The 206,565-nt window shown below is 40.5% G+C and overlaps 10 protein-coding genes across 34 annotated transcripts; 2 read left to right on the top strand and 8 right to left on the bottom strand.

Annotated features, from left to right (window-relative positions):
- Positions 1 to 8,793: 8,793 nt before the first annotated feature.
- Positions 8,794 to 122,602, bottom strand: LOC105686343 (potassium/sodium hyperpolarization-activated cyclic nucleotide-gated channel 2). Of its 8 annotated transcripts, XM_048654421.1 has the most exons (16): positions 122,175 to 122,602; positions 120,693 to 121,113; positions 55,810 to 56,126; positions 55,402 to 55,672; positions 38,774 to 38,937; positions 38,220 to 38,356; positions 36,511 to 36,654; positions 33,198 to 33,272; positions 26,353 to 26,460; positions 22,470 to 22,619; positions 21,425 to 21,643; positions 20,329 to 20,475; positions 20,083 to 20,200; positions 19,706 to 19,994; positions 18,155 to 18,290; positions 8,794 to 18,046 (listed from the first exon to the last, which is right to left on the bottom strand). In XM_048654421.1, exons 2-16 carry the CDS (start codon positions 120,728 to 120,730, stop codon positions 17,900 to 17,902), a joined length of 2,460 nt encoding a protein of 819 aa, XP_048510378.1. In that variant the 5' UTR covers positions 120,731 to 121,113; positions 122,175 to 122,602; the 3' UTR covers positions 8,794 to 17,899. The 8 variants fall into 8 exon arrangements, with proteins under 8 accessions (XP_048510378.1, XP_012256469.2, XP_012256476.2 ...); XM_012401046.3 differs by lacking the exons at positions 120,693 to 121,113; positions 122,175 to 122,602 and adding an exon at positions 78,646 to 81,467; XM_012401053.3 differs by lacking the exons at positions 120,693 to 121,113; positions 122,175 to 122,602 and adding an exon at positions 78,646 to 81,466 and having other exon boundaries at positions 19,718 to 19,994.
- Positions 82,255 to 131,850, top strand: LOC105686446 (dynein intermediate chain 2, ciliary). Of its 2 annotated transcripts, XM_048654423.1 has the most exons (15): positions 82,255 to 82,376; positions 100,183 to 100,352; positions 128,612 to 128,740; positions 128,809 to 129,027; positions 129,163 to 129,217; positions 129,337 to 129,494; positions 129,568 to 129,651; positions 129,722 to 129,908; positions 129,978 to 130,139; positions 130,254 to 130,397; positions 130,542 to 130,648; positions 130,730 to 130,907; positions 131,030 to 131,261; positions 131,336 to 131,569; positions 131,650 to 131,850. In XM_048654423.1, exons 2-15 carry the CDS (start codon positions 100,257 to 100,259, stop codon positions 131,825 to 131,827), a joined length of 2,163 nt encoding a protein of 720 aa, XP_048510380.1. In that variant the 5' UTR covers positions 82,255 to 82,376; positions 100,183 to 100,256; the 3' UTR covers positions 131,828 to 131,850. The 2 variants fall into 2 exon arrangements, with proteins under 2 accessions (XP_048510380.1, XP_025601928.2); XM_025746143.2 differs by lacking the exons at positions 82,255 to 82,376; positions 100,183 to 100,352; positions 128,612 to 128,740; positions 128,809 to 129,027 and having other exon boundaries at positions 129,032 to 129,271.
- LOC105686433 lies at positions 125,706 to 128,951 on the bottom strand. 5 transcript variants are annotated; one of them, XM_048654427.1, is made up of 5 exons: positions 127,466 to 128,951; positions 127,216 to 127,340; positions 127,057 to 127,135; positions 126,773 to 126,972; positions 125,706 to 126,685 (listed from the first exon to the last, which is right to left on the bottom strand). In XM_048654427.1, exons 2-5 carry the CDS (start codon positions 127,230 to 127,232, stop codon positions 126,481 to 126,483), a joined length of 501 nt encoding a protein of 166 aa, XP_048510384.1. In that variant the 5' UTR covers positions 127,233 to 127,340; positions 127,466 to 128,951; the 3' UTR covers positions 125,706 to 126,480. The 5 variants fall into 5 exon arrangements, with proteins under 5 accessions (XP_048510384.1, XP_048510383.1, XP_012256695.1 ...); XM_048654426.1 differs by having other exon boundaries at positions 127,216 to 128,951; XM_012401272.4 differs by having other exon boundaries at positions 126,773 to 126,959; positions 127,216 to 128,951.
- A 134-nt stretch (positions 131,851 to 131,984) lies between the features above and the next one.
- LOC105686427 (ribitol 5-phosphate transferase FKRP) lies at positions 131,985 to 135,413 on the bottom strand. Its single transcript, XM_012401248.3, has 3 exons — positions 134,735 to 135,413; positions 134,367 to 134,624; positions 131,985 to 133,769 (listed from the first exon to the last, which is right to left on the bottom strand). The coding sequence occupies exons 1-3, from the start codon at positions 135,197 to 135,199 to the stop codon at positions 132,999 to 133,001; spliced, it is 1,494 nt and encodes a 497-aa protein (XP_012256671.2). The 5' UTR covers positions 135,200 to 135,413; the 3' UTR covers positions 131,985 to 132,998.
- A 145-nt stretch (positions 135,414 to 135,558) lies between these two features.
- LOC105686246 (ATPase ASNA1 homolog) lies at positions 135,559 to 137,611 on the bottom strand. The gene is made up of 6 exons (XM_012400898.3): positions 137,309 to 137,611; positions 136,991 to 137,199; positions 136,812 to 136,917; positions 136,546 to 136,696; positions 136,135 to 136,443; positions 135,559 to 136,018 (listed from the first exon to the last, which is right to left on the bottom strand). Exons 1-6 carry the CDS (start codon positions 137,425 to 137,427, stop codon positions 135,899 to 135,901), a joined length of 1,014 nt encoding a protein of 337 aa, XP_012256321.2. The 5' UTR covers positions 137,428 to 137,611; the 3' UTR covers positions 135,559 to 135,898.
- A 42-nt stretch (positions 137,612 to 137,653) lies between these two features.
- LOC105686254 (regulator of microtubule dynamics protein 1-like) lies at positions 137,654 to 139,292 on the top strand. Its single transcript, XM_012400909.3, has 4 exons — positions 137,654 to 138,015; positions 138,152 to 138,370; positions 138,442 to 138,690; positions 138,771 to 139,292. Exons 1-4 carry the CDS (start codon positions 137,914 to 137,916, stop codon positions 139,122 to 139,124), a joined length of 924 nt encoding a protein of 307 aa, XP_012256332.2. The 5' UTR covers positions 137,654 to 137,913; the 3' UTR covers positions 139,125 to 139,292.
- Positions 139,285 to 141,923, bottom strand: LOC105686230 (potassium/sodium hyperpolarization-activated cyclic nucleotide-gated channel 1-like). The gene is made up of 11 exons (XM_025746145.2): positions 141,625 to 141,923; positions 141,315 to 141,542; positions 141,127 to 141,161; positions 140,915 to 141,015; positions 140,712 to 140,846; positions 140,506 to 140,648; positions 140,334 to 140,413; positions 140,064 to 140,291; positions 139,892 to 139,993; positions 139,664 to 139,785; positions 139,285 to 139,599 (listed from the first exon to the last, which is right to left on the bottom strand). The coding sequence occupies exons 1-11, from the start codon at positions 141,921 to 141,923 to the stop codon at positions 139,285 to 139,287; spliced, it is 1,788 nt and encodes a 595-aa protein (XP_025601930.2).
- A 145-nt stretch (positions 141,924 to 142,068) lies between these two features.
- LOC105686530 (alpha-catulin) lies at positions 142,069 to 176,299 on the bottom strand. 6 transcript variants are annotated; one of them, XM_048654739.1, is made up of 12 exons: positions 175,925 to 176,299; positions 157,679 to 157,868; positions 155,351 to 155,628; positions 155,026 to 155,271; positions 154,682 to 154,945; positions 154,346 to 154,600; positions 154,112 to 154,271; positions 153,891 to 154,009; positions 153,500 to 153,829; positions 149,618 to 149,824; positions 148,586 to 149,363; positions 147,700 to 147,834 (listed from the first exon to the last, which is right to left on the bottom strand). In XM_048654739.1, exons 1-11 carry the CDS (start codon positions 176,009 to 176,011, stop codon positions 148,824 to 148,826), a joined length of 2,676 nt encoding a protein of 891 aa, XP_048510696.1. In that variant the 5' UTR covers positions 176,012 to 176,299; the 3' UTR covers positions 147,700 to 147,834; positions 148,586 to 148,823. The 6 variants fall into 6 exon arrangements, with proteins under 6 accessions (XP_048510699.1, XP_048510696.1, XP_048510694.1 ...); XM_048654737.1 differs by having other exon boundaries at positions 148,586 to 149,323; XM_048654738.1 differs by having other exon boundaries at positions 148,586 to 149,323; positions 154,346 to 154,597.
- A 144-nt stretch (positions 176,300 to 176,443) lies between these two features.
- Positions 176,444 to 197,357, bottom strand: LOC105686393 (myosin-IIIb-like). 8 transcript variants are annotated; one of them, XM_012401189.3, is made up of 17 exons: positions 187,225 to 187,388; positions 185,941 to 186,272; positions 185,561 to 185,842; positions 184,715 to 185,299; positions 184,242 to 184,633; positions 183,792 to 184,120; positions 183,205 to 183,708; positions 182,855 to 183,141; positions 182,289 to 182,602; positions 181,830 to 182,197; positions 181,619 to 181,768; positions 181,265 to 181,527; positions 180,971 to 181,179; positions 180,769 to 180,849; positions 178,428 to 178,586; positions 178,255 to 178,276; positions 177,877 to 178,112 (listed from the first exon to the last, which is right to left on the bottom strand). In XM_012401189.3, exons 1-17 carry the CDS (start codon positions 187,238 to 187,240, stop codon positions 178,101 to 178,103), a joined length of 4,305 nt encoding a protein of 1,434 aa, XP_012256612.1. In that variant the 5' UTR covers positions 187,241 to 187,388; the 3' UTR covers positions 177,877 to 178,100. The 8 variants fall into 8 exon arrangements, with proteins under 8 accessions (XP_012256582.2, XP_048510691.1, XP_012256574.2 ...); XM_048654736.1 differs by lacking the exons at positions 177,877 to 178,112; positions 178,255 to 178,276 and having other exon boundaries at positions 178,449 to 178,586; positions 180,769 to 180,865; positions 187,225 to 187,390; XM_012401159.3 differs by lacking the exons at positions 178,255 to 178,276; positions 178,428 to 178,586; positions 180,769 to 180,849; positions 187,225 to 187,388 and adding an exon at positions 197,060 to 197,357 and having other exon boundaries at positions 176,444 to 178,112.
- Positions 197,358 to 198,046: 689 nt separating this feature from the next.
- On the bottom strand, positions 198,047 to 199,504 carry LOC125500758. The gene is made up of 3 exons (XM_048654743.1): positions 199,313 to 199,504; positions 198,617 to 199,015; positions 198,047 to 198,529 (listed from the first exon to the last, which is right to left on the bottom strand). The coding sequence occupies exons 1-3, from the start codon at positions 199,433 to 199,435 to the stop codon at positions 198,149 to 198,151; spliced, it is 903 nt and encodes a 300-aa protein (XP_048510700.1). The 5' UTR covers positions 199,436 to 199,504; the 3' UTR covers positions 198,047 to 198,148.
- Between the last annotated feature and the right edge of the window lie 7,061 nt (positions 199,505 to 206,565).

The following is a 206,565-nucleotide window of genomic DNA, read 5'->3' as shown; positions in this document are numbered from 1 at the left end:
TTCATTCAGTCATAGAGTAATTCATCTTTATATTCATTCGTCCATTTCGTGAATGATCGATCGATTATTGATTCGAACAAATAATCAATTGGCATGACTACGATGCTGTTGAATTGATGTGCTCATTCATTTATTCATTCAGTCATAGAGTAATTCATCTATACATTCATTCATCTATTCATTCAGTCATAGAGTAATTCATCTTTATATTCATTCATCCATTTCGTGAATGATCGATCAATTATTGATTCGAACAAATAATCAATTGGCATGACTACGATGCTGTTGAATTGATGTGTTCGTTCATCTATACATTCATTCATCCATTCATTCAGTCATAGAGTAATTCATCTTTATATTCATTCGTCCATTTCGTGAATGATCGATCGATTATTGATTCGAACAAATAATCAATTGGCATGACTACGATGCTGTTGAATTGATGTGCTCATTCATTTATTCATTCAGTCATAGAGTAATTCATCTATACATTCATTCATCTATTCATTCAGTCATAGAGTAATTCATCTATACATTCATTCATCTATTCATTCAGTCATAGAGTAATTCATCTTTATATTCATTTATCCATTTCATGAATGATCGATCAATTATTGATTCGAACAAATAATCAATTGGCATGACTACGATGCTGTTGAATTGATGTGTTCGTTCATCTATACATTCATTCATCCATTCATTCAGTCATAGAGTAATTCATCTTTATATTCATTCGTCCATTTCGTGAATGATCGATCGATTATTGATTCGAACAAATAATCAATTGGCATGACTACGATGCTGTTGAATTGATGTGCTCATTCATTTATTCATTCAGTCATAGAGTAATTCATCTATACATTCATTCATCTATTCATTCAGTCATAGAGTAATTCATCTTTATATTCATTCATCCATTTCGTGAATGATCGATCAATTATTGATTCGAACAAATAATCAATTGGCATGACTACGATGCTGTTGAATTGATGTGTTCGTTCATCTATACATTCATTCATCTATTCATTCAGTCATAGAGTAATTCATCTTTATATTCATTTATCCATTTCATGAATGATCGATCAATTATTGATTCGAACAAATAATCAATTGGCATGACTACGATGCTGTTGAATTTATGTGCTCATTCATCCATTCATTCAGTCATAGAGTAATTCATCTTTATATTCATTCATACATTTCGTGAATGATCGATCAATTATTGATTCGAACAAATAATCAATTGGCATGACTACGATGCTGTTGAATTGATGTGCTTATTCATTTATTCATTCAGTCATAGAGTAATTCATCTATACATTCATTCATCTATTCATTCAGTCATAGAGTAATTCATCTATACATTCATTCATCTATTCATTCAGTCATAGAGTAATTCATCTTTATATTCATTTATCCATTTCATGAATGATCGATCAATTATTGATTCGAACAAATAATCAATTGGCATGACTACGATGCTGTTGAATTGATGTGCTTATTCATTTATTCATTCAGTCATAGAGTAATTCATCTATACATTCATTCATCTATTCATTCAGTCATAGAGTAATTCATCTTTATATTCATTTATCCATCCATTCAGTCATAGAGTAATTCATCTTGATATTCATTTATCCATTTCATGAATGATCGATCAATTATTGATTCGAACAATTAATCAATTGGCATGACTACGATGCTGTTGGATTGATGTGTTCATTCATCTATGCATCCAGTAATTTAGTTATTCATCTATTCATTCATTTATTGAATTGATAACTTATACATGATTTTCACGAAATCACATGTGAAGCTATCGTTGCGTCTGTGATTGCAGACTGTTCCAGTCATGGAATCATCAATTAATAATAATAGTATTTTTAACTGTTGATTAATTCACCAGTATTTCGAAAGCATCTTTATTATTTGATTATTCGAATAAAGGAATAAATAAATAAATACATTTCATATTTAATTCATCAATTGGTATGATTACGATGCTTCCAAATCATGTTCATAGATCTGTAGATTCCAATCTCAAGAATCTGGATCTGGTTTGTGAATTCACTTGTATGCAAAGTAGAGTCAGTTGGCGACGTAACTTTGTGCTAAGAATATCCTTTTTCCTTGAAATTCCGAACGATAAGGTATAATCATAGATATATTGGTATAATCAATTACACATTCTTGAACTCTTTTATCAGTACTTCATCAGTGGTAACATTATCAACTGCGGGATAGTGACACTCGTGTTCAAAGACTATAATTCGTCTATTTATCGAATTCGGGAATTCATCATAGGTTTAGAAATAATCTCCGCTGTTATATTTTGAACAAATTTATTCATATATTTTAGATTCAGCTTTACAATTTTACTTTATTTCTTATATGACATTTTTTTCAGGCTTTCAATCAGTCATCACTGTGCCTAATTCATCGCAGTACTTATTCAACTTCCAACTACGAAGGGCAGAAGTTACATGGCATCGCACAATTCGTTTACAGGTATGATATAAATATCAGTATGATATAAGTTAGAGTACATTATAAAAATATATTCAATGTATTATATTAATTCGTCACATTGGCAGTAATATATTAACAGATGATATGATATAACATTTAACTAATATATCGACACACAATATCATATTGGTAATAACATATTCTTATATTACGTCATTATTAATGCACTTTTCGTATATTTCAGGTACTCTGAGATGCTGTCGCAGCAGTTATGACCCCCTGGACTTCCCCTGTTCATCAGGGGGAGTCCAGGGACCCGTCCCCTGGGACTGCGCGGCCTCCCACCGCCCCCGGGGTCCCAGGGGACCCAGTCCCCGAGGACTTGTCTCCGGGGATTCGGTATCCCCGCTGGAGGGGATGCCATATCCCGAGGGACATGTCCTCGGGACTGGTCTTCGGGGACGCAAGTTCCCCCAGGGACACGTCCCCGGAGATGCGGTATCCCCGCTGGAGGGGATGCCGTGTCTTTGGGGGCGTGGCCTTGGGGGAATACGCGTCCTCGAAAATCCCGGGAAAAGGAGGTCCCAAGCGGACACTTTGTTTTTCGTTTCTCTAGAGAAATCAAGAAAACGAGTGACCGCTTGGGACCTCCTTTTCCCGGGATTTTCGAGGACGCGTATTCCCCCAAGGCCACGCCCCCAAAGACACGGCATCCCCTCCAGCGGGGATACCGCATCCCCGGGGACGTGTCCCTGGGGGGACAAGTGTCCCCGAAGACCAGTTCCCGAGGACATGTCCCTCGGGATATGGCATCCCCTCCAGCGGGGATACCGCATCCCCGAAGACATGTCCTCGGGGACTGGGTCCCCTGGGACCCCGGGGGCGGTGGGAGGCCGCGCAGTCCCAGGGGACGGTGGACTCCCCCTGATGAACAGGGGGAGTCCGGTCAATGATGTTGGATGAACTGCGACCTGTAACACAAATAACAAATAAATAATTAGTTAACGCAATGCATGACTTAATGTATGACCTATCATGTATCCTAATGTATAACTTGTTCTATGATTCAGTGATATAAGTATATAAGACGTTTGAATTATAATAAATTATACCAAGTAATGTGATAATAAATTATTGTCTTGCCTTAGTGGCGTGTCTGATTAATTATATTATGATGTAACAATCACTTATGTTTATATTATTTTTGTATCCACGAATAAGATCAATAAATTTTTCCGTATCTCATTAATAGAAGACATTGAACGAATCATTGAAAAACCATCCCGCAAATCCCGTAGAATTTATCAGGTGTTGCATTGAGTGCATTTGCATTACGTCCTTTCGCTGAGCTCATGATAGAAAACGTGATCAAATTACAATGGGAAACAGTCGCTCGAGTGATTTGAGAAGTGCTGCGTTAACGGCCGGAAAAATCAGAAAACTTTTGTATAGAAAGTTGATTAAGAATAAAAGCTATATCTAATTTGTATTAATTGAATATATCAATCAATTAGCTCAGAATACTGAAGAGTAGATTGAAACGCGTATAATTCAATTAGAGAGTCATCTTCCAGAATTCTAAAGGATTGTTCAGGACCCGGGCGAGCATATTTATAAGGACTGTTTTCAGTATGAATAGTCGAAGCGCGTGATCAAAATACATATAGAAACTTTCGCGCAACTGATTTAGGCAATATTCAACTAAATTTTGTAAGAAAGATTGCTCACCGTTCGCTCTCTCCATCGTCGCTCTGAAGGATCTGCGTTGCTACTGACGTCGCTCCTGGTGTCGCCGTTCCTATGGCCGAAGTTGAACTGCCGTGGAATCCAAGACGAAAAACCTGCGACACGAATGTACTCTGTTAACCATATACCAAATTTCACACCCCCGTTCGGATGTTTCGTGATTGGCTGCAATTCATTCGATTACTATACATATGCCGCTTTGTTTCTGAATTAATGTACTCTTTGATTAATCATCATCAATCGAATGATTGAGATCCGAATCGCTTGTATCGGATTTGAGTGATGATCAATTGGAATGGTGAGAAAAACAGAAAAACGGAAAAGAAAGAACTCCGATCAGTTTACTGATCTCTGTGCCATGTTATAAGCAGATGAACCAATTTATGAAAACTCTCATCGGTCGAAGATTTTCCCCCCGAAACGTGTAATATATCTGAGGCCATAGGCTCGGAATTTTCCCGGGGCAGAAGATAAAGTCAATCTCATTGTTTCGGAATATTTTTTTTACGTTGTACAGTATAACGAACACGAATACGTCGTTCAAATTGGGCTACAGCAATAAAGCCAGTCGAGATATCTTTGATTTTTCACGATTATTTTTATTCTGAGCTAAACTGACTCAACGAATTCGTATTCTCGGGGTCGAAATGGATTGAAAAAGTACCCCACAATTGATTTTCAAAATACTTCATTTTAGGCCCAAAAATAGAAAAAATCCAAAGGGGTACCCCTTGGAATTTCGTCGATTTTGGGCCAAAAAAAAATATTTCATTTTATATGCTATTCCTATGTATTTTGATCTGAGGAATTCGAACCCGGAAGTTAAAATGATCTATCTACAAAATTAGAAAAATTATGGGCAATTTTTTGCTCTTTGTAGCAGAAAAATTGAGATATCTCGAAGGGAAAAAATCGTAGCTCAATTTGGACAACGGATTCGTGTTCCTGAGGTCAAAATACATAAGAAAAGTGCCATACGATCAATTTTGAAAAATAAAAATTTTTGGCCGAAATTTGAGATTTTTCCAAGGGGTACCCCTTACGAATTTTTCAAATTTTGGCCAAAAATTTTTATTTTTAAAAATTGACCGTATGGCACTTTTCTTAGGTATTTTGACCTCAGGAACACGAATCCGTTGTCCAAATTGAGCTACGATTTTTTCCCTTCGAGATATCCTCAAATTTGTACCAAAAAATGCGAAAAAATAAGGATAACTCGGTCATTTTTGAAGATAAATTAATTTTTCTCTCAGATTCAGATTCCTGAGCTCAAATTACATCGATATAGACTGAGAAATCAATTTTTTATTTCTGGCCCGGAATAGCTGAAAATTGGCGATAACTCGGTCAATTTTAGAGATAGGTCAATTTTTCTTTCAGATTTGGATTCTCGGGGTCTAAATACGTTGGAAAAGTCTCTTACAATCAATTTTCAAAATATTTCATCTTTTCCCCAAATTCAAGAATAGGAAGATTATTTTTTGATGTATTCCTGTGTGTTTTGATCTCAGAAATTCGAATGTGGGAGACAAATTAATTCATCTATAAAATTGATTAAGATCAGAACTAATCGGGATACCTCAATTCACGTATTCGTTCTGAAAAATAAGAGTGAGCCATAATCTGACCGTTTTAATCCAAAGATATAGTTAAAATCATTATGTTTTCAGGTGGACAAAAAAATGGTGTTAATTATCTTGAGCTCGAAAATCAATTATTAAATTGTCGGTCTTTCTTTGATGAAGTATATCAATGCACTGCATGAACGAAAAAAATTTGTTTGAAATTTTTTTATTATTTTCCGTGCGCTTGGGGCCTCTGAGCCCGAATTAAACGCCTATGCTTTGATATGGCTAACCACGACAGAAATGAACTCCCTCAGTGTACTCTGAACCATATGAGCATGTACTGGATTTTCTACATATTTACTTCCTTAAACGGTTATATAGAAATTCGCGGAAAAATCACTGCAATAGGATGCCGCCACTTAGGTGGATCAAAGGGGTGATTTACGAGGTGTGAACAAGATCTTTGTCAGGTGTTGACAGCTCGTCCGACACCTGCTCACAATGGGAGCAAGATCTAAACAAGGACTGTGATTTCACACCTCATCATCTATTAAAAAGCTATAAATTATGTTTGATTTCTGGCACGTGCCGACGGTCGAGATGTCCGACGCACGTGTTAAAAAAGGGCGTTGCAATTGGCGAACCAACTTCCCTTTTGATTGGGTGACCGAAGCTTGCCACCGAAGTCCGCGCGGAGTGCATTCGCCTAATGTTTTTTAGATGTGGATTTTGGTGCGAGAAACCTGAGCGTGGGGCGAGCACGAAGCGTGAGGCGTTACGCCGCGCGGCGGTAGTAGTACGAACGAGATAGAGAGCGCTCGAGCGCAGCCCGCTGGAAGATGAAATCTCGAATTTTCAAGTCGTTTTTGGGGTCATGGATTTTGTTTATGAGTCGTAGAAATTCAGCAGAAGATTGCGAATTTTTAATTTCTACTCTACTCGCCCGCTATACGTCGCTCAGGCATATCTTAGCGTACCCGATTGTCGTGAGCTATGTGTAGATAAAAGAATAAATAAATGACTGAATACATGAATGAATAAATGATAAATGCTCCCGAAATGCTAATGAATTATTGAACTGTTCGAAATACTGATGTTAACAATTAATTGTTTGATTACTAATTTAGTCTGCAATAAGAGACGCGACGATTGTGATTGCAAATCGATTGAATTATATGGTTTGAAACCATGACTGCGAAGGTCTGATCCGTGTCGTCACGTCTTTCGCACAAGCAGAGCGATCTCCGCGAGTCGTCGAGTAAAGGTAGCAATAAATCCTGTAAAGATTTCCTTGATTCCGAACTTTTTAGATCGATAAATTTGCAATAACTTGTTCAATTTCAGGTAGAACAATTATTCGTCTCGCAGATTCGGATTGCTGACAATGAGATCAAAATACATAAGGATAGCGTGGCAAACTCTTTAGACACAACTCATAATTCTGATTTCAGATTTTGAGAAATATCTAAGGCTTGTCATTTTTTTCTGGCAAAATATCATGACCCTCATACCCTCCCAATCAAAAATACGAGGAATACAATTGAGAACGAACAAAGTTTTCAGTTTTTGCGAGGAGATCTCAATCTCTCCCACCATCGACTCACTCTATGACTGAATGAATAGATGAATGGACACATAAATTTAACAGCATCGTAGTCATGCCAATTGATTAATTGTTCGAAACAATAATTGATCGATTATTCATGAAATGGATAGAGGAATGTAAAGATGAATAACCCTATGACTGAATAAATGGATGAATGAATGTATAGATGAATAACTCAATGACTGAATAAATAGATGAACGAACACATCAATTCAACAGCATCGTAGTTATGCCAATTGATTAATTGTTCGAATCAATAATTGATCGATCATTCACGAAATGGATGAATGAATATAAAGATGAATAACTCTATGACTGAATGAATGGATGAATGAATGTATAGATGAATAAGTCAATGACTGAATGAATAGATGAACGAACACATCAATTCAACAGCATCGTAGTCATGCCAATTGATTATTTGTTCGAATCAATAATTGATCGATCATTCATCAAATGAATGAATGAATAGATAAATGAACAACATCAAAATCTATCAAAATTCTGCGTTCCTACCTCAAATTCATCGAGACGAATTGCGGACCGTTCGGGAGCATCGACACGTGATGGTCACGATACAAAGACACTGCGCACTACCGCTTATGGAAAAATTTCCGAGTTACGGAATTCACAAAACTCCGAATGATATAGGTCTTTCTGTAGCTACTGATTGTTAAGCACTTTTTGCAAATATGTAGATCAAACTGAACACTTCTTCCAGAGTTATCACTAAATCAGAACTAGAAACCGGACTCATATGTAAAAGATTCCTACGATTTATTTTTCAGGTAAGTTTGAAACGCGACCGGAGAAACTTCAACACAACAGAACAGCAGTAACTGCGTACTGATCCTCAGCCTGATATACGCGCTACCACCGAAATCGCTCCCGATGACCAGTCGCTCCGGCTGCCGCGGCTATACTGCCGTAGCTTCGGAAAAGAAGGATCTACTTACGAGATTCTCCGATAGGACCAAATATCGAATTGCTCGTTCGCAATCGACCGTTTCAAGATTACTCGGATGGATTCGGCTTTGTTCGATACTTTTTCAAAGAATTTACGTTATTTTTGGAGTTCGGTACGACTTTTTGAATGTGGGATGTGACCATTTACCGAAATTTTTCGCTCTCCGAAAATGTGCCGCATATTTCGTGGAAAAAACTTCCGCGAACTTTTTCTATGATAAATTGAACGGGGGTGTCGCGAGCTTCATTTCCATCTTTTAGAGAGTCTTCTGTAATCTTTTTTACCGCCGTTATTTTATTTTTGCGAAGAAAATAGACGAGTTTTCGAAATTGTGGCGTAACCCAAGAAACCATGGGGTTTTTTCATACAAGCATTATGTAGAGTGAAAACGTGACTGAGGTACACGACAAATATCTCTAGAAATGATAGTCATCTGATTTTTGTAATGGTTTATTTTGTTAAACTATATAAAGCACATATTCATATTAGTAGATGATGTGAGTGAGTGAGTCAAGTATGGACCTCGCTGAGCACTTTTGATAAAAAATATCAACGACTTTCTCATCATCAATAATTATATATCATATTATTATCCTCTTAACGTTGTAGTGATTCGAGGAGTGATTCTATTGCTGAAATGGTTTTCACGTTATGTTTCAACATTTCATTACTCTTATTCTTTCATCTCAATGTTCGTTTACACAATCACAATTATCGTCTCGGATCCATCTTTGGTTTGCATTATTATATAGCGGCGGTGATTCAAACGCTTTTCAGAAACACAACTATACACCATATAATTTTCACGGATTCCCGCACCCTCGGATCAAGAACTATCCACCTTTCAACATTTTCTCTATTCTCCGTACAGTATCACCAAACATTCTGTTACGGGACGCTAATTACTTAACTCTGCTACATTTAAAAAAACCGAAGAAATTATTATATTTCTAAAAAGCGATTAAACCTGCACATGTTCATTACTAGCTTACACGTCTATTAAAACATATTATTAATATGTATACCAATAATCATACATTTTTATAACGAGACCTAGAATCAGATAATTATACTTTTTGTTTTCTCATTCGAATGTGAATGATGAAATCGATTTTCTTTGACTATCGTTGAAATTTAGGCTACTGCAATAAAATATTTTATAGCAGCAAGTTTGTAATTGCTGAATAATTTCTGTACAGATATTGGAGATGTGAAAACTTTCAATCGTAGTGTATGTCGATTATAAGTATAGTACATGGGGTAAAACATGTTTTGAAATAGAAATAATGGCGACAAACAAATGCTAGTTATATGAACGTGCTGTACAATCGTTTTCTTTTTCATTCCTTATTTATTTCTTCGTTTTGTCATTCTTATTTTAGTATTATTTTTTCAATCAATTTCTTTTGTGTCTTTAGTTTCTTCTTATGTTAACAAACTACGTCTCGTGAAATGTGATTTTTGTTTTAAGATTTAAAAAAATAATGGCTTTCTTGTTGTAGGAACAAATGTCATGGTTAGTATTATAGTTGTATACCTGCACTGTACTACGTGGTAACATAAATATTCAGATGTATTTCTTTAAACGGAATATAATATTATTTATTCATTTTTATCTCAATTTTTCACTTTATTTTTTCAAAATCATGTCACACGAGACCTGCATGGTGGGTATGTATAAGTATAATTATTTATATGCATCTTCAGTTTTGTAACATTTTTTTTTTTCATAATTTATAATAATAATTAAAATAAGCGCGATCAAAAGTTCATATTTTAATAATGGATATTAGGTATGTAGTATAGTAAAAAATTTGGCTCCCTCGAGTGATTCAACAATTAAAAAAATATTCTACACGATTTTATTAATCTTATTTTTTCTTTGTTTCTGTTGGTTTTTGGTTTGTTTGTTTGTTTTTTTTTTTTTCGTTTTTCACTTCATTTTATTTTAAAAATTTAGTTTTCATCCCAGGAAATACGTACCCCATCGATTGGAATTCAAGAGAAAATTTCGATAATTCATTTATAACAGAAATATTACAGAATGGAAACTGGAAAGAAAAATGAAATCAAATGGAATCGAATGAAATCAAATAAATTAAACCAATTACAACAGTGATCGATAATATAATGTTTTGTTACATTGGTGTCTACGGGCATCGCCATGTTACTTTTTCTTTATTTTTTATGTAACAAATTGCAACTCGTTCGATTTGATGATTTTCATGATCCGATTAGTTCCCAATTACTTGACGTCAATCAATATTATCTGCATAAATTCAAGTGACAGCCTCGACGCATAAAATATGAACTAGTAATAGCGTAGTATAATATAGGCAATAACAATACTTTCAACAGAAAAATAGACTACAATCTCATACAATATAACAAAGCATTGTCATTACAATAGTTGATAATAATAGGTAATATTAATTAATAATGATATTAATATAATCATAGTGTCAGATTCACTCAAATATGTATGTTATCTTGTCTGTCGTTATTTTTTCAGTTTTATACTTTTACGATTATTTTTGTTTCTCGTGTTTTCACTCTCTCTCTCTCTCTTTTTATTTGCTTATTTCCTTTTTAAAAGATATAATATTTTCATCTTGTTTAACGCATTTTATTTATTTATATAATACATTATATTGTTATTGGCTCAGTCTAACTAGGATCGTGTATATCGCTATATCGTAATGGTATTATGGCAAGATGTGCTGACGTATGTATAACATATCAATAAAATGTTCACAATCTTATTTTATTTTTTTCCTTCACCAACAAATCCGTTTTCAAACATCGGTTTGATTTTGCACGTATGGTTTAACCCTTTCTCGTTATTTGATTCCAGTCAAATTACCAGTAAACAATTTTTCTATGCACAATATATCGTATTTAACTTGAAGACAATAAAAAAAAAAAATTAACCATCAAATAAAGTAGATAATAAAAAAATTGTGAGCGTAATTATTAATATCCTCAGCCTATCAGAATATCAGCTTATTTTTTACGACTATAATTACATACCTAAAAATCATAAGATAAAAAATAAAATTATGATAAAATCTATTAATCCGTCCTATATTAAACTGCGCTCGCTGCTATATGTTATATTTCACAATTTTTTTCCTAATGAAACAAGATTTTTTCTTATTTTCTTTCAAGTTGAAAAATGAAAAGGGTGAAAATTTTGAGAAAATTCATTTGGAGTCTTCAACAATCGCGATGCAATGTTAAGTGTCAATTTCACAACGAATATCGTTGCAGAATCATAGTTTCGAAATATAATTAAATGTTCGAATATGTTATATGGATAACATTTATAGCTATGGTTGAAATCGCACGTCTTCTAGGGTATCCTATATACAATTGAATTATACAACGTAAAACTGAATGAACAATGATCAATAATATATTGATTAAAAAATGAACGAAAAGATCATCTATAATATCGGATCTCCTTGAAGAAAAAAAAAGGGAAGAAAACATTTTTTCGACGTATAGATTTAGGCCTATGTTTTTTAGTTTTTTCTTTTCTTTTTCTTCTTCTTCATCTCTTAAATAATATAGTTATATTTAAATATAATAATACTAGGTGAGTTTTAGGGTGTTATGATCAAGTACAGATATAATATAAGTTGTGACTTCTGATTTTGTAAATTTTTTGCTTCTCGCGGTAATGCAAAACGATCTTTATAATAATGATACTTTGGAATGTACCAGGTGTTACGCAAAGCGTTAAATTGCTCTTACATCATCCATGCCTTATAATTACAGGTCAATAGTTTTTGACTTTGTATAATCCGTGGTGTTAGAGTCTGAAAAATAACCATCAACCACGATTCGTCAATTGTATTTTTCTTCGTCAATAAATTTCCTGATCTATTTACACATCGACCATATATTATATAATATGATTTATAGTCGAAATTCCTAACTCCGATTCATTCATCGTTAATCTCGTTCCTAACGTAAAGGTTTGATTTACACGACGCACATTAATCATCCTTTAACTTCCTATCACCTGATATATGTCAAAGATATGCAAATCTAAATTTGAGCTACTGTTCTGCCTGTTTGATTAATTAATTGTTATTTTTTTTTGTTTTAGGTTTTGTTTTTGGTTTTTTTTTTTGTTTTCTTTTTTGTATTCAACATCTAATTTATTGATTTACTTTCTTCTATATAAACTGTACCGCTAAAATCATTAGCCAACTCACTAATAATATTATATTTACTTTTTTTGAATAAAGCGCGAATCACAAGATACTTATATACGTGTATATATATGTATTTTTTTTGTTTTGTAATTCTACCACTTTTATTATCTCTCCTGTTTCTAATATTCGTTAGAAAATATGTGTCGCGAGTATCCGTTGTGTTTTTGCTTTTGCTTTTTTAAATTTATTCATTTATTACCTAATCGAATGAACTCTCGCAAAAATGAAGGATTTCTTGTTTGATTATAAATACAGCGATTAGAAAATGATCGTTTCTTCATCGTAAGGCTAGAGTCAACTATACTTAATCTGGTTTTTTCATATTTCTTTTTTTTTATATTTCTCGTCCGTCACTATTCAGTTATAACCATTCATCTTCAACAGCTACGATTACTATAGTGTTAGTTAAATTATTTGATTTATCTATTCATTTTTTTTCCTTTATGCAATGTATAAGTTTGTAAAATACACTATAGATCGACACGTGACACGAGTGGGAGAAAAAGTAAATCAAATCTTAAGCAAGAAATTAAAATTAAAATCTCAAATTCCACATGATAGAACAATTTTACAGTTTTTCCGAAAAATTTGAGAGACTAATTATATACATGAAAGTATGTCACTTGTGAGCCTATATTGTACTAACATTTGTGTTCGTGGAAATAACTTATGGCATAATGCTATTCTTTATTTTGTTCAAACTGCACCGCTGAATGCATATTATATATTTAATATTCAACTTATTATTTTTTTGTTTTTGTTTCATTACTCAGCTGTAATAATAGGTATATGTTTCAGAATTGACTATGTTATGCTCTTGTTTTTGTTATTAATTTCAATCTAAATATTACACTATTACTTCGTATGCTTAGCCCATTGCTTCGAATAACGTTACATACCTATGGGGTTTCAACGTAAAGTGAAACATTCGAATGATATGCTTTTTGAAACTTTTTTTTCTCGTCGCTTTATAAATCACCGTGACAATTATTGGGGGTTGAAATATATTTTCAGTAGTTTGAATATCAAGAATTGAAGATCATTGGAGCGTCACTTTTTAAACTAGTTGATTGTGTGATTGTGAAAAGAGAAACCAAAAAATGAATAAAAGAAAAAAAAAAAATTCAATATGGCATTAGAAATACGCGGAGAGAAATAAGGGTAAGACTAACCAATATTATGCCTTAGATTCTTTCACAATGGTAGTGTGTATTCAAATTTCTCAAAGAAAGTTTGTGATCCCCATAAATTGGTAGATTAAAGTCATCAGCAGTTTTAATTTTCAGTTGCAGCTTGTAGATTTTTCTTTGTAATTCTGATTTCAATTAGGATAATAAATTGATAGTCGTTTTCAGTTGATGAAAATTTAAGAGCAGGCGTGAGTGTGAGTGACTCGATGAGTTAGTGAGTGATTCAGTGAACGGTCTAGACTAAGTGGACGGGCGAAGTCGAGTATTGCCACCGAGGATACATTTTCACGACATTATTTTTTTCTTTTAATATTCATCCTTAGTTTAATATTCTCACTGTGTATCATTTGTGTAATTATGTATCATATCATGTGTGTTTATACTTTGAGTGTAAATTTTTTTTCTTTACATATAGTTTACATTTACAATTATGTTCGCTAAGGCATTCATAATGGCAAGTATGTTTAAAGGTGCTTGTCTCTGGGTTCTGTTGAACATTTGATTCCATCTCATAGGATGGCAAAACTTTTTTCATCTTCCAAATCATTAAGATCATATAAGAATGCCGAGTTTCGATTATTTTCACAGGCACTTATCAACAAGAGATTTTAAGATATGAATCAGTCGGATTATAAAATTGGCAATTATTAATTTAAATCACAAAGAAAATTTCATTGATAAGAATAATTTTTAAACGTTAAAACAAGTTTATCAAAAACTTGAACAGAACCTAGAGTTGCACGAGTAACAGAGTATGAAGCAGTAATAACAGTATGATTCAATGTTTTATATGTATACTATATATACTTGTAGCACAAACGTGTGCTTATATTATAGTACAAGTTATTTTTAATATTTATAATCGATATTGTTTCACGTTTTACCTTCAATTATATATAGATATATATATAATTGACGCTAGGGTTTTTCTGTACAAGGCTGGCTACATTATTTTTTTTACTTTTTTCATTTTTGCTTGATTACATTTTATATTTGTTTTTTTCTCTCCTTGTTTATGTGCACTTCGAATTTTTTTGTACACAATGGGATGTAGACGTACGAAAGTTGAACGAAATTTATAAGAAAAAAGGAATTAATTCCGTTGCAAGTGAAAAGAAAAAACTCGCGATTGTGTAGTTTTTGAAAAATATTTTCTAGCCAATTATTTGGTATCACAAATGAAATCAATCGTACATTGCATATATGTTACTTGGAAAGTGGTGAGGCGCAGCAGGACTAGAGAGTTGAAACGCTCTATCCATTCAAGGATTTCGTGTAATTCTAATTAACTAAGAACCTCAATAGTTCGGAAGCTTCTACGTGTTTGACGGATTGATTAATGTAAAGTGTACTCTGCTGTGCAAACTGAATAAGTGCAGTTGATAAAGGAATGTCATTGTAAACTTGCTGTTCAAAACTGAAGATGAATCGAGAATATAAATTGCGATTTGTAAGTCTGATATTTTGAAAATACTTTAAACAAATGTTACTGTAGATATCTCGATAAAATTGTACCGTTGAATCTAACGTGGTATACAAACCATAAGTATAATTCCATGCGTGCATATGGGTATTATTTATTTTTCAAATAAAATATCTTCAGAATGTATCAACGTTTACCTTTGTGCATAACATTCTATAAATAAGAATGCTATTATACGGTTATGACAATGCAGAGACAAAATAAAAATAAATAATCAAAACGAAATGCAGTTGTCTACTTACAATGCGAAGCCTGACTGGTTCAGGGTTGTACAACATAATTCAACAAGGTTTACTCGATATACGTATATCAATAGAACTGGTAAGCATTTTTGATAACTACAAACTTAGAAATTCCCTTGGTTTAAACTGTGAATTCTATTTTCGCTGGTCACTCTCGTCGCCTGACATATTCTCATATCCAACTTTATCACATCTGCATAACATTATCTCAACTTACACATGTATCTATTGGACATAGATATATTTATAATATATATATTTTGTTTCGGTAAATATATGCGTATGTATGTATATATTTATACACTCTCACCAGACACTCTGCAGTATTTAAAAAGTAGTCACGTTACAAGTTTCTGGGTTTATTGTTTTTGGTTGTTTTTTTTTTATTTCCATTACTTGATTTTTGCTAAACACACCGCCGCAAAATTTTATATTTGCAATAATTATTTCACTAGCGCGTCATATTTCACTGCAAAGCTGGGAATCCCATCATATATGCTGTAAACTAACCGTTCATCAGTTGGCTAATTTCTACAAAAAGTGCTCATTATCTACAGCAATATTTTACAAGTTATAGCAAATACCTAAATCGCTATAATAATTAGTCAGCTTATCGCAATGAAATCTTTTTATCTATTAATGGTACGTTTCTAATTCGCGTTATGAGTATCTTCGCGGTAGTAAGCATATAAATTTATATGTATACGTATTACATACATATACCGGTATGTATATAACATATATTCATATGTATTTAATGTTGTTTTGACAGTTTTAAAAAATCTGATTCTAGACTGTGAACACGTTTAAGTCTACAAAAGTATGCCTCGCATCTAAAATTATTGCAGCATCTCGCGTTTATACAATTATTAAGTTGGCCGCGCTCAGATCAACGTTATTATTATTAATATCATTACGTTTTTTTCTTAAATTCATTTCTTTTAAATATATTATCGTGATTCGTGACTATTTGCTCTTTCGCATCTCAGACCACCGAGCTGGAATAACTGGCCTTATTGACAATATTCGTGCTACTATTATATGAATAACCTTTTTCAATTTTGACGAATAGCATAGTTACTTTGATCAATAATTTACCACGGTTTAATATAGATTTTCTCTTTCATTTTCTTCATCTATTTTTAGAATACATTTTTATATTCGCTGTAAAAAGATATACTTCTTGAGAGAGCGAGATGGCAAAAATAAAATTATTTAAAAAAAGATCATACATATATATACCATTGATCACTCATACATAATTATATACGGGGGTCCCAAAAACTTTCAACAAGGTAACAGAGTTTTTGAGCCCAGAGCATCTTTGTCAAATTAATTGTTTTTTTTTTTTTTTTTCAATTTTTAATTATCATTATTACTTTATTAGTTATCTAGTCTCCCTATAGTTTAACTTTTTTCAAGCCTAGGATACTCGCTGCGCTTGTTGTTATTTTGTTTTCACGTTTATCACACCTATTCTACAGCAAGACAGAATCTTTTGTGAAGATAGGCGTAGCTGCTATCCCAAAATGACTGTATAAAAATAAAATTGAAGAAAAAAGACGTAGAAGAGAGAAAAAAATATATACACATACTCTTTTTATTAGAGCGAAGAACGGGTACCTAATTACATGATTATTACAGCCTCCTAAAATGAAGTTTGCATACTAATTAGTGATAAATAATTAAAATTACCCTGCCTTCCATGTGGTATCTTTAGTGAGTGTGGAATTAATATCTAATATCTTTGCAAATTATAACAAATATCTTAAATTAACGAGTGTAAAAAAAAGATCCGTCTTGCTGTACGTTCAGGGATTCAAACGCTGAGAAAAAAAAATATATATGTGTGTATACTCATAATATTAATATTGCTAAACATAGAACTATAAGAGCACCCTTGTACTGGCAACAATACGCTTATTAAAACCTGTGTTTCAAAGAGCCCATGATATAGTTGCCAGGTGAACTTGAAATATCACAAGAACAATTGCCGTAACGTATGTAAGTGAATATCACCTCGTCCATTCAAGAAATAAATCGAAGAGTAGACAACACTTGAGAATATTTCAGTTCCCCGTTCCCTTCCTTGATTGCTCTCATGGCACAGGTTCGGGTCTGTATCTATCACCGCATTGCTATGACTTTCGAAAATTCTGTGCAGTTTGTTCGATTGATTAAAAAGTCTCGGATTTCGTAAACCTATGAACGGGCCAATGGGTTTGGCCCATTTTCACATATCGATCGTTGCGTATATTTAGACTTTTTTTTTTTTTAAAACCTAAATAAATAGTGTCCTTTATCATTATCGTTATTATTATTAATATTATTATCGAAAGTCTGGCAGTGCAGTGCGTAAATACGGACCACTAATACCTCTGTGTTTGCTAGTACATAGAGTGACGTCATTGATACGAATCCTTGTGGAAGGTATCACTCTTGTGGAAGATCCGTCGTCCTTCGCGCGTCAGCTCTTGGCTGGCAAAATTATTTTCAGATTTTGGTCTTGGTAAAAGACAGGAGGGTAGAGCCCTGAGCTCCATGCTGTGTACCTGTAACAAATTACGAAAGAACAATTGAATCACCCGAAGCTAGAAGAATCGTTCAGATTTTGAGATTTTTTGATCTCCTTTTTTGAAGCTTTTTTCTATAAAACTGACCGATTCTTCGCTCGCACTGGCGTGCGCCGCTTGTTCAGCGAGTGCGTTGACGACTGCATTAATCGTCTTGGATTCGCTGCCCAAGTCTTCTTCTCGGTGGGCTACCAGGTTTGGATTTTTACCGATTTTGTTCAACCTGCAAAAATGAGCTCGTTTAAGCGTAGGGAATGTCGCGTAAATCATAACTATAAGGTAATTTGAATTTTGTGTGGTATTGTCGCGTTAAAAAAACCATCTGCAGACGATGGTTTCTGATCATTTAATTTGTAGCGAATAAAACGAGAAAAACCCGAGTGTGCAATAGCAAGAATAGATTTAATTTAAACCGATTTTAATAGGGACTCCTGATGCTACGCTATTCAAATTGTGGAGTTAACGGCCTGTCGCCTGTACGAACATACAATTTGACTGATTTTAATTATGCTTTTATTGCTTGTAATCTTCCAGAACACATTTCCAATTGAATCGTGACATAGCCGTACGTGACAGACTAATTGCTTTCGTGATTTTGCAACGTTATTAGATCATAAACTGATGTTACACTGCAGTTACTGACAACGAGGAGGTGAAAAATTCATTAAGACCGACGTGGTTGAACGTGAAGAGAAGAATTATTTCACAGAATGGGTTCAAACATCTGCAGAACCTTATATTTTTCTTTTTTTTTTTTTTTTCAAATTACTTCTTACGTTTTACTTTTCCGACCGAACGTTCCGTGTAATCTTAATCTACTATAATTTATGTACACAAATTATGTATTGCAAAATAAAATTACAGAAGTGCAAACTGAATACCATTATAGCGATGTTATTGATTAATAAAACTTGTAAATAAATGGCTTTAAAATAATTGGTAAATGATCATTTGAATTTATATTAACTTTCCATGTCATGAATATGTTAATAACAAAATGCCGTGACTCCATGTTTCCCGGTTATTAGACACATGTCAAATTATGAATTGGACCTGTGAAACCTCCACGGATGACCGATGATATTGAAAATGATTCAACGGTACGAATTTCCCCGGCAATTATGAAATCGTTATGTGTACCACCTGATCTTTTCCCAAATGATAGTAACTTTGATGTACCAAGTTCTTGTTTTCTTCTTTTTTTTTTTTTACAAAAGTTGGGTGCTTCTATATAGACCGAGAGTCGGCAAAGACTATACTAATAGATCTGCATTGAATAGATTTGGAAAAAGGTAGAAAAATTAAGAAGTACTGAAAAACAGACGTTCTAAGATTCGTTTGTGTGACTGGAAGGTGAAAACAAAAAGTGACAACTATGATATATAAATTAGAAAATTCTACTCGTCTCACAATCAGTTCCGACTGGTCAATTTCTAAGGGGTTTCTCTAGTTTTAAGGGATAACGAGTCCTCTATGGGTATACGACTATTTAATGAACGAGATACATCTACGGAGAAAAATATGTGGGTTGGTGATTGGAGGGAAAGAATAATATATTATACATGTTAGATATAAATGACACGAAAAAAGTGATAAAAAACATCTATTAGCACACCAACTCGATAAAACAAACCTAACCAAAGCTTATACCTCTCGGCGGCAACGCTCTCCATGGTTCTTCTCATCAGGGGATATTGGTCCAAAACCGCATTGAAATGATCCACCGAGAGGCTGAAGAGATTACAGTACGTTTCAGCTCTAACCGATGCAACACGTCTAGCGTTTGTCAATAGACAAATTTCACCAAAGTAAGAACCGTCGGATAACGAAGTTGCCACTTCTCCGTTGGCCATAACTATGTCGACGATTCCTTCTTGGATGAAGTACATTTTAGAACCGATCGTACCCTCCTTGATTATTATGTCACCTGAAATATATGAAAATCACATGTTCAGATCACGGCGAATCGATCAAGTTTTTTAATGAATTCAAATATTTTCATGGCCCAGTCTCACCTGGCTGGAAGACTTCGTATCGTAGTTTTGTGACGACGTCGGAAACAAAATTTGAATCGGCATTCGCAAAGAAAGGTACCGATGCGACGAGTGATCTGCAGTTGTAATTTATAACGTCCTACAAGGAGAACAATTATGAAGGATGTTTGAATGATTATTTACAAAAACTATCATTCAAATGGAATGATTGTACGTATGCGTATTCATTGCAAGATTAAATTATGATTGATAAAATACATTACGTACTTCTCTTAATTTTTCTGACAATTCTCCTAGGATTAATTCTTCGTCGAAGAATTTCCCCTGGTAACGGTGCTCGAAATATTCGGTTATCCGTTGTCTCATCTCTCGGGGCAGCTTCCTATACGCCATGTACTCCTCCACTTGCTTCACCTACCCCGAGAACAAGTTTTTCCCGTTCAAATAAATAGTTCACTCCACAAAATAATTGCTCCAAACATAATAGAAGGGCATATTTGTCGTATTCTTTTTTACATCGATTCGTGTATAATCATTTGCCCATAAGAAAATTAATGAAATAAGCATTATTACAAGTTACGTAGATAGCACAAACTGCAAATCCTGTAGATGATATTTTTGATTTTTAATTTCGAAAATTATCCGCAAAAAGTTAGCACGTTTCCTAGATCTTTTTCTCGTTCTTTTCGTGAAGTGAACCATACCGTGTCTCCCCCATATTTGAATTACTCATAATTGAAAGAGACACATGTGCGGATTCATTAATCCCGAGAAAGGTGTAGCAAGAAGTTTTTTTTTCCCTTCTTTTCTTTTCATTTCATTTTTAAAAAATTCCGTTCTTTCTGAATTTCACGTAAAAGTAACTAGTGAAATCTACCAAGACAAGATAAAAAGACTATGTTAATATTAGATAACAGCGAGCCAACATTTGCGGATTATTAACTCCTCATTATATACACGTGACGTCTCCGATTTGGCATTTCATTTCTATGAACGTACACCATTTCTCCTCATATACGATTGTGCAATGATTATTTTAATTTTGCAAATCGGTGCTATCTACAGATATTTACAAGTAATTATAATTATTAATTATTCACATATTTACATTCACGGATGTACAGTAGGTATACCTTACCGTCAAAAAGTTCGTATGAAAAAAGAAAGTCATTCGCTATTCAAAATGCAATTTCTATCACGTTCACGTTGATTAAATTTAAGAAAAAATATACACAGGTATACGTGAAATCAATTGAAAAAGAGAATATAGAAAACAGATCCGCCTTTCATTTGACACTGTGTCTAAAAAATTGAACACCATCGATTTATTAAAGACTCGTATACATTTGGTCATAAAACTTACCTTTTCGCGATATTGTCTCCGCGATGAATCGAGGGATTGGATTAAATTTGTTGCGTGTCCAAGAAATAGGGCGTAACACGTCGCCCCGCTTATCATACTGAGCATTGTTAGCCACATATCTGTAAGTGACTGAGGTGGAAACCTTCCGTAACCTATGCAGAGCATGTGTGACATCGCTTTAAATAAAGCCCAGGAATATTGCTCTAACCAAAACGAGTCCTGAAAGAAAAAAACAAAAAAGAAGAAAATTAACAAGTACGAATGACCGCGCAATATTCCAATCATCGAAAAGACCGAGGAAGGAATTATACGGAAACTTTCTGATCTGATCGTTTTATTTTCGCCAATTTGCAATTTCGCGTAGGTTTATGATGCACGGGTATTTCCAGGCTATCTCAGAGTCGAAAGGCTTCCGTTGTAGAATCAATTATCTCGAGTCGTTGACGAACGTGCGGCGGGAAGTGGATAGGTAGAAAAAAGTGAGAGTGAGCGAGAGAAGCAAAGAAAAGTTAGAAACCACATACAAAGGCAAATTCATGTGGCTGCCGTTTCCAGCTGTACACGTATATACCAAGTTTAGCGGAGTTGTTCTCTCAAGTTTCAATGGAATGAGACAAAATCTGTAAACGCGTCTTGTCTAGTCGTTCCTGCAGAATTTCACGCCAATATATGCACCTCCAGGAGTTGATTAATGAATGGTAATGGATATTCCACAGCAGAATCCTTCAGTAACCTGCAACGACCTCTTTGTATCTCTTACTCTAGCACGTTTCCAACTCTCAAGGCTTTTCGGAACTTGAATATTTCAAACAAATTAGATTGCCTCGCGGCTCCGCGTCTAGAGCCGAAGCATACGCGACCGCTCGCGAAGCGCCGGCATGAGAGAAAAAATTCCAATTCACGGCCAAAAAATTTTTCACTTGAAATATTACACACGCAACGAGTCGATGAATAAAAATTGCAGATATTTCCATTGACTATCGCGTTATACACATCGACCGATCAACAGATTGATCAAAATCTCCAAACAATTATCAATCGTTACCTGTAATTCGTTAATAGCGACCCAAGAATTGCTCGGAAAGCCTTGCAGCATTGGAACTAGAAATTGTAGACATCCACTCCAGTGTCCGATCAGTAGCATCATGCAGATGAGATTGAATATTCTCATAAATACCGAGGCCATGTTCAGGAACTGTCAACAACAATAAAATAATATTAATACCGTTCCCACCGTTCAACTATGCACCTAACAAACGTGTACAGGTTGCATTTATTTCCAGTGTCTGTTAGTAATCACCAAATTGATTTTTCTTGATTTTTGAATTTTTCTTTTGTTTTTTTCAATTTCTAATCAAATTTACAATTTTGAAGCAACTTTTGTGTTGTATACAGCAAAGAAGCAAGTGTTTGTTTAGTTTTTATTTAGTTGAAAGAAAACAAATTTATTTCATTTGAAAATTTTTTTAGTTTTAATCGAAACACAAATAATATACATATTTGCCACTGTCAAAATTTGAATACGATTTTTAGTTTCCTTTTTCTCTTCTACTCTAGAATATTGATGATTTTTGTAAGTTTGAAACGTAATGTCTCTGAAAAAACATAATTGTTACTACAAAAATTCATCAGATTTTGACAGTTTTTTCAAATACAGTTTCATCGGTTCATGTAGAGACAAAAAAAAAAAAAAAAAAAAAAAATGGAAACCCAATTAAGCATGCTACATAAAATTACAACAAAATACAATCGTCAACTGAAAATATCTCCTTCCATCATTGCTCTCAATGCCTGTGTCGAATACTGAAATTCTACTCTTCTTCTTGTTCGTGTAACGTTTTTTTTTTTTTTTGTTTTTTGTTCTCGATTATGTATGAGATAAATGACAAACCATCGAAAATAACATATACCTGATAGACACAATATGTGTAGATAGAAATGAACATGATGCATATAATATTGATGATAAATGAATTACACAAGTCTCGAAATGAGAAAAAAAAAACGAAAGAAGACAAAGGGAGGAAGGAAGATGAATAACCAAAGAAAAGAAAAAAAAAATCGTACCAAAGAACATCTTCGTTAAAGATACAAAAGCCGTCCCCGACCTTGACCTTGACAGTAATAGCTTTGCAGGTGCTGTAAAACTTAGGGTGGTTCGGTGGTAGTAGTAGCGATAGCGAAAAGCTCGTGGGTGTTTTGAGGGCGGTGAAATGTACACTTACGTACACATGTATATCTACAGGTATATAAACCTTGTATCACGTATATAACTATATGTACTCACGACATACCTATATGTATATATGTACCTCTATGCGCGTTCATAGGTCAGGTTTGAATACGCCCCTTGTATCTTTTTTATTTTTCTTTTTTGGATAACTTTATCGATAACAGGTAAATATAGCGATGAAGATGATTAAGATTGACGAGATGGTCAAGAAGATTGTTCATAGCTGCGACGAAAAAAAAAGATAATGAAAATTGTGTTTACGTACACCTGATAATTGAACTTAAAAAATTCGTACGTGGAATCATTGACGCGACGAGGCGTCGTATGATAATTAATCAAAATAGTGGAATGATATATGAATAAATAAAATTACAATTGTGCTTGTATGCGACGCGCATACGCACAGGTAATACGAATATATGCCAGCACGTCGACTCTCCGGACTTGGTCTTGAATATGAGGAAACGTGCCTGAGAGTAACTTTTCTCGATGAAAAGGGTGGCGGAGAACACATCCATGTTTGAACTTTGTAACGACAAATTAAATGTAACAGTGGTTGGTTTTAGATGACGTATGAAAAAAGAAACAATAAAAATGGAGAACGGCGACAACAAGAATAAAAGAAAAACAAAAAAAAATGTTGTTCTTTTTATAATGTTGCTTTTTTCCATCTTTTTTCTTTCACCCCCAGTTACCTAATATTTACTATGTAAACTTCTTCAGACCAGAAGAACTGCACGTAGGTACTCTCCTCAACCGTGACACCTAAGTTATACCGACTCTCTTCTTCTGTAAAGCTAATGAGTGTCGGAGTTAATTACTTCTTGATGTCACGACGCGATACACGAGGACCATTTTCACTTTGAAATAAAGTCATGACTTTGATACAAGGCCAATACCGGATTCGACTAGAGACCGTGAGATGAACAAACAAAAAACGGAATGGAAATAAAGATTTGAAGAATATTTTTCAATGATTATCCCGTGTTTTAAAATAAATTTTAAGTAACTGTACGACTACATTATATGAATACTAATGATTCGAAATAAAATGAATGGTGTATTTATAAAACTGATCAGATTGAACAATTGACACCGTTCGATGAATAGGTATAAATATATAATGGACGGTGTGTCGGTGTACGTTTTTCTGATCGCATAAATTATAATAGAAAAATATATCGGTATTATTAAAAAATACGCATGGGTATATCGATATACGAAATTAAAAATCTATTATTACACTAATTGGGTACATAAATCCAACTTGTTAATACATTTATATAGGTATTTCTATGTTCTGTATTAAAATACCTACATGATTGAAAGTATCCTAACTACACTAATATTTTGAAGTACATAAAAGGAGACTGGTCTTTTCTAACAAATGACAGTTATCGATAATATATCATATTATACATTACCTCGTCTAAAATACAAAACGCACGGACACACAGCTGTTCACGCACACGCACGTAAATACATAACAGATAACGATAATAGTTAAACAATAATAATGATCATCATGACAATAATAATAATAACAACAAATAAAGGGTAAATTTTATTTTAGGTATTACATAGATATAGCATGGGTATATAGGTATAGGTATATATACGTATAATTTTACTACGAAGGTTCTTCATAAATCGTCATCATTCAAAAGCTTGAATGACAAATCAATTACGTATATAACTTTTGTGGAAACTCAACGACAACAACGACGGACACAAGCAGCAAGCCAAGCTATAAGCGTTATAAAGCACATGACAAACAGCCAATGAGGGCATTAGCCTGATAGCGGAAGGACGAATTACAGAACGGCGATAATGGGGAGAGCAGCGTCTTCTTTTCTCTTCTTATATTTGGTTATTTTTTTTCTCGTTTGCTAATTTTTTCTTTCAATCATTTTATGTCAATGTATGCGAGCGATTTGTGGAGGCGAGCTTTTACGGTGGAGAAGGGACGCCCACGCGCATGCGCGATTAGAGAGGCACGTCCACCACCTAGCGATAAAAATTCATCTGTAAAATTGGGTAGTTGTATCAGTTGCTGTTTTTTCTAATTGACGAATAATCTAGTCTATCAAATGTGTAGAACGTCCGTGTCAAGTGTGAACTGATTTATTCGAACGGTTCAAACGTTACGGTACGTCAAAGTCTCGAAGTGAAAAGGAAACCAGAGAATATAAAAATGGCTGTCGTGTCAAATGTTGCCCAGAATTAGAAAAAACAAAAATGTGGTCTTTTTATCGTTGTTTGGACTAATTCGCTAGGCGGTGTCGATGGTGATGAGCATGACCTATAGCTGCAGGAATGCGACGGAGAAAAGCGAACGTATTTAAATATAAACCAACGAGCCAATCAGTGGGCGGCTCTCTCCTGCACTACCCTGGGAGGCATAATTCAACCTCGACGTAAGCCCTGTGGTTTCAAAACGGATGAAGATCTCATAGACGGAGAAAAAATTTGGAAATAGGTACATATAAGAAAAAACAGCTGCGGGAAATCGGGAGAAAAAGATTTTGAAAGTTATCAATATGTCAATAATTAACTACTCGTAATAAAGAAATCAATGAGATCTGGTATGATTGGTTTTTCATCGATTTTGAAAGCTCGAGGTATGCAGACGCGAGAGATGTCGAACCAGGGCTTGAGCGGGCCGAGAGCTTGCCCAATCGTTAAGGCAGGTTACCTTAAAAATAAGGTTGCTTTTGCTGAAACCGGACTTCTTTTTATTCATATTGTCAGAGCTTAGGCGCCCCCTCCGCTCAGTGCGTTTTTTTTGTAGGTTCTGCAATATCTAGAAACAAAAGAAAGCCGGAACGTAGCACGACATAGTAGGAAGACAGGACACAGAAGGTCACAGAAGTACAGAAGAAGAACAAACGAATGGTCAGGTTCAATTGTTAGTTTGAAAATATCGTCAGAATTTAATAAATCGTATGCATAGTATGGATCAATTTCATGATCAAAGTAATCATACATATTGTTAGTCGTGTGATCGAGTTAGTATGGCGTTACACAAGGTAAAATACAGTCGGGTGCATTTGAACAGTTACGAGAAGTAACAAATTGAAAGCTCATCCTGCTTTTGCCATCGCCCATCGCCACACGTTAGTCGGAAACTTGCGTCAAAGCGTTATTATTTAATTATCCGATCTGAACAATATGTTATCACACGTTATATACCCTGCAGATTTTACACCCTGAATATCATTCAAAAATCATTTCATGAAAACGTGAAAAATCAGGCGAATTAGACCAATGAGAATCTAGTTTTCAGAAATCTCGAAATTTGCTCTTTTACAAAATAGAAAAGAAAATAAAGGAAGAATAGAGAATATACTGTACCGTGGCTTTTTAGATCGATAATTGTGTGTTCGATTGAGAAATGAAAAATAAGAAACTTACAAGTATAATTAATCAAATGAAACACGTGCCATCGATACAAGTCGTACAAGTTGACCATGTAATAATACGAGCTAAGCCATTCTTTAAAGAAAGCTCCCGTAAGTTTCAGCAGGCTTTGCTAATTTATTTTACTAATATAATATAATTAGCTGTTACTATCATAGCCTCGTTAGCGCAAGCGCTAAAGCTGCCAACGCAAGCGATTTTATTTGTTAATTTATGCAACATAGTTAATTGTAATTGAATAATTCAGAGAAGTCGATAGTATTTTTTTACTCTTCAACAAAAGAAGGATTCGTTGATTTCAAGAACCTCTTCACGAGCACGCAATCAGATTATTTTTGTGTCATTAATAAAAAAATTTGTGTGTAGAAATGATAATGTGTTGTAAAGATATAGAAAATAGAAAGAGTTAAATGTGGACGTTGATGTGCAGAAAAGAATCTTTTCTCAAATCGCAAAGATTAATTAGTATCCTGTTCATCGTTACTTACAATGATTGATACTGGTTGAATCTTAAGTAAGATGATGAATCAAATGTATTGATCCATTGGTAAAATTTTCTGAATAATCGTCGTTCGCATCGTTCGTTGTATCGATTTTTTTAAAAGAGATCGAAACACGCCCGATTAAACACATATAGAAATGGGTTGTCTTTGGGGAAAGAATACCGGGCTTAGCTGGGGTGAGGGAGGTAAGCATCAAAAATCAAGCAATGTACATTTGTATCGCAGCTGTCGGTCATTCAAAGTAGAGTGAATTCCAAAAATTCTGCAAAGTTAAAACGATTATATACACAGGAAAATGAAACGAAGGATAAAAAGAATAAAATAAAATATAAGCACATCGGTAATAATTTGCCACTTACTTTCGCAACAGTTCCAATTGAAAGCGTGAAAATAGGCTTTCGACCACTTTTAAATAAATCGATAAGTTACGAACTCAGTTTTAAAACTATTCGGCATTCATTGATAATTGTCGATCGTTGATTAATGTTATCAATATACGCATATCGTGTTACTTTGAATAATCGAAATTGTAGGTTGTAAAAATTAATTTCATTCTTTGGTCAACTTGCACATCACTAAACAATTGTATTGCATAATCGATTAAATCATAAAATTAATTTACATGAAATCGATGGTATGGGAATTATATTACACAGTGTTCGAGCCATTTGCCATTGTTGCGTATAAGGGTTAGTTGTTTCTTTTTTCATTCTTCTTCCAAAACTGTTTTATGCTTTCCGTCGATAATTCTTTGAGCAAAGAAGAGAAAAAAAAAAACAGAAGGAAAAACGAGAAGGAAAGAGCATGAAAAGATAGTCGATGCATCTTCGGCTTGTCGTATAATTAAAAAAAGAATCGTTTTAATATTTGATCCAGATGTGATCAACGTAAATCTTCGATCCCGTGGGAATCTCGCTGTCGGAAATGAATAGGCGGAAAGACATGAAGCAGCTTTTTGGAGGTTGAAGTTGCGATAGAATTAGAGAACATGTACAACGGCAGTTGAGTGAGGCAGTCATTTCATATAAATTCTGCATATTCCCATAACGATGCCCGACCACATTTATATTTCTAAATATATTATCGACGATATCAATATAATGTACGTAATATGTATATATAAATATATTAATTAATTCAATTATTAGTTATTAAAAAATTCAAAAAAAAAATATTAGCCTATTAAAAATAATCAAAATTTCAAGTCATCACTGTAAACACTCAAATTGCACATGCGATATTATTTCATAATAATAATAACGTATATAACAATAGATATTATTTATATTCATATAAAACGAATTTGTACCGATCAACTCATTAAAGCTCCTTCCTATAACGCAAACAACTGTCAAATACACAATAACTAGTTAAACGATATATAACGGTATTTATGTACATGTAAAACATGTTTCATTTCGAACGCTAATTATATAAATATATATTATGTATATTTCTAGAACCACTAATTTATCATAATTAATATATCCTTCGAAAAATTTTTTATCTTTCAAAAACTTCTAAAAACCTTCAAATATCATAAATTCCAATACTCAATGTAATAACGAACTTTCAACAACTAATCTAAATTTAACAATGAACAAAAAACTTTGTATATTCATAATTAACGTAATAATATAACGTTCATATGCTCATATAACCCAGCGCAAAAATATATAATTATTACGAATGCTAAAATAAAATATAATTTAATCGTCGTAAAATTCAACCGGTTCAATTCATATTTAAACGTGCAAATATGAATCAGCTCCTTCTCCGTTCGTTGCTAATTGATTAAGGGCAATTAAAAATGATCGATCGATTCGGTATAGAAAATCGCATGTGCGTCGACGGATAAAACGATATCATACAGCTATAAACGCTTCGAATATCGGACGAAAATTTTTCGAAATAATTTATTTCGATTTCGTGACTTTGTTTCATCTGTACCTAGTAACATCTGACGAAATTATTATTATCCTACAACGAGTACCGTACGGTCAAATATTTTGTTTCCTAAATTATATCGGACTGCAGTGGTTGTTGAATATTTCCCGTGTGGTTTACTGGTTATGTTCCATATATACCGTCGCTTTGTTGTAACTGAACGAGCCAATTTGTAAGTTATAACAAATTGCTTCCAGGCATTAGTTTCGAAAATTGTATTCCAATATTTGTCGGGTATTTACCACCGTAATCCACGTACACGCACATCCGCCGTAACAAGTCGCATATTTGACGCTAAATTTGGATTATGCATGTTTGATTTTACATTTTGTTTTTTTTTTATCTATCTTCCGGTTGTTCGTTTTCATGCCTCGTAACGTTGCGGCACACGGTAAATGAATATGCGGCAGAGTTGGGCGTTTGACCTATTCGCAGGGAAGCGTATAAATATTTATTGGAATCTAATCTAGGAATGACTTAGGACGATACATAAACCCGCGATGAGCACTCACTCGACTCGAGACCGGAAATCCCTGATTTAATCAGCGCCCAGCGGGAAATACTGAAATGCCTCTCAAACTTCAAATCGACGCTCGAACGGATCTTCTTCCAACGCGCGGTAAAAACTTCAAAGCAAAAATTTCCACAAAAAAAAAAAAAAAAAGAAGAAAAACCAGGAAAATTCGTTCGAACGTTCGGAAATTCTGTTAGCCAATTTTGCCCCGATATTTTTCTTAGTTTTTCTTTTGCTTTTTTTCAGCTGCTTTTTAATCAACATCGGCTGGTGCGAAGAACGCTATCGCTCCGTGTCCTGTACGCGGGGAATATAAATATGTGACGATTAATCAATTACACGTCGCGCTACCAATTTTTTCCCGTCTAGGAATATTGAAGGAATTTTTTACTAGCTGGCCCCTGTATCGTTTTCGGAATATAAATTCGCTTGCGCGGAATGATTTAGGTATTCGTAACCTGCGATGTGCGGTATCTGCACAGTCCTCTGTGTCGCGCTTAAATATTCTCGCATTCACGTATACGTACTGCAATTGCATCTCGAATAGATCAATTGACACCGAAGTTAATTTTTATTATTGCTATTATTACGATCATCATTAACACGTCTTACTGATTTCAATGACACGGTCAATCTAATTAACCGAAGTTACATTTCCTGGCAGTCTTTGGTAACTCAATTAACAAAAAGTAGAAGAAGAAGAAAAAAAAAAATAATTGTCATCGCAATTTCTCGAATCTGAAGAACAACGATATGTCTGACGATAAAAATAATTTCTCGACTGTGATCGTACGGTGAGTACCTATCCTGCGCAATGAGATTTCAACTAAAGCATGGAAGCTACGTTGAATTCAGCAATTGCAGTCGCTGATTGAGTCTTAACTAATGCAATTACCAACGTTATACAATATTACGTGGAGGGTCATGTGTACGTTGTGTGTATAGGTACGTAAGTGCACGTGTGTGTTTGAAATGCAGTGATGCGACAACGTCGATTCGAATTCTGTGGAACTAACTTCTCACGATTCACTGTAGTATACGGTTATTGTTTCGCAATTAATTTTCATCAGCGTTTCTTTTTCTCTTCTTCGTTTTTTTTCTTCTACTCTTTTTTCAACTCCGGACGAAATTTCGTTGCTCGTACTTATGTAATTTTCATTCCGTTGTACACGGGGGAGGGTCAAAACATGAAGTAACAACATGGTAACAATTATGTTATAATAGAAATAAGCGAATTTCCGCATCTGTCGCATTTTTCTTCTTCCCCAACGTGTTAATCAAACTCAACACGTCGTGTCTTCCATAACTGTGTTATTATCAATTTCATATTATAAATATATTTTATTTAATTGTTTTTTTTTTTTCATTTTTTTATATTCGTTTAAACTACAATAGATAACTGACTAACGGCGGTATATATGTTTTTTCTTTTTTTTAGTAACAATAACAATATTGTATGAAATAAATAATCACGAAAATTTTGTCAACGACAAATGATAAATATTCTCAAGACGAAAGTTTGAGAAAAGTCTACGATATCATAAATGTATGCGAAACATTTGCTGAAATTTAACAAAAAAAAAAAAGAATTTTCATAGCGCAGCAAATTTTTCGAATCAAATCATGAAACTATATTGAAAAATGAAAGTAAGTTGAAAAAAAAAAGGCAAAAAAAAAAATTCAAACAATATAAATAACATGGTAGCAAATCAGGCAGCTAAACAACAACGAGTATAACAGCAAGCAAAGACATAACTAAAATAACAGGGGCACACTGACACGGGCACATTGCCAAAACTCCGGGCAGGGATTACACCTATGACACTTACAGGCAACCCTACTCTTGCCAGACCAACCAACACTCGCAAAATCCCTTTCACGTCCAAATATCTTACAAATAACGAATAGTTCGGTGTATATCACCCCGGCTGATTTATTTTTTCTTTCACCATGCGATATTTGCATAATCGGTATCTCGTCGACTGGTCCAAAGATATATCTGTGATTTACGTCGAGTGAAAAAATGTCGGCGTCGGGTCAACCGGAATTAAAAAAATGACGGATGATTTTTGGACGTGAAAAATTTTGCATAAACTATATCAATGGAACACTCGTTAGATCCTAAATTTAGATGAATATTCCAACAAAACCTGACGAACATGACAACGGTCAAACACATCAGTCCCAGGTAGAAGATGAGGAGTGACATGAGATGGATGCAGGGAAATATTGAGGTGAAGGAGAATTGAGGAAAATATTTGCCTTTGAAACGAACGCGACGCCGTGGATATCGTCGTTCGGATAACGAGAAGAAATTAATGACGAAATGAAGCTTATGAAAATTTTTGAAAGTCAACATTTAATCGGTCGTCAATATATACCGGTTTGGAAAATGACCGTTGCAACGGGGTGCGAGTCTTTCATCCGGCTTTAAATAAACTTTTGAAACCCCCAGGGGAGGGGGATTAAGGTCGACCAGTTCTGTGGGTTTTCGCAAGTGGAGATTACAGAGGTTCGTTTCGAGTAGAGCAAGAAGAGTGAAATGGAAAGTTGAACTTCTATAAAAGACAAAGAAAAAAAAAAGACGCAGGGAGAGGGAAAAATCTGAATACCCAACCAACGACCTCAGCTTTTAAGTATTATAAAGCTCTGAGTGAATAACATTATTATATTCGACAAAACCTTCAGATTAATTTTAATGGTACAGAGCTTTCAGCTTTCGGAACGTTCTCTTACTTTTTTAACGTTTGACAAACATTGAAAACGGCCGTACAAAAAATGAAAGGAAAACATGAAAAACCGAACGAGGACGTAATCCACGGGTATATCGCGAAGCCATGTCGAGCTGCGGTATGAAATAATAAATTCGATACGCCATAGCACCGATGAAGAGTAGCAACGAATAGGGGAAAAAAAAGATCTCGATACATCGATTGAAAATTCCCAGACAAGATGAACAAATAAAATCGGGTTTAACACCGGAAATCTAGGTAAGTGAGCCAGGGAAATGGATCGGGGAAATAGAAACAGGAAGTCGAGGGATTTTCCTCTCCTCTGGATTCGTTCTTTCATTTTCGGGATCAGGGAAAAAGGGTCAGGCGGATCGGGAAGGGGATATAGAATCGGGGTGTGTTTTTGGGTATTTGACAGGCACACCTTGCTGGTTCGGTCTGGTTGCGGCGGGGTGGCCCGACGCTCGTAGTGCCTCTCCGGCTGTTGGTAAAGTGGGATCTGTTGCGTGTATTCAAACCCCCAGGATCAATCGGGTTCGTTCGTGTGATTTCCAAAAGCCACGTATGTCATCCGGGTCAGGTGGGGATGGATATCCGCAATGTTTGGAAGACGTGTAAATAGTTTTTTCAAATCATTAGACGGATTATTCATCTTTTCTCATCAATTTTGTTAATTTTTCTTTTCATTTTTTTTTCTCAACTATTAATCGGCTACGTATCAAAATTTCTTTTTTTTTTTTCTCGCTATCGCTCACACTGCGAATGATATAATTTCAGCGAAAGATTGCAATTGATTATTTCAATCCTCTTCAAAACTGCATCGAAATTTTCTTAGTCGAGAGAATTAATCGAATGCAAAACTATTTACATCTCGATGCAGGTGCATCGGATCGTGAGCGTAATTTGATGCAGAAAATTATATCATTCGTTTTTAGATAGCTGCACTTGATATGCTTATCGTGTGTCGTTCAAATATAGTATAATTAAATATTACATATGGAATCCAAAAAAACAAAAATCGTCTGATATTGTGATAATATTATTGGCAAGCGAACAGTGATTGGTTCGTTGGTCTGAACTTTTAATAGAATATAGATATATATATATTCACATATATATCTACATATATATATATCGCGATACGATAAGCAATAATAATTAGATAATATATATATATAATATATATAAATATATATAATATAGCTAAGGGAAATGATAAAATTAAAGAAATTTTATTTAATTGTATATTAGCGTATTATAACTTATATCAATATAATTATACTGCAGATTATTTAGTTCTTCCCTTGGTAATGAAAAAAATTTTAACGCCAAAAAATACATATACGTTATCTGGTCAATCGAACGTTGGATGAGAGGTAGAAAAAAAAATTGAAAATAATTTTCTCGCTCTTCCTCAACGTCTTTGGAATAATAAATTTGAATCAGACTCTCAAGATCGCAAAATGGAGTAAAATTTTCTCATTCGTATAACGAGGGATAAAGATTTGTCAAATCTATGGTAAATTCGATGTTTTACCGCGGGCTAGTGATTTATCGATATTTCTCAGCATAGTGCAATTATTTTTGTTTCGAGATACCGCGATGTGACGGGTACAACTAGGTATATATCGCGCGCAGTTCATAACAGCGATTGGAAAACCTGCAGTCGATCGCGGGTGCACGATAATTTGACGATAACAAATGATATTTGCCTAATATCGAAAGGTCAGAGCTGTTGCGTTGTTTATTATCATTGCATATAGGATGATATTTCCGCGTTGCAGAGGATGGTACGGACCTACATCTACCTGGTATACTAGATACATACATGTAACATGGATCCCTCGTACTCCGGTGCACCCGAATCACCCGCGCAACGTTCAAATATTTACATGTCATGGCGGTTATACATCCTTATGTATAGGTAACGAAGAAATATAAAACGAGTGGAAATCAATACTTTACAGTTATTTCTGTTACGTAAGATCTGCATATATATAGGTATATATTAGAGATAGATCCCCCCTTCCCCTGCCCCTCTCTCAGTTATCGAATATCGTTTCACAATACCCCGATATCTTCTATATATACGCACGCACGAAATCCTGAAAACATGTTATTTTTCGCGAAAGGAAAACTAATTAATTATCATGTAGTACCTGATAAAAGAAAAAAAGAGAAAATCAAAAAACTGCAATCATACAATTTAATTAAAATTGATTTTATACACCTACGGTACGCCAATACGTTTTGGTTGAATTTAATTAATAATATATACCTATGTATTCTTTTTTCAATTTTAATTTTCATTCTTTTCCTTTGCTGCATAAACCATTTATCATACCTACATAATATGCGCTTTGCGAAGCTTGCGAAAAAATTTTCAACACATTATATTGACGATATATTGTGCAACCAAAGTATAAGAATGGAAATAATTGAGTATAATGTATAAGAGAAAAGAATTCAAATGAGAATGAATGAAAAAAATCTACAATATTTTAGCACACATACCACCGCGCCTATGATTATAATAATATACATGTACATGGCTATCAATTTTCTGACCAATTGGAAGAAAAGTTTTTCTTTTGGCACCTGTCTAAATTTAAATGTAAAGACAATAATCGATATATCAAAACACATATAGATATTTGCATAAAATATATACTTGGGTAAATATTTCTACTTTAAATATTGAATAATAATACTTATATATCGGGTACGGGTATAGGTAAGTGAGGGGAGGATGAGGGGCGGGGTAATTATTGCAAACTGAAACAGCAATCATATGACAGTTATGAATAATAATAAACTTTTGGATAATTATTGATCTGGATATACTGCGGCGATGGGTATTGGATATATATAATATCTATATAGTATGTAGATTGCAAATGATTATGTAAAGACCATTGAAAATCAGAAGAAAGAAAAAAAAAAAAATGAAAAAAAAAGTATATTATAAGGATATTACAACGGTAAAAAAATAATTTACTTCAGTTGTAAATGTAAGTACCTATGTAACGTTGAGGAGATATACAAGGTGATCAATTCGCTGCACCTACGGGATTATACGGGTTTATAAAATCGTCGAGAAAACGAAAACCCAGTTCCTAAATGTTACATTATAGAGGAGGACGATGTATCGTGTTCTATATCATTCGCGAAATACTTTCGTGTCGCATTAGGGAAATTTATATAGACAGATATTTATAACTATCTCGAACCTTGACAAGGTTATTATTACATTTCATTCTGATTCCTGCACCGGAAATATGCGATCGATTGCGATATGCGAATCGAAACTTGAGCGGTAAACGAAACCTCCAGGCATCGCAACTTAAATTAATATTTTTTCGGCGCTCTTCGATATTAGAAAGAAAAAAAAATTCTTCTCTCGCTGTTTAACGCATCCTGCGCACGATCGGTTCGATAATAATCATCCTGACCTTATACATTTATCAATTTCGGATATGATCATAAAATAGTTTCATAATTGCACATTATACGCAGAGTAAACTGGTCAAAGAAAAGAAAATTTTTTCCCTCACACACATTCCTAATGATCGATATAATTCTGCAGGTAAAATGAATGATTTTCTTTTTCTTTTGGTTTTTTTTTTTTTCTTCACAGAGGATTTTCACTAATCATCAACGATACAATATAGCAAGTGGGTAGCCTTCACAATCGATATTAAGAAGATACAAGAAAATAAGGATGGCATGGTACTCACGTAAACTTCCTCCCATTGCGAGACGTAACGAACGAGCCTGGAGAGACGAAGTAACCTGACCAAGGACAAAAGTTTGGCCAGCCTTAAAATCCTCAGAGCACGTCCAGCGTGCAAGATTTGGAATGACTCACTGAAGTCCTGAAACTGGTATGAATGTATCACGTGTTAGTAGGAAGATAAAATTTTTTTTTTGAAAAACTGAACGATTTTTTCATCTTGTAATATCCAAAAAAATTCGTAATTTTCGTTTGCTTTTTTACGCGATTTTTATTTTGAATTTCTCAAAGAGTTTCGGACATTTTATTTATATCCTTTAAAATCGTTGATATGATTATTTATGTGTTTTCGGAGGTCCGAAATATAATAAAACATACTTTAGTAATCCACCTAAGAATGTATGGCGATTAAACGCAGAAAAAAAAAAAATTTTAAACCATTCTTCCAGGGGTACACTCGGTGAAGTTGATTCTGGATTAAAGCCTACCGTTGGCATGGGAAGAAAGGGGACAGAATCGAGCTCGTCGAGTATACATCGCGCCATATACCCGCTGGAATTCGTACATAGGTACTGTTTGCGGTTACATATGTAAAATCCTGAGAAAAAGTCGGTGCACATTGGGGTAGGTCGGTAGGAAATTCCAAAGACTTCGCACGTCGTTAGACTAATTGAATTAAAAGATAAGCAGGTGTGAAAAAAAATGTTCAAAGGCACGCGCCAGACAAATCGTTTCACACCTCTTCACAATAGGCTACAAAAAACAGGACAGAGCATACACGGAAGTCTGCACCTGCCAGACCCATTAAAAACCCATGAATTGTGTTTGTATTCATTGACGTGCCGACCAGTCAACGACTTGGCACGTGTCACAAATTAGTAGCTAGCCCCTTACTACGAAAGATGAGCAGGAGCCCGCGACTGATGTTTTAACAATTCACATGGTGTTGTATTTTAATGGAATAATTTCGGTAGCGAGAGAGCTCAGCGAATTATGCGCTGCGCTATGGCACAAGTAAAAACTAATTCGTTTACGCCCGAGCGTGGCGCAACTTACCGACACCCGAGCATGGCGGGCTCACAGCGTAAGATTCGACGTTTTATGTTGTTTCTCGGGAGCGGATGATCGAAATTTGATGATCTTGGACGCGTTGGATTTTTATTAAAACAGAGAATATTTATTTATATCTGGATAAATAATAACTGTACAACAAGTGCGTCGACAATCAAGAGATATAGATCAATACAATTCAGAGATTGCAATGGGGCAGTTTCTTGAGACATTTATGAATGAGAATAATTTCGATACAACCGACTATAAATGAATCCAAATCAACAATATAATGAAGTACAATACAAATGTAAGGTAGCATCGCGGCGGTTTGTCCAAAGCATCGATATTCGCTTAGGGATACGAAGGAGGCCGCAGCCTATGCATAGGGAATGCGAGACCAGGGGACCAAAGGCGAAATAAAAATAACTTTTCTTTGGTAACCAGAATTTTTTTTCCTGGATGACGCGAATGGATCTGGAGAGTCGATTCGCGGTCTAAAATATCCTGAATTACATTCCGCAAACAACTCTCGAGTTTCTGGAATCTTATTGGACGCGATACTCGTTTTCGTTCCATGCTTTTCTCTTAAAATGTATCGACGATTTCGGAACAGATTTGGAGCAAACATAAATGAGGATAATCAAAATTTGGCTTACTTACTTGATTGAAAATTAGGAAAATATAATCGAGAGGTATGGAGGAGATTAGGTCCAGGAAGAACCACGTTCTGAGGTAGTGCTTAGCGATGAGTTTCGGGTCCAAGATGACCTGTTCGGCATTATCCTGTTGCATAATACCTGTAATGAAATAAAGGTATCCAAATTCCATTAGATAAGAAACTTTTTTACTCCCTTCCAGTTTATCTTGTAATCGGACCAGTCAGCACCTTCCACATTTTACACCATCGTAAAAAATTTTCTCCTCATTTCAAAGAAGAGATTGTTTTTTTTTTTTTTTTTTTTCTTTCTCTCATATCCGCAAACCGGTCGTCCGTTTAATAGCCACTGTATTAATTATTGGAGCGAAAAGATAAAACGATGAAATTTCCAAAAGAGGTTTCAAAGAAGTTTTTGGCTACATTTCAACAAAGTCAACTAAAAGCGGAACATTTCCGCAATCGTGCAGCATTAGTCGGTTTTCCCCTGAATTTTTAGATTACGTGCACGGAAAATACGGTTACGGCTGGACCTGCATTAAAACAGTGAAAAACTCACCCGTCCGGAAATTGACGACAATATCTATGAGGAATATCGTATCTGAAAGGCAGTTGAAGGCTATCCACCTGGTGCTCAAGTCATCGTTGAAAAAACTAATTGCGACCGGTAGAATGATCAAGTTCGCGACAAGCAGCAGGAGCATACACAGGTCCCAGTAAAATCTGGAAACAAAATTCAAGAAGAAAAAACATAAAAAGTAAAATCAGATACGATGTTTGTTGTAAGCGCTAATTAATCCCTCCGCTGATATACGTATGTATTTTCGTATCACACGAAATTTCCTGCGTTCACTCTTCAAAGTTTTCGGTATGAAATCCGCCCGAAAGTTTGTCGGGAAAAACACGAATGACTTATGCGAATGTGAATTCTACGTGATTTCGAAATTTTTGGTAAAATTCCAGTTTCCATCCTTGCAAATCTGCACAAATTGACGTAAAATAGAATGGATATGCACGTCACAGAAACGCGAGGAAACTTTCGCGATGGTCGAAAAGTGGCGATCATCAAATAATTTGCAACACACATACGAAATGGATCACCCGTACAAGGCATGAACAGAAAAAAAAAAAAAAGAAATGAATGAATAAAATAATCGATTCGATCATAGCGGCTAATTTGAAGGTTACATAAATTTTTTTGCATCATTATTTAACGTAAGATATAATGGAACAAGGCCTCCTCCGCAGCGTATATAAAGTTGACTTCTAGATGTAAAAGTAAGTCAAGGTATAATTCGTACGCGTCGTTCTCCCGGAAGGAATTAACCGCGCCTTTCGGTGTAGATTATAAAGGTGAGAACGAAACGTGCCTTCGAATGCAGCCGTTCGCTAGCGTTGCGAAGGGTCAGTATTGAAATACGGTCGTGATGAGAAATCGGAGGAAAAAAAAGGTGTAAAAATTTCGAAAAATCTAAGCTGTAGAATATTTATAGGGGGCTTAAATCTCTTTATTGCAGGTGGACACCTACGAGAATCTACGGGGTTTTTTATATTTTCATTTATTACCGTTCGAAAAAAAAAAGCAACGCGTTGCTCGAGAGGATTTAAAGATGAAATGTAATCGCCGTTGCCGCACACATGCAGTATCGATTTTTATCATTTTTAGCCTCATGGCAAATGCGCCGTACAGGAATTACCTGCAAGTTTCTCTGCGGCGCGAGCTGCTTTTCGAATATATATGGTAATCCGGTCTACCGCAGCGAGTAAAAACAACAACAACAACATTAAGAACAAGAACAATCTGGAGAACTGCAGAAAACCGACACAACTTCCATGCATAGGTACGCGGCTGCAATTTCATCGGAGAAATCTAAAGGAATGAAGAAAAAAAAACAAACAAAAAACCAACTGAAATACGCAGACGAACACGTGAGCGAATATGCATATCTCGTACGATTATTCACAGTCATGTTAACGAACGAAACAAGCATTGAAAACACTCTGCACTTTGCAATTATAAAACTGCACGACGATACGTCACCCGGCTCAATAACTCGCCGATTAGGTATTTCAAGAACAAACAATCACCCGATTTGGATATGTCTGATGCGAATGAGAGAGAAAAAAAAAATCATGCATCATATTTGTGATGCATGATCATTATACTCGTGGGTTTCTCTATCACCTCGGTGGCGTCAATTTTTCAAATTTTTAGTATTATAAAAAAAAAGAAACGCACGTGAGTCTAGCAGGAAAAAAATGTCCTTTCCATCGTCGTCATAAAATATCTCTATTATTTTATTTGAGTTTATTTTTTCATTAATGATATACACCGTGTTAGGTCAAGAGATTGTGACGTCATCTTGACCGTCGGTCGCGGGCGGCGAGTATTTAATAGAGCGAATTGGAGCATAAAGCTATAAAATTCTTTAATCTCATCAGTGCATCACCAGTATGGCAAGTAGAACAAGAGAAGATAGACTCTATGAATCCAACTATCAAAGAGAACTCGCAAAATAAAGAGAAAGAGGGGAAAAAAGTAAAATCCACGTGAACAAATGCAGATGAATTTTCTGAAAGAGAAAAAAAAAAAAAAAAGAAAAAAGAAAACGAGAAAGTTCACCGGGGCGCAGGGTTGTCCGCTTTTAAATCGAAATGCCCCGACAGCATTGGCCCACTTTTGAACCTAATAAACGCCGACTGAATTCTACAACCCCTCGTGTTGTCTTCAACCTGCGAATATATAGATACACCGTATAGCCGACTTCCATTTATACTACATACGCTACTTACGTAACCTACAGGGTGTCGCGTTTCACTTTTTCCTCCACGTTGAATAATTAACGTCATGCCCAGGATAGGCTGCTGCGTGTGCGCGATTTGAGAAGAAAAACTAAATTCTCTCGTTTCTTTTTCCAGTTTTTTATTCGCTTCACTGAGAACAGCGAACAGCTCATACGCTATGCAGTTCAGAGTTTGGTAACTTCAACGCAAAGAGGTGCTCGAAAAAGAGCGAGAACGAAATTCAAAAATGAACTCTCCGCGGAGTTGCGGTACGCAAAAGAATTTTTCTCGGTATACAATCGAATATGAGTCGGAAGGTCGGAAGGCGGCGAATCGGCGAGTCCGCGTAAGCGGGATTATATTTAATTCGCGCGCGATCCGGTGCGCTCGGTAATTTCGTACACCGAATACAAGGAGTTTGTTGAATTTAGGATGAGCTGCAGCTGCGATAGCAATTCATTTCGAGACTGCCAACCCTTGTACACGTATAGTCTCGCCCTAAGGTGCTGCGAAATCAGAGGCAACTGAATTTCACTCCGTAGACACGCGACACGGGCGACATAAGTTTAAGCTAAGTCATCGCGTGCACGGATCTCGTATCTTCATTGACGCGTTATCCCACACAAACGTAACGTACGATAGATACGTGTGTATAAAACACGACCACACACACGAGAAACGCGATCGGAATAATGCATTTCAATTATCAATTTTTCTATAAAGAATGTACAAAACTGAAAATTTTTATTCCGATCAAACGCGACTTAAATTTTTTGATCTTTGAAAAGAAAAAAAGCAGAACAATCGTCGCATATATTTTTTACAGCTGTACGTAGCACACGGGCGCGGGGTTTCATATAATTCAACGGCGCAAGGTTCATGACCTTAATATTATTGGTCCCATGCAGAGTGCGTAGACCCCGCGGTGCGGTTTTTCTCTCCTTTTTTTTTTTTTTTTTTTTTTTTTTTTACTTTTTAAACGAACGATCATCATTGGCTCAACATTCGATTAGGAACATGCGTCGTGATTGTCAACGTCTAACGAGAACATACGGGCGCACTTATTAACACCGCCGTGCAGATGCCGACTCCACATGCACACGGACTCTTTCACTAAACAACTTGATTACTACCAGGGCGACTCGACGACTGCACCGCGAGTTATGAAACAATATTACAATCCGCCGCGCAACGAATCTAACTTAACGAAATAAATAAATAAATAAATGAATCAGAAAAATTATTTAAAAAAAAAAAAAAAAAACAGCGAACGAGAAATACATGCGGGTAGTTCCTCGTGTATTTGCATCGGAATACCATACTGTCTCCCCTTTTTCAATTTGGGTAATCTTCTCCTATATGTTTCTCCTAAAGTAAAACCCGCAGGGGGTTGAGAAATCCGTCTTTCTTGAGTACCTACGTTATATACGGCGGAGGAGGTTTTTTTCCTTTTTTTTTTTTTCTCCTCTCTTTCCTCTCTTTCATCCCGGTAATTTTTCTTTCGCTATATATACAGCGAGGACGAGTTATTTCAGAGAATAATTGATGCAGCTTCTATTTATTTAGGTGACACGAATTGTCTCCGTTTATGTCCACGTATCCACGCTGGTTATCAGCTCGAGGCTGATGGAAAAATTATTCCAACTGTATGGAAAAATACCCAAGTACATTTTTTCTTCAATAAATAGTCGGTGTTTCCGTTTTTGACGCTTATCGCATATGCACGATCAATTTCCGCACCCCTTGTATCGGAGAGAAGTTAGACCTGACAACGGAGAGTGTGCCCTGTACGTATATTTGTTTTCAAATTTTTCTTCCGTAAGGTTTTTTCCGTTCTCTTTTCACCCTCAACTTTGTAATCCACTTGGGAAAACCTCCACAGTCGTTTCCATTTAGAAACTCTCTTGAGGTGGTCCATGCGGATTAAGAAAGTGGAAATATAAGAAGGAGATTCTTTGTTCTCCTATACATACAATATACGTATGTATATATATATACGTACAGCTAACCGTTTCCGCACCCTTAATTTTAGTTACATTACATCAACAGATTCCGAAACGGTTGTTGAAATTTTCCCATTTTTTCTCTTTCTCTTCTACTTGTGCCAAAAACTGGGAGAAAATATTTTTATTCAACGTGGCTACAGCGAGACGTTGCCTCATTGAATCGTTATTTAATTCTTCTGAAAATAAGATTCAAAAACGGTCCTACGGGAATGAATTATTTGGGAACACATTCCGCTGTTATATATTATATATACATCGCACGTACAAGCGAAATAAAAAGATATTTCATGCATTCTTTTTTTCCTCCTTTATATTGTTGACTCAAGTCCCCTTTCAACGAATGATCCGTTCTGGTTCTCAAAGTCCAACGATTCGTACGTACGTACCTATGTACAACAAACATGTACACGTATTTTTGGTAAATCCCAAGAGCGAGTGGTCGCGGTTCCGCGTGTACTAAATTATGTACTTATGTACGTACGCAGATACAGTATTACAAGTACATAAGTTAAAGCGTTCGCAAACCAAACCGCGGAGAGGTCAAGATTAATTTTTTCAAACTGACCCGATCCCGGTAGATTCTGCGGAATGGACCTGATAATAATAATTATGAGAATATTACGCACGAAGAATTCTACGGAGGGTTCGGACCAAAGGCTAAGTCGGAGAGGTGTGGAGGGACATAAATCACTGCGGGAGAATTGAGATTAATGTGGGCAGGTGTACATACCCGAGAAGAACAAATTAGGTATCCCTAGCTGCAGAAAGATAGTATGAAAAATTCTTTATGAATTAATATACGCGGGTAAAGAGCGGAGCTGATTATACGTGAGATTACTCTTGAAAAACCAAAAAAAAAAGCGATTATTGGGCAAAAAATGAAACATTTGTTTTATTGGGTTTAATATGCTTTTCTTATGTATTTTGCTCTCAGGAATCCGAATCTGAAATAAAAATTGACCTATCTCTAAAATTGACCGAGTTATCGTCAATTTTCAGCTTTTTGGGGTCAAAAATAAAAAATTGATTTTTTAATCTATCTCGATGTAATTTGAGCTCAGGAATCTGAATCCGCAAGAAAAATTGATCTAACTGCAAAAATGACCGAGTTATTCCCATTTTTTCGCATTTTTTGGCATAAATTTGAGGATATCTCGAAGGGAAAAAATCGTAGCTCAATTTGGCTTTCGGATTCGTGTTCCTGAGGTCAAAATACATAAGAAAAGTGCCATACGATCAATTTTTAAAAATGAAAATTTTTGGTCAAAATTTGAAAAAATCGTAAGGGGTACCCCTTGGAAAAATCTCAAATTTTGGCCAAAAATTTTTATTTTTTAAAATTGATCGTATGACCCTTTTCTGATGTATTTTGACCTCAGGAACACGAATCTAAAAGCCAAATTGAGCTACGATTTTTTCCCTTCGAGATATCCTTAAATTTATGCCAAAAAATGCGATAATTCGGTGATAACTTGGTCATTTCTGAAGATAGATCAATTTTTCTTCCGGATTCGGATTCCTGAGCTCAAATTACATTAATAAAGATTAAAAAATCAATTTTCTATTTTTGACCCCAAAAAGCTGAAAATTGGCGATAACTCGGTCAATTTTGAAGATAGATGAATTTTTCTTCCAGATTTGGATTCCTGAGATCAAAATACGTCAGAAAAGCATATTAGACCCAATCGAAAAAATGATTTATCTGTCGCTCAAAAATCGAATTTTTTTTGGCTTCTTCAAGAGTAATCTCACGTATAATCAGCTCAGGAATCCAAATCTGAAAGCCAAAACTATCTACTGATGCAATCGATCGAGTGATCATTAGGTGGAAATAATTTTTTACTCGATATTTTGAGGTAGCCCACTCGTTTTCTGAATAAATAATTAATCAAGTGGGGTACTTCCAGCAATAAAATTGTTCTCTTGGTCAAAAAAATCTCCTCCCTTGCATTAGTTTTTGGTACAAGATTCTTTCATTTATATAGAGGGAGTACGCGGGTAAAGAGGTGAAAAGTTATGTCAATATCGTAGACGTTATGCAGACTGCAAAGATTTAAAAAACAGGGGAAAAAAAATGTCGAATAAACGAGAAACCCTGGAAGGGGTGAATCAGAAACCGTGCGGCTATGGTTACGAAGTAATCGGATACGATGAACTCGCGCTGTGCAAATTTGTGTAGTATTTTAGTCGGTCACGCAGGTGTCGCGTGTCTCGTCTGCTGTCGTAAAGTATTTAAAAATCTCAATTCTCATGGCACGAGCAAATTTTCTCAATAACTTAATAACTAGAAAACGTCGAAATTTATACGTCTATCATGACTAGCTTCTCCGACAAAAACTCGTGAAAACCTAGCCTGCGCAATGCCGATAGCAAAGAAGCATGCGTTACGGGGACGTTGTATTCCCAGGGACAAAATGAAGTTGAGGGAGAAAGAAAAAGAAGTGGATGAAAATAAGGGTGAGGAGGGATTTCCGCGAGGATAAAGCCGTAATGGGATCGCTACGATCTCCCGTGGGATACTTTGTTACACAAAACAATGTTTTGTCCGGCCGTTTGCGGGGCGAAAATGGACGATGAAATCACTCTTTCGGATCTTCGAGTCTTCGCACTTTCCGTACGAACATTTTGCCCGGAGCATCGCAATTACGGTTGTTCACGTTCGCGCGATAAAAAAAAAAAAATAATAATTTAAAAATTGCATCGCTCGCAGGCAACCGTTGCAACGTGTCCATTCATTCATTCGTTCGTTCGTTCATTCATTGCGCATGTAATGATAACGAGCACACGCACGTTACGTAGAAAACTATGTATAACGTACGTACGTGAACGATCAGAAATGAGGAACGAGGCAACGGACAGCAGTCCACAGACAATACCGCGGGGTTGTCCATTGTCCGCACAGAGGATGCTGACATAATCATATAGTCGTTAATTCCACGGAGTGTTGGATTAAAGTTGGATCCTCTCCTCACTCCATCGTTCATAGGTACGAAAATATCCCTCTTCGAGTTTTGTACTTTTTTTTTTTTCTCCTCATATTTTTCACGTACTTCAGACGCGATTGGGGGAGGGAAAATTTTCTTTCATCCCAGACGAGAAGAATTATCATTCCTTTTTTTTCTCCGAAGCAATCTTTGAATTTTTTTTCAATTTCATTTCATTTTTCTTATCAAATCCAGGTGTACACGGAATATACGGGCTCTATATTACATCGGAATAAATTCAGTGAAAAATGCATCAGCGCCGTGAGATAGATAGTAAATAGCAGATGTACGTAACAAGTGCCATCTCGAATATCAGAGGACAAAACTACCTGATTACAATATAGGTATGAGCTTGCATAAAAGTCTCGTCGCACAGCCGATGCATTCGTTGTTGTTCGTTCTTTTTTTTTCTAATTTTAATTTTCCAACATCTATTATGCAACGTAAAAGCAATGATCTTGAACGGTATGAAATATGGGCAGGATTGCAGCGACAGCTTCATGAAATATTGACTAACAATCAACCTGCGCGAATGGAATGCATAATAGTTAAGTTATTAATCAATTGCACTATTAATTTTCAAAAAGATTTCCATCTCGCAACCCGTCAAACCACTCGATATATACACATACACAGATATAACTCAGGTTACGAACGCCCGGTGACTGAGGAAGCTAATCAATTGCGGTTGTAAATAATAAAAATTATAATCAAACAATTACACGTGCGGTGTTTCGCGGTAATTGTAGCACATCGCAACGACGATTGCGAGCGAAGAAAAAAAAAAGGAAAAAAAAAACCAACCACGTTAAAACTGGGAATGAAAATTCTTCCAACAAATCCGCAACTTCACCCGGTAGACTGGTGCACCGTGATAAGTGCTTTTTTTGTGGAAATTTCTCCTCAACTGCGGGCAATTTTTAACGCTGATACCGCGAATCTCGTACGTCCCCGGCTAACTTCAAAAACCCACCTTTGTATCTGCGAATTGGATGGGTACACGTACGTGAATGAAAATGGTTTGAATTAATAATCACATTTTAGTCTGGTCGCACAATGCGGTACACAACCAGCCTGCAGCAGCGTGGATGCGGTGTCACTTTTTATGTCATCTCATGTACACGGTGTTGCGCTACGATTGTTTCAATTCATTTTTTTTGTAACCGTTTTATTTTTTCTCTCTCCAATTCATTGTTCTTTTTATTTCTTATTTATTTTTTTAATTCGTGTTTCATCTTTCCCACTCGAGCGGCGCAGGGAGTCGGTAATTAAGTACCGAGGCGTCGGGGCGCTAACAAAGATGAATCTCGCGGAGGCGCGATTAAGATCATTTAATTAATTATTTCATCTCTGCCGCACCGTTTCTAATGCCTCATGCTACTATGTTACGACCTCGACACACGCCTACGCGTTATATCGTCGGGGGACGTAGTGTCTGCATTTTTCTAGTTAAACAAGCCAATTTTCCCCTCGTACAGAAATGTTTTTTTTTTTTTTTTTCTCACCTCCACGGCCACAGCTCGTCCTAAACGACCGGAGCGTTTCCTGGTTCCCGTTACTATTCTCTCGTCATCTCCTCGCGATCCAATTCTCGTATCGAGTAAATTTGGCGATGCGTTAATTATTATCGATGGTATGAAAAAAAAAAAAATTTGACTTTTTTTTTTTCCAGCTTTCGCACCTTTCATTTTGTTCCGGTCAAAAGTTGCACCGGGTCCGCAGCTAGATTTCGACCAATCTATAGGTGTATAATAAATACCTATAGTGTATTTTATTCAAAAATTTAAACGTACGTCTCGTTCGGAATAAAACGTTCGAGTATTCCGCGTGGTGTGCACGTATCGTACACGTACATACGTACGGTGTTCACCTATGGTAGGTATGTGGAATAAATTGAAGCTTTGAAATTCATTTGGCCGTGGAATTTAAACCGTTGAATACAACGAAACGATTTCAGAGCGCGTATATACACGTACCTGCCCGATGCAATTTTTCACCGAGATATATACGTACGATAAAACCTAGGCGCTCGACAGTCGCAGGTTTCAGACTTACTAAACTGAGTCACCAAATTTCCCGATATACGGATGTATAGAAACTTCGGGGTTCACCGGGGCAGTGAAGATCGTATTCCTACGTACGTGTGTACGTCGGAAAGTGTATTTGGCATTGAAAGTTATCTACGCGTGTACGTGAAATGTATCGCCGATTCAATAAATCGGACGCGTGAGAAGACTTTCGGTGTTCGAGATCGATAGTTTTTTTTCTTTTTCTCTCGTCGAGCGATCGGCTCGACCCCCGAGGCGTAAAATTTGTGTAATTACGAGGTACGACAGCTGCGAGAATACGAGTTACGATCCTGTTTCCGATTATTTATTATTCGATACCTTCGACTCGTCACTTCCTACTTTTTACCACACGTGCGTACACACGACGGCTGCACTTCTCTCGCGATTAAAAACTGGAATGACCGTGGCCCAATATTGCCCGAGGTTATCGTACTATATGTATGTGCGAGGTATGGGTATTCCTCCGTGCTCGGGTGCCGCGCGATATGAATCGAAACGCTTGAAAACCATTTTTTTTTTGCTCTTTTTGCTTTTCATCGACCACGACGTGTGTCTCGTAATTCTTCACATACGATTTGAACGGCGAACAAAAAGAAGAGCAAAATTGCTGATGAATCGATTCGATGACGAGCGTCGTAGAGTGTCGTTGTTGGAAATTTTTCAGCGAGAATAAATAACAAATAAAGCACAAATATCCCGTTGCAAAAATTAACGTTGAAAACTCATTGGGGAATGATAACATTACGGGTTGGGGAATGTCCGACGCGTTGTGCATATAATAGTTATGTCACAATCGATTGTATCAGCAAGAGTTGCAGGCGGCAAGGTCGGGACAATAAAATTATGCCGGTAAAGCACTTCCTTCGTATCATCAAATGCGATATAATGTACTACAGATTTTACATGGTGCACTACAATACGTATGTACGTACGTTCAGATCGTACGCAGCCGAGAGACGTACCGACGCGCGTGTATAGGTACGTGTGTGATAAATTATTCGTCGCTTACGTGTAGGTAAGTGGTGGTACGCGGTATACACGTGTGCGTGTAAAGTTCATTGTTAGACGTCAGGTACTGTGGGAATAACGTGATATAGGTATACGACCCGTAATCTATAAGCGGAATTACTTCGGCTGAACGCGCGTTGCACCGCAATCTAAATTGCTCGAGGAACGTACGCGTACAGGTGTAGGGAACGGGAAGGGTAGAACCGTTCCGAAGACGACGCGGCGATACCGTAAGTGCTCTCTCTGTACACGCGTTTGCGGAGACCCGAGTTGCGAAAAGTCAACGTCACTCTCGACTAATATCATCCGCGCGCGATTCCTCTCTCGATCTTTTTTTCTTCACCCTTGAAAAATTATTCCGTTTCTGTTTTCGTCCCCGAGCTTCGGACGGAGCTTTTATACGTGCGTATACGCGTACATACGAACAGCGGTGCTCCACGGGATCGCGGCAGATCTGTTCGCTACTGGGAATCAAAGGTCAGCGGGTCAGGTGGACTAATTTAGTTCATTGTAAGGGAAATGCCGATCCCCCGGGAGAAGACGATGATATTCGACCAATTTCATTGTTTTCAGCTTCTCCCTGTACCCACCTGTGTTCGTGTATGTATGAGGATTCGTATTCACGGTTTGGATATCACAAGGAACCTACGCAAAAGTACGGAGATGAAAAAAATTCACCGACCATGACCGAAAAAGTCGTGATCACCTCAGCATGTGTAACACGCGTGAATCCAATCGTCTGATTCGACCGCGATGAAATGATAATGAGAGGATATTCTGGATAATTTTTAACGAGGACGAGATGAGAAAAAGAAAAAGAAAAAATTCTTTGAAAAATGACGAGCGCGAAGTAACGTGAAATTATATACGTCTGTTAACTCGATTCAGTCCTGCAATCATCTCCGCGGAATGACAAATAGCGAATTAATTGAATTATTATACGTATTACGGATGCGAACTGCGGGAACTGTGTATCTTTGAAAATGATAAACCGGACACGTCCGAAGAGACGTTTTTATTCGGAGGTCGAGCGCAAGGAAGCATCAATTTTGTCACTGCGATTAGTCAGGATGTCGCGCTTCTATTCGCGATAAATGCGGTTGCTTTTATCGAAAGGAATTCCGGCCGATACGAAAAACGGAAAAATTCGACGAACGTGTCGCATGTGACGTTTCTCTCCACGCTTTCGTCTAAGGTATAATTGGCGTATCTAGGTGTTGTGAACGTAATACGTCTTTTGTTCATTTTTTGGTCACGGTCGTATTTTGCGACGGGTATACATAAATTAAGACGCGAGGTAAAAGCGACGGAGCGAATATCTTTAATCACCTCACGTTTTGAATCGGTCGATGAAAAAAAAAGGAATCGAAAAAAAATTTCTCCACGCTCTTTCTATCGAGATCCAAGAAGTTTTTTTCCTTTTCCTTCTTCTTTTTTCTTCTTCTAAGTCCATTCTCTTTAGAATCGTAATGCACGCGCTCGCGGTAACGATGTATACCGACTAAAAAAATGTTCAATTTGATGTTATTTCTTCATTTTGTTCGAGTAAAAAGATCGATGTAGATTCCAGAATGACGACAAGGAGTGTAAGTGATCGTTGATATTTGGTTATTTGATTTTACACTGATTTTCGAAAAGATGAAATTCCATTATTTGCGGCGATGATGTATCAGCGGTTTTAGAATCACCGAGTTATGCAATAAAACGAGAAGACCAAGAAGACGAAGAAGGTGATTCGCAACGCGGTAGGAAACTATTGCTTAAATTCGTAAACTACGCGTAATGACCGAGGACGGGACACATCCCAATGACAGGATCTCTCTAATTTCAAATTGTGGGATTCAGCCGTCCAATACATGGATATCACATGAGCGCTCGAATAATTCCATCCTCCTCGTCTTCCATTCTCCGTTTCGTTCATTCATTCGCTTTTTTCTTCCTCGGTCCTCGTCGCGCGTGAGGCATATCGACCAAATAAATATGCCGTATACGTATGCGACGAAAACTTGGTGCGGGAGTCCAAGAGTAGACGACGACGACGATGATGATGACGATGACGATGATACACACGTACTACACACACGTAAGCCGAGAATTTTCTTACGTCACAATTAATTGTAATACCAATACACGTGTACGTGTAAAAACTACACACGTCCATTATTCGTGTATTGTTTGCGTTATACGTGAATTAACTAGATGCGTTGTTCCCATATTGATCAATTAAGACAATACCGCGTAACGTCACCGTCACCATCGTCTCCGTTGACCGATCGTGTTTTGTACGACGGTTAAATAGGTACAAACGGCTTCTGATTATCCTTATTTGTTTCATCAATTAGATACACGGATTCCATAATCTTATTTATCAAGTTCAGCGGCTATACAACGTGCGACAAATCGCAATGTCACGTCATACTACGTTGAACACCTCGCCTCTCCGAATTGCACCACCGTATTTGCCCTCTAAATTACGCACGCTTACGCCGTTTACACCTATATTTACTTTCAGCTTTCCCTTCTATTTCTCCAGCTGCTGCTCGCAGGCCAACGATTCGCGTGGATGTATCCGCATACCGCGGCTACTACTACCGACCAGCAAATGCGGGTTCGTTACGAAGCCGCGGCGCAAAAATTTTTCACTCGTCGCAAAAATTACACGAATTTTAACTGCAAGTAATTTTAATATAAGTAAGAATCATCCGCGATATCGAAAAAGTCGAGACGTATTCTATTTAAAGAAATGATTCGATAACGTGGCGCATAATGTCTTGAAAATCGCTCATCAAATCTCTCTCTCATCTGTTTTCGCGATATAAATTTATACCGCGAAACAAACCGCGGCTTTTTTAAATCATTTCTTTCCTCTCGAGGAGAGCGATTACTCCTCGAAGTATCTCGCGGGGAATATTTTCATGTACGTACAATTACGCATTCGTACACCACACGCGATGCATGGAAACCTCATCAATAATTGATTCGCGTTGCTCTCACGGGATGTAAAGAAAATCTAAAAACAAAGACAGAGAGAGAGAGAGAAAAAAAAAACAGAAAAAAAAGGAAGAAAAAAAGGAATCGGTATAAAAACACGAGTCATTGTAATTCTGCACTCGAATGCAGCGTACATATCGCGGTTGCGGATATATGGGTATGTAACGTACAATAAACGAATAACAATCAACGCTTCTAACTCAACAAGCTCGACACTTTTCCATTCCGCATTGTCCTACACTGTCTGTCATATCGTTAGTGCCTCTGGTGTATCGTAAAGAGACACGTAACGCGTTTTAGTATTTGTATCGCGGCACGCATATACCCGGTTGGAATGTATGTACGTACGTACGTTCCGCGAGATATACCTACTTACACGCGAAAGCTTGCCACACACGTAAGTAGATAAAGTAAGGCGACCGAGTATTAACGTCGGTATGGGATGTGTGCGATATCAAAACTACGTAGCGCACCGCGTCCCAACGTTTGCTTCGTACATGCGAAGTCCAGTGGACACACTAGCCTACGGTTTAATCGGATGATTATTCTGAGATCATTCTTATACCGCGACTGGTAGGAATAGGTCCGTACGAACCTATGTATACACACACGTGTCGGCGACGACGCGATTACCATGATGCTCTCGATGTGGCAGCTACACGGTTTTATTATAAGTTCACAACTCGATTCGAACGCGCGAAACGATCTCTGGAGGTAATATATATATTCACTGTTCGATAAAAGCGTTTCGTTTCAGCCGCTTGTGAATCATCTGTGTACGGAAAGTGGAATATAACGTAAAATTTCGCAGAAAATTTTCGCGAACGACTGTACGGCGATTCGATTGGTCGTAATTACTGGATCACGAGCTGGACGTTTTACATCTAGGAGAATTTTATTCGTTACCGAAAATATCCGCGAATGAGAGAACACCTGTTACGCGGTTCGCTTGATTACGATTGACGATTTTAATTAGCGGCCGCATCGATTGAGATATTCGAATACGTTGCACAGATTTTCCGAATATCGTTACGTTTATCCGAGTCACGCGATCGCGTCGATTGACGAAAAATGCGAAGGAAAAAAAATCCTAATGGAAATTTCAGGGGGTGGAAGATGTATTTTCAGGTGCGCGGTGACGACCGCCCATTTCGAATAAAAGCTCGAAATTTCCCACCCGGCAAAGAATAACACAGGACTGTCGTAAATCTGTGAATTTTATTGGATGATTACACGCCGCTCCATAAAAATCTGTCGCATGGTTAGACACGCTGTCAGGCGCTATGCAGTTACAAACTAGGTAACGTATACGAAGAAATTATAATTTCTGTGACACGCGATCATCATTTTTACATACGTGTGCCGCACACGACGGGTGTGTGTACACACGTGAATATACACGCCCGTAACGATTCGTTGACATGCTCGGCAGTAACTGCCAATTAGAAAAACGATAAGATCAAATTATTCACGCAATGTGTTCCCTCCGATAAACGTGTTACGCTATCTCTTACCCGCGGAATTCTTCCTCTTTCTCTTGTCAGTTTATCTTGTTTTTTTTTCTATTCTTATCAAAAAAGGACGCGCGGGATGGACCCGATAATATTTTTCCGCGGTAGATGATATTCGAAACGAGGCAAAATTAAGCAACGCACAATTACATCCGTCTGCGTACGGATACAGAGATTTTATATCGCGTACGTTCACCTGATTAAAATACAGGTTTCCGATCATCGGGTCAAGTTTATGTTATCCATATCATTAACGTCGCGTCTCGATCATAGTTGTGAATAATAATTTTTTCCTTTCATCTTTATTTTTATTTTTTTTTTTAAACCCGACATCGCATTCAGGGTTGCATGTGTAAACCTCAGTGTGACCATTAAGCGTAGTATAAACGTCAATCATACACGTGGATATACGTGTGTACGCGATATGTATATCACATCGGTACGTATTCTACGTACGACACAAATATACAGACGTACGATACGAAGTATCACACTTTCAAAACTATCTACGCTGTCATCAAACCTTCCCCCGTCGGTAATCTTCATCTCTCTGTACTATAAACGCGCTAATTACACCCGGGTAATACCCGCCACAGGAAATATAATTGCGAAGGACATTTTCCACCGTCTGTACGTATTAACCTGTATATTGAAATTTCGGTGTATAATCAGGTCGCAAATGTGATTCTAATTGAATCGTGATGTACGTCAGACCTATTTGAAGTTTTAGAAAATAGGAAAAGGAAAAAAAATCAATAAATAAATGACAGATCATCGAGACGAGTCGGTAGGATTTTCCTGCCTTGTTTTTTTTTTTTCACTTTTGCAGCGGCTTTTTTAATCGATGATAAATCGTTACAATCGTCGACGTCCGTAGCGTAATTGAACGTAAAAGAGAATCGCGAAATCTGCGTTCCGCCATTGAGCCTACACCTATTAGCGATGGGTAAAACGGCGAGCAAACCTTGCGGAATGCCTCCTAGAAATGCACAGCAGTTACGTTTAACGGGTTCATTTCTTCCCGTGGATTATAACCAATTGTAACTGGTGGAGCGGGCCGGGTTGCACGTCGTGCGGGAAAATGGGGAGTAGGAAATTGAAGGATCAAAAGAAAAGAGGGGGAAAAACGTTAAAGTGAGAACGAAAGGATGCAGGGAATGAAACGCCAGCTGCAACAATCTCGCGCAACGAGATTTCCCTTCACGAGATGTCGAAGGAGATTGGAGAGAGAGAATTAAAAAATCAATACACGAAATTTTCATCAGCATTTTCGATCGAGTCGTACCACCGTTTTTCTGTTTCTGCTGCGAGTTCATTCGTTCTCCGAGCACAGCAGACGTTGGACGGGAATTAGCGAAGCTGCGATTAAAGTTTCATCGTTGATGTTTCTTCAATTGCATTTGCATGTAGTATACTCAAGAAAATGTTGAAGTGTACGCGGCGCCGAGAATGTCGCGCGATAGTTTGGACCAGTCTTGCGATAATTAGCGGGAATCTGAATGCGAAAACTTGACGATTAGCGTCAATTGCACGACGTTACTGGTTTCGGAGTAGCGTTTCGCGGCGTGTGACTGGGTAATGTGGGTAATTTGATACTCTTGGCTGAGCAGCAGCAGCAGCAGCAGCAGCAGCAGCAGCTCTCGTGACACTCGAGCTATCCCGGCAAGGAAATTTCAGTCTTCGCGGCGCGGTTAGGACTCGTCGACGGAAAAGTGCGGGGGAAGAAAACGGAGGAAAAAAACGCACATACTCACCCCCTCGGAATTCAAAAGAAAAAACGAAAACGGAAAAAAGAAGAAGAAGAAGAAAGAAATCAGAATTAACAAACACTCACCGAAAGCTCGAACAGGGATGTATGACCCAATGACCCGCCGCCTTTTGTCGTATGCGTTCTTTCATAAGAGCTTTTTTGCTACCAAACAATTTCATGGCCAGCTTGTTGTCGGTCGGTTGAAAGAGGGCCTGCAGTTGGTTCTTGAGAAAACTCTGCTTGACCTCCTGCCCGGGTAATCCCGGTCCAGGTTCCTCTTTCGGGGTACCGTACAGCGAGACATCGTCCACGCCGAAATGGACCTTGCCACTACCCTTGTAATTCATCTCGTTGCCTGGAAATCAGAAAAAAACAAAAAACAAAAAAAATATAAGCAATGACGACAAACGGAACCCGCGACTATACGATCCAGTTATGACAAGCGTGGACAATATCTTCGAAATCATAAGGACGGAAAATTTTCGTACTGACCGGTGTCGCCGAGGAAATCGGTGATCAGAAGGGTCTCGTCGTCTAAAGCGGTGACGAGGCTATCGGTGCAAGTATTGGTGTTCTCGATACTGATTTTGATACTGTCATCCTTATTGAGTCTCGGATGGTTGTTGTTGTGATTATTCTGTTGGCTCAGATGATGATGATGCGATCTAACTGACTCCGTGCTACTCGTGTGGAGTCCTCCAACGCCGGTTGCTCTTCCGTTGACCAAACGAAGGCTCGGTGCTCTTCTCCCACCTCCTCCTCCTCCGGAAGCGACTCGTCCTCCGCCGCCCCCGCCTCCTTCTCCCTCCCTGAAACCACGCAACGGCACAAGATACCGCGTCAAGGATCGTTCCGATGACGATAAAAAAAAAAAAAGGGCTGAAAAGAGGTGTACACGAAAACTCAGCTCGACGGAATAATACACACACGTGCGGAAATCCTTTTTTAGCTAGACCTTCCCTCCTCTTTCCGTGGAGAAAAAAAAAAAATTTAACAAATCTGCTGACTAAGGAGCCTGTTTCCCGAGGGTCTGTAGAAATAATGATTTTCACAGATTATTTATGGTTTTTACCCTCAGGGACAAGGCGTTCTTAAGCCGCGGGACTTCGAGGAGCAACGACTTTGAGACACGAGATGTCCTTGTCAACGGTACGTATATGTATAACGAGTGCGAAGACAAGGACAATAAGCTGAAAGCGTTGCGTGCGTCGCAAACGGGTATAATCGGGCAATTACACCGATTCTTTTCACCCGTAATCAATTGAGAAGAGCGCAACTGGTGCATACGTGCGCATGAGATAACGTAGAAGCGATTAAAAAATCATTTCGACATTCATTCCTCTTCTCCTTTCACGTTTTTCGGTTCAATCATTGTAACGTGGCATCGGATATGACCTGGACAGCGGCTCGGTCTGCCTGACCTATCTCTCTTTTTTGCTATACCACCGTACGGTATCTCGTTTCGTCCGATCCTAACCCACCCTAACGAAATCCAACGAGCTCCGGCAAACGACCTGCACTTCCCTCTTCGCTCTTTTGTTTTGAAACCCAACACCCCCTGCAGCTCTGACTGATCGACGGACAGAGAGGTATGCCGGATTCTTTTTCCCCTCTAATAAAAAAGAGAAGAGATTCTCTTTATTTTCCTGCACATACATATACAACGGAATTGAAGTGAAAAAAGAAAAGGGAATAAAAGACGAGTGAAAAAATGAACGAACCGAGCTACTCCGCGTAGAATTATGTAGTGGCATCTCGACGAGCTAGGGGAGTAGAATGAAGAATTCGGAGTAAAGATGTTAGATCTTCAAAAGACAGCTCGGTGGATTAGTTTATTCACTTTATATTTAACAGGTGAATTAATCAGGGCCCAGAAGGGGTGTTTTAAGCCCCCTTTCAGTATTGTGTACGGGGTGGTAGGAACAGGTGTGTAAATACACGTAGATACGCTGTGGAATAGCTGATTGTAATAAATCAATGAAAATCTACTTTGCGTTAGAAAATTAAACCGGCAATTATTAAGCCTGTGTAAATACGATAAGCTTGTGCATTGTGTACGTCGTTGTCGCATCTAATGAGAAGTTACTTTTATCGATCGAAATTTTATCCTCGATGTTGTGTGTATGAGTTACGGCAGATCGACGAGATGAGAAATGTGCATCAAAAGACGTCGTATAAATTTCTATCCGGGCTATAACACTCGATGCTTCGTCGGAGACCGAACTCGACTATTCAGCGATTTCGGAGTATATATATATATATATATATAAAAATGTAATGTATTTTAATATCAATCCCTTTGCCAGAAATCTGAGCTGCGGTACTCGTAGCGCCGCCTCGAGACCGATTTAATGTGACACACATCGGTAGAAAATTGTAAAATTCCCCGGGCGCGACGCGGTGTGTCTGAACGTTCACGGGGATAAATTCCGCGGCTACATTTCCTCCCGTTTATAACTATAATCGTCAAATCCGCGACAAGCGTGTAGAAATATAAAAAAGAAATGAGGAAAATAGAAAGAGGAAAAAACACAACAATGCACGCGAAACGGTTCCTCAAAACAATGGGCCTTTGAAAAGTTGAAACTTTCGTACGCGGTGCTGTTTCAGCTATAAACCGCTCAAACGCTTTTATACAGGGAACAAAAAAGCAGCAGCCAGACCAGGACCACGTGTTAGAATTGAACGGCTCATCTCAAAAGCTCCGTGCGATTCTGGAGATCCGCTTGCTAAAATAGAGCGCGCGATGGAACCGATGGGAAAAATAGTTTCAATTATTTTCGCAAGAATACGAAAGAAACGATTATTCAATCGTGAAGGATCGTATCAAGTATGTGAAAAGCTACGGTAGAGCGTGCGATTATTCTGGTACTTTCTCCGACCTTGAAGTTCGAAATAATCTCGTTCTTCGGATCGATTTTTCAAGTTAGTTGGACGATTTGAGTAGGTGAACAGGGGCTTGAAATCAGCCAAGTAAGATTTGCCCGTTGACAAAAGCGGACGGACGAGTGGCTGCGTTCAGATTTTTTTTTTCGGGGAAAAGAATCCGTGGCCTATCAATTGGGTCGGTGTTGCGATCTTCGCGTTGCTTTAACGATCCTTCACAATAATTTCAAGGATCCTGCATAACACCGAAAGAGAAGAAGGCCTCTCTCCCCCCTTTTACCCCAACCATTTGAAAGCCCTCGGCGGGCTCCTGTAACACCTACGCAAGCGTGCGACGAAAAAATCCTCCCCGTTCGCGTTTCCCATGAATATTTTCAAAAATCACTTCGCAGATAAATCACTCATCTTTTATCGGTATTAGATAAATTATTTATTCTTTTTTCCCCCACGTCATCATTAAATATTAATCGCATGTCGCAGGTCAAGTGTGTATACCTATGACTACACTTAGGTAGGTACATGTATATTTCGTAGGATGTATATGCCTGTAATTTGATAAGGTATACGATGATCATTAATTCGAGATACTAAAATATACCTTAATTACTTGTATCTGTGCGGCTGAACATGGGTATGTACCACGTGCATATATACCTGTACCATTCAAATTAAATTTATGTACACGTGAATATGTGGAGAGTATATAACGCGTAGTATATAATTAATCACGTTGATGATTCCTCGGCGAGTGAAAATTTTCGAGCTCATTTATTATATTAATAATACATACTGCAAAACAAAAACTGATAATTCATTAGGGAATGACGAGCCGAAATTCGTGCGATTCGCTCAATTAATTTTAAGAATCAAATCGGAGGAAATTCTAATCAAACTCGTACAACCACGAAGAGGATACCGGACAACGGGAGATATGACCAAAAATCCTCCGCTCCCCAGCAAAAAAAAAAGTAGTGAGAAATACGACAAAAGCAAAAATAAAGTTGGCGATAAGATAATCATATCCAAGGTTCGTTAATTACTTGGAAACGGAAGCTAATTAGTAAGAACCGTTGTGCTCACTAAAAGCTTTTTTCAAAACCCAAACAGCTTTTGTGTGCGCGAAAATTTGTTTATTTTATTAATTGCTCACTTTCCTTTCTAAATTCGCGCTCTGCCGTGCTGGCTTTTAAAGCCCCCCTCAACTAGCGATCCAAAATTTCGGATAAGATAAGTTGGAACGAATTTTAGGCGAAGTTAAAACTGCATTCATGTCGTAAACTGGGTGCTCTCGGTTTGATAATTTTTTTTCAACGTCAGAATAATCGATAAAGTAAAATTTCTCAGCACATATCTCTCCGGGCATATTTCATTTGGCGGAATAATAAATACAGCAACAAGGTGAAAATTGAAATACCAAATAATGTCTGTCTGGCGTATCTCCGCGTGAAATTTTCAACGTACACACGAGTTGCAGCTGTGAACAACGACCGTGGAATTGAGAAACTGGAAAAACTGCTTGCACCCGTGAACGTGTTCACGGCGAAGGTTTATACATCATATATAAGCTCAGCACGTAATCACAACATAAACAATCCAGAGACTACCGTAAAATTGCTCCCATCCGTCGTTCGCTACATAGATCGAGTTAATGATGATCATTTCCTCAAAAAATGCAGACCACATTAGAAAAAAAAAAAAAATCACAATTCTGTATCAGAGAAAGAAAAATCTGTTGAAAAAGTTTTCTCGATGGGAGAGAAAGAAAAATTTCACATACCACTTATGGGAGACGTGAGAATTTTTTTTTTTTTTTATTTTCAAACGAATTTTTCTTTCTCCCTTTCTTCTCCTTGTTTTTTATTAGTTCATGTACCACGACGACTATTGAGGACGACTCGTATACGTACACGATTTTTTTTAATTACGACTCACTTCGTACAGCTGGTTAGAGTCACGAACGAGTTCGCGAGTTTCGCGAATTGCGGTACATAGCACCGGCATAATACCGGCGAGAGAAAAGCGCACGAGCACACGTACAGATAATCAGAGAGCACCATTTCTCGCGACCTTGACCTCCGCGAACACCAAGGTGAACGTATGTAGGGGTAATACGTCGCGGATAACGTATTCCAGAAAATTTGACAATTTTTTTCTTTTCTCTTTCCCCCGCACCGTATGCCGCAAGAGCTTCTATATCAGCTGCGATGGCAACGATCAAGTTTAGCATCCGCATCGGTATCGGTAGTTCGCGTTTCACGCCACGTGTACTTTGCTCGTACTCGGTGTCTCCTGCCGTTTCTTTTCTACTTCATTTTTTTCGCTCGTTTTTCACTTCGTTCGCGACGTATCTTTTTTTTTCTCTCCTCATTTCCCCGACGTCGTCTCGATCGTCGGAACCGCGGAAAAAGGAGGGTTTCTTCCCGCGTACTCGCTGCCGCTCATGCTCACTTCGCAACGCGTAAGAATATATGCCAGACGATCGTATAGCGCCTGAAATAGAACGCTTAGGTACGTGCCTAGGTTGGGGGTCCATAGCTGCTGCTTCTTTAGCTTACAACAGCGTTCTACCACCAACTATGATCTAACCAACCCGCGAACCGACCTGGCTGCGTCAGCGTCTGCGAGTATAAAATTACGGGAGAAACGTCGAACATCCAGTACGGAGGATCTCAATTTTTAAAATAATGAGAAAAAATTATTACCGGCGTTGCAGCGAATTAATATCAGCGCGCGAGTATCGTTCGAGCTGCGATACGCGACGGATGAGGGAGACGAGAGAAATTAGAAACAAAAAAATCGCCAGACCGCGACGCACCGTCGTCGCCCCGCACATCGGCCAGACAGACGTAAAAACACGGATATTGATATCTTCTTGGAAGTCAGAAGTCGTGCATTTCGCAGGCCACCCGACACCCGGTAGCCAGTTAACAAACGGACACTGTATACCCCGAAGGATCTGAGATACATTATTTTGTAAAATAAGCCCACACGAGGACGTTAAATTTCGAGCTCCGTTGCACGTGAATAACACGATATTCACGTACGGGGGTAAAAATTCAGTTCGAACGTAGCAAGTGTACGAGAGTAACATCACCTGTGCGGAGAACGAAGAATGGTAAATTTATCTCGACGAGAAAGAAACTTTGATGGATCGAACCGAGGATGCTGCGTTCGAAGTTTTCTTTATTTTGTTTTATTTTTTTATTTTTTTTCAAACGGTCGCCATCGTTCAGGATATCCAGTCTCGGCTGTCGCGCGTATTAAGGTGGGAATATCCCGTTGCATTCACTACTGGGAATAGAAAGAAGGATGAAGACGGGGGTCGCCGTCAAAAGTAAAATAAAATAAGAATCTATCCAACAGCTGTTGCGCCATGCTGAGAAAACGAAGGAGAAGGAAGAGAGTAAACGAACGCTCCGGCGGACAGGGTTTAGAAAAATATTCAACAAGGGAGACCAGGGAATCATTAGATCTTCGCCGTTACAGTCGGACTACGCCGATCGCAGCTAACGATAATACATGACGAATGAATCGCGAGTAAAGTTCCCGATATCCTACCTAAACAGCTGCGAGAGAGAAAAAAAGAGAGAGGGACGGATATTATGACGGAGAAAGATAACTCACAACAGACCGGGGATCAACAGAATCGAATCAACACATTCAATCGTCCTTAGTGTCTCGCAGGAAATTTCCGTACGACGAAGTCAATGACTGTGCTAATTACCGGCGTATGTCGGGTCGTGCGCGTTTCGTTTTTTCACCTTGATGATTTATAGGAACCGGATTCAAACGTAGGTGAAAAAAAAAAAAAAATGCAGAGCAGGTGAATACAGAGAGAGAGAAAGAGAGAGAGAGAAACAAACAGAGAAAAAGGAGAAGAAAAGGAGAGAATTTGTACCTGCAGAATCGATACTTGAATGCGACGTTGCGATTCTCTTACTCTGAGGATCCTCGAAGTCCTTGTGTGATTTTTATTTTATTTTTCCCCGACTTTTTCGGTCTTCCTATTTTATCACTGTATATTTTTCGCTGTCCTCTCTGAGAAAAGCTCGTTATCCTTCACACGAGGGTCCGGCAGGTCATTCTCAAAGTTTTGGAGCCTTCAAGTTTAAAGGAACAAAACTTTCGGGAAGGTGAACACTTGACGCGGCACAGTTTACAAGTACTTGTATTTAAGTTTTACGGCACAAGAAAACTGATAACATTATACCCAACGCGAGTTATGCAGATCCCAAACTGTACCGAATACCACAACTCACGTTACAACGCGGGGACGTGCAGTATCGGGATGGGTGTACGTAACCGACCGGCGAATTTCATCCCCCGAAGAAGTTTGAAATTATTTTCAGAATCAAATTTTCAAAAATGTTTTTTTTTTTCTCTCCTTATCGCGAATGAAATTCTTCACCGAAATCAGCTGCTCTCTGAAACCTTGTACGGAACGACACTTGGAAATTCTTTGCGATGGGAAAAAAAAAAATTAAAATAAAATAGTATGAAGTAATCTACACACCTGCGTACGATATGATTTACAGTATAACTCGCCGAAGCACAAAATGAAGCAACACTGAAATTATTAGATTTAAGGATGCGGTGCGTTCGGATAAATTTAAATGGCTCTACGTTTGAAAAAACTCCGAACTTATAATTTCAAATGCATGATCCTAAAACGATTTCGATTCTCTTTGGACTCGAATTGACGTTTTTAAATTTCTTTTATTTCGTCAGCATTTTTTTTTTTCAAATCAAGAATCGACGGAGGGATTGTTTTCATTTGATTCGTCTTTCGAAAAATCGTACAGTATTTTATCGACTCGATTAGAATTGACGAGTTATAAACTGTTAAAGTCGGTTGAATGTCGCGTGCGAAACGTGCACCGTTTCGAAATAATGTTAATTATACTGTATCGAAATTAAAGCTCCGACGTCCGGCACCACCTCGTCGTCTTCTGGACCACCGCACTTGTCCAGTTCACACGTGCGACTGACTGACTCCTCGTAGTCCGACAGCTACTGCCTGCGCCCGACGGAAACTCGAAAGCCTCCTGGTGCAGCTCGCTCCATCGTGGCAGAGAGTGGTATAGGTTCTGTGTGTGGCGAACGAGAAACACGATTTCAACGAACGCGATTCGAGAGTCCCCTTTCGTGCATGTGTTCCAGTTCACGCTAACAGTTCTTCTTCTAGTTTTATAGAATGGAATATCAATCGTCGCATTCAATCGCATCGCGGCGCAGCCATTTTCAAAAATACCGAGTCAAGAGCCCCCCGCCCCTTTAACGGCGATTAAGCAAGCCTTCCTTTTTTCCTCCTCTCCTTATCCCTTTTTTCCCTTGTATAATAAAAGTTGATATCCTGCAACCTGCTATCTTCCCTACAGGATGGACCATTTTCTACACGTATACGCGCGGTTCACCGGGTGACCCGGTTATCGATTATTTTTAGGATCATATAAAATCCCCGGTGAACCTGCGACTACCTGCAGGTCACCAGCAGCACCTACCGCGCACACGTACAACCTGCATTTCGACTATTGCATGCAACGTATCTGATAAGGAGAGTAAATATTATCGAATACGATTCCACCGAAAGCTCGCTCGCTTTCATCAACGTCAACCGCGAATAATTCACCCACTCGATTTAATTCGTCGTTGTTTGGACGTGAAAACGAATATGAGATGAAAAAAAACGATGAAAGAATGAACCGGAAGAGCGACGAGACTGTAGGTGAGGTAAAATTGAAAGTGTCCGCTAGTCGGTTGGAGTGAAATAGAAGAAAAGAAATGATAAAAAAGTCAAAAATTAAGGAGCCAATTATTCTTTGGACATTGTTCTTTTTTTTTCATAGATTTTTGCGAACGGTACCACTCCGCGGTACTCGCGAGGAAATATGTTTATAGGTATATCCGTACGCGCGTATATAGAACTATATCGAAATAAAATGGGAGAGAAACTCTCTGCGGTGATGGTGCTTTTAAATCAACTCTCGAGCACCTCTCGCAATCGTTTGGTGCCTATAAATAATATAATAAGACTTGAAGTATTCATATATGCGCAGGTATATGATGTACGTATGTAAACTCGTCAGGTGCACACGTACGTCCACATATATATATATATGCATATATGTATATAGTCAAAGTCGCGAATATACATATATGTCTGATACGTTATATACGTTCGTAATACGATGATACTTGACCTGCGCTCTGTACGTCTGCAGTTCTCATATCCGAGTCCCTAAACTACAAGGTGATATAATATATGCAATGCAGGAAACAGCGTTCGCTGATTCAGATTCGTTATGTAAAAGATAATTTCTTTTTTTTTTTATTACCTATTTCTGCTTCTTTTCATTTTTCGGAGAATATATTTATCAATCTCCTCGTCAAAGATTCAAATCTCAATCGTCCGACGAAAGGTCATTCAAAGGATACGATCCCCGAAAACGCGAACGGTATTTGTTTTTTTCTCCTTCATCTTGTTACGGAGAATTGAATTTCTCTTTTGGACCTTGACATGAAACGCAATGGGATAATTTGATGTTGAATTTTTATCGTCTATGGGGAAACAATTACCAGGTTATCCCGCTTTGTGGTTTTACAGATTAATTGCAACAAATGGTATTCGGGAATTACCGTCGATTTATATAATTTTAGCTGTGAAATCATTCTTCCGAGAAAAGCGTACTCGTGATCCTCTAGTATTCTACGTAGAATTTCATGTACTTGGCAACAACAGCTGTAGCGAGAGAAGGAAAATCGAACGATTCGTAGAATATAAGAACTACATACATCAAGATAATCAATCAATCATTCGTCGATACATTCTCAGATCATGTAACGCAATTTACACCTCATGCTGAACTTTCTGATCTTCGATTCATTAAAAAATACCAGGCATACCTCTGCACGTATTAAATCCCTGAAACTGGACGTACTATAATATGCAAATAAAAGTCCGTTCCCGAGCGTCAATGAAATTATTAACCTTGATTTAATTCATCGGTCATTGATTTTATAACTCGACTTTATGGACCTTACGTTGTACACGTACGATCACGTTACCCGACCGATTTTGCCGGATCTTTTATTAACAATAAGAGTAAAAAGAATTCAAATTACCGAAAAATTAAAAATACACGTATGAGTCAGGGAAGAATTTTGGTTACTTGATTCACGTTCAAGAGATTCAGATGGAATGGTTGGCCATTCAAGAGGACTTATTGTTAGTTATAGAATTTCGGCGAATTACCAAAAAATTATGTACCTGTGGTATAAATGAAAGAGTCGATCGAAGAGAAATATGTGTATTTTTATGTAGATTCGGAATTGTGTGAAAAATGCGTTTTTGTATTCCAAATTGACATTTTGCTCACGTAGCACCATCGCACATGAACCGCGTGCTTTATATACAGGTATACGTATGTTCTATGTATAGACGTGGTCTATTCAATTTCTGGGCGATAAAAGACCGTCGTAGCTACCGCGGAGTTGCCATAGGTGTATCCACGTGCATACATGTTTCTGGGATAGGAAGTCTGGTAAATTTAGATCAATTTTAAAGAGCGTGTATTTAATCACCCCGTACCCTGTGTTCTCAAGGTACACCTCGTGACATCTATTCGATCATCGGGTCATGTTCAACTTTTTTTTTCGTACGGTGCAACAGGGTTTCATAGGCGATTCTGAAGTATTTTAATCCAGCAACACGAATCGGTTGAGTAAATTGATTGTAAGCAAAGAATTTTTTCACCGAGATATCTCCATTTTTCTGCTCCAAAAAATGAAAAATTGGCGATAACTCGATCAATTTTTTAAAAAGATCAGTTTGGCTTCCAGATTTAGGTTCCTGGAGTCAAAATACATATAAACCCCGGTGAAAAAAAATGTCCATTTTCGATCTCAAAATCGAAAAACATACAAATTTTTTCGATTTTCGGGCCAAAAATTGAGTATTTTGAAAATTGATCGAGTTATCGCCAATTCTTCACTTTTTGGAGCAGAAAAATAAAGACATATCGATTGGTTTTAGTCGTAGACCCACTTTGATTCGTCGCGATCCATGCATGGGTCGAAATATTCGAATTTCTCAATTCACCAGCAAACCCGAGCTTTGCTGGAGTCAGGTAGCCACGGGCGCGCGGTTTGTTGTGGGGCGTCACCTCTGCTCAGCCCCGAAGGTGACGACTCACAACAAAGCGCTACGCTGCTGGCTACGCTGACTCCAGCTAAGCTCGGGTTTGCTGGAGAATTGAGAAATTCGAATATTTCGCTCCATGCATAGATGCGACGAAGCAAAGTGGGTCTACGACTAAAACCACTTGATGTGTCTTATAATTTTTCTGCTCTCAACAGGGAATAATTGATGATTACTCGATCGATTGCATGAGTAGATGATTTTGGCTTTCAAATTTGGTTTCCTGAGCTGATTATATGTGAGAGTGCTCTTGAAGGACCAAAAAAAAATTCGATTTTCGAGCCAAAAGTAAAGTAGTTTAAAAATTTATTGTATAACACTTTTTTGACGTATTTTGATCTCAGGAATCCGAATCTGAGAGAAAAATTGATCTATCTCTAGGATTGACCGAGTTATCGCCAATTTTCAGCTTTTTGGGGTCAAAAATAAAAAATGGATTTTTTAGTCTTTCCTACAGTAATTTGAGCTCAGGAATCCGAATCTGGAAGAAAAATTAATCTATCTGCGAAAATGACCGAGTTATCCTCATTTTCTCGCATTTTTTGGTACAAATTTCAGGATATCTCGAAGGGAAAAAATCGTAGCTCAATTTGGACAACGGATTCGTGTTCCTGAGGTCAAAATACATAAGAAAAGTGCCATACGATCAATTTTTAAAAATAAAAATTTTTGGCTAAAATTTGAAAAAATCGTAAGGGGTACCCCTTGGAAAAATCTCAAATTTTGACCAAAAATTTTTAATTTTCAAAATTGATCGTATGGCACTTTTCTTATGTATTTTGACCCCAGGAACACGAATCCGTTGTCAAAATTGAGCTACGATTTTTTCCCTTCGAGATATCTCCATTTTTATGCCAAAAAATGCGATAATTCGGCAATAACTCGGTCATTTTTGAAGATAGATCAATTTTTCTTCCGGATTCGGATTCCTGAGCTCAAATTACATCAAAATAGACTAAAAAATCAATTTTTTATTTTTGACCTCAGAAAGCTGAAAATTGGCGATAACTCGGTCAATTTTAAAGATAGATAAATTTTTCTTTCAGATTCGGATTCCTGAGATCAAAATACGTAAGAAAAGCATAATAAACCCAATCAAAACAATGCTTCATTTTTCGCTCCAAAATCGATCGAATAATTCGAAAAAAAGGAAAAGAAATTGAACGAATGAAATAACCAAGGGCCAATTTTTCGACGCGTTCTGTTACGCTGTATGTGATGTCTTCTGCTCTGTAGTAACGCTGCTGCTATGTCGTACAACCTAATGTAACATACCTATATACCTCTGCCCGGTATTAAGATGATTTGTACGATAACAATATGATTAGCCAATGGGCCATAATGCGGGCGTAGGGCCACCGAGGTCAATTCATTTGATGTTTTAACACAAGGCCAAAACTCGAATTCTGTAATTTACAGAACAAATTCAAACGGGTTTAAAACCAGTTACAACGAGACCCTATATTATGATAAAACACCTGGATATGCGTATACTCCTATAAATATATCCACCAAACTTATCAATCAATCCCGAAGGATCCCCGTTGTCCGCAGCTACGTAAAAAAAACTTCTTGAAACAATTCATCCCGACAATTTCATAGATTTTTAAATTACTCATCAGGTTAATACGCCCTTGACCTACCAGACAATTTTTTCTAACATTTTATTTCACCCGATTCGTTTATTGCAAAAAACTAACGAAATATGAAATTCCCATCGAGTGCAGATTCGAATCTGACGTATGGCATATATTCGTATACCTCGTGGTTAATTTATAGTCATACCGTACAAGTTTCATTTATATACTATATCGAAAAGTTAAACGGACGTAGAATCGAATGAAGCGTATGATGTATTGGAAATTAATCACCAGTCGACCAATGGTCGACAGAAATATATGCATCGCACACACGCACACACAGGTTCGCGTAAACTGTACCCTAGAACGAGAGGCTTGTTCTACAGCAATTTCTTTTTTTTTTTTTTTTTTGGCCAATAATAAAAAAAACCTGTTCCAATCACCCATAAAATTAATGACCATTCGCGTAGCTGGCTGGTATTACGCGAACATGGATTACCTACACGCGATGACAAATTTGAGAGAAACAAAAATTGTAGAAAATTTTATCGTTAGAAGAAAGAGGAGAAGAAAAATAAGTAAAAAAAAAATATTTTAATTTTGAAAAAGGAACGGAGCGAACTTCTCTAGCATTTATTCCGCGTATACGCGCGGTAACCCAGAAAACCGACGATCATATTGAAAACGGTTTGATAAATATTTTTCGCATTTGCACGAAGGATTTTCAACAATAGAATAATTACCCGCATTCAGCAGTATTACGTTCGCGTATTTCAGATAGATACCTCTCAGAAAGTTGCGGATTTACATTTATAACATGCAAAACTTTTGCGACGCAGCTATATTCGCACGGGGAGAAATTTATCGTGGTAAAGGTATAGAGCTGGTATCCCATTTTTCTATTCAATATTATAACCGTACGATTATATTCCAACGACAGTCGAGTAGTCGAATTTTATTCGGCAGCAGAATTCGTAGATTCAAATCTATCCCCGTATACGTGTGTACCAGTATGGGTACCTCGAGAGTTTCTATGACTCGGTATTTCCAGTAGTATACGCACGTATACGTTCGCGGTCCGCATTCTCAGAGCGGGCAAAAGTTCCAATTTCGTAGGTACTTGCCGACACCGTTTTCGTTTTTTAAAAAATCAAAATCACACTTCGAATATTCGATCCTCGAATGAATTCGGATTGAAATCGGCTTCGTCGGGCTCTGATTCCGAACAACGCGGATTACTCGCGAAAATGAACGGCTGAAAATAAATGGATGGCAAAAAAAAAAAAAAAAGGAACAATAATGATAGAATATTAATTGCCGTTAAAGTGCTCCGATTCGGTGCGCATAAATAGTGAAAATCGCAATTTCCCGGTCCCACTTGCATTTCCGAAGTTATGGTATCCGTCTGTACGTGCAGTGTACCGAAGTTTGATGCGAGCGCTAATAAAACGAGAGTAGTAGCTGTTGATTGCAACGACGGGGAGAAGGTTTCCCAGTTTATAGTTGATTTCGATCTATAATTGCACGTACGGATTGGAGGAGCATCGGTAAGTAAGTTACGTACGTACGTGCGAAACTTAGCGAGAGTTGACGTTCTCGCGAATCAAATCTTGCGATATTCGCGTATAGTATTAACTTGTAGAAAGTAGAATCGATCGCACGTTACACGGAACGGTATGGTCATAGCGATAGTAAAATAATAAAGGTATTGCAAAAGTTTTATCCGATTCAGCGGTCGTACTGAAAAAAAGAATCACGTATCGCTGTGGACGTTCGTACAGGAAATTGACGGATAAAATTTGACTCCGTTAAATCGATTTTGTCGTGGCCGATCGAAATCCCAAGACATATAATTAGAATTATTTGTGAATCGAAGGAAAAAATTTACCGCATGATCATGTGCAATCTTTACGGACTTTTATTACTTCCGCGATAAAAATAACTCGCTAATATCTCTCGCATTAACGTATGTAACGATCATTCACAACATTTGCTATGCCAATTTTCTGGACATATTTCAAACCACATAGTATGGGCGTTCCGCTTTTTTTTTTCTTTTTCTCAGTTATTCTCTGGTGGGCTTGAAAAGTTTGTCAATATTTCAGAACTTCTGGAAGGATTCGCATCTCACGCGGTATAAGTGCGATGTATCGGATGTCGCTTTCCGTGTCCATAAAATAATAAAAATTTTAGGGAAAAAAATACTTTTTCAAGAACAGAAGAAACCAATTGACTTATATAACGAACTTGTGTCTCGCCTACGCGGCTAACCGTATGATCGAATACAGTTCGAGTCGATCGTAAAATGTTATCAATATCAAAAATAGACGGAAACTTCTATACCACGTGATCCAGATTCATAATGTACAACGTATTTTGCAACATCTGCATTCCTACACCGCGAGATCTATATTAATCCCGTCGTAAAATTGCAATAAAAAAAAAAAAACCAAACGGATTTTCTCGTTCTTCGTTAAGAACAGTTTCTTCTCTTCATCTCATCTATTCTTTTTTTTTCGTCTTATTTGGTCGAGGATAAGTGGGCAGGATTTTTCTCGGGCTTGCGAACATTTATCCGCAGCAAAAAATGGAGGATCGACATCGTTTCGGAGATGCGGATTTACGAGCATATGTAAAATGAATTTTGAGCGACGACCGATGATAATTGCGAGCGTAAAATGCGATCGCGCAAAAGCAGCTGATTCGGTCTCGCGAAATATTATTCGACGTTGTAAAGCAGCAATAAGAACATCAGAAGCAGCATCAGTTCTAATTCAAACAACGCTTCTCTTTTTATCGCCAATTTACTCCCGACGTTACAATATTGTATAATACGCGTATAAGTTTACGTGATGTACATATCCTCGAACTGCTACATAAATATACACATAAGATATTTATTTTTCTCTATTTTTGTCAAGTTTTTTTTTCCTTCTTATTCTCCTCATCCCCTTAATCGACGTTAATTGGCAACGTTGGATCATTTAAATATTTCACATTTCTTAGTTTAGTTTAATTGTTTTTCCCGCCGTTGCTGCAGCAATAGACTTATTTGATAAAATTACACGTATACCTAGGTTATAAATTTGCATGCCCCGTGTTGCGCAAGTTTTTTCCTTTTTCTTTTTTCTTCGTAAATTTAATTTAATTTTTTTTTCCCTCCTCTCACTGCAGCACGTATTTGATTTTATATCTCAACTTGAATACACATGACATAAGAAATGAACGCGTATGACGTTGGGATACGGTTGTAATAATCTTGCCAAATGAGGTTTTCTATTTTTTGCATTTAAAATACTTTTCTTTTTAATTTTTTTATTCGTTCTCTATCCCATTCCGCGAACTGTGGACCGCGGGTAAGTGAAAGGCAGAATAAAATTGATATTAAATCGGTGAAGTCATGGGCCAATTAGTTTTTTTTTTTTTTTCTCCTCTATCCACAAGTGAAAAGTTTCTCAACGGAATCGCGTCAATCGGAATTAGAGAGAAGAAATTGAGACGGGCAAATTTTGTACACATCCAAGATTCGTTTCCAATAAGTTGCATCGCGGCTGCGGGAGAGAAAAATAAATCCAACCAACTCGCGCCGCATATTTTCTTCGCATGAAAAAATCGATCGATCGATCGTATACGTGCGCGACCGCAGAACCGATCAATCGGAATCAAAGGGGCTCTCGGTGATTTTAAAATAGATTGAGGTGAGTCGTAAAATCGCAATCGATACGGTCGTGCGCTACCGTGCAGCAATGCATCAAGGGTTCCGTGCGTTTTGCACTTTAGATTTTATAATCACTCGCGACCGTTGCAGTATTGTTACACGTTTTATGTCGCTTTACCGAGTACAGACCACCTCATACCTACGTGTACGTACCTCGCGAGAGACCGATCGCGCTACCGACCGACGAACGTTAAAAATGCACCCCGAGGAATTATAATTATCAATCCGCAGGTCACGCTGCCGCATATATGCGGTACGCATATACTATGCGTATGCTATAGCGGATCTTCATTCAACACCCGTTCAATGGGACGTCGAAATTATAAATTCATGAGTTATCGAACGCGCGGTGAACGGCTGCGGGAGAATTTACGTGCGTATTTAATGTAGACAGTAGGTGGTTATAATTAGCGTCGAAAAGATTCTTTATTCGCGTACGAGAATTCAACGTCACCGGTTGGTTTTCTTTTTCGGTTTTTACCCTATTTACTTCGTCGGAGGTAGGCGTAGGTCATGATCGAGCTGCCGCGAATCGCTGTTCGGATACGGCGAGTTGAAAGTCGAATATGAAATTAAAAAACGAAGGGCGTACGCGTCCGCAAAACCGCGTGAGTAATATCCACGCTGTGACAATAAAGAATTTCGTGTACATGCGTAATGATAGAAGGTAATATTTATTAGTTTTTTTTTTTTTTGTCTTATCGTACACGCTCTCGTCGAGAACGTTTTCTCTCTCTATATCGCGCGCGAGAAACAAAGAACTGGGTCAATGCATCTCGTGGAAAAACGGAGGACACGACGCGAGTAAATTGGATGTGATTGTTCTTGATTTTTTTTTTCTTTCTCTCTTTTTTTTTTTCTTTTTCTTTTTCTTTACTCTATTTTATTACAGATCGCGACACGCGGACGATCTTTAATTTTCATTGCCATGTCAGATATACTATTCTACTATACCGTGTACGTATACGAACGATGAAATTCACGAAAAACTCAGTCGGTCGCCACGTATTAATCGTGAACTTTTGTAGTAAAACAAAAACTTACTATGATTATAGTAACGTTGATATCGACCGTCTAGAGAAAAAAAAAAAAAATATTACGAGAAATTAATAACACATCATGTACATCCTTGACCGCTTACACCAGATTCTGTCAGACTTTTTACCGATCCGTATTTCGCAGTCCGTTCCAAATCAATATTTGATTTCGCGAGTTGCGATCAATCTCCGCATCCGTCATAATTTTTTTCTATTTTCGTTTCAATCGGTTTTGTCTTCCACTGAAACCCGACAATATCTAACGCATTTCGTTCCTTTTTCATCTCCTTTTTTGGCGATCCAATTTGAGAAAAAAAAAGGAAAAAAAAAAATTCATCGATCGGTGAATCGCAGAGATTTTTTGCTGCGTGAATTTATTTTTACGTTAATTAAAATTTTTTTTTGCGACGATGAAGATTCGTCGAGATTATTAAATAACAACGATCGATTTTAACAACGGGCGATGTGCGATCGCTATGCGTTAGAGGGCAGCATCTACTGAGCAGTAAATGAACCCCTCGCATGCCGGCTCTGATTGTGAGTTAAAAATGAAGAAAATAAAAAATTTGAAGTATACGGATGAAAATCTCGTGAGTCTGGTTTCAGGCGAACATTTCTCAGCTTAGGAAATCGAAAATTTCGCGATGCATCGGGACTTCGATCTATAAATTTCAGTCGCACGCCGCACATACAACCCTTGAAAATACGAGAAATATTGATTATCTTTTCACGTGTACATATTACCAGTACACAGGGTATTTAATACGTGGCCTAAATCTATATTGACCGACATACACGTATGTAGTACAGCAGATGCGCTGTAATTGCACATAGATAAATAAAGAGAGAGAAAAAAAAAGAAATTGAAAAAAGAGAAAAAAAAAAAAAATGGCACCGTAGATCAAGAATAATTCTGGGTTACCGGAACACTAAACCGCAATTCGTTTTTTCTTCTCTCCCCTCCCCGCCCCAAATCCAATTAGTCACTTAAACTTTATCACACATTCATCATCTCGTCGGAGGTAGAGCACAGCACTCTCGAAACCGCGATGAATATAAAACCCCCCGCGGGAAGAAAAAAGATAAAAAAAATATTTTATGCAAAACGTAGAAAAAAAAAACAACTACGAAAAACCAAAAAATAGTGATGATTAAATGAAAATGACAGATACAAATGGAAGAGAGAGATAAAAATTCCGATTATTTTGTCTTTTTTTCCGTAAGATTTATAGCAGCGTTCATGATTTTATAACGATTTATTGTTATTTTTGCGCTATTCGGATGATATCGTGAAAAGTGTTGCAAATTTACGCGAAGAATGTATTATTATTTACGTACCGATCGATAATCACATCGGCCTTTTCAAATTAATCAAAAAATATTTCGGTACCCACATACAGAATTATGGATTATGTAATATAGGGTGAAAATTAGCTGGACGCGTTGATTACCTTGATAGAATTACGTGATTAATTTACAATAATTAGTCGGATCTGCACGCTCCATAAAGGCTTTGCGTAAAGGACGTGCGCGAAACGAATTCGCAGCATTCGAAATCAACCGTAATTAATTACAGGGCTGAAAATTACCTGGAATAAAAAAGTAGAATAGAAGAAAAAAAATGGTTGAGTGAATTTCAGGTGCGTTTTAAGCCGGTTGACGGTGACGTGAGACACGCAAAAGTGTACAGTGTGGGGAGTCGAGCGTCTGCAGCGGGGCTATGTAAAAATCGATCCACCGCGAAAACCCCTCGCAGGTGTTGTGTACGTTCAGATATTTACGAAAGAAGGTTTTTTTCCGCAAAGTTCTCCCGCTACCCGTATTCCCTGATATTTCCACTTCGATCCGAACCCCGCGGGCCTCGATTTTCTCCGACCACGATTTCCCAAGTTTTCGTCGTACGTGCGGTGAAAAAATAAGGAGAAAAAAACAAAAACCGAAAACGGGCATTAATTTTCGCCGGGAACGAGGGGCTGACACTCGCGGTCAGATTGGTCTGATATCACCGGATCTTTCCCCTGATCGTTAAATGTAGTGAGACAAAGTGGCTCTGCATTTTTTTGTACAACAAGAAGGGCATGTTATTACCAGGTGGTAAACCCTGTGCGGAGATTGTACGGGGATAGGTATTTGTTTAAATATTTTCACGTGGTCATAGAGAATTTTATCAATTTTCAGCGATCGCGAATTCTGGTGTATTTCATGTTTCGCGAGAGATTCGAATCGCGCGCGAGTCGGACTCTGCGACGAAACACAACCAGCTGTTGAAATTATAGCTGGTTGAAAATTTCTGAAAATTGAGCGAAGCTATTCAACCCCTGAACCTGATTGTCGATAAATATTTTCACAGCGATTCCATCGAACGTATATCACCATCGTTCATTCATTCGTCGATTCCTTTTTCAAAAAGGGCGAAATTTCTCCCCGGTCGAAACGGACCCCGCAAAGTTACATTTTTTTTCTTTCCATACATCCAACCCTCGCATGCAAACGGGTAGGTACGACATACGTATAGTTTTTTTGTTTTTTTCTTTCTTTCTTTCCTTTTTCTCCGTCAGGCGGGTATAGGACAGTCGTCACTTTGTACGTATATGCATAGGTATATACCTGTAAGCCGTCGACGGAGACGTATACCTATATTTCGGGGGCATCGCGTGGGTTGGCTAGCGAACGAGTTGAGGCTTTACACGGTTAGCACCAGCGGCACCGGAACCAGAACCAAAACCAGAACCACCGGCGGCGGTAGCTCTGGGGTAAAGTGGCAGATCAATACGCGGCGTTCACGTACATGGTCGACGTCGGCCCGTGGCCGACCTCATCGCGCTCATCGTACTAGGAACTATTGTGTTAAACCTCAAAGGCTAACAATAAGTCAAACATATCCATACCACGCCGACCCAGAATAGAATCAACTCCCGCCCCTCCCCCCCCCTCCTCATCATCCCCGGCAACTTGATGAACATCGCGACGCGATTTTATTTCGCCCTAATCAACTTGCTCGATTATTTTCCTACCTTTGATTCATCCCATCGGTTTTTTTTCGCTCTCTCTCTCTCTCTCTCTCCCGTCTTCGTTCATTCATGTTTCACGTTCACGCGCGCCAGGTTGAAATGAACAAGGAAAAAGAAAAAAGGAAAATGTACGGAGCGGAAAAAGTATGTCTACCGTAGACACGGTATAGGTGTACGTCCAACAAATCGATTCAAGAGTTCCAAGAGCGTGGACTTGACTCTACGAGTAGGTAGGAAATTGCTTCGTGTTACGCATTCGCTGAAAGTATACGTGTGTACGTATATACCTGTGTATACGTGTACATCATGCTGTATACATAGAATTATATTTTATACACCTACCCGACCTCGAGCTCTCCCTCAACGGATGAGGTAAGACGTCGAAGTTTCGGTAACCAAGTCCAATATTTTCAGATATCGTAGGGGGAAAAAAAGAGAAGGAGCTAATAATGAAAGAAGATAAAGGAGGAACGCTAAATTTTTACTTCTTCCCAGTAAATCCTGGTGAAACGAAAAAGGTAGGACGGGATACACGACGGAATCCGCACGCAGCGACGCATGTAACGTAGGGCAGCGATAAAAATCGATCGATAAATTGAATGGGAACGTAGGGAGCTTATCAAGTTTAGGTGGCAAATCGTCATCCGGTAGCACGTCGAGGGTATGGGAATTATTCAAACCCCATAAAGCTTCGGCGGCGTAAAATCTACGTAAGCGAGATATTCGAGGGCGGTGTATACCTACTCCGATTTATAATACAATGGAAACTTCGCGGACACCCCGTCTATCGCGAAACTAACCGCTTTGCCACCATCGACTATGAAACTGTAATATCGCGGTCAAGATCCACGGATCATAAACTCGAAAGGTTACGTTGTAACGTCATGACATCGTCGGACGAACGGAGTCGGGATTCGTTAATGGATTGATGTAGCTCGCGCCGAGCTTTAATCAAATCCGAATCGTTTGTCGTAACTATCGAGACGCCTGGGCGCCGATCGAACCCCATCGAAACGAAAACGTTGTAATCGCGAACAACGTGATCTTTCAAAAATAATTCGCATCGCGCGAACGGACGATGAGGATACGATGCAGGCGGAGCGAAGTAGCTATTGAAAGACCTCGAATGTGAGTCAAGTGTCGTATTTTCGCTCCTCTCTTATGAGTGGCACTGTTATATAGATGTACCCGTTTCGTATATACGTATATCTATGCACGATATCCTTGGTTGATCCAAGCGCAACGCTCAGATTATCGGATATCGCGGTAGGCGGTAGGGGTGCCTAAAAGCATTCGGTCGTTGGAATTAAAGAGTGTCAAAGGTCAGGTCATAACGTAAACGCGTACCGATATAGACACGTGCAGTTAACACAGCTGTTCACGCCGGCATTAAATTAATCATTTTTACAAAAGGAGTTCGCCTCGTCATTCGCGATGCAGCCAAAGTGCTCTCGATTACAACGATCGATGCCGTGCGGGTGAGAGAAAAAAAAAAAAAAAAAAAAAAGGATGAGTGAAGTGAAACGGAATAGCCTATCCAGACACGAGTACAATTTGAGAACGTCGTCGTTCCGGAATGCGCACAGGTGGAGTAAGTTCATTTTTGATAAGGTCGATTGAGCCAAAATTTGAGCTTTCTCGATTGAAACGTGTGCAACGTTAATTACAGGTTTACGATATCGCAGCTGATGGATTCACGCAACGTAGGTACATAAAACGGGCGACGAACAAAAGCTCGGTGATGTGTTTTTTTTCATTCGCGTATTTATTCTACAGCTGAAAGCGTGAGTAAAGTCATAAATAATACCGCGTACGTATGCGAGTCCAGATAACGGTTCGTTATTTATCGACGTATCGATTACCGTAGCGGGTCGTCGATGTATCGATTGCTATTTTCACCTATCCCCCAATACATGGAATAAAACTCCTGGTCAATGACCCGTGAATTTATAAAATTCTCGTTGCTCCGATTCTACTGTTGTATACATTTATTATCGCGTATGGTATGTTACGAAGAATCGGAACGAGCTTTTCATTCAATTATTACCTACTAACGAATGCAGGAGTTAATTATCAACATTTTCACTCTACTCTTTTTTCAACGTGAATTTTCATTCACCATCTCATTTCGGCAGAATACTTTCAGTTTTATTAAACACAGCTACTAAGAAGCGGGGACAACATCGATGATGAATAAAGTCAAGAAATATGAAAGAAAAAAAAAAATTAAGAACAACGAGATGTAAAATTCATGAACAAGATCAAGATCGAATGGAAAAAAGAAAATAAGAATAGAAAAAGAAAGTTCATCAGCAGGGGATACATCGAACATCGATTGAGCATAATATATTTTTACAAAACATTATTCTTTTTACTTTTCTTTTTTTCTCTTTTTTATTGCGATAACAATCTGTGCGGTTTTAGGTATTGCAAAAAAGCTGATCAATTATAAATGCGTATGTACATGAATGTATCGTCACAAAAACGAATTATATACAAAATAAGTTTATAATCTCTTGGTGACCGATAGAATTTCACAGGTGTAACCCACGGCTGAATGGGATCCTCTGCTTTCGATCGATTGAATGATTAATTTCCTTAGAACGATACAATACAGTGACGACTGCAAATTGACGTGACATACATAATTAGTCACCAAGAAAATATATTATTATTATTAAATTTAATATACAAAGCATGAAAATCTCAGCAACACAGAACAATGCGATTGTCCGCACCCTGCCGACAAAATTGATCGACTAATCTCTGATAAACCTTTATAGAGAAAAAAAAGCATTGTAGAAAAATCAATTTTGCTACGTAATTGTGTCGACGATCAATTTTGTGGCGGGTGTTAAAATCGACGATTAATTGTTTTCGATTTAGTTATTTTCCATACATTAAAGGGTTGTTTTCCTGATTGCTGGGCGGATGAGAAGAAGGCGAACGTCGTGAACGCCAGAGCGCCCATCTGGCAAATCCGTATTTTGTCATGGCGAGATGTCGTACCTCTTCTCCCTTACTTTTTTTGTTTATTTAAATTTTCTATCGGAATACAAATGAGCCTGGCCCGCAGCTACATACGTAACATATTATTCAGTCGATACGTAATGATTAAATTCCCCGCTTTTTCCGATCTTCTTCCAAGATTTCATGTGTCTGTACTCCGCCTACGGGATTTTCGTCAAGTCATGATTGACCGAAATCAAATGCGATCTCTAGTCGCACCGACGATAACAATTGTTTTTTCTAATTAAATTTATTCATTCATTTATTTCTTTATTTACTCATTTTATTTGATTATATTTTCATTGAAACAGTCGTCTCTCTCCCGATCAACCGTTTAAAAAATTGCTTATCAATCGACGTGTTTTATTGATGCATTTACGAAGTATCGAACGAAATGACATATTTTATTTTTAATCACTGGTTTATGGTTTCTACAGTTTTCTTCATCTGTTTCAATTTTTTTCTCTCAATATCTTTCAACGGTTTGATAAAATTAAATTACTGATATGCACAAGCTTATGTTATTATACGTGTAACAAGTATAATTGATTCGAAAAGCTTTATGTATTTTAAACCTCGGCAGGCCGATTATTATTTAACTCTAATTAGTTTTCCGTATATGCTCACGTGGTTATACGGAGAACAGCAGTCGAAGCGTTTTGAAAAAGCTTTTAAAAATATAATAAATGCACTGCACGGTACGGGTGAATTTCAACGTGCTAAACGATCGTCGGTGTGCGTATATATATCATAGTAAAAATACAACGATTTCCTTATTAGAAAAAAGCCCTCGGTTAAACAACGATAACCAAAATAAAATTTTCAACTGATTGTCGCAAAAGTCGTGTAAAAATTTTATTTATCAAGTTCTTATTTTTTTTTCTCCATATATATTCAAATGTATTCAATTTATTCTTCGATTTATTTTGAAATTTTTTTTTTTTAACATCAAGATCCAAAATTATTCTACTTATTATACAACGTACGATTAAAGCACAGCCAATTATATAAATTTATTAAATTACAGTAATATTATATCACTTGTGATTTCGTTGGAGTTATTATTTAATTATTATTTTGTTATTTATCTTTTTTTTTTTTTGATTTCTTATTTGCTCTATTATTATACTTATTATAAGAACAATTAACACCGTCTTTGTAGAAATAAAAATTTGAAGCAAAAAAAAAATCAATTCGTAATGAGGAATAACGTGTTGTTGCAATTACTATTAGTCTTATTATTATTATTATTATACTTTTTTTTTGTTGTTGCTTTTATTGTTATTATCGTAACGTGAGGAAAGAATGCGAAATCTGTTATAGTTTATTGAGAGGATTTAAATTTGCTGTTATAGTGCTAACACACGACGAAACTTTGATATGACTCTGAGGGGTTGCGACGCCGGGCGTCCCGTCGTCAAGGCGCCGCGCACGCGTATAAAAGATAGACCTTAAAAATTCACCAATCTCTACAGAAATCTCCACAATTATTATACAAGCTTTTAAGGCCATGCCTGTACCTTCGGCTCGCGTATCATACACGTACAAGTATACATAAGGTAAATGTATAATATTACACGTTTACTTTCGAGGTTGACTCGACACGCAGCTGGACGTCTTGCAACGTACGTCTGTAATTGTGTGTTGACTTTATACGACACCGCCCGCACCTCCACGAGGGTGAAAAACCAAAGTTTAAAGCTTCGCCGCGAAGCATTACGTCATTGGAAAAACTTTACAAACACGTAATCAACGATTGATTCTTTTTTCAATATTTTTCTTTCGCTCTCACGGACGCTTGTCGAATAATTCATCACGTACAGTCATTCCTCGTTGTTTTACAATTGATTACTTTCTTGTTATTTATTTTTTTATTTATTTGAAATTTTATCATTAACAACAATCTTCGGCTATAAACAAGGCAGGCTTTTGATTCATCTCTAATTATATTTAGATCCACATCAAGTCCATTTTGTGGGGCGTCTTTGGAGGAGTAAAAATCGCAACGAAAAAAATAGGAAAAAATCGAATTACACGGGACGTGAAATTGCACGCTGGAGTGACCGATAATTTTGTTTTCGCCTGAATTTACGTTCGAAAATTTTTATAAATATATTTTCGGCACTGTTATATATAACATGGTATGGATGAACAGGAGATGTCAATTCGGTGTAATATTGAATCCATTAAACGCCTGCGCAGTAGATTTGTAAGGACGGTATAATCGCAACGATCAAAAGATGTATTTTATTTTCAAATATCCAGAAATCTATGATTAGGCAAAGAAAAAAAGTGAGAAAAGAAAACCACCCGCTTTCTCCTGACCGCGATCAGTGTTTTAATTCAACGTATAAAAAATTGTTCAATATCAGGGAAAAATGAGGAAGGAAAAAAAGGCACGACACTCTCCTCGTATCTTCTTCGCTCACATATTTACTCCCCATAATTTTGACTCCTTTTTGAATTTTTGGCGACAGTTTCTTCTCCTCCTCTTCCTTCTTCTTCCGTGGATGTATACTTTCGATTTTTTTTTTATTTCTATCGAACACACTTGTCCCTCGAGTTTTTAACCCCCGCCACGCGTTTTAGGCGTGTGCAGCGTTACGTTTATTAGCGGGTAAATAGGTATTTCTGCGGTTTATATGAGACGTTTGCCAAGAATTTCTGAACCTCTATCGTTTACCACCCTTACTCGAGATGTGCTTTCTACGATCAGTTCCGAAACCCCCCGTGAAGCGGCGCCAACGACCTGCCGCTACCCCCTCGTTGGCGATCGAAGCACCGTTCACCGAAATATCCGGAACTAAATTGTGAAATAAATAGAATTTCATTCATTCTTTAATCCCCACTGCACACTTCTCCGTCAACGACGTATGCGATTATCGCGAAATTTCTCATCATGTGATAGATAAAAAATCAATCCGACTTCATGCGAAATTCTACAATCGATACATCACGAATTTTTTTTCCAATAAACAATTTGATCCACATCCAATCCGTTCGGGAGAAATCGATTGACTGATTTACGGATGATTTTTGATTTTTTTTTTTCACCAACGAGTATCGCGAACCAGAGTCGCGATATTTTCGGCGCGAATTCTTAGATAAATTGTAGATAATGAAATTCGTAGCGTTACTGATCTTCTGAATTTAATAATTTGATTGATGTCGATGACGAAGATTTCACCCCGAATTGAGCTTAATTCGGCACGAAGGTTGGCGGAGACATCGCTCGAGACAGAAGAGGTGCACGTATACTCGTTGGTACCTATGTACAAATCGTCTGTGCCCCGTGGTTTTCACGTACACATATATATATACAGCTATGCAGATACGTCGTTGTTTTCTTATTAATTGGTGAATATTAAAGCAATGGTAGTTCAGGGGGTTCGTCCTATGCCGTTATAACGTAATATATAGCCCGCCGAATAACAGCGATCTGGGGTATTATCAATTGTTGGAAGGAGTTTTCTGATGGGGATTCCATGATTACGAGAGAGAGAGAGAGACACAGAAACAGAAGGAGAAGGAGAGAAACTTCAACCAAACTTCAAGCGGACTATCCTCAGTATTCTATAAACCTTCGTCTGCTTTCATCGACATCTTCAACCTCAGCCAGCGGTACGTACCCCGATTTATATCAGTTATTAGCTAGACTTTACCGATTGTTTAACAAAAAAGAATTCACGTACCTAAAGAGTATTGAAAAAAAGCGTATCAAGATCACGTAAACAATTAATCGTCTTTTCCTCTCTTTTTAATTAATAAAATGAAGCCTGCGGTTGCTGCGAAGCATTGAAATTCGGCCCATCCACGAAAAAAAATGGCAAAATGAAATAAAATCGCAAAAAAGAAAAGAGAAAATGAAAAAAAGACGAAAAAGAGAATGATAATCGAATCGCGAGAGTAAAGTCACACGTTGCGAGAATATAGGAGACGGAATACGAAAGTAAATGCGGAATAATGTGAACTAGGGTAATCGAAAGAGCACGGCCGGGGGTATAAAGATCGTCGGAACAGATATCTCACGTTAAATCCCGAAGACAACCTAAACACTATAAGTCGGATGGGTATATTCCCGGGCTATCTCGCGGTACGTGCGTCTTATATTCACACGTTACATACGAATAAAACACGACGTACTAGTATACGTAAAATAAAACACGTCTGAGGAGAAAAAGAAAAAACCTTCCTGCGAAATAGTTATTTGCGAAAAATGAGAAGAAACTATCCCGCATTATTTTATAGCCTCCATCCTCGCGGAGAGAGACAGGCGCAAGATACGCTCGTACCGGCTGTACAGTAGTCGGAGTCAACGGCGGGTCGGACGCTGTCTGCGAAGTAGGAGCGCGCGTCAGTGGTAACGGTCGACGGATGGTCAGGCGGCGCGCCAGTAGAAAGATCGCGCTGAGGTCAGCCGTAGCCGAGAGAAAGTAAAATACGAATGAAAAAAAAAATCTGCGACAATTTTTCTACGGAATAATTATGCTCGCGTGAATATCGACTAGATTTCTACTCGGATGCGAGTTAATTTAAAAATTAATCAATCGATTGATAAAATAAGCGAGAAAATATTTTTTTTACTCTCGAGTCACGTTATAATTTTTTTTTTTCTTTGTTTCTTTGAAATATTCGTGTATAGCGAGGATATATTTATTCCTGCGAATCGGGATCGGATTTTTTCCGATCCCGTACGTCCCTGAGGAGCTTGTACCCGTATTTCACCCGGAGGAATTGTCCCCGTGACGTAGATAGCCGTGATCCTGAATTTTTTCCGGGATCTTCGACGGGCGCCTGTACGCAGTAGGTATAGAGGTGGTAAAAAGTTGCGGACGTGCGTTCGAGCGCGGCTAAAATTACAGGGATCAGAAAATAGACGGCGGGTAAAATGGAAACGGGAAAAGCGTGTGACCTTACCGCCGAGTTGCAGGTCGATGTCTCAAAATAGTCTAACCACTCCATCTGATAGTAAGAGACTTATTTATAAAGCGGACCAAGTCGAGCGTTCGCAGATGTTCGACCAAATGAATTTCTCACCGTCGTTCGTAATTCACCTATTATAAATAGGGGGAATTTATTTTTTTTTCCTTCCCTTTTCTCATCCCACACCTGCTAATCTGCGGTGTTCTAGAAACGAGTCTTCGAGTGACAGGTGCAACGAAGGGGTGTTGAGAGAGTCCGTGCAAAAAACAAAGAGAACAAAAAAAAACATTAAGGCGTGTGGTAAAAAGCGTATAAGTAGCCTTCGTCGGGATCGCCTATAATCGGTTGGAAAATAAGCCGCGCCTTTATTTGCAGGATATTTATTCGCGATCGGTGTATCATTCGCTTCTCGATCACGATGTATTCAATCACTTATCTTATCCCTATTCCTACGCTCCGCGAAAGGAGATCTGAGAATTCCGTTCGTTTCAAAGGCTTACAATCTTTCGATATCGTCATCCCCTATGTCGTTAATTGTTTTTCTTTCATAATAATTGTTTTATTTATTGTCATTTTTTCTCTTCAAATTCCGGAAGAGGAAGGAGGGCATCGGTTGAACCGTCGGTAATATTGTTAAGGATCGTTTTTAAATTGGCCAGGAGCCCAATGGAACGTTAAATCAATAAAATTAGATCGACGTGGTTATTTTGTACATGGGTGGTATATACGTGTAGCAAAATACATGTTACATGGGTAGATGGGACGGGTACATAACCCCGCAGCAGCTAACCTATTTATTCGCGTGGCCTAAGGCATTCCGAAAGGCTATAAGTTTCGCCCTCTGCCGCGACCACCGATACCCCACAACCCTAAGATCTGCAGCGTTACATTCCCCTCTCTCGTGATCAGTCGGAAATCAGTCACAGTAGAACGACCGCGAACGGAATCAGACACGCTGAAAACACTCGACAAACAACCCCCGTCACGATGCAGACTCCACGCCTGGATACCTCGGCATTTATCATATGCGCCGAAACGCGGGTATCCGGCTTCGGTAAATAAATAAGCAAATACGCCGAGTCCGATGCAAAAATTACGAATATGAGTCGCTAATTAATTTCGAAATTCATTGGACATTTTTGATTCGGGTGCATGTGAGGTACGAGTCTACTTTACACAGGGCGATAGGTGGATTCTGATCCGAGGATACAGAAGAACGAACAATAATTGCGTCCAATTTTACGCGCAAGTTATGTTGCCAAAGTTTGACGTTGCCCATTTCTATCTATGGGGTGTATAATACGACGGAATTTTCTTATGTGTTTGTAGACATCATTCCGCGTAGATTATGTGACTGCTTCTACGTATCGCAAGCTAAGAAATAAAAAAAAACGAAGTGGAAACGCAAGCTTTTTTTCTTCCGTTTGACGTGAACGGGGAGAATAATCTTCAAAGTTACCATAAAAAATGGGAACCCTATCCGTGTATTTTTTCTCCTTTTATTATTTGCTTTTGTGTAATTTAATTGCGATGGGAGAAGAATGAAAAATTTTGCGCAACTCATTCCTTGGACCACGAAGTTTTAATCTTCCGTACACAAGGGGGTTGGCTGGTCGTATACCCGATAAACGCGCGCGTTTTTCAGGCACCCGAAAGCCTTTGAAAAGCGTTTAATTTTTATTTCAATGAATTCGGTTTATCGCGTCTCAAAGAAATTTCATGGAGAATAATTGTTATCAAAAAATTTCAGGTTCAATGCAAGCTGTGTGGAAAACAAACATGCCATTCGTTTGAAAAATTATTACTGATCGTAACATTGAAAGTAATTTCTGCCGTTTCCCTTATTTTGGCTCTGGGACTCGGTGTGAAAAATTGAAAGCTCCGAGTGAGAATTTTGAGTAGTTTCCGGAGCATTTGATAACGATGAATCGATTTTTCTATTCGTGGGTGTCACAGGCGTAAAATTTACTCCGCAGCCATATTGCCGAGGAAAAAACAGAGATCGAGTCAGAAATTGGACGGAGAACGAAGCAGCAAAATTTTTCGCCCGAGTTGTTTCATCCCCTATTCTTCTCTCCTTCCGATATCTGGCGACCTCTAGTTCAAGCTTGCCCAACTTTACCGAGCTTTCGAGTCGTTCAAAAAGCTCAGAAAGCTCGAGCGGCGTCGCCACCTGCCGAAAAGCTGTTCAACTCCGAGCTATTGATTGCAGGAAAAGCGCGCAGAGTTCGAAAACTTTTTCCAAAAACAAAAATTAAAAATCACGACTAGGGTGTACTAGTTTTTCCATTCCAACATATCCGGTTTAATGAAACGGATCGAAAAAAGGGGAAGAAAAAAAAAATGGATGATGAACAATAGTTTGTGACGAGTAATCATTTTTTGGATAATCTCAATGATTATCCCGTTCGTTCTCACCGTCGATTAAAATGTAAGTGCCACAGGTGCGGGTCGAGGGGATAGAATATCCGATTTACAAGTTACCATTGAAATTCAAAGTCGCCCACGAATGCTAGAAATAATTCTATTAAAGATATAAGCTTCATAGACGCGCCTACGGAGTCACTCGATTACGCGATGAGTCAATAACATGGAGAGCGAGAGAAGAGAAAAGATAGATTTCTTACATAGAAAATATTTCTGAATCGGTAGTTTTGCTCGTAACAATGAGTCATAGATTCCGATGGATTCGCAGACTTCTAGTATTTTTCACGATGAATTGTATATCCTGACGTCACTGGATGGCGCCCGGAATCTGTTATAGTTATACGAAATTCAGAGGGTGTTCGAAGATACATCGTGACTTATCGTCAACGTTGAAGGATCTCATGTTTTAACACGTGAGGTGAATCAGGACCTCGATTAGATCGCATCGGTTCACAGATCGTAGATAAAAAAGGGGAACAAAGAAAATGCGAATACGGTGTGCGTAATAAATGTCCCCCTACCGTTGACTCGTTCGGTTCAACCCTATCAAAGAGTGAAGATTTCCAAAAATTCTTTCAGTACTCGGTAACTCAAAAAATCGAAACACAAAATACATAGTACATTATTTTCATGGTCGAATAACAGATGCGAAAAGATTCATTAATCGAAGAGAGACGGGAAGGCGAGAGATGGAGAGTGAGAGGCAGCGATGGGGGCGGGTGCTACAGGGGCGCCAAATGACTAGTAATAAATTATAAGTGGGTTATGAACGGAAGTATTCAAAGAAGTAACGGGGCGGCAATATCAAGTAGGATCATCTCTTCAGGATCAGAAATATAGGGATAAAGATCGGAATCGGAGGGTTAAAAATTTTACAGAATATTAAATTTTCCTCTCCTCATCCACCTCTACACATCCAGCTGCGAAGAGCGATACATATATAGGTGATAGGCTGGTTTTAACACATATCGATTGATTTAATGTGATTTTAATTGGACACCTCGTATATCATATCATATTCTCGTCGATATTCGGTTATAGTAATGAAATACGTTACCGACATACCCATGCATCGCTGTTATTAGGATGTAATTAACCGAAGCGGTTCGAAAAATAGAAAAAATAAAAAAAAAAAAAATTTAATAAATAAAATTATTCTTTTTATCCAGCAGATCGCGATATCGTATCGTGCGTGTTATACCCTATATCGCGTATTCGTTATTACCCACATTTGTCGGGCGATCAATCGACGTATAATTTTTTCTACACACGTAACGTATTACGTATAATCAAGCGCGCATTATAGGCTGAAAACTGGCGCCTCGAACTGCCCCAGAAATGATCCATCGATCACAAAATGCATTGTCCGTATCATCTGTAGGGGGAGTTATAATTCGGTTGTTTATTCTTCGAAATACAATAATGCCGGCCGGAATGAGGTGCTCCGAATCACTCCGATGGCCCAGATATATAAACCGGCGGCACCGCACCACCGGCAACGTCACCCCCTACGGCACCGCGATTCCCCAACAACCCCTGCACTAGCTGAAACATTTTTCAAACATCATCACCCCCCTTTTCCCTCTCCTCACCCCTTCCCTCTTTGCCCCCCGGTAAAAAGATCGATTCGAAACCTGTAATAATGCACCGCGCTTTCATCCACTTAATTTTCACTGGCTGTCTGCACGGAGATCTATTTTTTCATTCACGAAGAGAAAACAAGAGAGAAAAAAAGCTTTTCTAAAATCTATGGAACCGAAAATTCTGTACAGATTTAGATTATTCACGTTTTAGGTTCGTGACGAGCATACGAATGTCTGCAGTGCGTATATACGTTGGATTTATATTACTTATTCATTTTCCCTGGTTTCTCTTTTTTTTTTTTTTTTTGATACCTGTACGCGAATTTCGCTGGACATTTTACTCGGTTGGAAAATTGTTAAAACACACTCTTCACCGATCGATCGGGTGAATTGATCGGAGATTCGATCTTTGGATAAAAATAGTGACGAGAAAATTTTAGATAGCGGCTAGCTTGGCAAGAATTCTTTTTTTTTCCCAGTGATTTTCTTCCCTTGATTTTTTTGCTTTCCATTACAATGCCACATCTGGTACGGGTGTCCGGGAATGCGGTAAAAGGTGAAGACGAGAGCGAAGAAGGGGTGTGCCGGAATTCTATATCTAATGCACTGTACGCCCCAGTGTTACAGGGAAAGATGCTGTTTGGAGAGTACATGATAAAAAACGGTCACAGAGGCTACGGAGGAAGGGGGAGGGGCGCGTACTCGATATGTGGGAGAAGGTCAAGCCTCCTTAACGGCAGACAATGAAGAACTTGAGATTTACCGTATGGATCGCTACCGATTCTGTGTCAGGAGGTGCTGCTAGTGCCGCTGCTAGGGGGACGTTCAGGTGCCAATCACGCTACGTTGAAATTAAATGGATTACAGACATGGAATTAGGAATTTTAGGTCATCTCCGTTTCGCGGCTTGTCACCGGTTACGCGTCTTCGAAATCCGAACATGCGAGTCATTCTTCGAAAATAGTGAAACGTTATTCCATAACTGACGAAATATCTCTTGGCCAGCACCCTCGCCTCTCCGCATGGGTTCAGACCTTACTTATCGCCGATTCACGGGTCAACGATTTTGTCACATCTGTCGCATTTTATAACAACAATTCTTTTTCTCTCTCGTTGTTCGACTCGCCCCGTAGAACGAACGCGCTGAAAAATGTCCGGATAAAATTTTTTTGTTCAAAAAATAATTCCTCGATAATCGGTGATACTCCAAAAATTCATTCCGTTCGGGGTACGAGTGAATCGAATTTTGAGAACCGAGATTGGAAAAATCAGCTGAAGAAAATTCAAATCCGCATATATATATTCAACATTCGGTCGTTAAAATGATAGTCAGAAATTGCCGTTGTAATCGGACGTGCAAATAAAAACGAACGGTTCGTACGGAGGAGAAGGAAAAAAAGTGAAAAGAGACGAAAGTTTTGTGCGGTTCGCCGATATAATTTCCTTCGCAACGCGTGCATATAGAGGTACGTTAAATTCCGTTAGTACATGGGCGGGCAACTACCTACCCACCTACCTACGCTTCGCGTACTACTCCACAGGGTAGAGATACTCGACGCAACTTTTCCAACCACCCACGCATACCTAATATAATTCTATGCATGCCCCGATGGCGGTGGTCAGTCGTATATGTACGCGATACGTATCTGTATATATATATAGGTGTACCTCGTGTACGTAGCTAGGGGGATACGTAGTGGTAGCGGTGTGCGGAAAGTCTGCGAAATCGTGCAGTTGCAGAAGAGAGCGTTGGCGTTTGCATTTGCGGTCGTAGTATACGTTGTTGGAACTAAGTCTGTACGTGTACCGTGAGATGAGGGTATATCGCGTGGGCGTATGCGGGGTGGAAATGACCGGTGAGGGTATAGGCGACGGCGAGGGGATTACATAGTTCAAAAGGTTTCTCTGTATATAATATACCAGATGTTAAAAGTTGTTGCGTTACATCGACGAAAAGTTACCTTTATATGTATTGTACATTTATATATACATTTCTACATTTCGCTGTTTCCAACGAGGTTTTAAAGCGATATACATACACGCGCGTACACACACAGCCACGTCCGTAGACACACGCGCGGTATATACGTACACCTGTACATCGAGGAGCGTACCACCCTGTGATCTACGGCGTTAATTAAAGTCGAACAATTTCGATTCTCAGCTACCGGCGGCGCGCTGCTCTTGCCTCATCTGGGATTCGCGCAAGGATTTCAGTGCGTTGCCAGAGGTATACAACCCCGAGTCTCCCGCGGATGCTGGAGATGGGGTTGCGGGTGTTGAGAAAATCGAAAGATGTAGATATACATAACTTCCCACCGATGAGATTAAAAATCTTTGATAACAAAAAAAGATTGAGAAAAGGGATTTTTTATTTCTTTTTCGTTTCTCGTCTGTTCGTTTTTTTTTTTTTGAAAAAACGTTCGGTCGAATAGCTGCTCGACCCGCAGCACCGGCGTAGAATCCCAAAATCTAGAAAGCGGGCAGCGGGAGCTGTTTCAACTTTCGGGATATTAAGGCTGGATATCGACCCCACGCACGTAAGAATACGCCCCGGTACCCTCATACCCCGTAAGCCACGAATTTCGTCGCTGTTAGAACCCAACCGGATAACGTAAAAAATAAATTAATCGTCAAAGAGTTTTAACTGATGAATTTTCGAGATACGCTCGCAACGAGAAATGTTCATAGAACGTTTCGTGATACATTTTTACTCCATCTACGTTTTTTTTTTTTTGTTTTGGTTATAACAGCGATTTTATCGTGTGAAAGTCTTACGTGAACCTCCTGAAATATTCCTTGTTAGTTCTCCCTGCGTCCTTTACTTTAATTTTGTTAAACGATAGAAGTTTTGTAGGGATATGATAAGGGAATAAATCGAGTCTTAGATGAGAACATTTTTTTTTCTCTCTTCTTCGGATTTCAACCCCTATTTTATGTACGTGCACCCCCTTTTTCCAGCGTTTTAGCACTGAACACTCTTCACACATCGTGATCCCATTTATACAAGCGTAGAGTCACGTATTGTACGTTTAAAGCTCAACACACTTTCGCACTGTTTAAATAGGGCAACTCGTTATTAGGAAAATTTCTAGTTTTATGAGCTCTCTAATGGGCGACGGGAAAAACCGTTCCGTCAGCACACGTTCTCGCGCGATAAAATTAAACAGATGTTGTAGGTATTCAAACCGCATCCAGGGAAATGCATACTAAACGTAAATGGAGAAGAAGGAAAAACAATTAACAATTATTACCTTAAATAATCTCTCTTATCTTCGAACAAGACAACTTGTTCCCGATAGTTGAGTCTCTTCGCCAGCTACATGTAACTTTTCTTTTGTTCCATTTTCATTTTCATCGGAACTCAATTTTTTACCCTTGTTTTTCGCCCTCCTTTTTCGTCTTATATCTACACCATACATTCTCCGCGAATTTATGAGATTTTGTAGCGCGCTCACGTTTTTTCTTTTTCATTTTTCCTTCCCTCCCCCCTTTTTTTTTTTTTTCTTGCTGTAAATATATAAATGAATGGATGAAAAGAATGAACGAAATAAAAGCGAAAAAAAAATAAATAAATTTTCCAAAACGCCCCACGGTCGTCAAATTTACGCACTCACAATTCAATTTCTTTCGATAAACTCGCGCGTACACACGGTGACCGAAAAAATATAAACTGAAACTGGAAAATAACGCATAGACAAACCAAAACGGGAGGAGGAAAAAACGAGGGAGAAGAAGAACGGAAAAAATGAAGGGTGGTACGGCGGAAAGAAAAAGAAAAAATATCAGACCTCTTCGACATTCGGTATACGTATAGAGGTGCGAAGGTAGGGTTCGTTTATACGACGTGTTTTCCCTCCATTTTTCATCCCCCTACACTAATTGCCACGCTTTTGTTCCCCGCCCCCGCCCGTTCGCGCTGTTCTCGGATATACCTATGATGTATTTTAACAAAACGCATTTCAGACACCTCCACGCATTCGTCTGACCACCTGAATTTTTAAAATGAACCTCGCGTACGCCGTCGTCATCGAAGAAAATCATCGAACATTTGCCTGTTATTTTGGAATTCTTTTCGTCGAAATTTATAGCAATATTTGTACAAGCCAGAGGGACTTCGGAGCTTTCGTCTACGGGGTGAGTGCGCGACGGTGCGCCGGATGGAAAATAAGCCTCGATCGCGCACCGTTTTACATCGTGTTATTCAAATATGGGAAAAGGAAAAGTCAATCGAGAGGGCGCCGCTTATAAAATTCCCGCTGCTTCGCCCGTCCTCGGAGTTTCCGCAATTCCAGTTTCACGTGTGTACGCGTATATCCGTGTATCGCGTACACACGCGAATAGAAAAACAGATTTCAATGATACCGTCAACCATAGAGCCGTAGATACGGCATAGGTACATTTTATTTGATTCGATTCCTGCAATTTAGATCCCATACGTCCTGTGACGAGAAAAAAAAAAAAAAAGAGAAAAAAAATATCGCACACGCGTACGCGATGAATGGAATAAACCATTTCCCGTGTATGCTCGGGATAAATCCAATGTAGATATCTCGCGTATACGTTCACATGCAATGTAGAGAGTGATTCGCGGTTACGAAGGGAGGAATAGCGATCGTAGTCGTAGTCGTAGCATTTAGCATCGGTGTAAGGGTAGTGTTTAAGAATTTGTCTATAAGCGGTGACGGATTAATTGTCGCGTCGCCGAGTCGTCTGCGGGTTAAACGGGTTAATGAAACTGCGTGAGACGCTTTGACGTGCGATTAGCTGCGTCGGTTTATTGCCCGGATAAAGTAGGGGTGGCCATTAGATATGCCTGGCGTTGTTTGGGGTGTTGCGATGAAGTCCTTACACCGTTTGGGAGGGCTAACTTGCAAATGAAACCCCTTTGTACCGGGTTCGTTGCGAAAATCACATGCAGCAGACGACCGAGCCCCCGACGACGATGACCCCAAGGGAAGTCCGACGCGTTTCGCGTTCCTTTGGTTTTTCTTCATCTGAAATTTTCGGAGACAACCCGCCCCGAATCCTTCGGCTCCATCTCCCCAAATTTTAAATCCCCACGGCGTTATACACACGTCTACGACGAGGTATCAATTTCCTTGTTCCGAACAAAGTGGCCGATGATAATAATTTCAACCCGATTAGTTGGAAAATCCACTCTGCGGTCCGCGCGGCATTTTCTGATAACCGCGCGCCCCCCGGAGGTCCGGAGGCTGAAAAATCTGTTTGAATAATTCACCGAGTCTTCAACAAGTATCCGCGGATGAAGCTCTAATTTTTAGGAATTGAATTTAAAAAATTTTCTTCAGTTTCGAGAGCTTTTTTTTTCCGCCCTCCGGCGAAAGAGCCGCACACGCCTGTCCCGAGCTTCGACGAATTCCAGCTGCGCTTTTTATTCCTCTTCAAGTTTCGTAGACCACGTTTACGTATTATGAAGTAATTCTTTTTTCTTTCCATTCCCTGTTTCCTCCATTTTTTATATTTTCTCTTCTTTCGGTACAGTCGCTCAGTTACGCCGTTGACTTCCCTTCGAAAAATTGAATTTCATTTTCCCGTTACATTAGAAAAGAAAAAAAGAAGAAAATTGAATCAACTGCACTTAGATTTTTCAATATCGATTCCGGGGTCGAGATGCTTCGAGATACACATTTACGTACCTCTACGAAACACGAGTGTACAGGCATGCACTCAACCCCATCATACATGGGCTACGTAAATAATTATACAAGAGCTGGTTGTTAACGGGACGCGTATTATACACAGTGTGTATAAATATATATATATATATATATGTGTACACGTACACACCCACACGCGGGGCTACATAAAAAGGTGTCGCGCGGTGTTCTGCAGAAAAGCTCGCTCCATAACCGGCAACGCTTTTGGCACACGGTAGTAAATCACTTGGATTAATTAACTAAACACACAGGAGTTCCAATAACCCGTGGAAGCCCGTTCACTTTTTACGAGCGACACAACGCGCTATGGACTACGTAGGTGTACGTAGGTGTACGTGTGTATCAACCATTATACACAGTTTGTCGAGCACATCCTACAAGTGTCTCGCTCGTTCCTAACGCCGAAAAACAAGAGAAAAAATGAAAAATAAAACCAAAAAAATAAAAAATAAATGAAGGGGGACGATGATGACATGACGGTAAGGTTCGTACGCGTACGTGGCTTTAGATATCAGCACAGTAGCAAAACGTAGACCTAATTGTGCCGGTTTTATAAGTGTAGATACGTATATATACGTCCGAGGTATGTATACCCATGTATATTACATGCCGTCCCAGGGATAAAAATTCTTCAGGGAAACATAAAGCAGGAATAAGGGGTACTTGCGGGCGGTCGGGTAGAGCGAGGAATTTCAAATGTTAATTTCGGAGGAAGGCTATTTTCTTCTATTTTTTTTTTTTTCTTCTCCAAAACCTTTTCATTTTTTTCCTATTTCCCTCTCTTCGCACAATACGTTCGTCGACGTAACAATCGGATAGGGAAAAACTGAGAGGAGTAGGGAGGGAAAAAGAAAGAGTAAAAAATTGAATAATAAAACGAAATGAGGAGAAGATGATATCGCTATGAGGAGTATGGATTTTCAACAGTTTTCTACCGCCGCGGTTAGAGAGAGAGTTCGTTAAAACTTGTACAATCTGCGTTGGAAATTACCCTGTAAAGCTGGAAGCTGAACACTCGTCGTTGCGCCGGTTCTAAAGTTCCTCGTATACGTCTCTACGTTGGCTATACACGTATGTTCCATCTACGCGAGCCGGAGACTGCGATTTTGCAAAAAAAAAAAAAAAAAAACGAAAAACACAAAACTCAAAACGCAAAACACATAGTTGAATTAAATGGATAATTGCGTTGGGAGGGGGGGGGGGGGGGAGGGAAAATGGCCGCATCAATTCTCGGAGTTATTAATCTCGCTTTACATGGGACCTCGTTAGAATTGTTGGAGATTAATTAAAAACCGTGTACCACCACAACGCGTACGAATGAAGTATCACGTTTACGGTTACGTACGTACGTACGTACGGTACTCGTGGGACATTGGTGGGGGAAAAAAAATGTCTGTAATAATAATAATAATGAATCGCAAGCCTAATTGCCACATGAGAAAATGGAACAGCGGTTCAAAAGTTTGAATAAAACGAAATGGGAAATCCATCAATCATGCGGTTTATTTTTAACTTCGCTATTTCAAAGTCCCCTTACGTAATCTCGGATAATTTTTGCTCGTGTATAGGGAGCGACCGATGCGAACGAGGAAATGGCTGGTAGATTTTTGGCGAAAAGAAAAAAAAAAAATGCGGACGTAAATATGATTGAGGCGAGATAAAACGCGGAGCGCACGAATTTTTCCCGCTGGTTGCAGCGCTTCCAGCGGTTGCGGAACACCCGGTACGGAACACCCCGCTATACATTCGGCTTCATATCGACTGGCTCCGAGCCCGAAATGCAGGAAAACAACAACAGGGACAACAACGAGAAAAACAAGGGAGTTTGTCGGGTCGGATGATAAGGTAAAAAAGTAACGCGAGGGCTCGTGAGACCGGAAGTTTGCCGAGGAAACCCCGGAGAGGGCAGACGGGATCGCGAGACCCTCCCCCTTGGAGTGTTGGGAAAATGAAAATTTTCTGAAAATTTTCATTTTCCCCGCGTCGTTCGATTCGCCCAGCAGCAGCTTCACACATGCGGTCGCTGCTGAATTCCTTCCAATTCAGATTTTCCATACTCCTGTTACGGACAGCTGCAGGCGTTGCATATGTTCGGAGTTTCCGTTTGCCTTGGTAAAGTCTAACGGGGAAATCCGCAGAGTTCAGCAGTTTCAGTTTACGAACGTACACACGTTGGCTTAGATAATTTCGCGCTTGAAATTAAAGTTCTTTCTCTCCCTTGGATCCATAGAGAGATGTGAAAAAAAACTTAATTTTTTTCACCGGAAGGACATACGGTACGGAGTTAGTCAGTCGAGCTCGACGTCGGTACTGTTAATAAGCAAATCTTTTGGCTCTTTTTTTCTCCATACCGCCCCGCCACTTCTTCTCGTCTCCAACTCTTATCTGGTTCTGGTACCATATCTCCTTTATTTTATTTTAGTTTGCATCCGCTCACCGCGGTTTTCTCAGCGTCGTCTTCACCCGCAATCCTTTTCCCTTCCTGGTTTTCATCCCGTGCTCACCTTTTCTTCTGTCGAGGAAATCCTAGTGAAATTAAGATAATACTTTTTACGGTACGAGAGAAGCTCCACACTGCGCCGTGTTCTTTTTTTTTTTACCTTTTTACAGCTTTCTCTGATTTTATTTGAAATGTTCTTGCGTTTAAACTTTCTTCCCTCTGTCGTGAAAAGGATATTTTATAGAACTTTACTCAAGTCTTTGTAAAAATTTGTGCACAAGTACGCACATTTCTTACAGAGTATGGAAAAATGAAGATTTCTATTTCCAGCGGTATTTTCGCTGTTTGATTATTTAATCGTATGTGCGGACGCGCCTACACGGGTCTAATTGGAGCTGAAGTACCGGCCGTCTCGTTTTTCAAAATCCCGTTTATCACAGTCGAATGAAAGTTGTTTCAAAGAAGGATCGAGTTATACCTGGTGAGGTATAATATCGCAAGGAGGGTAACCACGCGTTGGGTAAAATTCCCTCATGTTTGAATTGGAATTAAGACCTTTAAGCTCAACTCTGGAGCGCTGGAAATAATCCTCTGTTCTATCAGCAGACTACGCAGTGGATGGTTAGTGCTTCTTCCTTCCTCTCTTTCTCTCTCACTCTCTCTCTCTCTCTCTCCTTTTCCATCGAGGAATTAAAGATTAAAACGTATAAACGCAAGAGAGAATAAAAAACCAGGAATGAATGATTTTTTCTTCTGCCAACGGTAAAAACAGAGTAGAAATATTTATCATCGACGCTTTCGTCGAGCTCATTTTTCCGTTTGATTAAAAAAAAAAAAAAAGCTCCAAAGCGACGCGATTGAAAATCTCGATTCCTTCATACATCGTAATTTTTTTCTGTCTTTCGCGATTCGCGATTGATCCATTCGCGATCTTTGATGAAAATGAAAAACGAACGACATCTCACGAGATTTCCGTTCCAACGGCGGCAGCTGAGGTGAAACAATGGTGGATGAGAGTTGGATGTTACACGTTCTTAATCCGGAGTGTTACGTGTTCGCTAAAATTCCCACCGATCGAAATAATGCGTCAGAGTGTGTGAAAGTTTTTGACAAATTCGTTAGCGAGTCAAAGTGTGAGTCTACCGCGATGCCCGCAAATTTTCTTTCTTCTCTTTCTCTCTTTTCAGTCCGTCGCGTATAAAGACGTTTCATTTTTTATTCCTCCGCACAAACTTCTACGTAGAGTACAAACGTCACTTGGAAAGCTTCGCCGGTCCCACCCCCTTCTTTTCCTCTCGTCTCAACGAATCTCATTTTACCTCCTTCTCCCCTTTTTGTGTCATTATTATCACCATTATTACATATATATTTTTTCCCCACATTTCGAGGCCAATTTAAAATTCCTCAACGCGGAAATGCGGGGGCATGACAGACGTATATATTCACATTATACACCGCGTAAGTTATACGGATCGTTCCAAGTAAAGTACGACATCCTATTTGTGGTATATTTTTGAAAATTTCAATGAAAATTCGACAAGTTTCTATTTTTTCTTTTTCTTCACCTTGTTTTTTGTTCCTAGACGATTTTGCGCCAGAGATTATGTCGATATAGTGGATAATATCTGACGATAAACTACATGATTGCGGTGTGACATAATCTTATGTAATATTCGTATTAATATACAGCGAACAATGGTGCGGTGGCGATGTATACGCGCGTGTGTACGTAGAACATAAAATTGTTATGTACATTCCTTTCACATAATACGAAATTTAAAAGCACGGCTTTTCAGTGGGTAGCTTTATTTTATGGATAGGTATACACGTATACACGTAGATGAATGTACATAAAAATGGAGTGCAATAACTGTATTAAGTATCCGTATACGTGTACATGCACCAGGTACGGTAAGAAAACTGGAAATGATACCGTTCGAAAGATGGATAACAAGTTTCGATATTGGAACGGTATTCAACTTCTCCGTATAAGGTGTATTATACACTGAAATACACTTTCGCGTTGGGTAGGTTTATATAGTTGGGTGTACCTTATTGTACGTACAGTCGAATACTTCGAGACATCTATTCTTGTTACATTCATTGATTTATTCCACCAGCGGTCTTTCTTTCTCCCTTTCTCTCTCTACAATTTTTTTCACTCGCGAGCTCACCGTGCTTTTCTTTGAACTTTTTTGATATTTTCCACATCCCGCGGATTCGTCGAGTTCCTTTCCATCCCTCGATCCCCCCCTTCCCTATATTTTTCTTCATCTCTTTTGTGTTTCTAATTCTTTTACTCGTTCGCCCTAATTTCTTTCTCTTCTCGTTTCGCACACGTACTCGGACTCACCGTGTACCGTATACTTGATACACGTACGTACGTGAGTTTACTTTTACTTTTCGTCAGTCGCTGCCGATGTATGTACAAGCGTACGTAGGACGCGTAGAAAGTTTCGCGGTGGTTGTGCGGCGCTAGCAACGTCGGTGTTATATACGAGGTACACCGAAACCCTGCTAAAAGAATTTTGGCTGAGTGAGCGAAGCTAATAAACTAAACAAGAATTCTTTGAACTTATTTAAGCACAAAAAGACTCCGTCTACGTCACACGTGCTTGTTTATTTCAAAAAGTATTAATAGCGGCCGCCTCGCCGTAACTGCATAGATACGTACACACAGGACCGTGCCCCGGTAACTCAATCTCAGCAGAAGCTTGATAACTCTCAGGAATCAAATTTGGGGAAGCGAAAAAAAAAAAAATTCGAAACCTGCACGAGATATTTCGTTGTCCTTCAATTTTTTTTGAAGATTATGATCATTTTTTCCATCTGGTTGTGGGATCGAAATTCATTTCTCCTTTTGTACAAGAAACGCTGGATTTCTCGAGAGTTTATTTTTATTCGTTTTTTTTTCTCGTTGAGAAATTAGAAAATTTTGATTTCGATGAACTTTATAAGCCACGTGTACGTACATTTGCGTACCCAAGCGCAGAATCATTTCCCAGATTTTCATCGTTTCCTCATCAATTAATTAATTCAACTTAATTTAATTTCTCTAATTGATTAATTTGGCAACACGAAATTTCGGGGACCCGCGATTCGTTAATCGAGACGCGTCGGAGGGACCAAAAACGGAAGAAAAAAGCCAAGTGTAGTCCTCGGCGGACTCGGTCTTCGCGCGTCGATTCTTCGAGATTTCGCGAAATCGGAAAATGCGGGAGATGGAAGGCCGAGAAAGGGGTGGGTTATTATAAGTACGTTATCGAAAAAAAGAAAGAAAGAAAAAAAGAAATAGCTCCGGGCGTCGTCCGCGGCAGAGCGAGCGACCGACCGACCGACTGTTAAAAGAGCTGAATCAAATCGAGCTAGGTTCCCTCGTTAGCAGGGATCGATGGACCGAGCCAAGTCTTGCATTCCAGATATCCTTTTCCGTATAACGAGGTAGATATTAGTATAATTACGGATCTCGACATCGCTTCGCTACGAACCACGTGACCGACCCCTCGACGGTAGTATCGGTTTTCTTACTCCCCTAAAACATGCGCAAATTCCTTATAATTCATCGCAAAACAAACACGATTTAAAAGCCGCCTAGTTAGAAAATCATGAAACCCATATTTTTGAGTTTTGGCATACGAATCGATCCCGAATTCGCGCGTCACATCACTTTCCAACGGAAGACGCTAGCTGGATGAGGAAATGAGGAGTAAATTTTCGAAGCTCGAAGCGGGTGCGCGAGAAGAATATATACGCCGCGGGATGATGAATCGGTTTGCATATTCGGGTTGTTAAGTACTTCCGCCCGAGATTTCAACGTTTTAGTTTATTTCATGATTACGTATACAGGTAGGTACTCCCGCTTATTTCAGAACCGTCGTCTGCAGCGGTTATACGAATGGGGATGAAACGTGAGAATTCGCATTTTCATTTGCAAATCAGATGTGACGAGGGTGAGGAAAGAGCAAAAAATTAAAACAAAATAAAAATCAAAACCGAGAACGAAAATCAGAAAAAAAGGGACTGTGAGCTTGTTCAGAGATAAAGATTGCTCGCGGATTTCGAAGCTCGTAGAAATTTTTCAGGTGTACACACCATACATTTTATAATACCTCACGCCAGTACGTATAAAAAGAGGATCCAAGAATTTTAGAGTGCTCTTTTTTAGTTTTCTAATCCGCGTGGTCAGATTCATCTCAGTCGTGCGACTTCTACTGAGGAGTAAAAAAATTTTCAACGAATGAATAAAATAACGCGACGACAAAGATGGTGCAGGTGCACAACGATAAAAACGAGTCCATCGCGATGTCGTGTACCGATAAAAGGAAAAGGAAAAGGAAAAAAAAAAAACAAACGGGAACAATATATATTTCTAGAACTGCAAGGACAACGAACGTAGGAAGTCAACTTTCTGTCGGATCTGCTATATAGAGAAACGCCATTATCAGTAATGGAGTCTGCAGCTGCAGGAGGTGCAGAGGATGAGGAAACTACGGGTCGTGGGTTAGCGACACTCCAGTACTGCGCTAAGTACTTCAGTAAACAGGTAAGAAGAACGACGGACGAAAATAATTTAAAAATCGTTATGCCCGCGATTATTACCATGTGAATTTTTACCCCCGTTTGTTGTAATTTTAATTTTACTAATTCACTCCGTTTCTCCGAACGTACGACTCAATCGATTCTAGTCGTGACGAGAAACGAATGAAACAATAAAAAAGGGAGTAGGTACGCAGTTACCTGAAATTTGGCGAATCGAATTACGTTATAATCGGTTTCTCATTATTGAAAATGAATTTTTTTTTTCTCATCTCTTCTGTCCGAACCCCGTCGATTCAGGTGGCGTCACAGTGGTTTTTTTTCATAGCTATACGAAATAAACGTATGTGAAAAGAAAATTCAATTCATTTGAACACACGTAGGTTTTAAACGACTGGCAACCTGCCATTATTGAAAACTCACCTCAACTCAATCAGAGCTCGTCCAGATTCTCTTGTTTCCCATGACATACCGCACGTCGAAAATAATACATACGTGTGCACAGGTTGCATAGCTCTACTGATAATTGTTCAATTCCAAAGACATATGTAGCTATAAATATTATTTATTTTTTTTTCCAAAAGAGAAAGAACAATAACTGACGTCTACGTGAGAACAAGAAGTAATAGAAAAAAAAAAAAAATCTGACTAAACTTACCGTTCCCTCAAAATCATTACGCGTTACTTTTTTTTTGTTCGTTTCTTTGATTTTCCTCTCCCACGATTCCGGAATTGAAAAAATTGCGAGGCTGACGATAACGACGTGATAAAAATTGATGATATGTATCATGTAATAATCACAACGGATGATGAGGTATATAAGTGAAGAATAAAATGAGACCATGCAAGAGCGAGGTAAAAGAAGAAGATAAATAGATAGAAGGATAAATTTTGATAAATATACCAGAAGTGTAATAAAAAGTTTATTCGCAAAATTAGGAAACCATTTTTTCTTCGTTAGTTTCCAATTTCGGCGAAAGTAAAAGCCGCTTTGTTTCTCGGCTATCGCGGTCCTACGACCGTCGAGAGAAGGGAAGAAAATAAATGCATTTCCTGTGCCGTTTTGAATCACAGGAGAACGTGTTCGAACGAAAGGGGAAAATACGATAAAAGTTATGAAGATATAATTTTGAAAATGTGAAAGATTCAAAAAATAGCTAATCTCAAATACGTCATTATATGTAGTAGCTACAAGATACAGTGCGACAGCGATTACAAATTTACTAAAACAATACGATATTATCATTTGCCGAGACAAAAAAGAAAAAAGGAAAGACAGAGATCGAACATCGATTTCGATCAATGATAATTACTGTGATAATAGGAATAATAGATGAAAAAATAGAATATGTACGAGATTAATTGTTGAAACTATCGAAAGTATCAAGACTAGAAGGAGAAGAAGAAAAAGTAGAAATAGAATTAGCGTAGAAGAGGAATCGTAATAATAAAATGAAATATATTAAGAATATTGAAAATGGAAAAATGTTAAAAATAGAAAAAGATAGATAATGTACTTAAGCCCTACTGCTTTTAGTCGGCATTGATGGTCGCCCGGTCGCCTCAATAATAGTCCAATTCCTACCAACACAACAATATCGCAATGATTACCATGTGATGTCTCTTCACACATATGAAAATGAAAAGTACCAAAAATCCTCTCCAATAAATTACAACAATTTTTTGTTCCCCCAATCAATATTGGAAATTATAAAAATTTGACACACATGCGGCGCATGACCGTGTGCGAATATGGTACATAATACATTATGGCCCATATTTATTATGCACAAATGTCGACACAATTTACGTTATTTACGTAACACAAGCCCGTACCCAAAGGATGTTGAAAGCAGAATGAATCCTTTTATGACGGATTCTTCGGAGGGATCCTTTTCAAGGTGAAAACCCGACGGGTAGGCATATACGTGTACGGGGTAGAGAGTCGCTGGTGTATACGTGGGTGTGTAAATAAGTATAGGTATAGCTTGTTTGCGTATTCCATTCACGGATCGTCGAATCGAAAAATGTTCGCAACGGAATTCGCTGGCGAATTCAAAGTCTTACATATATACACCGGCAAAAATGTTCATCCATTGAAAAATCTCCCCACGCGTTCGGCTGACGGAAGCTCGAGAAAAAGGAAAAAAAAAAAAACAGATTAAACGAACGAACAAAGTAAAAATAAAATAATAAAGAAAAAGTATACCACGCGGCGTGTTCTACGATCGGCCGATATCTGCATCGGAATTTAATACGATGACGAGGTATAACGCGGTACGAACAAATAGGGTGTTACAGGCGCGGTTCACGTCCCGTCCGACCCACGATCGCGCGAGGGTGAGCGGGCGAGGAAACGTCGGAGGTCGCGGGGAATCGCAGGATCAGAATTGGATACAGATAAAGGCGGTAGGAAGTAGAGACGAGGGGGCGTTCGGTAGCTAGCACGTAACATTATATTACAGAGTTTTGAGGGTACTCGACGACTGCGAGTCGGTTGCCAGGCTTGCAGAGATGGCCGAGATACCGCGGCGCGAGTCCTCCGTGTAGGTAGCAGATACCGGTCCACCGGGTGCGGGGGTTCGCGCGCCACGTACCCAAACCCCCCGGAGCAAAGTCCCTCTCGAAAAATGGCAACGAAAGACCCGCCTGTCGGCCGCTGCTGCTTCTGCCGCTTCCAACGGTGCGCGCCCGCTACCACGGCAAACGCCTCTACCCCTCCGCGACCGACCCGAGGCCAAAGAGATCTGGGTCGTTGATTTTAATCTGACCAAGAGACGTTCTCAGCTGTTCAGCAAAAATCATACCACCTCTGTTCTCGACTCTCGCCATTCTCTTTTTTTCTTTTTTTTTCTTTTTCCTCTTTTTATGCAATCTAATTCGTATCTCATTATTTTAATTTTTCTTCTCCCGTTCGCGAAACCAAATCGCGGCCGGGGGTAGTTTCTGGAAATATAAGGCGCACCCTCGAGTCTGCACGTTACCGCGCGACGATCTCGACTCCCACCTATACGCACTCGAGGGACCACTCGAAATCGAAATCACTCGAGCGACACTCGTTGCAAAAACTCATGAGACGGAGGGAGAGGGTGGTTCGATATAAAACGTAATTATCGACGATGACTTTACAATTGATCGCAAAAAAAAAAAATGAATATTGTTCATTTGTCGCACGCGGTTTCGTTGTAACGTCGAGAATTGCGAAAAAGCATTGAAAAATAGATAAAAGTGGATCGACGAGAGAACCGACTGCCGTGATTGATAAAAAATTTCTGACTTCGAGTGGGTTGTATAAAAGCGATCGGTTTCAGCTACAAGATAAACATTTTTACTTCATCGACCCTGTACCGTAATTCAATTGGGATCGGAGTTGACTCGTTTTGATTTGCCGCGGAATTTACTGAAATGGACGACGGACATCCTATATAGGTACGTGAAACGAAATGAAAATAAAATAATAAAAAAATCGTCGTTCACGTTTAAGTATCCTTCGCGATTGTTCGAGACAAAAAATTGTCATATCCGCACAGGTGAACTCCTTGGTGGAACAAACTTTGGTTTAAGATGAAAACGTGACCATTACTCATCCCCTATTCCCTGTCACCGTATAAACTTCACCGAGTCTTAGGGGTCACCTTAAATAAACGAAGACTTCAAGAGACTCGGCTACACCCGCTGGGTTACGCGACTCTTAAATACATATAATACATAGTTACGATCTATGTAATACATGGGGGGTATAGGTATATACGTCAAATTTCCTGCGGGTGGCACGGATTAATCTCCCGTCACAAGAAAATCATGACCGGCATTAGCAAAGCTCGAATTTATATGGAGAGGGGCAACGTTACGTCGATTCGGGTACGCGGTATGTGTGGGAAAAAGAAATAAGAAATTTCAGCGAAAACGGGGAAAGAAAAAATCGCACAAAAACTTAACGAAGTTTCGAGAAAACAAAAAAATATATATATTTTCTACGACGTCGCATTGAAAATTGGTAACGCTCACGTTTTTCATCCCTCGTGTGAGTTTTTCTTTCTTTCCTTCACCTATTCGAGTTTTTTTCCGACAGTGCGAACTTTGATACCAGATTGTGTGTGCCGTACGCACATCAGACTCCGTTTCAGCTGAAGCTGCTAAAGACCTACGCGGATGAGGAGTGTGAGGAGGGAAGAGAGAGAAAAGAAAAAAAAAGGAAAAATACTAGAGAAAGGAAGGCCGGCGAAAGGGGATGTGAAAAGAAAAAAAAAGAAAGGAGAAAGGAAAAAAAGTGGGAGAAATCGTGGGTGCACAGGATAAAAAGAGGAAAGCGAGGTGGGGCGGGGGGGGAAGAGCTGACAAGGGGAGGGTTACAATATGGGTCACTTATCGATTGCTCCCTGTGCTCAAAGCTCTGTAATGTCGAGTATACGATACATCGCACCACAACCTGATCTGGTTGTTTCAAAGATATTATCAGAAACAAGGCTGCATCTGGTCCATTCCGTAACAGCGCAAGGGGTACAGCATAATATGGTGGTAGTAAAGCAGCTGTGGAGAACTAAAAGGCGGCGAGGGGGTAGTTCCTGGCATTGGTTATCTAGGTAGATAGGCATAACGGTCGGGTATATAAGTTTGTAACTCTGCGCAACTCAATAACTCCGCAAGCTGCACCGCGACATTGCATATATATATATAGACTACTTCGACTACTCCGTATGATACACATATCTATGCCGTACTCTTGCCTCAAGAATCCTGTACGGATATTCCCCCAGGACACGTGCACACCGCGTAGAAATCACTGTCGTCATTTCGACTCGTATATAGCCTCACCTACGACGACTGTCTCTATCTCACGTCCGAATCTATTCATCCATTCGTCTGAAAAGTAGAAAATCAACCCCCTCGCCCTCCCCCTATTATTTCACCCGCTCCAAGACGGGTCTTAAAAATCCCATCTCGTCATCAAGACGCGCGCGGGCACGTCTTTATCTAGCTGCTCTCAGAAATCAACGACTTTTGTCTACCGACGTGAGCGCCCTTTACCTATCGCTCAAAGATTTGGAACGAGACAAGTTTAGAGGCTTTTGCCTTTGCGCGCGGCTTCAACGTCACTTCTGGATCCTTTTGAATAATAACAGATTTCATCGTAGCCCAAGATTACGACGGACGTTAAAAATATCGCGATTATTTTCTCTCGATCTTTTCACGCCTCATTTCGACGCGTCGCGATCTGACGCGTCAAAGGGACGAACCTCTCTCCGTGCGTGTACGTTGGTACGAAATGACAATTTTCTCGAAAGCATATATATATATTTTCGAAATAATAATCTGGCTATGGAATAAAATTCCGCTGTACCGGCGCTCTTTCGTATCAATAACACACCCGTCCCATCCGCGTGTAACGGGACAAAAACACGTCCGTCTACGTCTCCGTCCCCATCGCCCGCGGGCTACGCTTCCGGTATAAAAGATTTGAGGTCTGAAATTGTTTCTGTTCAAGATTGAGGTATGCGCGTTACTCGAATAGCCCGAGGATATCATCTCCGACGAATCTTAATTTTTATTGAAAATTGTTGGCGAAACGTATCCGGAAGGGGGAAAAAGAAATTGCGATGTGATAAAATGAATGAAAAAAAAAAAAAAAAGTGGAAGTTAAATTTCTCCTCTCTCTTCATTTGTAGATAATCCGAGTGCATCTCACCTTTGGAGAGATTTGTTACAGCTACTTCGACAATAACGCAGCCCCTGCAGAATTGATATCTCCATTTTTATTACAAGTATAAGTATAAGAAATGACTTTCCACCGGTCCTTTTTCAACCGGTATCAATTTCCACGAGGTTTTCTTTCGTCGGGAGAAGATCCCGAAGAGAATATGCAACAATGGCGTGTCTGACTAATTTGAAAGGTGGGGAGGACTCGCCGTACGACCCCCGAGATTATATATCCGTGCATTCATTAATGCGTGAAGATTTCTATGGAAGCAAAAGATGAGAAATAAAAAAAAAATATCGAAGAGAAGAGAGAAACTAACAACCTCCTCCGCAATATCAACGGTTTTCCACACCGCGCGCGAGTCTCTCGCTATTTTCGGCGCGCTAACAACGTCACCGCACCAAAAGCGATCCTCGGTGAAGAAGTATCTAGTCGGACGTACCACGTATCGCTCGTAGTACCCGTTGTAGACACATGCCCGCAATATACACACAAGGTATACGCGAAGGATACGAAGTACATAGAGACGGGGTAAAGATACTTACAAACGTAGTCGCGACCGCCACATGAGGCTACCGGGTCGACCGTGTGTAGGCAGGCAGGCAGTCCCGAGGGAACGGCGTTCAAGACGGGATTTCAGCGTCGGTGTCCCGGTATACCGAGCCAGATGGTGGTGGGGTCTTACACGGGGCAAATATACAACCACGTGGTAAAGCGAAAAGGTTCAGGCGTTAAGGCGAACGACGACACACCGGGACGATAAAACAATAACGCCCACGTACCCGCTGCGAACCTTATCGAGTAAGACACGCCGTGTAGATATAGGAAATGCAGGGATGCGCTGCAGCGCGAAGAAAAGGACGGCGATACGCGAACGTGAAACGAGGCGAAGGGCGAAGACGACACCTTCTCAACGGTGCGAGAGGCGACCAAAGGAGCAACTGCGGATAGCGTGTAGAATAAACAAAACGAAAAGCGCTACGTCAAAGAGATGCCCCTTCCCTTTCAAACGGACACCTCAAAACAAACGGAGGCTGCATACCCGCGCGGAATACCGCGTTACCGCGGTACGTAACGGCAAGGGTTGAAACCACGAACCGCTGCCCCTGCAGGCGAGCGGCAAAACTGTTGCGATGAAAGCGAGAGAAAAGAAAAAAGAAAAATAAAAAAAAAAAGGAGGGTAAAAAAAATGGAGAAAGAAAAAGCAAACAACGCGCGGCGAGGAGAAGACCAGAACAAAGGAAGCAGTCGCACAACACCTCGAGTAAAGTGCAAAAAACCGGCGTTCTTTACCGTGCCGCGAGATAAAACAACGACGGCCCACATCTGACTTTTGACTTTTGCTTTGAAGAGCGCAACTCGAGTCTCTCGTGCGTAGGGGTAGTCAAAGGGCGAACGGATCAGGACGAGGATGAAAATGGGCCGAAACTGGACTTGAAGGGTCGAAGGGCGGAACTCGGAGTTTCGTAGGGTGGAAAAGAGCGGCTCGTACGTTTTACTTCGCTCGAATGTGTGTACCCAGCGCTTTCAGAATGCAGTATCCAATAACGGACTGACACGACCCGCGTAATTCCACCACCGGGACGTGAACTAGGTGAACTAAAGTAATAACAATCCGGTGATCAGTGACGGAGGAAAATGGAGATAGATGGATAGAGGCAACACTATGGCACTTTACGATCTGTACACAGCATAGAATTGTGTTCCAGGCACTTGAGAATGAAGGAATTAGCCCCTAAGCTGTTCGATGAATAGCTAATCGCCGGATCTGAAACCGAGCGGGTTTTCCAGCTTCGTCGCCGAGGTGCGGGTATTTTTCGCGAGACAGCGCGACCAGCTCGATTCAAATTCGACTCTGAATTCCGAAGTCGTGGACATTTGCGCGTCCACGTTTTTTCCTCCCTCCCCGTTACTCTGTTTTTATTCAGGACGGTGTCCACGGGCGTACACATACCTCCGCACCGGCGCAACCGGATATGAACATTTTGACCTTCCTGTCGGGACGCCCACAATGTTTGCTCGAGCAACTCCCTGCTACACCTTCGTACCATATAATCTTTCGCAGCTGTATCGCCTATTTTTTACTCCTACGAGCCGTGGGAGAGAACGTAAAATTTTTCCAAGTATCCTACGAGCTTCGAGGATAGAAAATTCGACGAGACAGTCCCTCGGAATTTTAAACTACAGCGCAATACGATAGAGGAAAGTGTTCGCAAAGTGAACGTGTACGCGGGAACGACATACCGTCGTACATACGACAAAGTGTCTGAGATCCGTGTGAGAAGACATCATCTGGCAAATTCGAGATTAAGATGCCCAAGCTTGGCGCTGCTGCTAAAGAGGAGGGTAAAAGGACCAAGTTTAATTCCATGGCCAACAACGGAATTTTCCCTTTTGTTCACCTCGTTCAACTTCCCCGTTTTCTACGCGATATTCTCGCGATACTAACTTGCAGACATTTCTCTTTTTTTTTTATGCGTATGATATATATTTTTTTTTTTTTTGCCTCCAGAACCGACTTCACCGCGGACGAAAGGGGAAATAGTAAAAAAAAAAAAAACAGAGGAAAGAATAAAGTATAATGAGCGATTCGAGCCCACGGTATTACCATACCCATACGCTGCAGAGGAATTAAATTAATTTGATGATAAATGAACCTCGATCGAGGGCATAACCTACATTTGAATCATTCATTACCTTTCTAATTGAATTCTTATGGTATTATTTGACGATATAAAAGTGGCGAGCAAAGTGGAGGGAAATTACTGTAATTCTATTATACCGTAAACCTGTCGAAGCTGCGAAAGGTGAGTTAATTGGTAAGTTCAAACTATACATCAGGTGGAAAGTTACAATCCAGGTAACGAAATGAATGCTGTGCGTGGGAGCCCCGTCCCACCCCAAGGTGAAACATCCCTTGACCAAAACATCTGAAGTGACTTTCTCGAATGAAAATACCCGGTTGAATTCCACGGGGACAGAAATAACCCTTGCTGCTGGGTGAGGAGAAGGAGGAGAAAATAGTAGGGCGAGTTGAGAGGAAGAGAAATAGGAAGAGGAAGAGAAGAACCGAGAAACTATAGCCCAAAGTTACGAGCTGCTTTGTAGCCGTATCGTTTGTCGGAGTTTATTCCATCGCGAACGACTCGCCGGGTGTGAAACACACTCTTACCAATATATCCCGTGTCCAACGTGCTTCGTGCGAGAGTTGTATAGATTCTCTATCATCTGCATCTGTTTGTTTGTAAAAGGTGATCGCGTTGCACGTATCTCAGCTAAGAAATTAGAATCTGCAAGTTGAATTGATCGAGTCATCGCCAATTGTTCACTTTTTAAGGCACAAAAATTGAGATATCTCGACAGAAAAAATTCCTAGCTCAATTTGCTCGACGAATTCGTCTTCCTTGGGACAAAATACATGAAAAAAGTGGCATACGATCAATTTTGGGGGTAAAAGTTTTTGGCCAAAATTTGAAAAAAAATCCAAAGGGATCAAATTTTGGCCAAAGTTTTTTATCTTTTAAAATCAATCATATGGCACTTTTCTGACGTATTTTGCCCTCAGGAATCCGAATCTGAAAGAAAAATTGTTCTATCTCTAAAATTGACTGAGTTATCGCCAATTTTCAGCTTTTTCGGGTCAAAAATAAAAAATTCATTTTTTAGTCTATCTTCATGTGATTTGAGCTCAGGAATCTGAATCTGGAAGAAAAATTGATCTATCTTCAAAAATCACCGAGTTATCCTCATTTTTTCGTCTTTTTTGGCACAAATTTGAGGATATCTCGAAGGGAAAAAATCGTAGCTCAATTTGGCTTTCGGATTCGTGTTCCTGAGGTCAAAATACATAAAAAAAGGGCCATACGATCAATTTTAAAAAATAAAAATTTTTGGTCAAAATTTGAAAAAATCGTAAGGGGTACCCCTTGGAAAAATCTCAAATTTTGACCAAAAATTTTTATTTTTAAAAATCGATCGTATGGCACTTTTCTTATGTATTTTGACCTCAGGAACACGAATCCGTTGTCCAAATTGAGCTACGATTTTTTCCCTTCGAGATATCTCCATTTTTATGCCAAAAAATGCGAAAAAATGGGGATAACTCGGTCATTTTTACAGATGCATCAATTTTTCTTCCGGATTCGGATTCCTGAGCTCAAATTACATTAAGATAGATTAAAAAATCAATTTTTTATTTTTGACCCGAAAAAGCTGAAAATTGGCGATAACTCGGTCAATTTTAGAGATAGATCAATTTTTCTTTCAGATTTGGATTCCTGAGGTCAAAATACGCCAGAAAAGTGTAATACAATCAATTTTTAAACTACTTTACTTTTGGCCCAAAAATCGATTTTTTTTTTTGGCTCCTCAAGGGTAATCTCACTATAATCAGCTCAGGAATCCAAATCTGAGAGCCGAAATCATCTACTCATGCAATCGATCGAGTAATCGTCAATTATTCGCTGTTGGGAGCAGAAAAATTATAAGACATATCGATTGGTTTCAGTCGTAGACCCACTTTGATTCGTCGCAATCCATGCATGGGTCGAAATATTCGAATTTCTCAATTCACCAGCAAACCCGAGCTTAGCTGGAGTCAGGTAGCCACGGGCGCGCGGTTTGTTGTGGGGCGTCACCTCTGCTCAGCCCTGAAGGTGACGTCTCACAACAAAGCGCTACGCTGCTGGCTACGCTGACTCCAGCTAAGCTCGGGTTTGCTGGAGAATTTAGAAATTCGAATATTTCGACCCATGCATGGATTGCGACGAATCAAAGTGGGTCTACGACTGAAACCAATCGATATGTCTTATAATTTTTCTGCTCCCAACAGTCAATAATTGATCATTACTCGATCAATTGCATGAGAAGATGATCTTGGCTTTCAGATTTGGATTTCTGAGCTGATTATATGTGAGATTACTCTTGAAGAACCGAAAAAAAAATTCGATTTTTGAGCGAAAAGTAAATCATTGTTTTAATTGGGTTTAATATGCTTTTCTTACGTATTTTGACCTCAGGAATGCGCATCTGAAAGCCAAATTTTGCGAATATTTCCCATCGAGTTATTGCTAATTTTTCGCTTCTCAGAGCAGAAAAATTCAGATATCTTGAATCATTTCAGTGGTAGCGTTATTTATTGAGAAAAAAAGATTTGTTGTCTATTGTACGCAGATTTTTTCCACATTCTTCATATTTCTGAACGTATACGTAGAGGCGTTAATGAGAATCGAAGCTAGTATTTCTGGAAACAGAAGAAAACTCGTATATAAGATACATAATCTAAAGTTTGATACCACTAATCCTTCACGTCTACCGCTAAACATCGTATATAAGATCTCCTTGAAAGTAATAAAAAACTTTTTGATCAACTATTTTCCCAAGGATTCCGACATTATGACTATCTCCACCTGAAAACTTTCGACCATTTCCGCGCTGGATGTATACGACGGTATATATCAAAATGTAAAGTACCTAAATAGCTACTGGAAGTTATATTATAATAAAGCTCCGTAGAAATACGAATAAAAAAATGACCACAGAAATGAAAAAAAGAATCTTCACCACCCACCGAAAAATTTCATACGATTTAAATTTATCTCAACCGCCTCAAGTTGACCAGTGCAATAAATTTTGGTATTACTGGTCGACAAATTTATCCCACACTACAACTAAAGACGGGGACATGTAGGGAGTAAAATCATTGAGAATCTATTCGAAGGTAGGTGTTCCATCTCGACCTTCCTCCGATATTCCAACCCCGTTACTCCTCTTCCGACCTTTCCACTTTCCAGGCAATTCATTTTCTCCCCGATTTCTTCGATCGTTCGCGCGGATCCCAGTTTCACCCTATAAATTTCAAAAGCTAATCTTTAATGCAACTACGTCAAGGAAACCCGGCTCGGATTTTTTCCTTCCTTTTTTTTCCCTTTTTTTTTCGCTTCACTTTCAAATCGAATCAGGTGAGCGGACCGATTTCTCTCCATCGGATACATCGAATTCGGATCCTTTCCCTCCCTCGAGACACGAGCTCCCGCGAGCTGCAGTGAAATGGCGGTGCAGTTCGAGGCTGGATCGGGTGCACGCTCTTTAGCGGGGTGTGAGACGCTCACGTGATAAGCAGATCGGGCTATTGACCATGTGCCACCGCACGGTGTATAAGCTCTTGTGTTACGATATACGACGGTCGTGCAAACTACCGTTAGATTCAATCACGTACATATCCCTTGTCGAAGTTCCATCCTCTCAGATATAGATAACGATATTTCAAGTTTGACACTACAGGGCGAGGACAGGGGTGGGCACGTACGATCGACCTGGAACGGTAGAGATACCGCGATAATCGCGATGACTACACCTGTTCGGCCGAAGGAGAAATTTCTCTCCGACTTTCTCCCCTTTCATTCTCCGCGAGGTATTGTTATAGAAAAAAGAAAAAAGAAAAAGAACCCTGTGGCTCGTAACAATCCGGATTGGGGGAACGCGAAGATTTTTGATTGACAGAAAATAATTTCCCGAGTTTTTAGCAGCTTCTGCGACTCTATGGACACAGTTGAGGGATTGGTTTGGAAAAAGATTCGGGAGAAGAAAGGGACGTTTGATTTTTATCCACCGAAGTAGTGGCGGCGAACCGACGACATATTTTTTTACTTTTTTTTATCGTATTCCTTTTATTTCTGGTATAAAAAATGTATGAAAGGCAGTCAATCAATCGAACGCTTCGAATCAAGACCGCGGGTTTTATTCAGAATCAGCTAAGTAAGGCGAAGTATAGGAGAGTTAGGTCATAAGCGGACCGCGAGGAAAGAAGAATCTTGAAAAAGGAACTCTCGTAATTAACATTTCTGAAACCTTTAATCTTAAAAATCAAAGGGATTCGTTTCGATTTCTTTCTTTTTTCTTTATTTTTTTTTCATTTTGTGTAAAACCGTTAGACACCGACGCACGAGAACTGAAATTGACAGATTTTGGAGTAACCAAACCGCAACGTCGAACTATCGCTTTTCGCGCAACGATCGCGCAAAAATATATTTTCTGGTTCGGTTCACCGTACCTGCAGTAGCGAATCAATCCCTTTCGGATCAATGCAAATTGATCGTTCGGATACTCTACACTTCGCATCGAGTTTTACCTCTCTGGAGCACCGATTTCGCACCGTTTCACCTTCTCTCTGTGTACATGCATCGTGCACAAAAGTCGCAAATTGGGCGTATGAGGATTGCGGTTGTGAAAAAACTTGTATTTTATAACCGACTCCTTGCATTTTTTGCTAACTCATTGCAACGGGAGGATGGAAAAAAAAAAAATTTTTTTAATCGGAACAAAAAATTATCAGCCACGCGTATAACGCTCCTTTAAAATTTGAAGCACCTTTTTACAACCCTAGCAGACTTTTATCCACTAGAATCTGAATTCTGTATAGCCATCCTAGTAACAAGGTAACTTCCACGTAACCGAGGGATCAGATTTTCTTCTTTTTTTTTTTTTATCTTGTTTTTTCCGAAGCCCAAAAGACCCAACCCGTCTACTTTTATTCCGAAGGTAATTGATGAAAAAATCAATAAATGACTCCGATGAAACGTGTCATCTCGAGGACTCCTCGGATGGATGATATTCTGAAGACCCTCCTGAAACCTGATCCTGATTCTCCACGCGATCGTTTTCTCAAGTGTTTCATTTTTTCTCTCTCCATCTTCCTCTTACGTTTTTTTTTTTTTTTTCTTTCTGAAAACCTCCTTTTTTTCTCCTTCTTCTCGAGTGTTCTACATTTTTTCGTTGGTAAAATATTTCGTTTATCGTGTAGAATTTTACAAATTACACGCCGCGGTTTCCACCTTGACGAAATATTCGTATCTTTGAGAAAAACTATGAGGGAACACCAGACCTAACGTTCAAGAAGACGGGGAGAGAAATTTTCAGATGAACAAACAGACAGCGGGGAATACGCCCCACGGTGAGAACATGAAACATTGCAGTTGCCATCGGCGAGATAACGGGGGACGATGGTGATAAACTAAAATATAAGAAAGGTGAATAAAATAGGGCAAGAGGTGCGGGGAGCGTAGGAAAAAAGGATCGCAGGGACGATAGTAAGAAAGAAAAAAAAAAAAAAAAAGAGGAAAGAAGTAATAAAAAATGGCCCGCACGTAATTAGGAAGGTCCCTTAGCTCCCCATCCCCCACAGCTATATACAACGGCAGAAATCCACCCCAACGTTTTGAAACTCACGCCCCAAGTCACGGCCTAAAATACCAGTGTACAAGCGCCACCTTCCATTCTGAAATATCATCCCTTGACACGCAGTCTTACTTACGTATAAACCCACCCCCTGCTGGTCCTATCGGCGATGGATAGAACCGGAGGAACAAATACGACCGAACAAATTATTCAATTTATATTCTCATCGCGAGTTCGTCAAGGTCGCTTTTTTTTTCTTTCAAAAACATTGCCAAGTGACCAGATTTCTCAAACCAAGGATGAACAGCCCGCAGAAAAATTCCGCTTTCTAAGACTCGAGTCATACGTGATTGAAAATTTTGAACTTTGAGTACCCTCGAGTCCATCCCTCGTGGAGGACCACTCTACCCTCGTCATCGTGTTCCACCGTTCTCTTTTGACCAAGGGCACATGGTAATAATAGGGCAACTAATTAAAATTCACCCTTACGCGGGCGCGATCCGCTTTATCTACACAACACGAAAGACGCATTGGTTTCGACGTCCGCATTTAGTTATACGATGCTAAAAAAAAAATAGGCGAAAATAGATTTTTCACAATACAATTCAAGAGGGTGTTTTTTTTTTCTTCAACAACGGGAGAGGGTTGTGTCTGAAATGAAAAATAAGTCGAAACGAAAATGATCGGGGTCGGAGGCGTGCGAGTTGACGTGGAGCACCCCACACCAATAGGTATGTCACGGGGGTAAATTTCACGAAATTGTTATAGTTTCCTTCACCCCTAAATTCGTTAACGAGGGGCTTAACGATAGAAATCAAAATAATAACAATAACGACGGTGATAATATCAATCGCACAGATGGGGACGGTGTACAGAAATGTACATAGATATAATATATAGTTCCATCAAACCAGGTCGTACGTACGTACTTACGTACATACCTATATACAGATTACGGTGGTAACGCTACAAAAGGTGTTGTAACGCGTCGTCGAATATCAGGGGGGTGGGGTGGGGTGGGGTGGGCGTGGGCGTGGTAAATTCGTGCAGCATTGTGGAATCCTCGCGTGCGTATAGTCGTCGAATTATCATGGTGATTTGCACTTAAACACGCGTTATATCGCTATGCCTGTACACAACGAATTGTTGATTGATTTCCATATAGTGCCGGGTTGGTACGTGAGCCCCTAACTCCCGACCGCGGTTATCGTTCGCCCCCTAACAAATAGGTACGATCTCGATTGGTCCCCGCAAATCGCGCGTCTCCGACCTGAACGCGGTTCACCGTTGAGTGATGGCGAAAATTTCGAAAAATCTAAAACAATCTATTCGGATACGACCACCCCTCTCGATCTAAAAATTTGAGAAATATAGGCCTGTACGTGGGGGAGAACCGTGTCTCCGATGATTGCGTTATCGTTGTTCGTGGTCCAAAATCAGATACATGCAATATGCATGACCTATCTACTACCGTCTAGGGTATGTAGGCGTAAAATATCTCCCACGCGGTAACTAGGTGGTACCTAGCCGCAATCTTTGTACTTTGCTCGATCGCAGGTCACTCGAGGCAATTTGTAGACTGTATAAAAGTGTAAGTAGGGAGAGAAAGAGTGGAGAGTCAGGAAAGTTGAAAAACTGAAGAGAAAAAAAAAAAAAAACGAACCGAAGGGTTGCAAAAAATACATCTGAAGTGATAGAAAAAAACGTAATGCCAGGAATATGCTACACTGGCAAAAAAAAAAGGCTTGAAAGAAAGAAAAAAAAGGAAGTAAAAAAAGCCCGAGGGTTTTAAAACTTGCGATTAAAAGTAAAACTGCAGAACGATAAAGGGCCCCTGGCATTCCAATACCGAAAGTTTTTTACTCCTTTTACGCGCGAAAGAGCACAATTTCTTCATTTAAAAGCTCCCCGTCACACAACGAACTTATACAGCGTTCTATACATAGATGTATTTACGTGTGATGCAATTTAAAATAACCACTCGACTCGCGTGAAATACTTGCATAATGATTTACGTAAGAATATATAGTTATTCGATGTTCACGGTACAGTCGATTACAATTTTTATAGATTTTTGTTTTTTTAGTCGATCGCGAGTCCGGATCGAATCCAAAGTGGACGAAAAAAGGAGAAGAAAAAAGAGAGCCGAATGTCCGGAGGCGTGTTTTAAAAATCTCTATCCGATTCATTTCATTTCTCTCCTTCTCTTTCTTCCCGTCTACTTCCCTCTTTCTCTCTCTCTTTCGGTTTTTTATCTCCATTTTTTGGTTCCACTCATCGTCGAACAAAAAAGCGGTCCAACCAAAACTGTTTCACGCGCTCACGTAGCGCGGGCGTTTTATATTCGCGCATATGCACAACGTTTTGTTCGGCATTATGAGTACACAAAGCATCGTACAAAAGGCTTCCGCATACCTCGAGGCTTTGCACCCGTGCATAGATACACATGGAGGCATGTATAAATATGCACACATCGATAATATCCAGATGGATATCTGCGTCGGTGTTGCGCGACGATTATCGTACTTCGGGGAGGCACCGGAATAAATCACGCAGCGTTGCACCGGTGTGTGGGGCGCAACGTCGATGTCGGGTACCTTTTTTGAAATGCAAAAATTACAACGCAAACGTTTATTTTTATGAAAATAAAAATTGAAAAAATAATTTCTCTTACCGATCACTCTCCTACTTCCCTTGGCTTTTACCCTCTTCACTTTATACCGCTTCGCAAACCACATTTCATCCTTCTCTTTTACTTCTCCTTCTTCTCATCGCGGCTAGGTACTTGTTTAAAAAGCGAGCTTTTATTCACTCACCGCGCGTAAACCCGCGTCGAGGGCGCGGTTTAACGCGGATGAGAAGAATAATTCGAAAAGTGAGTAATTGCAGGATGTTCAAGCGTTTCTTTTTCTTCTCTATAGTATATGTATATATATATACATTTTTTTTTTTATCTTTCCTCCCCATCGACCGCAGGCTTTTTCAAACACTTTTTTGCGTATCACATACAAAGGTGGCTACTGCAGAGAACATCGCTCGTTAATGTAACCACATAAATTGTTATTTATATTCATATTTATTCGTATAATATTCGCTCACTTCATTCCATTTTTAAACCCCCCTCTCACCCACTTCTCGTACGTATCTTTTCTTCTTTCCTCTCCCGCCCAACGTCGTTAGGGTGTATTTTTCATCGTTATTTGTTAGCCTCGACACAATCGAAGAAACGAAATTTTCGAGTGACGTAATTGCTTATTATATTTCAAGTAGGTAAAGGTATTTCACCATCCGAATCACACGTAAAATTGAAAGTGAATCGCTGCTGAAATTTTCAGCACCGATAATAAGATTCGCGTTGTAGGTACGACCGGCTATCTCGAACGTGCAAAAAAAAAAAAAAAAAAAGGCGACGTTGCAGGCGACGAGTAAGTTTTCATATCGTACGACAATTGACACAGATATCCGTATGCCGATGAGAGACGTTGAAACCTGAGCATAATTCTGTCCGATCTATATAACCCCCTCCGACTGTAATCCTCCGGCGTTAACAACACGCAGCGGGTAACAATGAGCGACCAACAATCAGACCTGGAAGGGAGTAGCCGCCCCCGCCCGATATTACGTGACAATATATATTCCGGACTCAAGTATTTCCGAGTAATTTTCCGTACATGTACTACGGGTGACGTTGAAGTTGAGCTGGTGGAAATTGCGGCTCGAGACCGCCACTGGATTTTAAGTCGACGTATTCAGGATTGGGAAATAATAAAATAGGAAGAACAATTACGAGAGTAGCTCGGAGCGCTGCAGCGGCAGCAGCCGACCGCCGCGGTATATACGTAGATTTAAGTAGTAATGGCCAACGACGAGTCGGACAGCTGAGCTCACAGCTGACCACTCCCTAAACCCGTAATCCCTAATCTAGTGGGTTGAATCGTGGACAAGATTCCGTTAAATCGTCGTTTAAACAACGACTTACCCTCCAACCGGTTGCTGCGATTGAAAATCTGCGTTTCTTTTTCCGCTTCCGTCTCGTTCGTTTCGAGTAATTGCCAAGTTCTCCTTCGCGTCTATTTTCACACTTTTTCGGTAGGAATTTTTCGATCGAGTGCACGATCCGCGGTATGCATGTATCTACGTCGAAAGCTGTTATGGGATTACGTGGTTTCTTTTTTCTTCCTTTTTTTGTCCACGCGGTTGCAGTATCGCGCGACGATCGTTAACAACGCGCGTGACGAAAGTGGACGCGTCGTGCGCGTTTTTCTTCATCTTACGTGTGCCGAAATCTAGCGAGAGTCAGAAGCCGTCGCCGCGACCAGTTTTTCCATCTCGATCGAGAAAAACTTTCGGATGATATATATTTATGGATTTCCGGGTCGTCGATTCTCCGGCGGGCCAGTGAGACGATAGAAATCAGAAACAAATATACGAGGTGAAGCGTATAAAAAAAAATAATGGGGAAAATAAAAAACTCTCGTCATCCGAATTCCTTGGAAACTTTCCGCAGCTGCATCGGTAGCGAAAGAAAAGATGTACCCACGCGGCTTTTCAATTCGCGACTCGTTCGTATATCGGCCCCTTCCCTACACCCCGTAGATATCAATCTCAACTACAATTTTGCAGGTATAATACAGGAGAGTAATGAAGAAAGGCTGTGGGCGTGTTGAGAAGCGTCTCGCGATTTTCGGTCAGTATAGAATTCATAGAACGTGACAACTGGGAACGGATTCCGCGTCGTCGCACCTCAATAATTATTTCCAATTCACATTGCACACGCTTATTTGAATGAGAATTTTTTCAAACTAATCAACAATCTCGAACAATCTGAAATTCGGACGGTGTATAATTCAGGTATTTTTTTCGCGGCCCACAGTAGAGGCTAATGCCGTAGTAACTTTTCATGAAAAGTTGTAACGATCTCTGCGTGTGGAGTGTGGGCGGATGGCGGATGGCGGATGGCGGAGAGGAGGTATAAATGTAACCCGTGGATATAATTTAAAGTCGTTTCGAATAATATATTCATCAGGAGGTTAATTACCGGGGAAACTAATTTTGAAAGTTTCAGTTTGCAAAACAAGGGATGAATAACAACAGCAACGACAACAACGACGACGACGACGACAACTATGAGGATATGAGATACCGGTGAAACCCGAAGAAAATCATTTACAAACCGTACGACCTGGCCGACTAAAACCATGGAAGAAAATTGCGCTTTTAAAATTTATGACGCGATGCATTCGGGCGTAGCGTCGGTGTCGCACACTTGTTAAAAGTTAAAAGCACAGGTTCAGTTTCGAATTAAAAAAAAAAAGTTTTTGATCCGGATATATGAATATGGTAAGTCAGTTGGAATAAAATCCATGGGACGTGATGCAAAAGCTGTATCTACATCTACAAATGTATGTACGTGTAAACGCAGCCACATTTTCGCACAAATTCGTATGAAAATCGGCGAGGTAAATATTTTACCTACAGTTTTCCAAATCAATAACGATTGTTGACTTTTTTCCATCGTAAATCAGTGTCTGTATAAATGTTGGATTACATATATACACCTGTACATACTACACGTGAGATTGAACAATGATTTCGGATGTAAAGAAGGTAAATTGCCACCAAAAGTTCAACTTGCAGTGGTATTATTATAGGCGGCGGACAAGCTTCGAAACTACAATGGCCCAGGGCGCGTTTCTCGCAGAGGTATACTTGGCGATATCAAATTTATTTTGCTTTTCTCCCAAGGGTATGAAAGGGCGCGAATTGCGGCAACTTAGCCGGTATGAGGAAGAACCTCGAGACAAATTTTTTTCCGAAATAGAATCCTCGTGGTGTCAAAAGCTCGTTTCCAACCTTTTCTTTGGATAAAGAAAAGTGTTTCAAAGTTCACCGTTGTGGCGAACGCTGACGAAGGTTTTTCCCTTTTTTTTTTTTTTTGGCTCTTCGGATAAAAATTATTCAGTGAAATCGGTGTACAGGTGACGCGTATGTTGTTACGGGGTGGTGCGAATCCATGAGAGAAAAAAAAAAAAAAAGGAAAAATTTCAAACGAGTTTCACGTAAGTCCCGAAACGTATAAAGTTTTGACAAACTTTATAATTCCGAGTTATTTTTATCCAAGCTCGATCAACATCTCGTAGGTCACCCCTTCCAACGGTCCGCAGACTCTTAGGGGCCAGGAGTCGGCTATTTATTTGACTTTCTGCAGGCGACGAGGATTTATAATATTCGAACCAACTTTTTAACTCCACATGCTCAGCTCCTCGGCCCCGTACAACCTGACCCATCTCAAAGTCCCGCAACTCACAAGTAAAATTCTACCCCACAAATACATCGATGGAAAAATAAATAATAAGGAGAGCTTTCTCGCAGCATATCGATGTCTCCGGCGTCGATACCACAGTGCACGGGAGTAATTGATTTTGGTATTGCGTAGTTCAAAATGAATATATATACCATTGAAAAATGACTTACGGATGAGAAACGCGGCGGTGAAGGCTTCTCATGGACATGGCCCTCCCTCGGGGATGATGATGCTGATGATTTCCGGATGAATTGTTGCCGTATTGGGTCGAGGGGCGTGTGGGGGGGGCGGCCAGGTCTTCGGCTACCCCCAACACCACGGTCGCCCCTGTCGCCCCGGACCCCCCTGTCGTCGTCACCTCCGCCAGCCCGAGACCGTGGCTAAGGCCCAAAGAGCCCCTGCCCAGTCGACGGGCGAGCCTACGGGCGATCCGACGCACAAACCTCGCTACGTACCGCTGCGCCCCCACGCTGGCGGATCCCGCGCCACCCCCGGGAAGAGGGCGACGGGATATGCACGTTGCCTTTTGGGGTACCCGGGGCCCCGGGGATTCCCCGGACCGATTGGTTCTACCGAGGGGTCAAGGAGAACCTGAAATCCCCGCGAAAAAAAACAAACGGGTTATATTAAAAATTGAAGCTTGGAAAAAAAGCTACACGCTATCGGTTGGCTAATTATGATATCTGATGACGGGGATGTGAACTCTGCAAAGAGCAGACATCAAAGAATCCGAATGAAATCGGAAAGTAGAAAGAACAAAGTGTGGAAAATTCATAGAGTCGCGGATCGTGTAATGAGAAAATGAATCAGTAAAGATGTAAAACTTCGAATAGTGGAAGCGATTTCAACCCTCGAAGAGAATTTCTTACCTAATTAACGGTATAGTTTAAAGTGTGCCGTTTAGTTGGCGAAAACAAAAAAAAAAAAAAACCAATTATACAAACAACCTTTGTTAATACAAAAAATATGAGTCTGACGACAGCGTGATTACGTTTTTTTGTAGGGCTCGAATCTGGTATTTTTTTATTATAATTCCGACGGAATTTCGATTCTGCTAAAATCATCACGGCGAAAATTGTCAAAAAGAGAACACTGCAACTATCGCAAACAGAATTTACCCCGTACCGAACAAATAGCATGAAATTCAAAGTAACATAACGTGAAACGTGACCGTAGTAGTTTCTCATTGTCCAACAGTCGTATCCCAATTCTATCAGGGCAATAATGTTGTTTGGAGTTCGGACACGAGTGATAACACTGATTGTAGTTTGAAAATAATATGGCAACATACTATGTACTATACTTAGTCAATGAACCGGCGATCGAAAAACAAACATCTGTACGTACATAAGGGCAAGAGTAGAAATGACATGGGAATGATTAAAGCAAAGGCAAATTTTGAATGTGTACATAAACGACGGAATAATACACCGTACAACTTATCGTCAATAATCATGATAACAGCAATTACGACGATAATAATAATTATATATGACGTTGATACGAATATAGACGTTGGACACATGAACTTAAGTATGATTAGGAGTTGGAATAAATTTGTGAAAAATGCGCCGATCCTAGGCAGTCATGAAACTGAAACTGAAACTGAAATAAAATGAATCATTGATCTAGATTCTATACGATTTACGTACCTGAGATAAATTTTATAATCACGAGGTATCGATGAAATCCGTGCGCGATCGCACCATGTTACAGAATTGAAACGCGAAAGTGTTGCACGTACGAACTTTGAATATTTCACCTTATAATACCTACTGTCGAAACTTCACAACGTGCTTATGAGCACTGATTCTATACAGTTAAAATAAAACAGAAATCATTTATACGGCGCACGTTTAACTCTTCCTTTCAAGTGTCTATGAGTAACGATCCTCTAACGATGATAATCCACGAGGAGAAGACAAGTCTTTGACGCGAGCTGGCGAACCACTGGATCATTTTCCTCGCGCTACGTTTCTAGCCGAGTAGGGGCGACGTGACCAAATATCGAACACCAATAATACTGACGATCTAGTATAATGTGTTACGAATATATCGGTCGCTCGGTTTACACAGTTCTTATTTCCCCCACCCCCCCCTCGCACTGCCCTGACTCTTCGGATCCAAAATTTTGTACTTGGATTAACGAACGGTCTCGCGTGCCGCTGTAGCCTTCTCGTTTTTTCCCACGTAAAATTCTATCACTTTTATTTATGTTTAACTATTATTCATTTGCTTTGTTTCTTATTCTTTTTCTTTTTTTTTTTGCGTTTTATCGTTCGTTTTTATATTTTAATATCACAAGAAATTTATATTATCCATAGATAAGATCACAGTCACAGTGAGTGAGGAGGACGATAGAGGATGTAGCATAAGTTGCTGTCGTCCTTGTATGATTCACACCCCAAAATCCGAGATCTTTAGGTACCAGCTATACGTGGTTACTTCGAAGTACTTTGGTATTGATTCCGACAGCTGATACACTCTCCGCTGGTATTTTAGGGGAATGGACTAAATTTACAAACGGTTATATTATCGGACAGGGTATTTAATGTCATAATGCGTGTATATTATACGTATATACCTATGTATAGTTTTATAGTTATAAGTCCTCGGTAGCTAGTTAAGAAATGTAATCGTTAAACGAACGCCGGATGTCGTCAATTATTGTCGCAAGTCCTACGAACCGACTTCCCCTATTTAATTCCTTCTTCCTTAAAGATTTAAACGATGTGATTTCGACTAACAGCTTGTTACGGTTTTGCAATTAATTTTCATCGATACATAAGCCCATAATGGTTGTCAATTAAGCAGGATTATAATAACCGTTTCCGCACTAGAATTATATTATAACATATTCGTCAATTAATTTTTATGACCTCCCACTAATTGTATCCTTTCCTCCGTTGGAGCAAGGGCGGCAGATAAATTATTACTGATTTGTTTTGAAAATTTTAACCACAAAGAAATATATTTTTAAATAAATAATAACTTTCTTATACCCACGTACCCTGGTTGGAATCGAGCTGCTGCTGCTGATTCAGCATTTGCAAATTTGATTATGTAGGTAAAATATAAGGATAATGCTCCAAGTGTATATACTTATATGTATATAACTTCCGAGTCTTCGAATATTGCGGAAAAAAGAATTTAAATATGGCTGTTGCGCAAGGGATGTTCGTTAATATTGTTTTTCACGGATGCTTTGTTTGAATGTTATAAATCCTAGTTGGAGATTCTCAGTGAATGGAGGATATCATCGGGAAACCAGGACGCTTTTGTTCAATCTAAAAACATCAGATTCGGTTTACTTTAATCCTCGAGATTTGCTAAAAATTATTGTTTCATTCCATTTTCAGTTCGTTCTATTTTTCTGTTTAATTCCTGATCTTTGTTCTTGTTCTTGTGCGTCGTGCAAAATTGAATGGGGTCAGTAGCTGGGTTGTATTTTATTTAAATATCGCCGAGATGTAATGCTGCGGGGGATGGAACCCGGATTATCTATGACTGGGTTACGTTTTATTATATACAAGAAAACCAGGATAATTTTATTTGCGGGTGATAATTACTGTAATGCGTTATCGAAAATTTATAACCACGTTCAAAATATTCCAACCGAATAATTATCTGCATCCACCGCGGTTGGAGATTGCATAACGTTTTGGAATCAACAATTATTATATACGAACATCAGTTGTATTATAGAATTCGTTTTCTTTTTGTTCCTTCTTCTTTCGTTACCCTCGGTATTTGTTTCGTTATAATATCGGTTTAGCCTCAAGTTTACGTAACAACGGCAATTCTCAGGTATCGAGCACCGAAGCTTTTTCTGTATTTCAAAGAACACAATAACGATATTCAAATCGTAAATTAAAATACATCATGGGAACCTGCACATTAGAACCTCGGTGAAACAACTTTAATCGTTATCATTATTATTTCTTTTTCAACATTTTTTTTTACTTGTTCAATTAATTTATTCATTTACTCATTCCTTTTTATTTCGGAAGGATCACCAGGTTTTTTTCTATTGATTACAACGCATGCAGCGGAGGTTGCCACCTTAGGAAAATACCTCCATTTCGGTTCGAATCTTTACTCGATAATCGCGAGGTGTAATTACAATTTCGATGCTGGGCGGCTAGCAGCCGGCCTCACACTGAAACTGAAACACCCTCAACCCCACTCTTCTGATTTCCTCTAGGATATCTGGCACCCCCGATTACGACGTCAGCGCCGGTTTTCAGCGACGCGGGGGGTGAACCAACTCACATATTAAACCCTACCCTTTCTACTTTATCTCCAAATTTTATACCCTGCCCTCAGAAATCAATTAATCGATAATCAATCCCCAAAAGCTGGTAGAAACGGACCCGACAATATCATAATTCTTATTCTTAATATTGAGTGACCATATAGTTTGGGGATGGGTAATTCCGAAGACCGTAGCAATTTCGCCAGTATTCTCAATGTATGACTCTTTTGAAAACATAAGTAATCATAAAATTTATAATACTTACCTGCAATCACTGCATACTAAGGAACTGCGGGCCACCTACAGATTTGTTCAAATTTACCTTTGTAGCATTTCAAGAATGATCATTGCCGCTAAATTGACAACCTGAGAGAATGAAAACTTCTAAATAGAAATGTACTGAGTGACCATGCTTCTCAGGTTTGAGAATGAAAAATCGATAATTAATCAGGATACTGAAAATACAACAATTCAGATTGGGCGTCACACCCGCAAACTTTTCCGACTACGCTGCGCAGTATTCAAATGTCGATTCATACCCTTACGCGGGATTTGAGAAATGAAAATGACCGATCTGAATCATTAAATTATGAAAGCAAATCAATATTGTTTACACAAAAATGTATTTACTTTCACTGCAGACGTGAATTCCTTGCGAACATTTTCACTTGCCCCCGCCACTACCAATTCCAAGATTCGTTTGTATGACTCTTCCTTGCCGTGTTTGAACTTTCGAATGATTAAGGTCAAAGCTCAGTCACAGCTTATTTTATTCATCTTTTGGTCCAGTAAATACACATCAATTTTTTTTTCTTTCTTATTAGTCACTACCTCATATTCCATCTGCGTCTATTAAACATGTAGAAGATTTTGTCGATAACTAGAGTCGAGCTAACATTACAATAAATAGCTATATTTTTTATATATATATATATATATATATGTATGATCTCTATACATAGGATTGTGTATAATATTATATACCATAATATTTGTTTTAGTCGTTGTCATTTGTGCGTCAATCAATGAAAACATCTTTGAATTCATGATTATTACCGAAGATATCCCTTTCTTGTAAATAACATACCTAATCCATGTATGCATTTATGTGTAAATGTAAAGTTCAAAAGTTCAACAGTTTATAAACTATAATCAGCTACATTTCCACCTTTATTGTATGTTCTGTAGCATTGAGATGGGCTCCAGCCACTCATGAAATGAAAAATGAAAAAATATTTCAAAATTAACATTCAGCGACGAAAAAGGTCGTAAAGTGTCCGTAATTCTTAGTGGCTAATTTTATTTTGCATACGTCCTACGATAATGACCGCTAATCACCTGCTCAGGTATATATGTTTTTTCTAGTTTAGCACTCAGAATTTTAAGTCAACTCTAACTTCTTTCTGGAGTGGATATTTGTAAAGTAGGAAGCACAGTCTTATTCAACGAACGTTACTGTAATCATCAGATACCTGTGGAATATGAACGTCATGATGCCCGAATTATGTATCAGAAATCCAAAATTATTGTTAGCCATATCTGCAATTGACCGAATTGGCAGATTGGATCGATGATTAAAATTATATCTGATTATACTACCAAATAATTCAATACTTGATGAACAATGTAATGTACTGGTATACTTTCATTTTACCAGAAATCAGCCATTAGATCATTTTGAGGTCAGCTCGTTTCTGAAATAATTACAAGATATGACAATGGCACGTGAAACATCCAACAGGGGTGTAGGTTCGTGCATGAGGATGAGACGATTGTGCAGGACCCAGGTGTAAGGAATCCTCACTTCCTTCGCTCAACTCTTCGATGCTGAATGTATCCGTTAAGTCTTGCTTATGTTTATTTGACTCTTTCAAACGTGAAAGAGGGTACAACGTCATCTCGTCTTCACTGTAACGGGGGAATTTCAACTTCACAATGATGAAAAGTAAAGGAACTATCATTTATCATTGTATTGTTATTATTTCCATATATTACCTTTCGCTTTCACTCTGCCAATATTCTACTAAGGGATGGTGCTCTTTTCCTTTATGTGGAATTGGTAATCTTTGAATTGAAATCAGTCCTGTACTGGTTCCGGACCCACTATTCCCACCTCCGCTACTGGGAAGTTTTTTGTACTCTGAATTTCGCTGACTCCGTTTTGCTTGTTCTATTCTGGCCTCTGTATGAGGATCCAGCAATCATGAGATACAACTATCATTATCTTAGACTAAACATTTAATGTGAGAAGGGCAAAAGAGAATGGTAATAATCTTCACCAAGTTTTTTCTGCAGTTGTTTCGTGGTGCTTCGTTGTGGAGTAGGTGCCTGATTGCTGCTACTGCTACTGTCGCTACCCTATGAAATAAATACAATAATTGGTTGAAATTATTCCTTGACAGATAAAAAAATAGGAATATAATGAACATATTGCTTGCCGGAAACAGTCTTTCATCTTCCAACTGATTCAAAGCCTTTGGATCACTATCTATTCCACTGTCCTCCATCATCTTAAGAAATTAGTTTTAATGATATTCTGGAACTTGAGGCATTACCTAATCTCCTTGAGAAATAGAATATAAGAACAATAATTCAACAAGTTTTTATAATTTGGATTGTAAAACTTGATACAGAATCATGCCAAAGAAGACTTTGATATTAGATATACAAATTAAAAGGAGTATGGACCTCTGAAATGACACTTCATCAATAGCAATAAGATCACACAATCACGATAAAAATTAGGTCAATCTAACGGTTCGTATAAATAGAATTATTGAATGAACTTCTGATGTGCACACGAAACTTGTTGAGCAGCTAATATCACCATGAGGTAGGACTGGGTAGTATTGATCTTTTCCAGCATGAAACAGACCAGTAAAATTTGACCACCATGGTAGTAAACGGTATGGATAGTTAATACATTGCAACAAAATATTTGTTTATCTCGAAATGTTCGACAATCCGAATGTTAACATTTGAGAAATTTGTGATTGATGACATAAGCTTACAATATCACATGGTAATGATCTGCCATATAGTTGTGCGATACAGTGTTACAAACACCAATACAGATCTAGATGGACTAGAAAAGTGAATCATAGTTTGTATTACTAAATCGAATGCTTATCAAATAAATAACAATATATATTATACCTGAGACCCGAGGAGCTTCGATTGAGAACTGAAGAAATATTTATACTCACTATTCTTGTAATGTAAAAATGATTTTGTGAAACATAAATTAAGCAAGAATATAATGATTAAATTGAATTAATTTCTGATGATATTCCTCTTGTTATCTACCCTAGCAACCATAAGCATGGAGATCAGTGGGAAGAATGGAAAAACAAAGATAATAAAATAATCAACATCTGCTATTTGAAGTAGCCATTCTTCAAACTAAGCTATCTGACTGACATGTGAAGTAAAATAATTGGAAATTGTGTATCGCGTTTGGCTACAAACAAAACTTTGTTCAAAATATAGAAGTTATATTTTATAATGTGTTTGAAAATCCAATGGATCTTTGCAATGGCGTTGGGTGATAAACCCTAACTAATGAAGTTGTGCTAGCAACGGTTTTAGTGCCTAGCTATAAAAGTTTTGATAGTCTTGGATATATGATCAATGAAAGGCTTTTAGATCTATTCAAATATTAACAGCTGGGACTTCATCATCATGCCTATACTACCACCCAAGAAACAGGTGTCCAAAATATCGGACATGACAGTACGTTTATAGACATGAATAATAATTAATGACATATTAGGCTGTAATTATGATGAATCAGTTATACAGCTAATTGCTAACTAATAATTTATTTGCTCATAGCAAATGTCGGTAAGCCTTAGCAAGGAGAAGTCTCGGACGTCCCGCCAGGACCTGGCAGGAGGTGACATGGACTGGATGAGAGGAAAAGTTTACCTCAGACCAGATGACCAGTTACAATTACCTGAGATTGTGAGTAGCTGTGCCATACTTCAAATTGTATCAATCTATTGCCTAACTAATGAATTTGACTAATTCAGGAACTACAAGAAGAGATAGCACGGGTTTTAATGATGCACAACACTCGTATACCCGATGCATTAGTTGAATGGTCATGGAGGCAAAAGGAGTTCATCAGGCTACCTAATCCACCTCATTTAGTAACTCTCTTAAACATCCCTGGAACGATATTACATAAAGAATCAGATGAGGCCAGAATACAATTATCCGGTGGAATTATCAGCAAGTACCATTGCGATGTAGCATAATTATTACTGGAGAAACATGCACAACGAAAAATCATGCACAAGGATATGCATTGCATAATTAAAATGCCATCATTATCTGTATCTCTGAGATGGTTCAATGTAATTTCTCTAGTGGATGCGCAAGAGGAACCCTTAGATTTTCTGATAGAAAAAGATGAAGATGATGAAGAAGAGGAGCAAGGTCATGAGGAAGAAGAGGACGAACATATATTAGATGCCACCCAAGAAGCAGAAGGTACGATTCTGTTTCCCCACAGTTATAATAGTTTTCATGTACTTGCATGACTTCATCATTAATAGAAAAAATAGAAGATGAGGGTAAAGCAGATGGCCAACAAGATGCTGAACCTGAACCCGAAGTTGATGATGAGGAGGGTGAGGTGATGAAGCCAAAGAAAGTCCCAAATCAATTCAACTTTTGTGAAAGAGCGGCGCTCACATACAATAATCTCATGAGAGTGAGTAGACAATAACTCTTTGCTTATATAAGAACTAATTGAAGCAATCACTATCTGAACTTCGAAATTACAGGAAATGTCTACTCAAACTGTACCTCCCCCAAGAGCGACATTTAATGCACACGTATTTCAGTGGATCATCTTTGATGATTACCAGGTTTGTAATGAAAATAATGAATTTTGATGATTTTGAACAACTGTGATCATCAATGTGGGTATTTTTCTAGGAAGATTATGCCCAACAACAGCGAGAAAAGGAAAAGGAAAGGAAGGTACCCCTACCTCAACCCAAAAAGGAAGACGTGAAACGCAAAGCACAAATGGAAGCAATGGCCACTAACATCAGAATGCTTCAAGCTTCTAAAACTTTGGAACGAATGGTTAATCAGAATATTTTTGACGAAATATCCCAAGGTAAATGTCGATGAATGGAAAAAAAAAATTACAGTTAGCATCTCATCTTCAATTTTGAAATACACGCAGACTACAGGTACTGGAACGATCCGAGTGACGAGTTCAAGGATGGAGAAGGCTCTTTATTACCACTGTGGAAATTTAGTTACGAAAAATCTAAGAAACACGATGTCACCGACATGTGTTTTAATGGGAGATATAACGATTTCTTTGCTACTGCCTTTGGAACAAGTAATTAATGATGAGGCATGATTAATTTTAATGAAGGGCAAGCTGTTAAGGGCTTCATTTCTAGTAAAGTAATTCAACACAAACAGTGGATGGAATAATTTTCTGTTCATTTAGTGTCATTTGGAAGTCCCATGAACACGGGTAACGTTTGTCTCTTCAGTCTGAAAAATCCGTCATACCCAGAATGGATTTGCCCAACTGATTCTCCTGTCATGTGTCTTGACTTTAATGGGCAACATCCACATCTTCTAGTAATTGGTATGCCCCTATTTCATTTAAAAATAAAATCATTTTGCCTATGGGTTTTGGATATCTGGTTCAAGACATTTACAGAGAAACAATATTGTAGTGTCTTAAATTTTCAATGTAACTTTGATACCATGATTTTGTGTTCAACAAAAGGAACAATGGATGGCACAGTAGCAGTGTATAACATAATGTTACCACCTATAGAGCCACAATATAAGAGTAATGAAGTTACCCAAAAACATGGAGGTATTGTTTGGGAGGTACGTTAAAATCAGTCAAAAATAAAAATAATGACCTTCGGTTGCGAAATAATAAAAAATCGTCGATACGATTTTTTATAGGTCAGGTGGGCACCGGATACAGAAGAGGGTAATCTTACCTTCTACAGCGTAAGCATCGACGGTAAAATCAATCATTGGGTGTTGAATCAGAATGATCTGGGAGTTACTACCATCATGACTTTATACCTTGATAGACCTCCGATTCCAGGGCCAGATGGTACCATGATTACTCTGAAAGGTAAAAGTCAAAAACAAAAAAAAAATGAAAATAATGAACAACTGCGGTTGTGAATCTACTATGAAGAAAGCGGGAATCATTGTGAGATTATTTCGAATCATGCCCGATCGTTTATTTTTTAGGATGCGGAACATGTATAGCATTTCATCCAAATGATGGAAACATATTCCTTGTGGGAACTGAGGAGGGCACAATTTATAAATGCAACACAGCTTACAGCAGCATATATATGCGAACTTATGACGAAGCTCATAATATGCCTGTACATAGAATTGTGTTTAATAAATACAATTCAAGCATTTTTGCCAGCTGTTCTGGGGATTGGCGAATAAAAATATGGGAAGATGAGAGACTGTTAGTAGTCCTTGGTTGATTTATTTGTATCTAGTTGAAGGGTGAAACCAATATCATAAAACATCTGTTCGCAGGGAGCCGCTATTCATGTTCGATTTAGGAGTACCGATAGGGGATGTTCAATGGGCTCCATACAGTTCAACTGTTTTGGCTTGCGTGTCTAATGACGGAAAAGTGACTGTCTTCGACTTAAATATCAACAAATACCGGCCTATTTGCAGTCAAGCTATTGTGAGCAGAAGAAGAAACAAGCTCACCAGATTGGCATTCAATGTTGCCTTACCATTCATTATTGTAGGGGATGACAAGTAAGTGAAACATTATTTTCAAATAATTTATGCAAGAAAATGAAGCCAATTAATTAAGTTTTCAATTTAATAACTACCAGGGGAACCATACACACGTTAAAATTGTCGCCAAATTTACGACTCAAAATAAAGCCAACGAAAAAGCAGTTGCAAATGACCCAACACGAATTAGAAGCGTTGAAACTGGAGCGGCTTTTAAGTTTCGTCAGAGAACCCCCAGTCTTAGTACCCCCAGCGGATGTCAGAATAATAAATTAAATTTTGCTGAAAGCATAAGTTCAGTTAAAACTTGACGAATGGAAACGGTATATTTTTGTAAATCACACGACGTCTTGCTTTTATATATCTATATGAATATGAATATATTCAGATTACGTAAACGTTATCATGTTTTTCAATCAAATCATTAGTACGATAATGTATAGATATATATTTATTTAAATATTGACTTCTTATAATAAATAGTAATAATGTGGAGTATTTGTTCTTGCATCAAGCACTTAAGTGATATTACACACATGTTTGCATAAGTTTATAAAACGAGAAATCTAGTGCAAAACTATCATAGCCCATCGCCTATGATTCGCCGTGAGAAATGATTATTTTTGAACTGTGATTTTTATAACTGTTTTGAACGAACTGCATTCGAAGCCATAAATGAAACTTGAAGAACAAGATAGTTTAATCTCAAAAATCGTTTGAATCTGTGTTGCTATATCTACAATATTTTAAATAAGATCTAGATTCTAGATCATTTTAATCTGCGTTCAACGCGTGTATATGTGAATATTAGAAGGATATTGCTGTGCCATATGTATTGTTAATAAAGATATCACAAGGGAATGACTAACAGTAAGAAAAATTAATTCATTTCTTCAACCTTGAACTTATTCGTACATTAGCGAATGAATATTAAATAGTACGTCAATAGGAATTTCATTTTAAACGCTAGCGTTGTAGGAATGTAATGTTTTTGATCGAAAACTTGGAAGCAAGCCATCATACAAAGCATTCTTCGAAATAAAAAAAATAAAAAACACATACTGGAAGTTGTAAAAATGATTCATCATGGATCCTATGTATATTCAACATTGAAATATATATCTTATGCATAGTATATTTGAATATACAAAGTACTTATCTACGTAACAAGAAATTTTCAACTTATCTTATTTTTATTAAAATGGATCGAGAAAATTCATTAGTTAGCGAACTACATTACAAGAGACTTTGCTCATTTTATATCATCAGTCGGCCATCTAAAATTACACTCAACAAGGGCTCTTATTGATTCAACAAATCACAACATTTGGTACACTATATTTCGAATCATTATTTCCAAAACATAGCTTTTTTTATTAAAAAAATTAGATCTACGGTGGCCATCTAATTAATCCACTCCAGGAATATGAAAGATAATTCGAAAATTCTAATCAGTGGAATGTTTTCCAGGTACTTCAGGGTTTTCTATCACACCTTTATAATATTTCATTTCTAAAAAATCTCTTATATTATTTGGACATGGTACTTGTCTACCAGCAAATTCTATACTTGACATGGGATGCAAAAACTGTTCTGGAAAATCTTTATTTTTCAAGAACCAAGCATCTTTCATCATAGTACCATTCTGCGAATAAAATGGTAACAAATTGACATGCAAGTGGTTTGTCTTGGAATACTGAACTTTGAAAAATTCGCCCTCAGTCGCCTTTTCCCACACAAACCCTAAGTTATCTGAAACGGGTTTATTTTTTGCTCTAGCCAACCACGGCGATCGTAAAATATCATCGCGATTCAACCCAATATCTATTTGATGTCCCCATGGTAAAATATCACCGTTTCTCATCGCTCCTAACAAAGAATCTCCTTCTATCCAAAAACGAATGCCAACTTCTTCTAATTTATCAAATACGTGATGAGCAACTCGTCTCAAGCCTGTCAAACAACAAGGCGGAGTGAACCGATTCTGATAAAGATATGATGGTATTCCATTTATAACGGATCCAAAACATCTAGGAGTTTCTCGTGAACAGCCATACCATTCAATGGAACCAGATGCACGGGTTACTCTTTTTATTGCTAATTTTTGAAACATTTCGCGTTCGCGACTTTGGTATAACTGCTGTACTTTCCATTGGGCTTGATGACTTCGAAATAATGGTTTTCCTTCATTCAAATGATGTTCCTTCATTATGTGCACCTGGGAAAGAATACACATCTGTGCATGTTTAATTGAAAAAAATTTACGATCAACAGATTTAATGCACTTTATTCATCAGTAGGTATTTATACATAAATATATAAAAATACTTCCAAAAACGTACTTACCGTGGAAAAACAAAGTCTTAATCCAATCACCTAATCACATGCACAACAACCTCGCAAATTAGTCTATGGAGAAGGCTTGAGTTTGAAACATCTACACAACATAATTCCTAAAAGCAATTATTGCCAATTAAGCAAATTGGCCCTAACAAAAGCAGAACATGGGATCGCTGATTACACAAGTAAGTGGCTATAGGAAAAAGCAGATATCACTCTAAGCCCATCAAACTGAATACATATGGCTGAGGATATCTTTTATGGTATCAGGTAGTTTTCATGTTCAGATGGCAAATTTATAGACTAGAGACAAGCAAATAATTGGTTACAGCATGCAATCTTTTCCAGATGCCTCTATTGCTAAGTTCAACAGGCATTCTGGAGCTGTATCTAGTGGCCGGAAAGAAAGGGAGAAACGAGCATTAGGTTTGAACTACCCAATCTATTCAAAAACCATTCGAACTACTTCACATACTTTGGCTCCTAAAGCTGTAGTCTGTAAGTACAAGGCGTCCGTGAATGGCAGAATAAACGGATCAGATAATTTTCTTAAAATTTTAGCTTCCAGCATAGTAGCATGACGTCCAATTATTGAATCACACATGGATCCTTCAACGTTGGACATCTCTAAGCTCCATTCTTTGACTTTCAGCCCCATTTCGATACAACTTAACGGATTAGCTCCAACAGCCACAGAAACGGCACCTAACTTAGTTGCTTGGATAATCATACTCTGAAAATATTTCCATCTGTAGTCAGATGCACTGAACAGTGTTTACAAATTTCTGTGTTGCGTAAAATTTAATTTTTTTTTGTAATACTCAATATTAGACGATCACTTACCTGTAATACTTGCTTTGCGCTCAATCTGGTGGAGTCGGGTATAAACAGGACAAACTTTGTCCTAATATAAAACAGGGGATTTCTCTCTTCGAAAGATTTATTAAAGTCAAGCTGGAGATTGATGAGCTTGACATATCGCATAGTTTCATTCTTGAAGTTCAATTCCAACGGCGGGTATGGAAGCTCGTCGCATATTATTAAAATGGGAATGGTGGGAAAGGCGTTCATTACGGACTCCACTGTGGAAGCCACATCATTTTCAAAAGTTTCGAATTGTCGGATAACCACGGTGACTGATCTTGCTAAACGTCGATGAAACTTCTGAGAAGTTTCGATCGTAGAGGCAGCCGGTGTCGCGGTTAGAGATACGCTTGGCGACGCAAATAATCGCCATATTCTATGCCACACGACTATATTACCTAGCAATGCAAGCACCAGTAGTATTTTTACAAACTTGAGGCGCATATTTCACAAAAAAATCCTCCTTGCACTCAATGATTCCATGATTTTAATAGTCTTTTGACAGATTCCACCGACGAGTCAACAAAACCGCTAACAGACGACACGATGACTGCTGTGGCCATCTATCAAAGAGGCTGTCAACGGTTCGCGGCAAATTCAAACCATTCAAATATAAGATTTTCTCAGCATTCAGCATTGGCTATCAGATACGATCAGATCAGTCAGATCGTTGACTGAAAATTACCTTCAGTCAACTGTTAGATTTGTATGCAGACGTATACTGTCGCTCAACAATTCAATAATTGTTCGGAAGTGCTTAGGAGAGGATGTCTAGAACTGCATAATAAGCGAGAATTCTAGAATTATTTGGTGTGGTAATTTATTAATTAATTGTTTTAAGGACAAATAATGTACATTTCCGATTGCACTCGAACTTATGTCCGCCATGAAAAGGAGTTCAATAACGAATTAGACATAACTACTACAGTGTCAATGGTCAACATAAAGTCAGCGCATGTACGGTTGCTATGAGAGTCACGACAAGATAAGTATCCAAAAGTACCTTATCAAAGTACGTGCTCAACCTCATTGCCCAGCGTAAGTTTGGTAAAAAAGCTGATGTGAAACTCATCCGAATACAACTCATAAAAAATATTGCTCAATTTTTACAATACGATGTACAGAAAGACAATGATTCCAATGTTACGGCTTGTACGGCACCATCAGGTTTGTGGAAAACTCTTTTATAGCAGGTACACCACGTACTTCGCGCTCCAACAAAGGCAATTTAGTCACATGGAAGTCCTCGTACAAGTCTGCAATCTTCACATACACAAAACGGCATTAAAATAATTATTTTCAGAAAGTGATAACTCTAAACCATCAATCCAGTTAGACCCACTGTAATCGTAGATCAGATTAATTAATTGATCGATTACCTGATCTAAATGTTTATCTTGAATTTTATGCCTGGCTTGACATAGTCTGCAAGGAACGTCTCCATCCTTCAGGAATAACAATTGGTTTACAATGATGTTATGAGTATCAATCCCACATTTTGTCAATTCTTGAACTAATCTTTCTGTCTCATAGAGGGACAAAAACTCTGCTATGCAGACACAGACAAAAGTTGCTTGTTCAGGATTTCGAAATTGGTCATTGACTTGGCGAATAACTGCCAGCATTTCTTCCATTTTGTTTGAAAATGTATCAACATTGATGTCTGACATACCCAGCAAGGAACCAATCTGTAGCAAGTTATAGTTCGTCACAAACACATGTAAGGGTATGGCAATAGTCCTTCAAAGATATCCTCTCAATTTTAAATGATGAGCAATGTGAAAGCATACCTGAGATATGAAAGGACTGATCTTCATTTTTAGTCTCATTAATTTTCCTAAACCTTTTTCAACAACTTGTGGAAAGGACAACAATCTCAATGTATGACCAGTAGGTGCGGTATCAAATACAACAACTGAAAAGTTCATTGCTTTAACCAGCCTAAAATGAGATATAATATCGTAGAGCCATACTCATACATGCACAATGATATGTATGCATAACTTCAGAATATGCTGAATTAGCATACAACCAACTAAGCTCAAGTTATTCTTACTTCATAACTTCAGCATAACTCATAGCTTCATCTATCCCTGGAAAAGCACCGACTATTTCCTGCATAACACTTCTGCTCAACCGCATCGCCTCACCACCCATAACACCTGAACAGAGCTTGAATCTTTACTCAAGCAATTGGATAAATATGTTTAAATAATCACCCTGTTATCAACTAACCGGCTTCACCCTGGAAATATTCTTCTGGTAACTCTGTAATTCCAACATTTGGATCGATTTCCATTGCAAACAAATTGTCAAACCCTTTGACTTTTGTGGGAACTTTACTAAATTTCTGATCAAATGCATCGGATATATTGTGTGCAGGATCTGTAGAGATGATAAGCACACTTTCACGTACAGCTGCCAGCTGGACTGCAAGGGAGCAGCTGTAATGTTTGAGATTCATGTTGAAGATGACTATTCACTTTGACATTTTGTGTTGAGTCAAGCTCTGTTTTTTTAATTTTTATTTCGTTGAGGTTATGTCAGATTTACCTGCACGTTGTTTTGCCAACACCTCCTTTTCCACCGACGAAGATCCATCGCAATGATTGTTGCTGAATTACGTTTCGCACAGATGCTTCGAGCGGTTCAAAATCGTACGTAGAACTCATATTTATGGAAGCCTACGATTGCTCTGTCATCACATGCAGCACTCAGAATCATGCAGAACTCAATCGTACAATACACCTTTACGTTACTACACTCACGATTACACCACCGCACATACACCACCGTTAAGAGTACACATATATAACACTGCACGATGTACTACACGCAGATGTAACGTCATGACGGAGCGTCCATTTTTCCTTCCTTTATAAATTACTCATGACATTACTGATTGGTGAACAGAATGTAATGGCAGCTTTTGAGTGCTTCCGACACACAGCAGTCTGTTTCATTCGGTCATAATATCGCATAAAAACAAGAAAAATTTTGCATTCAACACCAACCAGTGTGTGAGTGTATAATGCATGTGCGTTCCGTATAATGTACATTTTGCGAATGGAGCGCATGAGTATTATATGACAGAGAGAAATATTTGATACGTACTAATAGATTGAAAACTTTCCGACTGCATCTATAAAGTGCAAATAATGACGGTTCAAAAGATGCTGCGCTTTGTTATTAGCGCAGCGATAATGACTAGAGTCTCACCTGCTGCTACCACACGACGAACAATCAACACTCTCTTCAAGGTATGGTCAACTATCCTCGTTGGGTATGGTAATGTGCTATTGCCAATATAATAGTATGATAATACTAATTGCTGCAGTCTGCGCAAGTTGCATTACACTGCAGCGGTATTCGTGATAATTTATTCTAATTTTTCAGACACTAATCGGTAGCAGCACCAGAGGATGGCCTGCTCCTGAGTGGAAGCTCGCAATCGCGCCGTTTACTGCAATGGGGATACTTGGTTTCATGAAGACGAATGAAGACGCGAAAAACGATACGAAATTGACCCAGAAAGAAATTCTATTAGCAAAGGCTGATGCCTTGTTCGATCAATGTGAATACAAAAAAATCTATGAATTACTAGACAATTATAGGGTCAGTTGTTTTGGTTTGGATGAAAAAAAATTTGATTAATCGATGATTATTATAAAATGATTTCCGTACAGGACAATAAGGATGTCGAAATTTTATGGCGGTTGTGCAGGACGATTTACAACATGTCCAAAACTGCGTCTGAAGTTGAATGCAAAAAATTGATTTATGAGGGCTACGAACTGGTTCTAACGGCGATAAGCATTGATGCATCGCATTACGCGGTTCACAAATGGATGGCTATATTCTTGGATGCCAAGTGCAGCTATGAGGGGATGAAAGCAAGGATAACGGAGCTACTTACCGTGAAAAATCATATGCTAGTGAGAAAACTATGTTTATCAGCTTCATTCATAGAAGTAGATTCTTCGTTATTAAACAATCAATTTTTACGTACGTATAGAAAGCGGCCGAGTTGAATCCAAAGGATGCAACAATTTTGTACATGCTGGGCAGCTGGTGCTACGGAATCGCGGAGCTGGCATGGTACCAGCGAAAGATAGCGGCCGCAATTTTTGGGGATCCTCCAAAATCCTCGTTCGAAGAAGCGCTAAAGTACTTTGAGGCCGCAGAAAATACGGAGCCGAATTTTTACAGCCACAATTTACTTATGCTTGGTAAAAGTCACATGAAACTGAACCATAAACAGGAAGCCATTAAGTATCTTCAGCGCGCGTCAGAATACGAAGCGAAAAACGACGACGATCAAGAGGCTAAAAAAGAAGCGCAGAAACTGCTCCACGAATTAGGAGTTTAATAATGTATATCTTATTGAGGGAATTTTTTAAGACTCAATTAAATGCTGGCTATGCTATTAGTTAATTGTAAACTGCACCTATCGCACAATTATAATTATTTCATTAAATGAAAATATTTTGTACGTTCGTTTTTTGGAAAATAATAACGACTTTGATTATTCACTGAGCTTGTTCGGTCGTATTTTTATGGTCCTGACTAGTACTAGGTTCCTCCAGTACATCCAACAACGATGATTCAGGGTCTGGTCCCATTTCTTCTTTTTCAATTTGCACTAAGATCGCAACTTGATCCTTGACCACTCTTTTGAGCTGCTGGTGAAGGTCAGAATTGACCGGAATCAATCTCTTGAAATCCTTCCGGTCGAACCTGAAGAGCTCGCATTCTTCAACCGCGATCACCGTGACGGCTCTTTTAAAGCCAGGGTAGACCAGGGAAGATTCGCCGAAATAGGCTCCATCCTCAAGGTGACAAATCTAATGGAATTTACGGACTTATCATCGAGAAACTATCAGAGAAATGCAACCTCCTTTGGCTCACTTCTTTCCCAGCGTAAGTTAGGACTGCCACGGTTCCTTTTCCGATGAAATACATGCAGTTTCCTTCGTCTTCGCATTTGAATATCACGTCGTCGGGGAGAAAAATTTCCGATTTCAGGGCGGCTACGGAGCACGCGGATGTGATTCGAAAAAGTGGCTTAGAATTTTATACACGCGTGACTGATAATTATTATAAAGCTGATTCCAAATTACAATAAATATGGCTTACCCACAATGCTCGCGATCAACGGCTTTGGAAGCTTACAGAATAGTGCCACGCTGCTTATCAAATATCGACAATTATGCATAACGATTTCTTCCCTTAAGTGGTCTATAGGACAGCAGAAAAAGATATGATTTTTATATTTTGAATATTTTTACCTGTTATTAAACAACGATACCTGCTAAAGAGCCAACGATTACATCCTCCTTGAAGTACCTATCCTGAAATTTGTACTCGTAGTAGTTGAGTAATTTCTTCTCCAACTTTGGTGGAACCCGTTTTTCACGTATGTAGAATTTCAGATTATTAATCATCTGCTGGTAGCGAGTTTGAGGAGCATTTTCCGATTCCACAAGCTGCAGGATTACCACTATACCGTTTTCAATCGATTGATAAAACACTGATCCTGCATCCGCAAAGATAAATCGGACGCATGTTACCTACTCACCGATTAAATACACCTGATAAACCGCACCGAAAATTAGCAAGACACAGGTCACGCAAGTCTCCCCAGGAGAGTCCAGTGCACTATGGATTCAGATGAAACAAGAGAGAAAAATTTAGTAGAATTGAGAAAAATTATTCAACCAATGGAGGTAATTTTTATCCACAACACTTACTTAACATCTCCACTTGATAAAACGCTCGTGTCAACGGCGATCAGGCTCGTTAAACCCGAATAGAAACTGTAGAGATAAAGATGGAAGGCGTTGTCCCTCGGGTCGATTATCTCCAGGTGATTTTTAATCCAGATACTTGAATCCTGTAATAATTATAGTTCGTATGAACGTGATAATATCTAATTATTTATTCATAAATCTTTTACCTCGAAACGTAATTTAGTTGCGTGCATTACAATGATCGGAAGCCCATAGCTGAAGCACGCTGCCCAATGGCAAAAAAAGAGCGATAAAATAGCGAGCCACCACACAAGACGTCCTATGTGCCTAAGACCCAGAACCTGATCGGTAATCGTAATAAATTAATTATTTGGATAATTGATTGTTTCTTAAAAATAATGCAAATCACCTGCATGAGCTGGTTCAGAGATTTGTACAGCGTATGAATTCGGAATAACTTAATCATGGGTAGTAATTCAATCATAATAGCGGAAAAGTTTGAATTTTCGCCTTTTCAGTCACCGGAATACCGCAAATACCATAGTGTGAAAACATAAACGATATCATTGATTGCGATTCAGATTGAACATAATATAATGTATACCCTGTAACGCAACGTACCGTCAGGTACAGAGTGATAGTCCTGAAGAATCCAGCTGTACGGAATCGAGGAAAGCAGGTCGATGAGAAAGTAACCCCGTACGTAATGGCTGTGTACAGGTCGAAGTATTTAATAACACGTGATGCGATTCCTCTGCAAGAAATTTCACCCTAATTACCAGTGACGAGTGATTGTTCTGTAACAATACCTCGCGATAAGTCCAGGGTCCAAGAATATCTCATGACTGTTTGAGGAGGCATATCCGGTTATGAAATTCATTCCAATATCAAGGAAGCAAATAAAGTAGGCCGGTAGTAGAATCGACTGTTCCTTATGATACGAACGCGTGTTGAGCATATAAAATGCGGAAACGTAGGGGATGAAAACAAAGCAGTACATGTAGGTCACAGTCATGACAATAACTTCCCAACAGAATCTGATGATCAAGGGCAAAAATATTGCACAATTAACATTCTAGAAAAGATTCGAAAGACGTGAAAACTAAAATCGTTTCATACCTAGCAACACTACAGGGATGAATCACCCACCAATGGGGTGATCGGCCGTGTCGTTTCTTCTCGAAAGCGATCGCGGCCTGACTTCTAAGATAAAACCGGGTAGTTGGATGCTTTACGGTAACGATTATTAACTTTTGGTAAAACCTTTTTAATCTGGCACGAAGGGATGCTGTGGGCTGGAGCTTTAGTAGGTTGCTATCCGAGCCCCGTGAAAGTTCGCAAATATGCGTTGATCGCCGTTTTTTAGAATCAAAGGACCTTGATTTACGGGCGTAACTTTCGGACCTCGACTCCCTCATTTTGGATCAAAAATTCACCATATTTCTTCGAGGAGGAATGAAGTAGTCAGTTAATCAGCAATATCGAATTCAGTCGGCTTACAGTACTTCTAGAACAAAGAAAGAGAATCGCACCTCCGATGCGCACCTCATTTCATTTCAATAATTTATGGATACGATATTTTATTCTCCATCGCTTTCATCTTTAATACAGTCATACAATATTTATTACAATTTAGTAATATATTGTTAAAGTTGGTTCAAATGCAGAATTCATACGAAATCGACGCATCAATTTACCTCATTACATGTTTTTTTTTTTTTTTCATCCTTTTACATATTATAATTAATTAATTTATTTATTCACTTTTTAATCGTTATTAATAATATTCATATATAATTTTTATTCTTCTCTTTGATATTATGAATTCTACCTACGAAATATGTTTAATTGTATAATAATATGTATAATATAATGAAATATGTTTTACAAATTTCATCCCTGCCTCTAACCCATAAATGCGACCCTGTCATCAAGCGCAGATAATTATACCATAATTATTAGTATCGGTAATAGCTCATATAAGATGGTCTCGATAATATTGAAAATTCGTTTAAGTTGATTGGAATGATTATACAATTAATAACAACTATTCGCCGAGATATCATATATTGCCGTTTGTAAATCGCGCGAGATGATATATTCTCGCGTTACATATACTCATAGAATTTTCATCAATCATTCAGAAATAAATTTCCTATATAATTATGTATATAACGTAATGTGTATCGATGACAGTTTGCAATTACGTATTATATGTATGTATATCGTTACATCGTAATTATATAATAGGGAGAGGTAAGTACATAATTAATATTATTTTTTTTTTTTTTTACTGTTTGGTACAACATGAGAGTAAAGGTACATGCGCTATTCTCACAAAATATATATGACATCATTATACTATGCATGAGAGATCAGCTAAGCATTTTATTACCATTTCTTTTTATATCAACATTCATATAATATATATAATCATATCAATTTCATCAACTATATGGTTTAGGTCAGTCAAGTGATCATTCATTTTCATTTAATCATCGCATATTATATTATAATTATTTATTGTAATTTTTCTTTCTTTTTCTTCTGTTACGTGAGGTTGTATGCGGGATATTGTTGATTTTACTTCACTACTTTATTATTATTATTATTATTATTATTATTATTATTATTATTATTATTATTATTAATATCTAGGATGTAAAAATTCATACAAAGAGATTCGACCGTCCATTGAAAAATATCATCTAAAGGTAAGACATTCTCAATCATTTATATTGTATAATAATCGTAAATTTGCAGACGCGTTATCAAAGAGCTGATAGGTCAATCACGTGATAGCTGCACAATTAATTAATTCGAAATACAAATATTTGTAATTATTTGAATAGCGATTTTCAATTCCTCCGAAAAACGTCAGAGATCATGTCCCGTATCGATCCACAGTGCCTCGTCGCAGCGATACATTCGTATTTAAAATTTATAACCTTACGTATACATCTGAGTTAGTTTTTTTTTTTAAGAACATCAAACATTAGTTGAATCGAAATATTTGAGTTATGCACATAGAGTAGGAAAGTCGATAGTATCATATACGAATTAATATGGTTGTTAGTCTAAATAGATTATAAACTTCCCGACGATCGTCACGCTGAAGATATCCGTTTAATTATTTAATCATTGATTTAAAATAAAAATATTCTGCAATAACGTATGTACCTATGTCGTGCGGTGAAAAAAGATGAAAATAAAAATATCAAATCATTTTACACCGGTTGTCGCGAGATCAATCTTGAAATCACGAAAAAGAGGTTTTCGAATACATACACGGTTATAAAAATTACAGAAAAAATTAATCACACGGGTCATCGCGTTTTTTCATATGAAAAAGAAATCAAACCTTCGATTGTCCGCCGATATTCGCACCTACGTAATATCGGTTTTGAATACGTATCGCTATATGAATGTATACGCGCCTATGTACAGAAATGAATTACGTACAAAAAATTTCGACTACACAGAATTTACCCACCTTGAGCTCCCCAGGTACACACGATTATACGTTATTATTAATATTAATGGATTTTATATTAGTTGTAAGAGAAGGTAATTTTGCAAGTTATATATATTTTTTTTTTTCATCATTTTAAGTGATTGATCCTATACAGGTGTTAACATGTCTGCGTTTATTAATTATGTGTATATAATAATTTGCGATTTCGACGCGACTAATAATTCCTAATATTCATTATATTAATATTATTCGCAAGAATTCTGACGAGATAGTTACATATATAATTTATATAACCACAGGCACGAGTAATTAGTTTAACTAATTAAATACCTAACTATATAAGTATATATCGATCGTCGCGCAATACATGTATAATCGCGCCGCGGTAATTAGTACGATTTTTCTTTCATCCAAACGCGTTATACACTTTGCACTTTTTCATTTTTCCGTTATCTTTCACTCTCATTTCATCAATTATTATCTCGTTTAGATTATTCAGAATATTAGTCGATCTTCGTAACATACAAATACATATGATAATGCAGGGAACGCGAGAATTCACTTCGAATTAAATTTTGTAAATCTACACCGCACGTGTAATCATTATACTTTCAGGTATCTCCTATACATACATATATATATATATATTTATACAGAAATTTATATGCGAGTGTTTCATCTTGTTTTTCCTCTATTTTTTTTCTTTCTCTCTCCTCGTTTACCACGTGTATAGGAAATCGTGATTCGTTTACGACAATATATTTACGTTATGATAATGAATGTAATGATAATAATTAATGATGATACATCGTCAGTGACATAAGCTCTACAAGCTCATATGCGACTGTTAAATTTCCATATTTTTTCCATTCTTCTCTCCACGCATTTATATTCAGAATAAATATTATATAGATTTATAATACATGGTCAATGGAAAACGGGGGAGCACTTTTGATATTATGTATATAGGAAGAATTTTTTACTGTCAAACAATAATTATATCTGCTATATATAGCCTAATTTACAAAACATCATGATGCTCGTATTGTGATCTCTGAATGATATAATTAATAATACCTATTATATGTATGAATTGCAAACGTTATAATAAATTACGTTGGATATTATACATTCAGTCGGAACAATAATAATAATAATATCAATAATAATAATAATAATAATAATAATAACAACAATAATGATGACGGTAATAATGTAATGATAATAAAAATAAATCAACACTTACAACAAATTCAATTTTTACAAAATACTTGTGACGTTTTTTTTTTCGTTTTTTGTTCTGTTTTTTTTTTTTTATACAAAAAAACTTAAGCTTAAATCCGTTAACAAATTCTAGCTAACTATTCAATATTCTTTATTCATATATATATGTATGGGTGGTATTAATAATTACAAGCTAATTAAATCGCATTATATATTTATATGTAATGTAAAATAATCAATCATATAGATATAAAATACGGGATAAATTGAGATTAGAGATTAGGTATAATACAGAAGTTTGTACAAATTTTTCATTATACAATATCGTCATTATATCCTCGCGTCATCACGTCGTTCGTATTCCTTCAATACTGCCGACCATAAGAGTTTTAACATACCGAAAATAGATGAGGCATGTAAACCCGGAACATTTTAGACTTTTTTTTTTGTCACTTGTGGGAAATTCTATTAATGTAATATTAACAATGACGATAGTAATAATTATGATCCATAAGGGGTTGTAGGAACTAATCTGAATCGCGATCATCATCGCGTGCAGCTGTTATTCCGCCTATCATAGTTTTGACTATTCGACTAGATACAGATATGGATAAATCAATGAACAGATAGACGGATAGATATGGAAAGAAACACGGTTAATGGAATATATTTTTCACTAGCTAGTAAAGAAAAAAATTACTTCGCGATGACGATCCGATGCGAGAAGTGATAAACTTTTACACGATGTCGCGTACTAGAATAGATCTATGAACGAATGTTATCGATTATTATAATAATAATCGAGTTGATTTTGTGCTAGCTCTGTACATAAATAATCGTGCCGATACATGTACATATATGTATATTTATGTATACAACGTAACATATTTTGTTCTATACATAAGTATGTATGCAGATCGAAGGTAATCGAATATCTGTAACGAATTCACGAATGGCTGAGGATAATAATGATGATCATCGTAACGACGATGATACAATGACTGTCATCGTATTATCGATTCAAGATTTCATTGAAATATTTACATTATTGTTGACATTTTCATTAATATTAATAATACTAAAGCCTGCTATCTCGCATTATTCATTTAGTGTAATAAAGTATACCTATATAACCGTTGACTTTTTCATTTCAAATGTCATCATAGTTCATGTATTAAATTTACAGTCGACTTTAAAAAAATCGTTATCATTTTCAGTTCTATTTATACCGAACACCGTTATCAAACTCGTCGGGGGTTGCGTTATTCACGTCATCGTGAAGAAAATGAAAAAAGAGATCCCCCCAAATCACACGACGTATATAGGTATACAGGCATAATATGATTGATTTTATCGAGAGATCAGATTATCTGGGTAATATACACGGTATATACATACATACCCTAACTCCTGAGAAAACCTGCGTCAGGCGAGTTACAATATATATATTATGGTGTTACGTACGTAAGATAGCTTTGAAGACGAATCGTCCTCGTTTATACTTTCGTCGCGGTTATCACCAACGGCCCCTGAAATTTCGATTCGACGGTTCGATTCCAATTTACTTTGGTGGGTTTCTTTTCAACCCTCGTTTTTTGAAGATGATATTTTACATTTCCTTCGGAGGCAGCCGGTGTAAACGCGAGAAAGTTGGAAATTGAAGAGGAACGACGTTATGCTTGCGTCTTTAAAGCGATGATGACAATATCGATGATGATCGTGAAAAGTTTACAAGAATGTACGCAGGTAAATTATTATCGACGACGCTCCTTTTTCTTTGCAAACGGTACATTAATGCGTGAGACAATTGCGAAGTGCAACCGTTTGCGATAATTATGGGATTCAGAAGATCGCGTAACTCGCAATTCGTAAGTTTTTTATTACGTCTTTGCCACAAAGTACGTCCCTGACCGCCCTAGTGCCGCCCCCAGGTCACCCCTAAAGAACGATCTCCCGCCCCTGATGTGGTGCAGGGAGGCTGGGGAGTAAATCGCCAACGTACTTCCGGCTCCTCGTCTCTCTTTCTCTCTCTATCTCTCTCTGTCTGCCGCTTTCGTCTTGATTGTATTTTTATTTTATCATCCCTTTTGTCCGACCTCAACAAAAACGTATTTAAATATGTATATAGATAGACAGGTGTATAAACACGACCGGAAGCCCATTTCCATTTCTCTGAGGACCCAGCACATTTCTCCCTTCCATTCGCCTCTCTCCTTCGCTCTTTCTTTCGGAGTCCGAGTGCGGCGAACAGCCCTCGTTCTCCAATTGCCCTTGACGAGGAGTTCGCGGTAAAAATGGCCCTTGACGAACCGCGGCGATTTCGAGGCATCGTCGGGGACACGAAGCGAACGACCACCAACGCCGCAACCCATCCGACGATTCGGGTCCTGGGGCGGGTGAGGTTCCTTCTAGAAAAGCAGGAAAGAGACCCGGGTGCGGCGGGCGTCCCCCTTGGCCCGTCGGGCCATCCCGAACTGTCAGACGGACGGGTCGCTGCCTGGGGCGGAGCCCGCCTTGCTACCGTCACCTCCTGCTCCACCACCTTCGCCGTCGGCACCCGCGCCATCTCCGCCCCTGTACGGCGATCCGCCGCTACCACGCGCCGACAGACCTCGGAAATCCAGGTTGTACTGCGAACACACGCGCACAGGGCGATCTAGTTAGTTTTCACGTTACATCATTTCCCACGCGTCAAAATTCAAGAAAACCAATTTCATTCGATATCCTATTTCCGCTCAAGAGGAAAGAAAAATTTATCGCCTCATTTAACATGTTCCATATTCCATACTTGAAGAATATCTTCGATGAAAATCCTGAAAAAATTGTCCCAATCAATTTTGATGTCATTCTCCTTCTAATGCAAAAATTTCATCGTGTTACATAAAATTCATATCGTACAATATTGCAGTGGGATTGTTTTACCTACGTAGACGCTACGTATTTTCGAAATCAGATTCAGGTGACCCTACTTATTCCTAATTCATCTGCAGAGGTGAATATAAAATCTAAAAAAAAACATCATACGTACATCATGCAACAAATTATCGGGTTATTCAAATGGGGCTGGATTCGTTATTACGGTAGGTACATAGTAGAAAAAAAAAACAATTATAAAAATTTTCCAGCTGCGCTTCAAAGTGTCCAAGGAGTTCGTGTTACGCGAAATCAAAATGGCAAAAAAAAAATATTGCACATTTACGTTAGTCAAAAAACAAATTATACATGAAAATGAGGTGGGAAGATATAGAAAAAATCATAAAAAAAGAATTGGAGCAGAAAAATGAATACAAAAATATATCAGGGAAAAGATTGGGTGGGTGAATTCAACTGATTATGAATATAATTTAAAAAAAGAAACAAAAAACTAAAATGAAATCAAACCTGTGCAATAAAGAATTCAATCGAGCTGATCGTGTTCCAATTGATGATGATAACGAGGTACGTTAGCGTATGAATTGTTTCGGTCGGACGTATCAGTTTCATCATCTGGAGTTTCAGCAGCAGCAGCAGCATCGCCGCGATCCGCGTTATTAAATGTTATCTCGGTTGAGGCTGCATCTGCTGCTGCATGTTTTGAAGATTGTACGGAGTTCGAGGTGCAGAAGATCCTTGCAGAGGATTAGCGGGTATGACCGCCGTGGTAATCGGGGGAAGGGAAGTGGGAGCTGAAAAATTCTGCGCGGGAATGTGAACGGGATTTGCGCTGTGCCTCGGGAGCGTCGCGAAGTTCGAAATTCCGCCCGTTTGCGTCCCAGACTCCCAGCTCTGATTTTTCCCCTGCTGGAGCAGAGATTGCAGTAAATTTCCGGGCACCGTCGAACAAAATGGGAACACGGACTGGGCCCCGGTCTGCGAGGAATAATTTTGGGGGTGGGTGGGTTGTTGAAGGGGGGCGGGGGGTCTGAGGATATTCCTCAGCTGGAAGGAGGTCAGAGGACACGGCTGCACGTAAGGACTTTGAGACGGTAGCAGTCTGGGGCTCACGGGGTAAAGGCACTCTTCCTCGACAAGGCCGTGACCATGACCTATCCCCGAAACCGGAAGCGAACTCGGAAGATGACCCGATAACGGCTGCGACCCGTCCACCTCCCCCACCAATTCCGGCATCGAGACCTTGTGCTAGTGGGCGGATCAAACCATCAAACATCCGCTTTTTTTTCTGTTTGAATGATCATCAGTGTAGATATGTACTTATAAGTTTATCGTCATTAATTTTCTACCTCTACATGTGAATTATGTGTATATCTCGACTACGTTTTGTTATCCATTATGCAAAACAACAACGATGATAATGATGATAGTATAATAATAATAATAAGAAGAATAACAGCAATATGGAGCGTATAAGGCGTGACATGAAAATAAGGATAACGATGGTAAAATTAATAGTAATAATAATTTATTTCCCCTGACCTTTGTGGCGCAGACGAAGCAGGTAGTGACAACTTTTGATATGACGTTCATGAGGTTCTTAGTTTCTTGTATGACGTTGTCGACCTTCGTGAACGTCGCGGCTTTTCCAACGGTGGGATTTTTTACGGTGAATTGTAACTGCTGTACGTAGGTCGGCACACGGTCCAGGTTCTCCAGGAGTTCCTTCTTGTGTGGTCCACCCGGCACCTGCGCCCACGTAAAACTGTATCCAGACTTTCCTCGACATTTTTAATCGGGACAAAGCAAACGTCTTTCGCATCCCACCCGCCCCTCGGATTAACCCTTCGACTCGTTTGTTCGTCTTTCTTCGTTACGTGGTCTCATCTCCGAGCCAACTCAAGTTTCACCCTCTACATCGTTAGTTCACAATTACTGTACATCGAATTTTTTTTCAATAAACTATTCTTCTATCTCAAACCCATCTGTGTAACGATTGCTTCGATAGTTAAAATTTGCAAAAAAATAATTAGGAGTGAAAAATACGTTACAAACCAGGTAGTTAGTACGCCTACGTTTGAAGTGTGACGAAACACGTTTGCTTTGCGTTCATCTAAATTGTACGTTATGTATACTAGATATAATAATACATATATGTATATAGAATATAATATGTATATTTATATATATATATAATATGCGACATCGCTTGCGATTTTTAAAATTGTAAAATAAATGGGAAAACAAAAAAAGATATTATAATCAACAACGTAAAACTTTCTATTTCTAAGACTATGTGTTCATCTTTAATTTTCATTTTCTATTGTGGTATTTGAAACCAAAAATATAATGTATATATACACATTTTATTCTTTTCATTTCAATATCGTTATTACTGATTTCCAAATCATATAGTAATTTGAACTGCTGATATAATTTTACGTGATACTTTCATCTAAACGTGTCTAACATTGTATAAGAAAATGACGGTACCATATCTATCGTATCAGGGCTCTAAGAGACCAGGATGCATAATGTGATGTGTGAGTAATAAAATTAAAGACAGTAGAAGAGAAAATTAATAGAATAAAAATAACTGCACCAGTTAATAATTGAACGAAAAATAAAAATAGTAGATCGCATAATAAATGTGTATATGCATGTTCGGATGTACGTGTGCATGTATGTGTTTATGTACATGTATGTAGTGGAATGTATAAATATATATGTACACATAAGATCAACTAATAAACTTCATAGAATAGAGAGATAGTATAGATATAAGTAGTTTATAAAATGAGACTGCGAACGATAGTGAAAAAGTACAGACCTTCTCGTCTATGCTGGCTTCTCAAAGAAAACGAAAAAAAAACGATGAATAAATATGTAAGAATGGTAAGATGGAGAAAGTATCAAATTTCAGTTTGTCTTTCTTATTTTTGTTCAATTTTTTTGGTTCTAATAAACCAGCAATTGTTGATGAAATAATTAAACTATCTCTGTAACGCGAAATTGCAGATAAATATTTTTCAACGATCATGCTTCGAATTGCGTTAGATTGTTAATGACATTTGAGTAGCCAGCAAAGACTTTGAGACATAATTATTTATGCCCCAGTGGAGAGATTGGAGGAAAAGGGTACCACAATGCACATAGACGTCGTCCACAGACAGACGCGAAGCATTCCCGTAGCATCTAAAACACACCTTTACTAAACGTACACAAAAATCTTAGGTTTACATACACAAAGATAAAGATAATAACGATAACGATGATCGTGATAATTATATAACGTATGTATAGATATGGATAGATAGATTCCTAAGAATATACCTATATATTCATTCAATGACGATATAATGATGATTAGATGGCGATGGCGGTAAAAATAATAACGATGATAATATCGAAAAAAATAATCAGAACAAAAAAACGGAACGTAAAAAAGAAGGAGAAGTAATAATCAAGTGAAATCTAAATTGCGATGAATATTTAAATGGTCATTAATTATCATATGTACTCGGGGTAGGCCTACCCCGTAATTATATCCATGGCCTTTATGGTAATTTTTATACAGAAATTTGTTAATTATTTCGCATATTTTACTCCGCAGACAGACGCACACTTTCGGAGTGACGTTAGAATCGGTGTATAATTTTTACGAACGTCGAATCAATGAAAGTCACCGAAAGAATTGAAAAATCTGATTCTCCGAGAGTGCGGTGCTCGTCTTGGTTCATTACAGGCGCATTTCTTTTTTGTTTAAACTCTCGAGATCCATTTATTCGTGATGCGTTTAATGCTGAATTCGGATATCGAATCAACGATTAATGTTAGAATACCTCACAGAAAGCAATTTCTTGCTGTTCTCAAATGACTCAAGATGTGACTCGGAATAATTATAGAGCAGATTTTTTGTGACACATGATTCCTGCGAGGTTCAATTTAGCTTTTCAATTAAGTACGAGTTGGTGACTGATTATGGAAGGATGTTGATGATCTACGTCATTCAATTAATTTTTTTTTCTCAATTATCATGATGTAACGACAGACGATCATTTCCCATAGCATTGTAATATATACATATACGCAACGTTATGGCAATGTAATATTTATGCAGCAAACGATGTTGTATAAATTCATATTTATCCAATCAAACGATCGATGAAAAAATAAATTCAACTGCTGCAGATGCTGCGGGGGTGGTTATAGGTAATGTATATTAAATACGCCCGGGATTGTAAGTAAGTTGATATAAAAGAGCGAATAAAATTGCGAACTGCGATTAATTTAGCGGATGATGGATAATGTGGGTACAGCAACGATGACATTAACGATGATAATTACAGCAGCGATAATTTTACGGATGCCAAATCGCCAACGCACACGTATATATAGGTACAGGTATATGTGGTACATCATACGTCTACAGATAGTTACAGATTATCAATATTTTCTAGCCCAATTGGTCTATTTTTTAAAAGACTTAATAAACAGTAATTACCTGGGTGGTTATAGAGGCATTCAATAAGAGCGGGGTGAACGGTAAAAATAGGGTCTTGTAACGATAAATATAATATATATAATGCCAAGACTTTTAATTAATAAACGTGTGTGGGGTCGGTATACGTATAGTATATAAAATACGGGGTTCGATATTCAGCGATGAGAAACAGAATGATCTGACAATGAAGATGACTCAAGGGGTGACTAGGTATAATATATAATTGTGCCTAGCTAGAGGGCAGGGTTCAAATTAGGGCAGCAAACAGTTTTTAAATTCGAACAATATCTAAAGCTAAATAGACTTTTTGATTAAAGTTATTTCCAATGCGGTAAACTAACTTGTGGCAAATTCAATTGTACATCGTTATTCGCGGGGTTCGATAAATAAATCAAAATATTCGCACGCGATACGAAAAATTTTCACCGTCTTTGTAACGAACCATTTTTTTTTTCTGTTTCTTCTATGGAAACAACTCTAATCTGTTTTAATTACGTAATAATATAGTAAAGAAGTTGTAGTAAAGTAAAAAAATAACGATAGAAGAATTATTCTCTTTTCATATATATATAATAGCGTATAATACAGAGGAAAATGAATCCGATCCAGATACAGAGCGAAGGGTGAAAGTCAGTGAGGGATAGAAAATATGGTAGATACATATTCATTTTCTTTACTTTTTTTTTTCTTTCTTTTTTTTTTGAAATATTTCTCGACAAGGTTGCGAAAAGCAAAACGGTGAATGGCAGATAAATAATATAATATAAAAAAAAAAAGAGAAACAACAACGAAATACGTGAAAAGTGATAAATCCGGTCATGTATATTTATAACATTACCGGTATATAAGATGATATATAATAATAGGTAAAGTTATAATATAATGATTGTAAAGTATATAATGAAAACGATTCGACATACCTGGTAACTAAATTGTCTCACAACTTTGTACAATCTGTTTGCTTCCTCGGCGAAATACTCAGCTTGGGTAAAAAGGTCCTGGGTTGTTTTCAGGGCTCCCTCTCCCCTCGTGAATTGGTACATGGAAAATGCCATGGAAGACATGTTTTTCGCCCTCTTTACAATATCGTTATTCTCCTCAAGGGCCGATCCACTCTCCTGCCATTTTTCGGTCTCCGCGTCCATCTCTGACGTTATTAACTTCATTTCTAAACCAGCTTTTGCTATCTTTGCTTGCTCCTCACTGTCCAGTCTCACCGGTTTCAGAGGCTTGCTAGTCGTTCCGTGTTTCTAGAAATTCAAAAAGGCTATCAGTCGGAGAATTTCTCGCTTTTTAAATTTCGATTCTCACCCCTGGTCGCGGTAGGGACATGTAGACCTGTTTCTCAGGACGGCTTTGACTGAGCTCGAGAACGTCTTTGGCAACCGCGGTCACGTCGGACATCAACCACTGCCACATGTCAGCGAACACTGAAAAATTCAAAGATCAACAAAATCAGAATCTCAATTTCTACGAGTAGAGAAAACCGCGATAGGGTGCAGGAAATTTTCGTGCACCTCGGTCACAATTACCTTCGAGATTTTCTTTGGCTATTTTACTGGTCGGATGCCTCGCCAGTGTGTGGGCTGCGGTGACCACCTGAGGCCCGTATATTCTCAGGTTTATTTCGGTGAATTTAGCTGATACCTGAAGCGATTCCGACAGTGCGACGTGCCTCAGGAGCTTGCAGACCTGCGATAACACCGAAAGTGACCAACGTCGTCGCGAAACGCCCACTCGACGATTAAATCTTACAATAAAATCACCTCGAGTATGTGTTCGATGTACTCGTGGAAGCGGTCGCTGCTCTCCTGGAGCCTGTCGATGTCGTTAGCTAAGGCGAGATTTCTGATCGTCGAAACGAGCTCCTGTCCCGCCTTGGTCACCTGCCCGAGATCCCCCGCCTGCTCCATGGTGGTGGTGCCCAGCTGCTGACGGAGGTCTCTAGTCGCCCTGAGGACTCCGAGGACAGCCTGCTCCATTTCAGAGCTCGGCGAACCTCCTCCACCCTCGAAATTCTCCTAGTACAATAATTCAGCACTTACGGCCCCGTTCGGAGTCACCGAAAAACTTAGCGAAGCTGGATCGGAAATCCTTCTCACCATACTGTTACCGATCCTCAGCAGCTGGTTCAGCTCCAATTTCGCCCTGTCGCAGAGCAGAAGTATGTTTTCCCTGTGCTCGTGGCTGGTGTAAGCGCTATCCGTAAAGTCTTGCGTTCTCTCGACGACGGTGTCAAGGGCGGAGGTGAGCGTCTCCCTGCATCCCGGACCCAACAACGTCATCCTCGTCGTCTCGACCAGCCTCTCGAAGTGCTTCAGGGCCGAGCAAACCGTGCTACTGTCCCAGTCCTCCTGCTGCGGGCTCTGCGGAGGTCCGAGCGATCGGATTATGGATGGAAAAGCCTAACGACTTCGCTAGGAGATTGGAAGAGTCAATTCGCTACCTGTGAGTTTGTGTAAGTTTGCTGCGACTCGCTGCATTCGAGTACGCCGTCCTTGACGACGTAGTGTATGAGGTCCATGGCTCTCCTCATTTGGCAGAACACCGTGTCCCTGTTTTCCTTTGCGGAAGGACACTCCGGGTGCCTCAGGCAAGTTTTGCTCGATGTAAGCAGCATCATGGTGCTCCTTTCCAGCACTTGACGAGCCGCGGCCATTTGAGCCCTCCGCCTCTCGTCCTTGAGGTCGTTCTGAAAGCGCAGTGTCGTCCCAGTGAAGCGCCCGACAATCTCGGCGAAGGGAAAATAAATCCCCCTTTCAGATACTCACCTGTCGATCACCCGTCAGGTGAGCCAGTTCCACCATCTCGGCACCGAACTGACTGAAGGCCTTTACAAACTCCGTGAAGTTTGAAACACTCTCGAGTCGGCCTAGACTACGAGCTACTTTGTCCTTAGCGAGTAGGAGTTGCTTAACAACGACGATATCGGCGAGCAAAAGAACCCGGGTCACTGAACCCAAAAGGCAACGAGCTGCTCTCACTACGGAACCCCGGTCCGCCAGACTGTCCTCAATCGCGCACTCGCACAGTTTCTCGATCGCTGAACCTGCGGTCGAAGGAGGAAACAGACAAAGGAAAATTCAGTTCCGCAAAACCCTCGCCGTTATTGGATAGAAAGAATAAAGAAGAAAAAAAAAAAAAGAAAAAAAAACACACACTTGATTTTCTTTTTCCTTTCGAACGATGAAACGGAGACTGAAAAGAAGTACGAAATTCGGTCGCCGCGGGTGAAAGACGTTGCGACGACGCAGCGCCGGGTATACGGGGACATTCCGTTAAGGAGTAATTTCCCGAATTAGAGTGTCGCCTATATTTAGTCAACGGGTACAAGCACAATATTGCCTTTGGCTATCAGCACCGAGCCACCGGCACGAGATGCGGACGAGAGGTTCCTCGCCCGCCATTTCGCCCACCCGGGGATATAATCTCACCTTACTACACTAATGAAAGGCGAGCCTGGCCTGGCCTCCCCTTACCGCGGTCGCTCTCGAAAACGTACGCGATATACTACACACCCGCGGCTATTTACGCAGATCGGACTTCTATATCTTTATATATATATATATATAAATTTTTTTTGTTTCGTACATTCTTATTCATCCGGCCGTTACAACGCGTCTGTTGGGGCGAAGTAAAAAAAAAAAAAACCCTAAAGAGAAGAAGAAATTCGCGATACGTGTGCGTTTCTCCTTATCGTCGATACCGGTGGTCGTGTTCTTCACTTCTTCATTTGTACGAGAATTCACCCTCGTTCCACCGATGATTAGGGATAAAAAGCGTACACGCGCGCAGATAATTATTTATCAAAAAGAGAACAATATATGCCCACGGAATTGGTCGACCTTCTCTTAAGTTTCTTCTTACGGAATATAGATATAGAGAGCGAGCGGTATAGAGGCACTCGTCATGTTTCGAATTGGATCGTTGGATTGACTTTGCACGGTATACCTTGATAATGAAACCTTAGAATATATCATGCAAATAGAAGCAAGTTAACCGAGCGACGGCTAACATTCTGATTCCTCCGTTCCGAATGTGCGGGACCGAGTTTTCGAGGCAGGCGGTTGAATATATCAACGGGGTAAAATATCCGGCGTCGTATATCATCGTGGAGAATAACGTGCGCGCATCGCGTTGTCGACTACGTTTATATACCGGATAAAAAGAGACGGATAAAGTACGGAAGAGCCGTGTAATTATTTACTTCAAAGAACGCGCTTGTGCTTTTCAATTGCCTTTGTATTTGAAAATGTAGAATATCCGTTCTTCCTCTACTTTAGTTTATATCGCGAACTAATAGCTCCCACGGTACATAGGAGAGCGCCGTTGCAATTAGCCGGGGGAACGCCACCGAAAATCCTCTTTCTTCAACGCCGGAGAAACGAACGGAATGAGTGTAAAAAGTGAGCGAAAAAGATGCGCGACCTGAGATCTTGTACCAATTTGGAAAAAATTGGAAATCAGCAATCCACCTGGCTTTGTTCTCTTCCTTTTCGCTTTTCCCCCACCCCCACCCCCCTGTTTTTTTTTTTTTGTCGTACGTGAATTATTGGGCGCATCCGGTGGGTGTCTGTCGCGACTCGAGTGCGAGGGGGGTAGCAGTCGTTGGGAGTAGGTAGCTGCAGGATCGAGAACTCCGGTATGCAGACTTTACGTTCCAGACGCAGATGCGCTATAGAAAGGGCATTGATCGATGCAGTTTTTCACACACCCTAACCAGAAGCGCGCCGCTTCCGAGACACTTCATAGACCCGCCGAACCCTCGACCCATCGACCCAGTGATTCCGTGCGACACTTGAATCGAGTTTGCGGCGTTGGTCCTTCAAAAAATTTTTCACCTCAAGTGCACCAGTCAAGGTCGGAAACTACCGAACTCTCGTTCGAAAACAGAAGACAAACAAGCGAAAAAGCGCTCGCGAAAATAGAGAAGAAAACGAGCTTCTGATCGATCGCGTAACGCATGTTGCCGTTGAATCAAAAAAAAAAGGAAAAAAAAAAGAAAAAAAAAAGCTGACGAGGAGTAAAAACGCGGCGATGTTCGGCAAGTTGGACGGACATGTTTAGCGATCGTTTTGCAAAATTATAAAAATATTCACCGGCGGCTCTTGCTTCCTTGCAGGCCTCGTACATGTCCTGTTTTATTTCTGGGTTGTCGTCGGCGATCGTTTCTCCAACGGTGACGAACCTTTCGACGGCGAGATTTACCGCCTGACCGACCCTGGCCACCGCCCTCAAGCTCCGGTCCGAACATAACGGTCGTTCCCTGTGAGACACTAACGTAGAAATCTGCAACACGGATTGAAAAAGACAAAGTTAGAAGCAAATCGACCAGCAGTTGCTTCTTTTTTTTTTCAAGCGATCGAATCGCCGGAGATTGACTAATCGAGGGTAGGATTTGCAACGGTCATAGGAGGTGATCAGAATATCGTCGCCGTGTGCGTCGTATAATTCCGGTATTCGAACGTCAGAGTAATTACTTCGGAAGAGTTGAATCCGTTTCGCAAATATGTTTACTCGACGCTTTACGCGACAACCGTAAAATGACCAGTAAAGCAAAATCGCGGCGAGGGTTGCGAGGAGAGAGGGAATGCCGCATAACACCGTTAAAGTATAACGTGTACACGGCATATTTCTCCGCAAGTTGAAGAAAAATTGTACAATGCTGTTATTGTGCCCACGCGACCGTTTCGACGGAGATTCATTGCGCCGTAACGCAAGTAGAAACATATAACGGCTAGCTGTTATATTACGGGAAATATAAGAGGAGAGAAGAGAATAGAAAACGGAGGGAGCGACACCGAGAGCGAAACGTACGTACGTACGTGGCGTCGCGACGCGACGTAGGTGGAACCGACATTGTTTTACCTGATGAATGCCCACGGTGGAGTGAAAGTCAATTCAGCAGGCGGCTCACTCGTATATCGCATATAATAACGCCGTTACGACGCGTTGGCGTTATAACGTCAGCGAAAAATTCTTTTGTATTGACAAACATGTAATTTCTATGCAAAACGAATCGCACGTAGACGTTACATACATGTGACAATTTACGATACCCGGCTGTTGACGAGTTATCGAAATTTTATCCCTTCGTAATTTTTTTTTTTTATTCCTCTCACCGTCGCAATTCGTCGGGGAGAAATTACGAAGAAAGAGGAACGGGCTAGCTGAAGTTAAAAGGGTTTTCTTTCTTCTCTTTTTACTCTAAGATCCGAGTAGCGGGTGATTTTGGCCAGCCGAAGTAACGCCGATAAGGTTTTTAATTTCGCGCGGGTCATATTTCCTACCCCGGTAACGTATATATATATATATATATATATATAAGTATAGAGGTGGTCTTTTAACCGAAAGCCTCTACCGCGCACCGAGCGCATTGTGTACCCTGACCTCTTCCCTCGGTGGCACAGAGCCACTTTTAAAGGACAAAAGAAAACGGAGGGACTCAATGTTCGAGAAATTGTCTCGGGCAACAGTCGAACCGGAGCTAGGAGTCTCAAGCTGCTGCAGGAGTATCTATAGGTATAAAACTCGGAAAGGTTGCCACTGTTTGGCCGACCGCCAAATGTCAAAACTATTTAGGTGTCACCCACGAGCTTAAAGCTCTCGGGTTTCCGAGTGAAAATAATACCAAATTACCTACTTAATGAATCATGGAGAAGCTCGTGGCGCATTATCCATAGCTAATGTAATGAATAGGAAGTAACAGATGTCACGCCACTCGAATCGGCGAACATCGATTCATTCGGAATCGCAACTACCCCCTTACAAACGAGATGACGAAACCGATGCACGCGTTGGAAGAAGAAAAAAAATAAGAAGACCAAAGCGACGTGTGTTCAGGAAAAAGAGTTATTGCAACGGTCGTCTAGTTTCTAAGAATGCGCAACTTGGGAGGGGGGAAGGGAGGGTTCGAAGGGTGCGCGGAGTTCGACTTCTTGGCAGCGTTAGCGGCACCGTTCCGGCAAAGCTGCAAGGGTTGGGGTGCAAAGGTCGAGTGACGCGAAGTAGGGTTAAACTCCGGGGTAATCCAGGGACAAGCGAAGACCGTGAGGGTGCAATTTACGGGAACCCTTTTCCGCTGAGACACACCGACTCTATATCCTTTACGTTGTAAATTATCCGCATGCCCCGCATCTTTCTCTACGAGCTAGACGCGACGAATCCGTGCGGACATGGATTCCCCGGCGAGTCCGACGTAACGCTCGCTCGAGGCATTTCTGTGGAACGGTCGAACGAACGGCTGGAAAGAAAAAAAAGAAAAAGAAAAGAAAAGTAAAAAACCAAAAGAGACGAAAATAACGTACGTGTATCGTATAGTTCACGGTTTACACCGCGCGCTTAGGAAATTTCATCCGACGGTGAACATCCCCTTTCCACCGAGTTTTTCCGCTGTACTGTGCAATATATTTCCGGAGCGGACAGACGAAACGATTTTATAGGTAGAGGAAGAGGTTCGGTCGTGCGATATCTCTTCTCTCATGGTCCAAGATCCCGGGGAGTTCGGGGTGAACCAAGCCAAATCGGAAAGCACTCGAGTCGAAATTGTTCGCTTGTCCGTTCGTTTTAACCCATTGACTCGGTTTCGGTAACGTTTATCCGTCGTGTAACCGTTGAAAAGCAGAGATAAGGATAATGCGGAGGACGGATGGAAAGAAAGAAAAAAAAAAAAAAAACGAGAATTTATTCTCCTCAGAAACGTTGAAACGGCGCTAAGTTCGGAGCAATGGATCGTGAGATATATAGCGGTGGGAGTTGAAAACCCATTTCGCAGAGGTACCTACGTACGTACCTATATAATAATAATAATACCCGGTTAAAAGACGGGGCGACAATTCGCCGCAAAAAGAGAAAAGGACGAAACTCGCGGGGACTCGGGTGATCTTATCCCCTAGCTATGGTGGCGGCCACTTTTATTGTGTTTGAAATAAAGGAAAGGAAACAATTAAAATCGTTACAGGTATACGTTGAAGGCGTCGAATCGTGAGAATCGCGGGCTGTGCGAAGGGCACCTGCAAAGTGCGTGACCTTTCAACCTAGCAGTTGAAACGCGCAGTTTAATGTGTATAATATACACGTCCCGTTAAATTTCTATACTGCCGAATATCATTATATTCCTTCCACCTCATTGACCTTTTTTTATTTTCTCTCTTATTTCGGCTGACGGGTGTTGTTAACGCTACAGGTACGCCACCCTCTGTAACGTTCGGTCTTCGTTCAGTCGCTAGCAATTTGGGCGTAAAATAATAACGCGAGTATAATAATCACGCGAATTAGGGGTTATTACAAAACGACGTAATCCAACTACAAAAGGGCTGTTACGTCCCGCTTGGGAAAAGCGTCGTTACCTCTTCGGTTCCCATCCGTACTTCTAATTCATTTATCGTTAGATACGGTTCAATTAGCGCACAGCCTCGCTGCAGGACCAACGCGACAAGTCGTTGCGCCGCGGTATCCGGCGCCTACCTATACCTGTACACACACACACACCTGATGCAAGGGTGGCGAGGCGTCGAGCGATAAAAGGGATGGAGGGGGCGCAATAAATTCAACTTCGTAAAGCGAACCACCCCTCGTAGCTCGGAGGGCGGGCGAATCGACCGGAGGTTGTATAAGGTCGAAGTTTCGCGGGGCTCGGATAACGGTAGCGGGGTGGCTACGAAGGGCATCGAAAGTCAGTCAAAACTTTACCCACGACCGACGACCGACGACCGTAGCGAGCCTTCGTGCAATAATTCAAAAGCGCGAATTTTCCGAGTCCTTCCTTCGCTCGCACATGGCCAAGACGCTCCCCGAGTGTATACAGGTATACGTGTCGCGAAGATCGTCTTTCTCGCCCGACCGGAATACAAACTAACTCGCGGACTTACGTGTATAGGAGAGTAACCAACAGTTCTGGAATTATAAAGAGCTCCTAATACCCAAAACCCCACCGACGATGATCGCTACCAATTTTACTCGGCCGCGTTGCAGTTGGAGGGTGGAATTTTTTTTTGAACGATAAATAAAAAGATGGCGGAGGGGTAGGAATGACTTTTTCTCTATTTTTTTTTTCTTTTTTTTTTTCGTTCTCTCTCCCAGTTTATATTCTTATATATACGAAAACTCCAGCGGCGCAATAGAATATTCACGATTCCGCGTGATCATGCACGCGAGGAGCTTTATATATATTATATACAATATAAAGAAATTTATAATCGGAGGGTGTGATCAATAAAATGATATGTAACGGGTTTAATGTTACCCTGTACCGCAATCTGCGTAATAATCGGCACGCGCATAATATTACAATCAATGTACGTACGTGAAATTAGCTCCGAGGGTTCTGAGGGGCACGAATCGCTAATCAGTCACGAAGTGATTGTGTCGCCGACCTCGTAACGTCGCACCAGCCAGGTAGCACACGATCGGGACAGGTGGTGCGCGCGTACACCTTATTGGAGTAAACATACATTTGCGGAATTATATGGGTAACGCTGTACACGCGTACGTATGGGGGGGGGGGGAAAAAGGGCCGTTATTTTCAACGGCGATCTTCGAATAATTAATCACGAAGAGTTATCGTACGTCTCGGTTTTTCCATTATTATAATTCGCGCGTATAATACACGATTCTTCATCCGGGCCCCGGAGCTGTTTCCGGTATTCCGCGCTATCGACTCCTCCCAGGATATTATACCACGTATACGCGATAAAAGCTATATTATACGTATACGAACGTACATACATACCTGTGCCGCAAATCCCTTACACATTCAACAGCTATACACCGGCGGGGACGCCGGCGACCCAATTCTAACGATTAAGTGAAGCGAAAAAAATTAGTGAACTAATCGCGGGAGTGCCCCGTAAACTGCAGAACTGTACGAGCCGCTCGAATTTCGCCTTCCGGGCGTACAGATAAGTTGAATAATTTTCAACCCCCCGCGATTCGCTTCGGTCGCGATTTCACGTCGCTCCAAATACTCCAGGTCATTGTTCAATTTTCGGCAAACTTTGACCGTTTTTCTCTAATAAATATCGAAAGGGAAAAAAGTGTAGGAACTCGATGTTGAGAATTAAAAAGAAGACGACGTGGTGGCGATCGCGTGGCTCTTTCGACGAAGGACATAATCTCGGGGTATAGGTAGCCGGCGGGGGGGTGGGAGGGGGTGGATCTGGATGAGCTCGGTTTTACGAGGGTGTTATGTAAACAAATACACATAAAGACGTTGTCTATCGGATGCCCCGCGTGTTTGAGGTGTAGTAGACGGACGTGTGGCAGGCACATGACGCTTCCGTTGGATATACGCCCCTCGGCGATAGACCGGAGGATAATAGCCGGCTCGGTGGTGCTGGTGGTGGTGGTCGGTGGTGGTGGTCGGTGGTGGTGGTTTACTCGGAAGGGGATGAGAGGGTGGAGCGTAGCTGGCTGACGGTACGGGGTTAGCGAGTAATCCGTTTAATAGTGATTGGATTCTAGAGTAGGCGATATACGTTCCGTGTCTCCGGGCGGATGACGACGCTCCAAAACCGTAGCGGTATTCGCGATCCCGCCGATTCATCGGTCAAGAAACTTACCGAATAATCGGACAACCCGACGATCGGGAGATGCCGCGAATTCGCCACGCGACTCCGTCTCACCCGCGCTTCGATCCGCGACTCTCGGAATACGCGCGCCACCCTCGAGACTCGCATTCCTCTGTTCGGGGTAAATTGGGTTAAAGGAGCTGGTTGTGCGCGCCTTGCCGAAAAGCAGATGATTCGTACCGTCGATCGTTATGCTCCGGCGATCGTCTACCCCGCGTACGGATTTTCGAATGTTATCGTCGCTGGCTGTGGAAATATATTTATCGCGGACGCCACTCGACGCTTTGGCACCGGAGTAGCTTCTCATGACGATAACTTCTTTCGGCGGGAGGGAGGGGACGGAGGTTCTAGGAGAGAAAATAACGTATGAAGAAATATTTAGGGGTGGCGTCCTGCCGTCTTGTCGTGGAGCGGCGTCCCGGCGCGGCGTCACCGCGTCGGAGGTCGTCGCGTGGCCTTGGTACGATTCCCGGGACTCCGATTTCGGGAGACCCGCAGCCGCCCCGGCGATCATTTTGGCGCCCGGAAGGAAGGGCGCGCGGGGAGTCAGGGGGGAGTAGAACCCGAAAGCGACGGGCTTCCCATTTTATTATAACGGGATACGTGTAACGGGCGTATCTTTGTTTCACGTTATTCTCGCGATACGAACGGCTTTATCTTCCCGTCGTTCCCTTTGAAGCTGCGATTCGCCAAAGTAGTCAATTGGTCTTTGATTGCGATACCGAGATTTGACACTCGATCATCCGACGACATTCAACGATTCGCCCCCGACGATGAAAGGACGAAACGAGTAAGGAGGAAGAAAACCGCCCGACTTTGACGTAGACGGGGGAAACGGCCCTCCCTGGATATTCGAAGCTTAGAGCTCACGAACTCCAGACCCAAGATGACTGATGACGGCGCGTCGTTACGAGTTCCGATCAGCGATAGCCACGTTTTGGCCTCTAAACTGCGATACCTTTCGCGGAATACTTAACGGACGACTCTCGTTACCTACTCGGTTCCGTTTTTCCATTTTATTTCTCTCCCGTCTTTTTCACTCCCGCATAGATTTTACTCGGTATTTTCTCAAACGCCGCGGCATTATACGGTGCTCGAGATGCAAATTGAAGCCAAAGGAGCCGGAGGTTCGCGAAAAGCGACTCGCGGGTAATTAATCTTCTGGTAGATAAGACTCGGTAACGAAACGTCATCCAGTCGCCGTGAACTTGAATTACACTCCATCCAACCGATAGTAATCCTAATCCACCGTCTTCCTTGAGCTTTTTTTGGTTGATTTTTTTTTTTTTTTGGTTTGTTTTTTTTCTTTCTTCTCTATATCGACGAAGAATAGAATTAGACGCGTTTTGGAGAGAGCTCGTTTCGTTCGCTTTCCGCATCAGCGACTATGTATCATTTGCATTTATATTCGAGATTATTTCGCGTAGCTTTAGCTATTACATAGGTACGTACGTACGTACGTAGATACATACGTATATGTACATAGGGTTCGTTTCTGCAGAGTAGTGAAAAGCGGCTTAACGTTAGCCTGGCATTCCAGCTCGTCCTAGTTGGGTGGACATTTTTTAAGCCACCGCTAACACGACCCTGCAATGACAAGTGACTGACTCTCCGAGTGGCAGCTGGTACCGGTCTTTCTGTACACCTGACGATAAGCTTATTAGTCAAATAGTAGGTAGAAACTAGGTTAACGAGGGCAGCTGGCTCCGCGAACACGTGACCAATTTTGATAGGCGCGCGTACGCGATCATCGCAGATTTCGTTTAAACGAAATGCCTGAAATACTCGAGCGGCGAGATCCTCTTGAAATTGATCGTAGAAAAATTACCGATTCAAGCGATATACACGGTACAATACATACATATAGCGGAATATTTTACGCCACGTTCGTTCGCGTGTTTATTCAAATTATATACATATTACAGAGTTCGATAATCTGCTCGTCGAGACTTCCCGAGACACGATTAAAATAAATCTTCCACCGAATTGAGGGAGGGCAATTTCGAAATAATTGAAACAGCCGCTATCGATCGAAAGCTCGCCCAGAGAACGCGTGTAATCCATGGGCGTTGATACAGCAAAAAGCACGTGAATGCAGAGAAGAGAGGAGGAGAAAAAAAAAGACGGAACGAACGAGCTTCCTCGAATCGGGGACTTTGAGAAAATCGAATTCCCAGGGTAGAAATTAAGCGAGGAATTCCGATTGAGAAAGGTGGAAATTATTCCATTATATCGGTTCATCGGGTTTTCCCCAGCCGCAGATTCCACGGTGACCGGACGCCACTTGAAATCTCGAGTTCAACGGGTATTTAAACGCTCTCAAACTTCCGCGAGTTGCTTTCTATAACAGTTCAAACAACGGAACTGGTTGGTTCGAGAATCGCATCCGCTATGATTTCGAATAATGGAATTAGATTCGAGTGTCCGAAGATTTCGGTGCGTGAGCCAATTACCCGCTTCTAGCTATACAGACGTGTGTATACGTAAAGAAATGTGTACGTAAGTAGATAACGTACGCAAGTATTCATAAACGAAGTGGAAGAGGAGTCGAGGGGCTGGAGGGAGGGAGGGAGGGAAATCGTGATGCCAGGAAACGTACGACGAGAGTGAAAGTTGGTATAATACTCGAGAGGGTGTTACAGCGAGCTATACATGTGAAGAAAAAAGTTGGCACTACTACCGAAGATGCACATATATAAATATATATATATATATATATATATCGAACTACTACTACCGAACTATACGTTGCAACTGTGGGTGATTGTGATGACGATGAGAGAGCGATGCTTTGTTTCAGTTACTGCACGCTAATTGCCTACATACGTATGCGATGCGTGTTTGCTATGTGCGTTACGAGTGCATGTGGAGATGCATGTATTTCGTGTAATTCTGGATTACATGTTCAAATTGCGTGTTTTCTACGAAGTGGGGGCGTCGTTACAGCGGTGCAGATAACTAACGAATGAATGAACACGAACGAACGAACGAATGAATGAATGAATGGATGAGTGAACCAATCAATCAATCAATCAATCAATCAATCGATCGGCCGATCGATCGATCGATCGATCCGCAATCCAGATCAGGATTCGTGATGTGTCCAATTCGGAAATAAGAAACGTACCTGTCGTTCAGCAGCCATGCCTCCCTCGTACATGATTCGAGCGATAGTAGGAGGGTTGCAGCGCGCGCGCGTTCTGAACGACTTTACTAAAACCCCGTAGCCGATATTTCTCTTTGTCCAGAATTCACCTTATGATATTATTACAGTCTCTTATTTAACGAACGTTCGCTCTCGTTTGCGATTGTTGTACAATTTGTTGTTTAACTTGTGGCTTGCTCTTATCCGTTTTGTTCTCTTTTATTTTTTCTTCTACGTATATTATTTATTCCTTACGTAAATAATCTAATATTTATACACGAACATGTGTGTCTGTACTCATATGCGATAAGTACTCTCAATTTTCGTTCTCTTTTACTTCTCCTTTTTTTATCTAATATGCGATCCAGTTCATTGTATATAATATCTCTTGTTATTTCAGTAAAATATATGCTCTATATAAACCTTTCAACGTTCTAATCCCGTAGAATCGTAAATATATATTTACAATAATCTATCAACGTTATAATCCGTAACTTGTTTTTTTTTTCTTTTTTTGATTTCTTTTTTCTTAACGAGTGTGCATTATTTATCTATCGAAAGAAAAAATCCACTAATCCCGGGTTATAATTGTTATTATTATCGTTATTATCATTATCATTATTATCATATGTTTTGAGGTATTCCAGTGACGATATTGCAGGTACGCACGTATAATGGTATTATATGCCGCGTATTTTTAAAAGCCCAACTATTCGTTTATTTCTATATTATTTATTTGTCCATTAGTTTGTCGTGGTTGATTTTTTATTATCATTATCGTATTATCTTCTTTTCTGTCTAAGAAAAATCGCGATTAAATTTCACCTTGTATTGCGATATACTAGATATATATATATATCTATGTATATATATATTCGCACCAATAAAGTATAAAAGCAGGTGATTTTTATAAAGACCTGCGATTTATCTAGTTTATCATTTTATTGTTTCATCACTTCTTGTACTTCTATATAGTCTTATGCGAGGGTTGTTTTATTTACAGCAGTATGAAATGTGTGAGATAACAACGGCGGAAGTATAACGTGGATTGTAAAGATTCTCAGACGCGGAATGCGAGTAGAACGGTAGCCGGTTTTTATTCCTTGATCCTCGATCTTCTTTTATATTATATATTACTTATTTTTTCCGTTCTCACAGCTTCAAAATCAACGAGCAATTGTCTTCGAGCGATACGAACACACAGTTATTGTAAAAAGTGTCTTTGTTCTTGTTAATATCGTTTTTTATGATCGTGTGAAATGTGTTCGTTACAGACAGACATGTGTGTACGGAGTACATAAATTATCGTTTTTCTTTGTCTTTTCGTTGCGGTATTTGAACCAAAAAGAAAAAAAAACTTAATAAACGTTTCTCTCGTTCTGTAACCTTTGTTTTTTTTTTTTTTTTTTATTTATTGTTCACACTCCGTTTGAGATGATCGGCCGCCGATCGTCCTGGAACGACATACGTAGAAAAAAGCTCAGAAATGAAAGATTTTTCTTCTTTTATAATGCAAGGGGGTTTCGCAGCTAATTCATACAGTGTACTTGATTATTATTTATATCGTTATTTTATAACGTCTTATCGCATTTCTTCACACTTATCGTTACTATTACTCGTTCTATTTTTTTTTTCAACGCTTCATATAAATCTGTAACATATATCGTGTGACGCGGTGTGCTGCTATTGTACGATCTGTGCAACCGTCAAATGTATTTCTGCACGCGTGTATAGACTCGCTGTACAATCCTTCGATCTAATGGCGCGTGGGTGTACGTATTTTCATTATTTTTTTTTCTCGTTTCGTTTCGTTTTCTATTTTTTTTTCTTTTCGTTTTTTTTTTTCAATATAGCCTGACGATCACCGATGCAGGTGTAACGGTAACGGTTGACGTCGTCTCTAAGAACGACGGTGCGGGCGTGAGAATAAGATCAAGAAACGTAAGAACGAGAATAAGATCGAAGAGCCAGAAGGAGACTCGGAATTGAGACGAAGAAGGCGAGTAACTAGAAGAGGGAGGATATTTCGTACGTAAGTAAGCGACGTATGAATGACGAAAAAGAAGACGAGGATATGCAAATATACGAGAGACAGAGCGACGCCGAAAAGTGATGGAGAACGTTTGTGCGGATTGTGTGGGTGTTGCGTGGTGGTGGTGGTGTTATTTTCTCTTTTCTTTTTTTTATTGTCGGCGTGTGTCGTCGGTTTGTGTTTCGTGTATTTTGACGGTGTCGTGTGGTAGAATGGCAGAGTGTGTGTGAGTTTAAGTTGAGATAGGTACCGGGCGTGTTGCGTGCCTGAGGAAGACTGAACGGGATTTCTCTACGGATCCCACTACTCGCGGCGCGGTGCTGCTGCTGCTCGGAGTACTCGGAAAACCGAAGGGGTGCGGAACCCCCGACGAGAGAGGAACGGAGGGCCGGCGAAAAGCTACGGGGGCGAACGAGAGGGCGAAAGAGGGAGGGAGAGGGAGCGATTTATAACGTCTACGGGCGAGGAGGAGGGAGAAAAACGGAGGAGGGAGAGGGAACGCTCTCTGCGCGCAGAACCCTCGGACAACAATCAATACGTGTCAGGCCCGTATTAGTTGCGAGGAGATCGCGTGGCGCCATATTGAAATTTCTCTTTCACCCTCGGCTCGAAAATTGCCCGCTATTATTTAACGCTACGCCGAAATAAACCGGTTGATTTATCGCCCGGCTCTCGTCGACCGGGGGCCTTCGAATATTTCACCGCCGAAACGGCGAGCCGTTCCGTCGTCGGATTGCATATCGGACCGCAAACTGCAACAGTTGCATTTTACACCGTACCCCGAGAATTTGGCAAACTCCCCCCCTCCCCCGTTTGTTGTTTAAATACCTGTTGCGGATTTTTCGTTATCTCCGCGACTCCGGATGTCCGCCAATAAATCCAGGCTCCTGCGATTCGATGGATTTTTTACGCCTCGTTTGCGCTGCACAAAATTCTACGACGATCGGAATTCGTGACGAAGCTGCAGCCGCGCGGATCACGGGGAACCGTTGAGATATTCGCGCGTAGCGCTCGTCGGGGGGATTAGGGACGATTTTTGACATGGAAATATAGCCGCTTGATACACACCCTTTGCAGGCGAATCGGGGACCGCGCTTAAGATTTCCCGTTCAGGTTTATCTCGCCCCTAAGATTCGTCAACGGAAGACAAATCACGTTACGACTGTACGCAACGACTCACGCGATATCCGCGTCCTACACTACAATGCTCGAGGGATTAAACAGTCTTAGAATATAGAAACTAATCGTTACAGTCGAAACGAGACACCGCTCCGAAGCCGAGGCTCACTCGGGCCGGAGTTGATTTTTTTTTCTTTTGTTTTTCGCTCGGGGTTGTTGATACCTTCGATAAATTTTGCACCGCGTGATTCTAGCTAACCGTGCGAGGTGCGCTGAAGGAGTTCCAAATATTTTTTCCGCGCATTTGCAACGGGCGACGCGACGAGGGGTGCGTGTTTCCGATCCGATCTAATTTTCGGAACAATCGAAAACCCCGGACGTTTTGACTCGCGGCACAAAAACCCTTGGGCCGAATTTCGAGGCACGGACCTGCTGCAGGGCTGAGATGATCTTGGCGCGAGAAACGCGAAGCGAGATGGACCATCGGGACGTGCTCGGCCGGGACGCGGGTTAGAAGGAATAAGGAGTACGAAATACGCGCCCGAAGAAAAAGGAGGAGAAACCGGTCGGCCAGGACAAGGGCGAGGAGACAAGGGAGAGAAGTAAAGTAGAGTGGATACGCGAGCGTTGTACACACCGTGGGGGGTGGGCGGGCGACCCCGGGGGAGGATTCCGCAGCTTCCGTTTGCAGGGTCGCCACTTTTTCCTTCTCTATTTTTTTTTTTTTCTCCTCAATGAAACCGGCGTCTCCTCATATACCGCGGGGTGGTCGTTTGCTCTCGCAGCGCGTATCGCCGCGGGGGTTTTTAAACAGTGTAACCGAACGATTCGATTCCTTTTTTTGTTTTTGTTTTTTTTCTTTTTCTCGCATTCGTCATCGCTCTGCCCGGAAGGTTGAAGTCCGGCAGGACCCGGCCCGCCGTGCCGCCAGCGACGCGTACCGAATCGATCGGGTCCCAAATAGATTTCGACTCCTTCTCACCAATTTGAATAATGGATTAAAAGTTCCAACGGAATAATAAGTGGTATCCGTTCCGACCGCGACTCGATAGTAGGTAACAACTAAGTTATAAGGGGACGTGACTCGGTCGCTGTCCGAAAACTATTTTCTCGACTCGATTTCGAATGGAAAGGAGCGACGACTATTTTCCAAAGGCAACGAAAATAACCAAAATCGCGCAGTGCCGCACCGTGATTCTATTCCCAGGTATTCTCGTGCCAAACTTCGTATGTTCCATGTAATTAATCGCGCTGTATTCCCTCACGTATTATACGAGATATTCATCATCCGGGGAGGTTGCAGGTGCACCGCGAGATTACAAATTTCAAACCGCGAGTTAAAGGGTCTTGATCTCCTAATGCGATGTCGGACCACGACCAGCCGGACCGCAATATGAACTTTGATAACGAACTAATAATTCAGTATACAATTATCCCAGAGCCCGACGCAGACGCTCGCCAACCTACTTTTTCCCCCCGAATTCATAATTCGAAAGGAATTGAAAATTAATAAGCGGCTCGTGAATTTCATTCTTTTCCACAATTTTTCAAATTCCTTTCCCTATTACATTTCTTCTATTTATTTCTCTCCCTCCGATCGCGGTGGAATCGCGTCGGAATTACACGTTATAATGATCGTCTGGGGTGAAAAAAGGAGGTAGGTAGACGGTACGCGGGAAGTAAAAATTCTTTCAAACCCTCGGAGGTTTATAACGATGGAATGAAAAATGGCAAGAATATCGCGGATCTCGTTTTAAAGAGAAACTGCGCCTCCGTAGCCCAGATAGCGAGGTGCGCGTATAATTCTACCTTTTACTACGATTCGAGTACTTCCCGCGCTGGGGGTTACGTATGCATATATACGTATAAGGGGGGGAGAGGGGACGTTTAATTAGACCTACGACAGTGATAATTATTCTGGAGGACTGACAATGAATTGTCTAGAAACCTTGACGCGTGCAACTGCGAGTGTCTGTCTACCGGATTAATTAAACCTCCTGTACGTGGCCTTCGCGATGTAATTTTACGACTTGCCGCCAACGACGCGATATTCAATGAAAGACGAAAACAAAAAAAAAAACGAGACGAGGTTACGAACCAATTAATTCGTATTGTCCACGATAAGACAAACGCTACGGGATGTGTATAAGAGAGAGAGAGAGAGAGAATTGAATTATGAAGGGCGAAGGTTAGACCCGCCTCGATGCACGTACTAGAGAGGGGTACAGCCGCGTTTGTACAGCTCCGCTTCCCTTTCAAGGTTTTCCTCAATCGTTTGTAGCGGATTTTATTCACCCTGTTATCAAGCCAAGGTATATACATGTATATCTCTGGAAAATTATCATTGTTCTCGTTTCCACAACGATGCGGCTCTCCAGATTCTTGGAGATAAAATATTAGCGGGTGCTCCTTGACCCGATGCCCGCCTCCTTTCACCGTTTCATACCAGTCGTCGTTACGTAATCCTCGTATTCGGTGTAGGTCACTTCTCGGAGGTTTCGTACCAAGGTCAGGCGAGAGATGCAGAGCAGCGCGTTCTTCTCGGCTACGTTGTTATAACGACCGCGGGGCTTCCCCCGTGATTTATCGAATCGTTTTTGAAACAGTCGTTACGCGATATCTTACGCGGAGCTCACGAGGGTAGTTCGAACCAACTGTTCGCCACGGCTACGTTATATCCGCATACATCCGACGTCGTTCCGGTAATGGACAAGACCCGAGTAATAAAATTCTAATAGATGCTTCGAAACGAATAAGAAATGAAACGGGTTACGCAACGGCGGCTCTGCCAAAGGCAGCGACACATTCCCTCGATACTGTACGTGTTTACGAAACCGACGTACGAGTATCGCCGGATGCACGCCGTACGCGAATCCTCGATGTGTTCGTCCGAATCCTCGCGCCCTTCCGAGAAGGAGAAATTCGACGTTACCGCGATACCATTTGGCATGTGGTGAATTTTTTTACGTCGCCGTATTCCGTACGACTCGCGTAACTCCTTCGACCCAAATAATATCGCGTTCCACGTGTGTGTGCGCGTCGCAGCTTCGCCTACGGAGATCATCGAGATTGAAGAGGACCCCGGCGTCGTCTCACGCACGTACCGGTTATAAATTTTCACCCCTTACTCGCGCGGCGCGGGGCGTCTTACCATCTGCGAAATTTCGAGCGCGGGTAACTACTTCGAACGATTGGTTTTCTCGCTCTGAACGAAAGTTTGGAACGACATCGGTACAGGGAAAAAGTCCGAAAGTAGTTTTTCCGTGTACCGCGCGGTGTACGACGCCCTATGCCTACCCAAGTATTCCGTGGATTTCTGCCACCCGTATTATACCTATAGGCGTACCGGTAGAAATACGGCCTTCCGTCGCACGGCGGGACGCGAAAGAAAGAAAGGCTTAGGCTTCCGCCTGGGTTTTCCAATCTCTCAAAGATATCCGATGCTCTTCCTACACCGCAAGTTATCCCTGTATACGCCGTACGTACGTACGAACCCTACATTGTATATGTGTTTTCGAAAGTGTTATTTACGTCGAGGAATTCCTCTAAACAAGGGTTACCAAGTTCCTACAGCAGCCACCCTATATCCCGTATACCTTGACACTGAACCGATCCGAGCTCTCTCCGATTCGCCCAAAGGGGTGGGAGGACCCCAGGAAGAAACAAAAAGAATGAAACAGAAATTAATTATGCGCCTGTTGCGCTTCCGAAGTGCGATGCATTTTTCTCCTTTCGAACCGACGATCGGAAAACGTTCCCGCTCGATGCGCCAGCCGAATTTCGGGAGAGGACCGACGACGGGACGTCAGGGGATGAGATGTGCCATGACGTTGGGAGAGTGACGACGGCGACGACGTTTGAGGGTGGCGGAAACGTTTCGTTCCCCGCATGTTGACCTACCAACACGAATGCATGCGCGCGGCCTACCGCGCGCGGTTCTGCGGATTTCACGGGGTGGTTAGGTCGGTTGGCTGTGCGGAATTCAGGTGACGCCAAAATGGACCCGAGGGAGGCGCGAGAGCTGCGGCGGAGGAGCATCTCTCGTCGTTAGTTCCCGGCTATATTGATTTAGTTACAAATATGTAGACCCAGGGTTTATACGCCTGCAGCTACATTGTCCGCGGCGTCACATACCTGTGCAGGGTGGGTGTACGTGTACATACCCCGTGTACGTACTCGATACACGGTATGTATATTACAACGTAAGAGCCACGAGGTTGGTAAACCGCCGCGCATCATGACTGTCGCGGTGTGTCATTTAAACCCGCGATGGCATGTCGCGGATCTGGGGTGAATCAACGCGCGTACGTGTTACATATACCTATGTACACGTATGTATAGTATATCCAGGTACAACACATACGTAACGCTTCCGACGTTTCTCCAAATCTGAACCAGGTCGAACGAAGCACCGAGGGGAAGTAAAAGCAAAAAACAGAACCAAACAAACGAGTATAAAAAACCTTACCGAAAGAAAAAAAAAAAAAGGTTGGACCGGTAAAAGGGCGCGGAGAGTAGTTGAAAAAAAAATGGAAGAGAAAATCGGTAACGAAAAGTGAAAAACGAGGAAAAAACAAAATTTTATATTTTACACAAACCTCCGCCGACTGGACCGACCCTATCCGCCACCCCCCGGCGACGTGTTTGTTGTTCTGTGTAAAAGCGTCGCTCGAGTGAAGCCGAAAGAGAAAAAAAAAAAAAAAAAATTCACCTACACCGCGAGGGTTGAATTTTTTAGATAACCCGCATCTGCGCTTCTTTTTATTACGACGGATCGTACGAAGCGGCGTTTTTGTGCCCGGCGCAACATTTCTTGACTGAACTCCCATGAATCAAACAACTGAATTGACCCACCTTCATCCGATACAGCTACATGTATACTTTTATTACGCACATCTGGCCAAGTATCCGCACTTCGCTTAACCGTTACGATATAAAAGGGAACGAAGGGCATTCGACTGGCGCGGTGGGTGGCATCGTCGAACCCCTCCCCCCCCCCCCCCCCCCCCTCGGATATATACAGGGGCTGGTGGAGGGAGAGGGTTGACTAGACGGGCTCTAACAAGTGGGTGCAGTTCGTAACGATCGCCCCTGTGCCATGCACCGACAACTGTGCCCTGCACCCTCTCGCTTCCTTTTATTTTTTTGCTACCCCCCCTTCGTCCCTTCCTAGAAGTCCTGCCGCGGAAGTTAGGGAGCCGGGGTAGAGGACCTCCGAAAAACAAGTTTTTGGCGTCTGGCCCTGCGAAGGCCATCGCCCTACGAAGCATGTATGCAGACGTGATCGCTGAACGAGCGATAGTCGTGACAATTATTGGGACGGCGAAAATAAAAAAAAAAAAACGACAATTGATTCTCTCGTTTCGTCTGCATGTTATTATTCCGCATGGAATTTTCGACGGAAGTTTTTCGGCAGTTTTTCAAAGAATTTTTGCTAACAAAAACTTCACCAATCAGATTCAATTGCTGTCTGATCAATGGGACTGGTATCGATACACATTAACGGGCATACTGTGCAGATTTATTTTACATCAGGAGTGCTTTCAATGTGCAGCAAAAAATAATATCCACGAGTCCGTGCAGAGGTGAGATAAGACGCAAGTTCGCAAGTATTACAAAATAAGAAAAAAAGAAGAAAAGGAACGCTGGGAATTTACTCAATCATATCGCAGGTATGCGAAGGGAATAAGGGTGCAGATATTACTGTGCTTACGATCTACGGTGCAGCTTTTCTCCCACGTTTTATGCGGATTTCCATCGTTTACGAATCTACCAATCTTCAAGTGAACGCGTGATGATCTAGTTAATTTTCGAATTAAAGAATAATCGCAGGGTTCGTTTGGTTCGATTGAACGAAAGTTATTTCTAGACACTTTTAGTGGTATATCCACGCATAAAAGTAGCGTGTGTTTCACCGTCGTAGTTTCATTTGCTTCGGTTCAGTTTAGTATCGTTCGTCTCGTTGGTTTGGTTTGGTGCTATCTCCGTCTGTGGTCCCTCTCTCTCTCTCTCTCTCTCTCTCTATCCTCTCCCTCTTTATCCGTCTCCGTCGGACCTACCCGACTGACCGGCAACCTCCTTTTCTCTCTCGCTCTCTCCCTCTCACGTGTCGACGTCGGACCGTCAGACGAAATGATCGAAATCATAGACTCCGTTCCGCGAGCGTGGGAGAAAACAAAAAGGCACCGAAAATTCAAGAGAAAATGGGAAAAAATCAGAGAAACGTTCTGCGGTTGCAACAGATCATCGTACGTACTTTCGGCACTACACTTATCACTTTGGTTCAACTTTAAGATACAGCAGCGGTGTAAAATCAGTAGAAAGTGAGATAGTACGAAAAAAGAGACAGGGTGAGAGAGAGAGAGAGAGCGAACCATCGAGAGAGAGAGGGGGGCAGGTGGGGGGGGGGGGGGAAGAGATTAAATTGTGCGATAGTTAAAAATTACATAGGTGAATTCTGTTTTGTTTATAAACGTCTTACCTGTTTTACTAGAGGGAGAAGTGTCTGTTCTATGCTACGGGTCTTAATCTCTAGGGTGGCCGGGTCTACGGGGTCGGGTGTCGCCATGATTCGTATACAACTCCGCACTCCGTAGACTCGGGGCGAGCTCGCGGTTCGTTAGCCCCTCTCCCCCTCTCCGGCCGTTCTACGTTTGTGCTCGAGACCAGCGACCCCCGGGGTTGCGGCGACGCGACGCACTCACCGTAGCGAAGAGACGACGTCGGGCGTCCCGGCAACCCCAGCAGGCGTCGCGACGTCGCGAGCTTTCTACCCTGCGTACCGCGTAACGCGGAGTCATCTCGCGGCAAGCACGTCGACCAATTTCGCGCGCGCCACGAAAGCCGGGGCAAAAAAGCTCCGGTCCCCAGAGGCGAGACGCGGACAACGCGAAAGCATAAGCCATTCTGGTTGCGGAACGATTCGAAACTTTTTAAGCCACACGATCATACGGGGTTTGGATTCGAAATGAAAATCGAAACGTGGTAGAGCATGGTTTTATCATCATTTTAATGTTTATTTGGTATCACGTCGTACAATTTCAGAGATAGGATTGAGGGAGAAAGAAAGAAACTGTGCCGATCGTGTCTACCCCTGAATCGCGACCTCTGAGAATTCTTACGTTGGACGCTCGGTCGAGGTCGAAATTTCTTTGAAATGACATCGTAACAATCGTAATCTATGAATTGCCGTACAACACTAACGATAGCAGTGCTAATCATAATAGCGATATTAATTCTTGCAACGATGCTCCGAGAGCAGAGCTGGCATCGTGCTATTATCTTAATCGAGCGCCTCTGGTCCATGTCACGCATGATTTCTATACTTTAAATGCAACGAGTAATTCTTTTTTTTTTTTTTTGTTTTTTTTTTTTTTGGTACAACATCCGGGTAACGGGACCGCGGCTAAATTATAAAGGTATACATCAACGTTGCGGAATGAAGAAAATGGTCACTTTTTCGTACATACAATTATAACAACAACATAGCAACAACAACAACGATAATGAATTAGTAGTAATTAATCTAACAACTGAATAACTTAAAAATCTATTCGAATATTATATATATATATATATATAGTGTCAATCTGGCTATAACGTTATATCTTAAATAAAGCTGGAAAAATGACTAGTTCTAAATAACGCTTGTATATTCCGTAAATGAATTCATAATTTTTTATCTCCGGCTAATTGAGAGGTTCGGAATTATAAAGTGAATATCCCTCTTCCCCGTCATTTATCTTGATCTGAGACCTCATCGGCTCTCTGGTTCGCTGATTGATTAAATAATTCTTTTCAAGTGTAATCGAGCGAGGCACCTGAGAACCAAAGATGGTTGAAAAATTATACGGGAAAGAGAAAACGACCTTTAAAATCCTACAGTGGGTTCGAACGGGAAAACAGGGCTGAAACCGAGACACCGGTGTCCCGAAATTCCTGAAAACTTGAAAATTTCAACGGCCTAAAATCATCCGATTCCAATCGGAACATCTCCGTACCACATTCACTTGACGTTAGCGCTCCGTTGGTTCATGTTCGGAGCGAGGGGCGCTCTTCTTTTAACGTTCTTTTCAGCCAGAGCGGGTTGTTGGTGAATGTAAAGTGGGTTTACGGACGATAAGCCGCCTTTACGTTTTCTCAGGGATTCGGTCGGCAGATATTCGGCGGGTCTCAGTAACTGGCGGAAATTGTAGGGTCCGCTCGTATCTTCCGCGTGGTAATCGTTCTTCGTCGCAGCCACGCGCACCTGCACGTTCGTCGGCCTCAGTAGGCCCCGCATTTCCGGCGACGAATCGTACGGGATTTTTCCTCGCGGCACCGGAACCGCCGATTTTTGTTCGCGGTGCAACCCGTTCCCCTGGACGATTACGTGCTGCCCCGTGATCTGCCTGCTCTTCTGACCGTTTCCGATACCGTTGCGGGCTCCGTTTATCCTCGGTGCGTTCACCTGACTCGGGTTATTCATCCGCGCCGCGAGACTCATTGCTTCCAGATGACGCTGGTTGACGAAGTGACTGCCGCCCGGGACTCCGCTGTTATACCGTAAGCCAACTGAATCGTTGAGACGTGGAGGGACGTTGGGTAAATTGCTGACATGCTTTTGCTGCGGGTTCCAGTTGATCGGAGAGGGCCGCAGGTTGTGGTTATATAATCCGTTAGTCTTTGTACTGCGGAGGAAACGAACCGTGAATAGAATTTGAAAATAAGAAGGAGGAGGAGAAGAAGAATCGAGTTAATCACGAGCACGTAGAATTCTCTAATTTTTCCTACGTCGGTGATTAATTTGTCGCATGTACGACGATTTTTTACCTGAAAGTTTCCCATGATACCCCTATGCGTTGTGGAGAGTAAAGAAGCAAACAAGAGAAAAATTTATAAATTATTAACGAGCATTGCGGAGAGGAGATATTGTACGTTCTTTGAGAGCAAATAATTTTTTTTTTTTTCATCATCGTGATACTTGAAGAGTTTTTTTTCTAGACCTGATCTGTTTTTCGCCCGTCTGAGATTCGGAGGGATTCCTCAACGCCTTGTGCCAAATGTCCGAGAGATGCTGCTCGGGGGCGAGAGCGTAATCGCCCTGAGCCATCAGGCGTTCTCTCCGTTCCGCATCGACCTCGAGAACCTGACTGGTGCGCGTCCTGTGGCAATTAATCAGTTCGATTCGTCAAACGAGGTAAACGACGACTGAGTTTTCTACTGACTTCGTGGATTAATGGCTAGCCAGGAAAGGATCGTAGAGTGTCTCATACTGTTCAAGGGCCTAGCCAACGAGGATCACATATGATTTACAGATGACAAATCTGCGCTTTCGATATGAATCAGCCGAAAGTGTCGTAGATTTATGCAGCGTTCATTAATCGGCTGCAGAATCAGCAATTCTGATTATGGGATTTTTTTTTTAGTCTTTTTCTTTCCAGTTATTCGAATTATCTTAATGTTGATACTCCGAAAAGTTAAAAATGGACGATAACTTTTTTAATTTTATAGATGGATCAATTTGGCTTTAAGTTCGGATTCCTGAGGTGAAAATATACGAGAATATAACACAAAAAAAAAAAAAATTTACATTTTTGGCCTCACAATTGACAAAAATTCAAGGGGTTCCCCTTTGGATTTCATCAAATTTTGGCCAAAAATTTTGATTCTTTAGGATTAATCGTATGGCACTTTTCTGACGTATTTTGACCTCTGGAATCCAAATCTAAAAGAAAAATTAATCTATCTCTAAAATTGACCGAGTTATCACCAATTTTCAGCTTTTTGGGGTCAAAAATAAAAAATTGATTTTTTAAACTATCTTAATGTAATTTGAGCTCAGAAATCCGAATCCAAAAGAAAAATTGGTCTATCTTGAAGAATGACCGAGTTATCCTAATTTTTTCGCATTTTTTGGCACAAATTTGAGGATATCTCGAAGGGAAAAAATCGTAGCTCAATTTGGCTTTCAGATTCGTGTTCCTGAGGTCAAAATACATAGGAAAAGTGCCATACGATCAATTTTAAAAAATAAAAATTTTTGTCCAAAATTTGAAAAAATCGTAAGGGGTACCCCTTGGAAAAATCTCAAATTTTAGCCAAAAATTTTTATTTTTTAAAATTGATCGTATGGCACTTTTCTTATGTATTTTGACCTCAGGAACACGAATCCGTTGTCCAAATTGAGCTACGATTTTTTCCCTTCGAGATATCCTCAAATTTGTACCAAAAAATGCCTAAAAATGGGGATAACTCGGTCATTCTTCAAGATAGACCAATTTTTCTTTTGGATTCGGATTTCTGAGCTCAAATTACATTAAGATAGTTTAAAAAATCAATTTTTTATTTTTGACCCCAAAAAGCTGAAAATTGGCGATAACTCGGTCAATTTTAGAGATAGATTAATTTTTCTTTTAGATTTGGATTCCTGAGGTCAAAATACGTCAGAAAAGTGTAATACAATCAATTTTTGAACTACTTTACTCTTGGCTCGAAAATCGAATTTTTTTTTGGTCCTTCAAGAGCACTCTCACATATAATCAGCTCAGGAAACCAAATCTGAAAGCCAAAATCATCTTCTCATGCAATCGATCGAGTAATCATCAATTATTCGCTGTTGGGAGCAGAAAAATTATAAGACGTATCGATTGGTTTTAGTCGTAGACCCACTTTGCTTCGTCGCATCCATGCATGGAGCGAAATATTCGAATTTCTCAATTCTCCAGCAAACCCGAGCTTAGCTGGAGTCAGCGTCGCCAGCAGCGTAGCGCTTTGTTGTCGGGCGTCACCTCTGCTGAGCCCCGAAGGTGACGTCTCACAACAAAGCGCTACGCTGCTGGCTACGCTGACTCCAGCTAAGCTCGAGTTCGCTGGTGAATTGAGAAACTCGAATATTTCGACTGGACCCAAACAAAATTTCAAGTTAATCCTCCATCGATGTCGTGCGTGCGTGCGCTGTTAGTTCATAATACAACTCGTATTTGCCTTGCTTAAGACGATTATTCGCTTATTGTCAGATCATTACCCATTCTTACTTATACTATACCACGAATTTCGATCGAGCAGGGATTAGAGCGAACTTTCACGGTAGGTGTGATCGCTGCGTCAATTCAGTAAAGTTCGGCTGATTCAAACAACGGCGTAGAACTATTTTCGGTAGTAGGATTTCGAATAAACCAAATAGCGATAACGAACTACGGATAAACGTCAAAAAAGCTGATTCAAATTAGGGAAGTGAGGATCACGGGATCAGAGCCAACGTACACTGCGTCGACGGTGATGCTACACGATCGCAACGAGGTATGGTTATCAAAGATTAAATCAAAAGACGTGATATCGAAGTACCTCGAGGAGGGATGGAGGTCATTTTCTAGCTGTATCAACGGTGAGTCCCAGCCAACTTCGTCGTCTTCGAATTCCGAACCACTTTCGATGCGAGCGTCAAAATTATCGGAAAAAGTTTCATCATCAAACACATCCTATCGTAAATTTATACCCCCCCCACCTCATCGAACTGGTAAATCTTCAACGCGCCATCAATATTTACCTGCTCATTTCCTCCTTCAGATCCTTGTAGTACTTCGCCGTCGCTTCGGCGTCCGACGGAGTTCCGTTACGGTATTCCAACACCTTACGGACCATGTCGAAGCCCTCGGGACGCGTGTAATCCGGCGGAGGTTCTTCTACGTCGTTCAATCGGATGCCCGGCTTGTTCCTACGTAAGTTCTTGTGCACATCTTGATTTTTCATATGCACCTGAGAAATTGAAAATTCCAGCGTTTGAATCTCGAAAATAACAAAAAAAAAAAAAACGGTTCGTCAATGAAATGAAGAAACTCACGTTCTGCGAAAACGCAATGAGATCGGCTTGTCTCAGTTTAGAATGAACGGGGTCTCGTGGTGCTTGAACGGGTTTCTTTTTCTTAACGATTTCCTCCTTTCTGAACCATCTTTGAACGATGAACGCGGCATCTTGGTTCCTCAAGCCTTCTCTGAGCAGAGCCTGATGTCCGTCTTGCTTGTTGTCGTAGTTGTTCAAAATCGATTTGAATCTTTCTTCGAGTTCGTACCCGAATCGTCGTCGGATGGTGAATCCTCTGAAGTCTATGACGGGAGGGACGTACACCCGATAAATAATTAATTTCCCTCATCGCGCGAATAATCGCAGATTCCGTGAATAGCCGGCGATACTCACGACTTTGAATAATTACTGCCGCCGTGTCCTGGTCCAAATTTTCCTTCCCCTTGTCCAACTCGTTCACCGTCGTCACATCTATCTGTTCCTGCGTCATGCTGCGGAGTAGTTTAGCCTTGAACCAATTCATTCCCGCCTTTTGTTCGTTCTCTGAAATGATATTTTTCGAATCAGTTGGCCGCTAGTTACGTCGTCGAGACGTTGAGTCTACCTCGAGCTTTTTCGAGTGCGAGCGCCTCCTCCTCAGCCCTCAATTTTTCGGCTTGTTCTTCCAGGTGCTTTCTGGCGAGCCATCCTCTGATGTGTCTCTGCAGCGTTACGATGGATACCGCGAATTGCCACTTCTGTTTTCTGTAGCGTATTTTCGCTAGCCACCGTCGAACGCAGGCCTGGACCATTATTATCTTCTTCAGCTGTTCCTCGTACATCTTGGAAAGGAACTCGACGTGATAGTACTTCAAAAAGACCTTGGTCTTCCCAAGCGCCCAACCGTCCATCTTCAAACGTACCAGAAGAAGACGACAGTTGTCGCGGTTCGCTACTACTCGCTCGTCGTAGCCAAAGGCCAGGAAACAGTAACTGCGTCACAGAATCGCACGGAGGACATTTTTAATTTTCGCTTCCCAATATCGAAGAAGCGAAAAAATGAAGGACTGACCGTCTGACTCACCGTTTCAGGAAGTCATTGAACGGAATCCTGTGAGAAAATCCATTCTGTCGTATCCTGATTGTTTCCAAAACCCCCGTGTATCTGAGCTGCTTGATGACCTTCTCGGAATCGAAGAGTCGCGGACTCTTCGAATCGTTCGGTTTTATGCAGCGCACGAATTGAGGTGACCCGGAAACCATTTTCTGGAGAAGGTCCATCAGCGAGAATCTGAAGTATGTGGCGACCGTTTGCTGCGCCCTGGACTGCGACGCCAAACCCCGACTGGTGTACCGCTCCTGGAATAGTTTTAGAGCTTGTGGGACCGCCGGAAGATCCTTTCGGCGTTTGAAAAATACAAGTTAGTACAATTTTTGTCAAAGTATTTCCTTTGTTTTTGTTTTTTCTCTTCTCAACGAAAGCCTTGAAAGCGAGACGGAAACCGAAACGAACCAGAAGAAAAGAGAGAAGAATCAGAGATCCCATGCCGACGAGACGGAGTTCGAAGGAGAATAAAAGCCACTGCCGAAAGAGCCTAGGTGACGCCATTAAAAAAAACATCAGCAAACCACATCTTATCGCTAATTTACCTTCGTGCTCTGGTGAGAGTGTGACATCTTTCTGGATCCCGTATCGTGAACCGCGGAGTAGAGGTTTCCGGTCCTGGTAATGGGGCACTGGAACAGGAAGCGCACCATGTCGAACTGCGACTGACGGACCAATTGGATGACCTCGGGTGGCAAGAAGTTCCTGTTCTTCTCCAGGAAACCGTCGGCCTGGTAAACGACACGGCCGGCGAAGTGGTGAACGGCGAAACAAATGGCATCGGACTTCGGCCGCACGTAAAACTTGGACTTTACGTTACTGTGGAACTTCTCTGAAAAGTTAAAAAACGAAGTTCAGTAACCGAGGAAGAGCGCACTTCAAGAGTACAACTTACCCACTAAAGACCTGTCGGTGGCTCTGGGGAATCGACTCTCCTCGTCCAGAAGAGCAAGGAGACCGATGGGTCTGCTGAGCAGCATGTCGAGGACGGGTCTGTTGTCCGAGAATTCGACCAGATCAACGGGAATACCCTCGGCCATGTACTCCTGCTGCTCCCAGGTAAATATGTGCTGGTTGAAGTAGTACTGAATCTGTTCGTTGGCAACATTTATGCACAGTTGTTCGAAAGAGTTTCGTGGAAAATTTTCGAAACCGAATATATCGAGGAGGCCGATGGCCAACGGCTCGTAATTCGAGCGATCGAAACTTAGCAGACAATTTATTTGGTTGACCATCCAGTCGAAAAGACGACCGTAGAGTCCCTTAGCCATAGCGTCACGCGCCGCGCTAGCTTCCGACACGGTGTTATTTCGGGTTATCGTTTCGCCCCTCGTCACTACGGAGTTGGATGTCAGAGCTTCCAGAAGGTCGCCGGCTTCGACTCCGAGAAGTCTGGAGACTGCGAAAGGGATCGAAATTTATTCATTCAACGATATGGCAAAAATGTCGAAATGTCGATTGTTGGATTTGGGTGACCTTTACCTCTGTGCAACGGTGCCATATCGATGACCCTGCTCTTGTTATCGGTGTTATCTTCGCTGGCCACTTCGGCGAATTCGATGTCACCCAGATGTAAGATCGCAGCGAGTACGCCGTAGACGGTGTCAACCTCCTCGTCCCTGAAGCCGAGGACCTTGAAGCCACCTTTCAACTGTTGGAACTTATCGATGTGAGTTTGCGAGGTGTGACTGTGATCGGCGAGGTACTTGTGACGTTTACGAAGACCAGAGTCCAGGTAAAATTCCTTCAGACGACTGTCGGCTTCCAGCCCGTCGTACATGTAGTAAAATACGTGAAAGTTTCTCTCACCCCTGCGATGAAAAAAACACTACATTCATATCACAGATCGTATCGAAGTCGAGCACTGTCTCACGATAAAAAAATTTCAACAACTCCGATCGTCAGCTCGAGCGATCTCTTTCGAAAACTTACTCAGCCTGAGCGACGACTCTCGACTGTTCCAGTAAGTAGACGGCGATCCTAGCCCCCGTGACTTTTCCACCCTTGGTCATGGTGAGATCCAAATACTTTCCGAATCTCGAAGAATTCGCGTTAATCCCGGTGGTCGCGTTGCCAAATGCCTCCATAATTGGATTGATCTGTAGGATTCTCTCCTCCAAGTTACGATTCGGTGCTTTGCTCAAATAAACCAATTGTTTGAGCAGTAGATTGGCGCTCTCAGTTTTTCCCGCACCAGATTCACCGCTGATGACGATCGCTTGGTTCTGACGCTGATGCAGCAGAGCTTGGTAAGCGGCGTCGGCGACGGCGAAAATATGGGGTGGGTTGTCGGACCTCGCTTGTCCTTTGTACCGGCGTTGCTCCTTCGGACAAATATCTCCGTGATAGGACCACCGCGTTACGGAACTAGATTTCACGGAAATATGAAAATCACGAGTACTCACCATTCCCGTGTAAAGTCCGAGGTTCGCGAAAGGGTTCACCGCGACGAGTATATCGCCGATGTACGTGTAGATCTGCGCCTGTTCGTAACGATTTTGCAGTTGTTCCACTATACCGTCCTCGGAGAGCAGATCGAGGGCGGCGAGATCGTCGACGTACATCTTTTCCGGTCTCGCTTTACGGTCGGTCTTCAGTTTTCCGTGTTTCGTAGTGACTTCCGGTTGCCTGTGGACGCGGCCATCCGATCTTTGCCTGGCAATTTCTTCCCGCAGTTCCTCGCGTACTTGGTCGATTATTCCGGCGACGTTCACCAACAGCGGATGCTCGGCCAGTTCGCTGGCGAAGGGGCGATGCTCGAGATCCTTTACCAGACACTCGGCGATGAAGTCTGAAAGGTCGGAGCAGAACGCGTCCGGATTCTTCAAACCGGGAGGCGGGTTCCGAGGTATTTGAAAGAGCGCTCTCATGGGATGGAGCTCGGAGAGTGGAGGGTCACCGTCGGCCAACTCAATAGCCGTGATCCCCACTGACCAAATGTCGCAGCGCGAATCGTACGACGAATCCAACTGCTGCTCGCAAGCTATTACCTGAACGTGCATATGAATAACGAGGTTAGCGATCGCGCGTTATTTATTTATGAACGGACGTAGGACGTCGAACGACGGGTGACGAACTTGTAAGTACCGTAAACTGTTACACGCTTGGAGCGAGAAATTCCATAAAATACATCAACGATCGATTTCGAAATCGATGGATCCGATCGCGTTGAAAAACTAACGCGTATTATATCCGGATTCCTCGTTAACGGTTTCTGGCAAGGTCGGTCAACCGACGATTAATTTTCTCACCTCTGGCGCCATCCAATACGGGGTTCCCACCGAGGTGTTCCGTCTCGCCATAGTGGCTGCGAGATGCGACGACACGCCAAAGTCCACCAGTTTGACGCGAGCGTCTTCGGTGAGCAGGATATTGTGCCCTTTCACGTCACGGTGCATGCAGTGGTTGCTGTGAAGATAGATCAGCGCCTCGACGGTCTCTTTTATTATGTAGGCAATTTGATCGTTGCTCAGACGTTTTCCACGCTTCTTCAAACCCTGTACCAGATCCGTTACGGATCCGCCGGTGCACAACTGTCGCGAAGAGTAGAAGAAAAAAAAAAGAAATAAGGGGGTAACCGGGAGTCACGGGAAAGCACGAATCGGCGATCTCGATCGGGATATATACGAACCTCCATTACGAACCATAACTGGTCTTCCTCTTGAGCCGGAGCTTTTTTCAGAAAAATTCCATGAAACAGAGGAATATTGGGGTGCAAGCTGAGGTCCCTCAGAACGAGATACTCTTCTTCGATTTCTTCGATGTTGTCGGCAACGTTTTCCAATATCTTCACCGCTACCAATGTGTCCGTTTGTTTGTCTCGAGCCGAGTAAACTTCTCCGTACGTACCTTCCCCTATCAATTCCAGGAGGGCGAATCGCTCGTCCGGATCTGGAATCGCATCGAAATCCAGATGCTGGCTGAGACCGTGATACGCCATGCTGGTCCCACCGCCGGTCATCTCTGGAAAAATGATTAGAATCTGGTCAGGTTACCGCTGAATTTGCTGGAACTACGGCAAAACGCGTAGCGCTGGGTGACCCTTTAGACGGTAAGAGAAAAGTAACAAAAAAAATTCCCCCGCACCATCGATCCCGCACACCGATACACGGTCGTTCTGGAAGTTCTGAGCAACGTCTAGTATTTGCGTTGTCGGTTAACCGCGTATACCGAACTCGATACTCGGGTTTCCGTAACACAAGGAGAACTTGCGATTTATTTATTCTAGCTCTGCGCCTGCTGAGTGGGTCGAGCAAACAACTTGTTGCTCGCCAAAGTTCTAACGAGTTACGGTCATTCGGAAATCTGGAATTTCCACAATCTAATTGTTTCCCAATGGCGCGACGCGGATAACGATCGAAACGACCGGACGCGATTCTCCGATCATCTCTTATCGGCGATCACCCCGCGGCCGTCGATAGATCCTGCTTTCGACGTCTGTACGCGACGCGCGTTCGTCGCTTTCGAAAGAAGGAAAAAAAATAAAAATAGAAAAAAAAAAAAACAAACTCGCGGCGACAGACCGCTTGTGAAAAACGCAGACGTTGCGTCGACGATAACATCCCCGCCGGATCGTAGCCGCAACGATTATATTCATTACTTATCTATCCCCGTTCTCTTCTCCTATTTTTTTTTCTTTTTCTCCTTTTTTCAGCCGAGTGAAAGCATCGACGAATGCTTTACGAGCGATTTTTTATTCGTACCGCGTATTATCCGTACTCACATTTTTACCGAATCGGAACGTCCCGTGCGGAGCGACGAGACGTCGCTTACGACCGCTACTACTACTATAACAGGGGACTTTGGCGGCAGCGCGAATCACCGATGAATCAATTTTCCGTCGTATACGATACGAGCGTTTACTGCTCCGTATATCTTATCGCGTTATCGTTGAAATTCTGCGGGGATTACTGACCGATGACGTCTCCCATCTCGTGCGACGATCCAATGGCTCACAGGTGCGGTATTATATATCAGATGTTCGTATCCGCGACACCGAACTAGAATTTATTTTTTTTCGCTCAAACAATCATCTCCGACACCGTGCACCGAGGAAGGACGTTCCAACAGTAAAGCGACGCCTTCGGAACCCCAGCTAACCCGATATCTGTTCAGTGATAATGGGATGAAGTTATAGCCGGGGGTGGTAGCCATTGGTGCGACTCGTCGAGCGAACCGCGAGCGATGTGATTTTCGAAAAGGTTTCTCACGTCGATCGTTTCTCCACCGGTTCGGACGCCACTGACTGTCCACAGTACGGAAGCCTTAAAAACGATCGCGAAGCCAGTCGCGGTGACCAGGTCGAGCGAGGTCGACTGTCCGCTAGCGAAATGTTAGATTGAAAGGGACGTTTTATCGATGACTCGCCTATTGTCGTAGGGTGCTCCACGTACCCCGTGGGATACGGTACATTCGGACGAATACAAACGAATGAAACAGGAGCTTGCGACTGATTGGCGATGAAAAAAATTCCGTAGGTCTATTCGCCCTGCGCCTCTTTGCAGCGGCTTGTTTAACTTTGAAGAAAGTTTCAACGGCGCGAATCATTTCCCGTAACAACGAATGCTAAATATTCTCATTTTTCGCAAAGTTATTCCTCGGCTCGTTAAATTCGTCTTACTTTTGTGCGTATACGTGTACACGGTTGTACACGTTGGCCGATCGTTAAGTAAGTCTAATTTTTCATGGACTGAATATAGCCGTCAACAGGTATAAAATAACAACCGGAGGGGAGGAGGATATCAGAGAGATGCCGAGTTCGCGATAATCCAAACCGCGTTGGATCTGCTCGTGCGTTCTCTTCTCTTCTCTCTATCCGCCTCGCGTCATGTCCGACGACGTAACAAGGTTTCCGAATAAATTGCAAGTTTTCTTAATGAAGGACTTCGCGTTACGGCAAATTTCAAGGCTCCGCTCCATCCGTTTACCATTACGGTACAATTTATCGTGTCGAGCATATCGGGCGGGCGGTACCTCGATACGCGCTGCAGATTTCCCATGGGCACGATCGACCGCACTTCAACATCGCGACGATAACAAGCGTTCGTTTTCCGCACGAGTGGCCGGATAATTTCCGATCCGTAATCCGAAAAGTTGAACACGCTCGTGCGTCCCTCCCGCACCGTCGCGCGGACTTCCAGGTGACGCTATCCGACGTCGCGTTTTAGATTTTCCAAGCATTCGGGATCCCGAGTTCTGTTCTTTCTTTTATTTTTTCTATCGCGTATCGAGGTTGAACGTATTTATTTTATTACGAGTCGTCGTTGTAATTCACACGCGTGGCAATGGACAGCGGTAGGTGAATATCGACTTCGGATCACGTGTCGCTTTGAGTATTAGAGCACGAAGCCCGTTGAGAAAATTGGCTTAAAGTCGCCGAGGAACTGTCCGACTTATTGTTCGAACTCGGTGACGATAAGTATTACCCACGGCGGTCAGCAGTCAGTCCTAGTTGAAAAACGAATTGTCCATCGACGGGGCAATCCTTGGCCAACTTTTCTCCCCTACCTATTCCTGTATCGTAAGCTTATCGCACGGAAAATTATCCTCGCCACTCTCGGGTTAACTCGATCGATTCAACTCGAATATTCTTACTCGCTATTTCGCATCGGGAGCATCGGTCCTGGCCCACACCAGATCGTTGTCTCAACGCTCCTAATCCCTCTTCCCATCAACGTTTATTCATTTATTCACCGCTAATTAGAGTCTTAACTTAGCTGCGCATTGAACCGCGTTATACTCTGTTCGTTATTTCTCAGATAGTTATTATTTGAAAAAAAAAAACGAGAGAAAAATATTTATAATAATGGAATAATTATAATTGAATACGATGTTGTAACTATTTCGTAACGTACTTGTAGCTCGCCCGCGTACAAACGGTCTACGCTATAGTCGCTCTTATTTAGGTACATAGGTACGACGAGGTAGAATTCTTCGGTTTGAAAATTTCATCTAGAATTCATTATACCATATAATACCGGTGTAGAAATTTATTCATGCAAATTGAATGTTCTCTAACGATTGTAACAACAACGAACGGCTTTTCATGGGAGTGCCAACCTATCTCGGTATTTCCGGTCTATTTCCGGAATTATAGTTTCCCGCTACTGTGAAACCATAGAGACAGATATATACGATGTACAACGTGTCCGTGACGCCAGCGCGTCGTTTTGCATGAACGTTGAGCGTATTCCTACAGATTCCTCTGTCGGCCGTCCTCTTTTTTTTCCTCCTTATTCTTCATCGATCTCCTCCTCCTCCTCCTTTGGAGAACCGCAACGTACCCGTCTCACTGCCGAATCCACGATAACAATGAGATCGAGTACGATCAAACAAACGATCCGAAGGTTACGGTGTGTTAAACTCTTCTCACCGTGACGTGGTAACGGTACGATGCGTACCTAAGTGCGTTCGTTTGCCGTACCTGCGTATTGTGTAGTAAATAACATAGAGAATCGTGGAAATTCACGTCAGCGATTTATTCGTCGCCGTCGTTTATCATTTGCATCAAAACAGAAGAAAAGAAAAAAGAAAAAGCTTCGTTCCGAACCGCGAGATCAAAATTTGCGGGATGTCCGACCGGCCGCGGATCCGATCGGTCGATTTCCTCTTCGGTTTCACGGGGGACTTTTTGGTCCGCTCTGTGGAATAATTGCGCCGCCGCTAATCTTTACTTTGGGGCAAAGTAATAAAGCCTTTTTTAAAATTTCACTTCGTACACCAGGCGAGGGAATTCAGAGGCCGATCGATGTCACGATCCCGTGAATATACTCGGTCGAAGAAGTAGCTCTTTAATAACTCGGAGGTAAAAAGCATTTCACGAAATTATATTAAAGAAATGAGAAGAGGAGAAAAAAAAAAAAAAATGAGCGATAAACAGCGAATTAGTAAACGCACGTGTGTAATCCCAAAGAGCGTATCAAGTATCACGTCCTAGTCCGTTAAAATTTCCCCATTAAAAAACCGAAACGGATTTTGAGCCGGCCATTAATATCGCTAACTACTGTAATTACCGGGCGATAAATGAATCCGAAATCAGTAGTCGATGACCTGAGATCTCGGGATCACGAAATTATGGGCGAATGTCAGTCAGCTCGGTTTTGAGTCACCGCGTGGGGGAACTGGGACGTGTGATTTGGAGACGTTTCGACGAGTCTTTGAATTTCTGTGACGGTCGTTACGAGCTCTGCGCTTCCGTAAAACTGGGCCAGAGGTCGGTCACCCGGGTAACAGTTGTTCCTCACATCTTCACGGTTCCAGGTTCCAGGTTCTCGAATTCCCCCGCAGTTCCTTGGACCCCGACGACCGATAATTATAATTTTACCCGTTGACGGGCGTCGGGCGTCGAAGGTGGAACAAATTTTATCAAAGTGAAAACCGAAACTCGCGAACGCCTTGACCCTAAAAGCGGCGATGTGGACCGACGGCTCCGTCTGACTCATAGGTCAGATATTAGGTGTTTATTCATCGACTTGTCCAAATTTTTTACCTTCTTTATTCGATACGTTTGTTAATTTCTCAGCGATGAAATTCTATGAGGATCGAAAGTACAGATAGAGCCCGCTCACGAATCGGACCGGTATACGGATGCGTGTCTTTTTTTTTTCTCGCTCTCTGCTGTATGATTTAGTACGGATATGCATAATTAATTATGCGCGAAGAATCGAAGACCTCGAAAATCGATAGCAGGAACGACCGTAGCTGTTGCACATTCGAGTTTGAATAAATTTACAGATGTAACCTGACATACCTGGTTAAATATTTCATCAATAAAGTCGAGACCTGAGATCATGCGGATGACGCATAGGCAAATAACACCAAAGCTCGCACGCTGATCGTCCATAACTGGTCGATAATTTCCCTGTATATAAATATAATTTCATCGATTTATAAAAATTATGCAAATCCAAATCTCTCGAGTTCTGTTTCGTTATCTTCCGTCCACAGGATTAGAAAAATATCGTCAACCTCCGCTGCAGGCGCGAGTCCAAAAGAGAAAGAAAAAATAAAAAAACTATTTCGTCGACTCGAATAGTTTTCCAATCGAAACTTCTGAACTAAAAAAAAGGGAAAAATTAACTACGTCGATCGCGGGTGACGCGAGCTAGTTTTATCGAATAAAAGTACACGTCGTACACTCCGAGGTATAGAGTAATTCATTTCCGATCAAGTTTCACGTGCGCTATAGTTTCTCCTTGTTATATTTATTTTTTTTTTCGTTCGAAGCACGCAAGCGAACGGATACGTGACCGGAGTACAAAATTCGTGTATCAAACAAGTTGCATCGCATCGTTCTCTTCACGTTCTCGATACGTATACATATATATGTAGATGTATTCGGGTATCCTTTTACCATCGGTATGCATCGGCCATCCGGTTTTCACTGCCGGATCCTCCTTATCCGTAAGGTTCGTAGATAATGTGATAAAAATATGTTGATTTATTTTTTTTCATTTTTTTTCATTTTATTTTTTTATTTCGTTTATTTCATTCCCTCGTCTCACGAACGGTAAATATTCACCTATACCGTAACTCTGCCACCGTAAATGAACTCAATGACAAGGTATAAAATAGATGGACTGCATAAATCAGGGGGAACGAAAAACAAGTAAAAAAAGAAAAAAGAAAGAAGAAGAAAACCAAGAGTGGCAAGAAGCGTGCCTGATCGTGTGAGCATAAATTAACGACGATTTCCGGGCTTTTGAGTGAGTGGCTTTTCGTGTTGATGGATTTTATCCGTTCGATATCAGACGCCAGTTTGCCGAACGTGGTATCGGTAATTATTCCTCACTCGCAGACTTGTGTGTATAGTTATCGTCAGTTATATACCGGTTTCCGTGTGTACACGAGGTACGCATCTTCTACGGACGACACATTCGATCGGTGCAACCGGCACCGCGAATACCTAGGTCAGCTTGCGTCACACTCCGGCAATCCGTCATCCGGGAATTAACAGAAATAGCTAATCGAATTTCTGATGCATCTCGCGATGCTAAGAACCGATAAATTATAAGCGCACCGTATACCCGCGCGTACCCAGTTCGCAAAGTAAGTTCGTTAACGAGCGTATAAAACACAACCAGGTTTGCGTTACTTTTTATTAATTACGTCCATCAACCGCGGGTCGGCTGCGTTAATCGAGAAAGCAGATTGTATCGAGGGACCCGCGCCGCGCGTCTCCGTTTCTCTCGGTTTTGCGGTGCACCTGCCAACATCTCATTTGACCGTAGTAGGTCTAATTATCTGTTAAAATTGTGTCGGCCGTCGAGACGCCGGACCCCCGAAACCGCGTCGATTTTCGTTTCGAAAAAGTTTCTCCATCCGAACGCGGCGCGAACGACTCCGCGCGATTACTTTTACGTCGTGTTGAAATTTTTTTCACGTCAGATCCAATTGCGAGTTGGGATTATTGTGGGAATCTAATAATCCTCGATGCGTGCTTTATTGTATGCTAATCGACTGTTGCGTATACGCTCGTTGTTGCGGGATTATTTTATGCCCTGTTATACACACGGCGGCGAAAACTCGCGCGGTATATCCCACGATTCCGTAGTCCGTCGTTCGATCGGAGGATCGGTCCGACAATGAGATTCCGCTCCTACTCATTTCAGTCTGCACGCGTGTGAGGCCAAGCTGTTAACATTTCTCTTCGATTCTTTACTCACCGTGGAAGGATCTCGCCGCGTGTGTAACGCAAGCTGCTATTGTCTTTCCGGTAATAAAGAAGAAAAAAAAAAAAGAAGAAAAAAATGAAAAAACGGCCGCAAGAGGCATATTAATTGCGCAATGATCGAGTAATGTACGATTCATTACTCCGTGGAAATGTCGCAGGATGCAGAGCGAACGGGAAGTGGTGTATCGTGCGCGTACAGACCACCGGCCGACCGGAAGTGTCGCGATCTCTTCTAATTATATGACTCGAGGTGCCTAGATTTCTACTAACAAACGTAAGATATTTTTTTTTCCCCCCGATTATAACACTCGTAAGGATTAGGAGAAAACACGTGCCCCGGTCGAGACTGTAGCAGAAAGAAAATAGCGAATAGAAAATAGCACTTTTTCCGACTAACTCATTAGGGAATAATTTAATTGTTGCGCAACTACCTGCCGGCTGACAATAAGAGGTCGCCGGGCAGAACGAGGAGACGCCGCTGCAGCCGTGTTGCCGATTGAAATTTCTCTTCCTCAAAGTTCTGGGCGGGACGTTAGCAGGGGGAGATATCGTGGATTTTAAAAAACGGAGACAACGGTGACAGCGCGACGCCGGCTGCATCGCGATCTTGGAAATTGCACGGGTTTACGCCTCCCGATTGTTTCATGCCTACTGACTCCGTATTTCTTTGTATCCACCGTCTATCCAACTATACCTAGGACTCGCCAGCGAGCCTCCCGCTGACAAACGCTAGATGATTTTCTCGTGAAAATAGCGACTTCTATGTGGCCATTACATTAACACGCGCCTTTCTCAAAGTCTCCCGTCACCCCCCGTTGACGTTTCCCCGTTTCTCACTCAGCGGTTCCGACGACTTACCCGGTGGCTTCGGTATTCGTCAACAAAAATAGAAACTATTCGCGAGACAAGCAAAAAGCTATCTTCAATTAGAAAACTACAATTTGGATAATTGGGCGTTGCTTTGGTACCACCCCCGCGGCGAGTACGTCGAACGATCGTTCTCGTGACCGAGTATCTATTTTCTTCAGCGGATCGGTTCGAAATTATTTGGAAAAAAAATTTGTCGCCGTGACTGGCGGAATCTTCTGATCGTGAAATTGGTGAAAACTGTAGTCGGTACGAATAAATCGGCGCTCCGCGATCGATTCTTCGAAACGAATCGATTCGATTCAACCGGGACAGCCTCGAAGAGCGAACCGTACAATGCGCAGCGAAATTTTTTTTATTCATTATTAAGGTATTTAGCCGCGTAATTGAACTCTCTTTGTTAACTTTTGCATAATTATAACGCTACCGCGATGAAAGTCAACGTTAACCATATCAAAAGTGATTCAGAGCCGAACGCTAACTTCACAGATTATTGGCTCCGGTATGGTTACAGTATTTTTACTTTTTCACTCTTTCGTCTCGTTAGCTTTCAAATACCGATTGGAAGGAAAAATTTAATGTCGCGAGATTCTCGCGTCTGTTCAATTTGTTTTTTTTCTTCTCCACTCCGCCTATTACTCTCTCATAATTCTCAGGCGTGCGACACGCGGTGCAGTTCCGGATGCACTGCAGATGCGGCACTTTCTGTCAGATGCGGGATGCTGAGGAACGAGCGACGACAGTCGCGCTTCTTTTAAGAACAAAGGAAAGACTGCGAGTCGGGAAGCCCGTTTATTACAGTGAAAGTATACGAATTAACTGTCAGAGATGCCGAAGAGCAATCAGAAAAGTTGATGATCCGTACCCCGCATCTACTTAATGTCTAATAACGTTATGTATGAATATACCAAGACCAGCCGCAACCGCGGAAAGGCGTTAAATATTTAAGCTTTCTTGGCGTATTTTAATTAGCGAGTCGAGTGAAATGAGCCGATCGAAAGTAAAACGTGAGCCAAACGATCGAGATGAACGATCTCATATTGTAACCCATTTTGACTTCGCGGTATAAAATTGAAAGGGAATAAAAATCACAGCGATACGCAAAAGTAAACTCTCGGATTTCTTCAAATTACTCTACCAATTTTCTCGTGATCCTTTTTTTCTTTTTTTCTCTTCAGTCGATTCACTTTTTTCATTTACTCTAGGACGACGTTTCCGGTTTTCGCAGATTGCAAGCTGTTCTTCGTCCAGCTGCAGCACCTGCGACGCGTTTATAATCCGAGGAGAAGCGCCGAGAGAACAAATAAATAAATGAAAAAAAAAAAAAGAAAAAAATAAGGAACCGTAGTTCTTGCCGTGGTCATTACTGCTCGGACGGCTCGTCGGATCGTCTTTTATCTTCCGCCGTGGTCGGATAAGTGCAGCTGCAATTAATTAGATAAAAGTAAGCAGCCTCAATTGCCGGATCCACGCGCAATTGGAGAGCAAAAAATAAAAAAAAATCAAATAAAATGAAATAAAGGCGGAAAAAATCTAAAGCAAAACCTTGACGATCCTTATCAGGCCAATCCTTTTTTTTCCAATTTACGTAGTCAAATCTATTTATAGATCAGGGCGTTGGCGGATAAGCCAGCCCTTTCTCGTCACGGTAGAGGGATTAATTAATAACGTCCGATCGTGCGGGCAACGGCTTATCGCCGAAGGTGATACAGTTTAATCATTCGACACTCGAATCCTGCTGCGATTAATAATTACTAATCGGGTGCCGCGTCGTTGAGCTCATACACCGTCGCCGCAGACGCGAAACATTTCGATAAGATATCGCGACCGGGTGCAACCATATCGATTAAACATTCGAAACGCTCGCCTATTTGTTTTTTATCTGAGACACTCGTGTAATCGTATGAATGAACGGAGACGAGTGAGAGGAAACGACCGTTGGGTTGCATCGGTCGTATCGCGAGAGGCTGGCCGTACGCGTCGTGAGGATTGAAAAATATGGACAAGGGTCCGAGCGATTTGGGCTCCGATCAACGAGATTAATTGATGATTCCGGTCTTCGGCAATTGAATTCGTTCCTCCGGAGGCTCGGAGGGCCCCCGATGCCCGAGGTTCGTCGCGATGGATAATAATTAATTGAGGACCGTCGCCCCAGAGGTTCGGAAAACTCGCGGCAATTATTATATTCGCCGCGCCGCCTTCGGACCTACGTAACTCGCAATTAGAGGCATTAACGGAATAATCGACGAAAGTGAAAAGGAGAAAATGTCAAATGGTATATATATCGGTAGAATTACCCAATACTTACCGTGCGATTCGGCCATTGTATGCTTGTTTTGTTATTTTTACGACGCACAAATGGGTATTATACGAGCGCGTACACTCTCACGTTTATACTACCGCTATATTCCTATAAAGCGATATTAACCGATGTGAATCATAAAAGTTCGTTACACGTACGGATATACATCTGCGTGTGTTTTTTTCCGATTCTACCGGCTCAACAATCGCCGCAACAGTCGACGTGATTATCATCGTCATTTCTGTTTTTTTTTTTTTTTTTCTCCTTTATTACTCCTCTCATTGTGGCTACGAATTCAATGGGACATTCTATCGCTTCGAGTTATCTAAACCAGCTTCGTCTATACGCACAGTTACACGGGGGCCTACGGTTTTGCGGCGATTTAGCTGCGGCCGACTAACGTAATAAATACATATAACATAATGTCTACGGATGTATAAACGTCGCAGGTGTGCCTTTGCTCTTTACACACCTTAGCTAGTCATGTAACCGTAGATATAGAGCGTAGGCGGTCGAAATAAGTTGCTCTCTTATACGTCTTCGGTGTCTCTCACTGTTTCCCCTCGAAACTGTGGAGATACCGCGTACAAAAAATTAATCGCTAGATCTGCATTCCGGCCGCCGACTTACGTTCACACGAAATCAGCTCTTGAAAAATGTGTCCTTCGATGCGCGAGCGTTTTACCGGCGCAATAATAATTCAGCGTCTCGCCGCAAAGACCTTCGACTTTATTGTTTGCCCGGTGTCTGCAGCGCTAATTACTTTCATTCATTCGTCATTTCTTTCTCACCGTTTCGAACGTCCGACCCCGGCGGTGGAGTCGGGCGGAAAAAATTTCGGAAGAGCGACATCGGCGGGGGTTTCGCCGCTGCGGTTTATCGTTCGATTTCGGAGCGGGAAATACTCACGTGTTTCACCGCTCTGTGGTCCTCCCGGCTCGCGTTATAAGTAGCCAATTATCGTGCTACCGTTACCATCGTCAGTGGCTCTCAGTTATATTTCACATGTTCACGCCAGGTATTTGAACGGATTTTTGTTGCGCGCTCGGACGATGCGGCCGGGCGAAGGAAAACGACGAGATTTTCGAACGGTCGAATCGACGGGGCGGCCCTCGATATCGTCGCCCGCTATCGCCGAACACCTCGAACAAAATGAAATTACGCACGAACCACGAAGACACTCGGCTCTTATAGTACTGACTTTAATATTTTACCGTCCTTGCCCGATACCTCAGCTAACAGCGTTCATCTCCCCTTCCAATCCTGAGCTCACTCCCTCCTCGCGGTACTCGAGTTACGCGCTCCTTCTCTTCGCGTACATTTCTTTGTCTATCCTCCTCACTTTTCTCGGTACCTCCGATCTTTTATTCTCCGCTTCGAGCGTGCACTCTTCACTCTCTCCTCTCGTTCGTTTTCTCTCTCTTCCTTCCTTTTTTCTTTTCTCTCTCTCTTTGTTTATTTTTTTTCTTTTTACCCCGCGAGATGCAGTCGCGAAACAAACGGGGGGACGCGTCGCAGCGTTCCCTTTGATAAGGCGAGGGACCCTGACCATGTCTGGCTTCGTTGCACTTTTCCTCGTACGCTGCGGGTACGCGTTTCTTGTACGTACACCTACGTGAGCGAACGTTGGATCGGACCTGAAAATGATTATTTTTTAGCCTGGTGAGATTATGATTCCGTCGGTGTTTTAGAATTCTAGCAGCTGCGCTTTGGAAGTATTCGATATCGGTACGGTGGACACAGGTGTTGGTGTACGCGTTAGACGTGCTGAAAACATGTAATATTGTATACATACAACCGAACTGGTATCATTTTTCCAACCACACGAGCTATCGTTGTATTATCTCGAACGCTCGACACGTTGTACACGCGCTTCATCAAGTTATCTGATCGATCTAATCAATTATTCATGGATTTAATTTCATAACAGTCTTTGCGAGATGGAATAATACAAAGCAAAGTTTCGACGATTTCGTCGACGCGCGCTCCTTGTCATTTTCATATCCTCGTTGCTCCTTCTTTGATGATTTCCAATTTTCGCTGAACGTCTTTCAGGGGTACGGAGGGAAAATAGACGCCGAATGTTTGGGGAATCTGATCAACGGGCACCGATTTTTCCCACAGGAATCCCGAACTGCTGCGGACGATCAACGCGTCGTTGTTGAATTGCAAGAGATAGTCGGCCTCCTTATCGAAATCCGGAATATTCGGTATGGCCTTCTCGCTCCGCCGGGGGTAGCGAACGGCGACGATCCCTCCGACGAGCCAATCCTCCTTGAGGAAATCCTTGACGCGATCGCGGAACGCCTCGCGAGGATTTTCCCTCACCAGAGTTTTGTCGTAGGATATGAACCTGGTCCAGGTAGCGCCGTCTTCTTCCTGTAAAAAAATCGCGTCGATCGGATCTCGTTTGGCGGTCGTGGGACCGATTTTTTTCTTTTTTCTTTTTTTCTTTTCAATACCCACCTTGTGCTCCCTGTGCCATTGTCCGTTCTCATCGATAAATCTGTAAGTGACGGTGACGTCGGTAGCGGTGTAAGGAAGTTCGTTCAAGGGGACAGCCTTGAAAACCGGATATCCAGAGCCCACGTCGACCAGATGAAGATCACCGGGTTGCGTCAAGTCGCTGACTACAACGGCGAAGTGACCGCCGAGTGACCGGGGCGAAGGGGCGGGTGAGACCGGGGGCGGATTTCTCACGGCCGCGGCAACCAGCTGCACTTTGTAGCCCAGCGCTTCGAGCAGCATCTTGAAGAACCAGTTGTTGTGGACGTTCATGCCGCCCTTAAGATTGCTGCCGGATTCCACGACCGTTTGCTCCGTTGGGAAACGATCGTCCGCGGGTAAAATACCCGTTGAAATGTTCTGCGGATTCGTTCGAAAGGGGAAAATATTATTATCGTGGCGTCGTTTTTCGTCGCGGTAACATTTTCGTTTCCTACGACGAAAATAATTTCTATATCTATTCTTCTCTCCGCCAGATTTCATCGCGGTAATTCGATACGAGTTAGGGAAACTATGACGTGTTAACGGAAGCCAATTAAATCGCAAATCCACTGACTTCGTTAAAACAAATTCCATTTCGTGGCACCGGAGAGCCGGGTTATCGAGCTCGCGATTTTCGGGGGGGACTTTTACGTTTCGAGTGGTGTTTCGGCTCACCTGGAACGGGACCTTGTCCAAAAATGCCCTGATAATATCGTCGAGCGAGGATGAATTTCTCCCATCGAAATTAACGCCGAGCTTCTCCGTCACGTAATTTCTCGCAGCTGCAACCGGATCCATTTTGACTACGATAATGTTCACCTGCCTGTTTTTTTTTCTACACTGCGAGCCGTCGCTGCAGATTATATGTACTTTTTGAACATGATATGATTCGGGGATACCGAATGAAGCGATAAGATTAGCTGCTTTCCGCTCAATCCGGACCGCACTAATTGAAATGAGAATAAAAATGAAAAAAAAGAAATCGAGTGAGCGTTGCAGGTAAACGCCGACGATAAACCAAAGCCGCGATACGAGAGGACTAGGATTATCTATCGGCTGGAGTTGATACCCTGCTATTGCGCGATCGTACTTAATTACGAACCTGGTTTTAATTCTGTTAGTTTTTTTTTCTTTTTCTAAAAAATTCGCTGTAGAAGTCGCGAAGTTTCCAATCGTTGTCGACTGTGGATACCAACGACGTCGGGGTGGAAGACGAGCAGCGAATAAAAAGGAGCTCGATTCTTCCATCCCCAATTTAGGGGTAGTTCGGGATCGATCCTCGGAGTCGAGGGACCGCTGTGACCGACTCGTCATCACTTTACTGTCTGAGCGACAGAGAAATTGATTGAAACAGTTCACTTTGGAACTCATTAGATGCGGCTGCACGGCGTATCGCGGCGCGAACCACTCCGTGCAGAAATCTGTATCAACGGGCGACCGCGTCCAGATTTTCAGATTTTCGGAGGGCCGGAAATTCGCAATGAATTTACATCGTGTCGAACGAGCAGAGATTCCCGGTCCGGATAAATCGGCAATTTTTTTTTTCCCCTCCCAATTTCATATTGCAACGTATTGCAAAAGTTGCCGTGATTTTTTTGCGGTAAATTTTAGAGAGGGATCGACGACGAGTGAAACTTCAAGCTGAATTTTAACTGGAATATTTTGAAGATATTATATTTTATTCCTCCCTCGGTAGTCGGATCTAATTTTCTTCCAAGATCGGCAGAAAAAAAAAAAAAAAAGGAATCTCGGAAAGCGGTCCCGCCGATGTCTCGACTGTTTGACTGTGTGAGCTTTCGATGAAAACATAATTTCAAAGACGAAGCCTAGCCCAGGCACAAATTGAATCTCCACACTGGTAAAAAAGCAAGAGAAGTAAAAAAAAAAAGGAGTAGAATAAATAACCACGACGAATGTAAAAAAAGGAGAAATTTGTTAAATTTTTGCATCGACTGAAAATACATGCGACGTACAGCCGCAGCCTCCTTCCTCCGATAAAATCAGATGCGGAAATGTGGTGGACGCTTCGAGGAACGGCGCCAAATGATTCGGTTGAAAATAAAATGTAGATAAACAAATGAAACGATTGATTAAAATAAATGAATCGTCGCATTAGCCGGTAAATAAAATTTCCAAGGACTCTGAAACTCCTCGGTCCTGTAGATATTGTACCGGTATACATATAAATAAACCGCGCCAAGTGCCATTTTATTTGCATAACAAAATGCGCCGTTACTTCCGCCGCACGGATTTTATTCATTAACGCGTTGCGGGGCTATTAACTTTCATAAAAATTGAGAGATCACCCTTAGGAAATTTACATCTGCGCAGAGATATAATTACACCTATGGATTCCTACGGACGTAATTAACGTCCGCGAGCACGGAATAATCAAACAAACTACTCGACCGAAATCCATTATTTCTTGTCGAGAGAAATTTATCATCCCCGAACAAGTGTCACTACTACTTCATGGCTAATATTATATTACTAATAATTAGGACATACGCAATCACCCCCGTACACAGGGATAATCGATGTGGGTGGCACGGATCCGACCCGAAACCGAAGTAAAAAAGAAGCGAATCGAGTGCGAGACGCAATTTCGAATCGAGGAAAAATCCACGGTAAAATTTAAAGCGTCAATTTTTTTTCATCAAATTTTTTCTCCTCGACAATCAAGCGACAGGGTGTTTTTTTTTTTTTTTTGTTTTCTCTCTTCTATACACCGGCTCGGCGCTGCAGCTGGCGCCTTTATTCATTCATCTCCCTTTCTTCGAGTTACCACAGTTTCGCATCAATCTGAAACGACGCGTGCTCCGGATGGGTATAATACCTGTACAAGAAAAGTACGAATCAATTTCAATGCGAGGCGAATGAAATTCAACCCGCTTCGGGTCGGGCCACCGTTTTTCTCAATTCGTTTCACAGTTTGATCGAGTTAAATATCGAGAGCGACGCCGAACGAAAGATCGGGCTTCGAACTTTTATTTCGCGTAACGCGGCTTCTGTGCGCGCCTCGAAAATGTGGGTGGGTGGGTGGGTGGTTGGTTACGATATCGAGATGTGGATGTAAGTACGTGAATATACTCCGTGTAACGTACATGCTGCCAAATTGTGAACGGCTAATTCTACAAAGTCTCGGTTGTACCGGGAAAATTCATAAGCCAGTTCGGCGAGTACCTCAAAACCTTGGTAATTATCCATCTCAAAGGATGCCGTGTTACTGATGGTGAATAAGACGCGAGCCTTTTTCCCTCCTCCGCCGTACCTGGTGCAAACACAACCGCCTGTAATATCAGCGCGGTTGCTGTCTAATTGGGTGAATCGAGAAACGGAGGCGCAACGCAATTTAAGGCGCTCCTTAATCATCTGATAATTAGCACAAAATACTGATCATCCTGAATAGGCATTTTCCACGAACTGGGTAAGTTTTTTTTTTTTTTTTTTTGCTTTCATTCGCATCCCTACATCAATACAGCTAAATGTCGTTCAATCGAGATTCGAGTGATTGAGAAAGAAATTTATCGTCGCGTTATTATTTTCATTAAGGGAACGTAGGGCAATGCGGGGCAACGGGGCGAAATCGAATGCCTCAAAAATTTGTAAAATTTTTGTTTAAACGTACTGGATTTGAAGTTTTTTTTTCTTCATGGTTTCCTCAAGTGTCCCATTTTTTCCCAACCTTTCTCTACATGAAAATCATTCGAAAGTGATGAATTCTTTTTTCTTCATTTCAATCTTCCGCCCCTTCATTTTTTAGTCGCGACTCTCTCTTCGCCAAAGGCTCGTCAGAGCTCTGGCCTTTTTCGATGCTAGAGCGCGCGAGTTATTTGACCGAGCCGGCAAACATCTGCTTTTGTTTGACTTTGGTCAGATAAGCTTGGAAATGTACCATATGCCGGGGGGATTAAATATTTTTTTCCTCCACTCTCCTCCTATATTTTTTTTTTTTTGATTTTTTTTTGATTTTTATTATTTGATGCGTTTTTTTTTCGTTCCATATTCTTCCTCGTCGTAATTATTATTCAACTTTATTTTCTATAATATTCATAAATCTCTCTTTCCATTTATTTATTTTATTTTTTTCATTTTTCATCTTTGGTCTTCGGTGAGGGAGGGAGAGAGAGAGAGAGAGAGAGAGAGAGAGAGAGAGCGGTGAATATCGTAAATTTTTTCCGATGGAATTCATATACATACTGATAAATAATTTGAGCGCATCGACGGATACGCCCGCAAGATCGGCTATCGAACCCCCCGGACGATTGGATGGCAATAAGTTGCCCACCTGGGGTTCGCTCGCCCCTGTAGGGGGTTGCGTACCGATGCGACGGAGTGACGGGGGCGTCGGGTCGGGTGAAGCGCCGCGGCGAACAGCGCGACATCGTCGTCGGGACGGACGCCCCTCGGTTCGCCCCGACTCTGGCGTAACGTCGCGTCGCGTCGCGTCCCGTCCCGTCCCGTTCCGTCCCGTCCCGTCGTATCAGCGCGTCTCCCCTCGTCGAGTCAGTAATTGTCAATTGATCCCACGGTCGCTTCGTTGTTTTAACGTGTCTTAATTAAACGCTAGATTGGACGCCTACTGATCCTCCGTCGTACGTTTAATCATTTGAAGCCTTCGGCACTCCCGGGCACCCGCCACGACGCCTTATATTCCTACGGCACACCGACGGCGAAAGATAACGAAAAACACCCTCGCCCCTTCGCCCCTTCGCCCTCGCCCCCCTCACATCCCACCCCAGTTTTTTCTATCCCCCCCCCCCCACCCCCCACCCCCGTCCTTTTTTCTTTCGCGTTCGCCTATCGCCCGCATCGTCGACTCCGTCAATGAACAACGATTTCCTATAAGCAGCGTAGCGGAAAAGTAAAATAAACTGAGCAAAGAATTGAGGAGAAAAAAGTAAAAGATAATCGCGCGAGTTCACCAAACCGGCGGCGCAAGGTCGTTGATAATATTTTTCAGACTCGCCGCAAGTTACCGTAACTACAACGTCAAGGCGTAAGGGTTATTTTTCCAAGCTTCGCCGTCCCCATTTTCACGAGTACGATATACTTTAGCTAGGCGACGTCAAACTACCTACGGAAAATCTTCCCGAGCTTCTCCCCTTTCTTCATACTATATAATGTCGGCGGACGGTACAGGGTTGTGTCCACTGCGATGTCCGGTTGGGCGAAAAATAATTGGACATAAATCCACTACGGCCGATTCGACGGGGTCATTAGGCCGGAGCGTGTGTCCCCGTATATGAGCAGCAAAGGACGCGGAAGGATCTGGAGTGCATGGTAAATATAACCCACCGCCTGTTCGACGGTTATGGGAAGGGCGGCGGAGGGAGGGAGATACCTCTCGCCAGAACGATTATTATTACCCTGTATCTGATGTCATGTGCATATCGCACGGGCATGAAAATTTCGTTCCCTTTTCCGCGCCGCACCATTTGTCCGCATCGTCGTTTCGCCGGGAAAACGGTGGGAAATTTTTCTGAAAAATTTTCGCCCAGCGTACAGCCGAAACGATACCGAAATAAGAAAGAAACGGCGGTAAAACAATCGGAACATCGGAGCCAACTGTCCCGGTAATCGAGTCGTTTACGTCGTCGTCTTTCCCACCCCAATTCCCTCGCGCAATAATAACGTATAATATTATACGACGTATAACGTATCCCGCATTTATATCCGCCGTCATTTATATATATATACGGAACGTATCTCACGTGGTGTTTGTCGACAATCAATTGATAAAGATCGCGTACATCAGTCGCGTTATCGACGTGACAATCTTCCCACTTCGTTTGGGGTTTGTTAAATTGAGATATTGCTGTAGTTTCCCCTCCCAGATTCTCACCCCCCCCCGTATACACCGTCCGCGCTCCCCACCGCCGCCGCTACCGATTCTTACCGAGGGAAAACACCCTTGCCGCGATTCCTCCGCGTTCCACGTACTTATATCGAATGACGATTCCCTGCAGTATCCCGCATGCCCTTTAATATCTCGCGCACCCTTCACCACCCCCCAACCCCCCCTCCCCTTCCGCCCGCCCTTACCGCCCCGTACCTTATATTGCTCGTAGATAGCAACGCCTCGATAAGAACTTTGAATCGAAAGCCCGGCTTTTCCGCCTTGTACGTATGTGCGAGTTTTGTGTGTCGGTCGACGTACGTACGTTATACGTGGGGGTACCGCGTGTGTGCGGCATGGATACGGATAGGTAGATTCACCTTCGATATTTCTCACCCCCGTACGCGGTACCCTGGGCGTTGGAACTCAGCGACGAACCAGTTCGCCTCGTTTCTCGTTAACTTAACAATCCAACTCCTATATGTGTATGGCGCAGCAACCGGTATATCGCGCATAGGTGTATACATTGTGTATATAATATATATATATGTATATATCTGAATACGCTAGTTACTGCAGCTCACAGAGCGACGTACGGGGACGGCTTTGACTTCGGCGAAACTCTTCGCGCGACAGCGTAATAATATCCTTAAAGGATACAAGTTATCCGAGCCAGCCGTTCCCGCGTACCTAACCGTAAAATTTCTCGAAATTATATGTGTGTGTGCGTGCGTACACCTTTCGCGAGGATAGGGGATGATGTCGAGTAAATGCGGACGGATTGTTTCGTCGCCGCGCGACGCTTTACTTGAGCATCCCTCCTATGCATTTCGGGCAAAATTTTATAGTCTGAGTGAGCGAATCGTACGATCGATCAATCGAATGAGGATTGTATCGCTGGAGGATATAAAAACGGAAGAAAACGTTGCACGTTTCGTCCGTTTCGGTCAATCTCATCTTTCAAGATTATTACGATCGAGGTGAATAAAAAACATCGGGACAAAAATCTGTAGGAGAATTCTTCCCGTATTGGTAAATTTATCGCCTGAAATACGTGAGATTTAACGAGCCTACCGTGTTCGAGTTATACGCGGGTGAAGTGAAAGAGAATCTTGGGGTAACGAAGACTCGGGACGATATTCGAGGCACTTAGCTGTATTAATATCCCGACAAAATGATGGGTATAATTGTCGCCCGCGAAAGCCTTGCTTTTTAGAAGCTGCCCGTTAATCCGACGGCGAAAAACAAATTAATTGCTCTCTACTTCTTCTTCATCCCGCGGCGCGTGGTGAATCGCGCGGTGGTCATAAAGTCTCTGATATTTTTGTCCGATGTAAAATGGGACTCAGGGGGTGGGGGGAGGGGTGCGATTGTCGTAATTATAAATACACGATAAGAATAACCACAACAACAACAACGACGATGATAAACCGATAGTGAATTCAACGCCGACTGCCCACCCCGTTCTACGCGAAAACCGTGTTGTTTCCCCCGCGACCGTATAATCATTGTTACAAGCTCATCGATCCGCGCATAACGGATACTTGTGCCATACCGGGCTAAATATTATTTAACGGACCGCTAAACGGGATTATTGTCCGCGTGCACGTATATAAGGTCTCTATATTTACTCCAGTTGGTACGTTGCAACGTACGCCGACGTTACGTACATACGTTCGGGTACCGTACATACGTACAGGTGTGTATGTAAGTTACAACAGCGAATGGAGACCGAAGTTGACTGAAAAATGAAAAAAAAAATATCCCAAATCAAACGGACGAATAAAATTATCAAATAAACGTGAGGTGTATCTGCAACGCTGATCCGCAGTCAATAAGGGAGGAGGAGAAGAAAAAAAAAAAAAAACCAGACAAACAAAAGGATAAAATCTGATCGAAAAAAAAAAACTATTGGACGATGATTGTTTGATATAAATTATATACACTCTTTTCAGTTATACGTATTGAATGAAAATTGATCATGTCCAAAAAAAAAAACAACGAAAACGAAATCCGTGCAACGAGTGACGACGGAGGCTCCGATTTTCAGTTTTATCGACTCCGAGCTTTTATTTAATGTTTTTTTCAA

The sequence above is a fragment of the Athalia rosae genome, chromosome 4 (genome assembly GCF_917208135.1).
Source record: "Athalia rosae chromosome 4, iyAthRosa1.1, whole genome shotgun sequence".
NCBI lineage: Eukaryota > Metazoa > Arthropoda > Insecta > Hymenoptera > Athaliidae > Athalia > Athalia rosae.
The sequence above is the reverse complement of the archived record's forward strand: the minus strand, read 5'-3'. Positions and strand labels throughout refer to the sequence as shown.

Coding starts and splice junctions, on each gene's coding strand:
- LOC105686254 (XM_012400909.3), top strand. CDS start 137,914: ATGACGGTTCAAAAGATGCTGCGCTTTGTTATTAGCGCAGCGATAATG. Junction 138,371..138,441: donor AATTACTAGACAATTATAGG/GTCAGTTGTTTT, acceptor ATTTCCGTACAG/GACAATAAGGATGTCGAAAT. Junction 138,691..138,770: donor CCGTGAAAAATCATATGCTA/GTGAGAAAACTA, acceptor ACGTACGTATAG/AAAGCGGCCGAGTTGAATCC.
- LOC125500758 (XM_048654743.1), bottom strand. CDS start 199,435: ATGGATCCGGTTGCAGCTGCGAGAAATTACGTGACGGAGAAGCTCGGC. Junction 199,016..199,312: donor TGGACAAGGTCCCGTTCCAG/GTGAGCCGAAAC, acceptor ACGAATCCGCAG/AACATTTCAACGGGTATTTT. Junction 198,530..198,616: donor AATGGCACAGGGAGCACAAG/GTGGGTATTGAA, acceptor ATTTTTTTACAG/GAAGAAGACGGCGCTACCTG.
- LOC105686433 (XM_048654424.1), bottom strand. CDS start 127,287: ATGATGGAGGACAGTGGAATAGATAGTGATCCAAAGGCTTTGAATCAG. Junction 126,973..127,056: donor ACAACTGCAGAAAAAACTTG/GTGAAGATTATT, acceptor TCATGATTGCTG/GATCCTCATACAGAGGCCAG. Junction 126,686..126,772: donor TGGCAGAGTGAAAGCGAAAG/GTAATATATGGA, acceptor CCCCCGTTACAG/TGAAGACGAGATGACGTTGT.
- LOC105686230 (XM_025746145.2), bottom strand. CDS start 141,923: ATGAGGGAGTCGAGGTCCGAAAGTTACGCCCGTAAATCAAGGTCCTTT. Junction 141,162..141,314: donor GACCCTGGACTTATCGCGAG/GTATTGTTACAG, acceptor GATTCCGTACAG/CTGGATTCTTCAGGACTATC. Junction 139,994..140,063: donor AATCGTTGGCTCTTTAGCAG/GTATCGTTGTTT, acceptor GCTGTCCTATAG/ACCACTTAAGGGAAGAAATC.
- LOC105686343 (XM_012401046.3), bottom strand. CDS start 78,740: ATGACAAAATACGGATTTGCCAGATGGGCGCTCTGGCGTTCACGACGT. Junction 22,620..26,352: donor AAAGCAACCTTATTTTTAAG/GTAACCTGCCTT, acceptor TGTTGTTGACAG/TTCCTGAACATGGCCTCGGT. Junction 18,291..19,705: donor GCCGAGAGGTATAAGCTTTG/GTTAGGTTTGTT, acceptor TCATTTTTGCAG/GTTGAACAAAATCGGTAAAA.
- LOC105686530 (XM_048654737.1), bottom strand. CDS start 176,011: ATGGCGACACCCGACCCCGTAGACCCGGCCACCCTAGAGATTAAGACC. Junction 154,601..154,681: donor TGAGGATCGGTAACAGTATG/GTGAGAAGGATT, acceptor TTATTGTACTAG/GAGAATTTCGAGGGTGGAGG. Junction 153,830..153,890: donor TGTCCCTACCGCGACCAGGG/GTGAGAATCGAA, acceptor TTGAATTTCTAG/AAACACGGAACGACTAGCAA.
- LOC105686446 (XM_048654423.1), top strand. CDS start 100,257: ATGGAGTCTGCAGCTGCAGGAGGTGCAGAGGATGAGGAAACTACGGGT. Junction 130,140..130,253: donor TGCTACTGCCTTTGGAACAA/GTAATTAATGAT, acceptor CTGTTCATTTAG/TGTCATTTGGAAGTCCCATG. Junction 131,262..131,335: donor ATATGGGAAGATGAGAGACT/GTTAGTAGTCCT, acceptor ATCTGTTCGCAG/GGAGCCGCTATTCATGTTCG.
- LOC105686427 (XM_012401248.3), bottom strand. CDS start 135,199: ATGCGCCTCAAGTTTGTAAAAATACTACTGGTGCTTGCATTGCTAGGT. Junction 134,625..134,734: donor GCGCAAAGCAAGTATTACAG/GTAAGTGATCGT, acceptor AAATATTTTCAG/AGTATGATTATCCAAGCAAC. Junction 133,770..134,366: donor CTACAGCTTTAGGAGCCAAA/GTATGTGAAGTA, acceptor ATTCTTTCCCAG/GTGCACATAATGAAGGAACA.
- LOC105686246 (XM_012400898.3), bottom strand. CDS start 137,427: ATGAGTTCTACGTACGATTTTGAACCGCTCGAAGCATCTGTGCGAAAC. Junction 136,444..136,545: donor TCAGTCCTTTCATATCTCAG/GTATGCTTTCAC, acceptor AACTTGCTACAG/ATTGGTTCCTTGCTGGGTAT. Junction 136,019..136,134: donor AAGATAAACATTTAGATCAG/GTAATCGATCAA, acceptor GTGTATGTGAAG/ATTGCAGACTTGTACGAGGA.
- LOC105686393 (XM_048654734.1), bottom strand. Junction 185,843..185,940: donor AGTTATGGTTCGTAATGGAG/GTTCGTATATAT, acceptor TCTTCGCGACAG/TTGTGCACCGGCGGATCCGT. Junction 184,634..184,714: donor TCGGACTTTACACGGGAATG/GTGAGTACTCGT, acceptor ATTTGTCCGAAG/GAGCAACGCCGGTACAAAGG.